The 251037-nt window shown below is 35.8% G+C and overlaps 4 protein-coding genes and 5 long non-coding RNA genes across 11 annotated transcripts; 4 read left to right on the forward strand and 5 right to left on the reverse strand.

Moving 5' to 3' along the window:
- Positions 1 to 9308: 9308 nt before the first annotated feature.
- Positions 9309 to 198662, reverse strand: LOC149718471 (cell adhesion molecule Dscam1-like). Of its 2 annotated transcripts, XM_089847431.1 has the most exons (27): positions 197797 to 198662; positions 159490 to 159810; positions 124896 to 125057; positions 110079 to 110228; positions 109816 to 109933; positions 103247 to 103422; positions 100615 to 100884; positions 99114 to 99521; positions 97701 to 97862; positions 97215 to 97502; positions 87893 to 88012; positions 81928 to 82101; positions 80600 to 80747; positions 55665 to 55813; positions 54044 to 54175; positions 53675 to 53842; positions 49818 to 49888; positions 47291 to 47534; positions 45626 to 45724; positions 37219 to 37404; positions 36043 to 36336; positions 33456 to 33629; positions 30918 to 31103; positions 17176 to 17273; positions 15807 to 15866; positions 13952 to 14036; positions 9309 to 9771 (listed from the first exon to the last, which is right to left on the reverse strand). In XM_089847431.1, exons 1-27 carry the CDS (start codon positions 198041 to 198043, stop codon positions 9659 to 9661), a joined length of 4803 nt encoding a protein of 1600 aa, XP_089703557.1. In that variant the 5' UTR covers positions 198044 to 198662; the 3' UTR covers positions 9309 to 9658. The 2 variants fall into 2 exon arrangements, with proteins under 2 accessions (XP_089703557.1, XP_089703625.1); XM_089847499.1 differs by lacking the exon at positions 15807 to 15866.
- LOC149718472 (uncharacterized) lies at positions 122276 to 122811 on the forward strand. The gene is made up of 3 exons (XR_016371014.1): positions 122276 to 122446; positions 122507 to 122664; positions 122754 to 122811. It is a non-coding gene; the product is annotated as an uncharacterized LOC149718472 (long non-coding RNA).
- Positions 140932 to 142505, forward strand: LOC149718473 (uncharacterized). The gene is made up of 3 exons (XR_016370999.1): positions 140932 to 141267; positions 141328 to 141485; positions 141575 to 142505. It is a non-coding gene; the product is annotated as an uncharacterized LOC149718473 (long non-coding RNA).
- On the reverse strand, positions 141717 to 143467 carry LOC149718474 (uncharacterized). The gene is made up of 3 exons (XR_016371031.1): positions 142915 to 143467; positions 142720 to 142825; positions 141717 to 142029 (listed from the first exon to the last, which is right to left on the reverse strand). It is a non-coding gene; the product is annotated as an uncharacterized LOC149718474 (long non-coding RNA).
- On the reverse strand, positions 190225 to 196253 carry LOC149718475 (uncharacterized). Of its 2 annotated transcripts, none has more exons than XR_016370939.1 (3): positions 195451 to 196253; positions 193965 to 195293; positions 190225 to 193529 (listed from the first exon to the last, which is right to left on the reverse strand). It is a non-coding gene; the product is annotated as an uncharacterized LOC149718475 (long non-coding RNA). The 2 variants fall into 2 exon arrangements; XR_016370944.1 differs by lacking the exon at positions 190225 to 193529 and having other exon boundaries at positions 195081 to 195293; positions 195451 to 195744; positions 195806 to 196253.
- Positions 198663 to 207976: 9314 nt separating the features above from the next.
- Positions 207977 to 208734, forward strand: LOC149718476 (uncharacterized). Its single transcript, XR_016366834.1, has 4 exons — positions 207977 to 208044; positions 208101 to 208140; positions 208223 to 208299; positions 208359 to 208734. It is a non-coding gene; the product is annotated as an uncharacterized LOC149718476 (long non-coding RNA).
- Positions 208735 to 213917: 5183 nt separating this feature from the next.
- Positions 213918 to 217067, forward strand: LOC149718477 (uncharacterized). The gene is made up of 6 exons (XM_089840014.1): positions 213918 to 214315; positions 214393 to 214557; positions 214623 to 214791; positions 214879 to 215096; positions 215820 to 216139; positions 216200 to 217067. Exons 1-6 carry the CDS (start codon positions 214298 to 214300, stop codon positions 216408 to 216410), a joined length of 1101 nt encoding a protein of 366 aa, XP_089696140.1. The 5' UTR covers positions 213918 to 214297; the 3' UTR covers positions 216411 to 217067.
- Positions 217068 to 217369: 302 nt separating this feature from the next.
- Positions 217370 to 221044, reverse strand: LOC149718478 (nose resistant to fluoxetine protein 6-like). Its single transcript, XM_089840353.1, has 8 exons — positions 220947 to 221044; positions 220432 to 220594; positions 220277 to 220356; positions 220026 to 220187; positions 219836 to 219959; positions 219505 to 219679; positions 218291 to 218433; positions 217370 to 217601 (listed from the first exon to the last, which is right to left on the reverse strand). The coding sequence occupies exons 1-8, from the start codon at positions 221024 to 221026 to the stop codon at positions 217479 to 217481; spliced, it is 1050 nt and encodes a 349-aa protein (XP_089696479.1). The 5' UTR covers positions 221027 to 221044; the 3' UTR covers positions 217370 to 217478.
- LOC149718479 (O-acyltransferase like protein-like) lies at positions 221026 to 225185 on the reverse strand. Its single transcript, XM_089860940.1, has 8 exons — positions 224971 to 225185; positions 223458 to 223846; positions 222330 to 222490; positions 222175 to 222268; positions 222015 to 222117; positions 221708 to 221952; positions 221484 to 221645; positions 221026 to 221036 (listed from the first exon to the last, which is right to left on the reverse strand). Exons 2-8 carry the CDS (start codon positions 223813 to 223815, stop codon positions 221026 to 221028), a joined length of 1134 nt encoding a protein of 377 aa, XP_089717066.1. The 5' UTR covers positions 223816 to 223846; positions 224971 to 225185.
- Positions 225186 to 251037: the final 25852 nt, after the last annotated feature.

Below are 251037 nucleotides of genomic sequence, written 5' to 3' on the forward strand. Positions count from 1 at the left end.
ACTTTTCGTTACGTGTTGAAAGAAGGTGCTCTATACTGGGCTATGAGTCGGACTGAAGAAAATACTAACCGTTCTCCATTCCTATTTCTAAAATTAAATATATCCCTGATATAAGCTTCTTATAGCATTGACGTCTTGTGAGAAGTTAAATTAATGTCGAAATTCGTTGATATTTCTTATCTTTCACATATTCCAGAAGGTAATAGACATTCAAGTTTATGAAGCCTAATACGGATAGAGACAGGATTCCTGATAGAGATTATGGCCGTAAGTAAATTATCATCATAGCGATCTGATTTTCTGTGTATGGAAGCGTCCGGAGTAAGTCCCATGTCTAATCACAAACGTCTAATTACGAAAACCCAATTGGTCGTACAAAACCCAGCTCATAACGCGGCAGATTGAATTATCAGTCCTGTACAGCACTTGTCTTGAACGAATCATTAGCTACGTGCAAGGCTTACTGATATAAGACTCGTCCTCTCATAGATGTCGGCTTTAGGATCCGCGTTTGTATTCCGTTTGTCAATTTGTCAACCTATGAAGCCTCTGCCGATCTATTCCATATACTCTGCCCGACCTTTCTCAGTACCACGAGGGATCAGACAATTCCCTTTTATAGTTAGTTTTGTCGGGTTTTATTTTTCTTGGAAACAGAGGTATAGAGATTAATGGAGTTAAAATGTTAATTGTCTTACATAAGCATTTTAATTATTTATAAATCTTGAACAAAAAGCAGAAGTAAAGAGAAAAAGTGCTGTAGTGGCATTATATTTATGCTAAAGCTTCGACTAACTGTCTTGAAACATTTCCTGGGATTTGCTTTAACATTGTTTTTACTCCATTCTTTCTTGCACTTGTGCGAGACACGTTATATTTTTTCGATGTTTGGTAACTTGGCGACGATCAATAATTCTACATAAAGACACTGATCAATGGCAGTGGTGATAAAATTTTCATAGTTAATTTTCTAGTCGTTGCCAAATATGAGCCCGAGACTTAAGTTAATTCAACCAACTAGAGAAAACCAAACGTAGCCTTACTTAATACTATTGGTGTTCAAGATAACCTGACCTAAACTATTAGGGATAAAATAATCAAGCATAATCTTGCCTGACCTAATGCTATTGGGGTTCAAATAACCAAACCCAACATTGCCTGACCTAATACTATTGGGGTTCAAATATCCAAACCCAACACTGCCTGACCTAATACCGTTGGGGTTCAAATATCCAAACCCAACATTGCCTGACCTAACACTATTGGGGTTCAAATATCCAAACCCAAAATTGCCTGACCTAATATACTATTGGAGTTCAAATAACCAAACCCAACATTGCCTGACCTAATACCATTGGGGTTCAAATATCCAAACCGAACACTGCCTGACCTAATACTATTGGGGTTAAAATATCCAAACCGAACACTGCCTGACCTAATACTATTGGAGTTCAAATAACCAAACCCAACATTGCCTCACCTAATACTATTGGGGTTCAAATAACCAAACATGACCTTCTACTAGAGAGGTTCAAATAACCAAACCTAACATATACCTTACCAAACCTAATACTATTGGGTTTCAAATTACTAAACCTTACTTGACCTAATACTATTGAGGATCAAATAACTAAACCTAACGTTACTTGACCTTAGACTATTGGGGTTCGAATAATCAAACCTACACCATCTTAAACGACTATCGTTTCTCACAACTCGGTTGTAATGCTCTTTAGGGAACTGTTGTAACGGTATCACCTCGTTTACGTGAACCGTTGTATAAATAACTGCCGCTCATACGAGGGCTTCTCTTTTTGAGGGCTATCCGACCCCTCGCGCTTAAACCAACACGAGGCGCGCGCGGATCGCCAAGTGCCTAATTCTAATCGATCCGCTAATCGAAAATCGATAAAAGGTAATTGAATAAAACGTTACTCACGTTATGATCGATTCCCTTCGCTAGCTGGGACGTTCTTTCTTCTTCACTAAAGTCAATTCTCGGAGATCGGCAAGCTCGATACAAGAGTTCGGAAATGGCGCGTGCATTTCTTAATACCTTCGTTTTTCTTGGCACTTTTTTATCCGTTTTGGTACGTCGGACGTGTTCCGATTTATCGGGGCTAACCGTCACCCCTTTTCATCTTGATGTCTCTGTACGGATATCGAATTTGTTATCTCTGGAGTTTTGGGGCGAAAAAAGGGCCGCTTTGACACTGGGACTAGTAAGGTTAAAGCCCCTAAACTCTTATTGAAAGACATCCGTCATCGGTTTGGCCTCGTGGTTTTTTTATTGGGTTTACATCACTGTTAAGCTTTCGATGAGTTATTAACACGATTCACCTCTCAAATAATAAGTGGCGAAGTAAACAAGAAAGTTGTAGAAAACAGAAATAAATAAATAAAGCGACGTCCAAATCTATCAACCTAAAGAGTCTCCCATCGTTCACATCCTCGGGTCACTGATTTAAAAATGTTGACCAGTGTAATTTATATATGATAGTCGCAAAATAAAGTTGGACTGTCTCCTTTACTTAAACATTGATCGTTAAATGTATAATTCAATAAAGAATGATGTCCTATGTTTTAAGATATATCTCATATTGAATTGTCTTCGATGATATCTTAAAGAAACAACCCTATTATGACATAACCCTAATGCAAACATATTACTAGCAATTCTCAGATTTCGATTAATTAGAACTATTGAAACCTATACTGTAGTAGAAATTAAAGTCTACTGTCCTTGAACTCTGACTGAACTATCAATTTAAATGAATTTCCAACAAGTTTTACAAAATATGGTTCTTTTTTATTTCGTTTAGTACACAAAATTCTATGCAGAATATTTTGAAAATATTCAGACTCAGAGGAGAGTTCCAGCAATTTTGCATTTGGCACAGTAAATTTACCCACTAAACATCTAATGCATTGGATAAGTGAACCTCCTCGGTTCATTACCGAAAAAAAATAAGGCAGTTTGTTTCACTTGTATTGATTTAAAATTTATTATAAAAAACATGAAATAAATTTTGAGAAAATACAAGGAAGTATTTCAGAAATCAATTGAAAAACAATGTGACCAAATATTTTTTATTTTTGAGGCCTCCTCTTATCTTACTGCCATCAGAAGCTTTACATACGTCCAATGACGTGTCTAGGCTCCTCTTAATATTACACAAATTAATCAACTGAGAAATCAATTAATTGGATGAAGTTTCGAGCCTGCAATAAATCTCGTTCTTAGTCGCATACCAATTGCCTACCATTTAAATTCTGTGGGGTAGTTTATAAAGGTCGCTATTAGACTCATGAAAAAAATTGTTGAAATTACTTTTCAATATATTTCAGGAAAAAGTTTAACTTGTTAACATTTTGGTTATGTATCTTTGGCTAATATGCCAAACCATCTAGTATTCTTTATACTACTTCAAGAAAGCACATACACGCTTGTAAACTGCAAATGAAGTTATCCAAAACCACGTCTTCTGTTTCAATTTCACTCGCTTTATAATCCTTTTTCTTCATTCGTTTTCTCGAGAACCAAAAATAAGATTTTCCAAAAGTAAAAGTTCCTTCGAAATACAGTTATTGTAAAAAAGAAAATGAAAATAATGGCGAAAAAGAAGTATTCTCCATTTTAGCTAAACCCTTAATATCTTTCTGAAGAGGATGGAAAGAGGAAGATAAAGAGAAGGATGTTCGGAATTCGGACCGTCCATTATTCAATCATTCTTAGGCCAGGCGCGAGAGTCTAGTCGAGGCTTAACACATAATCTAAATTCGATCTTACTGGCGCCCTACATCACCCTGTTGGAAATCGAATATTCCCCTAGCAATTTCGTTTATACATCAACCCGATATCTTCTCGTCTCATATAGAAATCAATTCGAAACTGGAGCCGCACCCGCCCGCCTTTTTCAAGACGAATAGACAATTTGTCGTCGACTTAGAAGCGATTCCACCCTTTTACTCGCGATGCGCAGGAAAAAACTACTAAAAGATCGGATAGAAGATGAAAGTGAGTCTCCAAGAGGTTGCTGCGGGTGCCGAGGAGTAAGGGTGGGTGTAAAAATGAGCCTAGAATTACTCTTATATACATGAATTTCTCTTCTTCGGAAAGAAGAGACGCGCGGAGGAGACGTGTCCATCCCGTGGATAGTGGAGGAACTCGGGGGTCGTGTAACGGAGAACTTCTAACAAGGAGTGGGTTAATTTGTCATCAGCCTAATCTCGTTACGCTGTCAAAGACAGTTTATTTACACGCATCCCCTCCCGTAGCGAGAGAGGAAAAGGTCTCCACCCCTGGCGAGAGCGCTTCCATCCATCTCTCCGAGGTTCCACTCCCGGTCTTCCGCCTCAGCTTCGTCAGGCTCCGGGGTGTAGAGCGAGACGAGTGCCACGAAGCAGCGGCTAGTCGATGTTCTTTACGCCTTTCCTCTCGCCTTTTCCAACCAACTCATACTACCAAACTACACTCCACTCCTTTAAGATTCCTTCTTCATGTGATAATGTCAAATTTACAACGAAGAGACTTTGCAACGACAATTTTAAAGAAACCGTTCGTTTTTGTCGTTGCAAATTTCAGAATTTCCGTATCGGTCTAGTTTAAGTTAAATTCTTATGAAGTTTGTAAACCAGTTCAAATGTACTGAATCCACTGGCTTGGTAACGAAATGCAATTGCAGTTTATTTCCATGTAAAGGTAATAGTCACCACCTTTCAAATTTGTACTCTTGATCCTTGTTTTCGTTCATCTACTTAGTGATGGTGCTGCACGATGTCGGACTTTGCTATCTTACGGCTATTTGTCTATTATTCCCATGAATGTCTTTAAATATTCGCTCTTGAAAGCTTAAAGTTCATGTAACCTTTTCTAACGAAAGCCACACGTTCATAATCTACCTCTCACAATTTAGTGAGACGTAGTTTGTCTTTGTACGACAGTACGTGAAGTCACATTGGTTTTAAATATAGTAAATCAAATTTAATTTAATTTATATTCCTTGGCTATAAATCGTCTTGAAGGTCAACAACAATCAGGGCATTGCGACTAATGTATCGGTCGAAAAGCCGCTTAAATTTTAGGACAGTTTGCACTTTTGCTTTTAATTTCATTCACTTGTAGTTCAATTTCAAATATAATTGAACTATTTTTAAAAGGATAAAAGAAATTATCAAGCACTGTGACGTACACCTTAGAAAGATCGGATGTCCAGCTTGCGATGGAAAAGAAATTCAGCACCTTTAGAACTGTTCACGAGCTCGAGTCATTACATTCCTAAACATAGGATAGCATTTCAAGTCTTTCTCAAGTCCTCATAGATAGGAATTTTTCAAAAAAAAAAAAAATAATAATAATAACGTTTGATAACGGAGCCAGCTCGGCTTGACTCGATTATTTTCGAGTCGAGCGAGCCGCCGTTTTTTCAACCTGACCCGAAAAGAGTTTTTAAAAAGCTCGCTCAGCTCCATTCATGAACAGTCCTCTACTCCGTAGTGCCGCAAAATTATCCATTGCACATAAAAATTTTATAGCCCCCTAATTGAACCTATTTACGTTAGTTTCTGTCTTGGAGAAAGAACAATATTCATGATACATTTGTACCTCTCCGAGTGACGATGACGTCACGGAGAGGAATTACACTGGACGTCTCTGTGTGTGTGTGTGTGTCTGTCACCGCGTTCGCAGAAAGCAATTTTTACCTCTCCGAGTGACGTATGTCACGGAGAGGTTCTAATTTCGACGTGTCTGTGTGTCTGTGTGTCTGTCTGTGTGTCTGTCTGTGTGTCTGTGTGTCTGTCTGTCCGTTGTTACACCCACGTGACCGCGTTCGCAGTTTGCAAATCGGAGCAAACGTGTATTCAATTTCCAGACCGCATTTACAGTCCCGGAAATTGTATTCGACTTACAGGCTATTACTCCATTGCCTGTTTAACAACTCTGTTCATTTGTCCACCCCACATGGACACTAGTCTGAACTTATTGGCTTCTAAACACCACCATCTGCTAGTCTTTTGCCCATTCCACATGGACACCAGTCTGTACTTACTGGCTTCTAAACACCACCACCTTCTCGTCTTTGTCCATTCCACATGGACACCAGTCTGTACTTACTGGCTTCTAAACACCACCATCTGCTAGTCTTTTGCCCATTCCACATGGACACCAGTCTGTACTTACTGGCTTCTAAACACCACCACCTTCTCGTCTTTGTCCATTCCACATGGACACCAGTCTGTACTTACTGGCTTCTAAACACCACCATCTTCTATTCTTTGTCCATCCCACATGGACACCAGTCTGCACACCTGGCTTCTAACACCACCATCATCCTCAAGGTTAAGACATACGCGGCGATCGGCTAGGGTTACGAGAAACGTCTAGCCTTCCATTGACGGGGTCTTCCGCCAAGGTTCACGCAATTGCGATGTTCTTATCCAAAGCTGCGATTCGAAACCCTTATATACTACCTATTTGAGTAAGGCGACGCAACGGGCGTATGCTTCATTTCAAACGCCAATATTAGTCAGGTCTCTCAAGAATGTTTAATTGTTCTTTATCAAAACGATGTAACGCTCAATAAGGCAAACAACTGACGAAGAAAATATTTAATATTAATTATATTTATTTTAATATTTAAGATAATCTTGTTTCTCAACTCAAAATTAATACGGAAAGAGTTAAAAAGCAGCTTATGTTTTTGTCTGTGTGTGTCCGTCCATTGTTACACTAGTGCGTCGCGTTAGCAGTTAGCCTTGTTTTGATGTGTAAAGAAATCCTACAGAACCTTAATATTCCCTTTTTCCATAATATAAAGTGAATATGTGGAAGTATTTTTCGTAATTATGATGCATTTAGTACTTTTGTAGCTTTAAAGCTCTGTTTCATTTTGATATTCCAAAGATTTTTTTTAATATTGTTATTTGAAATGGCTGTTTATATATTACTTAAGCTATACTACATCTGTATATAGAATAATCCTTGGTTTAGTGATTACATGAAGAAAACTAAGACCTAGACTCCGGCGGGCGTAACAAGCGCGCATTATCCGCAATAGGATTAGTGAAACAAAGAGTAAATAATTGAGGCCTGAGGTGATGTAAACTTTTGGCTTTGATTTTCGTGTCTGAAATGAAGAGACATTAACGGTTCAGAGTGAGCCGAAAGTTAAATACACTCTTAAATAATCAGGTTAAGATTTTATAATAGAAGAAAAGAAGAAAAGATGGTGGCAATTAGATTAGTAAACGGGTAGTAGGTACAGACTTATTATTCCATTTATGGTGCGCATTGACTATTAGTGCGTCCAGCTACAATTTAGCTTTGGTGTTATTTAACCTTAACATTCATGTTGGCAAACTAAGAATATTGTTGAGGTGAGACGAGGCGATAGTGTTTACACTGCAAACCAGTTGTGAATGTAGCTATCAGAATATACGGTAAACAGCTGAAGCGTAGACTTCATTTCCTGTTCTTTTCCCCATTGACTGATTCCCATGTGTCCAAGATTTGGATGTAAAATGTCGTCTGCTTTACTGTACATTCGCTATGTTTGGAATACTGCTTCGATATTTCGTAAATTTTTACTTCAAAAAAGCGAAATAATTCCATATCTAGGTAAATAAGTTTGTAGTAGTAGACCTCTTGACTCGGAGAGGTAATATTTTGGTTTTCCCAACTTGTTTATTCTATACTCGAATCGTTTGGATTAAGAAGTGTACAGCTATCGGCTAGGGTTAAGAGTAACGTCTAGTCTCCCAAAGACAGGGCTTCCAAAGGTTCACGCAATTGCGAGGTTTTTTTTATCATTCATGGTGAATCAATCGCCTTATATACCCTTAATTTCCAAAAATTGTTAAAGAGGCATACGCTAGAATTCAAACGTCAACAATAGCTATGTTTAAAATTATTTTAGGAATGAGGTTTCTTAAAACCATTTAACTATAACTAAGGTAAATTAATGATGATTAAAATAATTAATATCAATTAATATCAATTATATATATATTTACTTAATTATTTAAGAAAACCTCTTAATTGCGTCTCGACTCGGAGAGGTAAATTTTGGTTTCCCAACTTGTTCACTAAAACTTTGCAGTTACGAAATATGTAGGAAACAACACACGCTCGCCTTCGACTTCATTCTCCTTCTTAACAATCTTCTTTTCCTTCCTTCCTTCGCACTTCGCGCCTATGCAAGACCAGAACCTCTTGCGAAATAGACTTCGATCCTTCACCAACGATTTACGCTTTTGGAATATCGGGTTTTACTTAAGCCGCTTATAGCTTTACACTCAGGCGTCCGTCCCGTCTATAAGCGAGTGCGGAGTAGAACCTGTATTCAATGTATTTCACGATAGAACGGCTTCGGCCTTTACTTACCATCCAAGCCAGCATCTTTCCGTTTCAAACTCAGCGGCCCATGCCATGGCTTGGACGATAAAAGTAAAAAAGCTTAGGACATTATATAGGTTTTATAAAAGAGTTGATAGATATTTAAGTATATATTCCTGAAGAAATTTGACGAATTACCCCGAGGGAGATAGGAAATTAATTTTTTTTTTCTTCATTCTTTTCGTAAGAAGCTGAGATGTGGTAAGAAAAAACTTAACGATATTATAATGTTTAGAGTTTTCAAAAGTTGATTTTCGATTTTGGCAATTTTTTTTTTCAAAAGAGTTTCTTGATGGCTTCTGAATGGAATATAGTTTACGAAGTCAAATTTTCTTTCATTAATAGAATATTGATATAGCCAGTATATTATTAACTTTACATAGGTGAGATAAGATATGCCCATTCCATATAAATGCGCTATTAACCGATTAACATTTGGAGTGCGATACCGAAACGCGTAAATCTAATTGATAGAAAGTTTTACTTACTTTCAATATCGCCCCATCCCGAACAGTAATGACTTATCTTTGGCAGCAGTGGAATTAATCCTTACCTTGATGGAACTGCCCCATGAAATGAGATATCGTTATGTTCATTGGCGATCACAACACTTTGAAACACTCCTTTCCACTAATTTTATCTGAATTTTCATGTTAGTACTTCAAGCATAAATGAAGTTACATAGAAAGACTTACGCACAATGACTTACTTTCCTGCATCTTTTTCTCCCTATCTCTCGTGGTCGCTTAACCATGTAACCTTTTCACTGTGGTAGTGCAGATCTTTATATCAAGTTTTACCTTGAAAATCACGCGAATCTCCTGAGTCACAATGCTGAAATACGTATTCTACCACTTATTACGCATAAGGCCACTTATATTGTGAAATGTTGTAACTCAAAGTAAAAACAAATTATGGAAAACATTTCTTCTTTTAATGTAAACATTTACTTTTTTGATCTATCTAGCATAACATTTTCAGTGGTTAATTTTAACCTTCCGCGTTTTTTTCAGTTGTATTGTTCCGCGATATTAAAAACTTATTTTATTGGTAATGTTTTTCTTTGGTCTATAAACGATTATGACGTCTTCTCCTACAGAACGTCTCGAAGATCGGAACTGTACGTTTTTTGTATCTTCGTTTTTTCTGTATATACACGTTTTACGGCTTCCATTTAATATATATATATATATATATATTATTCAACCACGTAATTCCCAACGGTGGTTGTCTGTGGTCTATTTCGAAAATTCTACGTTATCGCTACCTCTGCGGTCTTCTCCCTATGTGTCGATCGAGGCTGTCTTCGTGCAGCTGCCCAGAATAACTGCCTCCGTATTCGGCTGTCGAGGGCAAATGGTTACGCTCTTGAGATCCTTATTCGTCGAACGTCGAGATGGGAAAGTTGCGAGAGAATAAGAGCCAAAAGAAAAACAAGATTAGGGCCAGCTAGGCCGGGACCCCGTTTTGTTTGCCTGTTTGCTATTCATTCTCTAGATATGACCCAAACACAACATTTTTCTTTATATATTTCACAAATTCCGTCAACGTCCGAAAACAACAAAAAAGTGGAGAGATATCAATAATGGAACTCGAGTGAAAAAAGGATAGGAGATCGCGGTGAAAGGCAAGGATTAAACAAGATTTATTATTCCTAATGACCTAATGCCACAACCCGTAGTTTCTTTCTGCATTTTTGGTCCCAAAATATTAAAAGCAATGATTTTCCCTTATCATAGAGGTATCACCTTTATAACTCTAATGTTTAGAACAATGTTTACGTTTGTAACAACGTTCTACTAATTCAAATATTAGAACCAACCCTAGTGATTATAACGCGACACGGTTTCGCAATGTACATTTTGAAAACGCTCAGAACGTTTCAGGGGGTTTCATGATCAAAATCTGCATATGTACCTCCATTTTTATAAACTAAACATTATAAAGGCCTGTCCAGACTGACACATTTTGCGAGTTCGCATCTTCGCTTTGCTTGTTTGCAAGATCGCGCTACTGTCCACATTGGGTTTTTCGCTACTTTGCGTCCTCAACTCGCGAAGATACAAATTTCTTGCGACTAGGCCAAGAATTTCGCGTCTTCGCGAGAGCAGCGCCAATCACAGACGAGAGGAAGGCTGGGGCGATTAGTTTAGTTTTTCTCTTTTTACAACGTCGATGGAGAGGGGCAGATGGCGCAATGATTGCTCAAACTTTATTGGCTCTCAGAATGGGAAAAGCAAAATTTTTGAGTGTATCAGAACAGAAGTGCAAATGTTTTTCGTGATCTGTTACGAAGATGCTAATAGACGAAGGCGCGAACACGCGAGCGCGAGTTCAATGTGGACAAAGCTTAACGTATGATTTTTAAAGTGGATAACAAAGGGACCTTTTAAGATAGATTTAATTATATCTATTACTCGAAGTGGTCTACAAAATCCTTTAGTTTCGAACTGAGAAGAAAATACCATTTGAGATTTCCATGGATAAACTAGAGGGACTATAAAAACTACCATGGTTTTAACGCTAAATTTACGTATGTTTATCCAAGCCTGATTTCAATACGGATATATACAATATATTCCCGTACAAATCTCGAAAAACCAAAGAAAAAGATCTAGGGTATATTTTGGAAACAAATGGAACGAAAAATTTGAATTCCAATTTTTAACGATTTATGCCTGAAGCGTATGGAAAGGGAAATAATCCGTAAAAGAAAAAGCACGGAAAAACGATTGAAAGAAAAAAACTTCCAAGAGAAGAAACTTTGGGGTTCTTTTTCTAACAAAGACGGTTTATATTTGGATCTCCATCACTTCTTGACAGTTGAGAACAGTCCCACTTAAATTTAATCTTTTTTCGCCGCGCGATTTCTTGCTCGCGTCACGCTGGTAAGTCCCCAAAGAGGGAAAGAACATAACTTGGATCATTCGAACGAAAAAAAAGGGGGAGGGAGAGGGAGCAAGGGAGGTAAGAGTGATAGATAGCCTTTAATTGAAGATCGTTCTGTCCGAACGCGAGGACTTGCTAGATTTTCTTTCTCTAGCGCGAAAAACTCGAGAACTTTAAAGAAACGCACTTCCAGATGCGACTTTTCCACGAAAGAAGAATTTTTTCACTTATCCATTCCCATGCACTTTAAGTAGAAAGTTGTCAATGAGCTAACTGATCGAGGATTTGTGCTCCACAGGGTTCTAACCCGGATGCATGTAAGCAGAAGTAAATAGGGAGGAAGTACGTATCTAAAGCTTTAGATAGTGTGTGTACCTTCTTCCCGTAAAAACAATGTCTGCGGCACAGAAGTTGAATTCATCCAATAAGAGAGGGGCATTTTATCTAGGGAAGATTTCTTACACGCGCAACCACAACGTCGTAAAGCTAACTAAAATCATACAACCCGGATAGACGAACTAAATGAGTTTTATAGAAGGGTTTTCATCGGAGGGTTCCCACCAAAAACGCGATTTTGGGAAAACACCAATATTCGACGCCTCGCGAAACCCTTTTTGATACGTACTTTACCCCTTATTTACTTCTGATGTAAGTCTTCCCGTTAACTTGAGCCCAAAATTAACAAACAAAATGGATCTTGCAGCTCAAATCTATTTTTTATGCAGGACTCAGGAGGCTAATTTATTTATTTATTTTTTACTTTTTTACTTGGTTTCAATGCAATTGGGTCTCTTAGAGTGTCCTCGTCAAAGATACGATTAATCAGGTTTCAGTTTGTGATTAATCAGGGAAAGAAATGAAGTTTACTTCAGTGGTGAAGTTAGGGGTGATGGGGTTAAAGGTGACGGAAGGAGTGCAATCGGCACCTATAGAATAGGATTGCCGACATATGTCGTATTCCCTCAAACTTTGTCACCCAGAAGCCTGGCCTACAGGAACGCACCACACTCCCGACCCAGGGGTTCAAAAGAAACAAAGTCACGATTCGCAAAAAGACTATTCAGCCAGCGTGAAAAATGCATTAGATAATTGTGTCACTAACTACTCGGGGGGTTCCTGCTGTTAATGTCTGCTTTTCCCAGAAACGCATTATCACTTTTGAGATGGATTTTCTAAGAATCTATGAAGGCTCCATTGTCACTTATGGTAAGCTTTCACTAGCTAGTGTGGGCATAAAAAACTTCGCTAGCACGTATGCAATATCGAACCAAGAATATATGAAACATAATGATAGGCCTATTTATTTCATGGCCGCAATCATGGTAAAGGCTAAGAGATATGGGTAAAAAGTAACACGCTATGATTACCTGTCTCAAATAACTGTTGAGTCGCAAGTATATATCTTTGTACTGAACATTCTTATAAAAAGAGACTGCCACTGACATTTTACAAACGTTACTTTTGAAATTGTTTGTAGTAATAATACACAAAGCCGTACTTGAGCACGACTCAACAGGATTGAACGCGATCGAACATTGCATTCTCCAGTTGTCCTAGCACATAGACCTACAACTCTACCTTCTAAACCAGAAATATCCCCCTTTTTTCGCCTTTTTCGCCATCTCGAAAATTTTTTGACGTCGGTGATAGTAATAACTTTGAGGACTGGTACCTTATGGAACAACTATACAGGGGGTGACATTGCGTATTTTTCCTATTTTTCCCAATGAAAATTTGGAATTTAAACATTTAATAATACTAAAACCCTATTCAGCATGAGAGTATTTTTTTTTTCAAAACGATAATCGCTATTTTATATAGTTATGCTTTTTTAGTAGCAGTTGTATTGCCATTTCTAAAAACAGCATTCAACAATTCGGTAGTATGTAGTGATATCTGATAGAAACGATAGGTTACAGACTCACATCTATGGAAAATACCAAACTCTACAATATACTGATAAAACAATTCTCCTCATCTTCTTAAACTAGAAATATTCCAAATCGCTTATTATATTCGCTAATATTAGTGCTTATTTAAAAACCTGTTGTCGTTTGAATAAACTACCATAATTATAAGTAAAAATAGATGTCGCTTCTCTATGGCTTGTCCTTCTACAAAGTAATATAAAAAGTGTAAGGCAGGTAGTAAGAAATACACATTGCTTGTATGTAATTTACTGCCTTAAATTTGACTTAATTGCATTTTGACCAGTGATAATTTTAAAAACACGCGCGTATGACACTGTTTAATTAGAAAATGCGGACCCTTATTTTTTCGTTCGAAAGCTCCACCAGTGGATCCCAAGAACATCGCAAAAACTCTTCTCTAGTTAATGATATTGGGGCTAGAGTTGGAACACTTAAATCTCGCAAAAGCGACCCCCGCTCGTCCCATAGTGACATCTACCTCTACGGACACTGATCGCATTAAGTCGCCTTGTCACACCCTGTAGAGTTAAAGCTCTTGGAGAAGATGAGCTTTAGGACTCTTTCGATTTCTCGTTTCTAGCAGTTTGGGGAAGATTTACTCGGACCATTTTTTCTAGTCGTTTTCCCCCCTCTTTTATTATTACGCTTTCGCGCCTGGCTTCGTTTTCTACTAAGGCACAAAAAAAAATGAAATACGAAGGAAATCTTCTCGTCGAGTTATCGATCATAAAATTACCTTGGAAAAGTAGCGAAGCTCTGGAATCCGGTCGGGATGGTCTTCTTCCTAGGGTCGATCTCATACTAGCATCTTCCATCGCGTGCTGCAGTAGCGACCACAAAGAAAAAGCAAAGGAGACCCCCGTCAACTAAAACTTTGCACGCCAAGGTATATTAAAGTTTTTTTTACCATTATTACGAGACACAAAACATTTAATATAGGAAAGTTACAGATAGCTGATTCTATCGCATCGGTATATCGAAATAACAATAAATATGACCTTGTTGAGCACACAGTTAATCAGAAAAGGGGGTTTAAAAAACCAAAAGGGAATTAATAACAACTGCACTGAGCTCCAATTCATCAAATTGATCTGGAAGGTAGAGACAAAGATGTCACATGGTAAAAAGTGATAAATATTAAGTGATGTTAAGATATTATTTGTGATATTAAGAAAATTCTCAATGAAACGCCATTTAAAAGTTTTAACCAATGCTTTGGCATTTTTAAGGGTATGATTTTGACCCTCACATTTACTTGCTTCTTTTGGAGAAAACTAAACTCTTGTAAATAATTGATAATGTTGACTATATAAATAATAAAAATAAATAAATTTATTATATTAACATTATTTACCATTTCAGCATATTAAAGAATTATCCCTCCACCAAATAACTTTCCTTATTTACCATTTAAAATTGGTTTGTTTTATGTATTCAGGTACTCAGAATTTTAATTCGCTTATCGTTACACCTAAAGATAGTTCGATCTTAAAATAATAGTTCAAAAAAAAAAAAAAAAAAACGAACACGATTAGCTCACTTTTGGGTCCACCCAATTTGAATTTCCCATAATTTACTTGGATTCGTCCTGATTAAATTTCCAAGTACATCACGAAGCAGTAATATCCTAGCACTAACCATACCGCCATACATCAAATTGATACGAAAATACCCCAGGAACAACCAATCTGCACTAATCTTTGTCGCGTCTAAGCTTACGTTGTTGCTACCATCGCAGTCATCTGTGGAACTAATCTGATATCTTACTACGTCATACCAAAACTCCGCCCTTCCCCAAATTTCCAAATCAATTGATGTTGAATGTTCAGTTTTAACTTGAGATTTTTTCTTAATTAATGGATAATTCTATCATATGTATTATGATTGAGATTTTAAGTGACCCCAAAACACAAAGAAAGTGTTTTATTTAAAGTGTCTGTATTCCTTTAACTCTCGGGTTACTAATAGAAACATCTTAGTCGGAGTTTGACCTTCCCTCTTTAGAGCTGTCCTAAACGCATTCGAAAAAACAACCCATTTCAGGAATCGATGGTGCATTTGTTAAAGCTCATTTCAACAGATGTGTCATATTTATCGGCATTTCTTTCACTGGCGATAGTTTATAGAAATAATGAAGTTTGAAAGAAAGGAAAAGAAAATACTCGCAGTTTTTTTTTCTAAAACCAGGTATATTTTTCAAAACTTTTTCCAGCCTCACGATATTCAAACTAATAGTTTTCCAATTTGAAAAAACGTTTCGAGTACATTGGCGAGTATTTTGTTCGGTATAGAATACGGTATACGTAATCATATTTTTCATTTTCGAATAGATACGCATTTTTAGAGAAGTAAAAGTATCGTTTTCCGCTCGCGTACATTTTTCACGAAAGATCTTTAGCGTTAAATCGTCCGAATATAAATGATTGAGCTGATAGCGGATATGATAAAGAATAAGAAAAAGAAAAAGAACAGAATGAAGAAGAAAAATGGGATAAGATAAGCGAGAAAAAGAAGAAAAGAGCTACAGAAGACGGAGAAGAAGAACGAAGGATGAAAATGATTCTTCTTTATTGGCCCTGATGGTCATTTACCTGACAGTCGCATTCGGGAAACGAGTTGGCTATTTCGCAACAAGGTTTAAGAGTTACATACTTCATTGAACAGCATTTCGAAAAAGAGACATGCAAAGAAATACGGTTTAGGTTAGCGAAAATTTTACATTTTCAACTCTACTAACGTGCAGGATGTATAATATTGCAAATTTCCCAAAGCAAAAAATAAAATCTAATTCGGCTATAATGGTAAGTTAAATTTATGCATTCCATATCTTGATGGATTGTTTCGATCCCTAGTTTTTCGACACTTTTATAATGGCTTTAGTTCATTGCTTAGCTTTGTAATTTATAAGGTTCGAATAAGGTTCAGGACTGCTATTTTGACTGATGCTTCGAAAGATTTCAATAAATATTTAAATTTAGAATTCAGTGAAGAATTTTTTTTAATTTTTTCTTTTTTAATTTAAGAATCAGTATAAATCGTCAGGATTTTTGTCAACAAATTACATAACAAGGAGAAAGGCGGGAGTTTGCAAAAGTATTGGTAATTTTAGAGATGCAGTGTTATTAAAATGTTACGAATATAGTTATATTTTGCTAGATGAACCTCATACTAGCTCAATTTAAATTAAATTTATAATTATGGGCAATTCCGTCGGCTAAAAAAGAGATTGCAAATAGTTTTGCCTATTATCAGACGTTTCAGATCAAGATAAACCGTAGGAAGTTCTGTATTCTAAAAGTACACTGCAAAACCACTTATGTCTTTCTTGGGAAAGTAGAACAATCTTATGACGTATTTTTTTTTCCATAAAATATGTTATGTAATTCGTGAACACCACTTTATTTCACCAAAGCTTAACTGTACCGGTACCCTGGTGGCTGATAACGACGATATTTTAATAATAGATCGTGATATGGAAAGAGACTGAAATTAGTGTATTGAATTTTCAGAAAGTTTCTATATATATATTTCTCCGTTAAAATGAGAGTCTGAATTCGAAATCGATTTCTTGTCGACAACCGCTTGTCTAAGTTGTCTTCGCAACTTTTTTGTCAGTTAAACGCATCAAGATATGTTACAAACGTTGGGCGACTTGCACTAGTGGGTTATCTATAATTTGAATTTTAGGGCGGAATACACAAATGAGGGAGACATTTCAACGGATCGTGCAAACTATTCTCATGCAAATTTCTAACAAGATTCTTATATACGAACATTTATGCAACGTTGATTTTAAAATACGCGGTGGCGATCTCCGCTTGTCAATCGTATGAGTAATTTATACGGTTTTTGAATAAAATTAAAGATACGGTTAAACTCGAGGTTATACTTCGGAAATGCGTGACACGGTGCGTTTATCTTTCGACGGGCTTATATTACTTAAAGGAAAAGACTACTTACCGTACAATTGGTAGGAATAAATCCTCTACACGTCGCTTCCGTACTAAGCCTTCTCGGAGGTGGTAAGGCTGTGTAAGGCTCGGCGTATTCGTGATCGCCTAGAAAAAAAATTAAAATCTTAGACTATAAATTTTCAAAAATTCACAATGACATAATTATAAATATAATTATGTAGATTTTCATGATACAACCCCAAGGTTCGAAATATTACTGCCAAGCATGCTTGTGTGAAGATTAAGAGTAGCTAAGAGCTTTTTCCCCTGGGAGACTCAATAGGAGGATACTAAAACAAGTTGGGAAACCAAAATAAACCTCTCCGAGTCGAGACGCAATTAAATAATAATACGATTGATATTAATTATTTTAATCGTCAGTAATTTACCTTAATTCTAGTTAAATCGTTTTATGAAACTTTATTCCTAAAATCATTTTAAACATAGCTATTGTTGACGTTTTAATTCTAGCGTATGCCTCTTTAACCATTTTTGGAAATTCAGGGTATATAGAGCGATTGAGTCACGATGCAGGATAGGAAAACCCGATGTTTCGTGTACCTTTGGTGGAAGCCCTGCCATTGCATGGGAGGCTAGACTTTTCTCGTAACCCTAGCCGATTGCCGTGTACTTCTTAGTCCTAACAGTGGGAGTAGAAGCCAAAAATTACTCTCTGCGAACTCGTTTGCTCCGATTTGCCAACTGTGAACGCGGTGAGAGACGGACACATAGACATGTCCAGTGTAATAATTCTCCGTGACGTCATCGTCACTCGGAGAGGTAAAAAGGGAAGAACATAGCTCCTATCACGCTACAGCACATTGTGGAAGAAGACAGAACGCGTCACGTGATTTTTATCGAATAGTCCCTAGACTTACTCAAAATCCTCAGAAGACTCTCACAAGTACATAAGTTAAATAGCATTTTCTTATGTCTACTTTTGTATAAATAAAAATAAAAACTTAAATATAGCAATTGAGTATTTTTGACCAAAATCCAAGAAAAAAAAATGCTTTCCTGAATTCAATACAAAAAAATTCATTTTCCTCGTAAGAAAAATTGAAGAATAATAATTCCCATCAGGACGTCCTCAACATTTATGTAAGGAATCGTGATACAGGAGTATATATCAAATTTGAATAGCTTGGAAAGCGATTTTGAAAAAAGGCAAAGAAAAAAAAGTCATTAAGTGTTTGAATATAAAACCATTTGTCAGTGGATTCTAATATCACCAATTGAGTAACTATTGAAAAGGACTTTCATAAAAAACGAAGATTAAAAACTCTTGGAAACAAATATCTGCCCCCGTTATTTTTAGACTGAAAGCGAAATTTGAGAATATCTTTCCCTTTTCTTCATACTTGTTTTCAAAGGAAAGAAAAAAAATTGGTAAGAACCTAAGGGAGTAAGTATATAAAAAAAACGCAAGAAAAATTCTAGGCTTCAAAAGCTAGGAGACTCTTTTTTATCCTTCATCCTTCCCCTACTCCTATTTCACTGCTTCACTCTCTCGACTTCCTTATTTTGCATTAAATAACATATGCAAGGAGAACCTGCCAAGGGATTTACAAGAGAGAGTGTATACAAAGGAGAAAGCATTTTTCTCTCTTAAGCCGCACGTGAATTTTTATCCCTTCGCGTTTTTTTAGGGTACGCGTACGAGTGCCATTTTCGTTTGTGATTCGAGAAGAAAAGGGGAAACTGAAATCCATACAGTATATTTCATCCATGATGTAACTTTTACCTTCTAGTAAGGTATGAATACTGAATGGGTGTCTAAACTAATAAGTGATACGAGTATTTACGTCGACAGTTTGATAGCGTAAAATTAGTCAATGTGCGTGTGACTTCAATCTATTTAATTATCTTAATTTTTCCCCTATTGTAGTTCCCTGGCAGGACGGCAACTAAAAGCTGTGTTTTAACAATGTCAAACCTTCAGCCTCGACCACTAAAAAACGGGTACTAGAATAGAATTAATATAGAATTACACTTGGCTGTACATGTTGGATACAATTGTTCAATGCTAAAAATAAATTGATTCCATATATATAGGTAAGTTTTGTATTATAAAAACGCAAATATAGATGGAGCCAGAATCGTTTTTATGTTCTATCAGGCTTCTGCTAGACCTCCAAAGTTTCACAACCACCTTAAATAGCCTATTTATGGTCGATTAAGCGGTATTCCATTTTACTCAAAATACAGTTACCTATGCTAGATTTTGAATTATTGAGCGCCACCCATTGGCGAATAATGCAATATATGGGCGAAAAAAACACCCTCTTATCAAATGAGACTGGAATGTTCTATAAAAAGCGCATGCGTGAGCAATTTCCTTAAATATTTTTATTAATGCACGTATAGTGTGTTTGTGGTACTTCCACACTTACGAGCAAAATGCTACGAGGAAAGCAGATTTTCATTATTGAGGTCTATCACGTTGAAATTTTACAAAAAGCTTGGTATTTTTCAATTTCTAACTGTATTTAAGAATTTATTCTCGAGTGCAAGTTGTTTTCACCAGAGCAAACTAAAACACCGTGCGTAATGAGATCAATTACAGTATCCCAAGGTTCAACAATTGGGAAAGTTCATAACATTATTGTACATTGTACATTAATGTAAGAACAGCCTAGAAATTATTACCTAAAGATTGAAATAATACACACGCATCTACCATAGAAAGCACATTTTTGTTACTTGTTCGGTCTACAACCAAACACTTCTTTTTTCAAGAACAAAAAATGCATAACTTGGAAATAAGGATTGGGGCAGTAGTATTAGACCGAGTGTTACATAGGCGAGCATTAAAAATATAGATGGCTAAAACGGGGCTTTCCAAAAAAAGGGCATTCAGAAAGAGAAAATAATAATATGTAAAAAAATAAGGAAAAGAATCCCGCAATATTTTATTTTGCTTTGCTTTTTAAATTTGTCCAGGAGAAAGTAATATATCACGGGGAGTTTTAGTTCTTCCTTTTTTCTACTTTTTAATTTTGAAAAAAAAATGTCATTAAAAAGTGTATTAAGTACATGTGCAGGAATAAAATTGCAAGACCCGAACTAAGCCCGATAAATCCTAGTACCGGAGTAACTAGTTCTTACTTAAAGGGAGTACGAACTAATTAAAAAAAAATTGGATTTAAAAATGGATTGAGGCGTATAATACCATCATTAAATTTAGGATTAATCGCAAATCTGATTGGAGTAGAATTGATTACAATCGAAGCTTTTGATTTGTATTGTGGCATCTATGATTTTTTACGTAACCTTTTGCAACATCTTGAATAAAAAACAATACATGGTAATGACGTCACTCGGTTTTAATTGCACAGTCGAACCTTTTTTTGACATTTAATAAGAACTAAATTAAAAGTCACTCGAAAAATCACCGGATTTTTGGCCTATAAGTCAGAAATTGACAGAACAAAACACTCACGATCTATGGAACAAACACCATACGTGATCAACAGATCTTTACCACAAGCGACACCGTTATGTCGTCATCAAGTCAAAACGGCGACAAGCTCCAAGTTCATTGGTTTCGATAAATTTTCTTTTCTAATAAATTACTAGGTTCAATTTTAAAATTTTGTAGAAGTACTTATAACCGCTATGGTAGTTGCAATGACACGTTGCAACCCCTTGGACAAAGCTTAATTATTTTTATGCAATGCATAAAAACTATTATTTCATACTCCCTTTATAAAAATAAAGGTTTTTTTTTATTACTTTCTTTTGTTTTTAACTAGCAAAGAGAAAACGGTTAACTAGCCGCGGTGGGTTTTCTTACAAAAGGGATTCCTATTCTTATGCAAGGACATAATTATGATAAAGAACCGCCGAGTTCTTAATAACCGCACCATGATGAAATGCCGAGAGGTTTAAAAGATTTCAAGAATGCATTTTTCTAGTGGGTGTAAAAAATTTCTTGGGGAAAAAAATTAAGACCGAGATGACATAAAAACTATTTTATTTAAATATATGATACGTAACGCTCCAGACAAATTTTTCACTAATTTCTTATTTCTTCTCTTTGGTTATCTTACTAACTTAAACATAACAAATTTATGTTTGACCATCAGACGTGTCTGTCCTCCATAAAGTTTGGTTAGGATTAAGGTAAGTCTGGTAAGATTTTTGTCATCTCATAGACTGCCTCTAGTGAATTTGAAATCAAATTAAACCTCAAGAGTTTCGAGAGAAAATTTAAACTATATTTGTAATAAAAGCATATACAGGGTGTTTGTGAAAAGTCCATCAATAATGAAAGGGCGTATTTATTGGGCCATTTTGAGTCGAAAATGTTCTATGACATTTTGCCGTCCAAGCCACGGTTTTCGAGTTATGATTTGAATATTTTAGGGATGACCCCTTCATTAAATTAGCGCTGTCTTTCAATTTCTTAATTAAATTTAAGGGGTCATCCGTAAATTACTCTAATCATAACTTGAAAGCAGAGGCCCGGACGGAAAAATGTCATAGAACATTTTTGACTCAAAATGGCCCAATAAATACGCCCTTTCATTATTGATGGACCTTTCACAAACACCCTGTATATCTGCAGGTAAATAGATTTTTATCAAATAGAACACGAAAAAAAAGACGGCTTTATATGTAGGGAGTTTCCAATTAATTACAGCTCGTGTACTATGGATCAAACTGATTGCCAAGAGATGCACGAGTGAACTGAAAATAATGTTTAGAAAACCTGGGATCATTTCTATATTTGGACGTTTAACAAAAAATAGTGTACTTCATTCTTGGATTTTTTTTAAACTTCGAATTTTGTTAAAATACAATTTGTTTCTGCTCGTGGCTACGGCCTTGGATACTTGGATCTACCCCTAACCTATTTGTGTAGAATCCATTTACAAACTGTACGATTTTAAGACCATTTGTTGTACGCTTTCCTTCTAGATATTGTTGAGTTTTTCGATATAGTCTCTATTTTTTATTGAGTTTTACAGAGAGCTAAGTTATGAGAGGAGTAGAAAAGTCGAGGGAATCGTCTCTCAGCGAAATCAGTGTACAAGCTGTACCTTCGACTGTACCAATGTGATTGCACGTAATCTGTAAGAGACCGGCCCTTGACAGTGCAAAATATTACACGTAAGCTGTACAGGGAATCCCGTAGTGTTTATACTATCGAAAAAAAGTTATCTTCATTTGAAGAAAGCTTTAAGTTACACCGAAAACGAAGGTACGTCAACAAATCAAAAAATCACAAAATGAAGCTGTTACTGTTCCTCTTGGTAACATTCTCTTTGGGAACGTCAGAGAATATAAAGAAAAAGTAGTAGACATTAAGCCTATGCCAAGGCATTAAAAAAATCACTTCCATCTTTTGGTCTTTGCCTTGTAAATTTTAATGTGTATAGTAAGGGTAAATAATTTTACGTTATGTCACTAAAATTTATATGTTAGAGAAAACACAAACTTTAATAGTCTTACTTAATTAAAAAATTATTACTAATCCGGAACTAGAAACCGGAAGAAAAGAGGTACCTTCTCTAGTTTGTTTTGCTATACACTCTTTTAGTACACCAAATGGAGTTGTGTCTACCCAAGGTTTCAACTCAAGCTAAGGCTTGTGTCTCCTAGATTTTGTTACAATTCGAACAACGAAATCCTACCATTAAATTTAGGCTTCAAAACATTTTAAGATTTTAGAGAAAAAAAAAACCAGGCTCTTTACGACATTCTGAGCAAATAATTCGAAAAAGCTTATACTTTTAGAACTTATTCGTTTCGGAAACAGGGTAAGATTATATAGCTTCACTAGATTTAAATCTCAGAGCTCCATTCTCTTCCGGGAGCTGTAAAAACGAGCAGGACCATAAACCGTAAAACTTCGAAATCGCTTCTGTCGTTTTATTAAAGTTTATAATGATATATATCCGTTAAAAAGTTTTGAGTGCACACCTCATACTTCAAATAACTTATAATGCTTTTGAAAATATAAGAGTAGAAAATGGCGTAATATTGCACGGCTAATGTACCTTTACTATGTCAATAGAGATATGCAAAACTGATGCTTTTATTGGCTTAAAACAATGAGTGTCATAAGTAAACAAAGTAAGCCGTATCTATATATGACAGCACAAAGTATAAAGCAACTCAAAAGGGACAAACATAGTATGTTAAAGATAAGAGTATTGCTAAAAGGCATGCAAAAATATCGTATCTTTAAATGAATGGAAATTTACTTAACGCAACATTATTATCAAAATATTTGGAAATAAGAGTATGTGTAAAAAGGGATGCAAAAATACAGTTTCTCAAAATAAACCAAAATTTACAGCAACATTCTTTTACGAAATTCAAGGTAATGGAAAATGGTTCGATATAAAACGAACGGTCCACCATTGTCAAATTGTCAGTTTGTGACTGTGGAGATATTGCACTAACGAAAAAATTAATGTTCAGTGAACCGTAAAATTTTTGAAATATTTGTATTAAGAATTTTTGTCGTTCGATGGTAATTTATGTTTATTTATTTAACTTTAAAGATATGGTACTGGAAAAGCTGTCATTTACCGCGGTCCCTAGGCAGACAAAAATGAAACATATCAAGCTTTCCACGCTTCACAATCCTAATGTCCTCATGCTCATGTCTTGGTTTTTGTACTCAACCAAGCCGTTTTTTTGTAACCTCAAGGGTTTATAAAATGCATGATGGTACAGTGGTAAGTATGTAAAGTGAAATACATGCTTTCGTAGAGATAGAATAGGTTTTCCCTATCGCGAGACTTCTCCCTGCATTTCAGTATAATGAGGGAAAAACATTTCTACAGGGGCAGGTAGATACAACATGGGAGAGTTTACCCCCATAGGGCAGCTTCTCCTATCTACAAAGAAAGATAAAACTATTTAAGGTTTTCAGGGAATTTGTGCATGGGGACTCACGACCGAGTTAAATCGATGATTTCCCTCCATATGACAAAGCTTTTATAGAATCTACACCAAAAAGCTGAAAAGTGTTAGTGAGCTTCCACAAAGATGGGGCTCAATTACTGCATTTACTTCAAGAAAAGTAATTTGGTCATTGGAAACTATCAATGTGCACGGACTTAAACATTGATACGCCCATTTCAAATAAACATTCGAAGATGCAGAAGATAAAAACCTATTTCACATATATCATAGCCATATAGCAAAAAAAATTAAAATTGTTTCAACACTTCTTTAAAACATATGAATAATACAGGCTTTGAAACTAATGGAACGATATTTTTAAAGTTCGTCAGTTTTGAAAGAGGAATAGTGATGTATTGTTTTGATGCTTGACACTTTCTTGTAATGGTTCCAATTGCATAAAGGCCAAGATTTGATAGAAATCGTTCGCCTTCAACACATTTCAACGATATAACGCCTGTAGTGCATGTATGGCTTTACTAAGTTACGGCTAAATCAAAATGATAATCAAACGACAGTAGTTTCGGAATCAAAATCTAATATTGGTAAATTGTCTCAATCCATTTTTGAACGGATATCACGTGACATTCATTATGAACTAAACTCTAAATGCCATGCAGTTTACCCTTTCCGTTTTACGGTTCGCAAAACACTAAAGCTCTGAAGGACTCAGAAGTTTTGAACCGTTGAAAAATAAAAATCAATTCGATGATTTCCTTCCGTTTTGATGCCAGCAACAATATAACGTTTAACTCTACAAGAATAGGAGGAAGTATATATGTATAAAAATATAGGAAAGTCTTACAGTTGAGTTACAATTTAAGCAATTAGGTACAATTGAGCGGTCTTTTTATAACCCGGGGTATATGGCGCGAGTAAGGGACAGAGTGGAGAAGGATATCCAACTCGTATTTTTCTTCTTATGCCAAGTTGTGTTAGCACAACAGCTGTTGACAACTCGGGCTAAAACCCACCACCGCTCGCTCTCTCTCCTCTCAGCGTGTCTACCCTTCTCTTTGGCACTCTCAAGCTCGACTTTATACGTGAGCTTAACGCTCGAAACTGTTGGCCCTCGTCTTCCAACGCTTTTCTCGTCGAAGCGCCAAAAGTTCCGAGTGAAAACGCTAAAGGGAATGAGAGCTTTTCTGATAAGTTACCGAAAGAAAAATTTTTGCCCTCTCTTCCGGAGCTTGAATTATCGATTGACGTAACGCGGCTGGTCCCAGCTGCTACAGAGATTCCGAGAGAGCTGCCAGAAGAGAGCCCCGAGAATGCCCAGAGAAGGAAATATACCAAATGGTGGCGTGCGTGGGAACTTACCCCCCAAAAATGCGGGCTAAAGGTATATACCTTTCCATGCCTATACGCGGATAAAATCTATACTTAAAAAAAATGTTATATATATTAAGTTAATGCGTACAAGGCTAGTGAAAGGCGACTTTCAAAGCACCGGCTTTGCTTTCATATCTCCTTCCTGCCAGTGCTACTTCATTGGCTCTAATCTTTAAAACTTTAAAGGGAGAGTTAACCACGAGAACAATTAATTTTATTATTGGAACTATTCAAGAAAGTCCGATTATTGGTAAATTACAAAATATATTGAAATGCTGTAATTGAACCCTGACCCTACAAATGCAGCTGAAAATAGCTAAGTGATTTTCAAACGTGCCACGTTTTGTACCAAAAAAATTTAAGTTTGTTTATCCTTTAATTAGACAGTTTGGTTGAATGCGGTTTAGGAAGCATTGATTATTACATCTAATTGGAGTTTGTAAGAAATGGAGACTGTGCCTCCATAGAAAATCTACCATACGCGTCATCTGTGACGTTTAGCATCTCGCTAATCACGACAGCGCGATTCTACCTACAAATTGACGTATGCAGTGACGATTCGCGTGCATTCGAACGAGCTGACCAACTTGACCAAGTCGCAACTTGGCATTTTATACATTTACTACGCGTTTACCTTCAAACCATGCCATAAAATGTCGAATACCTTCGATATTCTAGACTATAAGCTCTCATCTTAGCTCGTGGCTAAGATCCCAGTGCTTCAATCCCATTTTAGATATTTTAAACTCTTATATACCATACACATTAAAAACTGTTAGGCCATATTTTTTCTTTGGGAAATAACTTGTTCTAGAACTTCAGCCTCCCTTTACGTTCCATAGGTGAGGTGGGGAGTGATTACTTGAGGGGAGGTTCCGAATAGCTTCGGGAAAAATGTAAAAAATCCAAACCTGCATAACATTTGGAAAAACCTATTCCTTATTAAAACTTAACGCGGTTTTTTTTCTTCTTCTCTCATACCAAAAGTTTTGGGCTTATAGCCGCGGTGAAGTTTCTTACACAGATTAGAAGAGGGGAGCGGGATGTTATTAATGGTCTGGGGGAAGATGATATAGAGAATATTCCTAATTTATGAAAATAAACGGAGTAGAGATAATGTCATGGTTTTTTTTCTCTTGGCCAGTTTCCAGAAACTTTTACCATTTTGCAAAGGTAAGTCATTAACATATTGACGTTATATTTTGTTTTACGTAGTTTCGTTCTTAACTTTAGCCGCAAAATTTGCGCTAATTTCTTTGAAGTTACGCTAATGTTTCAAAGATGGAATATTTTTAGAAACAGTATTCTAAAATCAGAATTTTCTTTTGAGAATTAAGACCGTAAAGAGCTTAAGAATTTTTAAAACTGGATGCCGGATTGTTATTAAAAGCTATTCAGAGGAAAAGAGATTTCAAGCTATTGAGGTTCAAATAGAAACTAATGTATCTCATTTCTTATTTATTTAGACGTTGTATTAGTTCATATTGATTCTAGTGACCTCAATCGAATTTACAATATAAGCATAACGCTTAAATTTTTTGAGAGCTACTTCGAGAACGATGTCAAAATCTCCTTAATTCTTATTCTTCAGTAGTCTAATTCTAACAAGATTTTTATTTATCATTGATTTTGTACAGGGTGTTACTTATAAGTCGGCGATAAATTAAGAGGGATGTTCTCTGGGGCTTTTTAGTTGAAATTGTTCTATGGCATTTTGTCGTTCAGAGCACTGTTTTAAAGTTCCACTTTGAGAAGAATCTCGCTTCTGTATTTGTGGGAAAAATAGGATCACGTAATCGAGCGCAATTTACAAAGAGAGGGATTTTGTTCGGGCATAGTTATCTTGATCACGTTTATGTGATCATAGGCTGTAGTTTAGGTATATGATTATCGTCTGCTTCATAGATCAAAGAAATAGAGGGCATAATTTTTAAAATGGCTTTGCGTATTCTTTAAGGTTTTCTAGTTTCTTCCACGTTTATTAATTGAGGTTTCCAATTTCATTAAATAGTTCTTGAAATTAAACCAATTAAAGTTCGCCACAACCAAAAATATAACCTTTTCTGTGCCTGAAAACTGAAAGGCTACCAGCCGACAACCAGGCCAAAACATTCTGAGGTGAAGTGTCTTGCAGCATTTAACTTAAGCTGCTAATAATGTTGTACTGACTCACTTCTGTCTTGAATGAAAAAAATATTCTCCTGCACAAAAACCAATATATTTAAAAATACTTTAGTATATCCAAAATGGAGCTAACCGCAATAAATTAACGGAAGACTTTAAAAATTATGAAGAAATATATCTCATGGGTAGCTCAATCACCTATTAGCCTTCATGATGCCATCAAGTATGTAAAACCGGACGTTAATTATCTACCTATAGGAGCGTAAAGCTTTAAAAAATATTCCGTTATTCGCTTGAGAAAATTCATTTGCATATATTAAATGCAATAAAACGCATAGCAGGCTTTTCGAATGTTCTTAAACTTGAGCTTAGATATAATTTTAATCAGGGACAGATTTTATTTTAGAAGTAGGAATGGAGAACAGAGTAATCTCGGAGTGCGTCGAAGTCTCGAACCCCTTCCATGGAACGGAGGGGTATGAAAGAATTGGCGTGTCATAGCGACAGAGGTAAAAAGGAATTAAGTATTTTTCGCCGTCCCTGTCAGTAACGTCATCGAAACGTAGTTTAAGTTAGCCAATAAGATAGTTTAAAATTTTCGTTACGTGTTGGAGGGAGGGGCTCTGTACCGGGGTATGAGTGGGACTGAAGTAAATACTAACCGTTCTCCATTCCTACTTCCCAATTAAATCTATCCCTGTTTCAACATTAAGGGATTAATTTTATTTAAGCAGACAGTCTTGAGCAAATAGACTTCTAAAAAACTCTTGAGATAAAATTTAGGTAAAGGAAAGATCATTGAAATGAAAGCCAATGAACTCAAGATAAAATATGAAAGAGGTTCTGGAAGTTAGGAGTTACTAATTAGTTTAATTTATGAAGAAAAGTAACAATATATTCGTGGAAACTCGAAAGGAGCTTCTAGAAATAATTTATGAGTTAGACATATGGATTCCCAATATTAATTAAATTACATTAAAGGAAAGATGAAAATAATGAAGTTTTCGTAGAATTAAAGATCTAAAATATATGCGCAATAATGTTTTTAAAATATTTACTCTTCACAGACTAAATTTATCAGTATTTTGCTGGTATAAACTATCTTTACATATCACTGAAGCTGCCGATACTTTTATACAAAATAGGAAAATTATATTTTAAGAACTGCAGATTTTAATTTAAGTTAAAAGAAATAATTAAAATATTTAAAATGAAACTCAATTAAGGAAATACTAGATTTGCAATTGATTTTGGTTATTTCCTTTTCAAATATTGAGTCGCTTCGCTTTTTAAGTAATTCGGTTGACGTGATAATTAAATTCAAATTAGCTTTCATTAACTAACAAGTTGATTTTAAAGATTCTGAAACACGTCTAAAAAGGTACTATTTCTAAAGTGTTTTAAGGATACGATACTTGGTCTCACAAAATTTGTGGTACTTTCAGTAATAATTCAGCATATGATAAGGGAATTTACAAATGGTACATTATAATCTTTGTCCAGCTAAAACTAATTTTTAATGCTATCAAATCGTGCTAAGGATCAATAATCAAGAATTTTTGTCACATAACCCTAAGTATTGGGCAAAATTTTCAATTACTTTTTGGCGATGGATGAATATTACAAAACTACACACTTATCTCCACAATCAGGCATTTTTCCAGTTTTTCCAATTATCTATATGAACAGTGTTCTGAAAAATAGTTACATGGGGACTACTTTTTTCCTTAACACTGTGTATTCACACTCCTCAATTTCCAGTGCACCAGATGAAACCCATTTCAAAAATTTGTTGATCACCAGTACACATTTTCCTAAATTTCCCCTTCAATGAAGGCTCTATTATAGAAATCGGTGTTTACCAATATCACTTTCAAGACTAAATTTTCCGTGTGGTAGCTAGCTGTACTACATTATCAATTACCTTAAAATAATTAGATTTAAGGAGGCTTGTCCTTTAAAACGTGGTTTAGTGTTAATTACTTAAAAGCCTATACCGCGCGCGTAAATATAATGTCTTAAACAGCAAAAAGGAAGAGTAGTCTCGACCGTCCAACGGATATTTAAGTAAGAAAAGCGTCTAGCTAGGTAAAGGCCACTATGTACGTGATAGTCTGGGTAAATCATTTTGGGAGCCTTACCTAATTAGGTCCTGGGGGCTTGGACGCTTCGTTCCAGAAACGATAAAGCCATACGCGCCCGGAGAGAGAGGTTGATGGAAGTAGTCGCGTAAATTTATTCATGTTGGCCATGAATGTACCAGTACCACGACCAGTACTTAGCCACCTTTACAGGCGAGAAAAACCCAAAGTTTTTTCTTTTGGAAAATAATCATGCAAATTGTTTTAAAAATACTTTAAGCCTATAGTTTTAATCTAATTTTAAACTTTTCAGGAAGTGAAACTAGAATATTAACTTGCATATCTCTGGTGTCCCAAACATGTACCTTAGAAGATCCAACTAGTCACACGTATGTCATATTGGCAGATATAAGCCGCGTTTATACGAGACACTTTGGAACCGTTTTCAACTGTTTTAGAAAGGCCTTTATAATCTTTTTTGAAAAATAATATATGCATTTTAACGTGAAATATCTCTGCTTTTAACAGCATAATAATCCTTTTTTTCTTTCCAAAACGGTTTAAAATGGTTTCTAAGTGTCTCGTGTAAACACGGCTAAAGTTAGAACATGACCAACCCTAGGTATATGGACTTACTATGTTGCCATGAAAAATGTGTGACAATATTCTATAAAACTTAGGGCTACCCTGTTCGATGTTCCAAACTGAATTACCGAAGAGATTACGAGAACAGAAATTTTCGTGTGGCCTTTTTCACAGAAAAGTGACCACGTGTCAATTATTCTTTAATTTGAGTAAAGAAAAGAAGTTTTGGATAGGCCTAAACAGCATCTTTTGTAACTTCTCATGTTTCTTTAAACGCAAGTTTGAAAAAAAGAATTGTAGAATGATGAACTGCGCTTGAACACGAGCATTTAGAATTAAAGTCAGTGCCACTTTGAAGTATGTTTGCTGGCAAAAGACCCTGGTGCGAGGATATTATAAACTGAACCTCGCAGAGAAAAGGTATTCGCACTCATGCAAATAAAGTTAAATTTTGGTGTAGCCCTTTACTAAATTACATTTTAGCTACTAATTGAAATCCTTTAATTTAAGCTCTCGTTGATATAATCACTTATGTGGCTAAAATTTAGTCACTTTTCAAGTAAATATATAGAAAATTAAATTACGTCAGAAAGTTTTTCCTACTATGATACTAAACCCAAGGCTATACTGAGAGAGCCTCGCATTCACGATTAAGGCGATTGTATTCATGAAAGACTGCGAAAATGAGAAAGAAAGTGGAACTTACGCCTTCTAAGATTGGACGCGACTGGCGTTGGATGTTTGCTAGGCGAAGAGTAGTAATCTTCCTTGGGTCGCATGTCTAATAAATCGACGTTGTTAGTTCCGGCAGCGGCAGCCGCTTTTTTCGCCGCCATGTCGGCCATTAGAATACCCCCTTCGTCGTGGTGGGCGCTTTTGTGCCTTGGCGTCTCTATAAACGGTAAAGAGAAGAAAAAGGAGGTTGGTAGGGACAGTCGTTAGAGAAGTAAATTGTAAAGAGTTAAGTCCTGGTTCGGCTAGGCTCAATGTCGGGGGGCCGTGATAAGGTCCTTTCTTCCGAACGCGGACCGACACTGGTATCGTATCTCTCTCAAGAGTGACTAGAGAATACTCTCGCCACTTTCACCTTGGGGGAATAGCCTTTCTCCCTTAATGAATCTAAATGAGGATCAGAGGTAAATAAGAGATAGAAAGGGTAACGGGGACGGACAACGGCTTGTCCCCTGGAGTCAAAAAGATAAGTGTCTCCGATTTTTAAATAGAACCACCTCTTACGCTCAAACTAAACTAGCGTTATCGTAAGCGTGTAAAAACTTTACTCGCGAACTTCGTTGAAATGTTTAATGACTTTTTCGAACATAACTGTTTCGGTTCTAAAGAGCAATCCAAATCCCGTGTTCAAAATTATAATCGAAACTGTTTTTAAAGCTACATCTGCAATTAAAACAACTCACTCCTAGCAATCCTCAGTGTTGCTTTGAAACCCGAACCTACCAAGTCACCCTCAACTGAAACTGGACCTTTTCGAGGATAAAAGCAGTTGCGTAGGGAAACTTTTTGAATATCGTTTAAGAGCTATATTTACAATTCAAGGATTAGAATTCGATGTTTTCTTAGCTAAAATTGTATTAAATTTTTCTTGTATTTGCAATATTTTGGTTTTGGACATTTAACTAACAGTTTATTCATAAATAAGTTGATTAGTAAATTTTAGATCACAAAACCTTTTTCGAATAATATACACATGTATATGTCCATCAATGTTCGATATATCAACAAAACTATCTTTACAGGCTCAATTCTCACATTTATAACAATCAAATCCTAATTAGTCAAAATTAAACACCATTATCAATAGAAGAACTTCTATTTACTTAAATTTTTACCTAAAAACTTAAAGGGTATGAGAAGCTTCGTTTGAAAAACCTCTGATTTATATAGCAAAAGATAGAATTAATTACTGTGAATTCAGAAATATCAAGCTTTTAATTCTCCGATTTCTAGTTATTTGGCAATATGCATTTGAAAATGCTTCATATGAAATTATTTAAAATCCACTTTTTAAAAGTCTTTAAGAAAGGCTACAACGTTTTCTTGTTTTTGACGTCACGCACGCGAGATGGTGCCACTCTCTCCGCTATCAAAGCATAGACAGAGCACGAGACGGATATAGCTCGCGCTCGCTCTCGCTTGTATAGGTTTGCCCGTGTGATGTCATAAACCAACCGAACAAGCTGACAAGACAAAATAATTTATATATCGAAGTTGAGTTTTCGTGATTTTCCAATGGATTTTAAAAATAGAAACTTTGGTTCAATTATATTAAAAACTTTATATTTTGAAAGTAGAGACTTGAAAGTGTAATATAATACCACTTTCGTGCTAAAATATGATATGAAATTGTAAATTCCCATACCCTTTAAGTAAATTATACATATTTTCTTGGCAAATAGAGCTAGAACGTAAGCATTTCAGGTTGTAGACGTTACGAAGATAAATATCAAACAGCAGAAATTAAAGGCGAAAATAGGAATACTAGCTGCCTTTTTTGATCGATATCCTAATCATATCCTCCTGGGACAAAAATAAATTCTTGTAATTAATTTCGGTCTAATATCCGGAAACAAAAGATAACCTAAATTATATGGCTTGAAGGGTTAGAGGGGAAAACTTAATCAAACATCACCTAATCAGGAAACTGACTTGGATCGGAAGAAATCATAATTAAAATATTTCGGAAATAACTCGTATCGTGAGTCCAGGAACAGGGTGACTTAATTAAAGCCAGAGAGTAATAAATAACAGTATATTAAAATTGTGAGAAGCAATAAGACCAGGAAGGTTGCGGTGAAAAGAAAGTCACTGAACGAAAATATGTAGGCCTAATTAAATAACCTCTTATGGATCATATCTGATTGGAAGTCTTAACTTTGTTCCATTATGAAATTGTGATTTCGAACATTTGAGAAAATTTGTTTTAGCCAATGACTTTACTTTTCTAGATCTTTGGTATCCGATCTCAGTTGTTACTTAAATACTTTTGAACCTTTAGGTTGAATGGTATTTCTGTCCAATGGGAATTCGGTTAATTGGAAGGAAACCAGTTAGGTTAGTTAAAAAACAAAAATGGAACCATCTTAAGGATAGATTCTACCACGCCAACTATCACTAACTACTAACCCGCGTCAATTGTTAGGTTCAAACAAAAGAATCGCGATTTAAGTATAATCTTAATTGTTATCCATTGTTTTAAACGGATTCTTTGTTTGCATGTTAGTCTTACCCAAGGATGTAGGAGTGCGTCGATCTTGCCAGTTCCTCCAAAGACATAGAACGGCCAACACCAATACAACGATAACGACCAAAATGGACAAGAGGACCGGGATGAAGACGGCGAGGTTCTTGTGGAAGGCAGGGGCGGTCGTCCTCGTCGATAAATCCGGAAAAGGAGTAACGACTGGCCATCCGGAAAAGAAAAACGTAAGCTGATATATAAGATGGAGAAGCAACGAAATCAGCTCCCGCTCCGAAACCCTCGTTTCCCATCCCTACTTTAATTAGAGGGATCATTTTGTTTTGGGCTTTAATAGCCATAACGATTTCAACAAATAGCCCATTGAAAGATTAGGAGAATCGTGCCTTCGCCACGAAAAGGAACAAACCATTATGGCAAATCGGCCGCGTCAGCGTTTCTTCAAAGATTGAATCCAGTATAGATCTCTTCACAAGTAACCTAACAATCCATAAGTAACTCCCTTTCTACGTTCTTAACTCGAAATTCTGTGCAAAACGTATTATATAAGAGCTACATAGAACAGATTTGCTCAGCTTGGATTGGCAACAACGGAAGAAAACCTACTTATATTACTGGAGCACCTGATTTTTCTAACTCCGAATCTTTCAAATATTAATATTTAAAGCAAAAATATTTATAAAATTTCTTTATAAGTTAGTAAATACAGTTTTTTCTGGCTATCACTAGACGATCCCCGAAATGCCATAGGAAAAGTAAACAGCACAGGGGATGGGCAGCCATATTAGGCTAGTTTCGTCGCGCTATGAAGCACCGCAAGCGGCAGTGTGAGTCGACTAGCCTCCCGCGTGTAGCGCACGCGAGCTCCATCTGGCGTTGCATCTTGGCACAAGGGAAGTAGCCTAATATAGTGGCCTCTCCCCTGTGCGTTGGTTTCTCTGAATGTTTTTATTGGAATGGTCTCTTGCAATTCTCATTCTACCACAGGATTACGTGATAGCTCCAACACATTTTTCCCTTGTCATAACTTAATGCTGTTATGATACTTATGCCTTTCCCAAAAGTTCTTTTTTTCCATTCCAGCCTTTAGTGATAAAGCTGAAAGGAGTTTGAAGCTCTCTTTCAAAAGGAGGCTGCCGGAAGGCTAGCTTATCAGTGAGCCTTTAAAATCGCGAAAGAGGCTTCGAGATATCAACCCATTAGCTTTTCATCGTTCCCCTTTTTTGGATCATTTTCTAAAAGTTAAATCACGTCTCGCTTTTATTGCTCAATTGTTTTACTATTGTTTTCGTGGAATTTTACCTCAGGTTTTACCATTAAGAAGTTCAATCCATTAAATAGCGCTAGAACAGCGATTTTGCCAATGGTTTTTCTCTATAGTGAAGGATGAACCTTTTAATTTCCTCGCGAAACTGACGTATGTTGCAAAACATTTCTCAAAGTGGAGGTAAAGCTTTTAATAGACCCTAGTCTCAATTTGTTTTATTAGGATAAGTATATAAACCAGCTGAAATTGCAATTTTCACAACATGTAATCGGAATCTAATGGATATCCCTCGTTATACCGTTCCTTAAAGCATTCTTAAGGAAATATTAAAGGAAAGCGCGGCTCCATGATCACCCCAGGCATTCTGGCTAATCTTCTGGATTTTACCTTGCCAAAGGCAGGAACCAATCAGACCTAATGCACTAGTTCCCATTGGTTCCTGCCTTTGGCTTAACTAGCCTTTAGAAAGCTTAGCCACTGTGTAGCAGAAAAGCCATTTATTAGGGGCATCAACGGAGCCGCGCTTTCCTTTAAGAAAATACTCAGATAACACACCATTCACACTGGCTTATTCTACATGTTAATACTTAAAAAGGGGCGCAACTTAAATTTGTACCCATATGTTTTCCATCACTACGGTCAGCTCCTGACACACCCAAGCCAAGGCTTAACGTGCAAACTAAAACCACTCAGCTAGTACAACTAACCCTACCAAATTGACGCAGAAAACTCAACATGCCACGGAAAAAATGCCATTGTAAAATGATATATCCATAGTGACATTCACTTGGTTTTTTTTCCTCACAAGGAATTTGACGCCACAAAATAATATGCAACATTATTTTTTGACTATTATCAACTGCGCCTGAACAAGAGAGTAGACCTTAGCAAAATAGTTACGAGGAATCAAGCTAAATTGGCCATCATTCAGGGTTAAAGCAAATTGTAAGAGAAAAACATTGGAAATAACGTTTTTATTACTATGCCACTTAAGCCTTGGCATCGCGAAAGATTACCCGACTCCACCTTCTTTCTGAACCAAGTCTTCAACTAGAAAATAGTTTTACAAATTCGTGCGCTCGGTTTAACTATAATTTTTGTTTTGCTTCTAAAAAGTGTATTCGAAAGTTACATCGATTTTACCTATACTCAACTAAAATACTTTTCATAATTTAGCTTTACACTGTAAATCAACTGATCTCAATAAATCTAACATTATGAACTAATGTTACAAGACATAACAGTCGTTTTATATGCTTCTCGGATGAAAAGAGACCACAACGTTACTATTGTTTGAAGCAAGTAATACATTTCGTGGAAATTTGGTAAAAGAGAAGATTTAATACTCACTTAAAGTAGTTCCTAACGTCCGGACTTCGTATTCCTTTTCCGTGTCACCGGCTTCACTGTGAGCGGTGACGTGCAAATGATATTCTCTATCTGGCAACAGCTGTCGAATGTAGTAAGTACCTTCGTCCGATACGACATTTTCGGACACGCTTTGCCATTGCTGATAGTATTTCAGCTTATATTTGACGGTGAAACTCGTTACCGGACAACCGCCTGATTTCCAGGCCCATAATCGTAAACCGATAGTAGTTTTGTTCGAAGTGATAAATTCTTCCGCAGATGGCGACACTGGAGCTATAAAAAATAAATACCTTAGTTCTGTAAATAAAACACCATATTTTTTTTTCGTTTCACAGTCAATTGTTTCTATATCTATGCCCAACCAAACCGTAGGTTTACAACCATAAGCCTAGCGCTGACAAAAAAAACTGAATTGAAAATGCCCCTGCAACTTTTTCGAGAAGTAACACCACCCCGTTATCAATAAAGAGAATGTAAATAATGGTGTTAACGCCACTTAAACCCATTTAATTCGATTATGATTGTTGAGTTTCATTGAATTTTCGAAGGTCGATATTCAACATTTATTTCGGATACATCTTTGAAATGTTCTCACAGGGGTCCTCTTGCCACAGTTCAAAAATCCCCAACTACTCATGGTGAAAGTCTAAAGAATTAACGTTACAAAAGAGGCATATAGGTGAATGGAAGTCTTTCGTAGTGTCCAATAAGAGGTTTACGACGCGAAATCTCGTTTTCTCTGGCTTCTTTGGGTCAACAATTACAGTTCCCAACTTTATGATGTTATCCTTTACATTTTCTCTCACGATTTTAATTCGGCTTTCAAGGCATTTGGGGCCTTGGAATATTTTTGGTTCTTTGTAATCATCAATTTCCTAGTTTCACCGTAAACTCTACCTATTCGCGAGTTTTACCCTACTGTACCACGGGGTGGTAACGTAAAGGTTTTCTTCTCACTTCTTGTTATTTCTAATTATCGTTGCTTATGTTAATAAACTTATGCCATCACACAGGTTTCGAAAATGATAGCCTTATTTCAATTTTCTTTCAACACCACGAAAGACAAAGGCGATATCCCTGTTGTCACCATTATTTTGGAGCATCTTAAGCTTGCTAAGCTAGATTCGAAAAGGAGCTAGTTATATTTCATCTTACCAGCACCGGCTGTTCTTAGTTGAAAGGTTTCACTGGGCTCTCCGGTCCCCAGACTGTTAGTGGCTTTGATGTAGAACCAGTAGCGCGTACCGCATTTCAAATCCAATAAATCGTGGCTGGTTGTGTCCGGGGGAAGTCTTTTCTGTCGCCACTCTCCGTTTTCCGGGCGGTAGTGAAGCTCGAATTCTAAGAAAAAACGATTTTAAAAAAAATCAGGAATAAAGAAACAATAGCCTCGTTGGTTAGGCGTTCTAAACAATTCAGGGGAATAAATTGTTTTGCTTTTTTTAAAATCGTGACATAATTTAAAAAAAAAGAAATATGTGAGACATTGGATATAGGAGCATTAATAAGATATTTTTAAAAAATATACAGTGAAAAAACAAAGGCTGTAATTTTGAATTTGATCTTATTTAGTGTAAGCATGGGGAGCTATCCTTAAATTTCATGAACTTCATTTTTTTAAGATCTAGGAAATGTTTGTGAATAACTATGAAATCCAAAATAGGATCATGGTTAAAAGTATGACCTCAGACTAATCGCACATGACCCCATATCTTCTTGTTAATAAAAAGTTTCCTATCGAGTTACATGTCATCCGCAGAATAGTATTAACAGGGAGCTACGCGATTGGCTTTAAAATTATTAAATTCGAGTATACTTTAAATCATTATCCTTTATGTTATAAACGAAAAATATATCAGAGCGTTACTAACAGACAGAAAGACAAACAACGCTGGATATTATTTTAATTAAAAATCTTCTAAAATTCGAGTGACACTGCAACTTTTTTACGTTTTCAATAATAAATTTTTTTATATCATCAAGAAGAATGCATTTCGGGCGTATTTTGTAAACCTGCTGCCATGGACAGCATCCAACACTTTTTAAAAACATTAAATTTAATTTTAAAGTAAAATCAGAGTCAAAATGCCATGATAGGATAATTAAGATAGGGCGGATTGACGGGCTAATGGAGTAAAATGTCATAGGTATAAAACGGAAAGGAAAGAAAAAGAGGAAGTCCGTAAAAAAAATACTCCTTTTCTTCTTAAAATGATGGGAAAAAAGGTTTTTCTTACAAAGACGTAAATCATTTTTATAACATTAAACTCCGAAGAAGCGGAATAAGAAGAAATCTATAAATTAAAGAAATCTTCCTCAAGAATGGCAAAAAACGTGTATCTTGACTGCTTTAAATTTATTACTACTTACGTGCTTTTGGAACTTAATTAAATTAAAAAAGCTTTATTATTTTTTTTTTCATCTCCGCATCATAAAACAATTTGAGATTTTAAATAACCCAATTTTTTGGCTCTGATGAACAATAATAACTTCGCTTCAGCTGCTACCATTATTAAAAATATAATCTGGCTTTATTAAAATATCATTTTCCTTTTTTATTATAATAAGAAATACGATGGTTTTAATATTTTTAACCGTATATTATCATAACCCAATAATGCATAAGAATGTGTCTGCCATACAGGCTTATGTTGTTTATAAATAAAACTAAGCAGACATCTGCGGCACAATTGTTCCTAAGTTTTTTCATGTTTCAAAACTGGAACAGAAGGCCAACTGTGATTTCTGTTCTACGGATGTCGAATCGTGTTAACGGAAGAGATAGAAATCACGGTAGTCATGTCTTTGTTTACCGTCAATCAACCATCGTGAGATGTCCCTATACAAAAAGTACGTAGCCGCTAGATGGCGCTCTACCCTTTTATAAAATATGCGTGCTGGAAGCAAATATTCTTTCATTCTTATGGATAGTAGGGCCGTCTTTGGAGTATAAAATTCTAAGCAGAGTATATTAACCGGCATCCATGATCTACGTCATTTTGCCCTAAAGGCCACCGTAAACAAGTTATGATTAAAATGTTTTACGCATGATCCCTTAATAGACCATTTTGGAAATTACATGAAGAGAAACTAACACTCAGGGGCGAGGCCTCCATTTGTGTATTCTTCCTCTCGGAAAGAAGTACCGCTAGAGAGTGTCAGTTGGGCCTCCGGCATGTAGTGAATTTGACGGACTCGCCCCTGTATGTTGGTTTCTCCTTATATACTTTTCATGTATATAATTTCCGAAAAGGTCTATTAAATTAGCATTGCCGTTCAGTTTCATAGTTAAATTTCAGGGGGTCATCCGTAAAACCCTCCAATCGTAGCTTATAAACGGTGGCCCATAGGGATAAATATCACAGAGCATTTTAGACTCATAACCGACCTTTGAAGCCTTGTTAGGTTACTGAATGGAGCCGTAAAGAAAAGCCTATCGCATTAAAGTCTAATAATTTATGGGCATTAATCTCTCCTACCACCCTTTTTGGAACAAGCTGTATAATAAGAATCACGCGATCAGCACAAATTGAAGAGATATTGAATTAAGAAAAATTTATTTATAAATTTAATATAATTTCAGTCTCTCTTTAATTCGTGCAAAATAAAAGAGCACCGCATCTTTTATAAGGTTAAATCAAAGGGGAACTTCTATTGTGAGACGCACGTCTTGGTTTCTAATAATAGTATAGGCTTTGAAAAGTCTAGGACGAAAAATTCAATATGATGGAAGGGGTGGAGCCGGCGTCGTTTGATGAGGTCCTAATGAGCTTTTCGCATCGCCTTCACTCAATCGCCCACAGCAATTTTACCCGATTGAGTATTCATGGCCGCTGAGTTGATCCCGAACTCTATACCGTGATCCTCCAGGCACCATCACCAGTCTCTTCCTCTCTCTCTAACCCACTATCCATCTCAAAATGCTTCGCCTTTTCAAGGAAATTATCTAAACACTCCTCTTCCGTCATCAATCATGGATGGAAATCAAGAGTTATACTGACACGGATTATGATTGGATGGAATTTTTTTTTCTTTACTTCTTTCCCTTTGTCTCTATTCCGAACGAGTCAGTGTCACTATCACGCTTGTGGAAACCAAACAATAGTTTTGAAAGGACCAGTCGTATGGAAAGTTTGAAAACTAAACTCTTGTCTACCACGAATTTGGGAAAAGATTTATTTCAGTCTTGAAAATTAGATTAGTTGTCCTTATTTATTTTTTATTAAATTAGTTTCTTCTGATTCAATTACCTGGTTATATGATTTTCAATGAGGCTTTAATAGAAGCTCCTGTTTTTGGGTCGATCATTTAAGTTTTATTGAATATAGGTGGATACGGTATATTGCGTTTGGCCCCTTTATTTTTAGGCTTTTAATTTTATTTGAAGACCTTTTATCGTACTAAACTAGTTATGTGTCGTGGACAACATACGTAACCATTAAATGGAGATAGCAAGACTTGCAACATCAGCATATACACATTTCTACCCATTTGATACTATAAATGTTCAATAACGTGGTGAGATACAAGGCTAAAAAGGCTGATACGTCTCATTCCACATGTGTGACTATTCCCTTGTTTTAGGGGACAATGTTTGGAAGTCCATATCTCCGTTAAAAAAGGTTGTAGACCTCGTATTATATTGCAATTTGTACTCAATTTGACCCTTAAGAACACAATCTTTAATTTATGGCAGACTTATCAAAAACACCCTGAGCATTTTAAAGAAAATTCTAATAGATTCGCTTAGCTTTGCTCATGAACAGTCCTAAAACTTGTCTGCAGCTTTTGGTATACTGAACTCTCAAAGCGTTAGAGAACCACATCTCCGAACAGGAAAAACCCGAATAAACACTAATGCTCTTTCTTGCATGACTTAACCATCAAATTCTTTAGTTTCACTTTCTCGCTGTAGTACGAGTTGGAGCTTGTCCAAAACGTCTACAGAAGACGGTTCAGTCTATGCTTTTTACCTCTCCGAGTGACGATGACGTCATGGAGAGGTATTACACTGGACGTGTCTGTGTCTGTTACCGCGTTCGCAGTTGGCAAATCGGAGCAAACGCGTTCGAAGAAAGCAATCCTACTCCCATCGTTAGGATTAAGAAGTACGCGGGGATCGGCTAGGGTTACAAGAGACGTCTAGCCTCCCATTGACAGGGCTACCACCAAAGATTCACGCAATTGCGGGATTTCTTATCATTTATTGTGAAACATTCGCCTTAAATACCTTAGATTTCCAAATATTGTTAAATAGGCATACGCTTGAATTGAAACGTCAACAATAGCTATGTTTTAAATGATTTTAGGAATAAAGTTTCTTAAAATGATTTAACTAGATTTGAGGTAAATTAATGACGATTAAAATAATAAATATCAATTATATTTTTTTAATTATTTTAGAAAAACCTCTTAATTGCGTCTCGACTCGGAGAGCTTTTTTTTAGATTCCCAGCTTGTTTCATGGAATAATATTTTCATGCGACTAGTCCTTGAATAGATCAAATATTGAATTGGTTTATACTTTTATCAGTTTGACTTTGACAAAAAAACACCAAAGGTCTAGAATGAGTAGAGGAAGATAAAAATTGGAGGGTGGATTATTCACACCTCTTTTCAAATTATTGAATTTTTATCTTTGGATCCGGTGAAACCAGGAAGAAATAACTGTTGAGCCTTTTCACTGCAGAGTTTTGAATTAATGATGTTTGTTTAGTTACGAACTGCCCTTTCCGGAAAGTAACATTACAAGTAAATGGAAAATTCAAAAACTATATATCAGAATTTCTGAATTTAATTATTGGTTATTTACTTTCTTAAAATCAATACTGGGATATAAAAGTCAAAACTATTCAATTTTAAAAGTGAATATTTTAAGTGCGATGTGAATAATAAAACTTTACTCTGTAACTGACTCCAGTGGGAAATGAAATGCATGAGAAACGAATTGAAAATGGCTTAAAAACAACGTTAGGTTTCGCATAAAATATTTGTTTGAACTTTAGATGCGATACAACTAAATTGGATTCTGATCTTTTATTAATTGTAAAGATCTTTGCGATTTAATCCCATTGCGATAAGATGTATCTTATTATTTCCTTAAAAATAATTTTAGTTAATTAATAATAAATGGAAACCCAATTTTACCCTAGTACAAGGTTTAAATAAACTTTCAGTCCAATGCAATATAGAGACAGTATTTTCTAATTTGCATGGTGAATTATCCACGTAATTCTAATTTACGATTTTCCCTGGAAGTTTCGATGGTAATTTATTCACTGTTTTAAGATTTCTTTTTACTAAGCAGTGATAAAAAATCTATGATTCAAGCAACTGCTTAATATAAAAAACTCAATAAAAGCCGGTGGACTGGACTTTTTTAAAGTAAAACCCGGGTTTTATTTAAATTGCGGTGTCACCATTGGTCAGTGGATTTTTCCAAATTTGGTACACCATTAGATACGAATAAAAAACTGAAGTTTATAAGTTTTTAGCTTTAAATATTGAGAACTTCTGGAATAATGCCAATTTATTAAAAACCCACTATTTAAAAAAAAATTTCTTTCACTTCTGTACCTTTTACCACAAGTAGAATAATCTTACACCAAGTTCCTATGTAAGATTTTTTGCCGTAGCCTCTGTGTCTGAAAGTTCTGACGTTAAGCTTTTTAAAGTTCCCAACGGAGCTCGCCTGAATGGAGAGATAAAATTTCTAAAATATCGGCCACGACCGAGAACGAGCTTTTGAAGCAGCGCTCCGCAGCGGTGGAGAGTGAAGTAAAACAGGCGGGGTTAATTTTTTTATCCGAGTAAGTTCAAGCATGGAGCGTTCATCCAAGTGCACGATGTTTGCGTTTATGGCAACGGTGTATCGTGTGGAGTGCAAACGTTTTTAAAGAAAGCCGACGGAATTATATTTTTCTGGCGCGGAAATACTCTGAGTTTGTTTTGAGAGCCTTTTATCCATTTCTAAATTAATACATTTACACCCGATTCGTTATTCGTAACTTGCTCCGCCATAACGTAAACTCCGATCGTCTTATAAGATCTCCGTCTCTCTGAGTAACTCACCACAAGCGGACCCAACCTCCAATCCAAAAATTGAAGTTTCGTACATTTTTTAAGGGGGGTGGAATTTTTTTAGTGAGACCCAGCTTTCCGCGGCTGATGTTAGTTGGCGCCGAGAAAAAATGTTAGTAGAGAAAACCTTTGGGTGTTCAACTACCGTTTACTCTACAGTAAATACATTCGGCCTAGCCTTGGGATATCAAGTTTTAGGAACACTCGAGATGAGACGTTCGTTAGAGAGAACCTGGCACACAATACCCTCATTCCTAGGCTGGAAAGCTATGTCCTTTTAGATCATCTCCTTTTGCTTTTACTAAAGGTGCCATAACATAGATCAAAAATACCATAATTTCCTAACCATATTTCCTGCTTCTTACATAACTGCATGAATTGTTATTTACTGTAGAATTTCCCCAGCGAAATTTCTTCTAAACCTATAGTATTTTACTCAGGATGCTGAAGATTAATTCCTGTCTTACTGCAGATAAAAATGGTTTAAGCTTTGCAATCATGTAGGCGAAATTTAATACAGCATGGCTTAAAATTTCATAAAGTCAACAGAGTCCATATGAAACGGGACACGCTTCATAATTTAATAAAATTTTGAGCTGAATAACTAGAAGTACAGGATATGAGAATCAGGTTCAAATTTCAGTAGTTATAATTTAGTCTCCTTATCTCTATGCTTTGGTTTCTTAGCGATAGATTAAGCTGTGGTTTATAAGTGTTGTAGTTTCAGCTTGACACTGACTGTTGGGAAGTACACCCTTCTTTGATAAGAGTATCTAATCAAGGTAGGTGCTATAGTCATACCTGAAAATTTACTTCCCCTAACGATTCAATTATTTCTAAAAGCTCCCAGCGAAACAAAGGAGCGTAACGAAGTTTCGGCCACCCCTGTTTAATATTTAACACGCAAAATGAGTCCCCAACGCTAATGCCTCTACCAGTGCCAGTGCCATGGTTTATCAATAATGGGTTAACAGTTTAGGTAAGTGATAAATGATTCAAAAGGAAGCGGCAAGAAATTATGATAGAGGTGATGAGATTAAAAAAGTGCCTTATATCATATGTTATTTTTAAAATAAGATATAAGAGAGAGGTTTCGTAGCTGAATTTACTTTACGACGATAAAACAATGGAGGAGAGAGAGATATGCCACAAGGATACGCAACAGGGATTTATAGTTAGTCAATGTGATATTCCCGTAACTTTCACAAACGGTAATTTAGCAATAAATTACCATTTCAAATTCGAGAGAAATAAAATTACCATTCTGTCGGTAATATAATTTTTCAATTATAAACCACACTGAATTGCGAACACTTCCTAATTTAGATCATGCTTTAAATGGTAAAAATTAAATAATAAAATGGAGAAATTTTCATATTTTCAGGCAGGCGTAGTACACTTAGTTTTACTCGAAAGGTTTTGAATCTGAGCTTCAAAATTTGGAAACTCTTTGGCAATTGTAAAATTACGGTATGACATAAATCCGCAATCTACGGCTGTATTTGATAAATTACTGGTAAGTTGTAGACGGTAAATTGCCGACTGGTATCTCTAGTTTAGGGTTAGTAAACTAAATGCGTTTTTAACTTTGAAGAATGTTATGCTCTATACTGAGAAAAATACATAGCCGCCAGCAATACAAGCTTTTCGAATTTCAAACTCCCACGTTCTTCGTTCTGCCCCTTACTGCTAAAGGCGATTTCCGTTTGCACTAGTAAATTTATAATAATAACCCATTGCATTAAAAAAACTCGGGAATGTCGTTAAACCATCATGGGTAAACCTTGTTGGTGCCATACGAGAGAATAAAGTTGTTTAACTCAATATGGCAAGATAATATACGTGTAAAGACTACACGGTTTCAATTTAGTCATTGGGTTTCATTATAATTCTTGAAGCAAATGATATACGACTCTTTGGAGACAAAACTAAAAAGAAACCGTTCCGAGGGCTAAAATATAGCGACTTAAAATTATGTAATTTCATCAAATATCAAAATAAGAAACAACTGCGTCTGCTAATAGGGAGCTCCCAGTGAGGTGTGGCTTAAAATAGCTCCTCCCCTTTCCCCCATAATGGTGGTAAATTTCACAGAGTGAAAGGCTCGTGATCGGTTAAGTGAGGGTCTGACACTTAGTAGGGGAGGTTTTCACCCTTTGCCCACTCCCTACTGCACGATTTTAACAAATATGGGACTGGAGCTATATTCACCACGGTGAAACAGGGCCAGAAATAAATAAAGGACACTTAACATTGCCCAGTAAAATTTTAAAATGTCCCATAATTTTTATAAAACTGGGGGGGGGGGGGAGTTACTGGACATTTGTTTTGATAGCTTAACTATCACAAGTTTTATCCCTGTGTCTTCCCCTCTAAGTTACATCGAAATGGTCTTTAACAGCAGCCTGGAGTTATAATCGTTTCGCCTTAAGGTGCACAATAAAGAAAAAAATAATAATTGAGAAAATGGTTTCTTACGAACCTGTAACGAGAGACTTGTCTTTCGGGTCTCTTTCCCAGTGAACTTTAATTTTCGTCGAATCCTGCAGGGAAGCGGACAATCGTGGAGAAGTCGGTGGAGCTGTAACACACATTGAGGAAGAAGGAAAGAGAGAAGAAAATAAACGATTCTTAAACTTCCGGGAAAGATCGGCAACGAAACTTCCTCGGGTAACGTTTTCTCCTTTATTACATTTACTGGAAACTTTCATACGAGTCTTTTTCTCGTGAAAACCTAACCTCTCGCCTTCATTGCGAATGAGAAGTCGGGGCGACGCCTTAAAAGACCTTAAAGTGGTAGTCGCCTAACTTCCTGAAATATCTTTAAGGGCAATATTATTTTGATCATAGAGGGAAAAATATTACCGAAGTTCCTGGGAAATCGGCTTCAACGCTTATAAATTTTACCAGAAGTTGGATAAGGGACTAGAAGTAAAGAGCTCTACCATTGGTAGTAGATCCTGGCACTAGTGAACAAATTTGAGGATTTTATGCCGCTTCCCACGCGCCTACACTACAGAGAAAAAAATTGGTCGAGTTCCAAAAATATTTCCTACCCCCTCCCCTCAACCTAATGCCGCGGAACACGGACGCGGGTGCTTGAATCTAGTTCGGCCGTCTACCGCCGCGAGCGTCTCTCGTTTTGGACGGGAAATTCAAAAACCGCTACCAGAGGGCCAACCGTTGGTGTGTTATCAAGAATATTCACTTTCGCCAAGTGAAGAATTTGGTACTTGATACTTCTAGTCCCCTATCTTACTTCTGATTTTACCGATGTGTGACGTCATAAAACTCGGTTAACCTCATTAATGTGAACTAAATTCCTGATTCTAAACAATGGTTATTTTCAAATTTTAAGGCAAATCGTAAATAGAATTATAAATAAGCGAAATATTATCGCCTTCAAATTAATAGCCTCAATTTAGAAATTTTAATCACACGATTCACATGCTTCCTTTGGTAAAATTATAAATCGGTTTTGTTTTATATATACAGTGTGTTCCAGAAAAAGGTGGTATTATCGAAGTACATTGGGTTCTATGAAAGATTTTGAGTCCAATTTTATATGACATTTTGCCCTAAGGGCAACCCTAAATAAGTTATGATTAGAGGTCAAGGAAGAAACTCAAACAAAAGGCCAATTTAATAAAGGGGTCATCCAAAAATAATTTATCTACGTTGGCCCTAAGGGTAGAGTGTAAAAATAAAATATTTTCGACTCATAATCGAACGTAGAACCCATTGTACTTCGTCCTAATACCTTTCTTAGAACAGTCTGCATAATTACTTCTATTTCTAATAAACAACGAAATTTCTACTAAATTAGAGAACCAACTGTTTTAAGTAATAATTTCACAAACCAAGCTTTCTCTTTATTCAGGGATGCCAATTTAGAGAAAAGGGAGCATGCCTACAACAATCTACAACTATCCCTTCAATGTAAAACAATCCATGTTTTATTCACTCCTCGAAGAAGAGCGGGATACTTTTCTGTTTGGATTTTCATTAAAGATTTATATTGTTTCTTTCTTTCGTTATTTAACCGGATATTGAAAGTTTCCAGTTTCCAACTAATTGTTCTAAGATTCCTTTCCAACTATCACTATATATCGGATTAGAAATTAGAATGCTCAAAGTGAAAAAATACCAGATTCCAAAGTGGTTCCAAATATTTCGTCAGATATTGGACCAGGTCCAGCGCTGTTGTAACTTTGTACCACTACGGCGTAAGTCGTCGCTGGTTTTAAATTGGTCACGTACGTTGATTGGACTCCAGTTTCGGATTCTTCTTGACGTTCAACGTGTTTATATTGAAAGTCTTTGCCCTTCTTACTCTTGTAACCAATGTAATAGCCCAAAATTTTTCCGTGTTGCAAAGAGCGACGTGGAGGCTGTGAATAAAGATAATTATTTATTTATAAAATATGCATTTACTAAATACTAGCTAATCTATTCGTGGTTGTCCGGGTGTTTAATGGGATTGCAAACCATCCTATCTACGTAGACACTTAACACTAAAATAGTTTCAACTCCAATCCGCATGATGACTTTTTAAGGAACTTTTTTCCCAACTTTGAAATTTAATAAAACCATTAGGGGTTTTTCATGAAGCTAAACCGTTACGGGTCCAGATTAGTAAGTTCTTTACAGGCTTAACGGCTAGTGGTTCGTAGACCTAACCATGAAGAACTGAACCAAATCAATTCTAAAACCTTCCCATATAGCCCACATCTGTACAAGGAAACTTTAAAATAAAATAATTTTTGTCCTAACAAGTTTCTTTTACGACTTTTGAGAAAAATAAAAATATAATATATATAAATCAAGTTGTGCCTTATCTTAGAAACAAATTTGATTGATATTTTAGGTATAAAATGATAAAACATTTAAAAACTGAAACGCTCTAAAACCGTTTTTGAAACTCAATTTAAATAAAACAAAATAAATTATAAATGCTATGCTCTTTGTTTCACTTAGGCCCTTCTTTGGTTTTACTGAAATTTCGTTCAAAGAGACCGCCTGTCAGAATTTGCGAAAAAATTTGGAAATTACCAGTAAACACGGTAGAATTCATTTTGAATATTCTTGGCCTAATATCGGCAACTTTGAAAAATCGATAAATAAATGAAAGAAAATACTTTGTTTCGTTTCTGTAATGTAATGGTTTTTTAACCTATTTCACCATTATAGAAAGAAGAATTTCAGCTTATTTGAAGTGTTTAAACTTGGCCTATTGTTTCATGAAGTCTAAATAAAGTGCAAAGCCAACGAAGAGCTTTAGAAATTTGTTGCAAGTTAAGTGGCGCGGTTCATTCTCTACATTGTTATTACTTCTCCGTTGACTTGTTACTTGTGTATCACAAAAGCATAAAAAAGGAATAAAACCCAGGATAACGGTGGATGTTTCCACAAGTATCGTAGTTTTCAACAAAACACTACGTTTTCTGGCTACATAATAGAATTTTCTCTGCCATTTCTTTTCCAAAGGTTTATACGGTCGTTTAAAGATACTGCAGAGAAAACACGTTTTAAAGTGTTTAGCATCCGGAAAAGGAATGTCACATGACTTTTTTTTCCGAAATTCAGACTCCTATTGTAAAATGCTTTGTACAAAATATGTCAAGTCAGTCTATGCCGAATCAAGGTCTCTTGCAGTAATGGTTAGGGAACCCTCAAAAATATAAAAAGACGTTTTTTTTCGAATATGACTTAAAAATTTCAAATCTCTGCATATTATTTCAAATAAAATGTTGATTAATTGCAAATAAATAGACCAGTTTCTTCAAGCCGCGTTTTCTGTTGAACGCTCTAATGGTCTGAGGTAGACAATATGCCACGGTAGAATCTGAATATTTCCAAAAACTAGGCTGCTAAATGTTTAAAGTTTTTGAAACTAAAATTTTCGAAACAAGCTTCAAGCTATTATGATGAAGAAATAAATTTTCTTGTGGGAAGATCAGTATACTAACCTATGAAAACGTGAGAATTTATTTTAATACGTATTAATACGCCTTTGGTTTCACTAATAGATTTTAATTTTCAAAATTTCTTGGGCCTCATGAAAGTAACTTTTTTTGCTTGAGATAAAAATAACAGCGTAAAAACTCGATCCTGGTGTATTAATACGACATTCTATGACTTGTGAATATTAAACCATCTTAAGAGTTTTGTCAGTTCAACTCAGACTGATTTTTGCGCTTAATTTAATCAAACGTACCTGGAAATTTCCACTTATGGTTATTTTTTTTTATTATTTGTAATTACTTAATACCCAAGTAGATCAAAATTGTTCAAGTTAGTATACCGATTTCTTCCGTCGTCCCAAAAAATTTGTGTCATTTTGATCTTTAACCCACCCTGAATTTATAAGAAAATTATCTTCTAAAAGTAATTTAGAAATTTAGCTAAATTAAACCAAAATCAAGTTGTTATCCCTATCTAAAATATTGTTCCTACAAATTTTTTTTCTTTAAAATATCCTGAAAGTCCTCTACGCAAATGCTTCCATTTTTTATCACGGGGCGTCCCTTAACCATTACTTCAAGGTACCCTGCAGCATCCATACTAGTATCAGCCCGCCTCATTTCTCGCATTGCGTGGACACCATTTATCGTTATTTTTCTTTTTAAGATCCCTCTAAGAAGTAAACGACTGTTAGCTGGCGCATCACTCACCTTCCAGGACACTTTGAAAGACTGAGGGCCTGTTGCCTGGACAGTAATCTCTTCGGGAGGACCACTGGGAACTGAAATGACAAGTAAAACGGAACTCTTAGCAATGAGAATAACAATATAAAAGCAAGGATGCAGCGAAAAAAATAAGGCACAATATGGAGAATTTTTATAGAAAGATATCTTTTTCTAAGTTCTTTTTCTCCCTCATTCTTGAGAATACCGATTCGCTTTTGCCAGAACGCCTCTTTCAGGGAAAACTAATATAAAAGCGGCATCTGTTTCTGATATATATCTATACAGTTACAGTTACTGTAGCATACTGTTAAAGGCTCATCCGTGCTGAAATATTCTAGATCTTCTTTCCAGCACAAGCCGCTTTTGTTGAAGAACTTATAAGCTTTCTGGAAAAGCACCCAGGTATATTACTGTCTGACGTCAAATGATGTCTCAAAACAACACAAACTTCTTTAATTTCGACTCCTATCTGAACCAAAAAAAAAATATACCACTGGCACAACTTAATATGTCCAGTGAGTATGCTTCTTCTTATATCGTAACTTTTAGCTCTACAACAAACCTAACTTTCTTGTTTTTGAAATTGGCAGTGTTACAAAATATATATACAGGGTGGTTCTGATAAGTCTGCCATATCTGGGATAGATTTAATTTTATAAGTAGGAATGGAGAACGGTTAGTATTTACTTATTTCCGACTCATAGCCCAGTAAAAAGCCCCTCCCTCCAAGTAACCAAAATTTCAGATTTTCATATCGGCTCACTGAAACTACGTTTTGCTGACGTTGCTGACGGGGACGGCGAAAAATACGTAACTAACTTTTATCTCTGTCACTATGACCCGCCTCTTCTTAAGTGCCGCCACCCGTCCCGTGGAAGGGGGTCCGGGACTTTGACGCGCGCCCAGATTACTCTGTTCTCCATTCCTACTTTTAAAATTAAATCTATCCCTGGCCATATATTATCAATGACTTCTCAATTAAATTAAAAATCATAGCTAAGTTGCTTAACTAAATTTAAGGGGTCATCCGTAAAATACCCCAATGTAAACTTGAAAACATTGTCCCCAGAAGACAAAATGTCACCATGTTTTCTTCCGCGGTGTTGCCTGGTTTCTCCTTTATATCAAAACTTGTTGAGGTTATCGGTAATAGTTAGTATAGGGTTCTGTCTATTAGCTTAAATTGCCATAAGGGCCTAGGTACCATAACTGAAGGGACCCACTTTTAATCAAGCCACAGACTTAGTGTGGACATCGTTTCATGGACAAAGTTTAGAAAAGAAAATGTTTCGAAATAGTAAACATTTCTGGGAATTTTCAGAAGTTTAAAAATCGCCCAAGCTGAACTTAGTGTAGATTTTCTTCCTTTATGAATCAGTATACAGTTTTACAAATATTTCCTTTCCCTTCCTCTTTCATTTTTACTTCCTCCTTTTATAAGAAATATTTTTTGAGCTTTTTGAAGTCCAAAAAAAAAAAAAAAAGGTTTTCCATACAAAAATACGAATCCAAAATTCAGAAAAAAAAAAAGAAATCCTTATGTGATCAAATACCACTACACTAAATAACTGAAGAGTTTTTTCTCTCTTCTATATTTATTTCCTTTGGTGGAATGGAAAATAAATCCCAGGATGTAAAAATAGTCAAGAAAAAGAAACTCAGAAACGAAAGTTTTATTTATAAGAATAAGCTTGTTTCTCTTATTCGACGAATACAGTCATGAACGAACGTTACAAGATCGTGAAAAATCTGAAGGTTTTTCTTTAACTTCCTTTGATGATTTATATAGAATATTTTGGATAATATCAGTTGCTAATGATGTGAGTTTTGGATATTTTGCTTCAAATTATTTTAATAGTATGTTTATCCGTTATTAGACGCTTGATTTTATTCGTGTAAATATTTTAACCATACATTCTCTTGGAGTCTAATTCCTATACTGTTCTTAATTATCCTTAATTGGTTTTAAGTTTGTCTACTTCAAGCTTAACCATAATTAATTCTACGCTCATGATATAGAGGTGTATAATCCTTAAACGGTGTAACTGGTAATCAACACACTGACGCAGTGAGGTGAATATCTGGTTACTTTTTGGCCAAACCAGTAGTTAATTTCTTAATATTAAATTAGTTACTAATCATGTTTGCAAGAGGTTTACAAAATAAAACCGATTAATTCGGAATATTAAATGTAAATTTTCGATTGCGGTTATATAAGTGTGCGTACGGGGACCCCGACCCCGGTACCTAAGATATAAAATCAGTTAAGAAGATATGATTCTAACTTGGTGGAGGGATACTGGAGCGGTTTATTCTATAACACTAACACGAGAGGGAGTTTCCAATGCGTGGACGTAAAATTAAGCTATAGTACCCTGGTTTTAGTTGGGAATAACCATTTGGTGACACCTGGTTACAGCAAATTTACTCGTGACTAAGCTAGTAAAATGTTTCCACCGAGAGGTGGCATGCACTTAATGATGAACGACCTTGAAAAACATGCAAAGTTTTAAAACAGCCACTGATGGCCCACATTATTACCACTCCAGTATCAAACTTCACTACTCCAAGATCCCAAGTAAAGAATAACAAATGAACTTCCTATATGACAACTGACGTTAAACAAAGCTTTTAAAAAACGGCAAACGGGTACCAAAAGGAAGTGCAACCCGCCGCACGAACACCCTGGCTTTGTCTTCATCTATTCTTAATTTGCTGTTATCTCGCGTGACAAGTTTTGCCGTCCTGTTTCTTAATCCGCTTCCTAAGCTACACGTACCTCCGGGATTATGATCCTTAAATAAGAATGTAACTCTCTTCGAAGTAGTAAGGTTAGCAGAAATACATAAGCCGTTGGAGAGAAGTGTTCCGCCAATGGAGGTAGTTGTATAAACATGTTATAACAACATGATGAAAAGCGAGAATTTCCGGTACTTTAGAATTTAAACTCACGCATATTTAATGTGTTTTTGCTCACCACCATATTTACAGTAATATACTCTAGCAAATTGATAAAACGTGGATTTTAAAGTTTAAACAACAAAGGCTTAACGAACATTAGAGTATTCGCAAAGCACGTGGCATTGACAATTATTATTTTGTAAAAGGCGTCAATTTTCCAAGTGACGAACATCCAGGGGTAAAACGAATAATATGTTTCCTATGAGCCCCTGTAAAACGATAACCCGCAACGCACTGGTGTACGCTATATTTTATAAAATTAATTTTTCTCGAGGTTTTTTTTATATTTTGTAATTTTTGCAATTAAATTATACCTCAAATTACACTCTACATGCTTTAAAAAAGAACACGTGACATTATAATTGTTAAAAGGTGCTAAACTTCAAAACTGAAAAAAGTAAGCTTAAAGCTAATATTTTAATTTACTTGCCTAAACGGGGTTTTATTAAAGTTAACTACGACATAGTCTTGACGTAAGAGCCCGAGAAGTTTCGTAGCTTATATCTATCAGGTGGTTCAGTTTGCATCAATTCTAAATCACCGATATCTCTGTTACAAATTGCGTTAACTAGTTTACTGACAACACTGGGACAAGGCAATCACTATACGTCGTGCGATGCCTTTTTAGTTTTTGGGGCATTCCGTGCACCCGCGTCAAATCGTCAACCCTCATTTATCTGAAACGAACGATATTTGGACAGTTGTCTGAACGCGATGATGTCAGAATCAGAGATAGGCATGTGAAGGCTAGCAAAGGCAAACTATAGAGGAAGACTCGCGTTACGTATTGAAGGAATTAAGAGGATCTAGGTGCACGCTTCTATTATTATCTTCTTCTATTAAAGCTAAGGAAAATAGGGAATAGAAGATGTTCTTCTTACCGCTTTCCTCGGTTGTTATGACGACCATTTCGCTTCGTTCGCCTTCGCCCAAGGCATTTTCAGCCGAGACTTCTACGTGATATGTTGTCATTGGCTTTAACCCTTTCACCGTTGCCAGAGTTTTGGTCCCGGCAACCGCGTCTTGCTGAGCGTGGGTTTTCCACGAATCTTTCGTTAGAGAAAGAATAGAACAAACGGAGAAAAAGAGAGAGAGAGAGAGAGAAAGAGAGAGAGAGAGAGAGAGAGAGAGAGAGAGAGAGAGAGAGAGAGGAAAACAAAAAGATAAATGTGGACATCCTAAATTACCAGGCTGGTTTCGGGGTTATCATGGTAACGCGGCTGGAAGGAAAAAGGAAACTTTTTCTTTACCGGATTCTCGTTTGTAGTAAATGATATATCTCTTGACCGGGCTATTTCCGTCAAAAGGAATCTCCCATTGGATCGTTATGGCTGAGCTGGTAACGTTTACCACGGTTACGTTATAAGGCGAGTCTGGTATGTCTAAGAGCAAAGAGAAAACGGATGTATCGTTATGATTAAAGGATGCTGGATACCTTAAAAGACCATTAACATCACGCTAATGAGGAAGATTTCATCCTAAAATAAATGCCATGTATTACGGAAACTATGTTTAAAATTCCAAACAAGTGGGAACCATTAGGCAAATCATCGTGGTTTTAGTTAAAAATTTCATTCAATCTATTGTATTATGCAAATAGAAACGTTTAAGTAGATAATGTGGCGAAGTTTCTTACATTAATTAATTTTTAACGAAGTTTTTTCATCTATGCAAGGCGGTCTTAGTGTAAATTTCACACGCGATTCACGCATTTTCTGCTAAAAATTTTGTCACTTCAAAGAATTTGTCTCACAAATTTACGTAATTTGAAATGGGAAAGTGATTCTAAATGTTACAGTATTGTGTTATTAGGGAAGGAAATTTCCATGAAATTCTTACTTTTTACTATGAAAGGGACTGTGAATCAAAAATTGGCATATTTGTCTTACGTAATATGTAAACATGCTCTTACCAGATATTTAAACTAAAAATCTTTTATAGTTATCAAATTTCATATTTAACAAATAGTTGTGTAAATTTTTATATCATTAACGTATCCAATTAAATAAAACAGGTCTCACTTCTGAAGATAAATTAACGATTCAATTGAACGCATGCGCATAATGGCTCTTTCAGGTCTAATATATTTTAGGGCGGCTAACTTATGAGACAGCTTCTCAAAATATATTTAACTATTTCCATATTACGACTTAGTATTATTTGTAAGTAGAGCAGCTGAACAGCAGCTGCTTCTAAATTTCTAATTAAGGGCATTTGGGATGACATTACTCATTTAGGCTAGTATATCTGCATTAATAACGTAGAAAATTATAGAATTTGTTTATTAACAAGACTTAACGCTGAATAAATCTTTTACATTCATTAGACTGAAAAGTGAAGTGAGAACCTTCGTGTCAGCAAAAATACATAGACTTCTCTCACTTGGAATCTTTAATAGGCCTTAGACCCTATACTAATATCTGACTGAATTTAAGGGGAAGGGCTTACACCTCCTTATTAGCATTTCATTGGCTATTCACATATATAGGACAAATTCTCTTTCACACGAGGAAAATTAACTTCTTTATATTCGGAATTTAGGGTTCAACATTCATAGGTAGCAGGAGTCTGGGCACAGGTCAGGTGTGACGTTATCTGCACCTCATCCCCTTTAATTTAAGCACAAAGACCCAGAAAATGACCGGTTAAATATTCCCAGTGGAAGAAAACTATGTATTCCTGTGTCTGATACGAACCAGACCCTTTGGCCAAACAGAAGAAAATCATTCTACATTAGTAGCTCCCAAGCTAAAGAATTCTAAACACAGAATGCCTAGATATTCAGGAAGATATGCAATCTTGCCAATATGACCATTCGATGTAACTGCGTTCAGAGCACTAATATTTAAAAAATAAATGAAATATAATTACCCTGCACTGTAATTTGATAATGAGCCTCATCTTTGCCGTAGCTGTTATTAACTTGGCAGTTATAAAGACCAGTATCCTCCTTGACCAGTGGTCGAATATAAAATTCCGCTGTTAATTTCTGATGTTCGCTCTTTTCCAAAAATGTATATCTGAAATAATAAAATAAATATAGAACATGACTTAATAATTACACGCGGATCCAGTATTTTATTGTACAATAGGCATAAATATAAACCCTTACAATTAACAAGAAAAAATTGAAACTAAATAAAAAACAGTATGCAATTAATTCCTAACCACGGCGTACCAAGTACGCGCTTATCGTAAGCGTGACGTACTGTACCATTGCTGCAGTTCTCTAAAGAGCCGTTCATGGGGGATATGAAAAACTATAGTTCTTTAAGATGTTGTAGGTAGTTTCATTTGAATTAGTACTAGGTCAGGTTAAGTTTGGTTATTTGAAATCGCAAATTGTATCAGATAAGGTAAGGTTAAATTCGGTTTGGTTCTTTTGTACTTGACAGGAAAGGCTGGGTTTGTTGTACTTGATAGATTATGATTGCTTTTTTATACTTAATAGGTAAAGTAAAAGAGGATTAAGAATTTTTCAAAACTGTAGTTAATTTCCCAAAGCAACAGCCGCTATTTCTAAAACAGTTGTTTTGAAATACACCCCTGAGTTTTTTTAGAACTCCGGTTGCTATTTCGAGAATCTCTCTTACATGGTACCCCTTTGAAACATTTCTCTCTGAAATTTCATCTAAGACCTACAGTTGGATGAAATGACCTAAACCAATAACATTTTAGAAACAGTTGGAGACTGGATCATAGAGAAAGGGATGGAACGATAATCTAGAATGCATGCCCAACAAATAAATAAATGGTGAGACAAATGTAAAATTTATTTTGTTTCCTTCAAAAAATGCGGAAGCGCGATTTCACATTCTATGAGACGCGGGTCCATTTTTACTAAAACTTTTCTTTAGATTCATTTTTCTTTTGCCATTTCTCTTCGAATATCAAAGTTTAACTGTCTTCTCGGATAGGAACATCATATAGACTGGAATTCTTCCTTTTGAAAGACGAAACTATAAACTACGAGAGCGGAAAAAAATTCTCCTAGACAGGTTATATCGTTCCTCTCGGCCGAGTCTCTTCTAAACGCATCATATTTTCGTATATCCAGAAATAAATCCAATAACCCGACGTAAAATAAAATAAGACGAAAATAAAAAAATAAGGGTCCTTCTTGCAAATAAAAAAATAAAAAAAGTGCCGTAAGAAATCGAATTTTTAGGACAAATCCGAATGCGATTCCTCAGTATCTAGATAATACCGCGTAGTCACGCTAGGTTGCATAAAGGTATTGAGAATTTATCGATTTTTTAGGGGTAATACGATGCAAATAAACTCGGAGAATTAGCTAGCCTATTCTCGATGGCTGCCGGGGTTTGATCCAAAATATGATATATATATATCTATACTTTGAGGATTTTTCTTTGTTTCAAAATTAATTGGGTTTTAAATTGGAATTTTGGACAAACAAAGAAACACAAAGAATACTTATCCAAACATGAAGGATTATGTATTAAAAATTATAGAAGTAAAAGTTCTGTCTGACTGGCTGGTTCATTAACAACCAGTCCGAACTCCTTTACCTATGGAGCTGAAGCTAGTTTTGCGGGGGTTGTTACTTTTAAATAGTATCAGAAGTATATTATTCTTTTCCTTGAGAGAAGTATAATGCAAAGCGTGGTAATTTAACTTTAGTCTTACCAACATCAGAACATTTGGAACAAGGTTACTAAACCGAATCACATACGCGATAAATTGTCAAAATCTCTGGTGAGGCGAAACCAATAGGTTAACATGGTTTTAGAGTTGCACGCCCAGCACTTGTACCCTCTCATGCTCAGGAAAACCCCGTTCTACAACATTGGAACAAACCTTCCGTAAGAAATTTAGCATTACGGCAAAGGAAAATGATATACTTATGGTTATTAAATTACCTATGAATGTACATAAGATTTTATATTCGGTTTCACCTTTGACATTCAACTGTTTTCTGATAAAAAATTGACAAACATCATTATATTTACAAACAAATATAAGCATTTAACCAGATTCAACCATTTAATTCTTTATAAACTTCCCTTTTTATTACATGTAACTCTACTTCCTGATTACTCAAAACTTTATGAGAAATTTTTATATTTATTCTTTCTGAAGTTAAACAAACCATTATGAACTTTTCGTTTAGCTCATTTACAATATTTGTTCTAGTTTTTCTCGTAAAACGTAAATTCAAAATTTGGCCTTTGAAGTTCGTTGCTTAAATACGTATAGTATTATTTTATTTTAGAGAAACTCCGAAAATATAGGCCTAATCTAAATTCGACTAAAACTTTTAGGTTTAATGTTGTAGAGATTCGCATTTTGAAAAGTAGATGGTTTAGGATTTACAAGAACAGATTTGAACTATGGTAAAACGTCATTAAGGTGCCTTCTATCAGGCAATTGCATTTTAAAATTATTATTATTATTATTATTATTAAAGGCTCGAAACGAGGACTTAGCCTAAAACTGCACCTGAAACTTCAGTATTCAAAGCTTCACTTTGTTCAACGAGAATGAAGTCGCGTGATGTTACTAAATTAGACTCCTAAATTTTGTTTTAATGTTATTTTAATAATAAGTTATGAAGCAATGATATAGAGGAAAAAAATCATTTGATTTTTACGTTATCGAGTATCCTTAAAGAAATTGAGACACAAAAATTTAAACCCGTTTTTTTTTTCTTTAATAAAACACCATGAGGTATGTACCTTAAAGTCGATACGATAGTAGGCTTTTGATAGAGTTTAAATTAATATTAAAACTGAACTTTCCACTGACGTAGTGATATATCGGATTAGTTAAATTGATGAGAGCGACAGTTAACAATGAAAAAAAGTATTCCTCACTTTTTGTTCTTGTGGTATTTCCGTATCAATTTCATAGATGGCGTCATGGTGCGTGCTAGCGATTTACTGTTTCGTGACGTAAAGGTGAATTTGCTAATACAGATTCAAATAGGGTGGAGATAAGGACAAGCTAATAGCTTATTTTGAAAGTGAACTTTCAAATTCTACGCATCTAAACGCATAAAATAAGCAACGCAATATGTATGAGAGTATCCCTTTAAAAATATGATATTAAAAGCATAGCATGGGGGAATTACGCTAATTCCTAACAAGGAAATCCAATAAAACTAAATAATGAAAATTTAAAAGTATATAAATTATCTTCCATTAAAGAGCTTATTTTGGGTATATATTTTCAGAATACCATATCTTTACGTTGCAAAATGACTACAACCCTTATCTTCGTGAGGGTGGATTTTTTTGCCTGTCTTTCTCCGTAACTCCTTTAGCTAAATTCTATGTTCTTATATCATGGAGGAAAAATATAAAGGTGTAGAAATATGAATCTCGGTTAGTTAGCTCTCAGCACCTAGTTTGGGCTGATAATATAGGATCCAAAGCCTTCAGTAATGCGCAACGTAATCTAACTCGTTGAAATCCGTTGGGTAACGTTTCGTCATGACTGAACGCTTTTGAAGAAACTCTGGATTATGTCGTCTATTACTTGTCTATTCATTTCTTGAAATATAACCGCCAATACGTCTCAATTCCTTTGTTCAATTAATGAGCTAATTGGCTCTACCAACCAATAACATCGTGGAGTAGCAGCTGACAATCGTGACGACAAAACCGACATAGCAAAAAGTTGTTCAGTAGCGTTTTTTACGGACGCTTCGTTGCGCGTTACTGAACGCATTCCTGGTAAAATGCGGTCAGAATACAAATCAAACCTCTTCTACGGGTTTTTGGATCTGCCAGATGGTCACAGAAAGAGCGCTACCTTTTCATCTCCATCTGTTATTTTTCCTCCATGTTAGACCATAAGCTAAATATAGTATTTTCCTATATCCTTAAGCCTTAGGGAGGATTTAGATAAAGGGTGTACTTTAAGCGAGCTTTTCCATCCCATCCGTTTTTATCAAAAAGAGAGAACTCAACCTCGCGGAAAGAAAATACCACCTGATCCCCAAATGCCCCACTTTTATGGAATTTTTTCGACTATATTTTTTTTGACGTATCTAGTAAATTTATTTATCGACATGTTTTGCTTAAAATATAGGCTAAAGACAGATTTTTAAAAAAAAAAATATGGGTTTGTCAGCGATGAAAACACTTATTAAGGAAAATCATATACCGGTCTTTACAGGCTGAACAAGGTTCTTTGAGTAAATAGGAGAGGAAACTAATATATTGGATTGAAAAGACTAATCTAATCTATTTAGTCCAAAGTCTTTTTTGTGTAACTAATCATAAAGAGAAAAAATATAATTGGAATGATCATGTACTATCAATGAGGAATGAAGGAGAAGTGGGCTTAAGCTAGATTCCAACTCGACCGAAAACACGACGGAAACCCGGCAGAAATGGATCGACCGAAAGTCTTTTACGCCGACCTCGACTGAATTCCCGTTTGGTCGAGCATTTAAACTTGGGTTCCATTTTTCGGTCTTGTTCAGCGTTACGACGCGTTCTATTGAAATTATACGGACTAGCGACGTCATACTGTTTATTTCAAAAACAAGGGATCGATCGATATCCCCATTTACTTATTGTGTTTGATATTAGATGTTAAATGTAGTTGATTTAGGCTTTTTGGAAACCATGTCAACAAGAAAGAAAGCAGTTATGTCAGTTGGCGCCAAAGAGAAGCCACTCCCATCTGTCTAGTTACAAAAAAATATCTACCACCAAAATGAAAATTCGGTCCTAATACTGCTTATGTGGTAGCATTCTTTGGGTTTTGTGGGATTGATCATACTAACCAGTCAATGGTATCGAGATACCATATCAGGTAGTTTAATTTTTGAAAGCCTTTCCAGCTGGTCTTTCCCCAGTGACACAAAATTTGGATTTATGTCGTAGACTTCGCTTTTGATTTTCTCTAAAATATTTAGACCTATAAATATTTTACGAAAAACATTGCCTTGTATACAGGGTGTTTTTGATAAGTATGTCATAAATTAAAGGGTACACTTCTGCTAGATAAAGGCTCATTAATGTTCTAAGTTTGGAGGCAATTGAAATTGTCTAAACAAGATGAACAGGCTGTGTGCCAATTTCCTTGTTTAAGGGGCCAATGTTTGGGGACTCCATTTTCTTCGACACTTTTCACTCAGTGTGATCCAAAGAACACACCCTTTAGTTTACGTCATACTTATAAGAAACACTCTGTATGTTACGATCGATAACCTGACTGATATCACTCAGTCTCAAAAAGAACCGTTTAACAGATGGAGAGATTTTAGGAAAATACTGTTCTTAGATCCTTTTTTACTTTGTAATCGTACTTAATGTAATTTAAAATCTCTTTGTGAATAGAAATAGAGGGTATCTTTTCAAGGGGTTAAATAGCCTCGAGTTTCGGCCCCCTGGGACACGTTTTTTTCACGTTTAGCTATATCTAAATTACACTCTAAGAAATTGGGGTGTGCTTTAACACCTTTAAAAGTAGTTTATATGGGTCCAAATTTGACACCGTTACAGGTGTTAATTTACACCCCTGAAAGTGTTTAATAACACTTATTTGAGCAATTGGTGTTAAAGATAAGAATAAAATGGTGCAATAGAGGTGTAGTTTAACACCTTTTTAACTCTTATATCGAACTAAAAGTTAATTTTTTACTCTCTTATGAGTGTTGTGCAATTCCTTAAAAGGTGTAGAATAGCACCTTTCCGAGTTTAAATAACGTTTTTAAGAGTGTAGCATAACACGTTTCTGAGTGACGCATAACACCTTTCAGAGTGTCGTATAAAACCTTTCAGAGTGTCGTATAAAACCTTTCAGAGTGTCGTATAAAACTTTTCAGAGTGTCGTATAAAACCTTTCAGAGTGTCTCGTAACACCTTTCAGAGTGACGCATGACACCTTTCAGAGTGTTTGATTTATTCGCGAATAACGCTATATTCATAGCAAGGTTCCACCTTGAGAGAAGAGTTCTAACATGCAGAGCTATACCCCTTTAGGCAAGGGTAGTTCTCTCATGCAATGTGAAACTGCATAAAATTCAGCGTGAATCTGCATGATAAGTTGGTCATTAACACCGACTTATAAACTTCTGAAAAGGCAGAAAGTTTTAAATTAGTATAAATGCATCGGGTGTTAAATTGGTTTTGCGGCTATATTATCCCAGCAGTAGATACAGACGAACTCGTTAAATTTAACAATCTCTTTTCACGAAGAGTTTTTCGAACACCAGAAACGCGTTTGACCTAATCTACTCTAAAATATTTAAAAAAAAACCATTTTCTACTCTAATTTTTCTCAAAATAAAGATAAGACATGTCACAAAAGCATGTGTCCCACATGTTGGCCTCTCAAGCTGGCGTCTATAGTCCATAACGGTGGAACGAATTCTACGCTACACCGCGGCCACAGGTCTCTTCAAGGCCTGAATATGTGGGTCCACAATATGCCTCTGGCATCGGTGCAAGGATGTGAGCCCTCCTCTCCCCAATAGTAACAATAATAATAATAATTGCCCTACTGTGAGGCCAGTACCTAACCTAGTCTCGTTTTTTTAGTGTCACACAATACTTTTAAGAGTATCGCGTAACACTTTCAAGAGTGCAATAGCGTTGCTAGGGTTTGAAATTTGGGGGGCTTAATCTTATTATTCGTATATTAAAGATATACAAACTTTTATTGATAAAGAGTACGGAACCGAGTTATTGACTATGAGACAATTGTGGATGAAAGAATTTCACTCGTCTTTAGTAAGTTTAAGTTTTCGTTTGCTTTTAGTCCCCACTACTGTTTGATATTGAAATTCATATCTACAAAGATGAAACTTAACGCACTTTTCATTATAATTTTTATACACTATATTGTTAAAGAATTTTAGGGGGCTACGAGCAATTTTTTGGTATAGTTTACAGATTACTTTGAAATTTGGAGGCGATATAGCCCCCATAAAAGGCCTAGCGACGCCACTGCGAGAGTGTCGCTTAACACTTTTAAGAGTGGATCATCTATCACGTTTAGCAGTGCTTTATGAATGTACAATACCGTCGGATTACCAATTTCCTTGTTAATTTTATTTAAAGCATAAAAATATATTATTTCATGAATATCATCTTTAAAAAAGGTTTAACAATTACGTTTTTCAATAATTTTTTACTGCTCGGATTGACTTTAATATTAAAACATTAATGAAAAAGAAAGACCTTTTTTAAGAAACCCGCAGTATAGTATAATTTTACATGTTTAATTTCAAAACGGTGTTTTAATAGTGTTATTGTACATCGAATTTACACTTTAATTTGGCCCCTAAAAACTCAAGGTAATAAAACTCTCTTTTGGGTGTTTTTACGGTGTTTACACCATTTTAACACTTTTTTAACACTTCCATTTCTTAGAGTGTACCTACAGTTTACAGAATTCTGTTTAACAGGCATTATGTTGCCTATGTTTAAGCCCAATCTCTTCGGATGAAAACGTTCCAGGAACTTTTTGATGATAGGTTTTCATTTCAGCGGAGAGTACCCAGGTTTTTGTCAAAATTTGATGTGTTTCTTATCCTTTACTGCATACATGATCCTTGGTCGCTGAAACGTTTACGGAGCAATGACAAACTATATAAACTGGGCAAAGAAAAATCCACCCTACCACTATACATCAATCATCGTATACGTGACGTATACATCATGGTATACGTAGCTAAGACAAAAAAAAACTGTAATATAAAAGTGGTACCGAAATTTTGGCAGTTCGTTGTTACAAGAGGCGATCGATAAAGAATCGACCAGCTTTAAACTTAGTTTTGGTTAAAATTTGTGAGATTAATCTGTTTTCTAATAAGTGCCTGTTTAATTTTAGGAACGACAAAATAACCAATTTACAAGGCGTAACATGCTTTCCATTTGGAAGGATAAAGTTGGACTGTCTACATGTCTCCAAAGGTAGTATTTATCAGCTACCGAACATCAGTACTTATTTTGCCAGTCTCGTATTGATATTTAGTGCAGAATAATAGGTAACGAATTTTCATCTCGACGTGTCGTCTTTCTCGTAAATATAGGCAATTAAGTTCGTTTATCGTTTTCTGTCTACTCGCTCTAGGGTGAATACAACGCCAAAGTCAATGTTTGGATTACGGATAAGCTTCAATCTAACTCAGCCGAGAATCTAGACGGCGGCGTGATATGTTTTACATCAGCCGGAATCTAATGCTTGGACGATTCTCTTAATTTTGCGGCTACAGAAACTCCGTTGGAAATCACAACATGACAGTGACCTCTAAGTGATTTGAGTATTATTTTTTCCCTTTTGAAATCTCGTTCTCGTTAATATTAGTAACAAAAATTCAAATAATCTAGGCTTGGATGTCAACGCTAAGAATTCGCCTTATTTACAGTTGGGTCCCTCTGCAATGTATAGTGGGTGGTGGCTATAGCCGCAGCTAACCGTTAACCTAGACAATTTTTGATGGATGGGAGAATCCGCGTAAGACCGCGGAAGAAAACTCCTTTAACAAGTGGGGAGAGAACTGGCAAACTCCTTACGCAGAAGAGATCGTACCTGGCCTTTTCACACAGTGCCACCGGCCAGGATCTAACCAGGGACATTCTTGTTGCCAGGCGAAAACAATAGCCACTACGCCACCCCATCCCGCCTTATTAGTGCAGTTCAAAGCAGTTACGGGAATGAAAAGAAAACTGAAATTCTGTCCGATGGAACCGAAATATGTTTGGAATAAAAGAAAAGTGGGAGTTCAGTTTTAAACAAACCGACGGATTCCGCTTCAGGCACATGTCCCAGTATTAAATCCTCCCATGTACTATTCTCTAAGTGGATAGAAAGTCAGAGAATTTCTTAAAAATTATTTCCCAATACATAGAAATGATTTCTAATATTTATTGATTAAACTTCGGAAATGTTCGTTTCAATGAGAAAAGATCGTATCTGATAATGTTTTGATGTACCTACCTACCGAATTAACAAAAGTTGTACAAATTTCAGTGATTATAAATAGACTCCCTTTAAGAGAAGTATATTTTTGTAATTCCGTCTATTTTTGCCGTCACTATAGAGACTTTGAAAGTCTGGGAACATAAATTCGCTGCCAATAATAGATGTCCTAGATAAGGGCAATGGGCCATCGACATACATCAAGTATGTGTATACTGAGTGTTTCTGAGTAGGATCTGTCCAAAATTATGGAGGTTGAAAATGTTCTATGACATTTTTCCGTTCTAGCCACTTTTTTCAAGTTATTATCCCTTAAATTTAATTAGCATTGCCTTTCAGTTTCCTAATTTAGCTAAGGGGTCATCGTAAAAAATGCAAATCAAAAAATGAAGAGACGACCAAATGTCATAAAACATATTCGACTCGAAATCGCCCAAAGAGCACCCTCCATAAGTTCTAACAGACTTTTCGAAAACACCCTGTGTATTATAAAATAAGCCTGCATAACCGAAAACAGACGAAGCCTTACACAAAAATTGAAATAAGGGCGTATATTTTCCCGGATTTCGTAGGTGCAAAAAGCCATAGCTCTATCAACAAGGCCAAAATATATTAAGCAAGATAAATTTATGTTGCTATGCTATAATAGAAACCTGGCTTTTAAAGGGTAACTGCTTTCCCGGGATTGTGCGCCTACGCCACTCATGGACGGAGGAACTTCACAATGACAGTGTACATGTCGGCTAACAATTTCAATATTTTTAGATCTCATTCCATTAATATATTAATTTTGTTGTATTCGGACGCTATTTTTTACTTTTGTACGGAAACTCCTCATCACGGGTACCTCCGAATCCTATTCGGACAAATGAGGTATCGATGGAAAGCTATTGCCCAGGATAAAAAATAAAGCTATTGGTTCTTGCCTTTAGGTTCGCAGGGGTCGGCAAACCATCGATGCATATGATTTTAGTTTCTGGCTTCTGCGCCTCTATTTCAATAACACTACAACTACAAATTAATCAAGCAAATCCAATGATTTTTTTCTCCAGTACTGTAAATTGGGCGAATTATCTCATTAATTTATTGTCATGACGAATAAAAAAATTATGATATTGATTGAAAATCAGCCTTTATAAATATATATGACACCGATGGTTCTTCATTATAAATAGTATTTCAATTAATTTAAGCACTACTGGCTATGACGTCATTTTGTAGTCCCCCTGTTAGTAGACCGCACCAAACGTACAGCGTTGACAAAAGCGAAAATATTTAAAATTTCCAAGAGTATAGACTAGATTCTAGTAAGAAATCTGACCAAATTTTGTGTGTCAAGCTAATAGGCATAGGAAAACTAATTAGTAAATGGAAGTTTTATTTATATTGAAACTTAACAATCTTTCTTACTTGCACCAAATAAGGGAAGGTCCCAATTCTCGACTTAAATTTCAAAAGGACCTAACTTTCATAAAAACCCAGAACTGATTATTGCCTTTGCAAGGGCAAAATTCCATTACGGTCGAAAAGAGCAGATGTTGCAAACGTTATTTAGGGCGAATCAAGAGCCCGAAGAATGCGAGAGTAAATTTTATAACTTCCAAAGTTTCCAAACCATTTAAAGGGAATAAGTTTCAGGCAATTCCTATTCATTAGGCTTTTACCGTATGAAGTAGAAATATAAATTCTTATTCTTCTTCTTCCCGCATTTCTTAGGTAGGTACGTGCACTTTGGCATAAACATTGGCGTGGTTTCTGTTTTGAATAATAAAACGCTGTTTCTTAATCGAGGCTAATCTAATTGCGGACGACAAGGGCATGCTTTTACGATTGCCGGAATAACGTAAAACTTTCTGTTCTCCTTAATTCTCGAAAATGGTTTGGCCTCGGAGAAGCCTTCGCTCGCTCGCTTCTATAGAACAGTATGATATTAAAAAGAGAATTGTACTCGTTTATACGGACCTCAAAACGCATATGAAACTGGTAAGAAGCCGTGTTTTTGAGGTTCAGCAATACGCTACCATTGTAGAATTTGCATTATTTTTATGGTTTTACAAAAACTTTGCTGTTTATTGCTTATAGGCTAAAGTGTATCTCATATAGAAAACTATTTTGTATAGAGCAATGAAAACATAGGTGGAACACTTAGAATTAGCAATGACACTTTAAGATGTGGTAGAAGGTGGGTGTTTCTGATAAGTCTGTCATAAATTAAGGGGATGTAAAAAGAGCTATTTTGAATTGTAAATTCTCTATGTTATTATGCCGACCTGGCCACCATTTTCAGGTTAGATTGAAGTATTCTAAGGATGACCCCTTAAATTTAATTAAGAAACTGAAAGATAATGCTAAGGGTAGTTCATAATAAATTTTTGCAAAAGTTTTTAAATTCAACCTTGTGTTTATCCTATAACTTTTCAATTCTGTCGATCAATAATGCAAATAGATGCTCTTCTTTGAAGTATCAGTGAAAGTCTTTTATATAATTGTTGATTTATGGATTAAGCGTTCTAGTTAGCACTTTTTACTCTGAATATAGCTTAATCCAGGGTAGATTAGGTTTATTTATTCTGAAATTGGTTAAAATAAAATTTCAATTTCTCTTTCTCCAGCATCTAAACTGACGGACCAGCTCTCGTATCATCAGGGAAATATTAAAGGTCGTAATTAAGAGATTTATTAAACTTATTGCTTACTAGCAGTAAAAGCACCCGGCATTATCCGTCATATCGCACCGCCATATTTAAACATGGCGACAAAGCGCGCGGATGTTACTCCATTGAGAAAGTTTTCTACACTTTTGTATCCATTTTCCAAGATGGTGGCGGATTGGGAAATATTTTAAGAGTAACGTCCGTGAAAAGTTTAAGCCCATCTATTGGATATAGGGAATCATTGCACTAAATATTAGTGAAATCGTTTAAAGCGCGAATGTTATTCCATTAAGAAACTTTTGGATCCATTTTTCAAGATGGTGATGGATTGGGAAACATTTCAAGAGTACGTCCCTGCCAAAGTTTCAATTTTCTAGATAAAGTGGTTAGGGCGCTTGGCGTTGGTCTTCATTCAGTCTGGAAATTTACTTTTATACTGCCCTTAATTTATAAGGGTGGTTTTTTTAGATATAAACAGTGACAAAAATTAGTGGATTCCGCCTGCGGTTACAAACCGTAGAAATTAATTTGTTATAAAGACCTGACCCCCGATGTAGGGTTTTGCTTCAGCTTGTTTCCATTATATTGGGGACCAATTTATTTGCCGCTGGCAAACTAATATAATAATTCGCGGAAAGAGCAAAAGTAAAATAAAATAAAAAGAAAACTGTCCTTAAAACAAGAACTAATGTAAACTGTAATTAAATTTCCTTCCTGTTTCTGTGATGTTTTCTACCAGGGCTCTCATTTGCTCGATTGATAATACATAACTTTCATTCTGAGCCTTCCTATTATATATAAACCGAAAATAATACAATAAGTTTTTAGTAGAAAAATTAACAGATAAAGGCTTTAACTGAGTTTGGTTTTGCTAGAGTGGCGAAAGAAGACCTTAGGAAAAGGTAACATATAGGGGTACATAGTTACATGTATTTTCAATTAGCCCCTGTAGAAATGTTTCACCCTCTAAATTTCTGTTTTATCGATAAAGAAAAGAGGTTATAAAGGAGAGGAATCGAACGCTGCTCCCGAGAGTTTTCTTTATGAAAATTTCCCTTTCAGCGCACAACTTCCTCTACCCTCTAATTGGGATATGGATATTACCTGAAAATTAAACAAATAAATAACTAAAAAGGAAAATCTAGAACTCTTAAACTCCTAATACTGCTTGACAAAGCTACTAGCTTCTACTCCTACTTTATATGCGCTCTTTGGATAAAGTGAGATAGAAAGGTGAAAAGGTTAATTTCTGATATAGGCCTACCAAGATAATTTCTATTGAAACATGCAAGGATTTGAAGGAAATTGTTAGTATCGACTAATTCTTATAGGACAGCAACTTGAGAGAGAAATACTTCTTAACTTCAGCGGCGTTTACACTAGACACATTATAACCGTTTTCGAAACGTCAAAATGTTTCATTTTGATTTTAAAAGATTGTAAGAGATATTATAAAGGAAAATCCAATTATTACTTATATAACGGTTTCAAAGTGTCCAATGTAAACGCCACTTTGAAAAAAGACAAGCAGTCAAGATTTTCGCTCATCATTTCCAAATTGTTCTTCGGAACTTAACTAATTCCAAATACGTGGCGGCGAGTTCAAACATGATAATTATACTTAGTTCCTTAAAAGTTTATGGAAGACGCCGTAGCTTATTCCCCTTTCATGTAGGATTAGGTTTAATTTTCGCGGTTTGAAAAGATGGGATCATTACTATTCCTTCTATTTTAACATCGCTTTGAAACACCGCTTAATAACAGTTTCCTTTCATCGTCTTTTCTGACTATTTCCTTTGATAAGGTATTAGAACTTCAGCCAAAGAACGGTTAAAAGAGGAGAAAGAAAAGTGGAGATACAGCTAGCCACGGTGTAAAAAAGAAAAAGAAAAAAGAACGAAACGATTGTGATAAAAAGACTTCCTTCTCTTATTTGGACCAATGATCGTCGGTTTCATTTCCTATTTCGCTGGCACGGAGAATGCTCATACATTTATATGGTATGTTCCATAAGTATGACGCGACCTATAATTCGTAATGCTAGAGACTTACTAAGCGAGAATTGACTACACGCGGTTTTGCAGTCCATCTTCATATGTAGTTTGTCCTAAGCCTTTAACAGCACCTCACCAAGCGTCGCTTTACGAGACTCTATGACGTTTCATCCAAGTCACTTCATAACAAGCTCTCAGTAACCAGTGACAGTACTTCGAAATGCTACAGACTTACTGAGAGCTAGATCCATCTTCCTGTTTAGTCTGTACTAAGCCTTTGACAGCGCCTAATAACATGGCGTCGTTTTACGAGAATCTATGACAAGCTCTTAGTATAACTAGTGACAAACTTATCTCATGAACTTATGGTATAACGAAGCTTTTTCGGAGTCTAGATACGTTCGCTCGTTACATCTAGCTCCAATACCTATATTCTCCATTTTATCACCATAGAAAACTAAGTGAGTTAGCCACGCTTAACGAAGCGGATGAAAAGAAACCTTCTTCCTAGATTGTAAAGCCTCACTATATGGATGAAGAAAACAAAAACTTGTATCTATAGGCCCTAAAAAACAACGTTTCAATTACAACGATAAAAAGCTGCACCGAAAAGGATCGCGAAAAAAATATTTTACTCATTTTCCTAAGAAACAAGATGGCCCAAGGGCTGGGCCTTAATAGTAATTTTACACGGCTCACGTGACCCCCCGTATAGTTGATCTCCAATAAATCGTACAACTAAAAACATTTCTGAAACACAATCGTGTATCCCTTTAATTTCTAATAACGTCACATTTCAAATAATATTAATGAAACTAAATTGTGCACCCCACTAAAGTATAATTTTTAAAAACCATACGAATCAAATAATGTATTTAAACAAAATCCTGGATCCCCTAAACCAGAAATCACTATGACCGTAAAGCGTCCCCTCTATTTTACGAAACCTAACCTAACCATCCAGCATAATCTCTGATGTATCACGCGCACAAAGTGCAGTAGTGCACGAAAATTATCATCTTGTTTCCCTTCACTCAAAAAAGCCCGCGAGATTTAAACTACCTTTCTTTCCTCTCTCTCCGAGCGGGATGCCCCCTCTGCCTCTTCCCCCTCTCACTTATATACCAGGCAGGCAGTTCTCTCTCTATGCGGAGCTTCGTATCGCCACCGCGTACGCTAGCGATCTCTCTCTCTCATCGTAAGCGTACGTTTCGCGGACGCGACCGGTTTCCCTCTCTTATCGTAAGCGTTCGTTTCGCGGACGCGTCCGGCACAGGGACAGGGACAGGGACAGGGGTTTTGGTGCCGTTTCTTAAATTTTACCGGAATTAAAATTCCGTGTAAAATAAAAATAAGGAAATAAATTTACAATTGAAACCAATTTTCTTACTATGGCTGCGTTCACCAGAGCTCACCGATGAGTCCGCTAAGTCACCACTGAACGGGATTTTTGTTTTTTGGATTTTGATCTCACGCGGTCACCAAGAAAATGGCCGGGGTTTGTTTGGATAGCGCGACGTTAAAGGCTTAGTTCTCAGTTTGGCGAAAAAATATATTTACCAATTATCACAAATGGCCTTGCTGATTTAATGGTACTACCGATTTAATTGTCTTGAAACCAGCTGATTATGCGAGAATCTTTCTAATTTTAATTTTTAAAGTTGGTCTTATTTATCTCTAAGAAAATTCAAGTTCAGTAAAGCCCTGGTACTTTGCACGCTTAATTGTACTGCTGCCATTTTCGCAAAATCCGGTTTTAACTCGATTACTCTTATTGAACGCAGTTTAGAAGATGTTTTTACAATTTTCAATGTGGCTCAAAAACCTGTTCATTCATGATTGGTTAGAATTTATATCAACTTTAAAAGTAACTCACTACAGGACCTAACAAAAGCCATTTGTTCATTTCCTAGTCAAAAACCAACAGGCTGCCGCATATTGTTGAAGGTTTACCGACCACGCTTAATTTTAGGATTTTTTAAAAATCACCATTTTAAGTCGATAAGAAACAGGTCTCGTTTCTAATGTTTTGGACTACGTACACATTATACACTTAAAATTTCTTTCCTGTTCAAAAACCAAAATCCATTTAAGTCAAACTGGCTGACTGATTGATAACCATCGCCAACCCAATCTTCTTAAGGCTGACATTTTGCAGGGTCGTAACAGGCAAGCACTGAAAAAGATTTTTCTAATCCGTTGCCATCTTAAAAAATATAGGACAGAAATGTAAATAACCTTTATGATCAAAAATAAACTTTTTCTTTTAACAATTAGAACTAATAGAATTTTATTGTTTTTCACTCTCCTTAAAATTGTTTCTTTCTTCCTTCCACGGATAATGTATGTTGTATTTTATTTCGCTATTCCCAGAATATTATGAGAAATATTTTGGGTAAAACGCCATATTGTACTAAATATAGATGTAACAACATTACTTTTGATTCAGAAATCCATCAATAGCTTCCATTGAAGTTAGTTTCTCGTCTAATAATTTTCAAGGACTGAAGAAATAAGACTGGCAGTGTTAAGCACGGTTTTCACGGGGCAGAAATTGCGGAAAAATATAGCGAAAACATGCCACCAGCCGAAAATTTCGGCCGGCCGAAACGAAAAGTATATTTTCGCGCGACTAGGAACGAGCTCAAATTTTTCGCAGCCAATCACAAGTCTGGATTGTATGACGTCATGAATGATGAAACGTCTATATATAAGTAGACTATCATTTATCTCATTATAAAATCCAGGCCTATGATTGGCTGCAAAAATGATAGCTAAATCCTATAGTTGCGCGAAAAGACACTTTTCGTTTCGACCTTTCGAAAACTTTCTTCTGCGAATATTCGCTCCGTTCGGGCTAGATTTCCGAGCCTCCTTGAAAACCAGGCTTAACTTTCGTGCATCATACCCTTCTGGAAGGATTCCCTTTTGACCCCAAATCGAAGGCTAACTTTAGTCTATAAAAAAGGATGTCTGCTTTGGGAAAAATTTATCCGCACCCCCTTTCATTTTTATGGGGGGAGCTTTATACATACATACATGATATAACCATATTATAGGAGTATATATTTCTTTCAGGCAGACTGGGTACTGAAGAGTAGCTTGATATTGACTTTGGAATGACGTTCCTGCTAGGTTACAGCGTCCCTACGGTTTTCTATTGATTGAAAGAGTATATAAAACTTGATTTCTTTTCTCCCACTGCACGCCGGGATAGTTTCGATTCTATGACTTCGGGCCTATTTCACTTTTTTTATCTCTCTCTTTTTACTTTTTCATTCCTTCTTTCTGGGATCAAATCGAACTTGATGACACTTTATTGCGTACAGTAAGGGTTGCCTAAAGGAACTTCTACCTACTTACTACAGGGTTATTTTTTAAGGGTTAGGTCAATAATAAGTTTTCACCTGAATTCTCCATACGTTGAGAGAGGATATCTAGTAACAATTACAAGTGACCAGGGTTTTTTAAATCAAGCGATTTTTAATATAAATCATTTGATTAAAATCTAATATTTATTTATTTTTTAAAAGAATGTTTTTTTAAGATTTCAAGAAATAGTTTAAGAAACTTAACTAGGAAAGCGCTCTAATTAAAGATAATCATGGTTTTGGCATATTTCAGTTTAAGTTTTCCACAGAACCTCAGTTTTTCTTGCCACTCATGTGGTAAATTTTTACTGGAGTAAGATTAGAAATAGGATAGGAAATGAAATAGCGGTCAAGCTAGTCTTTTTGTACAAGCATTTGTATAGTAACGATAAGAATAACTCAGTAGAAAATTTCTAATAGCTGCGTAAATGTCATGATTATTTAGCATTTGGTTAATTTTGACTCAAAAGTTTTCAGGTTTTAACAAGAAGTTAAATAAAAATCAAATAAATCAATAAAAATTCAAATAAAAAAATCCGATTTAAATAAAAAAATTAACAACCCTGCTAGTGGCCATTTTAAAATGGAAGCAACTGCATGCTAGCAATTTCTAAGCGATGTCTTTTTTAGCGTAATCAAGGTTGTCCCATTCTGTATCAAACAACCTCAACTTACTAAGCTTTGGGACGGTTTGAAAGTCACGTCTTATCTTTTCTTGTTCGAAATGTTTCTCAATTTTATGTTCCAAAAGTGCTCTGGAGGGATTGTACAAGATGTATTTTATTTTACTAGTAAAAAATGAAATCTACCCTAAAGTGAAAATAAAACGCGTCTAATAATAAATTGAAGGGTTATAAAGAGTCGAAAGAATTTGATGCGATAATTCTCCGTGCAGAAAATTAGGTGTATAAGTGTGGAAATTTTATAATAGAAAGTTTCAGAAATTGACATAAAAACGTGTACGTAAACGTCTAGAGCTCAAAATGTAAGATCTTTCAAGTTTAACTAGAGAAAAGTAAATCAGAGAGAATTTTACACATAAGGAGTGGAAGAGTAGGGTTTCTAGAGTGCCTATAATTTCTGACTTTCTATTTCCGGCGTCTTGACGTCATCTCTGTCGTCTGCTTATGCAGTGTTTTTTTTGTATTTTTGTCGGTTGAAAGCCTGTGAAGGTTTGTAATGTTTTAATTTAACTAACGGTTACTAACCTAATGTTTTAATTTAATTATAGATATTCAAACTAATTAAAAATTGATAGTTTTTTGCTAGAATGTATGCACAATAACCAATTACTAATACTAACAGACCAGAGAAAATTAAGCCTTTGCTCAATAGCTCTACTCCTTCCTCAATTCATATTATTAAACAATATTTAATTTGTCTTAAATTTGGCTTGTTTGGTGATCCAAAACGAGTATTATTTCCTTTACAATCGTTGATTAATACGTACTGATTAATTAAACGCTCTTAGCAGTATAGCTTTCAAAACAAAAGAAAGTAGTTAACGCGCCCTAACCATAAAGCAGACGACAAAAAAAATATTATCCAATCCGTGACTTTGTATTTCAGCCAATTACTGTGTAGAATTCTTTCCGAGTAAATATACAAACTAGTTTTAATTTCTTAAAGTTCTTGTGAATTTAAAATATAAGACTTAAATAAGGTTTGCTACATGTTGTCGTACAATACTTTTGGTTAGTTTCTTAAAACGTTCTATTTAATCACAACATTCAGCGATTGATGTTTTGTCCTTTGTTTTTGCCATAATTAGGTTTGAACTTTAAGAGGATTGGAGGAAATTTTAGAAGACTAAAGAGAAAGGACTACAAAAAGTTTCCAGGCTAAATTGGTGAACCTACGCAGACGATGGGTGACTGACTGAACTCTTTCTATTTTTGTTGTATTTTTGAGTCTTCTTTTTTCTTCAATAATTTCATAATAAGAAAATCATATCTTTGATCTCGTAATCTCTCCTATTCCATAAGGGAATGTCTTCGCCTTTTATTATTTGAACCCTTGAAAAGAGCCCGAACTTATAGATTTGTTTCTTATCGGCAAAGGCTTAAACAGTAGAAGAGAAATAAATTATTTACGAACTTCTACCTTTCTAAAACAATTTTCTTCTTCCTTCATTCAGAATAAACAATAAAATAATCATCATTTTTAAACACCTTAATCTTTAATAATGGGATCAGTTTGTTCAAGTTTAAATCAATTATCCCTTACACTAACAGCGCTATAAATTTAATCAGTCCCAAAACAAATAAAAATATATTATTTAATAGCGTAGATCCCTTTAACTTCAAAACTAATCTAATGATTTCCTCGTTGGAATTAAACCGCCATAAATTAAACATTTATCTGGCATACATTTATCTTCCTTGACTCTATTATCTAAGATTAGGAGAACAACGCGAGAACCAGTGAAATAAGGAAAATCGAATAAGGTCCTTGTTACGTTTCACTAAACTCATTCGCCTCGATTTACGAAGATAAGTCCTCTTTCGACACCCAATTCCGCCCAGCACCAGCGTATAAATCCCTTATAAGGCAATCAATAGATGCATAAGGTTATAAAATATTTCAAAGAAGTAGGACACTTCCAACATGTATTATCAGAAGGGGATAATAGAAGAAGTGTGGAACTGTGTATCCTATTAGTACTTTAGTTATGTCAGGAGCAGATGACAAAGGAGTCTCGGACGCTAGCTTCCATAATGTAGAGGGCAATGGGATCCGCGAACGTCACGATTATTAACCAAAACCATTACGCCAGTGCCACCTCTCGTAGGAAATTTGAGCTTTATTTTCCAACCAATAGCGTGGCTGCAAAGTCTCGAAAGGAGATCTGGGAAATCGCGTCTGGAGCCTCTATTTATAAATACGTATCGTCTGCTTATAATTAGTATAGGCTTAACGAGTATTAGAGTTAAAAAATGGATTTCAACGGCGTCTTAGTCATTTTTGGGACTAAAATTGATAATGAAAAGCCCAGGGAGTAACGTATGTACACTATTAAAAAACTAAAATATGTTTTTTTCTAAATTTCTTCTGGAATAAATTGATAGCTACAAGAGGTTGGGAAAAGAAATCACTCACGATTTTTTAAAACCAAAAAAGTAAGATATAGTGATATCGTTTTCCAACCTCTTGTAGCAGTCAATTAATACAAAAGCAATACGGAATATTTTGGCCCTAAAACACATATATAACATTGTGTTTCGGCATCTTTTAAAACCTTGCATTCATCTTTTGAAAACCAGAGTCCAATCATTCCCGTGGGCACAAATTGTTAACTAAGCCTTGGCTTACCTGGCTTTTGATGTGTTTCTCTGCTAGTTTGGACGTACTTTGACTATTCAGTAGGTTTAAATCACAAAATGTAGTCTTATCTTTTATCTTAACACCAACGGTTACAGCTGTTTGAATAATGTAATTAAATTGTGTATATTTATGTCGCCAACATATAAGACGAACCCCAGTAGCCACCGTTAGTCCGTTATTACAAAAAAAAATTCCCAGCAGCCTTTGGTGCCAAATATAATCCACCAAAAGCATCGTCTGCTATTCTGTCTGATAGCGCCTCTATGGCAAACGATACCACTACAGCTGTAACGTACGCGGGTCCCATTGCCCTCTACATTGTGGAAGCTGGGGTCCGAGACTCCTTTGTCATCTGCTCCTGGTTATGTTACACGATTCTTCCCAGACTCACCATTTTGGTTCATACTCCTGCTCATCATACTTCAAGTGGGCATCGCACCGTGGGGTGAATTCTATAACTGTTTGGCATTTAATCCTCAGCAATTAACCCTCAAACCTTGATTGTATTGACGTGGGACAAAAACCCACAAGCAAGACTTGGCAAATAGTGAAGCGCTAACAGAGTAATGCTCCGTGACAATTTGCCATTCGGGCCACTGTTTTCGAGTTATGATTTGAGTGTTTTAGGGATAACCCCTTAATTAAAATAGCACTGTCTTTCAGTTTCTTAATTAAATATAAGGGGCCATCCGTAAAATACTCTAATTTTAACTTGAAAACCGTGGTCTGGACGCAAAAATTTCATAGAACATTTTCGACTCAAAATCGTCTAAAGAACATCCCCCTAATTTAAGGCAGACTTATCAGAAACACTTAGAAGATGCGCCTAATCGTGTTGTCTTTCGCTTATGAAAAGTATATAGTGTTACGCAGGCCCGTAGCCAGAAACGTTACGCAGAGGGGGCAGTATTTTTCTGTGAGGGGGCATGGCAAATGGAATTTTTTTTTGTAGAATAACATAAATATCAAAATGTCAGACAATAAATATTTCCGCAGGTATTTCATTATTGACACTCATTTAACAATTGAAAATCAAACTTTTTTTAAAAAGTTTAAAAAAAATAAATTGTTAATAAACAATTCTAAATCTAAATTTCAAGTCATCTTTTTCGTAGGCTAGGGAAGTTAAGTTTCACTTTCTTTCAAGTGACATAGCTCGTCGTTAAAGTGAAAATACGCGAGTAGGGCAAGAAAAGCTTGCCTCGCTACTTCGCAAGTCGCTGTTGAGGCGTCAAATGTAAGTCTGTACCCCGAGGGGTCGGTCATTCATTAATTCCCGTACGCTACCCGTGAAATCCAACTTAAGAAATCCGAAATCAATGCTGATTTTGAAATCAAATAAAAAATCAGCAACGAAATCACAAAATCATTAAAGAAATCATAAAATCAGGAAAAAAACACAAAATCAACTAAGAAATCACGAAATCAACATAAAAATCACGAAATCAGAAGCGAAATCACTAAATCAGTAAAGAAATCGTGAAATCCATTACAAAATTCACGAAATCCAAAATCCAAAGAAATCACAAAATCCGGCGAAATCAAGGGGAAATTCTCAAAATCCGAGGATATCACGTAACAAATCTCAAAATCCAACGACATCAATGGAAATATCGCAAAATCCGTCGAAATAACGAGAAAAATAGCAAAATCCGACGGAATCATGGGAAAAATCTCAAAATTCGATGAAATTCATTGCATTTTATCGAATTCTGAAATCAAACGGAATCCGAAGAAACCAAATTGGATTTCGAAATCCCGAACACTTTTTCCAAAACGCCCGACCCCTCGCTGTACCCCGACATAATATTTTGGTCCTGGATGACAAAACCAGCGATATATATCAAGGATAACGACAAAAGCTAAAAAAAATTCAAGTGTATCAGGAATATACACAGATAAAGCCAATAAAGTCTAAAATATGTTGATATACATTCTAAATAGTTCTAATATTTGTGTACCAAAATAAAAAGTTCATTTGATAAGGGGGCATTGGAAAATTTTTAGGGGGCATTTAGGGGCAAACCGAAATCTTATTTGAGGGGGCAGGATATATTTTTGAGGGGGCATTGCCCCCTGGTGCCCCCCCGTGGCTACGGGCCTGGTGTTACGTTAGTACGGAGTTGAAAGTTTTAATGGCGCTAGTAATATACTTATTTAAATAGTTTAACATATTATTGCATTAATCCAATTCTAGCAGGGAATGATCCAAATCTAATTCCGGAGCTTTTTTATTTTCAATTCTCAACGGCAGGGCCGCTAAATGGAAAGCTCAATTTCTATTCATCCTTCTTTTACAAAAGGAGGATCCCCTTTTTACAGCCTCTCACGCAAATGGGATATCGGCGGATGTCAAAAGGGCGTTGAAGCGAGAACCTAGGCGATAGATACAAGAGAACCGATATCTGAGAGTATCGACGTAAAACGGGCATTCCATTGAAGCAATTGCAGACTTCTCCAATTCGATTGAGTCGTCTTTATCTCATTGTAATTCCGCGATCGTCATCAACAAGCTTTATTGCTTTTTTCCTTTCACTTCTTTTATTTCTTTTCTAGACTACTTCCTACGTTTTTTCCTGACAGAATACAGCCGATCACTATGTATTGAGAAGTTACGGCTTCACTTCCTAAATCAAGTCTTGTTCAAATCATATAAAAGTTAGGTTTGAACCAATATCGATCAGTCTAAATGTATTTGAAAATGTTTCAAATAGTGGGTTTTATATATGAACAGGTGCTTAGCTACTTATACTTGGCTATATAAAAGTTAATATATATTGGATTTATTTACTCGTGAATTTTTAGTGCAATAGTGAAAAATAAAGCAGAATGAAGTCATAGAGGAACTCCTAAATATATTTTTCGAGTAATGCGATTACCAAAATCATCTTTAAAGGGGTTCCATGTTGCGAAATTGTTTAGTTGGTGTATTTCGAAGAGTAAACGAAGGTAATGGATAATATAATCAAAATATTACCGCGCGACGAAGTTTTAGTAAGTTATCTGTCTACCATTTTCGAAGATGGTTGCCAAAACTAAAAGCTTCCCCAATGTGCATTTAGTACTCAAGATCATCACCCATCATATTAGCACTAGAAAATTTCTATTCTTTGTCCGAAGATAATCCAAATATTTAAAAATTTAAACCAAGATTTTTACGTCACATTTTGGTAATCCTTACTTGAGGAAGTTGAATACCCTTAGACAGGTAAGTCTAAACTTTCATTAAACATCAGAATATTACAATGAGTGAAAAGAGGCGGAATCAAATTTAGTTATCTGACAAATCGTTCGATATAGTTTTCAACGCGCAATTTTAAGCAATGTTTCTTAAGCCGGTAAGTAATGGTTTACTAAAATAAAAGGTGAATAGATATAACAAATCTAGGCAGTTAACTAGAACAGAGGCGGTGTCGGATTCCACGAAAAAATATTTTCACTGTAGAAACCGTTCATCGTTATTAGCGCGAGTACGCGGACACACCGAAATACATTCACCACGTTTGCACTAAAAGATCAATAAATATGAACCATAAATATTTATACGCTCCGAAAGCGGAGCTATTTGCGAAGGAAAGAAGAATATATAACTTCATAAACGTGATCACTGATTGGTCAACAAAAAAAAGCTAGGGAGGATGAATACCACTGAGCACTAAGGAAGGCTTTCATCTATCCTAGAACCTCATCTTTTTGTTATTTCAATTTGCCTTTGCTATAATCATTAGTACTTAACGTTTAATTTTTACAAATATTCCCCTTGCCTTTCAGAAGTAACGTATCAATTAACCACCGCACGATTGCTATCTCTATTATGGTACTTTCGTGTATTTCGTTGACACCTGAACCGCATAATTATATGAAACCCAACCTACACATATATATAATTTTAAAAACATAATTACGATTTTTACGATTAACGCCAACTATGTAATTAGAGGGTTGAGAAAATGATAATATTTTGCGGTAGTTTATACAAGAGTAAATCAAGGAGGATGAAACTCTTGGCTCGAATATACCTTGCAGTTTCGGTGGTGGCAGAAAACTGCTGGGCTACCTAGTGGTGATAAATGTTTGGGCTTGATTTACTCTTGTTTTAAAATGACAAATGAACAAACAAAAAAGAAAAACAACGACTCACTCGTAACACTTCAGCTAATTTTCATAGTATCCTCAGAAAAAGCTACGTTACTAAAATTCGTGTTCAATTACTGGATTTACCAGTGCCAAATTAAGTGATATACCGTGCTTATTCTGTGCGTCAAACAGTGCTTATTTTATCATAAAAACAATCACTGTACCTGGAACTTTCAGAACGGCATAAATCGGAAGTTGCCGGATAAATTATCTGAAATTAAACAACAGGTATTGCTTTTTTTTCGATGTTTCTCCCGATAATTAATTTATCACGCAATTTGGTGAATAGTGTTATTTAAAAGACGGCGCGTTTTCGTGTGTTTTTACTTTTTTGCCGTTAATTCTAAGCCAGAGAGAGACTAAATCATCGGCTCTATGAAAATTAGCTTACGCAAGGAAGGTCACGACCCTCAGTGGCTCCCCACCTCTTGTTCAGGGCGGGGTCAATCAGCTCGGTGTTCCTTCTCCAGGTGACGGACATTGGAATATCTCCGGACACTTCGCACAGCAGAGCAACTTCGTCCCCTTTTTTCTTGGAGACGCTTCTGAACTTTGTCGTCATCCGTGGTGGAACTGATGAGAAAGCGATTAAGAAAATTATAATCACCAACTCCTTAGGGGGATATGTACAGCACCGAGTTCCCAACTGCCGGTAAGTACGTTTACCACGCTAATACACGCATAATGAAGGCTCGATAAAAGCAGAATTTTATGCTAATAAATTTATATCAATTATCCCAAGCAAAATAAGACGTGCCTTTCCCATCAGGAATTTAGTTTCGAAGCAATTTAAATACCAATTAAGTTAAATTGATCTCACAAGTATTCGAGTCGGTAATTAGTAATTTTGCGTAAATGGTTACAGTTTCAGAAAATAAATTTGGTTCCATTTAAGTCACTTCTTGTTTAAGAGACTGGGCTTCGAAATAAGGATTTTTTCCAAACTTGTCCTTCAGACTTGTTACCCCTGATGCCTTCAATAAATAAACTAGCCCCAAGGTCCAGATGATCCCTTTCCCCTATGTATTTAAGTTGGGGTTTTTAAAGTAGTGATTGGGACCAGTGAGGCTAGGGGTTTGAATTAAAAAAGTGGTCCAACAAATTATTAAACCATGGTTTTAGACTTGAAGATTTGTCTTATTTGGAAGCCTGAAACAGACGTGAATATTGATTTTCAAAAGATAACGTGAAACTAACCTAAGCTTAGATTAATTCTTTTTATTATTTCTTTTTATATATAAGGAAATTTTACCAATAAATAGAAACAACTAAAATGGTATTTTACCCTATGTTTTACAGATAAATTACTAATAATTTTAATTGTAACAAATATTACCACTAAGGCGCTACGGTCAATTTCTTAAACTATAAGTGACCTAAGGGCAAGATTTTGAACATCAATCTATTCAAGGGTCAATCACATGGGATTCGATCAACTCGGTTGACCCACTCTAAATATCAAAGCCCTTTTATGACACATCTGCTTCCCACGAGATTACATTTTTTGGATTTATATCTAACTTTTGCCTAGGGTCAGACGAAGTGGTAAGAAAGTATTTTTTCTTTGCCTCAAGAAAATTTTTATCAGAAGCGGCAGGCTTTTTATACAAAGCTAAACTGGTCTATTGCAAATTCTAACTTAGTTTTGTTCAAGAGCAAATGATAAAATATATAAAGCCAAGGCGCATAAATACAGAACGTTAAAGCTCATTCAATTCAGAGTCTATCAAATATGCTTTAAATTGAAATTTACCATAAATCTTGACATGAATCACGGCTTGTATCCCAGTTCCAATTCCGTTATTGGCAGTACATAGATATTGTCCATGATCAGAAACTTCACTCTCTCGAATTAGCAACGTCCCATTGGAGAACTGTTGTATCCGCGAACTCGAGTACACAAAACTGAAATTTGTTGACGAAGTGCCTAAAGAAGAAAAATAAAAAAGTCACTTTTAGGAAACAAATAAGAAATTCATCACTTGGAAAAAAAAACTGAAACAAAAGATAAAGAGAAGTCATTTGTAACCACTGATGGGTAGCAGTCTCTTGCTGATGGATATTTGGTTCTTCTCGTGTCATCGATAAAAGACTGGGCCATGGAAAGACGCGTGAAATTTATCGGCGGTCTCTCGCGTTTAGAAAACATCCATTACTCAAGAATTGAAACGTAAGAACATTTTAACTTAGAGAAAGTGAGGAAACTGAAAACTACACTGGTAACTCGTGTATCCTTGACTGCATATAAATTGAAAGTTTTTAATAAGTTTCATTTAAATGGAGGGTGAAAAGTAGAACCAAGTGAGTTTTTATCGATTGTTCTACAAGTTGTAAGACCAATCTGGATCCAGAAAATACCTTCAAATTATTGTAAAATTGAAATCACTTTGAAAAATTATAAATAATTTGAAATTAGTACCGCCCTGCCTTATTATTAACAAAAAGTACTTGATATGCTCAGTATCTTGCGACATGATTGTCACATCGCGCCAAATTTTTATCAAATCTATAGCGCAAAATATCATTCGACATGTAGTGGCCAGTGTGCCACGGAAATTTTGTTAAAGTGTTAGTGACATAACTTTCGTCATGCACAAACTTAAAATGCTTGAAAAATCTAGTTTATTATGACATGTTTACTTATTTATTTGGTTTCGTAGCAAAATATAAAATTGCAATCGAAGTTTTGTCTTTGGAAAAAGCCTAGTTAAAATTTTGTTTCGTTTGATGACGTAGTAAGGGAAACTTTCTCTATAGTTGTCGCTCACGTGATGTCTGTTAGTGTCGCCGTGTTAAGCCTATTTTATTCAGATTCACGCGGCATTAGTAGACTCACTAGTCTCGGGCGCTATCGCTTGGCTTTTCCGCGAGATGCCGTGAGTGACGTATTAAGGAGAAAAACCCGCCAAACATGTCCTCCGCAAATTTGCTTTTGCCCTCCAAATTCCAAGTTTTCGAAGTGTTTTTTTTTTGTGTTTTCCCTCATATTTAAATATTGATCAAGCATATTTTTGAAATCAAATGAATTTAAACTCTCAAAAAAGTATGGTTTTCTTTAGATTTGAGATAATTTTAAACAATGTCGCTATTCCTTTAACAAGTAGATTGGTCGAAGGTGCTAATTTCAAATTCAAGCAAAAGGCTGTAAAACCTTACATTCAGATAGATTAGATTGGATCCTTATTATCATAGTGATCCAACTGAACATTACAACATTAATTATTGCCTCGAGTTCAGCAGCGGTACACGAGTACACCGCAGACATCGTTTCGGTATATGGGTTATTTTAAGCATTCATATTTACCTCGATTGAACTATACAATATCTTTTCCGAACTTAAAAGACTCGATCGTATTCCTCAAGTTATAAAACATTAGAGTGCTTTTACAGCCGCAGCAATCTCTTTTAAGAAGCTCATTTGTTTAACATATCGATCAAAGAATGAAAAGAAGTATAGTTTCATCTTTAAAAATAATAAAAGTTCCTTTCATTAAGGATTAAATGAGTTTGTAAAGAGAGATCTATTGGCAGGAAAATCCCGAGTTTGCCCATTAAATTTTAATGCTAGCCACGTTAATGGTTTCTTAAATGTCTTTAAGGATATTTTGGTCTGGATTTTCTGGTTCGTGTAAAAGGCGACTCTATTCTTCAAGAAAGCAATAAAATATACCGTCACTCTTTACGTTTTTTTATTCGACGGCTACTATGCAAATATTGATATTAAAAACCTTTCAAAAGTGCGCGGTCTCCAATATTGCCAGAGCTCTGGCTCCTGCAGGGCCGATCGGCAAGTTATTGACAACCGACAACCCAAAAATAGGACGACGGCATCGGCTCTACTTTACTCCATATCCTACATTCAGGTGATCATGTATTAAAGATAAATTTAGGATGTGGGTTGAATTTTTAAATAATTTTCTACCATTAAATTTGACGTTCTGACTTTTTTAATACCTTTATTAACTTTACTTCCGTTGAAAATATCAAACCGTTAACACTAAATTTTTGCAGGAATTAATTGAAATCTTGTAATTAAACGTAACGGATAATGATAGAGTGTTAGGATATTTAATTTGTACTTGTTGTCGAGGCCTGCAAGGATTCAATGGCGTAGTATTAATTTACTATAATCTGGTGGGGATTGTGGAGAACTAAAATGTTAAATTTATGTTCTGAACTAACTGTAGTTCTGTAATTCGGCACCACTGAAGCAGTATTAGGACTAAAATGTGTCCAAGAATCAAAATGTTTGTTGAATTCGATGCGACATTGAAATTATGTTGTAAAATTTTCAAGGGTTGAGTATATTGTATCATTTACATATTTGTTTGTTTATTTTCTCTCGTTACTATTTCAGTTATTATCATTAAATCATTTTAAATTTGTGTTTCGCTTTGAAAATGATCAGTATACTTTAGTTGCTTTATGAAATTTTAGAGAAAACACTTAAACTAAACTCGAGAAAAACATCTAAGTCAAAACTTCAAATGGATATGGAAAGGGAAGTTTCTTCCACACCTTGCGAGACCATTCTCACCAATGAAATAAGGCATTTAAAAAAGGATGGTGGTCAGAAAGACCAAGAATTTTGTATGGGGAAAATGAAGTTTAGTATCACTACCAGAATCATTTTGAGCTATGCAGCCTTTAAATTTCAAAGTTTAATTGCTTTTAGTCTCTTAAAAGGTTAATGAAATGGCCAGAAAACATTTTCTCAATAGATTTAGGTTAACAAAAGAATATGAAAATCATTACCACACAAGCTTTATGTTAATTCAATATAACTTTTAATATTTAGTTTCATAATTGACGTGCTAAGCCTAACGATAACCTAATATATGACCTCAGCGTCCATTTTTATTTCTACATAAATGTTTTTGTCAAGCCCTGGGACTGTCGCCCTTTTGTTTAGCAACAAATTGTCCATCTAAAGCCGGTGAACTTTGTGAAAATAAAACATTATCACTGGTTGTCCTATTGGGACATCTTTTAAGATCGTATTGCGTCGACTGTCGGAAAAGGAGAGGCGTGTGTTTGTTATAAAGAAAAGGAAAAATAAAAAATAGGAAAGTGTTTGGAAGGGCAGGACTATAGCTGTGACTCTTATCCCTCAAGGCGGAGAGCTAGATTCTTCTTCTCTTTTGGCATACACGGATTTTCCATTAAGAAAGCGGGTACTATTTATGAGGAAGGATTTTTTTTACGCCTTTCTCAATTTACTATAAAACCGAGTGAGTATGGAAAGGCTCGGGATCAAATTTTCACCCGTATTTAAAGAGCGTTAAATCCCGAGAAACCGCCAAAATTCGGTGAATTTTTTTCTTTTAGTTTTAAGCGCAATATGAGATATCTAATACCTCGAAGCAAAATCCCCGTAACTTTTTGAAGAAACTCCTTCATTTTTTACGACGACTTTCATAATTTATTTATAGCTATGGATTTAAATGGCAACCGTAAACCTTAAGGGCCTTTCACTAAGGTGTGACTATGAAGAAGATAAAATAAAAAGTTTCAATTTAATTTAAACTTGGCTTAAGTCTCTTTAAAGTATTTTTCAAGTGGTTTTTAGTATTAATTATTGTTTAACTTTGCACTGGGTGTCTCACCTCTAGAGGTTAGGTTAACGGACTTTATCTAAATTCCGAATTCATGATAACATTCAGACGGTCTCTTTCTTATATTATTTACTATGTACAAGGTTCGGAATACAGTAATTAGCAAAAGAGTCTGAAAAACTAACATGAACGGGCAATAGTTTACTTTCTAAAAAAGGAGGAGCTTATAGAGAAAATGGGTGCTTGGGCAGCCTGCGCGATCGAGTGGTCTATGCTTAAAATGAGGACATTGTTATTTCCGGTTCAGAACTGATGCTAACAGCAAGGATGATGCTTTTCGCGATCATTTGAAACCATATCAGTGTTCAACTTAATCTTTACAAACTATTTATAAAACTATTTTTCTTCTTTGATGTGGGGCCATAAGGTCATGACCATCTTAATTCTATTATATTATTTTCAATATACACAGTTCAGAACTCAGTAATTCCAAAAAAACTGCAAAGAAGTTCAAACGGTCTCTATGGTATACATTTTTCAATATACAGTCTCTCAGCAAATATTAATGTAAAAAGTTCATACGGACCGGCACTTGTATTTTTTCTACTATCTCGATTCATAATTCAGTAATACTTATATCTCTACTATTTTCAGCAGTTCGGATACTCAGACATTCAGAATAATTCCGTCAAAAACCTTTATATTTAAACCAAGGATAGATTTAATTTTAGAAGTAGGAATGGAGAACAGAGTAATCTGGGCGCGCGTCAAAGTCCCGGACCCCCTATTCCGGAAAGGGGGTATGAAAGAAGAGGCGGGTTATAGCGACAGAGGTAAAAAGGAATTAAGCAACGTCATCAAAACGTAGTTTAAATGAGCCAATAAGATAATTTAAACTTTTCGTTACGTGTTGGAGGGAGGGGATCTATACTGGGCTCATAGAGTCGGACTGAAGTAAATACTAACCGTTCTCCATTCCTACTTCTAAAATTAAATCTATCCTTGGTTATATCAAAATATTTCTGTGATGGACACGCGTATTTTAACCATATCATTTTTTATAATCTGATATCTTCCATTAAATCAATATTTTTATATATTTATTGAAACTATATATATATAGTTGGAGGTATCAAAATATCGTTACTGAGAGGTTATTATAAGATTTGGTATCGAGTTTTAGTTCGAAAGAAATTTCCTCTCGGGGCATATCATGTTTCTGACGGCGATATTAGCCGGGGAGTCCTAAGATTTTTTCTTCTCTCACTGGTTCGTTTATCAAAAGAGTGTAGAGTTGTACTTTAGCTGACAGGACCATCTATAGAGACATACGTTGATTGCCATAAGTCTCTGACACTACAACGGATATGTTGTCTTTAGTTTTTGTATGACCATATTGTCACTATTACTACTATTACTACTAATACTAATACCTTTAAGTATTCAGAACTGAACCCTTCTGAAAATATTAAAACGGCTTCCTATAGCTTTATGATAACTCTCGTCTTCTTTTTGATTCCGAAATAGGCAACTCAGTTTTTTTATACTACAAAAAAGGATGGGTCCACTTGATTTTGTAACTAGTGCCAAGTTAGGCGAAAATAAGAGTATCATGGGGATAACTGTGGGTAATTGGGGCATACGTTCAAAATGTCGGTTATGGTACTACCATTTAAAAAGGACAAATGTAAATTTGTAGTTTTTGACGCTTCTTATTGCACTGTACCTTGTTGAAAACAATTGGTTCCGATATCACAATCATTTTCAACAACAGGTTTTGAAAACGTTTATGGAAAAACAGCCGCAACCTACTTAAGTTTCAAGGAATCATGATCAAACTAAACTTAAATTTTGATAATTCAAATTAATCAGGACAGCATTTTCTAGAGGTACACTTGATATCTTGAAAATGAACTAATTGTCACACTATAACGATTAGAAATCGTATAAAAATACATCTGATATTCATAATCTACACGAAGACTTTTAGTTATAAACTTATTATTACATTTTTCTATCAGAATGGCTGGCCTTACATCCGGGATATGAGACTCGGTTTCGTTTACCGCAATTGGAAATAAAGATCCCTCCGTTTTGTCCCAGCTCGATATAGGATATTTCTCTTTTGGTGTATTTCTTTTAGTCAGTTAAAGATCACTTTACCTTTGGCTTTCTTCCAAGTAATGGAGGGTACCGGATATCCGCTGGCCGAGCATTGTAACCGAAGCGTCTCTCCAACGGTGGTCGAAGCGTTCGTGGGCAAAATGGTCCAGCGTGGAGGTACTAAAGAAACACAGAAAAAAATAACGAGACGTGAAAAATAAAACCAAGGATAATAATAGTACAAAAGATTGAGGGCGACGCTGTAAGTCCCACCTAGAACTCATATGACGCTCTGAGGACGTTCAAAGATGGAGTTAGGCTGTAGTGTCATGATCGTAGTTTTTTCTATGGTATTTCTGGTAGGTTCCCTCGTGTATCGCCGCCATATTGGCAAGCACTTAACCATCTAGTACGGAGTTTAACCTCATGTACACCAAAGAGCGATTTTGTATAAAAAATGTTTTATGACAAATTGCCCTGAAGGAAGTGAAGGCCACAGTTTACCAGCTTCGACTAGACTGTTTTACGGATCACAACTTATCATTTTGGGTTAAGTTCCTTATAGGGTTATTCTTAAACCATAACTTGTAAACGGTGGCTCTTTAAAGTAAAATGGCATAGAAAATTTCCGACTCAAATTTGATTGCCCATAGAACTCACTGTGCCTCGGTCGTACCACCCTCTTTAGAATTTCTTATATAGGTTCTCATAAATAAAATGGGTTCTTAATTCCTTAGAGGTCTTTCGGATAAATACTCGTGGCCATTGCATTGAGGATTTAAGGTACTAGGGAATAGTACTTAGTTGGAATTTTGTCTTTATAATAAAGATGGAATGAAAATAAAATAATTCTATCAGCTTCCATTAAATTAGACGATTTAATATGAACGTTTTCTCCCACGGCGAAAAGTTTCAAAAGCGTAAGCCGATTATAGCCTGTGAAAAAATCTGATAAACGACAAAGTCACCTTCAACGAAGTAAGATCTTATTATTTTCATTTTTCAGAATAGGACAGCGTGGGAGCATGTAAAAAATCTCAAGCTATCATCAACTGCCAGCGACGAACTTAAATTTTACCTTTAAATGTTTTTCCCAAATCTTGCCATCGTGTAAAATGACGTTCAGATACGTTAAAAACAGATCTTGCGTATTAATTTCCTCACGTTTCAATTGATTTGACTGATATAACGGAGGAGAGAGGCGAGGAGTAATAATATGAATAGGCGGTTTGGTTCGCTTCGTGGCTAAACTCGTCTCTCTCCGGCTCTGGCTCAGTCACTCGCCGCGGTGTCTGCGCGCATGCGTAAAATTTAAAAACCGGCTTTGAACTGGAAGTGGGAGCTGGGGGTAGTGTAGTAACCGACGCCACTCACGCGCGCGCGTTAGCAAAAATCGAGGGAGAGACGGATAAAAATTCCAACCCTCCCTTTGTTCCCCTTCCATTTATATTACTGCTTCTTTAACATTAGACTAACACTCCTTCTCACCTCACTCCTCCCTGCTGATATCATGTAAAGAGGTTAAACTGGCTATATGGTTTATTATAATAAGCCGCTCTCAAGTGGCAAAGGCTTCGGGCGTTGCTAGTTGCAATAGTTAAAACGTACGTTTATTCTCACTAGGCGGAAAAACACGACGGAAAAGTGGCGCTAGATTTCCACGGTAATTCCGTCGGCTTCAGCGTGAAGATTTTTCGGTCGAAACCCTTTCTGCTGGGTTTCCGTCGTGTTTTCCGTCGAGTGGGAATCTAGCTTTAAAAAAGCTTTTAAACGCCGAGAGCTAGCGTTAAACAATTCGTATTTGACGGAAATTAAACGACGGGATTTTGAACGGAATGATCTCACTCTGACCCTGTAGTTACAAAATGGCGAATCTTTACCACACTGATCTTTCTAGCCATTCTGTTTATAAATACATAGTACTAACGTATTTATTATACGAAGCACATCAAATGCATGAAAAACAAACAATTCTGGGTTCGAAACATTTTTTGAAGGGTTGAAATGCAGTTGGGTTCCTTAAAAGGTCATCGGCAAGGATGCGATTAATTAGGTTTCAGTACGTGATGAATCAGGGAAGAAAATGAGATTTCCTTGAGAGGGAATGGAAGGGGTATTGGGGTCAAGTCACCTCCGTTGGACACGGGGCAGTTTCCACCTATAGGCTAGGATCGCAGACATGTGTCGTATTCCCTCCAACCTTGTCGCACATAAGTGTGGCTTACCGAAATGCCCCACACTCCCTACTGAGTTTGAGACATAATTATAGAGAAAAATTTAGCGAAATCAGTGCTCCCTGGTGTCGGTCATGTAGCTTGAAATTAGTGAGTTTTTTTTTAAATAAACCCCTTTCTTTTCTTTTCCATCAAAACGTACATTATTAATGACGATTTCTAAAACGTTCATTCACTGGTGGAATACCCAGGTTTACGCAGAGTCCAACAGTAACCTATCGGGATGTTTTCATTTAAACTACTAATATATTACAAAAACCGTTTTTGGTTCGGAGAATAATGGAAATAAAAGTAATATAAAACGTACATTTTAACCATTTCAACTAGCAACGCCGTAAGGCTTTGCTTCTAGTTCAGAATATACGAGTTTAAAAGGTTACGTTTGTTTTGTGCACTGCCTTTGCAAGCCCAACATAACGAACAAAAGTTAAATCCCTAACCCTATCTCGTTGCTGAGACCCAAAGTTGTTTCTTTAACTTTATATTCTATGTATGTACCGTCAGTTTCAAATCCTTATTCTTTACAGCAAATCCATCGAGTTTGCTCGCTATCTTGCTTCGCCACTATCCTATCCTAACCTCTGATAAGGGATTTGCACCCCCCAACAGCTACGATATCCTGTAAGGTATATAAGCAACAGCTTGCCTGGTCCGTACACTATCGATCTCTTTGGGGTTCGGTTTTTTTTTTATCCAACTCTTTTACCCCTGTCTCTTCCCAAATCTTGTTACTTCTCACCCTGATCCGATAGACGTTTTTCCTATCAGACTCTTTTCCTTGAACGTATTAGCTAAATAAAAAAAAAGACTGAGCAAAAAAACTTCAATTTTAGACTAAGTTAGCGAAGGCAGAGTATCGTGATTGCAGAAGAGAAGAGTCAACACAACACTGTGACGGTGCAAAAAGAGTTTAGTATATCAAAGAAGAATAGGGCCAAAGTTAGTTGGTATAAGTATTAATGAAATATACTATAGTGGGATCCACAACAAACTATACATTTTTTTTTGAACGAAGCTTTCTTTTGATTCACCGAAAACCTAAGAACACCTAACCATGGACAGAAAAAGCCATATTGAAACAGCGTAGACAAATGGTAATACGTAGCACGCAATTTATCGCGGAAGTTTACTAGGGTTTGGTGAAAAACTTGCGACAGTCGCTACAACAGCGCTAGTGTTAGGCATTGCTCTAAGCAAACATAGCTGCCAATTTAGTTGCCTGTCCATGGTTAGGCGGTCTGAGCCGAAACTAACTTTGTACTAACGCCCGTTATCAGTAACTAGACTTAAAATCAACTTTGAAAAAAGAGTAATCATTTTTCATATTGTAATGAAGCCAGATTTTAACTTTGGAATACAAGTATGTCCAAATGCTGAAGGTTTGTTACTCTCTTTGTCTTCGTCGACATTGTCAACTGTTAGTGATTGCGTTACATAAGGAAAATTTCTCAATTTGGTAGGTCCCTCTAAAGTATATTTCGCTCTTGGTATAATGGTACAAAGGTGATGACGTTAAAAAGCGTGCAGGCATGGACGGTCGATAGAGTCTGTTTTTCTTCTCGATCTCTTTTAACGGAAGATGGATCTTCATTTATCCCCTTACTTACACAGACTGTTTGGTTTAATGATAAAGAGAGGATAGAAAAAAGATAGGTGGTGGGGGTCATGGGAGAACTCATACTAAACTTGAAAGGGCCAGAGCCCAGAGTAGATGTTGGGTAAAGCATTTAGAAATCGAGAGTCGTTTATCGAGTGTGAGAGAAAACGCGGATTTAGTTTGCACTTTTCATTAGATAATTGGTGGAGATAAGAGGACTGGGCCTATCTGGAAATCCATGGGTTAAAGGAGGAAACCATCCTACCAGGGTTTCATAAGTAATGGTTTATGAACTTTCTTTAAATTGTGTGCAAAGCGGAAACACTACACATAGCGAAGGGGAGTTAGAAATAGGATCAGAATGGCAATACGTCGCTACAACTCGACAACAAAAATTCAAATATTAAACTGTTATGGCAGACTAATACGAAGCTGATAAAGGCAATTAAACAAATATGACTTTATGCTTATTGACAACTTCAAAACATTGAAGATAGTGGCATATATGAGCGCAGTTATAAAAGACAATTTTTCACTTTAGATTCAAAACTTGTTTTCTGACATTTCACTACTAATCACATGACATTAAAAGAAACCCTGATATAGATCCCACAATTCCGTCGTAGAGAAATTTGCAATGGCTATCACAAACTAAAAACGGATTAATCCACAAGAAATATCTTAAAACGAGCATTAATACTAAACTAAACCGCAACACTATAGTAGAGAAACTCGAATTTGGATAATTAATAGCTGTGGTGATTTTAACGTAATGTTATGAAATACGCTAAGGAAGTCGGAGTTAATCACACACCAGTGTTAATTAAACCAAGTCGTACAGACATAGCGATAAGAACGCGGACCATCATTGAATCTTTCTTCTGATGTGACCATAACATTATTCGTACAAAAGCTACTTCTTCCATGGTAAACTGTATTCAGTTCAAAGGTGGGTTTGAACTTTACTACCTAGTGTGTTTTACAGAAAAGTCTTCAGTGAATAACACACGGTGCAGCATGACAGCAAATCCCCTTAGTACCTTGTCCGTGAGTAAGGATAAAAAAGACAGGTAACTGAGACACACTTAATTGGTTTTGGCTTTCTGGTGATAGATTTAGAGCTTAAAGGCTTAGCACTGTCTACAGTTAAGTACTATCACCGCTAACTGCAATGGTAAATGTACGGCTGGTACGGGAATAAGGTAAAGAAAAAGGGTGGGTAATTTAATAGGTAGGGCTATTAAGTTTAATCGCTTCTGTTCTCTCTTTCTGTATTGAGGGTAATTTTATGGACAACGATCGTAATTAAAAAAGAAGCGGATGAGATCAGAGAGTGAAAGAGAAGACGTCATACATTTTCCTTTGTGAGGTATAGTGTTATATCATAAGCGTATTAATAAAATTTGCCGTTTTAGACAAAGCCACGAAAAAGTATACAAAATCGATTCGCTGAAGTACCAAATATTAAAATTTTCAATTTTAAAGGCGCGATTATAAAAAATCAATTATTTAAAAAAAAGTATCTCTGTATTTCCACCATAAATACCATTGGCTGAAAATATATTTATGCAATTTGTGGAGTATTTAATTGTAAATAGATTATTGCATTCTAATTAGTGACTTATGAACGCAAATCTTAGATGGGTTTTATACCGCTAATATCCCACTATGATGTAGCGGTCCTCTAAGCAAGCGATTTCATTTTTCTATTGAGCATCATAAATAGCAGTACCTATCATAAAATGTGCCTTAAATGACAGTGATCTATTTTAATACTATTTAAACGCCTTGTGTTGCCTTTTAAAAAATAATCAAAATAAATAAAGCTCATTAAATTAATCTATTAAAGGGAGTTCAAAGGGCGGACACCGATACATCTCTGTTTATTTTAAAAAAAGCTAATTTTCGTTTCAAAACTGCTATTGAGTTAGACATGGAGGGCAATAAAAATGTATTTTTTTTTCTTGCTTTAGGTACTTCCCAGATGGTGCCTTATCGAAGATTTTGTACTGTGTATTTTAGTTCTCTTCTTCAAAGATTTGATTTTATTTCTTTGTTCTAAAGTTCTTGCTTAGAGGGACCTTGCATAATTGGCTTATGCCATTATTTAAATTACGTGTGGCTAATTCCTTTTTGAATCTTAAGCGTTTCCTTTCCCTCGAGACACTTGGCGAGGCCCCAGGTATTCAAATTAGCGTACATATTTTGTCATTAAAGATTAAATTTAAGTAAATAATAAAGCGTTTGCGCTACCTTTTGAGGGGCTAATATTTAATTATAAAGGACTTTCAGTGAGAGAAAGAGAAAATAGATTATTTCTACTTAATTAAATCCCGAAAATGGGAAGGAAACTAATACATACTTTCCGCTTCTACGATTAAGTTCGAACTAATTATTACATTTATAAACCAGCATTTTAGTTCCTTAGCAATGACTGTATGATACAGAATTATTACATAACATAATAGAACACTGTTTAAAGTACTTTTACTAATCGACACGTGCTGTTGATTGATCTAGCTTTCTCGATCAGGCGCTATCGTAAACTTTGAGATATCTATTACCCAATGAGATAGATAGAGTTCCAATTCAAATCGGCTTACCGCGATACACATTTTTTTTATCAAGCAAGTTTATCAAAACATGACAGCGCCACCTGTGAGCCTCTAGCGGAACTAATTACAACTTTTACTCGCTTATTTTCAATCAGAAACATCGTTATGATTTTTATTTCATCTATTTATTAGATTAAAAAGGACTAGAGTTTTTATTATTTAACTTGCTTATTTTATTTAACACGTTTAAAAAACTATTTTGACAGCAGACGGTAATAAAAAAGTTCTTCAAGTGACTAATAGGCGGCGCCACCCGTATTTGATAAAGATTCATGCTCGACAAAAAGTGTATCGCGAATCGTCGATCTAGAGATCCCACGTTGTGACTCTAGGTTTATATATATATTCTATCTCATTGCTATTACCTTGAAATTCTCGTTAAATTTGAACTTTGACCGTGTTTTTCATAAAAAATCCAAATGTCCTATTTTTCTAATTTTTTAAAACGTGGTTTAGTGGTTGAAGTGCAATTTTTATGAAGAATCGTTATCTAAACTATTTTTTTAAGATACTTATATTGAATTTATTGACGATTAACGTATTGTCCTTAGCAGGAATACATAGATTTACTACTTGGAATCTTTAAGAAGCCATTTTATGGGCCTGGGTGTCTGAGGTGTAGAAACCATCACCGTTGACGTCATGCATAATTTATTTGACGTATTTTGCGTCCTGCGCCGCGACTCCCGCGACGTATGCGCGGTGAACCCGAATGTAAACATGATACGTCGTCTGAACAAGTAGACCTAGGATTACATCTCTAAAAAAAGGCGAAAATACTTGCTTTCAGTTAAGAACTCGATATTACTATTCTGACTGGGTGGAGTAACAATTTAATTCCTTCCGCTCTTCACCAAAGTTATACAAAAACAAAACATCAGTATCCCTATGCAAAGACTTAGGGTTTAAGGGGAGGTAAACATCATCTTTTCTCGAAATTATTATAGCATTCGTTTTCAATACTGAATTTCAAGCTAAACTATCTTCTAAATCGTCGACTGTAGTTACAGTTAGAGAAATTTCCGCCTCAAAAACGTCGTTAACGTCAAACTGTTCCAAGTTCTCGCACTTCCCGACCATTTCGGAGCCGAAACTGATGCAGACGACAGCTTAAAAGGTCATGATCTCGATCTGTCCCACACATTCGCATAACCAATGAGACACGAGGAAGGAGGAGCAGGTGGTTTAAAAGTTTTTAGCGCTTCCCCTCACAGTCAATCAGTTATTTGTGTGGGGTCTATGGTCTCTTATAGATTCCAAGTATTAAATCTATGTATTCCTGTCCTTAGAAATATAGTTTTACTATGATCGCCTGTAAACTCGATTAAAATCTTCATTTCCGTCGTGTTGATGAGAAAAAAATAAGTATATTTTTTGTAGAAAAACGTTTAGTCGTAGAAATCTTTTTCATTTGATTGAGATTAGGTAAAAAAAGAGTTCATTCCGTTGGTTAATAGACCTAGTAGCGTCAATAGGCCAAAAATGACGTCAAAGACCTATTTTTAGGGAAAAATGAGAAAAGCATCATGTTTGCGCTTATTACCTATAGGTTTCGCTATTAGTGTCTCCAACCTCCAACTCAGTCGCGGATCAGGTTCTATGAACAAAATGAACCATGCGAACATAAACCGTACATAATAGCGCCACCTGTCGCCACTAATCGGAAACATAATGCGTTTCTGGTTTGTTTCCCCATGACGCTACCATGAAAGAAGAACGGTATGGAATGGTGAGGTGAATAGGCAGACGGCTACGCGAAATGTAGGGTCACGTGGGAAAACTCTCCTCTCCTCTCGGCACTAGCTGTAACGCGATTACTGCTCTGCGCAATATTGGCGCGCTAGCAGAGAGAGGGATACACTGTTTAGATCCGCTCTCTACCGCCTCTGCTACACCGCGCCTGCGCGGAAGCTTTCAACGTTGGTGATAAACTCGGGAAGGAGGGAATGAAAAGGGGGAAGTTACGATTTTTCGACGCGCTCTCTTTAACACTATAGGACCCTTCCATACCGTTCTTCTTCCATGACGCTACTTGGTCTATGGATACTCTACTTTATAGTGTCGTTTGCATGGAGTATTTGTAGCAAGTTGCACTTTTCAAAAATCTTGCCAAAAAAGAAACAGCTTCCAGCGCAACAACCGTATTAACTGAGTGAGACAATGGCTCATGGTGTCACGGCACATAGTTTTAGAAAGCATTTCAGTTTAGTTGGACACTAATATACTTAAAACTAGCTGTTACCCGCGGCGTCGCTCTCGTGTAATAAGAACTACCATCAAAATGATACAAAGAATGTGTAGATTTTACTGATGACTAATATTTTTGTAGCATCCTAGGAGCGAAGGCACTCGGCGTTGCCCGTCAGCCCGTCGGGACATTTTTTATTACTTTTCACGCGGACATTATCCCATAAAGAAGGGTTTTTTAGTTTTTGGCCGCCATTTAAAAAGATGCAACAAATCGAACCCAAAAGAGCATTTAGTCTGTCTATAGGTTAAAGGAAACCCGTGTACTAAATATCTGTGAAATCGGTTGAAACGCGCGGACTTTGTTGCATAGAGAAGAGTTTTTACATTTCTGGGCGCCATTTTTTAAGATGGCGGCGGATTGCAAAAATCTTTCTTAGTACGCGCCTACTTCTTATGAGTAACGTTCCTGCAAATTTTCAGCCTTCTAAGGCAAGCGGTTTGGGCTGGGCGTTGATTATCTGTCAGTCAGTCAGTCAGTCAGGACTTTGATTTATATAGATATAGATATTACGTCGTTAAAAAGCCCAATTTTTGGTTTGTCAATTGAATTACATTCTCACAAAGATATTTTGGCCTTCTAGGAACAGTGATAAAATGCGGGTTATTTTAGTCATTGATTTTCACGTTCTTACGCGAAGAGATATGCAAGTAGAATGATCAGAAAAGGAAATAAGAAATATTCTTACCGTTTACTGTCAGATGAAGCGTCCTGTTAACGGTTGCGGCCATGTTTGTAGCTGTACAAGTATATAAGCCACTATCTTCGGCCGTAACCTTTCGAAAGGAGACGATGGCAGAGTCGTCAGTCTTTTGGATATTGAGGTCTTGACGAGTTATCACCGGTCCCCCGTTTTTCAACCAATTCATATTGATCGGCTGATCGCCTTTGGAAACGCTACAAATCAATCGGGTTCGAGAATTCTCCTCGGCTGGCACCATTTCGGGAAAGTAATGAGCATCGATGACTGGAGCCACTACGTAACCGAAGAGATGGAGAGGTCGAGATGGACGAGAAAAGGGGAGAAGAAGAGTGCCAAAAAGATATTACTTTACCGCCAAAAGACCCAAAAAAAAAGAATTTTTTTTTTCCTCTTTTTCCCCGGATAGGATAGGTTTAGTCCCCTTCTCCTTTTAATTATCTTTCGCTTCACGGAACAGTTTGATCTTCTCACCTAGAACATTGAGAATAGTGGTTCCCGTCGCCACGTGACCCATACTGTCTTCGACGCCGCACTTGTACTCGCCGGCGTCCGAAACTCGATCCACGTTCATAATGATTAAAACGCCCTCTTCAGTCATCTTTATTCTAGATGTCATTAACACAGTTTCACCACCTAAATGAAAAGAGATAAAAGCTTCTTCTAACATGGGTCGAAGTAATTTATTTTACCAAAGGATTCTGACCTAATAGTTTCAAGCGTATGGGGGGGACCTAATTCAATCAGTTTTAAGCCTTAATGGAATTAGCCTTCAACGATAGCTATAGTGGATGCCTTTTTAATTTTCTTCTATTCAATTGAGTTATCGGATATATCGCCTAACCTAATCTTATCTTATTAACCTTACTAAACTATGTTCATTGGCATTACTCGATCCAATTGGTATATTTTATATTTTTGAACATAAGCTCGAAAGCTAATTACCACAACAAGTAACCCCACAAACTCTTCCGGTAGAAGCATTTTAAATCAAACAATCGCAGAGAAATATGGCTTCTCATTTACCTTGCTTCGAATTTAAATGTATGAATGCATGCCTTTGTTTCAGTGAAAGACTTTCTTCATAATAATTGGGAGAAATGGCGAAAACTGTCAAGGCTTAATTCGCAATGTTAAGCCGCTAAAAAATGTCTCAGCGATGGTCAATTATGATTGGACATGAATGTGGTTTGTTTTAACTGTGACAAATGAAAAAACCTGAAATATATACTACAATTCTATAAGCTTTCATCAAAACAAACATTATTTTAAAAATAAGTATAGCTTGTGTTTGACATATTGGTATGTGAAAAATGCCTCGTTACACTTAATTTCCAGGAAGATTTTCTGAGAGGCTAACTAATTTAAAGCTTTAATTTAAGATTTAGTACGATTTATCTTAAGATTCGGAAAACGTTCACGAATCGACTGTCTTAAAATACGTGAAAAAACTACTCCATTTTTTCGGCAGAACCAAGATGTAGAATCTGCATTTTCTGATGCAAAAGACGTTTTAATTGAAAATATAGGGAATTTACACGGTATAGACTTTTTCGGAAATTACATACAGAGCTCAGGCACTCTTTTACCTTATATGTTCACTTCTGCTATAAAGCTCATTAACGTTCTTATATTGAAGGCTCTTGAAATTGTCTAAACAAGATGGGCAGGCTGGTATGTCACACTCCACATGTGTGCCAATTTCTTTGTTATAGGGGTCAATGTTTGGGGGTCCGTACCTCCTAAACTAAATGTTTTCGACCCTAAGTTCTTGACAATTTTCACCGAAAGACCACACCCTTTAAGTTATGACATACTTATAATAAACACTCTATATAGTCTCTCCACATGTAGCACTTAGTATTAGATAAAAGCCATAATATTTACCTTTAACCCAAGTGATCTTCTCAATGGGGAAACCTCCAAATGGGCATCGAATATGAACAGTCTGGCCAGAAACCGCGGTTATGTTCCTGAGAGGCCTAACGAATATTGGTCCCAAGACATTTAATCGGGCTGAATGGGAGACGTGTCCGACTTCATTCTCGGCTTTGCACTCGTAGAGTCCCCCGTCCTCAACACGAACGGCCGTGAAGTTTAAGTACCCGACGACGTAACCTCGACTACTAACGTAAGAGTCTATACGCACTCTATCTGTTGAGTGTACTTTCTGGTCGTCTAGAAACCAATTTATTTTAGGCGTTGGACTGCCAGATATTGTACAAGAGAGGGAAACTGGCTCCTTTGAGTGAGAAGTTAAGCTCGGGAAGACTGATATAAATGTTGGAGGAACATCTGAGGAAAGAAAATAAATGTTTTTAATAATTATGTTTTATGAATAAAAAAATTGTTATTGCATCACCGTGTCTACGATAACAACGATAAGAATGCCATTTTATATGTTTATAAAGTATATTTATATGAGATTTCTACACCTATTTTCATAATTTGGACTGCCTAACGATAATTTTAACCATGTCTCCGTTTTCAAAAATCTCCAATATTTGCAAAGCTATTAAGCCTACGAAACTCTAAATTACCAAATTAAATGCATTTTTGTATATTTTATATGTTTAAACTTTTAGGTACGATGAAAGTGCGGTAGGCCTATAGTTTGATAATAGGTTTCCAGCTCAATTTCCGAATAAAAGTGATAGTAGCTTCGAAAGTGACCATTAAATTTTAGATGGAAACATTTTTCGAATGTATTACAAATAAAGTATTTGTTATACAGGGTGTTTCTGAAAGTTCTGTAAGGAATTACAGGGGATGTTCTTTGGTCGATTTTGAGACGAAATTGTTCTGACATTTTGCCGTCCGAGCCACCGTTTACAACGACACAGTTATGACCTCGATATTGCTAAAGTTATGGTGTCACACGCATCGTAAGGAGCAAACTACTGTCGTGATCTTTAGATATTTTTCATCGGAAGATGAAGAAGTTAACTCTGTACATATTTGACCTTACTTTTTGAAATATTTTCGATTTTAAAACAGCTAGACCAAATTATTAGGTTAAATTTTCATATTTTCAGCTATTTAAAAGTATATAAACTTTATGGTAATTGAAACTGAACGCTACCATCCCTTAAAGAGTCATATTTAGTTATATCATGATAATTTTGGCATTTTGATTATATCGAAAGTTTATAACGTATATTCCCATAAGTATGACACTATCGTTCGAGAACGACGCGAGAGTTAACTATACACTCAGTTTTGCAGTCCATTTTCATATTTAGTCTGTACTAAGTCTTTAACAGCGCCTCACCAGGCGTCGCTTTACGAGAATCTACGACGTTTCACCTACGTCACTTCATGCCAAGCTCTCAGTAACAAGTAACAAACTAAACTTATGATAATATGTATAAATATTTGAAAATTGTACCATTTATTAGGACTTGGGCGGTCGCTTGTGCCGAGTCCTCTTCGTTGTGAACTAAACACTGATACATTCCTTGGTCCTCTCTTTGCACTGAACGAATTTGCATCATGGCTTGCGATAAATACGTGACTCTGGAACCGGACGACAGAGGCTGTCCATCCTTAGTCCACGAAATGGAAGAGACCGGTTGCCCTCTGATGGTACAGTTTAAAACTAACTCCTTCCCAATGTCTATGACTTGCTTCTGAGGTATGATGATCGGCTCTAACGGCTCTATACGAGGCAGGGAATATAAATTTCATTATTAATACTGGGTTATATTATAATCACCTTGATATAACGATCAGGCTTGGCCTCTTTCAATTGATAAATATTGAATAAAAGGCGATGCCGATGATTTACGAAAGTCATAAATTATAGATAGTTTAAATTAACAATTAGAGAGTCGATTAAAAGGTGACATCAACTATAACCACAAGTCGAAATGTCAGAATGGACTTTTCAAGTATTTCCTTTTCATTTGCTAAACTTATTAAAAATTGGGTCATCCGAAACAAAGATATTTGAAGATAATACGATGAAGATTTAATGCAAAGCCTCACAATTACAATAGAATAATTGAATAATTCACCAAAAGCGGATTTTCAATTAAAATTAAAGAATAGTAAATGTGATGAAAAATTATTATCTTTAAAATGAATACATAAATTCCATTATAAACATTACCACTTTCTGAAATTATTAGTACCACAAGATAATAATGCAAGTCTGAGGGATTACCACGCTTTTTTCGGTGACTGCTTTGCTGTATAAATAAGATTTTTATTGGATGTGACAACTTCCGTTTTGAAAAACTACACATAACTACATTTCGGACTCTTGATGTGTGGTTAATATTACTAAGGGTGGTTTTCATTTCCATTAAATTAATCCATGTTTTCGGTGAAAATTACGTCATTGTTCCATAAAAATAACATGGGGGTATTTTTAAAAATGGGAATTTTGGTGAGTGCAGTTATGAAATAATTTTACGTATCTCAGGTTATGAAAATTTCATGGTAAAATATTATTTGGACAGATGGAATTGGACGAAAAATAAGAAGATAAGCAGTTTTCTTAAAAAACTGATGTTTTATAATCATGTACTTAAACTGAAAAAATTAATATCTGGTACTACGGTCATTCCATTTTCTCCCTAATCTTTTACTTTATCTAGTACTTATTCACTAAAACAGATTTTATTAATTTGGTAAATCAGTGACGTGGAGCTTGCACATATCCCCAATATCAAGAAGAAACAAAAATTTCTAAAATACCAGCCTCGACAAAGAAAGACCTTTTCCTCAAGAGGTAAAGAAAGACTAATAAATTTTTTCTTGGGAACCCTAGTTCTACGCGGTTGAGGCTAGTTGTCATCGAGAAAAGAGGAGCAGCTAGGCAAGCTCACGTTTTTAAATTCATCTTAATCTACAGAGAGTGCTTGAAGTCTCGAGTTTGGATGTACAATTTTCATGAACACTCGAAATGACACGTTCGACAGCGATAATCGGACATAAAAAAATTTCAGACGTAATATAGCTAGTTGGTCCCGTGGATTTCAACAAGATTGCACGGTCTCTGATATTCTTGGAATACTTAAGGCTAATTTGATCGTAAGCCTTAGCAATGAGCTTTGGGCAAAAGTGGATGAAAAATCTACCTCGTTACTTTCCATTTCTCCAGAGATGCAGACGTCCATAGATTTTCTCACCAAGTTCCATCTCTATACTTGATTAATTAGTTAAAACTTCCAGGTTTTGTGAGACTTTCTTAAAGTTTAATCGGCTTTAAGCTTAACAAAGAGTTTCCCAGGAAATCCGATTAAGATTAAAATGAGTAAAGGGGAGTGGTTATAGTGTCTAAGGGACCGTTCATAAACTACGTTACGCAATTTAGGTGGAAGGAGATACTCGATTTGTGCGAAGAGGCTATAAAAGGGGAAGTAGAGAGTAAAGTTTTGATTTAAGCTTCCGATATGAGCGCATCTTTCGTTAAAATATAGCAAACGGGACATTAGTAGGAAAATTAAACAATGCAAAAAAAATTAATGAAAAAAATCAAGAACTTCTAAAATGCATTCAACATAGCTGTTAACGTCTAAAATGTCTACGACAAAGCTGTTAACGTCTAAAATAGCTTCGAGACAAAGCTGTTAACGTCTAAAATAGCTTCGACAAAGCTGTTAACGTCTAAAATAGCTTCGACAAAGCTGTTAACGTCTAAAATAGCTTCGACAAAGCTGTTAACGTCTAAAATAGCTTCGACAAAGCTGTTGACGTCTAAAATGCCTTCGACATAGCTGTTAACGTCCAAATTGCCTTCGACATAGCTGTTAACGTCTAAAATAGCTTCGACAAAACTGTTATCGTCTAAAATGCCTTCGACAAAGCTGTTAACGTCTAAAATGCCTTCGACATAGCTGTTAACGTCCAAAATGCCTTCGACATAGCTGTTAACGTCTAAAATAGCTTCGACAAAACTGTTATCGTCTAAAATGCCTTCGACAAAGCTGTTAACATCTTTATACTCTCTTTGCTTTGTTATGTAAATTCTAAAATAATAAGATTACTTGACCTATTTTATAAACGTAAATTACCTGTTACGAGAAGCACAGTTTCGGATCGAAGTTGTCCTTCGGCATTCTCGGCAATACAAATGTAGATTCCGCCGTCTTCGTGGCGCACGTTACGAAAGGTCATAACCCCTGATCTCAACCAGATGCGGTAGTTTTCTTTCACGGAGTGGTGGCGGTGTGTATCTCCTTTCATCCATCTATATATTGAGTCGAAAGGGGAGAGAAAACAAACGCGGCCAAGCGGAAGCTATTATTCACACTTGACTCTAATTAATTACTTGAGATAGCTAGATCTTCCGAACCAACCCAACCGCCCACCCGCCCACCTCCCAATCTCCTTTCTCTCCCAGTATAATTTTACGCTGCATTTTCGTCAGTTGTTCACCAAAGTCTAAAGGAGGAGGAGAAGGGTCAAAGTTTATTTAAGCTAAACAAAAAGCTAATTTTCGAAGATAAGGGAGTCGCTTGTTAATTACCTTAAACATAAAGCTGGGCCACGCTCTGACTCTTGACCCGGTTCAATTTACACCCTTTCAACGCTCTTTGCCCCCTACATATATTGGTTATTGTAATTTTTTATTTCCTTCGAGTGTACGCGTTTCAATTTCAACCCCCCTTTCATCAGCAAAAATCGTTTCCTGTTATTTTTTATCCTTTATAGGATGTGAAAGGCATTGGTGGCCAAGTGATGATGCTATTAATCGGTAATAGAACATCTTCTGCCTCTCGCTGGCGTCTGACGTCGATTACGTAAGGAAATGACGTGTTGCGCTTCGATCATGCGCAGTCTAAAACTACCGCTTAAAAATTGACACGTGGCCTGCTACGTTTTGCTTAGAGGGATTTCTATAGTAACTAAACTTAAATATCTTCCTTGGTAAAAACTGTAGAGGTTTCATGTCGGGTTTTTTTAACCACCACTACTTCCGATTATCTTAAATCACCGCCATATTGGAACGCTTTTAACAACCCAACCTAAGATTACTGACTATTCATTCGTTCTGAGGTAAATGGGTTCTTTGTTTAACACTATCAATGAACATAGGTCTCAATAGGTGAGAAATCGAAAACACTATATAGTGTAGTTCTGTAGGAATATTTTGCTACAGTGCTTGGCAGGCAGAATAATATTTGCAATTGCCAATGCAATTCATTCTTACTGCCGGACACTCATATATGAAGTGAATTTTAGGAACAGAACAATAGCCTTGCTTTCAACGCTGTACACAAATGTCCTCTTCAGTGCGTTGGTCAACAACACTAAGCATGATGAATAATTCAAGTTTGAAGTGAGAACAATATCAAATGTAGGAGACTTGAAAATTATTGGTGTTTTTAATGTTTGGAAAGATAATAGACCTAGTTCTTCAAGTCACCAACGTGCACGGTGGCATTAAACATATTCTCTGCTTTCCTTTAATAGGTATTATTAGAGTTCTGGCATTGTAAGAGCTTCTTTAAATCACAATCTAAATGGACGGGAGTTCTCCAAATTCTAAAGATATTAAATATTTGGATTTACATAAATCGGGCTGGTTATGATGGTTTCAAAATATTCAAATTTTATGAATTTTAGAAAAAATATGGCTTTGAAACATTTTAAAAACGATCTATGCATTTTGTTGATAAGATATAGCGATGATCGACTTCCTTGGAAGCTCAGATTTTGAAAGTAGTGGGTGCTAATAATGTTTTTGCAATCTGGGACCATCGTGGAAAATGGTGCACTTGCTTATGGAATAACGCTCGTATACTAATTTTTAAAATAAAATGGCAATCAACGCCAGCATCCATTGCTAGTCTACTAAATATAATTACATCACCATCTTCCTTTTCTTTGTCTTTTCAATGTTCGATCGAACCATGTCCATTCTCTGTTTACAATTTGGGGTTAAAACATTCCCTAGCCTTGACATAAGAGCTTAAAGAAAAAATATCAACAGTTGACATTTAATTACTACATGCATAAGATTATTCAAAAAGGAGGAACCGAGAGGCTTCAAGAGGCGCTTATAGAAAGAATTTCTACACAGGAAAAAAGGAGGTGGATCCACGGAGTTATTTAATTAATTACTGAAAATGTTGTGGGGGGCCTTGATGCTACACTCAGGGTAGTTCATACCTAATTAAACACCGCCTCGTTTTTGAAAGTAAATATCTTGAAAGCTCATGACGCTATCTCTTTTCTCTCTCTTTCTCTCGAGTGCTCTGCCCGTTGCATCGCGATTAGCTAGAGGATCAAAAAAGTTTCTAATTAATCCGTTGATGATAGGCTATTAATTATCGCGAATGAATAATATTTTTTCTAAGCAAGTGTAAAGGCCCATTCAGACCATACTGAAAATTTACTTTCATGTCTGTGAAGTCGTTTTGCATGTTTAAATAGCTGTCCAGTGTCCACACGTGTTCCACAACTACGTAAAAGATTCGCGGGTTTACTTTGAAAGTCCGAATGTGTTCAGATGGCACCACATCGTTAGCGCCATTTATTTTGCCATAGCTTACTTGTCATGCCAAGGATCATCCTTGGTCATGCCTTACTGATGCACTATCGAGTGAGCTATGCATAAGCAGACGGTATATGAAAGGTTTCTGGTTTATTGGCGGTATTTTTCATTTTGGATTCGGCTATTTTAGTATCGAAAAGTTTTGGTTAAAAAAATCAGCATATTCACGAAAAGTTTTAAGTCGTCTACTTTCACGTCGACGCGATCGAAACAAAATTAACAAGGCGACCAACGGGATGGTAAGATAGCACTTTAGTCTGAAAGGGCCTTAAGCTCGAATGTCACGCTAGGTGTTTAAAAAAGAAAGTTGTACTATATGTGTAGTAATAAGCGCCTAATAATTAATAGAGCGCAAATAATCGATGCTTTTCTTTTAAGTTTACTGCTAGTAACTTGATAAAATGTTTCTGGCCGCAAACGGAGAAGTATTGTTGAATATTCTGTGAAGTAAATCCGTGATATATAAGTTTCTTTTAATTTTAGAAACTTTAATTTCGTCTGACGTCATTGTGTAATAATTTAAAGGGTTTATTATATATAAAGTATTTATTAACTACTAGTTATGGTACTTGACGTAGCCCCGGGTATTTTAACAGACTGGAAACTGGTAAGATGTCCCTGTTTATATAAACACTAACCGACAAATAGTTTTTGAGCCCAATAGTATGGTTATATTTCTTTAAGATATAATGTATTTTACAACTTTTTAAATTCATTAAGAAGATGCTTAGTTAGAGGTTATTCATAAAGTTAAAACGTTACGGGTCTATAATAGGACGTTCTGTAACAGGTTTAATGGTTAGGCGTTTAAGAACTCAACCAAACCACATTTAAAACTTTTCCATACTGATATGTACAATTAAATTAAACGATGTTAGAGCTACAATGTTAAGGTTAAGTGAAAGGACTCAGCCCGGAGGAACTCCCCCAAACCACTTCTAAAACCTTCCACTTTTGTTACAGATATCAATCACGCAGTTTGGTGAAAAGAAAATCTGTGACAAACTGTAACTGCGCATAAAGAACAGACATATAAACAAATAAACAACTATCTGAAATATATTTTATATTTTCCATGAATGAGAAGGTTTATGGATTTTGACCTTGAGGTCAAGTTAATTGGTCAACAAACCATTCAGTTTCAAAAATATCAATAATACTTTAAATAATACAGTTCCTTTATGCGCTAAATGATAAACTTCTATAAATAATTGCAGTGGAATGCAATATTTCGAAGTTATTATTCAAATTAGGAAATTTTAGAACTTGAAAAGTTTGATTTATACTCTTCCCTAATTGCTAAATTGTTAAATGTATAACATATGTCAAATGTTTAAAACTGTTGATTGGATTTACTAATATTATATTTCCCACCCGAAACAATATCTTCCTAAAGGTTTGTCCACACTACGGTATTTTTCCCTTCGCGCGCGTTAAGCTGCTAGTCCATACAGTAAGTTCGTTTTGTTTACGGCTCTGCATCCAATAGGATAAAGTCTGTCATCGAGTGATCGAGTCTATGTGTTTTACATGTAGACAGGATGTGTGCGATGAAAATACATACGACAAGTTGGGAAAACCAAAATATTACCTCTCCGAGTCAAGACGACTACTTACAAACTTATTTACCCAGATATGGAAATGTTTCTTAAGTTAAAATTTATGAAATATTAAAGCAGTGCACAAAGCATAGCAAATTTACTGTAAATCAGACGACATTTTACATCCAATAATGATATACTTGTACACATTAAAATCATCCGATGGGGGAAAAACGGGTCATCGGCGTTTTATAAATGACGCTAGCGCAATAAAGCGTGCAAGGTACCAAGGCTTAACAAAAATTGTAGGATAACATATTTATAGAGATAGATAACAACTTTTATAATTAAAATTAGAAACTAACATATCTCTTAAAATTCTCGCGTGATCAACTGGTTTCACGCCAATTAAATAGCTATAGTCCCATAGAGCTATTTGTATTAATTCCTCCATGGTTTTTTCGCCAAGCTGAGAACTACGCGTTTTACGTCACGTTATCCAAAAAGCCGACTATTTTCTTTGAAGACCGCGCGAGCTCAGCGCTAAGCACCGTGACGTCAAAATTCAAAAACAAAATCCCTGGGCCGCGTTCAGCAACGCTGGGCTCTGCTGAACGCGGCCCAGATTTCCACCATGATTATAAAATCTAAGCCTAATTATTTAAAAGTGTATTTAACTTTCGGCTCACTCTGAACCGTTAATGTCTCTGCATACAGAAACGAAAACCAAACCCAAACGTTTACTTTATGGTTCACTAGACCTATTGACAAATGAGAGTTCATTTGACTAACATAGCAGCGTTGTGCTTGTATTCACTGTGATTAAGGAAAGGATTATGCTATAAACAGATGTAGTATAGCTTAAGTAATATATAAACATCCATTTTAAATAATAATATTAAAAAAAATCTTTGGAATATCAAAATGAAATAGAGCTTTAAAGCTACAAAAGTACTAAATGCATCATAATTACGAAAAATATTTCCACATATTCACTTTATATTAAGGATAAAGGGAATATTATGGTTGTGTTGGATTTCTTTACACATCAAAACAAAACGAACTTCTAACGCAGCGCACTACTGTAACAACGGACGGACACATAGAGACAAAAACATAGACTGCTTTTAACTCTTTCCGTATTAATTTTGAATTGAGAAACAAGATTATCTTAAATATTAAAATAAATATAATTAATATTTAATATTTTCTTCGTTAGTTATTCGCCTTATTGAACGTTACATCGTTTTAAAAAAGAACAATTAAACATTCTTGAGAAACTTGACTAATATTGGCGTTTGAAATGAAGCATACGCCGGTTGCTTCGCCTTACTAAAATAGGTAGTATATAAGGGTTTCGAATCGCAGCCATGGATAAGAACAGCGCAATTGCGTGAACCTTTGGTGGAAGCCCCACCTTGGGGAGGCCGGACGTTTCTCGTAACCCTGGCCGATCGCCGCGTATGTCTTAACCTTAACGATGATGATGGAGTAGAAGCCAGGTGTGCAGACTGGTGTCCATGTGGGATGGACAAAAACAATGACCAGAAGATGGTGGTGTGTAGAAACTAGTGTGTACAGACTGTTGTCCATGTGGGATGGACAAAAACAAAGACCAGAAGATAGTGGTGTTAGAAGCCAGGTGTACAGACTGGTGTCCATGTGGGATGGACAAAGACCACAAGAGGGTGGGGATTAGAAGCCAGTGTGTACAGACTGGTGTCCATGTGGGATGGACAAAGAGCAGCAGATGATTGTGATTAGAAGCCAGTGTGTACAGACTGGTGTCCATGTGGGATGGACAAAGACCAGAGGCTGGTGATGTTAGACAGGCAATGGAGTAACAGCCTGTAACAGCCTGTAAGTGTAATACAATTTTCGAAATTTCCGGAAATTGAGAACACATTTGCTCCGATTTGCAAACTGCGAACGCGGTCACGTGGGTGTAACAACAGACAGACACACACACACACACACACACAGACACGTCGAAATTAGAACCTCTCCGTGACATACGTCACTCGGAGAGGTAAAAAACCGATAGGGTGGATGAGAGCACGACAACTGGGTGAAGACGACTGGGAGTTCGACAATTTGGAGGATCGAAAATTGGATGAGCAACAATTGAGCGAAAAAATTTGAGTTGTACAAATACACACTTCTTAAAAGCCATAATATAGGATTGTCAAAATTATATGTTCAGTTAGGTCATGTTAGGTTTGGTTCAGTTGAGTCAGCTTAGGTTTAGATTAGTTAGGTCTCGTTAGGTTTAGATTACTTTGGTCACGTTAGGTTAGGTTTAGCTTAGTTACGTCAGATCAAGTTTTGTCTTTCACCAAACGTTTATGTGTTTTCAACAAATTTGTACTTTCTATTCATAAAAAAATAAATTTTGTCGGTTTCATTGTTACCCGTGGTCACTCACCCAATTTTAAATTCACCCAATATTAAGCTCTCGAAATTTTAGGACATCCTGTTGTCGTATACCCCGTGTGGACATAACTTTAGTTTTCCGAATAAATTAGATAATAAGTCATCTTACCTGTAGGAAGGCACGGGATTTCCTTCGGCGACACATGGAAGTTCGACAGTGGAACCGACTCTAGCAGTCACTCTGGATTTGTGCAGTAAGAGTCGAGGCGGACTGGGACCCGGTGGTTCTGCGGGTTTAATTAAAGATTCATTTTCCAAAGACACAGACGATGGTCTTACGATTATTTAATTTCAGCGTGTAACGGAACGCGAAACACATCGTCCAGTGAAATGTTGATGCTTCTTGTTACTAGAACTGACACGTAAGCTTACCAGTAATTATAACTCGCCCACTGACGGTGCTGGAAACTGGGTCACCTCCAAGGATACTCCGCGTTCGACATCCATATTTTCGGACGTTAATTTGTGGTCCACTGTCATGTATTAGTAGCTCGCCGCTTCTCAGGAACGTGTACGATTCTTCTAAAAATTAATTGAAAGAAAAGAAACAATTTACACTTTAGTTTTTTGTTTCATAATTAAGGGAAACAGTATAATTAAAGACCTATAATTAATTAAACTAACTCCATACTATTTGGTCAAAATTCATTAATTTAGACCGAAATAAAAATATCATTGCGTCGCCACTATTCAAAATTAGCCGCAATCAACTTTTTACAACCGTCACCTATTTCTTTCCTTTCAGCTATTTTATTTTTCTCGCTTATTTTGACCACAATTTAATTTCCCAAAAGGATTTTATAAATAAATTATTTTTTTACAACCAAATCTGTGTTCTTATCACTTTTATAATAACCTAATGGTTATAATTTCGTTTTAAGATAATAAATTATACAGTTTACGTTAGAGACTTAAATATATTAACCTAAAACGTGCTCGAAAACGTTTATTGCTCTATAAGATTGGCGTGAGATAAATTGCTCCTTCTTTTCAATTTTTATTACAAATTAGGCTTAACCCTAACAAGTTCTTGCGATGTAGTACCAGGAATACATAGATTTCTTCCACTTGGACTATTTAACTTGTCATTTTCTGGACATTTCTGCTTGAACTAAAGGGGAGGAGTTGCAGAAAGCGTCATCCTTGACGTCATGCCAAATTTATTTGAATTTAGATGTCAAGTGATATTTATGTAGCTATCCTCGTCAAACCCATTGTAAAAACTTTCTCATTACGTTGTGTGAACTAGTAAATTTATAGGGTCGACGGTTGTCCTATATATGTGAATAACCAATGAAACGTGAGGAAGGAGGAGGGAGCGGTTAAACCAAATTTTAACCCCTTCCCATTGCTTTCAAACAGATATTTGTATGAAGTTTATAGCTTCTTAAATACTCCTAGAAGAAAAAAATCTGATAGTTCTGATTATTTCAAATTAGAAGCATGTATTCATCTACAAAAGTACGAGCAATTAAGTTTTCTTTCTTTATCCTAAGTTTAGGTATTTTTCTAAAGCAGATCATGACTCTAAGTTGTCACTTAAAAAAGCTTATACTTAAATCGTAAGTTCTGTTGGATAACTTCATTGAGTTATCATCTTTAATATTGTAAAAATACACTTGGTTTTCGTTTGAAATATTCAATATTTTCTATACTCTTCGAATTCCCAGATCCCACGTACTTAATACGTAATTAAAGTGGAAAACGCCTGGGGGCGAACACGATTTCGGTAAATTTCTTTATCTCTTCATTGTTCGAAAATCGTGTCCAAATAAGCAGTTCAACCTTAAGAAAACTGAAAATCTTTTCTTTTTTTTTCCTCAAGAAAATTCACTCGACCAATTAGGAAATTCGAGTTTTTCTAAGTTGAAAGACGAAACTATCCAGAGTCGACCACTTTGGGAAGAAGGGAACGGCGGCTAGTGGTTTCTGCATCGTGGAAATGGAGTCGCAAAATACGTGCATGTTCAAGAAAAGAGCAATTCGAAACGGGTCAGGAAGATACTCCGAAAAAATTCAAGGTGCGCTCTAAGCTAGCAAAGGCTTAAAATGTTAAATCAACGAAAGCGAAGGAAACTAAGATAAAGCTTAACTCGAAGGGTGGAAGTAACGGTTTCGCTAGAATTAACTTGTTACTCCCAAAGACAAACAGAAAACGACGAGGACTTTGTTCTAATGACGCATGCACGTAGAATTAATTGGGACGAAAACAACGCCTTGTCTATGATTGCTTGTCGTCTTCGTATTAGCAAATAGTAGGGTTTTAGCGTTTCACAGTTTAGAAAGTATTATATTTATGTAAATAAACTAACTCATTGAATCATTAGTAACGAAGCAGGTTGCTGCTGCTACAACAGTTGCTATCTTTAAATTTGGAAAATTAGTTACGTATTGTTTTGTACTTCGAAATTAGTAACGGGGAGATTTATGTATGTGATTAGTTAAAATAGTGAGGATGATCACGTCTATATATACAGCTTGTTTCTGATAAGACTACTACGGCAGAACCATGAGACTTATTGAGATAATTATACGGTTATACTTTTACCAGGATGGTATAGTCTTGTTAGAATGAAAGCTAAAGTAATAGCTTAAACAATAGACCATCTCAGAGAAAAATGGGAGTAGACAACCCTAAGTATCGGGATATAATTTAAATCTCTGCGTACTCTCGGGATACAAACGCCTATAGCGCAGGTGCGAAAAGGCGAGATGGAAAGCAGAGTTTACCTCTGTGCCTTTCTTTCTTCGTTTCGCCGAAATGGTGTATTACAGCGTCAAAGTCCTATTGGCTTGTTTTGTCTATGTTACGTTCATTGTATAGCGAAGAAGGAGCTGTGGCTTAGAAGAATCGTCCCCCTACTTTGAATAATGAGGGAGGTTCACGGACAACTAGACTCGGAAGAGTCAGGTCTTTTCCAATTACCCTAATTGCGAAGGCACGAAAGCCACCCAGTTTCGTTTCAGACTTTGGTCGTCGTAACGGTGTGCCTGTCAAAAGTCACTCGTCCCAAAACTCCACACTGTAGGGATTCGCTAGAAAGTAGCCAAGCTTTTCCTAAAATCCTAGATTAATTTGAGGTTTTCTCATCAGTTGAATCTCTGCTGAGATGTATCTATCTAATTACTAACTAATAATGCAGAATAGGCCATATAATTAGGGTGTTTATGTTGTACGTAATAGCAAAAGTGGATGAGAGGAAAAGTATGAAAATGGCCAAAAGTCGCGAGTCATCAGAGTTTCGCCGTAGTTGACCGTTTTATTGGCGTAGCTATACTGGGCCTGTTCACTCCCCTAAAATAGGTCTTGTGTAAGTTGTGTTAATTCGCGGTTACGCGGTTACCGTCGTCTGCTATTGTGTATGCTAGAACTTCCTCGATTTGTGTTTGTAGTCAGGACAGAGTAGCTGGTAATGTTTTAAAAGGTATTTGAAGGTATAATATGGTTTTTAGTAAGGTTATCGAAGCAATAGAAGAGCACATAAAACTAGATACGTTTAAAACAAATCTCGGTAGTTCAGCTATAGCGCGAGCAGCTTGCGTCGTGATTCGCGTGATCGAGAGGGCTATGGTTAAACCAAGGAGCATAAATGTATGAACTACTTTCAATCGCGAGTTTGCAAGTCCATCAGTCACTAGTAAACTAAATAGCTATTGGCGAAACTTTGATGTCCTCGTTTTTTAACACAGGCTCTATGGCCATTGTCATACTTTCCCTCTCATCCACATTTGGTAATAGGCACTCACTAAGAAGGGCTTTTTCAATCAGATACATATGTGGAATAACTTTAGTATGTATCTGTAGGATAATCTCTACGTTTTTGCACTCTCACGCAAAACAATTTCTATTTCTACTTTTAAGATATAAAGTATGATACTTTTTCTTCGTACTTCTAAAGTATATACGTTTTCGTATGATCTTTTCAAGGTTTTTTAGAACATTCCATATTGACTTTCTTACTTCATCATTTCAACGTTTCTTTTTTATTTTTCAAGTTTTTGCGCTATTACGTTAAACAAACATAGATGATTTTCTTTCTTTAACATATGGGATATTTTGTCATATACCGAAGTACGTATCCGTCAGATAATTTCAGTATTTCTTTGTCTGCAATTCCATTAGTTTTTTTTTTGCTTCGCTATTCTGATTTTGTTAATTGTCTTACCATTAGGCAAATTATTAATTCATATTTCTCTTTATGTATTTTAATATCCAATAATAAGTTGTATTTGTTTATGTTAAGAATATGCACTTCGAATTTTTTTCAAAAATGGAGGCCATAAAATAACCAAAATATCATGGCGGAATAATGTCTGTATATTTTAACCATTTCAAATGAAGCTTTACGGGAAACGCTAAGACATTTTACTAATTGTTCTTCTATGATTTAGTTCTTTTCCTTGCCAACACACAAAAAAAATTGAGTGTTTCTTTGGAGTGAAAATGGTGTACTTTTAAAATACACCTATATAACGCCTAACATTTTCACATGAATAACAAAAACGGTGTTATATTGGAATTTTAAAGGTGACCATTATCTTCGAAAAAAAAGCTTAGTTAATAAAGGTGTAAAATACATCTGGAATTACTCCTTTTTATCGGAAAGGGTGTTATAAGGGTAGATCTCAGACTTTAAATTTTATAAACTGCTAATTTTAGCACAATTCTCAAATTTTTCATTGCTATACACACAAAAAAAATTGAGTGTTTCTTTGGAGTGAAAATGGTGTACTTTTAAAATACACCTATATAACGCCTAACATTTTCACATGAATAACAAAAACGGTGTTATATTGGAATTTTAAAGGTGACCATTATCTTCGAAAAAAAAGCTTAGTTAATAAAGGTGTAAAATACATCTGGAATTACTCCTTTTTATCGGAAAGGGTGTTATAAGGGTAGATCTCAGACTTTAAATTTTATAAACTGCTAATTTTAGCACAATTCTCAAATTTTTCATTGCTATATAGTTAAACTGTCTCATACAATAACGCGAGAGGCGAGAGAACAATTTCTTATTTTTTTATTGATTTATGATTATGATTAATATTAATATGAAATAGTTTTGTGGATAATTAATATTTAGTGAAATGAAAGTTTTAAAAGAGTGTAATTTAAGAAAACACTTTTTTACAAATTAAAAACACCCAAAATAGAGTTTCGTCGCCTTGAGTTTATCCGGACAATTTAAGGTGTAAATTCGGTAATAAAAACCTTCAAAACACCGTTTGAAATTAAACGTGGAAATTAAATAATAATACTGTGCGTTTGTTTCTAAAATGAGGTCTTCCGTGTATGTTTTAATTTTGAAGTCAATCCAAAGATTATTAAGTCAAGGAAAAAGACTTAATTGTTCGTATTAAATTAATTATAACAGCATGAGTAAAACGTATGGAATTGGTGATCAGGTGGTATGGTAGCTTTATAAAATCTGCTCAATGTGTTATGTGACACTTTTAAAAGCGTTACGCGACATTCTTTAAAGCGTTACGCGACACTCTTAAAAGCGTTACGCGACACTCTTAAAAGCGTTACGCGACACTCTTAAAAGCGTTACGCGACACTCTTAAAAGCGTTACGCGACACTCTTAAAAGCGTTACGCGACACTCTTAAAAGCGTTACGCGACACTCTTAAAAGCGTTACGCGACACTCTTAAAAGCGTTACGCGACACTCTTAAAAGCGTTACGCGACGCTCTTAAAGGCATTACAGGGCACTCTTAAAGGCGTTACGCGACACTCTTAAAGGCATTACAGGACACTCTTAAAGGCGTTACGCGACACTCTTAAAGGCGTTACGCGACACTCTTAAAGTTGTTATGCGACAAGCTTAAAAGTGTCATTTTAAGCTCGCAAAGGTGCTGAGACGCATCCTGTAAGGAATTGCAAAACACACATAAAAGAGTAACAATTATCTTTTAGTACGAAAGACGAGTTGATAAGGTGTTAAACTGCATCTCTGTTGAACAATTTCCATTCTTATTTTCGACACCCATTGTTCAAATAAGTGTGTTTAAATCCTTTCAGCTTAATATCTAATGAACAGTTTCGAAGTCCACCTTATTTGACATTACCCATAAAGTTCTATAATAATTAATTGTTTTGATGCATTGCGTCCCGGGTTTAACATTTTTAATCCAATCAAACAAGGTTAATTTATCGTTAAGTGCTCACGACGCCTACACTCTGCGTATACGGTCCAAAGTATTGGTTATCGTTTGAATTAATAGTTTAGAAAACCCATATAATAACAAAAATTTTTCTGCACTAAAAGTTCCTGATTCTGCGGATAAAAATATGAACTACAGACAAACCTTTCATTAAAAATCCATAAATATCTCAACAATTTACTGGAACATGTTTATTTACCATAATTTAAATATAAATTTGTCTTTTTAAGCATCATGTTACAATAATAACAAAGGATATGTTATGGATTATGGCTAATTTCACCTTTCCCTTATATTTAGATAAGCCTTCAAATCGTTAAACAATGTAACACTTTGCGACTCTGTTATTATCAGAGAAATTTTAGCAATGGACACTTTCGTTAAGTGTAGTTTTTTGGGGCAATTTAGTGAATTTACCACTTTTCGAAAACCGCCTAAGTTGTGGAAGTTTGGTCGAATGGGACCTCCCAATTATGGTTTCGGTCCGTGTGAAATGTGGACCCATATAAACTACTGTTAAAGGTGTTAAAAAACACTAAATATTTGTGTGTGTACAGTGAAAAGTATATATAGCACGTTTATTGAGAGTAGCACGATGTGGTAAAAGTGTCAAACTGAATTAGAATCACGCTGTGTAATACAGCCTTCCTACAATATTTCACGCCTTTTCTGCACTATTTCACACTTCAGTAGTTCAAATTCACGCGATTTGAAGAATATTGGAAGAACATACCAACACTTAAAGAACACCTTTTAAAAATATTGTTATTAAAAGGTGTAAGAAATAGCTCAATGAAGTGTAATAAATGTGTCAGTGGGAAATATTTTTAAGATGCAGTGTTAAAAATGGTCCATTTAACACTTTCAGAGGTGTTGTTTTACAACTTTAAATTAAGACCAAAGGTGCTAAATCACACCTTTTGTTTTTCTTTTCTGCACTATTTCACACTTCAATAAAAAATTGACGCCTTTTGAAGAATATTAGAAGAACACACAGACACTTTAAGAACACATTTTAAAAATATGGTTCTTAAAAGGTGTAAGATAAAGCTTTATAAGGTGTAATAAATGTGTCGGGGGAAAATATTTTTAAGACGCAAAGTGTTGAAAATGGGCTATTTAAAACTTTCAGAGGCGTTATTTAACCACATTAATGGTGCTGTTTTTGGACCCGTCAAAATTAAGACAAAAGGTGCTAAATCACACCTTTGATTTTAAGAGTGAACTCAATTGACGACAAAGAATGTTATTGGATTTTTTTTTTCATGTTTACTTCATCTGTTTTTTCTTTTCCTAACTCTTCTAGAAAAATCTCAAATAATTTAAAATACTCGTATTCTTAGAAAACCAAAAGATAACAATAGAACAACAACATTACTTTTTACCTATGAAAATAAGTCTACAACACAACTGAAAACAAACGGTTTTTGACTTTAGCCAAAAGTGCTACATCTGTTTATCCTAAAGCATTTGTCATATATATTTTTTTAATTCGTCTAGAAAGAAACTCAATTATTTAAAGTTCTCGAATTCTTAGAAAACCACTAGATAACAATAGGACAACAAACCTACGTTTGGCCTCGAAAAAATGTTTTTCAAAATAAGTCTAAATAAATAACTGAAAACAAACGGTTTTGGCTTTTACCAACAGTGCTTCAGGATAGGTTCTGTTATTTAGTTCAAATATATAATCTTGGCGGAAACTCGCATATTACTTATTCATGCCCATCAAAGCGTAACAGAAGACTATATCACCGTGAGAATACAGGCATCATTTGTTTTTGCTGCAGGATTTACATATTTCGGATAATGCAAACCTCTAGTATTGACTAGATGTATTTGTACAATCATTGAAATTGAAATTTATTCTATTATATGCATACAAATGACAATAACGCAAACGGAATGTGCTACTCAAACTTGATATGTTAATAAAGTAAAGTTTATTGTACCATATTATTATGATGCCGCATTCATTTCCTCATGATGAAAAGTAATTTAATTCTCGGAGGTGTTTCATTAAAACAAAATCATTTATACCCATGAATTGCAGAACAGAAGTTGGACAAGTTGTATCACCAAATTAAAAATTGATCACTGACCAAATTTAGCTAACTAAACCTTTTAACCCATCTAGTTGAGTCAAAAGTTTGTACCGTCTGAAAAGACCTTTAGTTTAAATATATCCAGTCTAAGACCATATTGTAAAAATGCGGGTAAGAACGTATTAAATCTATAGAAGGGCTGTTATGGTTTTTGCTTTAATATCACGTCATCTTTTCAAATTCTGGCTATTAAGTTATCTTATCATCAGAATAACTAAATATCTATGGAGCTTTTACATATTACAATTTATGAATATTCAATGGTCAAAAGATTTAATTGGTGTAAAAAAATTGTTTAGTAAAAACTTAAAAGGCCACTTTTCTACACAAAAAGTTCTAAAATCGTAGAGCAAATATTTTTGGATGCACAGCTGCGGTGATTATTTTCTAACTATATGCTGGGGTAGATTTAATTTTAGAAGAAGGAATGGAGAACAGAGTAAGCTGGGCGCGCGTCAAAGTCCACGACCTCCTTCTCCAGGACGGGAGGGGGGAGTGAAAGAAGAGGCGGGTCATGGCGATAGAGGTAAAAAAGAAAGAACTTTTGGGCGTCTCCGTCAGCAACGTCATCAAAACGTAGTTTAAGTGAGCCAATAAGATAATGTAAAATGTTCGCTACGTGTTGGAGGAATGAGCTCAATACTGGGATAAGAGTCGGACTGAACTAAATACTAACCGTTCTCTATTCCTTTTTCTAAAATTAAATCTATCCCTGCTACATAGTAATGTTTATTCGAGGATTTTCGTTGAGAAACGAGTGGTAAAATTGACTTTAACCTTAAACCTAATTACCTAAACAAAACCATGCACTCAAGAAAAGCTTTGTTATTCTATAGTATATCAATTACAGAAAAAAGGTTTGTTATTTCAATTAGTTTAAGTACAGTTTTGAAGATATTCAATTCGTTAAGTGCTCACCAAAATCCAAAACATTCAGTATACATTTAAACGACAATAGCTGGTCTAAGCCCTCTCGAAAAACAATACATACAAAGAGCCATCAAATAAATTAAGTTTAAATATAATAAAGAATGAAAAAAGCTCTTTATATCCTTGTCAAATATTCAAAAGAAAGAGGAATGGAAAAACGGAGTGGGATTTCGATCAAAACATTCAACAAAAGCTCGGGAATTGATCCATTCTATTTCTGACGCATGGGTAGACTGAAAAGCGGCAATGACACTGAAAATAAGCTATGGAAAGGAAGAACATCGTGCGTCTGGGTCTAGACTTGGGTGTTTCAATCTCCGCTGTCGCACAGAACCTACTGGTCTCACGCTCCAACCTTATATCCTATTTTCATATGAGCTTATTCATCGCAAAGTTTAAGCTATCATTTTCCCTTCTATCCAACTTTGTCGGTTTTGTTATTTCATTGTAAAATCAAGGGCAGAAATTATTTAGTCTTCAAAATCGCAGTAATAGTTATAAAATCAAAGTTATACGATGCGGCAAAGTTTTAACGACTTCTTGACTAAAAACCATCATTAAAATTATTTAGAACCATACGAGTTGTGGCATGCAGACTGGTACGTTCACTTACAATACACAATTAAAGCTTTCAAGTTAAGAAATACGTTATGGATTGACCTGTTAAAACTTTTAAATAACAAACTTTTTGCTACAACCTTCGGGTTGACTGAGATCGCATTGTGTCGGAATATCTCTAGCCCTATTCACTCTATTATGACACAACACTGACCTCTTGCAGAACGTGACCTTGTTCTACATTTTGGAACAGATTAGCTAACACTTATTTTATCTGAAATTAGCAATTCCGCCGACGAAAGAAATTGGTGTATACTAACAGAAAAAATAGGGTGTATAATGGCAAGTGAGCAAGTAGATTTCACCAGTATAGTTAAAAGTCTAATTGGATAATGAGTAAATACAGATATGTCCAAAATACAATATCGATCTCTGCTAATTTTAAATTGTGTATCATCTGCGATTAATCACTTAGATGATAGTTTTTAACTACAGCTAAAATCAAAGGCAACATACTAAATTTTATTGTACATTAAGTTTCACAGATTTACAGTACAATATACCGAATTTTTCGTCATCATTTTTGGAATTTTCTGCTAAAGTGATAGAACGTAATCTTATGATAAAAACCTCAAACTAGATTAATCTTAAATAAGCTCCATTATTTATTAAAAAAATTAATATTAAATATTTATATTTCAGAGGCTGAAATAGTATATGTTAGTTAAACAAACTTAGCTACATAAATTTTTGAGCCTCGTCTGCATGCAAATAAATATAAAAATGTTTTTAATTAATCTCTACGAGAAAGCTCTCCTTAAATCTGTTGTTTAACGCAATATTTACTGTTAGAACAGAATGCTCTCTTAAACTTTCACGAGTACAGCAGAGTATGAGGTCCACGCCATTATATCAGAGCTAACTACGCTTAATTAGAAAATACCATAAGTTTCTGTTTACAAAAAGCTCCGATCTCGTTTCCATAGAGACCCCCGGCCGTCAATCGTTCCAAGGCACACACACACACAATTTACTTTGGAATAGAAAATGCTTTAAGAATACAAGCTAAAGTGAATGATAAACCTCACAATTGGTGCATGGGAGAAGGTTTCAACGCTGAGGGATACGAGGAATACGCCTCTAGAGAGAGCGAGCGTCCCTAATCAAGTTTACGCTTATTGAATTTCTATATCAAGTATCGTTACGAATGGGTGGAGTGAGAAGAGTCGAGATCGTTGCGAAGGAGGAGATATATTTAAAGGGAACGGGGATCTCGAACTTCGATTGTTTAATTCTAGCCTTTCGGGCGCGAACGCTCCCTTTAGTTTAGCTTTCGGGGTCTTTCCGCCTAAGTCAGGTATTGGCTTCCTGATTGATTTCGCGCAATAATAGGGGACCTAACGTATTTAGCCCCAATTGGGTATCATCGTCAGTTAAACAATTAGCTTCAGAGCGAAACAACGCCTAAATTAGACCACCGAGCCTCTATAAAGAGGAGCCTTCAAGGTAAAACTAGGCGCGGAAACCGTTGGAATTGGTAGGCGTCACGTGTCCGTGTTGTAGCGAATAGCGTTAACAAGGGTAGTAGGAGAAAGGCTTATTATATTTTTTAATTGGAGCTACACGAGTTTTGCTTACCTACGTGGCTACTCCACTTATAGAGTCTCTGTGATTAGACACAACGAGATCGTAAATAACACAGTTAGCGATATCGCTGTGCCTTTTCCGTTTTAAATGTAGGCCTATGTTTGTTCCTCAGAAACCAAATTATATTTTTTTAATGGGAGCTACACGAGTTTTGCTTATCTCCGTGTCTGCTCCACTTATAGAGGCTCTGTGATTAGACACAACGAGATCGTAAATAACACAGTTAGCGATATCGCTGTGCCTTTTCCGTTTTAAATGTAGGCCTATGTTTGTTCCTCAGACACCAAATTAAAATTTTGCAAATTGAAAATAGTTTTTTTTTATTTTGAAGAATGAACTATGGTTTCACTAATATTTAGTCTCATCCAAGGTTTATAAATATCGGTAATATATATTATGAAAGAAGCCACAATAGAGAGGACTTAAGTGCATGAGTCCTTGCGACGAAGTGATATGAATAAGGTAATAGCGTACACCTCAAAACGGGATTTATTTTCAAAGCTCTATTTTTTTTTTGGTTATAATCAATAGTGAACCAATATTGGGATTGGTTATCTAATATCAGTTATATATCGTACCCAAAATTTCGCGAAGATCATCCTACTCTTGGTAACTTAAGTGTTGGAAAATACTATATATTCCTGATCATTTGAATAAATGTATACACTTCCAATATTTTTGAATGCTTTAAAGCATTTTCACAATCGTTTTAAATCACCATTTGAGAGCACATTACAAAAGTTGACTCCATGAAATATATTTATTTTAAACGTAAATACTGTGTTTGTGCGAGAATTATTTTTCTAAAACTTGGAAAATAAAAAATGTTGCGAATAACGGTTCCGAATTTTAGAAAGACGTCAAAAACAAGTATTTTCTAAGAAAGGTGATTAAAAAAATTAAGGAAAGCGAAGATGCTTAAAACGACGTCTATTTTGGGTTAACTGTTTTTTGAAGGTAAGTAGCGCTCGGTTCAGCACATATACAGGGTGTTTCTGAAAAGTCCATCACAAATTAAGGGGCGTGTTTATGGGACCAAACTGAGCGGAAAGTACCAAAGAACATGGGGTGTACAACATTTTGTTACGGAGATATGGCCTTCCAAACATTCGCCCCTAAAACAAGGAAATATCCAAAAATGAGGAGTAACAGTTAAGACCGACTAACCAGCTTGTTTAAAATTACTAGACAATTTCAATAGCCTTTAATCGAACAATTGATTTCTACCTTTACTAATCAGAAGCGTATAAATGAGTAGAAGTATGCCTACGGTGGTAATGTAAAATTAATCCCAAGTGACATGATGTTTCAAGATCTTCCCAGCACCAAGTAAAATGGTTCTGATTGAAGGGACTTTTATTAGCACAGCGTAAACAACGTTATTTTCAGGAATTAGTCCAAATGTCCACGGGCGGCATTACAAAAACGAGGCAGTCTTTCGAATGATACTTGGACATGTTGGAAGATCCCTGGCTTGTTCCTGTTATCTCAAACCGTAAAAAGCTACGCAAATCTTCATCATCACGGACAACACTCTTGTACGTTAGGTATGACCTTGAGAAAACCTAAAAGGACATCTCGAATGTATTTGAAAAACCCATCTCCAATTAAGGGGCGTGTTGTTTGTTTCCAACAGAGTAAACTCGCCCAGAGAACAATTACAATGCAGAGCCACGTTTCGGCGTTAATGGCCGTACCTAACGTACAAGAGTGTTGTCCGTGATGATGAAGATTTGCGTAGCTTTTTACGGTTTGAGATAACAGGAACAAGCCAGGGATCTTCCAACATGTCCAAGTATCATTCGAAAGACTGCCTCGTTTTTGTAATGCCGCCCGTGGACATTTGGACTAATTCCTGAAAATAACGTTGTTTACGCTGTGCTAATAAAAGTCCCTTCAATCAGAACCATTTTACTTGGTGCTGGGAAGATCTTGAAACATCATGTCACTTGGGATTAATTTTACATTACCACCGTAGGCATACTTCTACTCATTTATACGCTTCTGATTAGTAAAGGTAGAAATCAATTGTTCGATTAAAGGCTATTGAAATTGTCTAGTAATTTTAAACAAGCTGGTTAGTCGGTCTTAAGTGTTACTCCTCATTTTTGGATATTTCCTTGTTTTAGGGGCGAATGTTTGGAAGGCCATATCTCCGTAACAAAATGTTGTACACCCCATGTTCTTTGGTACTTTCCGCTCAGTTTGGTCCCATAAACACGCCCCTTAATTTGTGATGGACTTTTCAGAAACACCCTGTATAAAGGTAGCATAATCGCAGGGAATTGCAGTTTGGTGTAGCTTACTAAAAATTTGGGTCTTTCTATTATCTTTGAAGTAAAAGTTAAAAAAGAAAGTGTTTTGACTGACTTTTCGTACCCATCTCTCACTTTGTAATATAAATTCTAAGTTATTCGATATCTAAATAATTTTTTGTGGGTGCTTCAAATCAGAATATATTAGAAAATATTGTTAACAGATCAACTTGATGGGCGATATTCTGAAGAAATGTAGATTGCTACAAAGGACTATACATGGCTGCAGTAACATAAAATTGGAATAGATCTGTTTCTTCTTTAAGTGTCAAATAGCACTGACAGTTTCATAAGCCTAATTTTTTGACTTCACCTCGGCTTCTTTACCCTATTCTACAGGATTATTTGATGTTTTGGGAGTTATAGAAGAGTAAATTTAGATGGTAAGCTAGATGAGACCTAATTAGTATCTTATATTCACCCTGACCACTCTTTCGGATTAAACTTGGCATTTATCCGCCTTAACCAAAAACGAAAATGTTTGCTTCCTTATATCTCCGCCTAAAACCAACCTTCATTTCCCAAGTGGCAACACAAGCCGGCCATTCTACACCAAACTGCATCAGCATCTAGCACTAAATATTATTTCGGACTTTTCTCCTCGTTAAGGAGAGTATGGAAGAAAGTGAGGCCATATAACTAGAACCAAGAGTAAATCGAATGGAGCGCAAAACTTAGATATTTACGATACACACGTCTAAGATAATTTCTATAAATTGCCAGACATTTTAGGGGTATAGATCATTCTAATAATTTTAGAAGAGAAGGGAACACAGGGGCGGGACTGTCTTCTTGGGTTATGTCCCTCGAACCACAGAGACAGCGCGAGTCGTCTAGTTTCCCGAGTGTAGTGAATTCGTGCTCCGTCTGGCGTTGCCTCTTGGCACGAGGGAAATAACCTAAGAGTTTGGCCTAACGCCCCCGTGCGCTGGTGTATCTTCAAGAAATTATGGGAATGGTCTATAGTGTAAAAAATCTGTTAACTTTATAGACAAGGCTACTATTGGGAGAGGACAGATGTGTTATCTCTTTTTTTTTTTCAAAATGGCGGAGGAAGCACCCGATTGGCTAAATGTGGGCTTGAAGTTTATTGAGGGAGATTTTCACAACTTTGAGAGAAATTGGTGGCGTTCGAAATGTGGGGGGGGGTAAGAGTGTGAGCCGTCCATTCTGAGAGAAGACATTCTAAAAGAATCTGATTTCACGTCACCTAAAGTTCCTGTATTTGAGTTTCATACTCCCGCTTGATTTACTCTTGGTAAAATAGTATATCGTCCAAGCTACAACGAAGTAGCAGTAACCCGGCTGAATCTCACGGTAGAAAGAAAGCCTAGAGAAGGTTATTACTGTTATCTTGCCTGCAGGGGCTTAGGACATGTTTACCTTAATTTATATTTCCCAAAACATTAGTCTTACTGGGTAGACTCGAGACTGTGAGAAAAGAGAAGGGCTAACTCACTTACCCACAATTCCTTTGCTGTCAAAAGAGTAGCCGTCGTCTCTGATCCAAGCCTCAACGGTGACGTCAGAAGCCAGCCCCGATGGGAAGTTGCACCGCAAAACGGCCGTGTTCCCACGAAAAGCGAAGGCGTCGTAAACCGTGGCTTGGTAGTGTTGGCGCAAAACTGCTCGTGGCGCCGGATGACGGAGACACGAGGAAGACGATCCGGAAGAGAAGGCAAGGTAAAATCCCAGATGAAAAAACCGGAAGCGGAGAAAGAAAAAAAAAGAGAGAGAAGAAAATAAATAATAGAAAAGCGCCTGGGGAAATTCTGGTCCCGTTTTCTTCGAGTGAACCGTAAGAAATAATTGACCAAAGATCCCTTGAGAGCTTGATTAAGTCTGAACTTTATATACGGGTTCGTATACACGTACCTGTCTATGGTTACACTCTCTGGATAAATAATCCAACGGAAAAAGTCATTATTTGCGTGTCGTTTTACCCTTTCTCGCGCCCCGGGCCACCACTCAACAACATTACAAGCCTTAACTGAAATTCATATTATGATGAAAAACACTAGCAGTATACAACTGTTTCGTTTTATGGTATTTAAGCTCAATAGAAATAAAATACTTTGAAAATGGTGACGTAGCTCTTGCTTTCAAGATGCGGGGAACTTATTATCACGATCAATATCAAAGGTATCCGATCGAATGATTTCCGAATACTTCAATAGGTAAATCACGTTTGAAAGATTGGTTATAGCGAGCGGAAACCGATAGCAGCTAGTTGCGATACCCTTGGACTCTTTTATGATATTGGACAATCACAGTGTCACCCTTTTTTCTCAAACCAAACTTTGTAACCTAGGCTTGATTTTGATTTAAATTTCTTGATAAAGGTCATACTTTGATCACGTTTGATCAAAATCCATTGTAAAACAAACTTTTTAATAAACAACTTGTGTAAGGGAGATGAAACTAACTAAAAAACCTAAACGTCGAGGTTAAGCATAATGGACTAAAAAGTGTAAATCTAAATTGAAAACTAAAGAATGCGATTTTTTTATTCCTTTCTTGTGAAAACTGGGTTTGAAATTCCGTGACTAAATAATTTAGAACTTACGTCAAAGATTGAGAAACAAAGTTAGAATGAAAACTTCAAATTATAAATTAAAATTTAAAAGTCAAATTAAACTAAAATTAAATTTAAAGAGCCAAATCAAATTAAAATTAAAATTAAAGAACCTAATTAAATTAAAATTAAATATAAAATTCAACCTTAAAGTAGTAGTAAAAATCATAATATATAATGTAGAATCCAGCCATAAAACTAGTTTTTTACTTAAACTTGTTGTACTCCTACTGTTTTCAAACTCATTTCTAAATTATTTCCATTGTGTTGTTCTTAGTAGTACAATTGTACTTTTTAGTACATTTTAAAGTTTTCTGTACGAAAAGTACGATTAGATGTTTGAAAGTACATTTTCAAATTCGATTTTTTAACATTAGCGTCTATGGGACGAAAATTACGCCGCTAGATGGTGCCAAAAGCCTTTCGTTGAGGGGGACGAAATTTTTAATACCACCAAGGGGCGAAAAGTACGTTTTCAAAAAGCCTCCCATTGGGGTAGTACGTTTTACTATTGAGGAAAGTACGTTCCCAAAAATCAAAAGAACAACACTTATCGAACGATAACAATTTACTTCAACTTATATATTTCAGCCCATGTAACGTTACATAGTAAGTTTCTGTATAAGAAAAACGAGGAGAAACACCATGGATTTAGTGGTAATATGGCTTGGACGAAATAGATGGACATTAAGGATTAGTGCTTCTACTGTTGGTAGTGGCCACGGTAGGAATTCTAGGCTTTCCCGGAGTCTTTACAGGAATGGGTTTTTTCTACTGCCTAAAACTAGTTTGGAAATAAACTCGATATCCTAAAAGCTTATTACTGCCAAAGGTCAGAAAGCCCTTAAAAGGATTTCTTGTGAAAAGCATGTCTGAAATTACTTGACTAAATATTTTAAAAGTAACATCAAATATCGAGTAACAAAATGAGAATAAAAACCTCAAATTACAAGTGCAACCTTACTCTATAAAAGTAAAAATTACAATATATAGTGGAATCCAACAGCAGAGTATAAGAAACAAACCCCTTGGCTCCCACTGTAAATTTTCATAATCCCATTGATGAATTCTATAGTATAGCATTATTTGGCTAACAGGCTAGTGTTATGGTCAGTCCCACTGACCCCAACATTGAAGACCTTCTGTGGAGAAAGGTGTTTCCTATAGAGAGCTTGTCTCTTTTTCTCTTCTGTGAAATTATGTTGTTTACCAGCGGTCCTTGATGTCTTAAGTCAATAAAAGATTTGGGTAAATTACACCTTAATTTAAAAGCTAACAGAAACGATTAACCCACAAAAAAGGCGGTTGTATTGCAGAGTAATTCAGAATTTCCACTTAACGTTTCAAATGTTCGTTTCAAACATTCAACAGAGATAACTGTTTATTTCAATTAAAAAGAGTAGGGTTTACTTCAGTATTTCCACTTAACGTTTCAAATGTTCGTTTCAAACATTCAACAGAGATAACTGTTTATTTCAATTAAAAAGAGTAGGGTTTCCAAAGTCAGGGTTCAAATGAAATTTCCAAAAACAATTTTTTTCTGATATAAGCAGATTTCAATTACCAACTCTCATAAATTTTCTGGTGTACCAATTTGCATTAAATAGTCTTACATATGTATATTTGTGAAAGCAGTTTGTTTGTATGTTAGACCTTTAGGAACAGTCACTTTGAACAATCTGATATCAGTAACAGTAAGAAAAGGTTTCAGAAGACGCTGTTTTGGCTGAATTCTTCAAGGATGGGTCCGCAAACCCCAAACCTCTAATAAGAGTTAAAAGTTTTTTCCTGTACCAAAAATTCGGTAATTGGTACTTCTAAAATTTTTCCTTGAAGGCCGGTAGGGCCTACTAGATAAGAACCCAAACCCATCAGTATAGTGTTCAAGAAAAGTTCACCGTTTCTCGCTAATTTCCCATAGAAAAAGCTTAGATTTTTGGTGGTCCAGCATATCGAATAACTATTTCGAAGTTACGTTTCGAAATACTTTCAAGTTAACAAGGTGTGTTTTTTCCAAAACCAATTTCTCAGATATTTCTAGGCCCTGCTTGCTTGTTTACCAAGTTCGTACGAACCCTGAACAATATACTAAGAGCATATCGCTATTACAGATAAAGTTTCTAATTGAATGTTTACGAATGTTAAGATAAAACTACCCCCCCTCTAAATTTACGAACCGTGATTTAGTAAAGGCCATCAACACAATAACAGCTAAAGAGTTCGATGCACCCGGGCTAAATTAACGATGGTTCAGAAACAAAAAACCTAATTAGCAATTAAGGGAAACGAAATCGTAGTCGTTAACCCTCCCGGTCCATGTTATTTGGATAGCACGGTTTTATTTTAATTAGCCGGATCTTTATTATCACGACGAAGAACTACTAACCTTATCCCTTATTAAAGCCGGATTAAACCTCAACTTCCCAAACGTACAGTGTACCATGAAGACGTCGGAAAAGCTTTACTTTCCTAGTGATAGCAAAGACAAATATAGAAATAGGAAGTGTGGCCATAAATTAAGGGGGATGTTCTTTGGGAAATCAATTCTGAGTCGAAAATGTTCTATAACACTTTGCCGTCCGGGTAACAGTTTTCAAGTTAAGATTGGAGTATTTTATGGATGACCCCTTAAATTTATTTAAAAAACTGAAAGATAATGATTTCTAATTTAATTAAGGGGTCACCCCTAAAACACTCAAATCGTAACTCGCAAACAGTGGCTCGGACGGAATAATGTTATTGAACATTTTCGACTCAAAAACCCCCAAAGAACACCCCCTTAATTTATGCCAGGCTTATCAGAAACAGCCTAAGGGTATATAGATATAATCACCATCTATTTAAGGTTCGTTTTGAACAAAAATTTGTTTACTCTTAACAAATATATACCAAGCGATACTAATAACGCAAGTATAGGAAATAATTGCCTTGCAGCATCTCACGCACCAATTAATTGAATCGGCGTTAAACGAGGCTGAAACGAATAGCAGAGATAGGCAGCTAATTAACACTTGTCTTAAGGCTCAGCTTACGCGCCTCTGGCTTCCATCAGTTGGAAGTAAGTCTTAACATGATGATTTCCAATCAAACGCTGTCTAATCTTAAGATAGTAGAAATCGTAAAGGAGCTAGGTGGATACAGTGCTAATGTATTACCTTTCACCCTTGGCTCTGCCCTTTGCGCACAAACACCATTGTTTTGGATATCCTTAAAAGATCTAAAACGCGAGCTATATTATATGTTGGGGATCTTCCGAAAGGATTATATAGATATAGCGCGTTGCCCCATTGCATTATGGGTTTTTGGCTCGTTTCGAAGCTAGTAGCTGCGGAGGGATATTGGGACGTTGGCGCTTAAATCCGCTTAAAGGATTTCACCGAAAGAGAGAGACAGGGTGGTATTAAAGAGACAATGGAACCTTAGAGAAATTATGACATGGAGAAGAAAGAAAGTGAGAGAAATTTTATCACCCATCACTCGGCCAAAAGAAAATAGAAGAGAGTATAATACTTCTGCCTCCGCGTGCAGCGCCTCTTTAAGTGGTTAGATTTCTATCGCTCTAGCGTCGCGACCCCCTTCCCAGGATAGCCTCCCCACAGCTTTTAGAGAGAGAAAAAATAGTTCCTGCAAAGCAGACTACGGGTTAGAGGCGGCGGACGAGGAGCGGCACCCTCTCTCAGAATTCCTTGAGCAGCTCTACTGAAAACTAGCATCCTGATTGGCTACTTGAAGTTTTAGGAGGTAAAAAAGGACGACCCTCAAACGAGGTAGAAATCAGATCTAAAGGTAAATTTTGACTCAAGTATTGCATACTTACTTCTATTTTCTCTCTCGCGCGCGGATACATCATGTTCCAATTCCAATTCAAACCTTGAGCACCCCTCATAGGCGCATGATACAAATTAAATTATTCATATCGACAGTAAAGTAGTGCCAGAAAGGAACTAAAATCAGTTCTACTCAAACCCAACAAGCATAAAATTAATCTTAAATATGTAATATTGTTCATGAATACGAATCGCTCTTGGTGTTACGGCAAAACACCAATCGGGGTAACAATGTAATGCCTTTCAAAATGTAGGCGGCCGACGCAGTAATTTGGGAGGCACATTTTTAAGTCTCTTATGTAGAGCAATAATTCTCCTCCTTTACAAAATTCTCCTTGGTGGAGCGAAGTAGAGAGCAAAAGAGAGAGAGTAACAGGAGGTCATAGTCTTCCTTAAGTCTTCGGGTAATCCTTCCCAATCATGAAAGAGAAGCAGCTTGGCGAAGTACATCCGATATCGCACATACCTTCTAATATACCCAACCTATTTACTTACTACTATCTAGGCAACGTGTATTGTTCTGAACCTTAGATAACGTATAAAATAAGAAGCAAAATATTTCCATGAACTGGTTAAGCCTTTCTCGAGAAAGATAATGGTGGGCGGGATTTTCAACCAATAAAGGAGAAAGTACCTCTATGAAATAAGGAAGGGCTGTATATAATACACCATCGAAGATTGCTGAGTCTTCTTCAAATTCATCATCCTCAAAAAATTCATCGAAGTAAAATCTACATGGTTGTCAGTACTGAGAATATGAAATGCAGCGCGTCAGAGCACGAAACACGTTTTTTTAAAGGGCAAACTTTGGGCTAGAATTTTTCTCTTTTAATAAAATAATGAATATATCTATAGAAACCATGTTTTTATCTACAATGTTAAAGAATACAAGCAATTAAATTTCCATAATGGTGCGTAATGGACACTCTGGGCTGGAACTATCCCTTTTTTTTGGGTCGAAAGAGCGTATAAAATAATGAATATATATCAATTGGAACCATGTTTATATCCACAGCATTAAAGAATATACAAGCTATTAAGTTTCCATAATGACGTGTAATGAATGAATGAATGATTTATTGACCCTTGAAAATTACAATCCCTTTTGTAACAGGGAGGAACCCACTTATTTGGGTTCACAGGTCCGAAAAAATTTAAATAAACTATAACAAAATTACGAAAGTATACTTAACTAAACAAAATAACTCTTTATGACGACAATATACCACCAAATCACAGAACAGGTTAAGGGTTAAGGGGGGCGCTGGAGACGAGCATTTGCCCATTTTTCGAAGAGAGATTTAGTTATACCAGCAATTTCAACGAAAGCCAATCAACATGGTTCCAATTTATATATTAAATTTTTATAGGCTCTTTCAATAAAAAACAAATAACTTTAGCCGAAAGTAACCCTTTAAAATTGTATGTGCAATACTAGCGGTTCGTTGCAAAAGAAGGCATTCGGTTCGGGGAAGTGCTAAGATTCGTGAGAAAATTTACTAGTGGATTGAAGGCTGGAGGAAATCTGAAACCCACCAACATGGCTACCTGAACAGTGGTAAGACTTAGAAGGGTGTGACGTCCTACTCAGCCAACTAAAAGCTCTCTATACTGTCAGAATACGAGGTGATACTTTGGATTTTTTATTTGGAAGAGAAAACCTAACCCTAGCTCGCTGTCCTCGTCAGATCTGAAAACAAAACCGTATAGAAATAGTAAAAACTGTTAGGCCTCCTTCAATACTTTAGCGAATAAGGAAATTGACACCTTGTCGTCTTGCAATTGCTCGTGAAGGCACACGCTTTACATAGCGCAGTCGCAATGAAAGGAATGGGATTTTGTAATTTAATCCCATCTCATTCGTATATTTGCTCTACGTGTCAGCCAACATACTATGTCTATCACCACCCACATACAACATGTTCCATCGTTAGGAAAGACAATCTGTATAATCCTGTTTTAATTAAAACATTTAATTCAACTTATGTCCACACAAGTTTCTCTAAAATATTTTATATAAGATATTCATTGATTTAAAACATTTCAATGACGCAAGCCTTATGTTTCTCCTCCATCTTGTCAAATCCAGGCACAACATTTGAAGCCCGGTAGGAAATTTAAAATACTTTAATTACAATTTACGGTATTGTTTTCAAGTTTCCTTATACGCTTTTTGTAATAAAGTACCCATCTAAGTATATGTCAAAACTTAATAATTAAAACCGATTGTGACAGGCCCATCATCGAGCGTCAAATTTACGTCAATATTAGAAGAATATGCGTGGAAGCCAAGTTATAAGCGAAAATGCATACCGACAGCGGAGTATGAAGCAATTAGCTTATCCTATTACGTGCCCTTTGAAGGTTTAAAGTTAGCGTCGTTGTTGAACTCGGGAAAGTTTTCTACAAGGCTTCCATAAAATTACGGGGATATTATTAGAGAAAGTCGAGGAAAGATTGAAGATCTATTCAAAAGGTTGACCTGCACCCCCCCCCTCGAGGAGGCTCAAATATTTCACGCTTCCTTAATGTAATGTAGCTATGACAAATGACTGCCGCCTATCCGAGAAACTTAAAATTTCCGATTTAAATTAGGGAAAACGACCTAAGATAAAAGCGTCTTTGAAATTTATTAACGCTTTCAATTTCGTTTAAATTTTCGAAACTCACAGAAAATGTATTAACGTTAATATAATCAGAAATATATAGTGAAAAATAGAAGCTATGGCCAGCGACAGTGATCAGGCAAAGTAATATGATATCGATGCCATTTAATAATCATTTTCATTTTAAAGTTCTATTAAAAACTATAACTATATTTAAGGGACCTCCTGAGTTTTTGTTACCTTTGACCTCTCCTTGACTATAAAAGGGTCAACTATTATCGGACTGCATCTTCCTCATCATAATTAGCAAAATTATTATTTAAATCTCAGTTGTTTAGGTTGTACTGAACACAATTCGGTATTTAGTTACCTTTTTCTTAATAAAGAATCATGATTGAAACATAGGCAATAGTGTACTGAATTTAGTAGTAGCCAAGGCCCTTATGGCCACGTGGGACGAAAATTGGGAAACTCGCAATCGCGGTTACATAATCTTTAATAAAACGAAGTGGAAATCTCCCTAGCTTCATTCAATTACTTTCTTTGTTTATAACTTTTTAAAAAGAATGAAGTCTAAAACAACCCTATTTTTACTCATGAAGTGAATGAACATTTGCTCCCTTAAATTTTCCCGCTGTTTCTGCTGTCTACCGCCAGGGACAGCAAAGATAACTCTTGTATCCTAGCGAAAATTAATTAAATAATATATGTAGTTTTTAAGTAGGTTACATTTATTATTGAAGTAGAAAACCGCAAAATATTAAATATGAAAGTTAAACCCAATATAAAGCTATCCTTGACTAGACTCGTTTATAAATAATTTGGTTATTCGTGTTTACGTAAGATCCAGTGGAAAAACAGGAAAGAGATGAAAACATATCCAACATATTTGAAAAGAAATACTATGCGGTTTATATTAGCAATTATGTACTATAAATAACGAATAGTGGCATGGCTTATTTTTTGAAAACCTCAATTTCTAAAAACTTTTGAAGGAAAAGTAAGGCAACATAACATTACGCATTAAACTGCCTTTTTTCTAAAAATAAAATGGAAAATATTAATTTGGTCTTAAAAACGATGACTACTAGTCGTCTGCTAACCAGAACCCTCACGGGATTGTTTCAACCAATTCAATTAATTTACGTATGTTTATATATTGTTTCGTCCCAGAAAACACTACACCTCTCCGTGTCTACCAATAACGTTAATTAGGAAAGTATTTTTTTATTATTTTTATTATTTTAATTATAATCAACTTTTTGAACATCAATAAACATAATCCTATTCTTAACAGCTTGAAGCCTATCGAAGGGACATATTACAAGATGCTAAACATTGATAGCTACGAAATTATTTTTGTCTGCCAATTAAAATAACATCTAACATTAAAATGTCTTATTAATCTAACGTGCATTATTTTTACGTATTTCGTACCTAGTAAGCAAACGTCGCGAGAAAAAGGAGTCCAGCAAAGCTTTTTCTCCATACTTTAATTACAAATATTGATTTTTTGAATTAAAAATTTGTCTTAATAAAAATAAAATATAATCTATGCTACTCTTTGATAGCGTAGCTTTTTATTACTGAAAGCAGAAGTAAGGTGAGACTAGAAGTAAAGAGCTCTAGCATTGGTAGTAGATCCTGGCACTAGTGAACAAATTTGAGGATTTTATGCCGCTTCCATCGCGTCTACACTAGAGAGAAAAAAATTGGTCGAGTTCCAAAAAATTTCCTACCCCCTTCCCCTCAATCTAAAGCCGCGGCTTGAATCTAGTTCGGCCGTCTACCGCCGCGACCGTCTCACGTTTTGGTGGAAAAATTCTGAAACGGCTACCAGAGGGCCAACCGTTGGTGAGTTTTCAAGAATATTCACTTTCGCCAAGTGAAGAATTTGGTTAGCTCAGTACTTCTAGTCTCATCTTACTTCTGCTGAAAGGAATATTAGAATATGTTCAACAGTTCCAAAGATTATCCCCTACATCCAAACAAACTATTTTTGTCTTTTTGTAATATTAGGCCTAGCATAGAGATCTCTAACTGCAGAAAATCCTTTTTCCTACGTTCTACCCTTAAATTCACGTAGATTAAAACTACACGTACACGCATTCACTAAAAACGATGTAATGAAAAACTGTATAGGTCCATTTCTTACTATATATTTCTGACAAGAACTTGTAGGAAAATATCTAGAAAAGTGAAAAGTTATAACTTGGAATTTCGTAGGATAATCATAGTATGCTAAAGCGGCTTTCAAAACAACGAGATGCAAATTTTGAAACGTGGCCGCCGTATTAATTTCGCTTCCATAAACAGGTATGAGCGTATTAGTATCATATGAGATACACCAGGTAAAATAGACACCGAGAAACACCTGTACCTCTAATTTATTTCACGGAATAATTATAGCAGGTATTCTAAATGAATTATAGGGAGAATAAAACTAAGTTTTATTCAACCATGGACACCAAATTAAGAATTGAATTCTTGTGTCCGCGTTCGAAACTGTTTCGTGTTTCATATTTTGGCGTTCAATGTCGTGGGGATACCGAAATGCAGAAAGAACTAGAAGCAAATAATACTTCTCTTCACGAGAAGTGTACTACATAGCGGGGTAATCGTAACATGATTCTTTCCAACATCATTTTACGTTTGGAGAAAGAATACTAGCTCGAATCATATACTTGCGAAATAGTTCCCTCATCATTACTTTATTAGTGCTTAACTATTTGCCAAGGCGTGCTTGTGGATTTTTGTTCCACGTCAAGATGAGGTTTGTGGGTTGATTGCTGAGGATTTAGTACCAAACAGTTAATGAATTCATACCACGGTGCGATGCCCTTTGATGAGAAAGAGAGTAAATAAAAATTTTAAGCCTGGGAAGAAGAATCGTGTTATATAACTAAAGTATCATCCTTCTTTTATCCCCTTCTGACAGAACTCAATCACTTCTATTCTGGGGCTAATTCAGAAAATCTATAGTTCGAGCATCGTAGGTCAAAGGGTTAGGGAGATACTGCGATTAGATTGTGAGTTAGTGGATTTCACAGATAATAATAATAATTTATTTCACAACCACAGAGGTTAGACTTGAACAAGGTGGTCACCTCCAATCATGGGAGGTAGTGTTCAGATTAAATACATTGTAAGGGATTCAGAGACAAGAACAGGAAAACATTTGGGGCTTTTCGAATGCTTTAATTTTAAACTAGTTTCCTTTATACAGTTTAAAATTAAGACGGGAGATGCATTTTGGGTCTTTAAATATGTTTTCAGGTCAAACTCAATTAGGTGGAAACCTTCTGGATGTTTATCTTTATATATAGTCCAGAATCAGAAAAGGAGAGCGAAAATTTCAACCTTTTACCTTACCCGCAGAAGTAGTATAAAAACATTTGGAAGGAAAAACAGACAGACTGGCATCCGCCTCAGGGAATTAATATAAATATATGCATTTGAAAACTTTTTCACCACTTCATTCCAAACTTCACTGCACTGACTATTATACGTTTAAATATAAATTTCATACAACTACGAAGCAAATATTATTATTTATGTCCTGAATAAGCTTATAAATAAAACCGCAATATTATATTTTATACAGAACTTGAAAACGAAATTGCTCCAAAATGGTATACATTATGTATTATTTTGGTTCTGTCATTTATTAAGAAAAAACATAAAGTTCCTGTAATTTAGGAAAGCGGAAGTATAAGTTAAAGGAAGTAAGGAAAGAGGAAAAAGAGTTGAATAAGAAGAAACCTTGTAGCGAAAGCAACGACGACTTAACTCCTATAAATTACCTCACAGTAATCGATTATTGGTCCCTCAAAACATCACCCCAGGAGGGATCGCTTAAACATATACGCTATAACCAAGAATGTTCATCCAAAAGCGGTAAACGTCGGATGCAGAAACACAGCTTAAATACGATCAATGCTGGCTTAGGTTTATGACCAAAAGTTTTCAACGCTATACCAGTTAGCCCTATACTTCGTCAGTAAAGGTTTCGATATTTTTAATGCATATGTTATTTTAAACTACAAATTTATGAAGTACAAGTCGTTAAACCGATGGTATGTTAGGTCAATATAATTGAATGGAAGAATTTTTGAGGTAGGGTCAAATGGGGTTATGTCAGAGATGACTTTTTATTTAAAGAAATTTGAAACGTCTGTGCCGTGATGAACAATGATTTCCAAAAACACATGTGTGGATTGAAATTTTGAGATCGAACATAACCCAATATAAATTAATGTCAGTTGCACCCATAGAAAATACATTGTTCTAGAACTGGCATTTTATATCTACTAATGTCAAAATTCAATTGCGACATAATATCTGCACAGCTCAGGAATGAAGACTAATTACTTTAAATTAAGGCATCCGTGGCATATCTTGCATTTATTTACACTTATATAAATTCAGAAATTGGTTTTTTTGTATGCACAGTCGTTATGCACAGTCACAATTAGTTACAGAATTTGACAATACTGTAATGATTGAAATGAGTAACATCAGCGGATTGTTTTAGAATAAGTCGTTCGGTTGAGTTGCTCAAGGCTGGGTCCGTTTAATCCTGACTCTTACATTCTTGACTAGTAACATTTTAGCTTTGTGATTGACGCCAAATTAAGCATAATTTTTTTTTAATTTGAAAAGTGTAAAAAAGTAGAAACATCATACAAATATTTCATACGGGTTACCCCAATGACTATTAGCTTTTTCGTGTAGTGGTTTAAGTTAGTGAGTTATAAAACTTCTTTGTGTAATGAACAGGACACGAACACATGCACTATACTAGCTGGAGACATACAGCAATATACTTATGGTGCTAGCCTGTTGTTTTCGTTTCAATGGCTTCATTTTCTTGACAAAAGTAGTTTTCTCCAAGAAGGGAAGGAAAGAAGTGGGGGTGATTTCCTCAGTAATACCACCTTATAGTTCCGAAATATCGTTTAATCATTATGTCCGGAAAAATATTTTCTCCTTAACTCGATCCCAGCAGAGCCTAACTCTAGGGGTTGGCGGAGTTCTTTCACGTCAGACCTATTTGTTCTATAAGAATTACATTTTTCCTCGGTAACAACACCTACAAAGTTATAGCCATAGTTATAGGGGTCATAATCTTGTATAAACGTCATAACTTGTGAAACTTTTCGTTACTCAAAGGTGTTAAAAGAGCGGGGATCCCACTAAGAGCCCAAACTGTGATATTGTTTTTGTTACGTTCCACAGAGAACATTAATCTTCATACAAAACACCAAAATGCAACATGTAAAACAAAGATGTGCAGAGTTTTGGATGGCGCAACTAATCTCTAACTTGAACAACCATACGATAATTTTAGTTAGAAAATAAATGAAGAGGATTAAGGTGTAACGATTCGTGATTTATAGTCCAATGTGATTTGTCCCAAACAATGTATCGATTTTGATAATTCTTTTATAAAAATGAAGATATTCTTCAAGTCAACGTTATTAATAACCTGATTCCAAAAGTTTGCCCTACAATTTGTGGTAATTGAGGTCAAAGGTTGTTCTTTCAACTCAATAAGGACCAAAAATTTGTCTAGTGAGCCACGTGTGGACCAAGGACCCGTAGTTGGAAATGACTGCTGTAAAGATATTACTGGAATGACTAATGGCATAATAAAAGGTTTATATGAGACGTACACAAAAAGAGTTGTTATCTAGACGGCGAGATGTATAAAGTAACAGATTTTTATATACTTAATAGCCAAGATTAGCTTTCTTATAGAGACAGTTGGTCTTATCTGCTGTGTTAAGTAGAGAGTTAATTTTAAAAATTTCAGCAACCTAAACTTATATAATAGAATTTTAGGTTCTTGATAACACAAAAACTTGAAATATTTATGTTGTACTGTAAAGGAAGTCATTACAGGTTAAGCTTTCCTTAAGGAAAGACACGAACCTTGTATGTCCTCATCTTCTTTTATGGAGGTTTCAACTTTACACGCCAAAGCAGAAAAGCTCTATGTAAGCGTCAAATTGAAATACGAAAACCGGAAAGGCGAAAGTCTGGCTGTAATCTACCATAAAGAAAGTCTTTAATTGCGGTAACTTCTAAGTTTGTTATCTTGTCTTCTATTATTTCCTAGATCTCAATATTTCAATCGTTCTGATATGAGCGAGGGAATTATCACTCCGTCCACCAATTAAGTATTTCGCATAATAATTTAACGTAGCGCGAGTTACCAGCCACTCGGTTCAAAAATATTTGTGTAAAACTATGAAGAAGTTAATACCATCAAATAATTACGCTGACTTTCAGTGCCGTCAAACTCGCAATATTATAAGAAAATGTCGGAGCATATAGCTTTAGCCATAAGTTTATAAGATATGTTTCATAAGTAAGACGCTTCCTATACTTTGTAATGCTAGAGACTAACAGGGAGGTTGTTCGAGAACGATGCGAGAATTGACTACACTCGGTTCTGCAGTCCATCTTCCTATTTAGTCTGTAGTAAGCCCTTTTCAGCGTCTCACCAGGCATCGATTTACGAGAATCTATCAGCATTCAAAAATACTTCACCGAGAAACTTCGTCAGCATAAATGTTTTCACCAACCACCAACGTTGTATAAAGCGACTTCTGTTTAAAAATTCAGGTCTGTATTTTCCTTGTTAAAATATATGAACTAAATGATAAAATTATGACGTTCGCGGTAGAAAATCAACGCGGACACTAATGCGATATAATACTCGAGTTAGTTGATTAATTTTTAAACAGTCGAGTTTGAGAACTTTCCGTCACTGAAAAATATATTAAACTCAAAACTGGAACTCACTGCCTGTAGTTTTTTTAAGGTAACTTATGTTTTTCTCAATAGTAGTTGTTTTAACTATTTGGTTTTTCTATCTGTGTATTAAATATAAACCTTGCCTTTTACAGTGAAACCCAAAATATAAGGCGATTAGGATGATACAAGTCGAGCGTGAGTTTTGAATTTATAAGCCACTCCCTTCAAAACCTTCAAAGCAGTCGCAGACGGAAAGGAAATTCCTCCATGTTCGACCATGGAGGGAAGAAATGAGATGGAGCTTCGACGTTTTTCTTACATTAATCCATTTTTGTATACGCTCATAGTTAATGATAAAAATTCATCGAAAACTTACCTATTTCGCCCTTCTAAATAAAGGTAATGATACAACATTTTCACGAGTTATTGCTTCAGTTTTCAGTTTATCAAGATGGCCGCCCAATAAAACAGCCTCATTAGGACAGTAGCTTTTATTGTCGATTAAGCCTACCATTAGGTTTTGATGTGCAGAAAATTTGACAGCTCAATGAGCCTACTATCTTAGTTTTGTTAGTTGAAAATCGGAAACTTAAAAAAATATAGGCACAGAATCCGCTGTTTAAGTGGCTGATGAACATATAACTGTGCTGCCTTCTAGTGAAAAGATTTGAAGCTCAAGACTGCTTTTGATTTATACAGCATGCTGCCAAAAGTTCATAAACAAAAACAAAAGTATACTTCATTTAAGCTTGCTCGCGCTGGGTAATATGAGAAAATCCCTTCAACAATAGTGTCTACCCCCTTCACGACCGTAGCACAGTGTGACTAGGCTCCAAAAGTAGCAGATGCTAGAATTTGTACCAAGAATTAACGTTTGGATCTCCATCGTAGAGTACTACCTGTGACCATCCAAAAACCTCTTCTCTGATTAGTTAATTGCTTCGTGTAAAGGTTTAAAGGATGGTCGTTTGACAAAGGTTGGGAACTGCGAACGGAATGCACTTCTAATTTTTAACTATGAAATTTTGATGCTGAGAATTTCCTAGCTAAAATATAAATATCTGAATCCGCAGATTTTGAATATATACTTTATAAAACATAACATTTAAATATCAAAATTTAAATATTAGATAATGTTCTCTATCCCTTTAAAATGAATTGGCCTACATAATAAATACCAGCATCATTCATTTTCTGGAGAGTGAGCCGATTTCACATGTATAGAGCTATTTCACATGTATAGAGCTATTTCAGAGGGGGTAATGGATACGTCACCAATGCTATTTGCCCATAGAGAAAACCCTCATAAAATGGCCGCCCTACACTCAAAGGCAGGCCCAATTTTCGTAGCAGACGAAATTTTTCCCCCACTGAAATAGCTCTATATTATATTTACGGAGATCAGAACTGGTGGATGGATAATTCTAACAACCCTATGCTTAGAAAACTAGATCTTCTATAGCATTAGCATTAAATTACAGCCCCAAACTAGGCAATATATTTAATGACATTAAAAACAGTGTAATCCCGCGCTTAGAGATCTCCTCTCGTTTTTTCTTCGAAAATGACATTAGTGGCTAAAAATATCGATCCATTTTTGAAGCCGAGCAAGCCGAAAATCTCATTTTTTCGTTGTAATGGCTAAATCAATATATGGGCAATAAATTAAACATTAGAGGACTTTAATTAGTAGAAAATATAGGTACAACCCACGGTGTATACAGGGTGTTTCTGAAAAGTCCATCACAAATTAAGGGGCGTGTTTATGGGACCAAACTGAGCGGAAAGTACCAAAGAACATGGGGTGTACAACATTTTGTTACGGAGATATGGCCTTCCAAACATTCGCCCCTAAAACAAGGAAATATCCAAAAATGAGGAGTAACACTTAAGACCGACTAACCAGCTTGTTTAAAATTACTAGACAATTTCAATAGCCTTTAATCGAACAATTGATTTCTACCTTTACTAATCAGAAGCGTATAAATGAGTAGAAGTATGCCTACGGTGGTAATGTAAAATTAATCCCAAGTGACATGATGTTTCAAGATCTTCCCAGCACCAAGTAAAATGGTTCTGATTGAAGGGACTTTTATTAGCACAGCGTAAACAACGTTATTTTCAGGAATTAGTCCAAATGTCCACGGGCGGCATTACAAAAACGAGGCAGTCTTTCGAATGATACTTGGACATGTTGGAAGATCCCTGGCTTGTTCCTGTTATCTCAAACCGTAAAAAGCTACGCAAATCTTCATCATCACGGACAACACTCTTGTACGTTAGGTATGACCTTGAGAAAACCTAAAAGGACATCTCGAATGTATTTGAAAAACCCATCTCCAATTAAGGGGCGTGTTGTTTGTTTCCAACAGAGTAAACTCGCCCAGAGAACAATTACAATGCAGAGCCACGTTTCGGCGTTAATGGCCCACAAAGGTGGTCCCAAAAACAAGAACAAACTTTAATTTGTTTCGTTCAGTAAGTGTTTCATGTGTCATAGATAAAACGCCATGATTAATGCACGAAGAAAATGAATTTATTGACAAGTTTTAACATTTAATTGCAACTAGTTACAAAAATTGTTCAAAGTGTTCACCACCCGCGTTAAGGCACACATTAGCACGTCTTACAAATGATTCCCTTACACGTTGAAAAATGCCTGGAGTTTCGCGAATTGTTTGACAGCCGTGAATTATTCGTCGACGTAGCTCTTCAACATCGGGCACTTCAGTCTGATAAACTAAGTCTTTCAGGTGGCCCCAAAGAAAGAAATCACAAGGGTTCAGATCGGGTGATCGAGCAGGCCACTCCACAGGTCCACCTCGACCTAACCACCGCAAAGGGAAGGTCGCGTTAAGATAATTTCGGACCGCGATGCTGAAATGTGGTGGTGCACCATCGTGCATGAACCACATTCTGTTTACCAAACCTAAGGGTACGTCTTCGAGTAGTTCCGGTAAATCGTCCCGTAAGAACTGCAAGTAAGCCACACCGTTTAACCTGGGCTCTAGGAAATATGGCCCAATTAAATTGTCAACCACAATACCACACCACACGTTTAAACTGAATTGTACTTGGTGACTTCTAACGCAAGTTGCGTGGGGGTTTAGCTGGGACCATTGATGTTTATTATGTAAGTTAATAATACCATCCCGTGAAAAGTTAGCTTCGTCAGTAACCAACAAATCCCGTGGGAAATCGATATCGTTTACTTTAGCCAGAAACCACTGACAAAACGCCGTGCGTCGTGGGTAGTCCGCTGGATTCAAACCTTGAACTTTTTGAACATGGAAAGGATGAAACCGGTGGCTTCTGAGGATTTTCCATACGAGCGTGTGGTTTACTGGACGATTTACCAGAACTACTCGAAGACGTACCCTTAGGTTTAATAAACAGAATGTGGTTCATGCACGATGGTGCACCACCACATTTCAGCATCGCGGTCCGAAAACTTGTCAATAACATTTTCTTTGTGCATTAATCATGGCGTTTTATCTATGACACATGAAACACTTACTGAACGAAACAAATTAAAGTTTGTTCTTTTGTTTGGGACCACCTTTGTGGGCCATTAACGCCGAAACGTGGCTCTGCATTGTAATTGTTCTCTGGGCGAGTTTACTCTGTTGGAAACAAACAACACGCCCCTTAATTGGAGATGGGTTTTTCAAATACATTCGAGATGTCCTTTTAGGTTTTCTCAAGGTCATACCTAACGTACAAGAGTGTTGTCCGTGATGATGAAGATTTGCGTAGCTTTTTACGGTTTGAGATAACAGGAACAAGCCAGGGATCTTCCAACATGTCCAAGTATCATTCGAAAGACTGCCTCGTTTTTGTAATGCCGCCCGTGGACATTTGGACTAATTCCTGAAAATAACGTTGTTTACGCTGTGCTAATAAAAGTCCCTTCAATCAGAACCATTTTACTTGGTGCTGGGAAGATCTTGAAACATCATGTCACTTGGGATTAATTTTACATTACCACCGTAGGCATACTTCTACTCATTTATACGCTTCTGATTAGTAAAGGTAGAAATCAATTGTTCGATTAAAGGCTATTGAAATTGTCTAGTAATTTTAAACAAGCTGGTTAGTCGGTCTTAAGTGTTACTCCTCATTTTTGGATATTTCCTTGTTTTAGGGGCGAATGTTTGGAAGGCCATATCTCCGTAACAAAATGTTGTACACCCCATGTTCTTTGGTACTTTCCGCTCAGTTTGGTCCCATAAACACGCCCCTTAATTTGTGATGGACTTTTCAGAAACACCCTGTATAGTTTGTTACTTATTTACGATTTTTTCGCCGAAGTGATCCATCAAAAACTCAGGAGAAAATATCTAAAAAACACCATATCCTAAAAACAAATATTTTGTTTGAATACAAGTTTAGCAAACAGTATGAGCTGTTGACACTAAAGTAAGGGTTAAAATATATTATAGCTGGTAATTTTACGTAAAATGTTATTATTTACTAAACAAATATTTTGCTTTGGTTTCAATTGAAATTTCATGAAATGACGAATGATTTTCTTTTTTGTTAAAACATGGCAATCGAACCTTCCTAGAGGTCTTACTTTCTGATTTTAAGAATCTTTAACTATTCATCAGTGTTCGCTATTGTTAACTCCGCAAAGCATGCGCCATAACTGACTGATAATCTACTTCCAGCAAAACCCGCGTAATCCATTTTGCTAGTACTCATTAAAAAGATTTTTCAATCCCCTGTGATCTTTGAAAATGGTAGCCAGAATTGCAGAACAACCGTGAATTTTGAAATAACGTCCAAAAAATGTTTCAACCTATTACACTGATATCAAGACAGACTGTTCCCTTTAAATATGCCTAATAACCCACCTTCATTTAAAATGACAGCTAGAAAAGAAACGCTGTAGACAACGAGCTTTTGTGTCGAAATTTCTGTTCGATTTATGTCTATGTCGATATGAAATTATCCTAATATTTAAAAACGGTAAATTTGGGAGTTATTAAATTATCGTTCCATCGGTAATTTCTGGTAATAGTTTCATTGCGTGTAGTCTTTTAAACCACGTTGAATTGTGATCACCTTAAACAGCTCTAACTAATGGAAAAAACTGGGCTCTGAAGTAAAATAAGGTAATTTTATAATCTCTGGTTGTCTAGTACTCTTTGTTTTACTCAAAAAGATTTTGATTCTGAACGCCATAATTTGGAAACTCTTTCATAATTGGCAATGGAAATTTATCATTAAATTATAATTGTAAAATGATGGTATGACATAAGTCGGTAATTTACGGCGGTATTTTGTAAATACCGGTAAGTCACGGACATAAAGGGTGGAAATTAAACGTAATCAAAACACCCAGTTTGGAAAAATATAGTTAATATTAACCATTTAAATATCAACGATTAAGGGAAAGATTTAACCAACATAATATTATATCTTAAAACAATGGCCTATTTTTCTATAAATAAGGGGGAAAATATTAAAATATGAATGATCTCTTATTTCAGTGGTCTTAAAAACGTTGACTACAGCCTCGCCATTTGTTTAGAGGTGTCTGCTAGTCAGAACCAACCAATGGTGGGACCGTATAGTCCTCATTTTAAGACCAATTTAATGCTAATTATTTCGTAATAAAATTTTTATATACTATTTTTCCTTTTATATTCAGAAAAAGCTCTTAATTTAAGGTATAATGTGTAGAACCAGGATCTTTTTCTTTAAATAACCAAATTTCTTTACCTTTCTTTAGGCGCTACACATTACATTAAACGTGTTATCTCCATCAGAAATTGCTTTGCCTCTTATCCAAGAATTCTTAAATGTATACTGTAGGTACAGCGAAAGAAATAACGCGCAGACGCCTTAAACAGAGAAAAAGAAAACTTTCTTTCAAGAATAGTTATTACATTGGAAGGATTTGATCCTTGGCATATTATTTATTTGGATGGAAAGAAACACGAATAAGCCTCACCCTTATAACCTATGAATATTAAAGGTTTCTAAACAAGATAGATGAATGTATAGGGACAGCTCCTGGGGGAAAAAGAATCGGCAAGAAAGAGCGATGAGTGTCCAATATAAGAGAAACGGGATCGCTATTCCTCTTTGCCCGGATAAAGCGTACTATTTGGTACGTGTTTTCCCACATTTCAATGGAAATACGTCGATGTGGAAATATTTTTCATTTTAAACTCCCCCGCGCGCCATCTCTCGATTTCCTTACACGTACTACACCCCCATCGTTTTTTGGGGCCGAGATACTATTTTTCAAACTTGGAACGAAACCGCGAACCGGGGATGAAAACCGCTCCGTGAAGCGCCGCTCGTAATAAATTCAGAGCTTCTCGACTATTAATCAGTTTTGATAACCCTTCCCCTTCCTAAGCCGTCGAAAAACACAATATTCCTAAACGTTCTCTAGCGTAATCGAGCGTCAGAATGATTTATTCACAAACTTCACACTTAATTGTTAGACTAACATTTTAAAAATTGTACTACGTCAATTCTAAACTTTGGTTAAGCAGACTTGAGAAAAATCAAGCTGTAGAATCAAATTTTCCTTCATTGAGCCGAGTTTTAAATTAAATTACACGAATTTTATTTTGCAAACATTCTAAACGGGAGTGCGATCTTCATTTTAATAAAAATAAGGCATGCACGAGATTCTAAAGGCTTCATTGCCGATAACCTTCTTGAAGAGGCACGTTTTTCATTTGAAATTTTAAGGCTTCACATACACAAGTAGGTACAAAATGTGGGGTATATACTACTAATATGGTGAAGAAAGTATTTTACGCTGAATAAATATTAATATTTTTTGTGATTGGAATTGATCTAAAACTGATATAATAAATCTTTATAAACTAATATAATTCTATGAAAGGTAGGCTTAGTACCATAAGGTCGAAACGCTAAGTACTAATTTAGAAGACCAATCAGAAGAAGCCGGAAACCAATAAAGAATCAAAAGCCCCTAACATCCAAACAATGCACGTAGAAAGGTATTGGCTTCTATTCCAGTGCTATTTACTATTTTTCCTCGTATTGCAAACATTTTATTAATAGGCCTCTATCACGTAAAATAGTGGCTATGAATAAAATCTGCACGTTTAAAAGGATATAGTTCTAGAATATTCTCTATTTTAATATAAAGACCACGTAAAATATTTCATTTATTAATTGGAACCATGTTTTTATCTAAAATATTAAAGTGGATACAATCAGCTACATTTCCATTATGGCGCGTAATTGACGCTACGGGTTAGCCATCCTGTGAAGCACTGGGAAATACCCCTATTGGACGACTAGTACCACCTGACGGATTCGTCCAATAGTGGTACTACTAATGCTTCAAGGGAAAGCCTAACGTATTATTACCAGGCTGGAAAATAAGCATAATTTTTAAACTAGTCCTTCGGACCAGTGACCCCCTCCCTACAGGGTTGGCAAGTTTTAAACTAATTGTTTTAAACTTTGGTTTAAAACTTGTTTTAAACAGCCATGAAAAAAAAACTTTAATTTGTTTAAAACGTTTTAAACAAAACGTTTAAAACATGTTTTTTTATGGAGAAAAATTTCGAATATTTTTAACTTTTTTTTTTATTTGAAAATGAGCGAAAAGATTAAATAATAGAAATAATAAGCTCCAGTCAAAACCTTCCAATTATTCGACTGTTTCAAATGTGTGTTTAATTGTTTGGAGACCCTACCAGTGGTTTTATCCATTACCAATCTGTATTGAAGACTGATATTCAAAAATATGATTAAGGATAACTTATTTTGTCATCTACTTAAAGCAAAGCAATAACATTTTTCCTATGTGGTTTCTCTACACTGTTGGTACATTTTACTGTTCTAAAAATTTTACGCGTAATCTATAAAGCCAGGCCTTTGACAGTGCTAAAATTAATACGCCTAGTCCGATAACGGAAAACATGAGCTCCTACAAATAAGTAAGGGGTGGTGAAGTTTCAAATGTATGATGAGTTCTGACCAAGAAACTCGGAAGTACGGAAGCGGAAATGACTGAATAGTGGCCACAAAAGAAATCAGGCATTTAGACATTAGGGGTTAAATGTACAAATTTACGCATCACACTCATTTTGTATCCGCTATTAAAAAATTATATTTTCCTTCTGAAAAGATCGTTTGCTCTTTTTTAAACAGTCAGTAGAATTTTTCAAATATTAAATATTGTATCCTCAACACGTACTCCCTTTTAAATAATTAATTTCATGATAAAATGTTTTCCGAAAATCTAACTTTAAATCGTGTTATAAACAATAAAAACACAAACTTTTTTAACTAAGTTTTTGCCAACCCTGACTAGGACCCTTTCATACACCTTCAAATTCTAAATTTTAGGAGCTCTTGATTTTCCTGTTTGACTTTGCAGTACATGTTCGTTGTACGTTGGTCTAGGGGTATGATACTCGCGCTGGTTGCGAGTGGTACCAGGTTAAATCCCGGAAGGTCGCGTCTTAGAGCTTCATATTATAAATTGAGGAGTATTTTTATTTTCGTGTTTTACCTCTCTATACGTTTCGTGGTACGTTGGTCTAGGTGTATAATACTTGCTTTGGGTTCAAGTGGTCCCTGGTTCTAATTCCACACGGACAATTTCTTACACCTTGAAATTCTAAATTTATTCAATATTGAACGCTCAAAATAATTAATATCATAAAATAATTTCGGAAAATCTAATTTGTTCTTGAAAATGCGTAAATTTGTAGTTTGATTGAATTAAATATTGATTAAGGATTAAATTAATATAAATAAAGAAAAATTGCAATATCGGGACTTCAGTCAATTGATAAACGTCACTCTTATCGTTTGTTTTTTTCCGTCTTGGTCCAAACCAAGACCTTTTTTAATCAAGTAGGTTGTGAAAATAAGCGCCTTGCGCTAGCGGGAGTAGTGGCTTAAATGGAGACCAGCGATATAGACAATTAGATCTGGAAGAGTGATTTAAACATGTTTAAAACTAGTTTTTTTTTGTGTTTTTTACTGTTTTTTTCTACTTGTTTAAAAAACAGTTTAAAACAAAAAATCGTGTTTTAAACAATAAAAAACACAACTTTTGTTTTTTTTAAAAAAAACTTCATTTTTGCCAACCCTGCCTCCCTAGTGTCCTAAATAAAAAACTGGTCTCAGGACTGGTCCCAGCCTTTGTTCTCCTATAGATTTTTAATTAATAAACTGGTCCCCAGGACCAGTAACCCCCACTTTTTGAATTAAAAAACTATTCCTAGCAATTAATAAACTGGTTTTGGACCAGAGGAAGTGTGCTATTTCCCAGAGTGATTATTACGCGCCATTACGGAAACTTAACTGCTCATATCTTCTTTAATATTGTGCATAGAAACATGGTTCTGATTGATATATTGATGTTTTTATAAGCCCTTTCGATTAAAAAGAAAAATTATAGCCGGGAGTATCCCTTCAAATCGATTAAAGTTCACTAAATACTAGACCGACTCAAGTTTTTACCGTTTCAATAGACTACCATATTTTAAATGGCAAGTAGATAAATTACCCAAAATAAAATCTGACATAAAACTTTCAAACATTTAAAAAAAAAAATTTAAAGTAGGTCCTATATTTTATTATATTAAGAATTCGACGTATCTATAGTGCCCAGTATCACCAGCACCGCCACCAATCTCGCGATATCCACACGGATATACTTCTAAAAATATTTCTTATTGTTGCTAAAATATAGTTTTTCTATTCACGTTTGTTCTTCCTTTTCGGCAAATTCAAGAGAAAGGCTTTTGATTTTATATTTCCAAGTCTAAATTTAATTTTTCCATTTTTTTTGCAAAGTCAAACCACTTCCTTCTACCACAAAAGAGCATCGGCGCTCTTCAAAGTAATTTCAAAGACTGTTAAAAATTCTTTCTTTTTAATAAGAAATGAGGGGCTTTTATCCTCGCCCAAAGAAAGAGTAAATAAAACCAATTAATGATTCCAACTTTAAAAATGAGAAACGCTAGGTACTTCAATTCCAGACACAGGCGCGTTTCAAAATTAAAAATTAGTTAAGTGGTGGCATTTCCACAGGTTTCCTTTATAAATTATTCATAAAAAGGAAACTTCCCGGAAAAGGTAGGGCCGGGTTGAGAATTTTTTACGTTCGTTTTTAATTCTCCAACGATTCCACGTAACTAATCAGAAATACTCGTAGAGAAACACTTAAAAGGAGTCTCTAGAATTACAGAAGAGCTCGCGAAAGGTTTTCTCTTTAGAGCTGGTAGGATTTCTAAGACCTAAGGGTGAGACAGTAAAAAGAGCACTGTTTTCATTGTCAAAGTTCAGAGGAAAAGGAACGAAAAGTATTTTAACTCTTACGTGCTTGAGTGGACGGACTAGTCAAGTAGAAGGTTGATTTTTGATGTAACAGTTGGAACACATAACCGTATATTGCTCTGATAAGTTTTGTTCAAAACTATTTTTAGCGCCCTTCATTGGGGCTCTCTTGAAGGAGGATGATGAATATGAGCCACGCGAGAGTTGGAAAATCACTCCTGATATACCACATTCTATTCTATCCCAGTATGGATAGCGCAGAAATATGTTTAATTTTGTCTCCAACAGACAATGCTGATAATATAGGCCCTTTCGCTAGACAATTACATATGGAGAGGGCTTATGGTACACATTATAATTATGAAAAAGTTATTTAAGTGAATTATTTGTTAATATTTGATTCATATTGGTTGTGGTTAATAAAATGGATCAGTGGTGTACACTTTGTTAAATGATTGATTGGCTCGCAATGAGCAATAAACCACTACTGTAGCAAGCACACAATAGTGCAGCGCTTGCATGGAGCAGGCTCATATTAGCCTGGCTTCAAATTGTAAAGTGCAGTCCAACAAGGAGTATAAGGCCACAAGGAGCCTAAGCCTTTTTTACATTGAAGCAATCCAACGAGTAAACTCGTCAATTGGTTACCACGAGCAAAAAAGTAAAATATCGTAAAAATGTAACACTTGTTCTGTACTGCTAAAAGCTGCACGATATATTTTCTGTTTAAATTGCTTTTCATTGTTATCTTACGTGTATTTTATAGCATTGTCTAGAGAAACGAGTAAGATGAGTAGGCTAGATGTTTTACGAAAATCCCTGTTCTTTGCATAAACTGTTGGTAGAAGTTAACTAATAGAGGTAATATTTAGTAAAAGTCAAAAATCAAATCATATATGTGTTGTTGGAATTACGAATAAAAAATAATTATTTTTCCTGACTTTATATACACTAATTTAACACTAAATAGTGAGGTGTTGCCTGGTTGGGTTAGGTGTATAAGACTTCGATGCCTTGAAAATCCGCGAATAGTGACTAAATTGATTGAACTGCCATTTGGATGGCTACCTATCGTTTGAAACATTTTTCTTTTGAGTTAGAAATTGCTTATGGCCAACTATAACACCAGTCCAAGTGCTAAAACAGATTATCTTTAGCCCATATAAAGAAAGGAATCGCGTTGTACCAGCATGCTGGGTGTGTTACCTTCCAGTAACAAGTCTAAAAAGCGTGCTTCGCTTCCCAGAGCTTGAAACGGAAATCTTTGTATAAAAGATTGAAGAAGAATCCAGAAAGCCTTTAGTTATTCCGAATTCGTCTATCGAGACCGATCTTTCTCTGCTAAACGAAAGAAAACAGCTCGTATGTGAAACGCTTGTTTTCTTGGCTTCCTTTTTTACAAATTGAGGAGCGAGAGGCGCTGCTCGAGATGAAAACGAATTTCCATAAAAAGTCGGAACGGCGCCTCGTGTATTGTTCTCCCTCAGACTCTTCTTCTTCTTTTAAGAGCTTTGATGGTAAAGGCCTCAAACCTTCTTCCACACTCCTTCGGATTATCATATATGCAAATGACCTACGTAAAATATATATATATTCGAAAACCCCCCAGAATATTTTCATATATAGTTAACGGTTGAATTATTCTTAAAATTGTGAATCAAAATCATTCAGGATTTTTTTCGAAACCTGAGAAATACATTTTTGAAATGTATCGTTGCTGGTTATTTCATGACCAAGCCGGTGAAGTCGAGGCTTAGTGCTTTTAGACTATGACCCGGCTGGAATAGGCTAATTTCTGTAATAATAGTAATGTTGTTCTAGCATAATCAGAGTGGCGTTATACATACATCATAAGATTTGTTCCATACGTTTGGAACTAGTTACTGACAGCTTGTCATGAAGTGACGTATGTGAAACGTCATTGATTCTATAGCCAGTCAAAGGCTTAGTACAGACTAAATAGGAAGATGGACTTCAAAACCGAGTGTAGTCATTTCTCGCGTCGTTCTCGAACTGGCTTTCAGTAAGTCTCTAGTATTACAAAGTATATCATTCCACTGTTGACATGGGTGAAGAGAACTTTACAGGGCCTAGGGGTGCGTCATTAAACACCGCTAGAGGCGGTGCAACTTGGCTAGCCTTCCGCTTGTAGTGAACTCTGGCTCCATCTGGCGTTGCCTCTTGGAGAGTCAGAAGGAACCATTCCGCCCGGCGCGTTGTTTTCTTTACAAGTAATTACACGTACGGTCTTTAGGTTGCGTAATACTTATGAAACATATCTTATAAACTTATGATGTATGTTTGTAATCGCTAGCCATAAACTGTTTGTTCACTCCTGGTTCAATAATGCCGGGTTTTACCGAAGTTTTAACCAAATTCTTGTTATTATAAATCTTTCAGTTTTCCATTTTAAGCATTTTGGGGGCGAAACTACTATTAGAGAGTTTAAGCATCCCCTATACGCGTACGTGTAGCCACCTTTGACAATGCATTGGTCTAATGCACTGTGGAAGGTAGCTACACGTACGCGTTTAGGGGATGCTTAAACTCTCTATTATTATGTTTCGTGAGAAAACCTTTAGAGTGGATGCTTAACTATATATACAGGGTGTTTCTGAAAAGTCCATCACAAATTAAGGGGCGTGTTTATGGGACCAAACTGAGCGGAAAGTACCAAAGAACATGGGGTGTACAACATTTTGTTACGGAGATATGGCCTTCCAAACATTCGCCCCTAAAACAAGGAAATATCCAAAAATGAGGAGTAACACTTAAGACCGACTAACCAGCTTGTTTAAAATTACTAGACAATTTCAATAGCCTTTAATCGAACAATTGATTTCTACCTTTACTAATCAGAAGCGTATAAATGAGTAGAAGTATGCCTACGGTGGTAATGTAAAATTAATCCCAAGTGACATGATGTTTCAAGATCTTCCCAGCACCAAGTAAAATGGTTCTGATTGAAGGGACTTTTATTAGCACAGCGTAAACAACGTTATTTTCAGGAATTAGTCCAAATGTCCACGGGCGGCATTACAAAAACGAGGCAGTCTTTCGAATGATACTTGGACATGTTGGAAGATCCCTGGCTTGTTCCTGTTATCTCAAACCGTAAAAAGCTACGCAAATCTTCATCATCACGGACAACACTCTTGTACGTTAGGTATGACCTTGAGAAAACCTAAAAGGACATCTCGAATGTATTTGAAAAACCCATCTCCAATTAAGGGGCGTGTTGTTTGTTTCCAACAGAGTAAACTCGCCCAGAGAACAATTACAATGCAGAGCCACGTTTCGGCGTTAATGGCCCACAAAGGTGGTCCCAAACAAAAGAACAAACTTTAATTTGTTTCGTTCAGTAAGTGTTTCATGTGTCATAGATAAAACGCCATGATTAATGCACAAAGAAAATGTTATTGACAAGTTTTCGGACCGCGATGCTGAAATGTGGTGGTGCACCATCGTGCATGAACCACATTCTGTTTATTAAACCTAAGGGTACGTCTTCGAGTAGTTCTGGTAAATCGTCCCGTAAGAACTACAAGTAAGCCACACCGTTTAACCTGGGCTCTAGGAAATATGGCCCAATTAAATTGTCACCCACAATACTACACCACACGTTTAAGCTGAATTGTACTTTGTGAATTCTAACGCAAGTTGCGTGTGGTTTTTTCTTAATCAGCAAACCAATTGGCGGCTGCTTGTTTTTGGATCGTCCTCGAAAATAGTGAGAACTTCGCCTATTCTTAAAAAACAGAGCACTAAAACAGAGCACTAGGTTTTTTAAGAAAGGAATAAAAGAGGTTTCACGTACATGTGTTTGTTTTATTAAACTCATAATTCAACGAAGTCTGTTACAATGCCTTTCTTCACAAATGCCGAATATGCGGATATGCACCTAATGTATGGACTAGCCGAGGGGAATGCCGCTGCAGCTGTACGCTTGTATCAGGAAAGATTTCCGCAGAGGCGACTACCAAATCGACTGACGTTCGAGGCTGTGGACAGACGTTTGAGGCAAGATGGACGAATCCAACCGGCTGGACCTCAACCTAGAGCGAGAGCCATCCCAGAGGCCGTAGAAGACGAAGTTCTCACCATTTTCGAGGACGAGCCTGAATCAAGTACCCGCCAAGTTGGTCGCCGATTAGGCGTAAACCACACGCTCGTGTGGAAAATCCTCAGAAGCCACCGGTTTCATCCTTTCCATGTTCAAAAAGTTCAAGGTTTGAATCCAGCGGACTACCCACGACGCACGGCGTTTTGTCAGTGGTTTCTGGCTAAAGTAAACGATATCGATTTCCCACGGGATTTGTTGGTTACTGACGAAGCTAACTTTTCACGGGATGGTATTATTAACTTACATAATAAACATCAATGGTCCCAGCTAAACCCCCACGCAACTTGCGTTAGAAGTCACCAAGTACAATTCAGTTTAAACGTGTGGTGTGGTATTGTGGGTGACAATTTAATTGGGCCACATTTCCTAGAGCCCAGGTTAAACGGTGTGGCTTACTTGCAGTTCTTACGGGACGATTTACCGGAACTACTCGAAGACGTACCCTTAGGTTTGGTAAACAGAATGTGGTTCATGCACGATGGTGCACCACCACATTTCAGCATCGCGGTCCGAAATTATCTTAACGCGACCTTCCCTTTGCGGTGGTTAGGTCGAGGTGGACCTGTGGAGTGGCCTGCTCGATCACCCGATCTGAACCCTTGTGATTTCTTTCTTTGGGGCCACCTGAAAGACTTAGTTTATCAGACTGAAGTGCCCGATGTTGAAGAGCTACGTCGACGAATAATTCACGGCTGTCAAACAACTCGCGAAACTCCAGGCATTTTTCAACGTGTAAGGGAATCATTTGTAAGACGTGCTAATGTGTGCCTTAACGCGGGTGGTGAACACTTTGAACAATTTTTGTAACTAGTTGCAATTAAATGTTAAAACTTGTCAATAAATTCATTTTCTTCGTGCATTAATCATGGCGTTTTATCTATGACACATGAAACACTTACTGAACGAAACAAATTAAAGTTTGTTCTTGTTTTTGGGACCACCTTTGTGGGCCATTAACGCCGAAACGTGGCTCTGCATTGTAATTGTTCTCTGGGCGAGTTTACTCTGTTGGAAACAAACAACACGCCCCTTAATTGGAGATGGGTTTTTCAAATACATTCGAGATGTCCTTTTAGGTTTTCTCAAGGTCATACCTAACGTACAAGAGTGTTGTCCGTGATGATGAAGATTTGCGTAGCTTTTTACGGTTTGAGATAACAGGAACAAGCCAGGGATCTTCCAACATGTCCAAGTATCATTCGAAAGACTGCCTCGTTTTTGTAATGCCGCCCGTGGACATTTGGACTAATTCCTGAAAATAACGTTGTTTACGCTGTGCTAATAAAAGTCCCTTCAATCAGAACCATTTTACTTGGTGCTGGGAAGATCTTGAAACATCATGTCACTTGGGATTAATTTTACATTACCACCGTAGGCATACTTCTACTCATTTATACGCTTCTGATTAGTAAAGGTAGAAATCAATTGTTCGATTAAAGGCTATTGAAATTGTCTAGTAATTTTAAACAAGCTGGTTAGTCGGTCTTAAGTGTTACTCCTCATTTTTGGATATTTCCTTGTTTTAGGGACGAATGTTTGGAAGGCCATATCTCCGTAACAAAATGTTGTACACCCCATGTTCTTTGGTACTTTCCGCTCAGTTTGGTCCCATAAACACGCCCCTTAATTTGTGATGGACTTTTCAGAAACACCCTGTATACCTTTACATCGTGTTCAGCTAGGCGTAATTAAGGGTATATTAACCTAATGCTTTTGAGTGAATGAAATTCCAAGATTAATCTAATTAAGTAGCTCAAGAGTGTCATTAAATATTAATAAAGATAGTATATATTCCGTGATATAATACCTGTGTGAGAGAAGCCAGGTTTTACACACGAACAGCTGCTGTTTTTTATATTATTTTCTTAGGAAAATAAGAGTTTCTTTAATCGAGACTATTAAAAATTTAAGAAGCGTTGTATTGATTTTCCTTGGGTTGAAGTGGCGTCTTAGATTTGACAAAATGAGTGTATGCAGGGTATTTCTGATAAGTCTGTCATAAACTAAGGGGGATGTTGTTTAGGCTATTTTGAGTCGAAAACGTTCTATGACAGTGTTAATTTTCCTGAATAACGTATGAGGTCGTAGCGGTGAAAGCGCTTTCGATGCATAGAGATCTCAGTATTCAGCGTATCTCTACAATTTGATAGAACACTACCAACGAGATATACAAGGCCCATGCGGGCGCCAATTTTTTTATTTTTTTCCGGACCTTTTAAGTCGCCACGATTCTCCGCTAGAGGAGCGTTTAAGTCTAAAAAAATTACGTAAACCTCACGTGACCAGCTGCCTGCTCGAAGTTTCGAACCTCGAGCGAAGGAGCGCGCGCCGGGATTTCATGTGAATTAAGCCTAATTATTAAGTGTATTAAAGAGACTAAGAAGCGCCATCTATCAACCACACAAGTCAAATATAAATGTGTGACGGACCCCCCCCCCTTCGAAGTGAGCGTGCATGGGCCTTGTATATCTCGTTGGTAGTGGATAGAAGATGCACGCTTGTATGGAGAGTATGATAGCCTTATAGTTAAAGACTAAAGTATATTAATCGGAGAGAAGTTAATGAGAAGTTTTATAAATTTTAAATATACTTAATGCCATGAAATTGTGATAGATTTAATGAGGTGTATTTATTATTAATTTAAGGCTCCAAAAATGGACTTATGAGAAAAAATGGTGTTGAAGTGCTGGAAACTATAATCATCGAACCCAGTTATTCCAAAAAAAGTGCAATTGTAGGTATAAATTCTGAAGTTCAAAGCTCGTACCAATGCTAAAATAAGACCTTTTTTTAATAAATTCATATGTTTTTAATAATTTGTGTTCCCAAAACCTTACAAAAATACTAGACCATCTGGTTTTTAAAACTTAAGTAAATATTTCTACCTCATTCGCCCTGTGAAACAAACAAACTGTATAACAATTGGGAGACAAAACAGTGGAATAGAGAAATAAAATATTAAGCTAAAAATGTAGTAACAGCCTAAGCCTACTTCGTTTTTTTTTCTTAACATAAATACACAGAAATTTCACAAGGTAATTTTTAAGTCTAATGCTGACGAGCAATACAACGCTTACACTTAAGCTTTCGTGACTATATGAAACTGTACATTAAGAGAACAAAAATGTATAACATATGATATATGTCTGGCAACTCACGCGAGTCCGTTATTTATTTAAAAAAAGTAAATAAAAACTAACGAAAAAAGATTAACGAAAACGAAATATTATTCTATCTCCGAAAATGTAATAAAACTGTTTTTCAGTTGCAAAATTGTAAACCATAAAATATATTTCTTCGAAAAGACATAAGAATACTCTGGGGTATGTTATATAATTTATCAGAAGGGGATAACAGAAGAAGGCGGCAAGCTATATTTTCCTGTAATATTAGCCATACCAGTTCCTGTCTAGTATTTTTACACGATTTCGTCAAATACCGTTAACTAGAGGTGTTTCTATTCAGGCCAAGAAATACTCCATATATATATATCGGTACCGGTACCGATACTGATATGACTTGGGCAATGGTATATTACATATAAATGAACGATATATGACTTGAACTTCTTCTGATATTCTTTAACTCTACTGAGACAACAACCAAAAACTACAGTTCATATTTCAGTCCTCTTTGTGTGAAATGATGTTTTTAAATAGTCAGCTTGAAATCTCCAATCCATAGTGCTCGCTCATGCTCCGTTCTGTTTTCATGAGAGCTGCTATTGCAATGATTTTGAACCCCTTATCGGTGCTTCACGCGGCAATGTGTGACCCACTTCATCATTAAAAACCTCTTAAATCACTGTAGGTAAGCTGAGCTAAAGATATTTCAAAATGTTTATCGCGGTCGTTCATTATTTTATCTCTATTAAAACAACTACGAAGTATGATCACATAATTTGTTTTTATAAATTTTTTAATCCTAGCCCGCCATTACGTTGCAAAAACGATCGTTTTGTTCCCAATTTTTGAACTTCAAACGTCAATATGGTTATGTAGCGATTTACTGACGTAACTTGCTAAACATATGCCAAATAATACTAACCATGTGGATTTATTAGATAGCTTTTGCGAGTTTGGGGACCATTTAGTGTAACTAAGAGGGAAAGGGTCGGAGGTAAAACTCCACCTTCCATTCCGCTTTTTGGCACCTGCGCTGTACTCATTTTGTATCATGAGAGTCCGCAGAGACAGATGGCAATGCATCAACCCCCTTGTCCAACCCGGTAATGAGGTTTGCCTACTCCCTTTTTTACGTTGAAAAGGTCTATTCCATTTCCTCCAATATACCTTCTTTGACTATTAACTAATGTTACAAAACGTTTCGGTTAGTGAAACACTTCCCTCGAAAACAAAGTATTATTTACTTTAAAGTTTATACAGATCTGGCCAGTATCACGAGATCAATATTTTTACATTCGTTTATCTGAATTGCGTTTTCTACTCGTTTTTTAAGCCTTTGAGCTGAACACAGTAATAAATATTTCAAACTTTGAATTGAAATCAATATATGTCTTATCAACAGTACACTAAATATTACAAAACACTATATCCCGGGGGAGAAGAAGCTTCAATTAATTTAAATGGACTATTTCTGTTTGAATATTACATCAAAATTGCACCAAGATCAAAGATATTGTTTAGAATATATTTGACATTTCATTTGAGGATTACGTGGCAACAGTTTTACCCAAATGCACCTAGCTAGCAGAAATGGATCCAGAAAAAAAAAATACATTTTTATTTTCCTCGTTGAAAATTATCGATTTTCGATGGATTATTTTCAAGTCTCGGGGTACTTCAAGATACGAGTAAAAATTGCCTTTTCGTTAAAATTTCCGCTTGTTTGGTCCGATACTTAATTACGTAAACCAAAGTAGAAACTGATGCCGCTCAAGTGGACCTATCGAAAACTCTTCTGCTGTTAAAGTAAAGCTACTTTTTATTTCGTAACAACGTATTGCTATTTGTACATTATTGCAAGGTTCTTTTTTCAATTTTTATGTGAATTTTTGCAATATGCATTTTGATTAAAATAATTTATAAATCTAATAATTAAAGTCCAGTGAAACGGTCCGGGATTAAACCCGGAACCCTCTTGCTGCTAAGTGAAAGCTCTAACCGCTTAGACACCCTAAGGGCCTCAGGAGGAAACCTGTGGCCTGCCGGAAGTTACAGGGTAGGCAATTCAACTTAACGTCCTATTACATTCAACTATGTTATTTCGATCACTTAACCGTCCAATTTGTTCATCCCATACACCCGATATGTACACCTTATTTAGTATATAAGAACGAGAAAAATTATCACGTTCACCTGGCTACGGTTTTCCACCTTCGAAGCCACAACATTTAAAGTATCATGAAAAGCAAGCTAATTCTTAAATTATGACCGTTGGCTCAAATGTACTGAAGTAATATCTTTGTGATCTAACTTAGTAGTTATTAAATTAATCACTCTTGTTTTAGGGCTTAAAGGAGGTAGTTATCTAAGCTTACAATATATAAATTTACTAAAGCTGGAGATCGATGGTAAACTAAAAAAAAACTTGACGTCTCGTCCGCTTTTTCCCCTCTGGCTACTTAAGATAAAGCGGACTTTTTAACTTTTTGCTTTCCGTAGTAAGTTTGCCCTAAATTCGACAAAGATAAAACCCCTGACACTAAAAGGTCTTCGAAAGTAGACCAACAGTCTTTCTCGCTAACTTTCTCGAGCGCACTTTATTTTCTTTTCACGGGTCCCTGACATCGATTAACGGAAGTTGAAGGTTTACTGAGAAGGAAACTGTTCCTCTAGTCCGAGATCAACAAAGCGCTTAGCGGCGGAACTTGGCGGAAAAGAGTTAGAAATAAAACGTTCGACTCACCGGCTCTAACGTTGACTTCCCGACTAAGAATAGTTCCGAAAGAATTGCTGACCCCGCACCTGTAGGTCGTCGTATGCACTGCGGGCTTGTAATCTTTAGAGGCAAATGGTCTTAGAACCAACGTACCATCGTGCCTAACGTATCTTAACCCGTCGACGTCATTGGCCAGGCTTCCGTCTTTCGTGGTCCAAAAGATTCTCCCTCGAGGTTGACCTTCGGCTTGGCATTTGATCTCGATACCCGTGTCATTAGTGTAAGTCGAACGGTGCGAGGGTTCGATTCCGAAAACGGGCCCCCGTGGTCCTTCGAAAGTTGACAGCTCTAGACACGGAAAAAGAAATAAGCTTTATCAATGTTACATCGGATACGACGACCATAAAAAAGAATATAGATGGGGTTAGGGTTAGGCCTCGATCGTAAAAGAACGAACTTGCGGGTAAGCCTAAACTTTAAGTGAACCAGAGATAAGGCGAAAATATTTCGAAGTTGGGAATATAAAATGAATGTTTCGTAAACGCAAGCTTATCGACGAAAGACACCCAACAAATCGTAATTGTTTTGGCGGTTACTTATAAACCCAATTCTTGCATTACCTTGAAATGGTTGAAACATTTAAATAATTCTTCGTTGAATTTGATTTTTAGTAAATCATATGGAAATGGAGGAATTATTGTGAAAACTTTAAAGACAAAATTATTAACACTCAACTTAAATGCCATATTGCGCGGCTGTTAGACTAAATTCACTATTAATCACCTCTAATTTTACTGTTTTCTCGAGTCATTTAAATTAATTTAATTGGGCATCAGCAAAACGTCTCTGGAATTCGTGCACGTGAACTTCCCTCTCAAGTCGTCTATTATAAGATCAAGTCCAGGTCATGCACGATACACTTAAATGGAGAGAACGACAGCAGGCATGAATAATGTCTCTTCTCCAAACTATTTTGTGCTCCATCTCTCGTTAAGCCTGATCAGTCGAGAAATATTACCAGGACCGTTCAAAGAGGTACTCTGAATTGCATTCTATAACACTTATGAAGAATTTTTAAGGGTCCCGTAATGGCAAACGAAAACAATGTAAAGATGATTCAAGATTATTTCGAATGGTGATTTCTCTAAGATTTTTGAATAAATCGGTGATACATAAAAAGGGGATTTCAATATTGAACTTCATTATTTTTGATACACGAAGTCCAAATATCTGTATCAAAATGTTGAATTTTGCTAGCCTGTGTCAGTATAATGATGTAGAAGATATAGAATATCAAACACGGGAACCGTTCTTGACATTCCCAAGTTGCTTGCTTTTATTTTAATGAAGAAAAATTTCTAAAATCGAGACAAACGGCAAAAAAGTAACATTTTAGCGTTTTTTTGATAAATTAACGATTTATATGAAATTATACTACAACTAGCATTAAAGGCCCTTGGGCCGTTGCTGTTAAGTAATTTTTTTTACTTTTTAGTCAGCCATTTTAAAATACGGGTAAATTGAACCTCAAAGGTTAAAAGTATAAGTGTAGCCATTTTTAGTAAAATCGAATCAACGCGCGGAAGTTATTGAATAAAGAAGATTTTATTACATTTTTGGCTACCTTTATCAAGATGGCCGCGGATATAAAAAATATTTCTACAATTTAAGAATAACGTCGATCTCTGCAAAGTTTCAGCTTTGTGGCTAAAGTGGTTTGGGCTCAGGGTTTAAAAAAGCCCTGCCCACCGGGTTTTATTGGTATATTTGGCCTTTTTTGGGTTTTTCATCTTTAGCAGTTGCGTGCATGATAGAAATTGTCGTTCAAAAGTAGCTGGTTTGTAAAAAAGTCTTAAAATGTTTCATAAAAAATAATAAATAATATATAATATTAAATGGTATATTTGAAGTTGAAACAACAAATATCTTAAACCATTTTTAAAATGAAATTATTCTAACATTTAAATTCATCAAAATTGAAGATCTTAGTGATGTTTTTTATTAAGTGGTTTTTTTATTATGATGGGTAAAACATGCGGGAATTTTTAGGTTGTGTTTTTATTAATTAAAACCCTATTTGGGCTGGGCATTGAATGCCATCAAGTTAGTCAGTCAGTCTAATCTAAATTTTAGCACTTCTTAAATAAGAATGTTCAGCGAGATCCTTTTTCGCTTCTTGGCATAATTCGTTATCTCTGGTAGAAAAATATATATATATATATATATTTAGAGTTTTTTTTAAACCCTAATACAAATCACCGACTGAAAACTAGACTCCAAAACGTTTCAGAAAAACTCCACTAAAACTCTGCACTTCGTCAGCGTTTACCATTATCCCTGACAAACCTAAAGAACGTTAAATCGTTGGTCGTTTGGAAGGAATCTAAGAGTTCGGAATTATACGCTCTACATTTGAAGATCATGACCAAGAAAATAAAAAGAGAATGGAGCTTGGTGGCGTGTTATAAAAAGGCACGACTATAGAATATAAGGGAAGGTCCAGATTTCGACTAAAATGGGACAGTATCCGGAGGGTCTGCCCTACGAGAGTTTGGTGAAAGTGCTAAAGCTACTCGTAAGGATCATCTAGAAATGGGGACTCAATTCCATCAGCAAAAAAAAAAAGGAGAAAACGAGCTCGTTTTGCTCCAGCTATATAAATCCACCCGAAGAAATCCTGATTGAATAGCTAATCTGCTTTTCGCTTGCGAGCTAGGAAGTAGGAATAAAAAAAAGAAATAATTCAAAAATCCTCGAGTCCAGAACAAATTGGTTTCTGTTTGGATTATTTTATATTGATTAAATAAGCCCCACTATATAGGAAAATAATAGGAAATACTAGTAACAAAGAAAAGGCTTTATAGTTTTTTTTCTCTAATTTATTTTTAAACCAGCTAGCATGCTATTGAAGAAGGATTTTTAATCTAAGAATCTTGTTCGTGGCAGAGACAAGAGAAGGCATCGTTGTGTATGTAAATCTCCAAAAGTTCTGATTGTGTTGACTGCACGAGCGTGTAAAAAACGCGAGCCTTTTTCGATTATATCGAAAATAGGTCACAATAATAGAATTTTATACAACACAGGGGGAATTCAACCAAGGCTTTCTATTTAATAGTGGGGTGGCGGTGTGGATATCGCTTTCGCCTCGCAGGGTCCGGGTTCGATACCAGCCAGTGGCACCTGAGAATAGATCCTTCTGCGTAGAGAGAAAGTTCCTCCCACTTTTTATGGATTTTTCACCGGTTTCTACTTTGTATCAAAACTTGCATAGCTTAATGGTAAGTGCACTGTTGGTTAGCTGTTGCACAAACAGTGCTTCGATAAGAACGGGTTAAACTTCGAAAACGTATTTCTTGATGCCAGATTTTTCTCCACAGTGATCTCCTTTCGTGAATTAAGCTGATATGTCCCACCCATTTTAAAAAATCCCTTTCTTTCCACAATTTTCATGAATTTCTAGGTATTGTTAAAGCTCCGAGTTAAACAATTAAAGTGAGAGCTCTCGATGTGAGAGCAAGAAAAAAAAATGAAATTCCAACCCTTGAACATGAATCATTTACATGGGCAGTTAATAACATATTGTTTTCGTTATTGAAAAAGTATTATGGCTTTTAGGGTAGAGACGAAGAATATTATATAATTCCAGGGGTAAATTACGAAAGGAGTTAGAGACGCTAGCTTCCGTAGTGTAGAATACAGTGGGACCTTGAAACGTCATTGAATTTGTAACTAACCTAGTGCCATCTTTGGAACTGTATTGTAAATAAGACCAGAACCTTAAAAGTTTTGCCTTAAAATCTCGCGCCGCAAGGTATTCTGGGTAAATTAAAATGGCGGGTGTCGATGTTGTGAAATCGTCTCATAAATCAACCCAATATAATTATTATATTCAATCGCGAGTAAATAGCGATTTAAAGAAGAAAGATAAGTCAACAATTTGCAATTTGAAGCCGGGGAAATCCTCAAAATGTGATCAAACTTGTTTTGCCGTAAGTGCGCGGTTACAGAGTCGGCCCAGTGAGCCAATGCTTAGTGGGAACTGTTGGATCAGGATCATCGACTGTATCTGTGACTAAAGAAATTAAAACAACTAAAACTGTATTGAAGGATGCAAAAACGAAATTTGATTCCATTTCATTATCGAATAAGGAATTTACCAACTTTAAAGTTGCATGTTTCTAATTCAAGTGCACCTTAATGAATAAACTTTACTCTAAGCCTAATTGTCACTCAGTCGTAAGCAGACGAACACTAGCAGACGAATACTAGCAGACAGGAGAAAATCGATATCCCAGCATGCCTTTCGAATCTTTACTGCCACGCTATTGGTTGGAAAATATCATACTTATTTTGAATTATAGGCGGCGCGACCGAGGCGTTTTCTCTTTTCTGTGTCTACGTTTGAAAGTCCCACTGTATTCTACACTACGGAAGCTAGCGTCTCTAACTCCTTTCGTTATTTACCCCTGATAATTCTCATAAACTTTAAGATAGATGGTGAACAGAAAAGGTAGTTACACTGAATTTTCTTAAAACCTTCTGCCTCGCTATAGTGGAAGCAAGAATAGATAGTGTTTATGCATACTTCCTTATCAATACTCAAAAATATCCCGTTTATATAAAATTAAAAAAATGGAAAGAATGATAAATTCCCTGATTGAATTATCAAGGCAAATTTAGCCAGCTATTAGATGTTGGGAAAAGCAAACTTAAAGGCGGAATCGTTATAATGTATTTTCTACCAGCCCCTGTAGAAATGTTTTTCCCTCTTTGCAACCGTATTCAGGGAAAATGCACCAATAAGGCGCTGTTCACAAATTCTATAATAATATATGGTCAATTTTCGACACAGCCTCTCCCTCTCATAACAATTGGGAAGACCCCCACCTCATAATTAGGTAACAAACACTTCATTCATATTCCCCTGAAAAAGTATACAGGGGGATCTGAAGCGTTTGACGCTATGAATCTCTTTACTTCAAAAGTGTTGTAGAATCGGCGAAAATATATTAGTAATACCAAAAGTGGATGAGAGGAAAAGTATGAAAATGGCCAAATGTCGCGAGTCATCAGAGTTTCGCCGTAGTTGACCGTTTTATTGGCGTAGGTATACTGGGACTGTTCACTCCCTTTAAATAGGTCTTGTGATAATTCGCGGTTACGTGGTTACCGTCGTCTGCTATTGTGTAATCTCGATAATTTAGCTATAGCGCGAGCAGCTTGCGTCGTGATGCGCGTGATCGAGTAGGTTATGGTTAAACCAAGGAGCATAAATGTCTGAACTACTTTCAATCGCGAGTTTGCAAGTCCATCAGTCACTAGTAAACTAAATAGTTATTGGCGAAACTTTGATGTCCGCGTTTTTTAACACAGGCTCTATGGCCATTGTCATACTTTCCCTCTCATCCACATTTTAGTAATACTTCTTGACGATGGAAAAGTCAACAGAAATACCTTTATGTTATATTTAGATTGGTTTCGTTTCTAGAACGTATAACATAAGGCAAATTATTCATTGTTGTGTTGCATTACAAACGATGAAAAGTCTTAAAGTCAAGAAAATATTTAAATAATTACGATTTGATCAAACTTAAGCGGGTATTAAAAATCGTATCAAGATGTAAACTGTCTGATCATATTACTCGAAAACTAAAAATTACAAGCATAACAGTAATTACCATTATGATTAAACCTGAAATTAATTGCATTTTGATTAATACATACAGGGTGTTTTCGAAAAGTCCATCAATAATGAAAGGGCGTATTTATTGGGCCATTTTGAGTCGAAAATGTTCTATGACATTTTGCCGTCCGACCCACGGTTTTCGAGTTATGATTTGAATATTTTAGGGATGACCCCTTCATTAAATTAGCGCTGTCTTTCAATTTCTTAATTAAATTTAAGGGGGTCATCCGTAAATTACTCCAATCATAACTTGAAAACAGTGGCCCGGACGGAAAAATGTCATAGAACATTTTCGACTCAAAATGACCCAATAAATACGCCCTTTCATTATTGATGGACCTTTCACAAACACCCTGTATAATCTAAATTAGATGTAGACAATCAAATCGATATCTTTACATCCATAAGATGATTAATTAGATCTATTTATTCCAATCAGGATCTGAACGTTAATTCTGAACAAGATTCAATTAATCTAAGTAGATATTTAATCTACTTAGACATGGATTTTGCCAATCTGCAAACCCGGGAAATTGCGACTGGAATATCAGTCTTTGACTGTCTCAATCTCCCAGTGACCTCTAGCGCTAATACGGAAGATGCTCGAAACGTAAGTCGCTGTAGCCAATATATAATTGGAGACTTACTGTCATTAACGTATGCTAAACCCATACATTATGTATGATGACTCTTTGACCATCTGATCCACTACATCTTCTAAGTCTAACATCTATTCTAAGCGAGTCAAAAAGATTGCAAACACAAAAGAACACGGAAACAGTATCTAACGTGCAGGAGCCTTAAGGCACTGGCGACCGTTGGGTGCCCACGAAAAGAATGCCCTTACTCTTCGCACCGTCCCGTTCTAACTCTTTTTCCCCCACAAGACTTGGAAAGAAAATCTATAGGGAGTAAAAAGCTAGAATCCAAAAGAGAAAGAAGATATAAAGGAGTAAGGAATGCCTGCGATGGAGGAAGTAGGGTTAGGAGTATATTGGCGAAACGGAAACGGTTCAGTGTTTATCAGTCGAAGACGCCTAGCGGGCTGTGAGCAAAATGATAAGATAGGAAGGAGAATGAAGCCGCGATTCGGAACTAAATGGCTGTCCGCCATTACGTAGAAGTATAGAATGACGTTAGAAGCACTCTTCTTCACTGTCCCCCATGGGTTGCTAAACTCAAAGTCCGTAAAAAATTGGTAGCTAGTTTAGAGAAGCTTCCCATTATAGATCTCCTTCACGCTCCGATTACTTCCCGCAGCTGTCTCCCTCGATTTCCACCCCCCCCACCCAACCTCTTTCTTCTAATTTCGATGTAAAATGAAGAAAAAAGTCTGCAAAATAATGAAATAAAATATACCCCGGGCACACTACTTTCCTCCACTAAGTTGAACCTCATCATAAGAGAACAAAACGCTCTTCAACTCATAGAATTCTTAAGTTAGGAACACAATGATGTAGTTTTGAACTTAAGAAACCGTTACAAGCAATTGTGAAAAAATTAGCATACTTTTTCGTGGCATGCAGGGAAAAATGCGCTGAAAAATCACTCAACACTTACGGAATGTTAAATCGCTGAGAGACAAATAGAGAGTCAGTTTAAAATTTGAGCATTTTCTAGATCAGATATAGTGAGACGTATAGGAGAGGAAAATTAGATCTTTTGATAGGATATTCTCACTGGGGGCTGTTCACAAATTACAAAACGTAAACAGGGATGGTGGGCTTTTTAATAAGTGTTACTAATTATTACTAAAGGAAGGGGTTGGGTCATGGAGAATGTTACGAAACAAATCATATTTTTAAGCTTCCACTTCAAAGAATATTTTTGGACTTTTCCACAGTCAAAAAAGGATGTTTTGGAATTTCATCTGATTCAGTAATCAAGAATATAATTTCCCTTATTTGGACCCGAGTGTTATTCAATTTCCAGAAGCAGGAATACGTAGATTTCATCTACTAACGATCTTATGGAATTCTATAGGCTCGATAAGGCCTCGTACTTAATATCCCACACTCCGAGTAAAGGCTCTTTCAGACGATCCAACGTTTTGACTCAGCTCGATGGGTCAAAAAGTTGTATCAACTTGCCCAACTTTTGAATGGAAAAGTGAAGTAAATCCTTCCTTTTCACACGACTAAACTTTTACCGCCTAAATGGAACTTTTTAAGCGCCACCTCCCTTGGCACTTACGAAATAACCCTCGAAAAAGCCATTTTTTGTAATTCATTTTGATTGGCTGGAGAAATGAAATTAAATAATGGAGTCAGAAAAAATTTGATCACTGATCCATTTTTTCCTAGCCAACTTTTTTGGTAACTCAACTCATCCAGCGTCTATTCACACGATCCAACTACTTGATTCAACTCGAGTTGACCCATCAAGCTGAGTCAAAAAGTTGGATCGTCTGAAAGAGCCTTAAGTTATAACAGAAAACTTTCAATTTTCGAGTTTATTGTGCATTTGGTTGTTCATTGATTCGCGAAACTATACAAGTTGGGAAACCAAAATAAACCTCTCCGAGTCGAGATGAGGGCTATCTACCTAATTAGAGGTCTTTCTTAAATAATTAAATAAATTTTTTGACATTAATTATTTTAACCTTCAGCAATTTTCCTTAATTCTAGTTATGTCGTTTTAAGAAACGTTATTCCTAAAATAATTTTAAACGCGGTGACAGACAGACACACACACACAGAGAGATACGTCCAGTGTAATACCTCTCCATAAAGTCATCGTCACTCGGAGATGTAAAAACTACAACTATGTTGTATTATTCCTACACTTAGTTTCTGATAGCAAAAACGCCTCTCTACGAAAATTTTAAATACAGTAGTCTCTGAATAAATCGATTAGAATTCACTTTTATTTGAATTGTTTCACTTCAAATAAGTTCTAACCTTGTATAGTTCAATTTGAACAGAAGCCAAACTGTGCCAGTCTAGACTTTTTTTAAATTTCACTTTATTTCCAGAAAATAAAATGTTGTTCTGGAAGAATTTTGAATTCACTGAGCCGGGGTAGATTCTGTAACTTTACTAGCAGTTGAGTTTTAGTGCGTGTAGTTAGTGATGGGTTAAAGTGTTGAAAGGATGAATTTTAAAGCGTCGTGGGACGCCGCGAGAGAGGTTATAATGTTTCGCCCTATCAAGATTAAAACATAGGAGTTAGAGCTTCATTTTCATCCTAGTTTCTCCAGAAAAGCCTCGGCACTCGATCGATTTCTTCATGGAATCTTTATCTCAATTGGACAGGCAAAGCACTAGCTGAACCGAATTCAAAACTATGGGCTGACAGGACATTTTCAGAACATGACTAAAGTTTGGCACAGAAGGCATCTTTAGTTTTGACTAAATGACTAATAATCAACGTTCATGGGAAGCAATTTTTGAATATGCGGAAACTTTCAAAAATGGTGGCTAAAAATGTAAAAAAAAAAAAATATTCTACGAACTAACGTTCGCATATTTCATCAATGTTTACTAGTTCAATGTATCCTAAAGACGGGCGTAACGGTTTTTAGGGTTAAATATGCTGCCAATTATTAAAATGGTGGCCAAAAATGGGCTGACGGGCAACAACGGCTTACGTCGCTGCTAGAATTCTATAACTGAACTGGTCTAGCTTGTCTTCGATACCAGGAATGTCATTACACGGTTATGAAACGTTTTAAATGTTGGTACAACGTTCATATCTTGAGATGCGGGATGAAAATTTTATCTATAAAACTAAGAGTAATTATTCTTTGAGGCGAAAATGGTTGAAATCAATTTAATCAAGCCAAGACGTAACATTTGCATTTTAATAAAGCATCAAGCGACCTATACTGTTAGATTGTTGTAGTAGGACCAACTTTATCCGAAAAAGCGAGCTAGGACGAAAGATACAGGGTTAGTCCGATGTAGATAGAGTATCCATGGTTTCTCTCTTGGGATGTATGCGTTGAATTTTTCTCCATTTTAGAAAAACCACTTTTAAAAAACTCTTTGACCCAAAGACGCTCATATAAATGAAAGTGTAAATTTGAGTTGACAGTAAAATCCATTAGTTTTTTTAAGTCGGCACTGGATTGTTAGTCTAAATTATTTAAAAACGGTTCACCAAAGTGAGCTAACGCTAGATTAGGCTTCCTATAAGAATTTTGGGGAACAGTTGACTTATCCATTTTTTTTCAGATTGTCACTGAAGTAATAGAGCAAATGATCTCAAATGTAGGTGAGGTAATCGGTTCCGAAAATGAATTGCTTTCCTATATAATAAAACCTCGGTAAACCCATTTATATCTGTAGTGTTTTTACTGAAAATATCTTTGACTGTCAAAGAAATTCTTCATTTCTTACGTATGAATGATTAAAATATTTAGCGTTAATAATTGTAAAGTCATGTTGTTTGGAATAATCTTAGCGAGATTACAGCAGATGTCACCACAGTGAAGTTTACCACTTTCTACGTAACGCGTAGGTAATCACGATACACAGGTAAAATAATTTTTTTACTCCCAAAATTAGAAAATATGGAAGCAATAGCGTAAAAACTTAAAAAGTAATTAAGCTAGTACTTCCTATTGTCAAAATGAGCTACTGTATTTCCGTTTAGGCAATTGTTTTGTCAACAATGAGAATGAGCTGGGTATGAGTCCTTAAAGGCTGAGTAACGGCAATTATAGGCTCAATATCTTCCAGCACTTGTTCAAAAGTAGTTCTAAACGGAATTACATAAGCTCTATCTCTCGATAGCAGGGGTTTTGCAAAGAACTTTGAAAAAGCATACGCCACTCATATAAAAGTGTCTTAGTAACAAAGGTGCTTAGAAATAACAGAAAGGAGGCAGTAAGAAAAGCGTGTCCAACGGAAGAAACATATGCTTCCCCTAATCACAATACACGATAAACTAGAGTATGAACACTAGCTCCAGTAGTCAGACAAACGTTTTTACATTTACCAGATTTGTACTACGAAATCTATGATCACCAAAATATTTTAACAATGCTGAAATAGCCAAACTAATTTAAAGGAAAAGGATAACGTCATAAAGTAGAGCTGACGGGACGACAAAGATGCCAGAGAGAAAGCAATACTTAAATTGCATCGTAAACACTATACTGTTCAATAATGAAGACTGTTATATTCCTCAGATACTTTCAGTCACGAATATTTACTTTTGCTAGTTACGATTTTCAGCAGATATCCGATTGTGAAGGTATAATTATAGGTAAACAAACACTTTCATCCCGTTATACATTCATGGATTCAAACTAAACTTGGATTTGTTACGCCACAATCTGTCCTTTTCAACTAATAAAATAAGGTTAAGTCAATTCAAATGACGTTTTAATATTTTTAATCACATGCTTAATCTAGGACTAGTCTAGCGGTATCTACTCGCACCAACTGAACTAATGATACTAAATTTCCATCATAATAAATTCTGGCCTCGAATAACTAAACCATCCTGATAATACAAAATCTTATCAGTGTTTATAGAGCTCAATATGGTATCAAAGACTGCTTTGTTATAAAACGTATCATATATTGTCGCAATTGGTCAATAACTCTTTGCATACCTCAAACAGCATTTAGACAAAAGCCGTCGACGCCGTCGTCTTAAACGCATTCGAGAGAAGGCCGAAGATAGCTGCGTAAAGGCGTTTAATCGCAAATTCTCAAATCCCTTCTATCGGAATAAAGCGTTAGATAACCTTTACCGTTCATTTATTGATGCATTCCTTGTCACAAAATTCCCTTAATAGCTTTCGCCTTTCGAAAAGGGCAAAGCCGAGTTTGAAGGAATTCGCTTAGTATTCGGAGAGCGCATTGAGGCATATGTTTCCGTACGTTGGTATACCCTAACTTCAAAATTAGCGGCACGCTTTACTTTTAAGATTTACATCACGCACCATAATGGGATCATACAACAGTCTTCTTGCCAAAGCAAGTGACAAGCCTTGAATTTCAGACAACAAAAAAAAACAATTGAAGTAGAATTACAATGATAAGTATACATATATATATTTTTTAAGCACAAGGGTACACTGTTGCAAACCAATTTTCATTATTGGAAAATTAGCTACTTTGAATCTTTTGTATTTGTCTAGCAAGAGTTACAGGGCCCAAAGGTCAAAGAAAAAACCAGACTTCATGTAGCGCGTCCATATGAGTTTCTCTGGAAGCATCTTTCGAAATTTCCGAAACGTAAGTGCTATCCACAAAACAGTGAATGATAGATCAGATTCACGAGCCGCAATTTAAAACTCAGCGGGACTTGGCTAATTCGGGCTTAACTCCGCCCCAGCACCATTATGGTATGTTTTTTTTACAGAATTAAAGCTATATAAGACCCTCCTCCTGGTATGTTTTTAGCACCAGTGGTAGGTAGCGTGACGTTGTACTGCCAAGTCCCTATTACGAAAATCTTTCAAGTCAATTTCATTGCAATTGCTTGACATAGGACAAAGACAACTATGTTTTGAAAAAAAAAATTTCAGCGTAATTTGAACACAACTATCTGAACCACCCTACATGTAAGACACGTGTTTGGTTTTAATAATATTTTGCGTGTCAGAAAATGCGATGGATTATCATCTTACGCAACTAATCACTAACATTTTAAAAATGCACTTCTGACATTCCAGGCATACTTATGATCCTTACGTTACCTATGGTAGGTGTAAGTGGAAAAACTTTATTGTTTAAAAGAAAATTTTAGGGATCTAGAACCAGGCAAGAATAAAACATATATCCACTTGAGAGTAAAATATACCTTTGAAGAAACATGCCACTGTTTAAACAGCCGGTGGTGATAGAAAATGCCTAAGACCTTAAAACCGGTGAAAATGTAAGCAATATTTTCGTCTCACTTTTAGTTTTCTAAGTGTGCCAATGTTGCGGGCGTGATCTTAAAGTATAGGAAAATTTCACAGTTGATAACCTGATGTGAGACACCACCTAGATACGTTTTAGGCAAGGTACTTTTCTAAAACTAAGTCACAGAACTTATAGTGACTTTGGCTTCACACAATTTAGGGGAATTATGACAAATTATTTTAAGGTGTGAGTTTTGTTTACTCACTACTTTCTCATTTTTAAATAATCTATTTTATTTCGGGTATAAAACGCGTTCGACGATTAAATACAAAGACATTGTGATCATCCATTTAATTTGCATCTCTTATCTGATTTAGACTAAACAATGCGCACCTTTGAGAAAGAGGCTGTTTAAAACAGAATGGTAGCTGCATGGTTCGGATTTGTTCTATTATTTACGCATTAATCCCTTCCATGACTGCAACCCCGCCATCTTACGACTAATTTTGTCATGATGGGGATATTTCTTTTATATCGGGTAGGGTACATAAAATTGTTAAGTAATTTCAATAAGAAAAGTTAAGTTTAAAGATAAATTGAGCTCACTTAAACTACATAAATCAGTATTTCTCCCTCATGGCAAAACCTTGTGTAATGTAAAATATTGTTCCATAAGTTTGTCACTGGGTACGGAGAGCTTGTCATGAAGTGACGTAGGTGAAAAGTCATACATTCTCATAAAGCGACGCCTGTTGAAGCTCTGTGAAAAGTTTAGTACAGACTACTTAGGAAGATGGACTGTAAAACCGAGTGTAGTTAATTCTAGCATCGTTCTCGAATCTCGAATCTCTCAGTAAGTCTTTAACATCACGTAGTTTAGGCGGTGTCATACTTATGACACATATCAAATAAACTTATGGTAATGCCTAATTACTGATAAGACTTATATAGTTAAACTTTTATAATTTGTTGCCGTTAAGATGCCTCTAGAATAGTTCATTCTCTTAGTGGATGTGTAGGCCTATCGTGTGGCGGGAGTCATGTCCCGCTTTTACTGGTCCATATATCAACCAACATTCATCAAGCAGGGGTTTAGTGGTTTAAGAAAGGAAAACACGTATGAACTGTTGTTTCAAAAATAAAACGGAATGCCTACTTTATTTATATAAAGCTCTGCAAAACGATAATTTTAAAGCGTCAAAGGAGAATAAATATATCTTGGACCTCTTTGCTGTGCTCCCATCTTTGAGACGTTTTAACTCAGGCTAGGTTTGGAATACGTTACTTCTAGTTGAAAGCTTCTGCCCACTATGAGGACTTACAGGCCTACTCTTTCGAAAGGTTATTCTTTTATGGAGGTCTTTCTGTGGGACAAAATAGAGAAGAGAAACCTTCAGCGTAACGGGAACAAGAACTTACTGGTTTTTTACGAGAGTTTTACGCCACTTTCAACCTGCCTATAAGCCAAAAGAAACACGAAAACGATCGACAAATTTTTAGTGCGTGCTTTTTCCCGAGCTGTATTTACCATAGCAAGCTTTGGGGTTCTTTGAAACATCTGCGGTAGCTCTCAAAAACCACACACGGAATACAAGATTGGGCAGTATAGCTTTTAGACAAAATTTACAACAGCTTTTCAGTATTGGTATAGTTTTTTTTTCTTTGTCAACTTTGACCTATCAGAAGAATTACACTGAGTTTCTAGTGATACGTGTTTCAATGTAAAGATAATATCGCATCTTTAGAAACATTTATGTTGTAACTAAAAGTGTAAGCGCTTCATGAAGATAATTTTAAAGTTATAAATATCCTAATATAAATTAAGTATAAGTGTGATAAGTTTCATCATAATTAACGTTCTTAGATGAAATTAGCATAGAACAAAACTAGATTGAAACGAGAGAAATAAACATGCGCAGGGCTTCCACCAAAAATTGTTAAAAATAAATAGGTGAAAAAGCGACTTTTCACCATAAAAATCGGTTAAAATTGGGATCAAAAATTTAAAATTTTCATCGGAAACCAAATGACAACTTTAATATATAAAAATGTCTTGAACTGACACGTTTTTAAGTTTTAAATGAAGTTATGAACGTTGTATTTCTCTTTTCCCATTTTTATCTAAATAGCAAGTTATTTCGAACTCATTTTTACAGATATTTTTCTTTAAGCTAGATTCCCACTCGACTGAATTTTCAGTTTGGCGGTAGATATTTTTGGGTCACGTGACAGATATTAGTTGTTTCCACAACATCCATTTCACAATCTTAATTGGTATCTTTGTCCCATTGTCGCTTTGATCGCACAAGAAGGGATATTTTCTAACCTCCTCAGTAAAGTCTTCCTTATTAACATCAAATCTCATTTTACTTACGTTAGTTTGATTTTGCTTTCTCGGTAGTACGTTTCCGATAAGCCTTGGTCAACCACAAAAAAAAATGGCGGCCATCAATCGACCTCGCGCATGCGTGTGCTCTTGAAATTTATGACGTTGTCAGTAGGATAATTTCATTGGCTGAGACACCGGCGTAACGCCGAACACGACCGAAAAAATAGAACACAACTTACGCCCGACAGAACGGAAATTCCGTCGGGCTCAGCGTAAAGATTTTTCGGTCGAACCCCTTTCTGCCGGGTTTCCGTCGTGTTTTCCGTCGAGTGGGAATCTAGCTTTAGACTGACGAATTTTCGTTACTTCTTAGCAAAAACACTTAATCTTGACTTCTTATTTTTTTCTGCGGTTTTTGAAAAATAGGGTGTTTTAAGGACCAAATACCGATTTTACCGTATAGACTAAGGACCTTGCTGGAAAATAGGGACTTTTAGGGTGCAGGTGAGAGTCCTGCATACGATATTTCCGTTATTTACATATCTTCATTGCCGTGAAATTCCCAATATACAAGGAATATTACACCAACTCTCCATAAACAGTTATAAGGACGAAATTCAAAGGTGTCCCTCCTTCAAAACAGAAAAAAATCAATAGGATATATCATTTTCTTTTAATAAGCCAATACGAAACTTCTTTCATACTTTGAAACGTTAGTCAATAGACGAAAGGAAATAGAGCAAGAAAAGGAAGATACAGATAATGACAAGGAAAGTTGAGTAAATAAACGAACTACAGCATCAAACCTCTGCAATAGTATCGTATGAAGTCAACCCAACGAAAGCAGTCTGGCTTAACTTCATGGAAGAGATCTTGGTTATAGAGACACATCATTATCTATCTTTAAACAGTTTGCGAAAAGTCAGAATTTCTATTCCTTAATGTACCTTCCTTGATAAGATCTGTCATTTCAAAGAAATGTATCCCTTTTCTCTTTCACGAATGACGGGTTTCCATTTCCTGTATAGACGTTTCACATTTTTCCACAGAATCCTTTCTCCCGTTTAACCTTCGCAATAAAGGCCGCTAACGCTAACGGACAGATGAGATAGTTTCACCGTGACTCGTAGCTGAAGATCCGCATTTTAAAAATAGAACATTTAATTTGTTCCACATTATGGGAAACTTCTAAAAAACCTCTTGGCAGAGAAAAAATTATTTTCATACTAAAGAACATTTCAGACGATATAAATTTTTGGAACCATTTAGGTGAGTCAACTTCAGTTGAATGAACTAGTTGGGTCGTGCGAAACGAAGTTGAATCACCAAATTAAAAATTGACCACAATTTTTTTGACTCAACTTTTTGACCCATCTATTTGAGTCAAAAGTTGTATCATCTGAAAAGGCCTTAAACATTTCGCTATAATATGAAATGATATATCATTCTAATTATTATAAGCATATAAAAGACAGGGGCAATTCTCCGGGTTACACAAGAAATGATTTGTGTAAAACATGGACCTTCATGTGGTGTACTTCGTATACGTTTAAATAAAGATTGAAGGGACAATTTTATATTTTGTTTCAGATTCAAAATACCCTAGTAGGAATTTTATCGAAAGAATGCCGGATCGGATTATTCTCTTTAATTGGTTTATAATGAAGCTCTTTCGGGGAATGGACTTTGGGAAGCTTAATTGACACGGTCCTTCGAACCAAGTGAGTCAATTAGATAAACTTTATTTCAGGTGTAAATTTAAATGAATTGCATTAAGCTAATAATTATACTTGGAAAGACTAAGTCAGTTTATAAATAATTCAACCAAGGAAAATATTACTTGGATTGGAAAAAATTCACTTCTTTGTTAGATTGAACGTTTTTTTTTGTTTTTTTTTTTTTGCTTTAGTATCACTGTTTTCGTAATATGATTCAAAATCTCAACTTCGACACAAGGATGAAACACAAATTCAAATTCAAATAAAATTTTCAAGATTTTTCAGTAAAATCACGTTTAACATTGTAACAAGGACAGGGCTCTGATTTTCGGCTTACCCAACGTAAAGTTAAACAATGCGGATCAGAGAATTTAAAAGACACATCGTGGGCATAAGCCGTATTATGCATTCATTTTAAATATTGACTTTTATTTAGATTGTGAATAAGTACAAAAAAGAATTCAAATGCAAAGTTGGCCTTTGCTAGAATTTATTTGCATTTCTGCAATTATAATAATGAGTTCAATTATGGTATAGCTATTTTCCTAAGCATAGTTAAAGAAAAACCAAAAGGTAGTAGAGAATTAATTCCTGACTGTCCAACCACCTATGCTTCAGTTAAGAAATCTCCTATATCCACATATAGTTTATTTTTAGTACAAGTCCAGCTATACCTGTTCGCCTTCCTTAACTTCAATATACAACTATTCAAACAGCGACTAATGTCTAGCTCTGGGTCAATACACTACACTCCTATTCTTAGAACGGATCTTCTATATCGTGAGTACGATAAGCTTGGGAAACGGTTGCTTGTGGGGGTAGAAATTAATTTGTTTCCGCGACAGAAAAGACCGTCTCGCTCTGTCGTGCGTCGATTGAATACCATTTTTTGCGGTCTGCGTTCTGTTGCCCCGTTTGGCATTGAGCCAATTTTGCGGATGTCGCGGCGTCATGGTCTCACGTAAATGCAAACGAAGAGACTTACAGCAAGAGGTGTGCACGGTCTAGCTATGGTTCTTTATTATAGCATTATATCTCAGTGTTTTTTTATTATTTATTTCAAATGAAAACTGGTGGTCCTTTCCGCAGCAACAAGTCCAATAATCTGTAAACACTACACTCCTTTTTGCATAATTTTTTTAAAATTATTTTACTTCTCGCAAGTTCATGTTAACAAAATATACAATTATGTAATTTTTACATCGCAACTAAGAGCCTATAGTGCAACAACAGACCTTTGGTATCCGCGGAGAAGACGTTAACATACAGCTTTAAGAATTTAGTTATTAACTGCTCGCTTATTTACTGTCTTCCACTCAAAGAAATCTCAGAATTATTGAACCCGGCCAAATAGCGACGTTGGTGGTTATTATCTATTATGCATTACCATTATTATTTAGTACAAATATCCGCAGCAAATCATAGTTATTTTGCTTGTATATATGCATGAAGTTGTGGAAAAAGTTCTGCAATATGACAATTCATATTTAAACAAGATGCCTTGTTTGTAATAAGGTAGGAACTATTCGATGAACAAATGGTTATAAAATGAAACAAGATGGGAAACCAAAATGAACCTCTCCGACTCGAGACGCAATTAAGAGGTTTTTCTTAAATAATTAAATAAATATAATCGATATTAATTATTTTAATCGTCATTAATTTAGCATAATTTTACTTAAATCGTTTTAAGAAACTTCGTTCCTAAAATCATTGTAAACATAGCTATTGTTGACGTTTGAATTGAATCGTATGCCTCTTTAACAAAATTTTTGGAAATTTAGGGTATATAAGGCGATTGATTCACAATAAACAATAAGAAAACCCGCAATTGCGTGAAACTTTGGTGGAATCCCTGCCATTGGGAGGCTAGACGTTTCTCGTAACCCTAGCCGATCACCGCGTGTTTCTTAATCCTAACGATAAGAGTAGAAGCCAAAAATTGCTTTCTGCGAACACGTTTGGTTCGATTTGTTAACTGCGAACGCAGTAACAGACACACACTCAACGTCCAGTGTAATACCTCTCCGTGACGTCAACGTCACTCGGAGTGGGAAAAAGCATATTTGGTGCATAAAAATTTTTCTATGTTAATATTTGTCTTCCTTTCTGTTAGAATCGAAAAATTGGAAAGTTGTAACTGCCAATGTTGAATTCATAAACCATAACTGCTGATTATATGGATTATTTTAACGAGCAATTTGCTGACCCCACATATTGGTCTTTGATAATCTTGTTTCTTTCGAAGATACTCTGTTATATATCCGAGTCCTCTTTCTTCGTTTCCTTTCTCTCTCTGTCTCTCTCCGTATCTTCCAGCGCTGTCCTCTTTCTTTTTGGAAAGAAATGTAGCGTATAGAGTCACTTGTTTCGGCTATTCTTTCGAGACAGTACAATATCGGGGCAGTTCGCTTCAATATTTCGCAAAGCCTTTCTAATACAAGAAGCTAGCCGCAATATGTCGGCTAATATAAAAGGTTTTTGCTTTCTTCCTCTCTACCCTCCTTTCAAAAGAATGATCTTGCAGTACAGAGAAAGAGGTTAAATTGGCGAGGAAAATGATAAGAAGCTGCTGGAAATAAATATTTTCCTTTCATATAAAGATACTAGATACGTTACTGGGAAAATAATCTAGGACAAAATTTAGGGTATTCGCTTGTCAATGTTGTAGAATCGCCTCACGCTTCCGTTCACTTCGTTTATGTAGAAAGATATTGCGAGCCTTTCGTCTTTAGGAATTGTATTGGCTTATGAAGAGTTTTGCAAAATGAACATGTTTTCGGAATTAATCGAACTTGGGTTTAATTTTTTTGCGTTTCTATCAGTGTTTCAACTTTTTAGAAAATCCATTTATTCTAACGTTTTTGATATATTTTTCTATCAAAATCCTTGAACCACCTATATAACCTTTACCGCATTTTTAAATCCTTGAACCACCTATATAACCTTTACCGCATTTTTAAATCCTTGAACCACCTATATAACCTTTACCGCATTTTTAAATCCTTGAACCACCTATATAACCTTTCCCTCATTTTAAAATCCTTGAATCACCTATAACCTTTCCCACATTTAAAAAATCCTTGAATCACCTATAAACTTTCACACATTTAAAAAATTCTTGAACCACCTACAACCTTTCCCTCATTTTAAAATCCTTGAATCACCTATAACCTTTCCCTCATTTTAAAATCCTTGAATCACCTATAACCTTTCCCACATTTAAAAAATCCTTGAATCACCTATAACCTTTCCCACATTTAAAAAATCCTTGAATCACCTATAACCTTTCCCACATTTAAAAAATCCTTGAATCACCTATAACCTTTCCCACATTTAAAAAATCCTTGAATCACCTATAACCTTTCCCACATTTAAAAAATCCTTGAATCACCTATAACCTTTCCCACATTTAAAAAATCCTTGAATCACCTATAACCTTTCCCACATTTAAAAAATCCTTGAATCACCTATAACCTTTCCCACATTTAAAAAATCCTTGAATCACCTATAACCTTTCCCACATTTAAAAAATCCTTGAATCACCTATAACCTTTCCCACATTTAAAAAATCCTTGAATCACCTATAACCTTTCCCACATTTAAAAAATCCTTGAATCACCTAGAACCTTTCGCCCATTACAAAATCTTTGAATCACCTATAACCTTCCCCCATTTCAAAATATTTGAATCACCTATAACCTTTCCCCATTTCAAAATTATTGAACGACCTAGGCTATAACCTTTCCTATTTTAAATCCTTAAATCACTTTTAACTGTTCCCATCATCAATAACCTTTAACCCATTTTCAAATCCCCGACTCACCTTCTACCTTTCCCCATTTTAAAATACCAGACTAATCCAAGACCTTTTCCATTTTAAAACTCTCCACTCGTATATAGCCCCACTTAAAATAAGAAACTCATCCATGACATTTCCTCTTTTTTTAAAATCCGTGACTTTTCCAGGTTTTATACGAACCCTGTAATAGCATCTTTACCAGCTCAAGGATGAAAAATCATTTCAGATGTTATACATAACGATCTTAAAGAATTTTTCGCCAAAGGTAGAGACAAATAGACAGGTCTGGATCTGCCTGTCTGCACAGCCGAGACCTTTCCCTGAACAAAATATGGGGGATATGCCCCCGCTCTTTCAATTTCCTAAGGAAATCAACAATTAAATCTGTATAAACGAATTTCAACCAGAAACTTTGGAATTTCTGCATGCTTTCCTGACTGACGAATAATATAATTTCATTTCAAAGGACAGCCTTCCGCGTCCTTTGTAGCGAATAAACAAACCACGTAGCACTCAATTTGAATAAAAGCGGAGTTATAGTTCAGGCCGCGTAGATACAGGGTGATTGAATTTGCTTCTGTGCGATGATAAACCACTTTGGGGAGTGAAATTTGGGCACCGTCAATTAATTTTAATAGTAACAACATTTGATGCGTCAATTAGCATAATTTTAAAAGTTCCTTTCAGCTGATTAAAGAAACTACACGCCAGATGTGTTAAAATTGGCTTACTATATCTACAGAGAGTACATTCGAGCCATCACAACTTTCGCAATCACTAAGAGATTGTGAGAAACAATAATCCCATCAGTAACACTCAAAGCTGTACCCACGGATAATGAGAGATAATACATTTGTAATTAATCGAAATTCAGTGGGTGTGTTTGTTAAACGATTGAGTTTGTTTAGAAGTGTTAACGAATTTCGAAGCTGGAAAGTATCATTTAAATTGAAACAGAAACATTGTTAATTAGATAGTTTTCTGTGATTCTACTTCCCGAAAAATTTTAAAGAAAATTTAGGCATTGATATTTTATTGGAAGTTTTAATACTTAATGCTATGAATCAAGTCTTCTTTCTCTCGGAGAGTTAAGAAAGCTCAATTGCTTGGAAGTATGATGATTCAATATTTGGAAAAGATTTTGTTAGTTTTTCTTGCGAAGCGGATAATTTTGAACGCCATGAAGTCACGGTTATATGTTACTGAAAGGTTTGAAAAACACTTCGAAAGATTGAAAGTATGATTTAATATTTGGTAACGAAACAAAAAAAATTAGTGTTGTTTCGCAAAGTGTATAAAAATCAAGAAACTGGATATGTTATTAAAAGATTTAATTCTACGGATAATATTTATTTTTATGTCAGAGAATTTGTAGGTAATGATTAGAAAAAAAAGAGTTTAAGTAAAATTATAAAATTTAAACCAAACCAAACCAAAAACTAGTAGGCTTGAGATACATGGATAGCTTTGGAGCCAAATTGCATCAGAATTCCCGGAGTCATGGGCAGAGCAAGATGATACACCCTGTACTAGAAGGGCAATGGAGCGCGCGAGGCGAACAGCGCAACTTTTAATTTAATCTCGGGAGAAGCTAACGCACGCAGAGGCGGCGGCGGCATTGGACCATTTATTGCATAATCGTCCCGAAGACATTTAAAGTAGAGAGAAAGTGGAGTGGGGACACTATCCATTTATCTGAGTGTCTCTATCTCCATCTTTCCCTCTGTTTCTCTGTTCTCAAAGCCCTAGTACGATTTAAAGGGAGGATGTTACAAAATAAAATAATGCTAAATTGTTTGTTCCCCAGATCTTCTTTTAGTTATTTTATTGAAATAAATTTTTTACTGAACTTGGAACATTTTTTCTTCTCATGCATTTTCTTTGGACATTTCAGTGATATCCATTCCCAAACATGATTGAAGGAAGGCTTCAAGTTTTAATGCTTTTATATTCAGGGAAAATGAAGGTGAATTGGTACATTTTGACACCATCTTTAACAGTTATTAATGTAAAGTGGATATGCCTTAACAGACAAGCCGAAGTGTGTTTTAGCAGAGGATTTTTCGAATAGCTTTATACTCCCTTTAAGCTTGTTACCCAAAAGTGAATTGAATTATGATTTGGAATGCATTTGTTTTAAGTGTGAAAACATCTAACTTCAATTTCGAAAAGGCATTTAATTAAAACCGAAATTTGGAGGAAGAACATTTTTTGTTTTAAGTGTCAGCAACCGTTCCATCACGACATTATCAGTGCCATAATTTTGATAAAGAAGTAGGCTAAATTTTCCTCTTTTGTCTGATGGCGTTCAAATTTAAATTTATCTACAAAAATGATAACATTAATATGTTTTATTGCAATTGCTGTGAATTATAATACGAAAATTTTCGTAGCTTCAATAATAATCCTCCGGAGATTATAAGTTAGAGTTAGTGATTTTTCGCTTATAAGCAAAATAAAATAGCTTTCACAGTTTCACTAACCCATTTTTGCACTATCATTTTGTAGAAATCTCAGAATGTATTGATTAAAAATGACTAGAACAATAAAATTTTAAATATATTAGTTTATGTTATTACAATAAAATTAAAATAAGATACCGAACCTACATAAAATTCCGTGAATTTTATGACAATTTCATAAGTACCTGGTTTATTTCACACCCATTTCCAAATCCAATTAGCTTTCCAGGATATTCAGGTACACTGCAACAACCCTGGATTCAAAACGCCGTTTGTGTTCAGTTTTATTTTCTTGCAATGTTTTTCCACATTAAATTCCAAACAAATGAATTTTAACAAATACAATAATTCTAATTCTTTCGACCCTCTCTTTAGATGCCAACTTCCGAACCAGCTTTGACTTAACAACATAACGTAAGAGTATACTTGAGCCGAGTTAAATTCTACGCTTCTGAATGAAGCTATATAGGAACCGCTGCTAAAGACAAACACAACTACGTGGATCCGACAGAGGTCGTCGCTGGTCTATCCCTAGCTCATTACCCCGTTCTTCGTAAACAAAACTTTCCAAACCTAATTACGCGAACGCGTAAATTAAGATGCTTAATCCCTCCCTAGTTTCACTTTTAAGCGTCGGGGAGAAGGGTTGAAAATCGAGGGGCTAGCCAGCTTTTAAAAATGCGTATTCGATATTTTAAATTGGTTTGAAAAATAATTTATGGTTGAAATATTTTCGAAATTCAAAAATCCCCACATTGAAATATTCTGAATGGCTACGCCCATCCATATATGCTGGCGTGAAAAATAGCGTAAGGATTTAAAAGTTCAAGAGGGAAGGAACTATGGGTTGCGGTTCTTCTTAACGCCCGACTCCGCGCAGAATTCCGGTCCTCGTTGTTTAAACTAAGCGCTTAAGCATATGACTTAATTGGAAACGAGAGGAAAGGGTTCTCTCGGTGGTATGTACGTGGCTGAAAGGAGAAATAGCACAAGGTAAAACTTGCATTGAGGAAGACAATAGACGAGCTCCGCTAATAAAGGTCCGGACGTATAACATCAAAAGCTCTTGGGCTATTAACACTAAATTATTTCGTTTTCTCCCCTGCAAGTCTGTTCTAATCGACGAGAAACTAGCTGTACATACGCTTTTAAAACTCTATTACAGGGTTTACTAACGAGATTCGGAAGGATGTTTATGGGTAAAGTGAATTGTAACTGATGTTTTAAGAAACTCGAATGAATTACAACAAGATTGTCATTGCCAAATTGTATTAGTCGGAAAGTTTGCTTTTGAGCTAAAGCTGCGCAATTAGAGTAAACACCGTTACTTTGTGTTTAAAATAGTTTTGAGGCTACAGAATTTACAATAGGTTTTTTCTTTTGTGTTTCGAAATTTAAAGTTAGATGCTTCAGTTCAGTTTGCACAGAATAGAGATTGGATCTACATGAGCATCAGTGTTCGAGTAACTGTTAAAGAGGAGAGAGACGGAGAGACATCAGTGATCCATGCGTGGTGAAAACGGGGGAAAATTTATGGTAAGACGCGGCGCCTTAGCGTAGCTTTCTCGCGCATAGTTCACATGGGCAAGACGAGGAAGTTCATCCCTTCCTGCGCAAAGGTTGTGCGTTCTGAAACTAAACGAACCGAAAAATGTTTTTACTACTCCCTTATTTTCCCATTTTAAAACGGATTTTATAAAGCGCGTTTTCATCTCCTTCTCTCTTCTCTTTGATAATAGAGTTTACCTTAATCTATCATTCGATTTTACATAGGAACCCTTTTTTTTCGAAAAGACACCTTCATGAAAAATCTATATTTTAAAATTAGCCATATAAACAACTTTCTCGACATCATTGAAAACCACGTTTATGATATCACCTTGTTACTATAGTTTCGACGTTGCAATAGACAGACTCTTATAAGGAGAATAGGCCTGTCGCCAGCTGCATATATTTACCTTTAGTGAACACCACAATGTTATGACTCCACCACTCAGCGGCCTTTACGCCAATTTTATTGTATAATTAAATATTTTTAAGAAACAAAAATAAAATTGATTTGTTAGGCCTAAAAGTTTCACATTTTCCGGTGTTTAAAACTGTCAAAACCTTATGGTTTTCGAGATTAAACGGTTCTGTTCAGTTAAGTATATTAAAATGAAAAATACTTGCTCTTGTTTTTATAAAGAAAATTCTTTAAAAATAAATTATAAACTCGTTTAAAAAAGGAATTTCCTTAACTTGTTTTCGTTGAAACCTTTAATATCGTGTACCCAAAACTAAAGTGTATCTTACATAGCACCCCAAACATTTTTCAAATTAATTGCATTCATGGTTCACGTTTTAAATTTTGAGTAAGTTTTTGGACTTTTTTAACGTTAATATTGTAACCTTCCGTAATAATTCAGGGACCTCCTGGGTTTCTACTCCAGGGGTGTAAGGTTACATAGAGGATTAACACACAGTGTTACCTCTGACCTTTCACCGTACTATATAAGCATCGACTGCTTATCACTATTAAGTCAGTCTTTCTTTACTACTAAGATGTAGTAGTATGCTCGAGCATAGGGCGTCTTCGCCCAAGTATTGGACTTCATCATTATTAGTAATTATGTTTAATTTATTTAATTGTCTTAATGCAAGTTGGCATTTAATTATAATTTAGTTAAATAAAAGTATGATTGAACCTAAGGAACCAGTATAGTTTATTCTTAGTTATAGCCAAGGCTTTTATGGCCACGTGCAAATGGGGCGAGTTTAAAAATCTCGTAAGCGTGGTTACAATATTGATAAAAACAGCTCGATCAAAATAGTTCAAAGAACTAATTGGCATTTTAATTATAAATGTCTCAATAGGTGAACGTATAATATGCTTAGTTCTGGCTTGATCAGTTTGTTCGAATATACCCGGAACGTCACAGCGTGCAACAGTCGTGATTCGTGAGATGAACGTGACGTAGTAGAGAAGCGAACTCGTGATTCGTGAGACTGACGTGACGTAATAGTGTAGCGCCGTCGTGGCTCGCGAGGGACGTGACGTGGTAGACATCGTAAATCGCGAAAGAGACGTCACTGATGACTTGTTTGGTCCATTTTCTCTATAAAGCACCTTCCCTTCAATATAAACACCATTGATTGTATGGTGTGATACTGAAATAATTCAGACCGCAGATAGTGCGTATTGGTATCAGACTTCGTTACGGTACATACTTTTAAAATCTGTTTTATAACATGGATAGTATAATAAAGAATATACAGAAGCAAGGCTGATTAATTTTAGTTAGGTAATTAAACCCCCCCCCCTGCCATTAAAAATTGTAAACAAACATCCGTCGAAACAACTAAGTCTGGTGCTATTGCATCATATCTATTCAAACAAAATAACGGTTTTAAATAACCATTTTGACAACGAGAAGTTAAAAAAAAGTAAAAAAATATTAGTCTACCGGAAGTTTTCCAAAAGAAATCACTCTATAATTGCGGTGAATTATAGGACCGTTATTGCCAAACTTTTGCAGTTAGCGACGAATATAGTTAAATGGTCTTCACGTAGACCAATTTACTTACAAGTTACCACCTTTTCCAAAAAATTGGCCCTTATTATAAACTTGAATTAGTATTTATTATTTGAGATTTCAGAATACATTTTGGACACCTTTCCTTGGGGTATATATTTTTCTAAATAATATTCTTAACTGTCCGCGTTCAGATTAGAAAAGGGATATACTTGTATTTCATATAGCGCAATCCAATCATATTTAACTTATTAGAAAAATATATTACTATTGAAGTTATTATTGCTATACAAAAATATTTTTTCCTCTTTATCTGTTATTTAATGCCAATGATTTGATTACGGTATCGCTTTACTCTTTACATAGGTCTGAAACAACATGAACTTGCAGATTGTTTGATTTGAAAACCAACATAAACCCACCTTGGGAATTTCCCTCTCAACACTTCAAACAATGCCTTGGTAAATTTCCAAAGGCTGTCATTCTATTCTATATTCACCTATTTGTTATTCAAAGTTACACGTTGCGAATTTAGAACAATTACCATAGCAAAGAGAGTAAGGTTAAATACTACGCATATATTCAACCTTCAAAGTATTTCATAACTAATCTATTTTTATCCTGTTTGAAATAATTTTCATTTTTGTATAAATTAGCATTCTCAAATATGCAAATCGATTCGAATTATTTCCGACACTACTAAAATTAAAGGAAACGTGAAATTTTGGTTTCGAGAAATTTTCATTTCGGTTTAAAAGTCTCTCATTCGTACCTATATAAAACCCCTGTTCACATGATCATGATCGCTTAGCCCAAACCACTTTAACTAAATGGAACCCTGAAAATTTGATGGAAAGTTACTCTTAAATAGTAGGCATTCACTTAGAAAGATTTTTCATTTTGAAAAATGGCGGCCAAAAAATAAATAAAAACCTTTTATGAAATAAAGTTCCCTTGTTTGACCAAATTTCACTTATATTTGGTACACTGGTTTCTTATATCTTATAGAATGGCTTTATTATTCAAATTTTCCTCCTCTTTTAAAATGGCGACCTGAAAATTAATTTAAAATAAATGTCCCGACGGGCTGACGGTCAACGCCGGGTTCCTTTACTGTTAGAAAAACAGACAACAACGTTGTCCTTTGCTACCGCTTTTAAACTCACATTCTAAATCCATACGTGCATAAAAAATCTGCATATGTAATGCCAGCATGGCCGCTTTGGCATTGCATATATCGTTAACGTAAAGAGAAACAAAATGGTATTATTCAAAAAGATATTCATAAATTGAATTCTTCCTTTGTTATTCAATGCGATGTTCCGTACAAAGAAATATGTTTTAAGGAATTGAGAACTGGATAGTGGGACCAAGAAGTAATATCTTGTTTACTAGCGAGAAGGCATAAATTCGCCACATTTCTAGCTTTATCTCCAGTCGAAACGTAGGTCCGGAGTTAATCCCCGCCTCTAAATTACAACCCGTATCTCATTCTTTCTTGAAAACTCACGTCCAACTGAGGAGAGGCGAAATAGCCTGGCCTCCTTTTACGTCCCCCTTGTATTTTGAAAGGGGGACTGGGACTATGGCACGCGAATACTTTGGCATCTTATACCTTCTCCCTAATAAACTAGATATCACTTCTTGATTGGATTAAATCGTTTTGTCAGCAGTGTAAATTTATCATAGCGATTTAATACTCATAATTTTTGGGTGAAATATAATTTTTCTTTATTACATGACCATTATTATCCTTAGATAAGAAGAACCAACCATTTTAAAAACACATTTCCCTGTCCCTTTAAGATCATTAAGGCCGCGGGGAAATGGTTCACTGGTGAATGTAGAGGAGCATTTAAAATACGTATACTCCCAAATCGATGCCAGGAAATACATTGTTTGAACGAACGTGTAGCGTAGTTCGTAATTCGAATGGGAAGACTGAAGGCATGGGTTTGGTTAGAAGGGGGTTGGTTGATGCAGGTCAAATTAGGATAGAGCTTTAGGCAAGAATCTATTTTAATCAAGCTTTTCTTCTAATCGTCTATGGAAAGTGCCTATGGTACAAACGTTCGAGGTAAAACTACCAGGTATTTCTTTTATAACCAGAATTGTTTTTGCTCACATAAAAATTATATATAAACAGATGTTCAAACAAAATAAATATTCCCTTCCAAAGGATTAATTATTAAATTGCACGACTTTTACATATTTTTGCCTATCTATGGTTTATAATATTTAATTTTAAATAAATATCATTTAAATTAAAATGACAGGAATTATTAACACACCCAAAACTTAATTAGCAATTTAAAACATTTTCAGACACAAGTATTTGATGTCAAATATTTGAGAATTAAACGAATAATTTCGTTTTCTTAATTTAACATTAGAGTTTAAAATCGATTACTTGTCAAAAATTTAAGCATTAAAATTTCAAATTCGACTTATCAGTTCAATTAATCGGTTCAAAACACCAAAATTTTCGAGTTGTCCAATATTCGCACAAACCTATAAGGGACCCCTTATGAGGTTGCAACCTCCTTTTCGCAGAATCGTTGTGTCAAAGCAACGGAGCTCGACCACTGACATGTAATTATCAGCCACCAAAAAAAGGCACATGTTGCCTTACCGACAAGTTATGGCAGCACCCATATTCCGTATTTTTAAACCTCCAGATTTTCGCTCAATTAATGTTTTTCACTTGCAAATAGGGACCATTTCTGTAACTTCCAAAAACATATTTTCATATAAAAACCAAGAAAATTCTCCAATTAGTGCTGAGTTTGGTACTATTTTTGAAAAAACGGTTCCCATGGATAAAAATCTATAACATTCAAATGGTACTGGATGTTTCTATATGGCCAACAAAAAGTCTCTAGGGAATGAATAAGCCAATAGAGTAACTCTATTTCCGAGTCTTTATCTAGAAACGCGAGGACAACTGATATTTTTATTGAAACAGAACTGACCTGGTTTCGATTATTGGAAAAACCTTATCCCCAGTACACGCATCAATGAACCCCAGGGGTCCCTGTACCCCGTTAGGACAGTCAATATTATATAAACCGAAGAAATAAAATAAAATAAACGAGTGAATAGAAGAATAGGAGGTCAAAAAAAAATATTCAATAAAATCCATAATTCTGTCGTTCGTAGTTGAAAGTCGGAAAGGAGAAAGAATTGAAAATAAACAGCTTTTGAAAAAATGAAAGAGGGAATATAAAACCAACAATAATATTGCCAATAAAATTTTATCAGATAGTTTTAAGTTTTGTTTTACAATAGAGCAATTTTGTATTTAGTTAAATGTCCCATTTATTAGTAGTAGCAATCACGTAGCGTTTCTACCGAATTAAGGCAGTTTGTTGACTTACCTGTCCGACATTTTCAAACGATTATAGTTTTTCATAAACAGATTTCACATTCAACCTTAGTTATCATAGCTTAACTTTCTCCCCTGAACGGTCCATTTCATAGGGAGGTAACAGTTCTGACCCTGAAACGTCACACCTTCTATCTCTTACTGGAGTTTCATCCCCCCTAACGTTTAAAAACCGTATTCTACGCGCAAAAATGCCAACCAGAGGGGGCTGTGTAACGTCAAACTATCTCTTCCCTGTAGTCAGTTGTTAGCTCCCTATAGTGAGAGAATTCTGAAAGGTTGAAAATGTAAAGCAGCGTGGCTTTGATAGCAGATAGCGTCTTTTCACAAAAGTAAACGCCTTGCTAAAGAATGTTGTTGAAAAAATTCCTCAAAATCAATGTTGCTACTAACATAGAACCAATTTTACTGTTTCAATATAGTATTTTTTCTGAACAGATGCAAGCAATCTAAAAAATTATTACAACACTGTCTCAGAGAAGTTCCGTTTAAAAAAAATTCAAATGACATAAGTGAAATTATGATAACGACTTAGTACTGCGCTTCATAAGCTGCCCTTTTTTTTCGTTATTTCAACATATATTTCCATTATATCAAATATACCAAAGGAAGGTCTAATAATAACCCTGCATTTTCACAGGTATTATATGAACAACAGCCCATTGAAAATTGCCGTTAAATATTTTCCGTGTGTGTGTGTGCGAGTGAATCTATTTTCCATTTAATGGTCTTTACTATTGCAAACATGTTGGAGATCGACACTCACCGGCGCCCGTTCTTTAAAGAGCTATGCGCGGTATATAAAGCCCAACGTTAGTTGGAAACAAGGAACCCTCCCATTATCGATTAAGCCACAAGTGTAGGGCACAATATAATACAGCAGACACATAAACGAACTTTCGCAATCGAAAAAGTAGAACGCTAACAAGATGGCCCCGGCCATATTACGCTTTGGTGCTTGACATGTAATTAAAATAAATTTCTATCCAACGGGCTGGGACATTTACTGTAAATGGCTTTCTTAATGCAAAATTGGTACTTGTAGCATAATATGTGACTGGAACTAAAATTATTCAATGATTGCACTCATATACAAATATACAACCACCGCCTAGAATTAGCCCCACAGCAATATTTTTACTTCAGAGTTGATACAATAGATATAAAATATACTGCTAAAAGGGAGAACTATACGTCTGTAAATTTCACTTTGAAACGAATGAAGTTTGAACGACTTTCTTTAAAGTCCATGGGTGGACTGGGGGCCTTGCGTCCTTTTATGAAAATTCCAATTGCAGTGTCGGTGCTTTACTATAAGTAAAGTAACTTAGTGTTGATCTTGTAGTTTCACCTGGAACACTTTTTATGGAGGGTTCCAAGTCGAATATGGGTCTCTTTATCTAGGATCTTAAGCTTAATGTGGGTCTCTTTTTCTAGGATCCCAAGCCTAATGTGGGTCTCTTTTTCTAGGATCCCAAGCCTAATGTGGGTTTCTTTTTCTAGGATTCCAAGCCTAATGTGGGCCTCTTTTTCTAGGATCCCAAGCCTAATGTGGGTCTCTTTTTCTAGGATCCCAAGCCTAATGTGGGTCTCTTTTTCTAGGATCCCAAGCCTAATGTGGGTCTCTTTTTCTAGGATCCCAAGCCTAATGTGGGTCTCTTTTTCTAGGATTCCAAGCCTAATGTGGGTCTCTTTTTCTAGGATTCCAAGCCTAATGTGGGTCTCTTTTTCTAGGATTCCAAGCCTAATGTGGGTCTCTTTTTCTAGGATTCCAAGCCTAATGTGGGTCTCTTTTTCTAGGATTCCAAGCCTAATGTGGGTCTCTTTTTCTAGGATTCCAAGCCTAATGTGGGTCTCTTTTTCTAGGATTCCAAGCCTAATGTGGGTCTCATTTTCTAGGATCCCAAGCCTAATGTGGGTCTCTTTTTCTAGGATCCCAAGCCTAATGTTGGGTCTCTTTTTCTAGGATTCCAAGCCTAATGTGGGCCTCTTTTTCTAGGATCCCAAGCCTAATGTGGGTCTCTTTTTCTAGGATCCCAAGCCTAATGTGGGTCTCTTTTTCTAGGATCCCAAGCCTAATGTGGGTCTCTTTTTCTAGGATCCCAAGCCTAATGTTGGGTCTCTTTTTCTAGGATCCCAAGCCTAATGTGGGTCTCTTTTTCTAGGATCCCAAGCCTAATGTGGGTCTCTTTTTCTAGGATCCCAAGCCTAATGTGGGTCTCTTTTTCTAGGATCCCAAGCCTAATGTGGGTCTCTTTTTCTAGGATCCCAAGCCCAGGGCCCCCAGCCGAATTTCGAAAATATTTATAGGAATTATAGGACTTTTTTCAAGAAAATATAGGATTTTATAGGACGGTTTTCCAGAATTTTAGGATTATATAGGACACTAAAATATCAATTTTTCCTTTTTTAAAGAACCAGTACTGCAAACAGGGGCCGAGTAATTAAGCTAAATGTTGGAAAACATACCACCTTCCACAAGAAAACCATTACAACCAACTTTGGAGGCTCATAACTCTGGTTCTACTAGAGATACGGGGATGCCCTTTGAGTATCTTATAGTCCTATCTGCCCCCCATTCAACCAAACTAAAAAATTGGGGTCTACTACAAACAGGGATTTCCAGAATTATAGGATTATATAGGACAGTAAAATATTAACTTTTCTTTTTATAAAGAACACCAGTACTGCGAAAAAAATTAATTCCCGCCTTTTTTGATCTAGCAAATGACAACTAATAGACTCCCTATTAGCTGCCCTCACGAAAAACTCACCATGGTGGTACACACTGAATGTTTAGTTATCAGAACCATAATATACCGAGCTATTTTTAACTAGATAAGCTACAGTATTAGGGAAACCATCCCCATTTTATGATATTTTTTAGACCTGAGTATTGATGGGTTGCTTAAAATTCGCCCAAATTTTTAAAATTATAGGATTTTATAGGATTTTTTGGCGATTTTTGCCAAAATTATAGGATTTTATAGGACAGTTTTAAAAATATAGGATTTTATAGGAATTATAGGACCTCTGGGGGCCCTGCAAGCCTAATGTGGGTCTCTTTTTCTAGGATCCCAAGCCTAATGTGGGTATCTTTTTCTAGGATCCCAAGCCTAATGTGGGTATCTTTTTCTAGGATCCCAAGCCTAATGTGGGTATCTTTTTCTAGGATCCCAAGCCTAATGTGGGTATCTTTTTCTAGGATCCCAAGCCTAATGTGGGTATCTTTTTCTAGGATCCCAAGCCTAATGTGGGTCTCTTTTTCTAGGATCCCAAGCCTAATGTGGGTCTCTTTTTCTAGGATCCCAAGCCTAATGTGGGTCTCTTTTTATAGGATCCCAAGCCTAATGTGGGTCTCTTTTACAGCTTATTATGGTGCTGGGCGCTATAGCGGGGTAAACGCATAAACACCAAAAAAGGCGGGGCTTTTGCACGACAAAAAAAAAGGGAAAAAAGAGGGGCGAAAAGGGAGAAAAGAGGGAAAAAAATATTGTTAGTTTATAAGCTTATACCTTTTGTCTGCCAAAAGAAGGCAAGCACAAAAACAAAAATGTAAATAATCACGATTATGAAATCAATGAATGTATGTTAAACTTGTTTTGCTTTGCCCATATCAATGCTAAGTTAAGACCATAATAAAACTAGTTTAACATGCATTCAGTCTGTTTCATTATCGTGATTATTTACATTTTTGGTAATTAAATTGACTCCAAGAGCCGCACTTAACAAAGACTACTCTCCTCATCCTGTAATTAACTACCAAAATTCAGAGAAAAATTATGCCTAAAACAAAGTAGCTACTAGAAAACTGTTAGTCTTTATTTTATGAAGATTTGAACTAACATTATAACAACACCAATGTTCTAAAACAAAGCTTTCTAAATTTCGCGCCAAAGAGTATATTTTCGCGACATCTACGTGTCACTGTTGGAAGTAAAATATCCAGTGGTTACCGCGCATGTCAATGGGCGGGGCTTTACATTCCCCCACTAAAACTTGGTATATCATTCACCACTCTATGAGAAATCTTTCTCTTCATCGGTTAGAGAATTTAAACTAATCGCAATGTTTGCATCTAAATTGAGCTGCATGAAATCCACTCTGTCCAGCATAATATTGAAGAACAACATCAGGCTGTCCCTCTTACCACTTTGAAATCTATTTTTATCATTCTTGATGGGGCTTTCAGTTAACAGTTTTTCCTCGCTTCCTTCTCCCCGTTGTCTTTTTCTGACGTGATTTAATAAATTTTCACTGGGTTCTATTTGCTTTTGTAAGGATGTTTCGTAATTTGTACTTCCTATTAGTGATTTGAGAATTTGGTCTTGTTTTCTTTTCAAAATGCACTAGTTTGCACGTGGGAGCTGTAATGCAAAACAGTTTATCAATTTATATATTTATTTTATTTATATATTTTTGAAGCTGTGCATTTCTTGAACTGATTTTTTTAGTTTTCCCCAAGTTTGTTACGTCAGTGCAGGTTAGCGTCGGAAGATTATCTTCCCTGTTTATGAGTAGTAGCCTAGTAGTACAACTATGCAATGCTTGGAAACCCTCCTCCTCCTTCTACTGGGCAAGAACAAACTACCACGAATTAATTGCTGTCACTCAGGTCCGATTTAACCTTGTGAGGCTCTTCCAATAATCCTGAATAACTTAGTTAAAAATTCTTTTGATTTTCCAGAAACGCCACAGCTATTAATATGATTTTTTCTTAGTTTTTGTTCCCCTTGTATTAAGCAATTCTTCCCATTTCCAATATAGTCCATAATTTTGACAAGAGAGGTTTCAACACTTACCACTTTTGACCATATTCTCTCCTGAAAATTGTGGTTCATCCATTCGAAGAAATTTCGAGTACTAATTTTCATTTGGCACTAAATTATCAGTTTAAACGTCACATACTCTGCCGTTGTTGCTATGCTATAGACCTGCCATTATTTGTTTCCTTTAGATCAAGCTTCGCGTTTTCTCCGCTCAGTGGCACTAGTGAAACTTTTCGTTACAATCAGTCTGGGCATTAAGGATATTTTATAAATTAGTCCTTGGGACCAGTGACCCCCCCCCCCCTAGTGTCCGAAATAATAAAATGGTCCCCGCCATTGTTCTCCTAGTTATTTTAAGGAACTTCAATTATAATACTAGGAAACTGAATTTGGAATTGTCCCTGCCATTGTTCTCCTAGGTTTACTGATACCGTATATAAAATACACCCTTTTGAAACAGGGCGGCTCCTGAAAGAGTTATTTTAAGCATAGCCCACTCGATTCGCGCTCACGGACGCGCGTGATCGAGTGGGCTATGTTCTAAGGAACTTCAATTATAATACTAGGAAACTGAATTTGTATTTTGGACTAAAAACTTTTAGCCGCGTTGTTCAGTTTAATCATGGTAGGAAGCGTTCCCAATTAATTAAAAAAATCTATGACAAATTTTAATCGAATTTACAATGGCAATCTGTAATTTGACTTGAAAATTCTATTAAGTTAACGTCCTTATTTTAACCAAACGTATTTTCAAAGTTAAATTAATAGTAATTTGCCACACGTTGTTAAATTTATGGTTAATTAAAAAATATTTGACAAATTTTGATCGAGTTTACAATTCAACTCAGCAATTAGATTAGAAAATTGAAAGCGCTACCTACCTAATAATTTTTAGCAATGTAATTTAAGTCAATGAAACATATTCATATGAAGTTAAATAATTATAAGTCGCTAGGGGAGTTGCCTATCCTCTAAGCGTGAAAACAAATTTCCCCAGGTGTATCCTTTATCCATGTAATTGTTTTGTGCAATATCTATTTTAAAAGTTGGCGCTTTGAAAACCTATGGCGACATCTACTCAGAAGTGACGACACTGGAGTGGAGACAACTTTTTATATTTAAATGAAATATAATATCTTACTCATGTCATAACGATTGAAATTATTTATTTAAAGACTAATGATTTCCAACATAAACATTTTCTAGCTCACATTATTAATTTGAGTTCACAGAGATTTGAAAATTTAAAAAAATTCAACCAAGTCCAAAAGGAATTATTAAATTCATATTTTCAGATATTAGGTTCATATATTTTAAGATGAAATTTTATGTTGTCCAGCATTAGTTGAAAATTAAGCCAACCTACGAATTTAATTAATACGTTCATAATCAGATTCATTCACCATTACCGTTAGTAGAAAAACATGTTAATGTTAGTCAATTTAGCCATGCATAGATTCATCGTGAATGTCTGTAAAAAACCAGTGGTTTTGTAAACGTTGTATTTAACAATGCTTACCATTACACAATGGTGTTTTTACGTTCATCTTTTAATTACTGAATGTCCTAGTTGTCATAATCAGATTGATTCACCGTTAATCTTAGTAGGAATACTCCTTACGTATTCATAATAGTGTTACATATTACAGGCTTCATATTTTCTTTACTGAATGTCCTAGACAGCTAGACTCCAGATTGAATCACCTTTAATGTTAAACCTGTTGTTGTGGTTTCGAGAACGGTGTTTGAATGGTATATAAGCAATACTGTTGTAATCAGAATGGTTTTTGAGGATATAAATAGGTCTGTAATTCTAATGATTCTAAGTGTTAAAGAGACTCGGACTCAACGAAGCTAAGCCTTTGCTTGCTTACTTCTAGAATCCTCCCTTTGGCCACAATACACGATAAATTTATACATAATTGTCGTTAAAGGATTGGCGCACCGAGATGAAGTTTATTTAATTATATGTTCATTTTAAAATTAATTAAACTAGATCAATTATTGAATAGATTACCCCTCAGGCGAGCCGCTCGACATAATAATAACAACACGGTAAAAAAATGTAAACAAGAGAGACACTGGGGATTGGGTAAAGGGAAAAGGTGGGAGTCATAGCAACAGTAATCCTGTCGAATAGCGGCGGTCCGGCTTCTAAACACCATAAAAGGAGGGGCTTCTAAACACCAAAAAAGGAGGGGCTTTTGCACACGAAAAAAAGGGGAAAAAAGAGGGGTGAAAGGGGAGAAAAGAGGGGAAAAAAAGATTGTCCGTTTAAAGTTGCTGATACCTTTGGTCTGCCATAGATGGCAGCACCAAAGCAAAAACGACGAAAGAGAGAAGTCGTCAGTCGAAGAGGACGACGAACAATGCGAAACGACTAAAGAGCTCAGAAATATTTTGTGTATACTTCGTTTCCTTTCAGGCGGAAAAACTTTCCTAGGAAGTCCCGGGACATTGCCGGGCAATGTTAGTGATTTACTATCACGCTTAAGACCAAAAATCAACTGGGCAAATATACGTTATATTTTTGTGGGCGTGGGTAATGTCGGATATATAACATAAAAACTATTTACTGCTCTGAATTTATTCTCTTCTCTCATCGTTATTAGAAGGGTTTTTATGCGTTTTTCTTGCTACGATTATTTATACATGGTTTATTGGCAACTTGGCCAAGTTTCTGGGGTATTTGCGATACAGTATACGCTGTTTGAATGGGGTCGCGCAAAACAGACCGTAAAAATCAATTGAGTTTTTATCGACTAGTATATATTTTTTTCTTTATTTGTATTTTGCAAATGCATACCGCACTTTTAATGTATTTATGTATGGTATTCGGCAAATGGAGTAAAAAAATTGATTGGTCAGGGCTTAGAACTGTTTATTTTTTAACGTTTCAGGAACTATTATGACCTGCAAGAAGTCGAATAACTATAAAATTACGTCCAGTTTACAACTAACTAATTCCACACGTGATATTTTAGTGAAGGAGCAGACATGGATGGTTTTTCCATACCTGTATATGTCCAGCAAATAATCAATTAAGAATAATGGTTTTAAACCTGATCATTAATAACTTATTACGACACTAAATGGACAAGCATGATTTTCCATTACGTGACATTAAGGGTTCCAAAGGGATATTTATGACCACACTATAAGAGTTTTGCGCTATTACGAAGAAAATTCTCGAATATTTTCCGTAAAACTAAAGGCAGCTACACTTGCGACGATAAACGAAACATTTACTAAAATAGGGGTAACCTATAAAGAAACTGCGAAGGTTTCTGTAAAACGTTAATCAATGATGGTTATATTCTAGATTAAATAATATTTTACAGTAAAGTCATCTATTGGAATAAAACATTTAGTGGTGTTATTGGTAATTAGATATTGAAGTTTACAGAACAAATGTGTTCTATAACCGAATACATTGTTTCTTCCCCAACTCTAGCTCGAGTTTAAATCAATTTTGAAATACAGATTGCATTACAAATTAATGGAAACCCTTGGGAAGGGAACTACCCCTTTTTTTTTAAAAAAAAAGGACGTACACACCGATATATTTTTCAATTTCGTTCCAAATTCTTTATACTTAGAAAAGAACTAAAAAGCTTACGTGGCGTGTTTGCGATTCCCTAGCTAAGGCCGCCGAGAAACAAAAGCAATCTCTGAAATCTTCGGAACTAAACAAACACACCAGACTACAGCAGTTTCCCCTCCTTATCAGCTGAGGAACGCGCACTTGCTCGTATTATAGTAGATGATATATATCCCTAAACTACCCCAAGAAACCCAATCTTACATCTCTTCTTCCCCTGATTTTTTGATTTAGAAAATAAATAAATTGCCTTCTCATACATACCATTGTCAGCCGGAACCCATGCTTGGGCGTCTACTCTGAAGGAGGCGTCCTGTAGGATAAGTAACGATAGGAGACCAACTACAACCGAGTCCATTTTAACAGAATGGTACGTCCTGTTCTGGATAGTGTCCGTCCCGTTTAGACGGGGTAGGCGGTGAATGGTAAGACTTCCTTTCCCGGTCTTAACCTGTTGCGTTTCTTCCTCTTTTAAACAGTTTCTGTAGTCCAAGTTCACTCGAAATTCCATTTCTCGGACGGATGCGTCTCCGGTGTCGCCGTTGCAGCCGCGAAAGCACAATTTATTCCGAGACGCCTCTTTGACCCGCCGCTCGTCGCCAATACCCGCATCGGTCCCTAGTCACAAAACAACCAACGCGATTTACGAAGCAAAGAGAACGACCGCCGAAAGATAAATGTAACGTAAAACACTTTCGTCACGAGTGGTTTTACACTTCGTTAGCTTTTCTGAAAGAACAGTTTCATCCTCAGAGATCCTGCAAGTACTGCCCGACTATTCTTATATTTAACTAAACCCTAACAGACTGGGATTGGAATACTAAAAAACAAAATACCATTCTTTTCACCAGAGTTAAAATATTTCGGTTCGTGAGGTTCTGCAAATGGTCTGAGGTTGTGAGATACTTTCTTTCTTCATGAAAGAAAGTTTAATCCACTGAGCAATTTATAAAAGAAAGGGCGAATAACCTTTTCGTTTTACGTGCGTGATCGTATTGCTAGCCAGTTGAATACTTAACGAAATTTTCAAGCGAATGTTTCTGGCGATAATCCGAAAGGTTACGTTGGCAACCCTTCCGCACGTGGAGTAAAGGCGCTTTGCAGAGATGGCAGCGCGGAAGTAAAGCGCGTCCTTCTAAGACCACGGTCGGCCGTTGACTGGCTGTCCAGGGGGATGTGTCGGGCGAGGAAGCTCACCTGCCACCGATAGAGGAAAGGAGGGTATATAAAATCGCGCGGGTCGATAGGGAACGTTCTGACCGCCACCGCTGCACGTGACGCGATTCCAAGAAGAGAAAAAGAGAAACGTTATTTCTCTCGTCTCCATGCATGCTTCCTTGCCTAGTCTGTACGCTCATTCCTTCTCCGGTTTTTACGTCCAGACAATGTTGAGCCCAATGCGTCCCAATAAAAACTTTAGAGATCTTTGAAACTACGTATAAGTTTCAGTTCATGTCTGTGGCGGGTGATACAGTTTTGGCAATCGTCAAAAACTCTTACAAGGCTCCCAGTACTATTTAATCTACTTATAAAGTAGAATTTTAATTTAATTTCAAGCAAATAAGGGATCTGAATTCGTAATAAGATGTGGGGGTTCTTTGACGAAACATGGAGTGCCGGCACTGTATGCAGGTGCCTAGGGACCTCGGAGCTCAAGTGGCCCCGATGGTCAGCATTAAGCTTGATCATCTGTCAAATCGCAGTGGGCCTCCGAGGTTGGTGTTCTGGCACCGGAAACACTCTTTGTTTCAATGGAATGTAACTTAACATTTCATAGTGTATGAAATTCAATGTATTAAGGATAAATACAAAGTTATAAAGGATTTTTCTTTGGAATATACCAAGAGTGGTTTTATCCAAAACGTTTGGTGCTTGATAAGATATTCTATTTCACCACATTTTGGGCAACGAGGTATCGATAAACGCGGAAGTAAAACCTGATGGCTTCATGCGGTGGTTCCGGTTTTAGGGGATAGGCGTAAAGCGGTAGAGTATAGGAAAAGCCAGACCACTTTACTACTATCTTTTCGTTGAGAGAATTAAAGAGATCCTAAACCTTAGCGTATCGGCTCCGAGCACCAAGCGGCGGTATAATACTTTTTTTGTGCCTTCTTAAGAAGAAAGTTTACGGTGCTTTAAAGGGTCGACTAGGGGAAACAGCGTTTGCCTTTTTCTTTACTCTTTATTCCCTTTTATGGTAAAACCTATTTCCTTTTTTTATAGGTCGACGAAAAGTAGTTTAAGATTGCCGCTTCTTTCAACGGTATCTTCAGATCTTTGACGTAATTTTTTCTTCTTTCTTTTTCCAGACGTCTTTACCTTTTAACTGTAAGGTTGTGTGCGTATATGTGTGTATAATTTATAAGGTGATTTATGCGCAATTGCAGCCGTGTATGGTACGGCATGAACGTTATTTTGGTTGCCCATGAATACCGTCGGTGTTTTGAGATTTGACCACTCAGTGTTTGAACAGAACTTCACGATCTTAATTACAGTGATCTTGAAAGTTTTCTTTATTGCTTTCCCTGAATTTGGCTGTAGACGATATGTAAACTGAGAAGCAAACTACCTTCCGCTCAACCGCCTACAGGAACTAATCAACCAGGGAAGAGCTTCGTGACGTCTTAGGTTTATACATGATGATGGCGATCCAAACGCTAATTTTTGGTACTAGAGCTAGCATCCGCTACTTTATAAGCCTATTCACGGCTTGTTCCCTGTGCCACGGTCGAGAAGGTAATCATTCCCAGAAGGGGGTCGACACTATTCCAGGATAAAGGAGGGCTTCTCTTGTTACACGGCTCCAGCAAGTTCCAATGAAGTGTACTTTTTGTTTTAAATCTATATCCTTTTGGTTTCATGCTTCTGCAACGAGTTTAACCCTTCAAGATTTTCAATTTCAGGATTACTTGTTTATTTTCACCTAATGGCCTACATTTTGACTTCAAATAATTCTGGCAACACTTTTACGCGATTTTTATGGGCTTTTCCATGAACGCCTCCATAACCTATTGGCACACCAATTGGTATATACTCTGCTCTGTATCCTTGACAGAACAAGTCCTGGTAAATGGGGTGTTAACCTCAAGTCCAGTAAAGATTGATAAAATTAAAATCAAAAGCTCATAGATAACCAGAAAGTGAAGAACGAGAAGCCTAAACCGCAACGTGAAAAATGAGTTCCCCCATAGTCGATTCAAGATTTCCGTCCCCCTTACAGAGCGACGAGAAGAGTTGGTGTTATGCCGCGGCGGAGAGTTACTTTCGCGTAGTTTTACACAAGGTACATGCGTAAGTTGGCTCGAAATTATAGTTCACTTATTTCTTTATTTTCATGTCGTCTGCTATAGTTTAATTCCAAGGCTTAATATAATCTAGTCATTTAGGTAGTCGGGACTCGGGAATCGGCACATTTGTAAAAATGTCAGATTTGAATTTAGCAATCATTTTAGAAAGCTACGAAAATGATCACTTTTTCCTGATTGATAAAGACGGAAAACTTAAAGGTGCATGAAAAACAATATCAAAATTCAACTTTACGAAACTTGAAAATTCCACGACGATTGAACCGAAAGAGCGCTAAAGAACAACCGTTAAGCCTAGTTAAGCAGCCGATTTCTCAATAGTATTCCCCACTATCCCCAGGAGCCGCTACCATCGCGAACTACTTTCCGCTTGTCACGTGACATTAACGATGACCTAATATATCTCTAATTCGATTGGTAGTTGAAATCGAGGCTCACCAACCACCCATTTGTGTCCCCCCCTTGCTTCTCATTTTACACGAATACCGTTGCTAAAGGCTGGAAAGGTTTAATGTTCTTCACTTTCTGATCTATGCGCTTTTGTTAAAATTGATCAGCGTCTTACCAAAAGCGCATAGATCAGAAAGTGAAGAACATTAAACCTTTCCAGCCTTTAGCAACGGTATTCGTGTAAAATGAGAAGCAAGGGGGGGACACAAATGGGTGGTTGGTGAGCCTCGATTTCAACTACCAATCGAATTAGAGATATATTAGGTCATCGTTAATGTCACGTGACAAGCGGAAAGTAGTTCGCGATGGTAGCGGCTCCTGGGGATAGTGGGGAATACTATTGAGAAATCGGCTGCTTAACTAGGCTTAACGGTTGTTCTTTAGCGCTCTTTCGGTTCAATCGTCGTGGAATTTTCAAGTTTCGTTAAGTTGAATTTTGATATTGTTTTTCATGCACCTTTAAGTTTTCCGTCTTTATCAATCAGGAAAAAGTGATCATTTTCGTAGCTTTCTAAAATGATTGCTAAATTCAAATCTGACATTTTTACAAATGTGCCGATTCCCGAGTCCCGACTACCTAAATGACTAGATTATATTAAGCCTTGGAATTAAACTATAGCAGACGACATGAAAATAAAGAAATAAGTGAACTATATTTTCGAGCCAACTTACGCATGTACCTTGTGTAAAACTACGCGAAAGTAACTCTCCGCCGCGGCATAACACCAACTCTTCTCGTCGCTCTGTAAGGGGGACGGAAATCTTGAATCGACTATGGGGGAACTCATTTTTCACGTTGCGGTTTAGGCTTCTCGTTCTTCACTTTCTGGTTATCTATGAGCTTTTGGTCTTACAAGGTAAATGATTAGAAACCTTTAACATTATGACCTTGAAAAAAATTCAAGGGCGATGATATTTACGTAGTAGATTGGACCTTTCTTCACCTCTAATTCACCGTGTAACCGAATGCATTTTTAGCGAAGCTAAATCTAGGGGATTTAAATATAATTCCTATCCCAAACAAAATTACAGACACTAAATAGATCCGTCATCTTAAAAGCTATAATTTGTTCCATCTACCGAGAGTTAAAACACTAACGTGCTACGCCCATGTTTCTTTTTTTGGCAAGTCTTTTGAAACCAAGATACCGTTTTTTACTATAGCTTTAAGACTCGGCTTTTGCGGTGGCTTGAGGGCGGTAATAGTACAGCCTAACAATAGCAATTTTCTCAGCATAATTGAATAAATTCAAGGCAACTGCAGCTAAGGGAATACGGGACTAGGCTCTCGGCGTTTTCTCTACAACAACCACAGCTTTTCGCTTCTTGCTCATTTTAGCTACTTCTTCCCCTTTTTAAAGGGATAGTATCATCCTTTTATTGATATATTCAAAAATAAAACATCACACCTTAGATGCCATTCGTCCTTACACGTCACAGTTTGAGGTCAGGTACGTCCACAATTCATCGTTTAGCGACACAATTCATAGGTATCGTGAAATTGGTAATGTATAATGATTAAGCTATCCTAACCATGAAATTTCAGGCATATATTTAAGATAAACGCTATACAATAACTCCCACAAGGTGTATGGATTCCTAATATCATATATTAAGACAACATCGCCATCTATTGCAGAAATACCGAACTCACAATTCTAAGAGCTAGGGGAAAACTCAGAAAGACGGTCGATGAATTGTTTGTTAAATATACTAAACGAGGCAATAAACAGATTCATTAATTTTAAATTACTATACTGTCTGGATTTAATTGTATATAACATTAAAGCGTACGAGAATCTTAGGACTGAATGCGTTAAAGATTGGCAAAATTGGAAACTGAACACTTTCTATTGAGCAATAGTGGTGTTACGTAAAATAGATATGAGGTATTGAGTTAAAACTAGATAGGTTAAATGTCGACGACGTAAACAACAATACATCTTGGAATATAAAACCTTTGGAGCCTTTTAGGAATTTGCGCATGCAAATATGCAAGTCCTGTCATCGACGTTAGACTTTAAAGAATCTGGGAGATTTTATAGAGATTAGCTTAAGAGATTACTGTCAATAAGGATTTTTAGAACTGAAATATTCAATTAAAACGTCACAATTTTAGTTTTAAAATTGAAAATTTCTTTTAAAAATTTCATATTATCAATCTTCCGTACAGGCTTCGTTTTTACACAAAGGTGGCAACCGAACAGTTTCTTTATATTGTTAAGCATTTTTCGGTTCAAAACAATGTAGGGGAGAGTTTCAAAAAATCAACACTCAAAACTTTATATGCTTGGAAAAAGCATAGGAAGAAGAAACATATGTACTCTAAAATGTTTGTATTTCCACATTCAAAGAAACGTTCTTGGCAAAAACAATCTCTCAACGAAAATTTTAAATGATCAACTCTGGCTATTAGTAAAGATCAGTTAAAAAAATTTTGAAATTCTTATTTTACTTGCCGGTTATTACTGTTGGTCCTGTGTCGATTTTAACTAAAATCAATCCACAATTTCATCATAATCTCTATGAGGAGGTACTGTCCGTTATCAGATAGTGATGCCACCACACGTATGAAGTAATGTTTATAGTCTCTTTTTGTTAGCATTATAAACAGAATTGAGTACTTCTTGCAAGAGTTACAATGCACAGTTCAATTAACAGAGTTCGGACGAAATTTTTATATTGAAAATCCGTGACTTTTCCAGCTTATCTCTGATCAGACTCCACCAAACCTGGCCCATATTTAGCAATGCTCGAACCATGGTTCGATAAACCAAACGAAATCTCTGTCTTATCCCTGACTTTTGCCCCTTTAAAAAATCCCTGACTTATCCAGGTTCCGTAAGAACCCTGATTAACTTAAACTATAAAAGCGTGATTAACTCTTAAGATATCAATATCGAACAAGGAAGGTTAAACACATAAGAGCGCTCATAACTGTCACAGCTATATAACAGGTGTGTTTTCAAATATTTTGTTCCACGGACATATTGTGAAATAGCGTCCACAAAAGATACTCATGTTAAGTCAAAAAGTGTGACACCACCTCTTTATCTATGACGTACAGGTCTGCGTAAAATCCTCATCTAAGCCTCCCAGCTACCTCCACCACTTTGTTTTTACTCTCGCATGGAAGTTTTTACAGCCTTTTGGGATCCGAGAGGGATTTTACTTCCTATTAAAAATAAAAGAGGACTTACTGCTGTGGCGCTGATGACAGAAGCGGCTACAAGGGCTTTTAAAATTTCAAGAATAGACTGGACTAAAGACAACGCTATAGCTCAGAGTAATTCATACCCTACTGAACTTCGATAACAGCTTCGAGCCTCAGTAGAGTCTTGTCATGGAAAGAAGGTCTCGTAGGAAACCAACGATTTCTAGATTGTGGATCTCGGGAGTTTAATAAATAATCGCTATTTCGTCCGCTTCCTCGCCCACAAAAGTTAATTTGATTTTAGTCCTTTATTATTTAGGCAAGATGGTACTTTTTTTTACTCTAATGCCAAGGGACCATACTTTTCGTGGAGCTCATTTCTATAACCGTACGGTAAGAAGACGCGATATAGATGCGCTTACCACCTTCATTTCGACGGCCATAAAATAAAATTTCTAATTACGAATACGATATTGCTGTTGCTGATAATAAAGGTAACATTTCGTATGATGAAAAAGAGGAAATTTTTTTCCATTATGCATTATCGGATGTATTACTCATTACAAAGGATGGTTTCCACAGTCTAATAGCTAAACCACGTTGCTAACTGGAACTACATGCTTTTAAAAATAATTATCATTGTAATTAAATTCCTAAAATACTGATATAATTGAAGCCCGCCATAATGGTATACACATATCTTGAAGCTAACCCAAAGCTGAAAGTGGTAAGTATCCAAAAGTACCGTACCCATATTTCGGAAATTCTTTGAAGTTTCCTTACTAATATCTTAGCGTTCAGAGTGGCATCACCGAGGGGCTGATCACTTTAGTTTTTCTGTACACCGTCGCGTAGTCCCAGATTACTCATTTTGCACCAAGGAAACATGTTCACGCGGTACATCAGGATTTCTGGCATTGCACCAACATTACTCCGTGATGACGTGGTGTAACATAGAGAGCTCCCCAAGCCTGAAAAGAGCTCCCCGACCCCGACGAGAGCTCCCCGACCCCGACGAGGGCTCCCCGACCCCGACGAGAGCTCCCCGACCCCGACGAGAGCTCCCCGACCCCGACGAGAGCTCCCCGACCCCGACGAGAGCTCCCCGACCCCGACGAGAGCTCCCCGACCCCGACGAGAGCTCCCCGACCCCGACGAGAGCTCCCCGACCCCGACGAGAGCTCCCCGACCCTGACGAGAGCTCCCCGACCCTGACGAGAGCTCCCCGACCCTGACAAGAGCTCCCCGACCCTGACAAGAGCTCCCCGACCCTGACAAGAGCTCCCCGACCCTGACAAGAGCTCCCCGACCCTGACAAGAGCTCCCCGACCCTGACAAGAGCTCCCCGACCCTGACAAGAGCTCCCCGACCCTGACAAGAGCTCCCCGACCCCGACGAGAGCTCCCCGACCCCGACGAGAGCTCCCCGACCCCGACGAGAGCTCCCCGACCCCGACGAGAGCTCCCCGACCCCGACGAGAGCTCCCCGACCCCGACGAGCGCTCCCCGACCCCGACGAGGGCTCCCCGACCCAGACGAGAGCACCCCGACCGCGACGAGAGCACCCCGACCGCGACGAGAGCACCCCGACCGCGACGAGAGCACCCCGAGCCCGACGAGAGCCCCCCGAGCCCGACGAGAGCCCCCCGTCCCCGACAAGATCAACCGTTGTATCTCAAGCATATAGAGACACCAATATTACGTAAATTACATAGAGATTGCACCAAGTCTAAGATGAGTTTTTATATTCACTATAAATAATGCTGAGTGATCAGCCCCTTTCCCGCCACAGTGTTTTCTAAGCTCTCTTGCTCACTCAAGTCTCTTTTTGGCTCAGTCTTTTCTTCCTCCGAGAGTAAATAGATTTTCCCACCGGGGGTTCGGTAATTAAGTGTCACGCCCGAACGAGTCCCAGTGTAATTCTTCATGAAAGTCCCTTCCCTCCGTCGGCGCTCCCGCGCTATCATTTGCAAGTATAATAAATTGATTTATTTTCTTTGACGAGTCATTCTCATCGAAGTGAAGGCTATGCCGTGCCGCGGCAAATTCCTGCAAGCCGCGCCGAATTCCATTATAATACATGTAAGATATAGTCTTTTCTGATTTTTTTAAGTGAAATATAGAAGATGAAAAAAAAATGTCTTAGTAAAAATGAGCGTCAAGATCTCCAGGAAGAAGAAAACGGGGACCTTTCTTTTAGGGCACGGCGGATAATCTCAAGAAAGAGGGAGAATCCCGAATGATAGACGGGTTACACAGCTTGGTATAACTCATCTTTCGCGAGGACCATGCCATTCCAGTGTAAATTTTTCTTCTCATTGCGTCTAGGTCTAGGACCTTAACCGATCTATAGCCGAAGACACTACAGTAATGCACTAGTTTCTTAACATAAACCCTGACCTTTTTATCTGTTAGCTAAGGTTTAAACACAACGAAGTGGATAACTTGAAGGGTGTGTGTGCACGGATCATCTGATTCATCTTCATGGATTACCAGCAGTTTTATTCAAAATCATGGACAGGCTTTAAATGGAACAAAGTAAGGAATAAAACTTGGCCCCTTATTTCGCCAAATCGACAAATATGTATTCTGCCACATGTCAGGAATTCCCACGCATTACCCATACGATAATTGGAAAAGGGAAAAAAGGCCAATCATAAGGTTATTGCCATATAAAATGAAATGGTAGAACACAACTCTCGAATGGGTAGATATTCCAGTAGAAAACAGTTACATTCTACTCCACCTAATTCTGCTATTGATTGCAGTTATTATCCACGAACGTCGAAATAACCTTGATATTTATTACACTCACAGGGTGTATGGCGTCGCATGTAAAAAACAAAGCAATTATTTGACACCAATTTTCTGGCATAACGAGTCAAGCTTAAAAATTACTCCAATTTCTCCATTCATATTTTTTACCGCACATGTAGTTCAATGCTCAAGAGAGAGAAGTTATCGTGGCGCCCTTGCTTACCAAAATTGTGCGTGATAAAAGCAGGTTTAAAATAATTTAGAAATACCTTACTCTAACTTTTGCAAATACAGTAGATTTGCTATATTCCTGGAAACGTTTTAGCTCTTATATATTTGAGTCTTAAGTACGTAGCTGGTTAATTTATGTTTTAGATGCTTTATGTAAAGGGCAATGAAACCCTTAAAAAGTGACGGGTAAAAACGAACTCTCTTGATGAAGAAAAGCGGGAAACAGTTTAGGGTGTTAACTTCCTATTCCAAATTACAACGCAAATAGTTCGACTTTCGTGGCATTCGGGACTTCGGAAATTTGTGGATATTGGGGATCCTGATTTTCAATTTTTCATAATGCAAAGTTGGTAAAAGCTATTCGACGCGTGTACTCGCACTTTCATTCGTAAACAAGTATCTCGTTAATATAGTGCGTTATTATTAATTATAGTAATATATTAGTTTAGTAGAGTCAGAGGCAACTTCACCAGTTTCCGATATTTCTATTCGATGTATCTAAAAGAAAGTACCATTGCCGACTATCGCTGCCAATCTACAACCTTTCATATCAGCAAGTCCTGATGGCTCTGAACGAAATGAAACTTTTTGGAAATGATCGATACTTCAAATACAGGTAGAATTTACATTTTCTAATTTACAAAACTGATTTGTAAATTAATTATCCTATAGGAACACAAAAGAGATTCCAATAAACGTGACGACAATTACGGTGAGTTAATCAATATTATTTCGCATCATTGAACGCAGACTTCAATATGGCTTTAATGGCATACACGTCCCTTTTCTGTTAGGAAACATGGGACATGCCAAACATTGCGATGCGGTATCTTATCTCTAAGGAATATATGAAACAATCCTTAAACATGAAGTATACTCAAAGCATTCGGAATAAGACTAGACTACTTTAATTTTGTTAATTATTTTTAGAATGATTTTCGAAGATAATGAGATCAGCTATTTCGACACTTATAAAATATATTCTGAACCTGATATACTCAAGGCAAGTGATTTTATATGTAACCTGAATAATCCTTATGTTACATGGTTTTAGCAAGTTCACGTTACTATGTTTCCCGCTCCACTCTCATTTTTTGACGGCCGACAAGAATATTTCAGTCCGTCCCCGGTCTTCGAAACGGCCAAGACGATTATACTTTCCGCCGCCCCAAAGAGAGTCTTGTCCACTTCCTTGTCCTTCTTAAACATGGACACTGAAGTGAATTTCGCCCAATGACAGTTCAGTAACTACTCAATTCATTGAATTACATTCTTTGCTCAATTAGGTTGTGATTTTCACTGCGTTGACAGTTGTTTTTTTGTCACTTTTGTCTGCCATCCACTCTATCGTAATGAACAAATACAAATCGTTACCCACCAAGAAAGTTGTGAAGAAACTGGTTCACGAAACCATGGAAAATGTCTGGGAGAACGCGTCGCTCTTGTGTGCCGAACGTAAGTAATTAAATTTGCCAATATTTGATGAGTATTTTGCAAAACAGATATTAGCACGAGGCAGTTTCGTGATTAAGATCCAACAGCACTTCGAATAACAGCACTATAGTCAGACATAAAGCGAAACGGATAATTTTGTTTCGTAGCACTTCCCAGCGTTTTGCCCCACATATCGTATCGTCTACTAGCTTCGTCGTGGCTTATAGGAGTGACTTTCATTCTCTTTTTCTTGGGTTCTTTCTTGCGTACTGAGTTTACGACAGAAAGCTACGATTGCATCGACACCCTCTCGGACTTGATTAAATCGGGAATTCCACCAATAATGCTCGAAGAGACAGGAGCTTTCGACTATATTAAAATTTTGGTGAAAAACCTTAATTGTGTAAAATCCTTTATTCTTTTGATGCAATTGTTTGTGTGTCTACAGGCTGCCGAGGATCCAGTTGTTAAGGAATGGCTGGACGCACTCGATCAGGAAAAGATTTTATACAGCACAGCAGATTTTATGACACTTGATGGATTCATTCCTATTCTCTCCGGAGAAAAAGCTTTAATCACACATGATGCCTTCTTGTTATGGATTATGGGACCGGACAACTTCTGGCCGATGATTTCGAAAGTAAAGAGCTCTTCATGAACAAAGGAGGACTTTATTTTTCCCAACATCAAGTTGGCTTCAACTACATACACATGATTTTAAACAATTCTTGGCTGAGAAGCTCTCCCCAAGTGCACGAAAGCCTACAACTAATGTCGGTAGGAATTTCATCATACAATTAGTCACGGGATTAAGGATTGTTTTATTATAGCATGGAACCGACGTTCGAAACAAACGTTTTCAACTTTCTCAATTTTAAGGTCAGTCATATCGCTGAACAGGTCCAGTGGAAAAGACCCCTGAAAAGTACAACTGATTTGGCCCTTGATAGCGTCTCAGTTCCTTTCTACCTCCTTTTCATGCTGTTGTCAGGAACAGCAGCCGTTTTCATAATCGAAATATTTTTTACCTATTGGTTTAAATGCTGAAAACTTAATATATCACGACACAACGTCGACTTACTCGAAATTTTGGACTGTAATCTTGGTTGTAGTAGATGAATACGCACCATATTTCTCCCACAATCTTTGGTATTAAGGGCTACATGTAATCAGTTCAGATATTGTTATACGAAAGGGAGTCAGGTCATATCTACAAGGGCCTACCAATCCTGCAGAATAGGCAACCCATCGAGGGGCTAATAACTAAGTATGCTAACGATGTGATTTTTAAAGGGGTCTGGTTATTTCTATTTTGAGAGTTTGGTCACGAATTAAATGTATGCATTTTACGTAACTTCAAATTTTGTCATTTTATAATATAGATTGCATTATTTATTAATAGAACTACATGCACATTTTTTTCTCAAAGAAACGTTTCGATAGAATAATATGCACTGTTAAAGTTGTTAAAACTTTAATAGCTATCTGAATGTCTTAGAAATGTTCGATACAAATAAAATTTATATTTCAAAATCAAAAAGGTTTTTGTTGATTTAAAAAAGAAGTTCACAAATTTATCAATTATTATAAGCAAGATAGTATTTCACACAAATGAAGTTTTCAGATATTAAATTAATTTGAGACTAAAAAACGTATATTGTATAAAAAGGTATTAGGTCTAACTAAAACCTGGCCTATTTTCTTCTCAAACAAATTTAGCGCCAATACGCAAACATGTGCAGCTGCAAAATGTCACAAATTCTCACGTACTAGCCGAACTACAATTGCTGGACAAAACCCAGGGTATGCTACGCTTTATTCGAAGTGAAAAGTAAAGGCTAGAAGCCATGCTTTGAATAGGTAAATATTCCCACAGAAATTAAACACTGGCCCTTCTAATGTTGCAATAGACTGCAGTTGTTATCCAAAACATTAGAAACAATATTGATTTTAGGGTTAAAGCCGTCTCACACTACACGGGTGTACCTATACTCCAAAATTTGCACTAAATTTTTTAATTTTGCACGATGCAGCTATTGAGACAAAGAAGGAAGCTATAACGCCATTTTTCATGACAGAATCCTATTTATACCAAAATTATTATGTAATTCTGCTAAAATAAATTTTAAATGAATTAATTAAAATCTATAGAAGTCAGGAAGTCGTAGTTATGTTATGATCGCCATTTCAAAAGAAAACCGCAAATAAAATGTAAAAGAGATACAATTCACCAACAATTTTCACTACAGAGATACTTTCTTTCTTACAGTGTCGTATGACCGCTGGTGAGTCAAGATAATATGGAATTTTAATTTATGAGCTATGATAAATATTTTGTTCTTTTGCATCGGCTAAAAACCTCTTCTGATAAAACAATGTCCCCAATACCTTTACCGACTCCATTCGGACCACTCCAAACGCAATTTTGTTTGTCCAGAGTTTAAGAGTCTATCTAGGCCTTCGTGTTCTTTAGTAGAGGGCATGCCTCTTAACCGAAGTAGAAAAGTGAGCGATTCGCGAAGTAGATTTTATCTGCGCTCGGATTTAGGAGTCTTTTTCTTTCGCACTCGAACACGATGGATTAGAGAACCGAGGGACCTGCTCCATAGCATTCTAAAAGGTCAAGGCCTCAGCGTAGCGAATGAAATAGTTTTGTTTTCGTTTTGAAATATCTGCTTGGTTTGGGAAACTTTGTTGCAGGGATATATCAAATTTCATGGAACAAAAATGCCTCAATGTGTTACAAACATCAAATTTTCCACGAAAACACGATAAATATTAAAATCAGATTAGGAAAGCATAATAATCTATATTTCACTTCCAGGTATTTAATTCTTGTCCATGTTCAGCTTACAGAATATTGTGCTTAGCATAAATGAATGAAGGAAATATTTCCTTAAGTTAGCATACGTGCATGTCATGATACCACATTTATCATTTTATCAGCCCACCCATCCTTCCATTGTAAGTTTGAATCAAAAGCCTGGTAGATGCGGACTATATACTTTTTCTCATTATTTTTCCCCATGTTCAATTAACGTTAGAAATATTGATCTCCCTATATTCCTTAAGTATTTACTGTTATTACATATTCAAATGGAAATCATGGTCCCAATGTTAAATTAATTCTAAAATTAATTCAGAAAAAAATGAACATGAAGTTGGTTGAGTATACTCAATGGATCATTCCATTAATTTTTGAAGAGAAGCAAACACCACAAGGGAGGGGTCGCCTTCATGGGTTATTTTCCATGTGCCAAGAAGAAACGCTACACGTAGCAAGAGTTGGTTAGCCTCCCGCGTGTAGTAAACTCTGGCTTGGATAACGTTGCCTTTTGGCAAGAGAAAAACAACCTAACAAGGCGGTCTCCCTTATGTGTGTTGACTTCTCTGCAAGCTTTTGATTTTATGGTCTATTGATTTTGTGTTAAGAGTTTCGCACAATTTTGACGATATTGTGTATAACTATTGCTTTTCCAGTTAGAAAATGAGTACTTTAAAAGAAAAAACAAAAACCAATGCTTCTACTTCAGTGAAATAAATGGAAGTTCAAAGGAGAGGTTTTTTCCGATATGAATAACTTTAAGAATACGTTCCTTTGTCTTTTCAGGCTTTTTATAACATAGTTGGAAAGGTACGCTATGTAGAAGGGGTCACGGCAGCTATAAACTTTCTTGGAGTCTGACCCCAAGGAGCATTTTGACATTTTCATGGCATACCGTGAAGCCATTGAATAGAATCGGCCTCTATGGAAAAACGGCTGAGGAAAAACGGCAGGTTATCTATTGCGTTTAAAAACATTTGACTTTTTACCGGTGGAGGATCTTTTGGGAGGGAAAGCGACATTCGTTCGCTGTTATGGCAAAAGACACAAGCTTCTAAGAAGTCAAGGCTTAGACAAACGCGATCGTGGCACTTTATTTTGAGATATTACGACACCGCCTGATTCTGCTCAAGTCTTCTAGAAGGTGAATTTTAGTACTGAAACTATGCAGTGTTTCGTTCAATTAGATACGATTTATAAAGGGTATTTTAATTTAATTTTGAGACGCGTTCTTTGGATATCAATTGCACCGAATCCCACCATTTTCCCCATATTACTAGTCGTCTGTTCGCTTCGTCGTGGCTTATCGGAGTGACTTTCGTTCTGTTTTTCTCGGGTTGTTACTTGCGTACGGAGTTGACGACGGAAAGTTACAACTGCATCGACACCGTCTCGAACTTGGTCGACTTTCTCCCAAAGTCGAACATTTTAATAAATAGATGGTCAAAAAAAATCGCCCTCTATTGACGTTACTTTCATTTTGCATAAAGAGTTCGATTTAGAAATAGGCTTGAAAACGTCCATAAAACCAACCAACCGTAATGTCTTTTTCACGGTAGGTAAAATGAGCCTATATACAGTATAGTGGAATTCAATCTTAGAATGGGCTATTCGCGTTGAAAACATTTTTCTCTTTATAAAAGTCTTTATGTTCGAACTCTTCTAATCTCGGTTTAGTTTAATTACGAAAATATTGACCAGATTCTCTGGGGCATCGAAAAAGTAATCAAAGAACTTAATTTAACTTCTATATCGCGTCAAGCTTCATGATTTCTCATAATTGTTCTGTTTTGATTTCCAGAATACTAGCAATGTTCAGTTTCATGTGCGGGAGAGAGTAATAACGTAGTGTTATCCACGTACTACCAACAACTGTTCCTGGTACGAGTCCAGAAAGGACCCGATGCCAAAACTGGACTCAAAAGTACAAAAGTTTCTTATAAATCTGTTAATTTTTAACGATTATAGGCATAGCATGTTACTTCAGTTTCAAGCTAGGATTTGAGAGAACTGCAAAATGGCACTGAACCAAATGACGTTTCTGGGAAATAATCGATATTTTAAATACAGGTAGTATTTGTATTTCCAAATCTTAAATGTTATCATCGATTTGAAAATTAATTGCGAATTATAGGTACACCGAAGAGACTACTGTAAATGTGACGACAGTTGCGGTGAGTCTCGAATGGAATTCTTTTTCTGATTTCAATTAAACTTAAATATTTCTTGCCAGGAAGCATGGGAGATTAAGGGCCACGCGTCAATTTATAAAAACATGGAGGATTATTTAAAACGATCACTCAACATGAAGTATTTTTCATACTACTTTGAAGTAGATTAGAGCAATTGGGCCAAATAAGTTTTAACGTGTCCGGCGCTAATTCGAAATTTTTAACGGTTAAAAGGGAAATTTTTGATTATTCTTTAAATATTCAATTACTCAAACCAGATTTCAAATAAATTTTATTTCAACTGTAATCAAAAACCAATATTCGAAAAATGTGCAAGAAAATACATTGCCTTTTTTTAACTACATTCAAAAACTTATGATTTTAGATCAATTTACGAAGGACATAAAGTGGCCTTAATTGACCTTTCTAAACTATACGCTATGTCTGATTTTTTAAACGTAAGTGGAAGAGAAATTAGATTGAAATTTAAGCCTACTGATTTACAAATTTCTAATTACCTTTATTCCTGTCTTAGAATGCAAATGTTTTTATGATACCACAGTTACGCTCATATTTCGATGGTCGACAAGAATATTTCAGTCCGGCTCCGGTTTTAGAATCGACCAGAACGATTATTGTGTCCGCCGCCCCTAAGAGAGTCATGTCCACTTCCTTATCCTTCTTAAATATGGATAAAGATGTAAACTTTGCAATTACAATCAACTCAATATCCAGTTCAATGAATTACATTCTTGGTTTAAATAGGTGGTGATATTAATGGGGTCAACGGTGGTGCTTTTGTCACTTTTGCTTGTCATTCACTCCATCGTAACTAACAAATACAAATCGTTGTTCACCAAAAAGGTTGTCAAGAAAATGGCCCAAGAAACCCTGAGAAATGTCTGGGCGAACGCGTCGCTCTTGTGCGCTGAACGTAAGCAATTATTACACGAGATAGTTTTCCCCATAGCGAAAGATTTCCCCACTTGAATTAGTAATAATACTGTTCCGTACTCCGTAGCGATTCCTTCTGTTTTGCCCCACATTACTTGTCGTCTGCTCGCTTCGTCGTGGCTGATCGGGGTGACTTTCATTCTGTTTTTCTTGGGTTGTTTCTTGCGGACGGAGTTCACCACGGAAAGCTACAGTCGCATCGACACCCTCTCGGACTTGATTAAATCGGGAATTCCACCTATCATTTTAGAAGATAGCGGAACTCTAGGCTATCTGAAATATTTGGTGATTAAGCGTTTCCGTGATAAGTTACTCTAGACCATAAGCATATCAAACCACCCGTAAGCGTGAATCGGCGAGAAATTAGCCACATACATTGTCTAGGTAAAACTCGCGACACAAGTCTTCCTGGTGGCACAAAAGGGAAACTTTATTCAAATCGCGCAAGGGATGCTACCGGAAGCTTGGGAATAAATACAAGGATTAATATATATCTTAAACTTACCTATTATAAGCTCTACCTCTATTAATACTTGTAATCATAACAAACATTGTCGTCTGCTAGTGGGGCTAAAACGTGGATTTTGAAGTTCGCGTAATAAAGGCATGCGGCAACCTACACTTTTATCTTTTGTACTTATAAGAAACCAGTTGTACTGTGTACACTTATCACTAACAGTTTTTCCCATTTTCTTTAAAAATTCGAGATAATTTGCTGTTGCTAATCTTAAACAAACAACTTAATTCTTAAAAGCCCGTACTAAACCGATTACCGCTGCCATTTATTGCAGAAGCAGACGACTGCTTAGATTTCCGGGTTATAAGGTGGTAGGGAGAATCGGGAAGGAGATAATTGCTTCGTTTTCCCTCTAGGTAGCGTAGAACCTCAAATTTCTCTCTGGCGCCCTTGTACAATGGTGATACCGTGGTCTTATTGTGAATTCACGCTTACGGGTGGTTTGATATGCTTATGTCTAGACTTATCAAGTCATTTGTGTGCATCTGTAGGCAAATCAGGATCCAGTAGTTAAGAAATGGCTAGACGCACTCGATCAGGAAAATACTGTCGTTAATGTTATGGATTTTTTGTCACTTGATGGATATCTTCCGATTCTTTTGGGGGAAAAAGCTCTAATCGCAGAGGACATCGTGTTGACTTGGATAATGGGAGACTTTATGATAATTGATCCAGCGAGTAGAAACTTGTTGGCCGAAAATGGAGGTATTTACTTTTCGCAGGACGTAATTAAGTTCGACTACATACACTACATCTTCAACACCTCTTGGGTGAAAACCTCACCACAAATGCACGAAAACCTCCGACTGAGGTCGGTACTAATTTCTTATATTAAAATTATTAAAGAACTTCACGAATGTTTTTATTACAGCCTGGAACCAATTTTTGATACGCAAGTTTTCAAATACTTGGACTTTGAGAAGATTTACTCAATTGAACAAGTCAAGTGGAAGAGACAGTTGGAAAGTACAGCTGATTTGGACCTGAGTAGCGTCTTCGTTCCGTTCTACTTGCTCTTCATGCTTTTGTCTGGAGCAGTAGCCACCGTCATCACCGAAATTTTCTTCAACCAATTTGCGTAATAGCTGATAATTTATTATACGTCACGAGACACATGGAATTTGGCCAAATATCAAAATAGTTTCCGCTTTGGTATGAAAAATGCGTGATAAGTCATTTTAAATTTGCCTAAGCTTGTAAGTACACTTACGCGTTCAATATGATAAAATAAATTAGAACTCAATTGTTAACTAATTAACAAAAGAATTAAACCTCGCATAACTAAAATCTGGCAAATATATACGACTGAAATTTTCAGTTATTTAATTAATCGATATAAGTACAAAGATTAAATTGTACCAAATGCTAAAACGCATTAAATGAAACATACTTCACTATTACTGTAATTGAAGTTGACCTCTATTAATGCAGTTTTGAAAACTCCGTTACGACACTACAGTCTTTGTCATAATCTCTGAGAGGTAAAAACTGGAAAATATACACGGTTTACGTTCTCCCATTTCCAAGGAAATTATTGACCTCGAAAATTACAGTTTATATCATTCCTCTACTGCAATTAGCTTAAATGTGTAATCGGGTTCTTTAAGCGACACTACACAGTTTACAATACAGTGAACACACACTACTCTCCCGACTGAGCAAAACCGCCTACAGGAGTACAGTTCCCACTGTATTAGAGAAAATGAACTGTACAACATAAACTTTTCGTTACGCGAAACTGACGTTTTTAATCATTTGTTAATCTTACCCCTTTTACCTCAGACATCATTTGAGAAACTGGCCCAACTTTAATTTAAATGGAGGGGTAAGACTACCAGGTAGTATAACCACAGAAATTTACGGAAATGTTATTTAAAGGAGGAAGATTTTCGATGTTTAATGAAGAAATATGAATTTTTTGCTTAATCCATCGAACGATGAGACATTCTTCGACTTCAAAAAGCATTTTCAAAATATGTTAACATAATTTGTGTAGTTAAAAACTGAAATACACTATGAAACTCATTTCACACATATTAAATTAATTTCACTAATAAATAATCTTTTAATACCATAACATTGAAACTAAAATCGTTTCTTGACCAGATTGATTTATCACAGCCGTCACAATTTAAAAATAGAGTATTTCTTCATCGTCGCGTAAGACTTTCCCTGATTAACTTTTCCAACCTAATCACTGGCGATTCGAAAGCAATTGAAGTCACGAACGCCAAGCCATACGTTAGAACTGTGAATCCTAAGTAATGAACAGCCTGAAAATATTTCGATGTTCGTCTTACGTTATATCCCCGATAAGGTTTTAAAATTAGCCTACTAACTGAGACATAAGAATACGAGCCGGAAAAGCACTGAAGAAAATGCCACGGAGAAACTGCAAGTTTTGTAGCTCATATGCTAACACAATTGGGCAAGTCTAAGCACCCATGCAAGAAAATTGTACAAACGGGAAATTCTAGGTTGAGACACAATTCCGAACTTCGAATTTTCCGAATGTACATCGAAACTACCAGCAAATTCCGAACTTCAAAAAAGCATAATATAGTAATATCAGTGATCAAAATTTAAAATAAGCCCTTAGCTCAAAAGGCATTCAAGGTAATATACCATGTCAAAGTTGCAAGTAGCATTTCTAAACGGGAACAGTGAGGTCAGGGGAATAGAAGCTTTAAATTTCTGGGTAGAGCTTTCACGCATTTGCATATTACAATTAGTGCAATAAAAACATCCTATCAGAAACCAATTATAACTATATCAAAATCGGAACCATTAAGCGTTTAAAGGCTTCAAAATAACGCTACTTAAGCCTTGGTTATCAAACACATAAAATAAGCCACAAACTAGAGCTAAGGCTTGGTACTCATAAACAAAGAAAATACTATAACACACTATAATATACTATAACACACTATAATATACTCTAAAACCATTAGGTTTCACTCACCACAAAGGCATTACTGATTGCAACAGGTGTCCGTAGACTAAGGAAGTAATAGTAAATGATCAATGGATGAGTCAAATAGGCGCAGTAGGTCAAACGGCTCAAGGGAATCCACAATTTCCAAGATAAAAATTTGTCCACAGGTCCTTAATCACAAATTAAAGTTTAAAATCACAATGCAGCACCACTACAAGTAGCTTCGTAGATACATAAATTAAAACAGCGTTAATAAACATGCCAAATCTAGAACTGAGGCTTAACCCGCAAAAAAAAACCCTAAACGAGGTTTAAATGCATTATGAAATATGAACGTCCCGAATTCCGAGGGCTAAAGAACACAGAATGAAGGGATTTCTAGAGCCACGTGTAGCTCACGGCAGACTACTAAGATGATAAGAAAATAGGCCGAAATGTCTTTAATTTTTTTTTCTTGCAAGACTAAATGTTTTATATAGTGGCTGATAGCATTTTCTTGCGGGTTTTAATATAACAATTCTCGAAATGATAAAAAATAGAAATTTCTAGTTGAAAAAAAAAACTTTTGGTGTCATGTTGTCTATTAATATTTAATCTCAGAGTTAGAGTATCTCTAGACCAAGTAGCGCCGTTTGGTGAAATTCGACGTGACAAATCAAAGTTCCATCATCAGCAGTGGACCCTTTATGTTTCGCGTTTACGTGAATAGATGGCGTTATATAGATGTTCAGTTCGAAACTGTGGACGTGATTCAACTGAACCAATCATCGGTAAACTGGAAACCCCTCAGGTCCTAACTGGTCCAGCAATGATGAAGGAACTTTGATCTGTGACGTCAGACTTCACCAATCGGGGCTACTCGGTCTAAATATACTCTACTCAGTGCGGTTTGTTCCGAAGCTACTGTTTTCCTTGAGCTGTAAACAGAAGCCATGGCTTAAGAGCTACATCCTCCGGTTATGGGTTTCTTTCAGGAGCGTAGGCAAATTTCGTTAGTGGAGAGAATTTTTGGACAATTTTAATAATCTTATTAGCAATTTTGTCTATCAGAGACGGAAGTCTTTAATTTCTGTCAGTATCAACATAATGTAAGGCCTGAGGTCAGAATCACGCATAGGATCGCATCTGTAAGTTTCTTGCAAAGGATTAAATTTTGATTTTTGGCATTCTCCTCGTTCAGGGTTGTATGAGCATAAACAATCATGTCTTAAACTTCTCCAGGATATAAATTTTATACTGACCTCCGTGTCCAGTCAAGCACGCAAATATGACCCAACCTACGGCTATAACCCAAGCTGATCGGGATAGGGCATAATAAAAAGCGGCGGTTGTCAGTCCAAAGTTTGCATTGTGAACTCCGTAAACGTCAATCAATGCAAGGCCTACTGCCGCACTCCACAAACCAAGGTTCCAAATCTGAGAAGGAAAACCGAGAAAGAAGTTTTAATATTAACCAATTATCTAACCTTATAACTTAAATAAATTTCGTACTGCAATCATGAAAAGTAGACGCTAATCATTGGATTGCTATCTACTCATTTTAATTACAAATAAATTTAATCTCGTACATACCGTGGAAAAGAAGTTTCGAATTCCTCCGAACTCCAAATAAACGGCGCCCAACAGACAGCCAATCAAATAGGGCCCGATTCTGGTCCAAGGCTTAACGTAGATGTCTTCAAACATGTCCCCGGCACTGATATAATTAATATTGGATAAGATTTCATTGAGGAATAATTTTTTGCAAAATTCATTTGCTCACCCAAGAGCTGCAGGATCAATGTGTAAAATATCAATATGTCCTTCCAGAAATGCAGGCAAGGTAATTTTATTCACTACGACTATGATTGCAGTTGAAATCCAAGAAGCCATTAAAAGTACCAAGATGATGCCACCACCAATATAGCGCCATTTACGTCTTGGACTGTAAGATCGAAATTAACACAATTGATTCGATATTTGAAAAACTAGTTTTTTACTTAATCACTTAACAATTTAACATTTTTGCACTACCTTTTTAAAAAGACTAGAAATAGAGGACTAATAACAAAAAATTGCATATCATTGGCTAAATACCATGCCCATCCGGCACACTAAAGAAACAAGTAGGAATTTTAAAATTAACACATCCATTGGCTATTCGAGAAACGTTTTACGTGTATACTGACACTTTCTGTTAGTCCAAAGTTATTAATGTAAAGAAGGTTTCTCCAAAAGTATTTTGTACAAACATTGCTATCCCTATCCTGGTATGGCCAATAAGGACCGTCACCGATAAAATTGAAGACTGTTGCGTAAGCGAAAACTACAACCATATATACTGGCGTCAATCTACACGTGGAAATTAAAAAGAGTTCAAATGGATTATTCATTGCGAATCAAACAAGTCTTTGAGCGACTGGTTAGCTAGTTTTGGCGACTCAAAATATTTTCATTAGTTCTTCGCTCCATACCGGAGAGAAGCAAACACCACAAGGACGGAGCCACCTTCTTGAGTTATTTCTCTCGCTCTCAGAAGCAACGCTAGAGGCAGTACGAGTTGGCTAGCCCCTACAACTCATGTAGTGAACTCGGGCTCCGTATGGTGTTGGTTCTTGGCGTGAGGGAAATAACCTATGAGGATGCCCCCCACCACCTGTGTGTCGGTTTCTCTGCAAAAAATTAATGGATTCGACAGTGTTACCTGATATAGCGATGGAGATAAAATACTCCGATTTTAATTGGTGTTAATATACTTCTGTCTTTTAGGAACAAATACGTCATCAGGAACCCACTAAATATAAGAAAAAGTATTAATTAGACTGGAATTGATACTACCAGGTGATCAGTTTCTAAACAGGCGTCCCTGTAATACAATAGTGCCAGGCGCATTTTATTTCACTGGCCTTGGGCAATATTCCCTTGTAAAAATGTGTGTGCAAATGTTGTAATTGAAATTTAAAAGTGTGTGGGATATTGGACGAATTTACCATAAATATAAGTTTGCTGACACTAATATATTGAGAGGCAGCAAAGAAACTATTAGAAGATATTCATCCTTTTTAAAAATATTATACAATACCTAAGTAAAAAGAATGTGTCGACTGAAAACTGCGCATTTGTAATCCCTAGAAACGTCCAATCATCGAATCGTTTAAGTAAATCGATCACGTTAGCTTTAAAGAATGGAATAAGATTTAACAATTTAATTTAGAGGTCATGAATGATTGATGAAACTTACTCATCTGTCCAATGCCGAAGACATAAGTATGTCCTAAAATAACCCATGTCATACTTATAAATCTAATTCCGTGTAGACAATTCAATTGCCCCAATTTTTGCGAAGTATCTAATATGGCTTCTCCATTTTTAAGCGCCGAAAAGCACAATAACACTTCGTCAACTAATAAAAAAATAATAAGTTATTTCGATGAAATTAAAATAAACACCTTAAAAGTAACTTACGCCATTTTCTACCAGTACCAACTTCTGGCACCAAAACGTCGGTATCCTGTTCTTTATCGTTGATTGGCTGAATCGTCTCTTCATTGACTAAAGAATTCTCGCCATTGCTTGATTCTTCCGTCTCGTGATTGGTTGTTTCTGCGCTTGAAATTTTGCCAAGATTGTTTGATTTTGTGGAATATCGTTTAATAATGTCGTAAACGGTTCCAGCAAAGTTAAAAGCAAGTATTATAGAAATCACAACTCTAAAAATAGTATTTTGTATTAATTAAAAATATAATATGAGATTTTGAAATATTAAACTCACATAAATGCTATTGATGCACCGTTTAATTTTGAATCATCTGGTAAGCAATTGACCTTTATGATAGGAAAATCTTTGACATAATCCTTCACAATTGGTGTTCTATCTACATATAAATTACAAGATTCAATTGTCTTTTTCATAGTTAGTAATTGCAACTTACTTAAATATTGTAGGAGTAAATAATATTCTACGTTTAAATCATTCGAACTACAGCTATTTGGAACACAAATTCCAGTGCTTATGGCCAAAGTTCCCTAAATTTTTAAAAAAAAAATTAGATTTCTGAAACGATGTCTCAAGAACCGAATTACTTACATTGTTTGGGATGATAGTAGCTATACAGTATCTTCCTTTCAACCCCGAAGGAAATAAGGTTGAGTTTGTTGCTTCGACACTTCTACACTCGTCATAATCACCAGCCCAAAAGGAATTACCCTTTAAAATGCCACTTGATGGTTTTCCAAATGAGTCGATCACTGTGGTGGATAGTGTATTTAAATGATAATCTTTAATGAGCATAAGTTTCCTGTAGTTATTAGTGTGTTTTAATTTAAAATTACTGACAAGACCATAAAGCACAGAATGGGAGTAAATCTAACATTTCAATTGAGATTTTCGAGCAAAGCATTCTGGGGGAATGACGAAATTACACCAAGGTGACCATTTTGAAAATTCAAAAAAAAAATTATTTTACTTTTAAATTTACTATAGGGCTATAATATGTAAACTATAAAAGAATTTGTATTAAAAATGCACCTAGCGTTCCTGGTGAGACTATAACAGAAGTTAATGACTTCTTATCCTGGGAAGTATTGGACACTAAGGCTTTATATAGTATCCATCCCTGCAAGTCAAAATTGCCTATGGCAATCGTAAAAGAGGGTCGAAAGTTTCCTCCCCACTAGGAAAACTATCTAATCTACTGAAAAAAATCCCACTCCGAGAGGCTGTGGCACTCAAACTGTGGGGCGTGTTCAAAACGTCTTCAGCACCAATCGTTGAAAAGCCGTCTGGCTAGAACTCTTATGAAAATCCATTATAATCCGTGGGCCTAGGACCCAACACTAGTTTGACCGGAATTTTTAGCAAACTTTATTAAAACAGCTGTTCTTGTCACCTTTTCTGATTCGTTACCTCAAACCACAGGACACACCTTAAAGTTTCGTTACTTGCCCGCTGCTGGCGCGCAAATCAGCCTGCCAGCTCAAAATGAGGGAAGCGCCGTAGGTGGCGCGGTGATCGGACCTAATAAGAAGTTGGCTAACAGAGATGGTTCCGGATATGGTTAGAGTCCAATACTTCCCAGGATTAGAAGTCATAAACTTCTGACTATAATGACATTCTTAAGACATCAACTGAACTTGAGTCTCCTAAACTTTACCTTTATATGCTGTTCCACTGGAGACTTATGCATGATAATACACTTATGATGTTAGTACTTACACGGTAATGCCCAGCTTTCTTTTAATGATGAAGCCAAATTAGTTAGGTCAGTATTGCATTGCGTGCTATTAGTTGAATTATCACTATGATTTCCATGTTCAAATGTGAACTCGAACTGTGATCTCAAAATCTGTAGTTCGGGCATTTTGAGTAACGTTTTTTTAACAGCTTGACTGGCAAGCATTGAATGTTCAGGTATTGCGTCGAGGAAATTGAACTCCAAGTTTGTTGCAGGATTTTCAGATAGTTCCACATCAATTTCTTCAGCGTTAATAGCAGCGGTAAAAATTGCAAAGAGCAAAATTGCAATTTGAAGATGTGATCCTTCTTTCATTTTGACTTTTTCTTTGAACCCCATTTCAGATTAACTATGATATGTGTGACAATGCCTGCAACATTTTCATACGACAAGAAAGATTAGTGTAAAATACTTTTCATGCAAATAACTGGTGCATGGATGCCCTGGATTATAAAATGCATTGATGTTCTTACAGGGGTGTAATGTATTTTAAAAACAATTGAAAGTATTCAAAAAGTGAAATCAATGATCAGTCACAAAGAGTTAAGAAAAAGTACACTATACTACAGGAATGGAACGTATTATTTGAAAGTCCTTTACCCTGATAGTGCTATTATTTTTACACCTAACCCATAAACTGTTATAACTATTAACAACGAAAAATATAGATAACCAAAACAATTCTGCATTAGTCGATTCACGGTCAATCGCACTTTATAGAAAATACTTTCTTTTTTTGTGAGACTTTAGATAGTGTATGCATCCGCATCAGCTCTGCTTACTTCATAAAGGTCGCTTAATAACCAATTTCGTTTCAATTAAAGACGCCAATTAGATTATTTTTAATGTTACTAATAAGTAACGTGACCAAAACCTAATCAAATTACCACAATCCTGTGTCCAACACGTAACCAAATTACCACAATCCAATTCACAATACCTAACCAAATTACCACAATCAAATGCTCAAAAGCTAACCAAATTACCACAATCCAATGCTCAAAAGCAAACCAAATTACCACAATCTAATGTCCAAAACGTAACCGAATTAGCACAATCCAATGCACAATACCTCACCATATTACCACAATCCAATACCCAAGACGTAACCAAATTACAACAATCCAATGCTCTACCCTAACCAAAACCCCAGAATCCAATGCCCAATATCTAACAAAATTACATCAATCAAATGCCCAATATCTAACAAAATTACAACAATCCAATGCCCAGTACCTAACATTATTCCACAATACAAATTTCAAGGCTTTTTAAACCTTGAAAATATCAGAGAAAGTTGCCTAGATTTTTGACAACACCAACAATGAATTTTTCAATTTAAATTTTCAAATAGTAGTTTAAAATGTCACGAATAAAAACATTCAAGTTAGTAGAATGTTTAGAAAGTGAAAAATGGATAGGTTCTTCGCGTTAAAACACAAATATATTAGAATTCTGTTTTTACTTTAAAAATATAAAAAAATGACAAATTACCTCTGATGTAGATTATTACGCCACGCACGTTGCTACTCTAGATGGGAGAGACAGAACCGCGCCACGAGTGACGGCGTTGTGTTTGCAAGTCTGTTTAAGGGGAAAACCGTATAGAGAAAATTATTGCGTCATAGCGGCGAAACATAACAGCTTAATCAACATAGAACGTTTTGCATCACAGTCACGGGAGCACAACTTATAATTTAAACAGAACGAAATAACAATTTCCTCTCATGAATCTTGTATCCTATTAAAATTATACTTAAAAATATTTTTTGAGTATTAAAACAATAATTATCTTTATATCTGAAGAAACTTAATAGTGATAAGTTATGTTTAATAATTGTTAATTAACAATTAATTCCTTAACGGTGTTCATTATCCTTTTATATGTCCTTTTCTGATAAGTCTGCCATAAATTAAAGGGGATGTTCTTTGGGCGATTTTGAGTCGAAAATGTTCAATGGCATTTTGCCGTCCAGGCCACTGTATTCAAGTTAAGATTGTGCATAGTATTTTACGGACAACCCCTTAAATTTAAGAAACTGAAAAGCAATGCTAATTTTATTAAGGGGTCATCCCTAAAACACTCTAATCATATCTCGAAAACAGTGGCCGCTACGGTAAAGTCATAGAACATTTTCGACTCAAAATCGAAAAAAAAAACACCCGCACATAATTTATGCCAGATTTATCAGAAACACATTGCATAGCAAAATATATTCTTGGGTGAAATGAATAAGTTCATGCAATGGTTATTGCCGTCTAATCCCGCAATATGTAAGTGTACGAGCTCGCTATTGAGATTAAACATCCTTTACGAGTTCGTTTGAATCCTCAAGGTTATTTTAGGCCATTATAAAAGCTTTTGTGATGGATGTGTAACCTTTGCTAGTACTGCAAAGTGAAGTCGTCTTTCGAATAAAGAGGCGTGCTACAAACTTCCTTATCAAAAGAGATTTTTATTGATTATAATTTTTAGCATCGTTGTAGATTATTTATTATATATAGCTAATATGTTTCTAAATTCGGCGATTCAACTTCACGTGTTTACTTGATTAAAACGCACGTGGTTGTCAGGTTTTAAAAGTATCATTTAAAGCAACATTATAGATTAGAATTTTTTTATGTAGTATAAATGAACATTTACAAATGGTTTAGTTTAAATTATCCATTATTTTATATACCCATTTGAAATAAATATTATAACCTTGATTTTTCTTTAAAGCAATTAAAGTTTTTTTTTTTATTTTATTAAACAAGTTCGGAAAGTAGTTTTGCAATACTGCGTGTGGTTTCTAATGTGTTAAGGTTTTACAGCACTTGGTCACAGTACAAAGCAATACACATTGTAGGTAATTATAAAGAACTTCTGTTACAACGTTTAAGGCTATACAAAGGCTCGCGTACATTATTTAGGGGTCACATAAAGTTGAGAAATGCCTGCCCCATTCAATACTCGCACGATACAGTGGCCGCGACAGTATAAGGTGCCATTTCTATATAAGCATACATTTCATCATTCCGTTAAGTTATAGAAAATCAATAAACTCGTAGAAAGTGTAAATAAAGTCTTGCACCTTACAATTACACATTTCACACTTTCATCTGCAAAAGAAAAAAAATTAAAAGAAAAGAATCGATACAAGAGTACATTGAGAGGGTTTCAGATTTCTATGGGATTTCCAAAGCAACCTTACCTCCAGAATTGGAAGGTTTTAACATAGTACCACTAAAAGCTGTGCCAACGTTTTCAACTGAAATTGGCCTTGAAGAAGCTAGTTATACCGCATTATTCTTGAATTTAGTATCGACAGTAACCTCGCAAAGCCTTACCTATGCAAGTTGGAAGCTTATTGAGGATCTTTTCACACCCAGCTTATAACATACTTGTTTTTCGTGTGTACACACACCCCACCAGCCACCCCAACAAACCATGGTCGTGTAACTCCGTTAGGTTATCACACAATCACACGGCGTAAAAAATGTGACATTCCCTAAATCAGTTAGGTAGTAAATAATTTAATAGGACCAAAATAAAGTCATTCTCCTGAATTAAAAATATATCAAATTTTTATTTTATCAAACCTGTCATGCTGTTTTTTCTATTGTAAGAATAAGTAAAGAGGTAAATCATTCTCATATTCCCTCTAGACAAATTAAGAATCACCTGTAAAATTTAGGACTTGTGACTTGTGAGTAGTTATTTTAGCACTGTATATGTTAGAACTTTCAAAGAGTACAAGTAATCCCTTTTGCACAACACGTAGTCTGATTAAGAGTGCCTGGCCCCTCGGATGTCAAAAATTTAATTTTTTCTAACGGACCTCTATTTATACAGTCGATATACGAAAACTGCTACAGTTCTTAAATCAATAATATGTCAAAGATGACAAAATAAAGCATTTCAGTATTTGCCAATTTCATAAATTCGTGAAACTCTCCAACAAGAAGGATATATAAATGGAGTAACGCTAAATTTCTTTTACGCATGACGCAAGATATACTGATAAAAATAGGAACTACGTTCCGACAAGCGTAAGCGCCAGATGGAGTCTACACAAAACTCAACAATGGAACAGTCATAAGTTCCGTTCTTTTTAGTAAAATGGACGAAAGAATTAAAGGGTTACACCCACACCAAATTACATTCCTTGTTTTTTGTTTGAAAGTATATAGATGATTTACGTATTTGGATATGCAGAATTTAAATATCTTCTTTTTGTAGCTCCAAAAAATGTTTTAACCTTAAAATAATAGTTCAAAAAACAGCGATTAGCTCGCCCTTTGCCCCACCATATTTGAATTTCACATTATATACACGGAGCCACCCTGCTTGTTAAAATGTCCGGATACGTCCCAAAACAGCACCTCTTTTTAGTAAACAGCATACTGCCATCTATGAAAATGATACGGCAAAGCTCAGGAAAAGTCAATGCTGCGTCAAGGTTTACGTTGCTACCGAAGCTCTCACCTCTCGAACTAAACTGAAATCCCACTACGTCATAATGCATATGCCCGTGGGACCCAAGCCGCCCCCACACCAAAATTTTGAGGTGGCCACGGGCCCCTGCAATAAGGGAATGCAATAAGCCACTAAAACCAACATAGAGGAGTGTTTTCTGAATTTTGTTATGAATAGATTCATTCTTTTCACTATAGTTTGTATGAGTATTGTATTATAAATGGTTGTAAGAGTGAGGTGACCGGTCAATGCCTCAGCGGCAGGCAGACCATCCTTGCCAGGTTGACTGGATTTTATGGTTCTCACGTCAATTAAATTTAGACACTACAACAAAAAGGTTGACAGTTGACTCAAATAGTGAAGGGAATGAAGGACAGCATAGAAAAGTGTAACTGGGCTTATGAAAATCACCCGTTTTTAGCATGCTCTAGTCTAGTATAGAGCGACTTTAGTGCCTTGGACCTAATAGGAAGGTCCCACTTCTGTTCCAATGCCCGTACGGAATAATGCATGGGTCTGGCTAACTTCATAGATTAGATAAAAAAAAATTCAACCCGTTTTTCAGTCTATCTCACAGTTTTCTAAGTTAGTGAGTTTAAGGAGTTTTGACAGTGGAAATCTCGAAAAAATTTTAGGATTTTTACATTTGGTAGACTTTTGTCCATTTTAATTCGCACTCAAATCATAACTCGAAAACAGTGGTCTGTACGGAAAAATGTTATACATTTCGACTCAAAATTGCCCAAAGACCATCCCCCTTAATTTAAGGGTGTATATCTTTCCACCCCAGCTCCAAGATTGCCTGATTTTTTTCGTAAAGTTATAAAAATGTATACTCCATAAATAGATTCTTTTTGAGCAAAACTAAATCTCAGTAATTCACCTGTCGGCTGTGTTAGACACTTCGTTCCTATTTTGTTTCCACAAAGGTCTCGTGACAATCATTTCGCCCAAAGCTAATTTAAGCGACTTTTATCATAAAAACAATTCAATGGAATAGTGAGATTTTCAAATCTATTAACGAAAACCAAAAAAAAAAAGCGTGAAACGTGTTGGCAAGATTACAAAAGCAGCAACGGATAGACAACGAAGCTTTTCGTGAAAAAAGTGAATTTTCTGTTGGTGAACATCGTGTAATCCTTTTCACACCGGTTCCAAGGTTGGCTGATTAATCACTGCTGTAAAATTTTGACAACGGTGTGATACAAATGTTCAATAGAAGAAAAGTCGAGCCAAACAATTCTAAGAAAGTTAATGAAACACCAATTTGTGTTCGTAAAAACTTTCTGTTTAACCTGGTATTCCAAATACTTAGATGTTTGGGACTATTTCGAAAGAAAAATCAACGGCGCCATATTGGATTTTGGATAACATTTTTATCACTAAATATATACGCTGTATACTACACATATGTGTACATTTACACCAAACAGTATTCTTTGGAAAAACTTCCTTATAGACTATTTTTCATTCAAAAACTATTTTCACTCGTTTTAATCGCCTGCATAGTCAATATATTTTTGTTTAGAGAAACACTCTCCCGAAATATTATAAAAACCTTAGACTCGGGCACTAATGTTAAAATTTCAATGACGCTGAATTTAAACGTCTTATTGGCTATGTTTATGGGTATTTACATATTCGTATGTGAAATGAGCGATTTCACATACTTTAACCAAGAACTACAGGAAACTGGCGCGTATACTTATTTCAACATTTCGGACTCACTTTACTGGTATCAAGATTCGAATTTACTTCATGTTTTACACATTGTATATATGATGATGTGGTTTTGGGAAATTATTTTAGGGCAACTACATTACGCCATGATCATGTTCGTAGCCGAAACCTTTAGGTTAAGGGTAATGAAGTTAATTAATATCCGTGATTTCAATGAAGTATGCGAGAAACACACTGAACTGTTTGGAATTCTTAGAAAATTAGATGCTGACCTTCAGTTAATAATTCTGATTTCAGTTTTCAAATTTGGAATGGATTTTTTAGGCAGTTTTTCAATGTTGTACGAGCTCTTTGATTATGTACAAAATCAGTCCAGCTTTTGGCGCTCTCTCTTTTTTATTTTTAGCTATATTTTACCCGTGTTCATTGGCGCCTCATTTTTAATTACGTTATCGTTAATGAACAATTGTAACGGAGTATTGGTGGCCACTTATCACGTGCGATCTTGGAGTGGTGAATTTCAATGTAACTCTATCAGAACGCATGCTGACTTTGTACGTGATTCGTATTTATGGAACAAAATGAACTTTGCGCCTTTGAGATTTACTATTTGGAATTGTGTAACTATTGATATGACTCTGATTGGCGGTTTATTTATGGGTCTCTTTTCTAATTGGGTGTTTGTAGTTGGGGTTGTACATGTAGATAATTCTATTGATGTTTAAATTTAAATTTTAACTATGTTTCCACTTCTTTAAAGAAGGATCTAGTATTTTTTAAGGTTGTAAATTAGTTCCAGCGTTTCGAAATTATTTTTGTCTGGGTTCATGGTGTTTTAGTGTTAGCTCATGGAATTATACTAAGTTAAGAAGTTACCCAAATATCTTTAATTCCTCCTTAGAAATGCAAAGTAAATTAAGAGGTATCGTTTTCAATATTATTTCTTTTGTGGCATCTCTTACGGTGTTTAAGGGTTTAAAAACAATCGAGCAGAAACCGGTAATCATAACAGTATGGCCCTCCGTTGCACTAAAGACCAGAGAACACGTAAATGTTTTTCCAATATTAAAAGTTCCATGCATTTTCATGAAAAACATTTTTGCAGCTAACTATTAAATATTTGTCATTCTTGTCATTAAATATTCAAGTTAAATTTAAAAAAAAAAATTCCAAAAAAATGGAATGAAATGAAATGTTGATATGAATCCAAAATAATGTCAATTGTTAAGCAATTTAAAATGATAAAACAAAATTACTGTTGCTCCATGTTTGAAGCCGAATTGTAAAATGCAAGGATTGTGTGTATTTTGAAACAATTTTTGACGCATAAATAGCATTAGTAGATTGCACATAGAGTCCAACTGGAACATTTGTTGGTACCTATTTGTTGTGTTGGCCGGGTAGTGGTCAGCATTTGGATAGGATAATATCTGTTTGTTTTATCTTTATTCATAATTTGAAATTATCCACGGGAAGTCTATGATTACTGCAATGTAATCACGAATAATTATCTGATTATTATTCATGAATAACTGATTAACCAAAATTCTGTGGATTATCTTATCCAAACGCCGACCACTATGGCCGGTTTAAATAAGTGTATTTATGTGCCGAGTGAAAACACAATGTAATATTAAAAACTGTTTATTAACATTAGTTAATTGTCATAATTATTATTAAAATGATACTTGAAACTGACTACGGTATTATACAACTACGGACTGATGCCCGTTACTCTATACAACGGACTTTATATACAGGATATAAAAAATATTAGGTCTATTAAGTTAAATAGCATTATTACATAAAAAACTGTTAGTCTATTTTTCTAGTTAGTTTTTTACATCCGCGACACATTCGTAACACTATTATATTAACTAAATATCGTGTTGTAACGCCTGACCTTGTTGATGTACTATTTGAAATTCTCGGCTAAATAAAAATTAAATGTCTTTTATTTTCATTAACTAATACCAATTTAAAAATAACAAGTTGGGAAAACCAAAATATTACCTCTCCGAGTCAAGACGACTACTTACAAACTTATTTACCCAGACATGGAAATGTTTCTTAGGTTAAAATTTATGAAATATTAAAGCAGTATACAAAGGATAGCAAATATATTGTAAATCAGACGACATTTTACATCCAATAATGATATACTTGTACACATTAAAATCATCCGATGGGGGGAAAAACGGGAAATGAAGAGATAAAACTTTGGAGGGATATTACCTTTACGTGTTTGTAAAGGCCCAATTTTCTACTCCTCAACTGTATGCCCTCTATGTTCAAAGCCATATTCACAACAGGGTTGCCATGTAAACACTATCCTCTCGTTTCATCTCAACGATTTTCTTAGTTTGTCAACATGACTGTTAACGTTACATAACACCAAAGCTTATTTGTGGCTGCACACACTGAAAGTAAATGCGTACCATAAAAAGCATGAAAACACGAAGCTATTATCCGATTACGATCAGACCTTTCACTGGTCTGGGCTGCGTTCAGCAGAGCTCACCAAAAAAGACAGCGGATTTTGGAAATGTTTACCGGTGAGGTCTGTCGTCATAGCTTTTCTCCGGTCATCGGCGTTTTATAAATGACGCCAGCGCAATAAAGCGTGCAAGGTACCAAGGCTTAACAAAAATTGTATGATAACATATTTATAGAGATAGATAACAACTTTCATAATTAAAATTGGAAACTAACATATCTCTTACAATTCTCGCGTGATCAACTGGTTTCACGCCAATTAAATAGCTATAGTCCCATAGAGCTATTTGTATTAATTCCTCCATGGTTTTTTCACCAAGCTGAGAACTATGCGTTTTACGTCACGTTATCCAAAAAAGCCGACTATTTTCTTTGAAGACCGCGCTAGTTCAGCGCTAACCACCGTGACGTCAAAATTCAAAAACAAAATCCCGCTATGTAGGACACTGCTAACAGCGCTGGCTCTGCTGAACGCGGCCCAGATTTCCACCATGATTATAAAATCTAAGCCTAATTATTTAAAAGTGTATTTAACTTTCGGCTCACTCTGAACCGTTAATGTCTCTGCATTACAGAAACGAAAACCAAACCCAAGCGTTTACTTTTTGGTTCACTAGGCCTATTGACAAATAAGTTCATTTGACCATCATAGTAACGTTGTTCTAGTATTCACTTTAGAAAGGATTATTCTATAAACAGATGTAGTATAGCTTAAGTAATATATAAACATCCATTTTAAATAATAATATTAAAAAAAATCTTTGGAATATCAAAATGAAATAGAGCTTTAAAGCTACAAAAGTACTAAATGCATCATAATTACAAAAAATATTTCCACATATTCACTTTATATTAAGGATAAAGGGAATATTATGGTTCTGTAGGATTTCTTTACACATCAAAACAAAACGAACTTCTAACGCAGCGCACTACTGTAACAACGGACGGACACACACAGACAAAAACATAGACTGCTTTTTAACTCTTTCCGTATTAATTTTGAATTGAGAAACAAGATTATCTTAAATATTAAAATAAATATAATTAATGTTTAATATTTTCTTCGTTAGTTATTCGCCTTATTTAACGTTACATCGTTTTAAAAAAGAACAATTAAACATTCTTGAGAGACTTGACTAATATTGGCGTTTGAAATGAAGCATACGCCGGTTGCTTCGCCTTACTCAACTAGGTAGTATATAAGGGTGTCGAACTACAGCTAAAAGCAAGAACAACCGCAATTGCGAAAACCTATCGTGGACAACCCACCCTAGGGAGGCTAGACGTTTCTCGTAACCCAAGCTGATCGCCGCGAATGTCTTAAACCCAACGATGACGATGGAGTAGAAGCCAGGTGTGCAGACTGGTGTCCATGTGGGATGGACAAAATAAAGACCAGAAGATGGTGGTGTAGAAGCCAGGTGTACAGACTGGTGTCCATGTGGGATGGACAATGACCAGAAGATGGTGGTGTTAGAAGCCAGTATGTACAGACTGGTGTCCAAGTGGAATGGACAAAAACAAAGACCAGAAGATGGTGGTGATTAGAAGCCAGTATGTACAGACCGGTGTCCATGTGGGATGGACAATGACCAAAATATGGTGGTGATTAGAAGCTAGTATGTACAGACTGGTGTCCAAGTGGAATGGACGAGGTCCAGAAGATGATGGTGATTAGACGCTAGTATGTACATTTGGTGTCCGTGTGGAATGGACAAAGACCAGAAGATGGTGGTGTGAAAACTCAAGTAGAGGAGCCATTACCGTGACTGTGAATGCAGTTCGGAAATGGCGAACACGTTTGCTCCGATTTGGAAACTGCGAACGCGGTCACGTGGGTGTAACAACAGACACACAGACACACACACACCCACACACCCAGACACACACGATCGTTACAGAACCTCTCCGTGACATACGTCACTCGGAGAGGTAAAAACCTGCATTTATTTAGAGCATCATTGTAATAGGGGAGCTTAATTGTTGTTTAGCATTTAATTTTTTACTCGGTATAACCGTGTAACAACTAGAATTGGGAGAAACCTACACTTTTAAATTTGTGACACCTTCAAGGACGTTCCTCTCAAAAAGATTGCACAACGTAGTCAAGGTTATCCTAAAGCATATCTGAGATAAGATTTCGTTGTTAAAAACAATTCTTGCATTTAAAGATCCTCACTAGAGGGCAGTTCCTAAAGCGATTTTGCGGGAAATCTGCTCACGCTTGCCACGTTGCAAGTTCTAACGAAGTTTTGCCCATCCCTTTTATACGGTGACTATTGTGAATCTAATATGACGGTCGTCAGTCTAAAAAGATCGTACAAGTACAAGTAATAAGACCCTGTCCAAGGGTCGTAACATAAAAGAAGTAGTAGAAGCAAAGGCCCAGCGTGTACACCGAATACGCTGAGTCACTGGCCCCTCGCCAGTCAAAATATCTCCCTGTTTCTAACGAACCTGTATTAATGCGTTTGAAAAACAAGAAACTGTAACACGCTATAGTTCTTGAATCAATAATATTATTTTATATAAACGCCCTGAAAGAAAACATAATAAATCAACTGAGTATTTTCAAATTTCTAGTAAACATAAGCATGAGACACACCCAAGCTGGATTAATATATAAATGAAGTAACGATCATACTCTTTCTTGCATAAAAGCTATCTGGGTCATGAGGAAAAAGATGCTGTGAGAAATTGGTACAACATTGCTACAGCGTAAGCGCTACAGTATTGGAACTAAGTCAAGCGATTCCTTAAAGGGTATGGGAATTTACTATTCCATATCATATTTTAGCACGAAAGTGGTATTATATTACACTTTCAAGTCTCTACTTTAAAAATATCAAGTTTTTAATATAATTGAACCAAAGTTTCTATTTTAAAAATCCATTGGAAAATCACGAAAACTCAGTTTCGATACATAAATCATTTTGTCTTATCAGCTTGTTCGGCTCTTTTATGACATCACTATGACGTTGAGGAAAAAAGCGCGGGAATCCTATACGCGCGAGGTATACGCGTCTCTAGCTTTGTCCATGCTTCTCCCCTGTCTAAACTCTGGGTCTGATAGCGGAGAGAGTTGCACCATCTCGCGTTTGTGACGTCAAAAACAGGAAAACGTTTTAGCTTTTCTTAAAAAGTGGATTTTAAATAATTTCATATGAAGCATTTTCAAATGCATATTGCCAAATAACTTGAAATCGGAGAATTAAAAGCTTGATATTTTTGAATTCACATTAATTAATTCTATCTTTTGCTATATAAATCAGAGGTTTTTCAAACGAAGCTTCTCATACCCTTTAAGAATGTGAATTTTCCATGGGCGATCATAGTGTAATCCTTTCGACTTCTGTCCGAAGATTGACTTATACGTTTCGTAAAAATACCAAAGTATTTACTACATTTATAAATTATTTTGAGCAAAACATAAGGCCTGCATTATCGCTCCATTAATATTTTTTAAACGAAAGTCTGCAAAAAATGTTCAATCGCAGAAAAATCGAAACAAACAATTCTACGAAAGACAATGAAACACCAATTTGCGTTCGTAATAATTTTCTGTTTAATATAGTATTCCAAATACTGAGATGTTTGGGACTATTTCGAAAGAAAAATCAGCGGCGCCCAATTAGATTTTGGGTAACATTTTTAACAGTAAATATTTTTACTGTGCAATTCATATGTGTGTATATTTACGAGAAACAATATTCTTTGAAAAATCTTCCTTACAAACTATTTTTCTTTCAAAATTTGTTTTCTTGTGTTTCAATCGCTTGTATAATTAATGTATTTTTATTTAGTAAAACATTTTCCCAAAATGTTATAAACACCTTAAAATCCGGCACAAATGTTAAAATTTCCAGATCTCTATATTTTAATGTTTTGTTAATCTTCATTATGGATATTTACATCTTTATATGGGAAAATATTGATTTCACATTTCTTAGTAATGTACTTAAAAAAGCAAGCTTGTATAAGTCTACGAACATTTCGGAATCACAGAACTGGTCTGAAGATTCGAATTTACAGCATGTTTTAAGCATTATATATATGATATTTTGGCATTTCCAAGTTACATTAGGAATTTTACTTTACACGATGATCATGTTTGTAGCCGAAACCGTTAGGTTACGGGCAATGAAATTGGTTAATATTAGTAATTTCAATGAACTAGTCGAGAAACACACTGAAGTGTTTGAAAATGTAACACAACTAGATGCGGACCTTCGATTTATTATTATGATTTCATTTTTTAAATTTGGACTGGAATTTTTAGGTAGTTTTTCAATCATGTACGAGTCATTTGATTTGATAGTTAATTCTTCCATCTTTTGCCGCTCTGTGCATTTGATATTTTGCTACATTTTACCCGTTTTTACCGGTACCTCACTTTTAATTACTTTATCGTTAATGAACAATTGTAACGGGGCATTGGTGGCAGCTTATCACGTGCGTTCATGGTGTGGTGATTTTCAAGTTAAACCTAACAAAGCTTTTCCTGACTTCGTACGCGACTCATACTTATGGAACAAAATGAACTTTGCGCCTTTGAGGTTCACTATTTGGAACTGTTTAACTATTGATATGACGTTGATTTGCGGATTAATTATGGGTCTCTTTTCAAATTGGGTGTTCGTTGTTGGGGTAATACATGTAAATACTTTTAATGATGTTAAAAATTAAATTTTGACTATATTTCCAATTCTTTAAAGAATTTTTAATTTTTGCTAGTTCAGACTTGTTGTATTTTATTGAATATTTGTTTTGGTGAAAAATAATTTGTGAAGAAAAGGGAAAGATTGGTACTAAAGTTTGTTATTTTTAACATGAAATATTCAAACTTGTTTTTTTTTCAAAGTGAATCGAATAAAAAGTAATATTGATAAAAACCGAAAAGGTTTAATAACTCTTTTTTAGGGCATTTTTCCAATACCAACAAGCTGGGAAAACCAAATTATTACCTCTCCATGTCGAGTGGAATATTGTCTCCTCATTTATTTTCCCTAAATATAAATTTTTATTGCTATTTAACGATAAGCTACCGCAGCTAAAATTATGAATCATTTACGTCTTGTAAATTTTACCAATTAAAAAAATGGAGGAAATTTTGGATCGGTATAGGTCCCTGGCTTGGGTTCCATTTATTCTGCAAAGACAGACGACTTTTCTATTCTTTCCATGAGTTGAGAAACTAGATTGTCTTAAATATTAAAATTAATGTATTTTATGTTATATATTATATTCGATGACTATACGCAAAGCTATGTATATATTTACCATTGGCATTGACATTTACATGTTAGTGTTTTTGTTAGGATCTGGGAGCACGGCAGTGCTCCCAGCCAAGTCGAGCACTGACATCCTTTTCTCGAAGCAACTCGTGGCACTTTTAAGCCCTCTGTAACTTCGTGATGGGTACAGGTAAAAGCCTGAAATTTTGCTTGCCGCGAGGACTGTCAATCGTAGCTATAGTTTCCAAATTTCAAGTTCCTACCCTATATACTTTTCGAAATATCGCAGGTGAAATTTACCTTATTTTGTCACTCACTCACTCACCGATCATCAAAATTCTAAGGTACTTCTAGAGGAGATAGAAACTTGAAATTCAGGATTTAGTTTTCATTTATTTTATAAAGCACAGAAAAATTAAAACATCCCAAAATTTTTATAAAATTTTTCTTTAGTTCTTTATTTTAAAACTAGATGGCGCTTTTCAACAGAAATAGTGTGTGTTCTTGATGAAAGGACGTAATGGTCCAAAGTTAACCGAAAGTTAAATATATATTAAGGGACCGTCCATAAACTACGTCACACTCTTATGGGGGGGAGGGGGTTTCTAAATTTGTGACGGTCCGTGACAAGGGGGAGGGAGGGGTTGTTCGATGCGTGACGTCATATTTAGCATTGATTTTGTTACGAAGTCAGTAAGAGGCCGATTGGCTCTCTTATGTTATAGAAGAAGAATGACAACATTCCATAGTCCACCTTTACAATAATTTACCAAAATTGTTATTCCATCATCGCTTAAATAGTAGAACATTTCAGCAATTATCTACTATTTATACCTTTATATAGCCAATTTAAATAGCGCATTTAAAATGAACAGCGTATACTCTCTTATGTCTCTGTTTATTCGCCCCTATTATTTGTGAGGATGAATCAAATCCCCCTACCGATTGAAATGGTTTCGATTCTTTGGCAAATTTTCTAAATCTCAAGCTCGATTAGACTGTTTTCAGTGACAGTGTCGAAACCTAAAAAGTGTGCCCCTTTAACTAAACTTTATGGAACTTTTTTGAATCTTATAAAAGGCACATCCAGACATTAAAATTCTAAAGGTCAATCAGAGGGATAAAGCTTAAAACGGAAGAGAACTTGAATTTTCAGCCGAGCAAAATATTTCTGAGAGGGCGGCATATCACTCAAAAAAATTTATCAAATTAAATTTGTAAATTAAGACAAATCATAGTGCGGAGGGGGGGGGGGTTAAAGAAATGTGACGTGGTTTTTAGGGGAGGGGTCTGAGAAAAGCGTGACGAAGCGTGATCTGGGGGGACGGGGGGTCAGAAAATGCCTTTTTTCGCGTGACGTAGTTTATGGACGGTCCCTAAAGCTAATTGGAGTAGTAGTTTAAAAGAAATGTGTCGTAACTGATGCTATATTCTTTTATTAGGATATCGCGTACAATCTTTATTGCACATTCTCTGCGGGTCGGAAGGGGTAATTCAACGTAAATATGGATAGCGATTATATTGGCAAACGAAGTACCACGAGAGGGTCTTGTTTTAATATAACTACCGAAGGATAACGAGAGGGTCTACAAAAAGAAGCGCAGGTGTACATAAGGTTGTGCATAACTCGCCTTATAAACTTGTAAATAGGGTTATGCATAACTCACCATATAATTTGTACATAGGGTTGTGCATGACTCATCTTATAAACTTGTACATATCCCCTCGCCAAAAACGATTTAGTGAATATCCCCTCGACTTCCTTTTAATATTACTTATCTGCGATTGCCTAGTCACGATATTTTTGATACAAAGATGTATAATAATGATAGAGTCAAAGAGTATTGGTTATTAATCAGGAAAAGGACTTAATTTATAACATAATTGTTCAATTGGCGATTGAATGAGAACAAAAGGCAGACTTGGCTCTACATGGGATCTCAGTACGTTTTACGGCGGAGAGGGCACGAAGCGAGGCTTGGCCCATTTTTGTACATGTTAATGTTTTTCATAGGATTTCATTTACTCAACATCGGTAAACTGGGCGATGGTTATAAGATGGTTCTACTGTTTTGAAGCAACTATCCTAGTCCTCTTTAGCAATGACAATTGGTACATAACTAAGAAAAAAAGACTGTCTTAGAGTCTCAACCACTAGGACGTGGGAAAGTCTAAAGTGCTGAGTGACTGACCCCTTGGTATTCGAAAATTATCCCACTGTTGCCAAGTACCCTGTAGTTCGAAAATCTATAACGTCATACAGTTCTGGAATAAATACGTTCTATTTTTTCATAAACGCCCTTAAAGAAAACATCATCAATGGTTCGATATATTCCAATTTCTAATTCTAAAGAAAAGGAAACGCCCGACCAACAGTTCAATACAATTTCGAGCAACTCAAAAACTTAGCATTGTCGTTTTCAGTGACTTTGCTAACTGTTGTATTAGACTTATTGCTCCCATACCCTTCCACAAAGGACTCATAAAAATGTTCAAGTGTAGAAAAATGGAGCCGAACATTTCTACAAAAGTTAATGAAACACCAATTTGCGTTCGTAACAATTTTCTGTTTAACATGGTGTTCCAAATACTGAGATATATGGGACTCTTTCGATCCATAAATAAGCGGCGTCCAATTGGATTTTGGGTAACATTTTTATCTGTAAATATCTACGCTGTTCAATACACATGTTTCTATCTTTACAACAAACATTATTATTTGGAAAACCTTCCTTTCAGACTGTTTTTCTTTCAAAGTTTATTTTCAGTCGTTTCACTCGCTTGTATAGTCAATGAATTATTATTTAGCAAAACACTTTCGGGAAATATTATAAAAACCTTAGAAAAAGGTGATAATGTTAAAATTTCAGGGTCTCTAAATTTTAAGTGTTTATTAATCATGTTTTTTGGTATATACATCATTATGTTTGAATTTTACGATTTCACATTTCTTATGAATGAAGTTAAGAAATCGGGAGCGTATAATACTTTGAGCAGTTCTGAAAAATGGTACTGGTATCAAGGTGTTTTAAATATTATGATTGCCACTTGTTGGTATTTGGAAATTATAATAGGGTTACTACATTACATGATGATCATGTTCGTAGTCGAAACTGTTAGATTAAGGATATCGAAATTGGTTAATGTAAGAAATTTCAATGAACTATGCAAGAAACACACCGAACTATTCGAAATTGTAAGACAACTAGATGCTGACCTTCGATTTATAATTCTGCTTTCGGTCTTCAAATTTGGACTGGATTTTCTAGGCACTTTTTCAATGTTCTACGTATTTTTTGATCACCTACAAAATTTGTCCAGCTTTTGGCGCCCTCTATACATAGTTTTTAGTTTCACTTTACCAGTATTTGTTGGCGTCTCACTTTTAATTACATTATCGTTAATGAACAATTGTAACGGGGCATTAGTCGCCGCTTTTCACGTGCAATCCTGGAGTGGTGAATTTCAAGGTAACGCTAACAAAACTTACGCAGACTTCGTACGTGATTCGTATTTGTGGAACAAAATGAACCTTGCACCTTTAAGGTTCACTCTTTGGAATTGTTTAACTATTGATATGACGTTGATTTGCGGTTTAATTATGGGTCTCTTTTCTAATTGGGTTTTTGTAGTTGGTTTAATACATGTATCAAATAATACGGGTTTCCAGTAATTAAAATTTTACTACATCTTTACATTTTCATCTATGCTAAAATGTATATTTTTATCGTTCGTTGTGACAAATCTCTCGATGTATTAGAATTTAAGCGCAATAACTCAGAAACCGCTAGATGGCAAAAAAATATAGTGACGATACGTTTTATTTAAACAAATTGCAAAAAACTGTGTAAAACTTTTTATAGTTTACAGTTCCTAAGCAAAGCATTGTATATATTTACAATTGATATTTACATGTCAGTGTTTTGTTAGAATTTAGTTTACTCAACATTGGTAAACTTGACGATGGTTATAAGATAGTTCTTCTATTTTGAAGCAAGTAATCTTCTTTAACAGTGATAATGAGTACAAAAATAAGGTAAAAGACTGTCATAGAGTGGAACCACTATAGAACGTGTATGAGCACAAGATGCAGAGTGACTGACCCCTCGGTATTCGAAAATTATCCCACTGTTGACAAGGATTCTGTATTTATACGTTCGAAACTCTTAACGTCATACAGTTCTGGAATAAACACTTTATATTTTTCAACAACGCCCTCAATAAAAAGACGATGAATCATTCGAATATTTTCCAATTTTTAAGTCTAACTATTAAAAGAAAACGCCCAACCAACAGTTCGAGCAATGCAAAAAGTAAGCATTGTCGTTTTCATTTGATGCTGACGGTTTTATTAGACTTATTGCTCCCATATCTTTAAATAAAAGGCTCATAAAAATGTTCAAGTGTAGAAAAATCGAGCCGAACATTTCTACAAAAGATAATGAAACACCAATTTGCGTTCGTAATAATTTTCTGTTTAATATGGTGTTCCAAATACTGAAATTTATGGGACTATTTCGACCCAAAAATAAGCGGCGTTCAATTGGATTTTGGGTAACATTTTTATCTGTAAATATCTACGCTGTTCAATACACATGTTTCTATATTTACAACAAACATTATTCTTTGGAAAGCCTTCCTTTCAGACTTCTTCTCTTTCAAAGTTTTTTTTCAGTCGTTTCACTCGCTTGTATAGTTAACGTATTTTTATTTAGCAAAACACTTTCGCGAAATATTACAAAAACCTTAGAAAAAGGTGATAATGTTAAAATTTCAAGGTCTCTAAATTTTAACTGTTTATTAATCATATTTTTGGGTATATACATCATTGTATCTCAATTTTGCAATTTCGAATTTCTTATGAGTGAAATAAAAAAAATGGGAGCGTATAATAGTTTGAGCAGTTCCGAAAAATGGAACTGGTATCAAGATGTTTTTTATATTATGATTGCCACTTTTTGGTATTTGGAAATTATAATTGGGTTGCTGCATTACACGATGATCATGTTCGTAGTCGAAACTGTTAGGTTAAGGATAATGAAATTGGTTAATATGAGAAGTTTCAATGAACTATGCGAGAAGCACACTGAACTGTTCGAAATTGTAAGACAACTAGATGCTGACCTTCGATATATAATTCTGCTTTCGGTTTTTAAATTTGGACTGGATTTTTTAGGCAGTTTTTCAATGTTCTACGTGTTTTTCGATGACCTTCAAAATTTATCCAGCTTTTGGCGCTCTCTATACGTAGTTTTTAGTTACACTTTACCAGTGTTTGTCGGCGTCTCACTTTTAATTACATTATCGTTAATGAACAATTGTAACGGGGCATTAGTCGCCGCTTTTCACGTGCGTTCCTTGGGTGGTGAATCTCAAGGTAACCCTAACAAAACTTTTCCTGATTTCGTACGCGACTCGTACTTGTGGAACAAAATGAACTATGCGCCTTTGAGGTTTACTCTTTGGAAATGTTTAACTATTGATATCACGTTGATTTGCGGTTTAATTATGGGTCTCTTTTCTAATTGGGTGTTTGTGGTTGGTTTGATACAAGTAAAAAATATTACATATTTCAGTAATTAAATTTAGACTACATCTCTATAATTAATTTTAGAAGTGCAAAGTAAAATATTTGATATTTAATGTTGTTTGTGACAATCTTTCGATGTATTAAAATTAAGAATAATCATGCAACTGGTAGATAGTACACTCAACACACGGTAATAAATTTTATTGAATAGTGATTTCATATATTGAAAAATTTCCACACCTATTCCTATCATTGTAACAATTATGCAGAAATATTTTCCATTCTTGACATCAAGTCTTTCCTTTAAATTTTCAAAATACTTCATAAATTAAAATGAAATGTTAATATGAAAAAATGAAAATGAAATATTAATTTAAAAAAATGAAAATGAAATATTAATTGTAAATTAATTATTAATTGAAAAAAATAAAAATAAAATATTAATTGAAAAAAATAAAAATGAAATATTAATTGAAAAAAATTAAAATGAAATATTAATTGTAAATAAATTATTAATTGAAAAAATTAAAATGAAATAATAATTGTAAATAAATTATTAATTGAAAAAAATTAAAATTAAATATTAATTGAAAAAATTAAAATGAAATACTAATTGAAAAAAATTAAAATGAAATACTAATTTAAACTAAAAAAAGATTTCAGTAGGTTTAAGCAGTTGGTAATAAAAATATTGTGGTCTTTCCATGTTGTTTGAAGCCGAATTTGAAAATGTACACGTTTTATTTCTTGTTAAAAGGGTATACTATTTTCAACATATATTTAATATAAATAGATTGCATAAGACTCTGTCTAAAATATAACTTTGTATCTGTTATTTTAACTAAAGGTCGTGTTGAAACTTCTAACTTTGATGATCAATGTAAATGTTACAATTCATGAAATAAAAGTATAAATAATATCTTTTAAAACATTAAAAACTACGTTTAGCTACGACATCCTTTGTATCCTGGGTGTGTGATTGTACACGCACGGACAAAGCAATACTAAAGAACGAGTGAAAGAGGGAGAAAGTTGAAAAAAAGTTAATTCGCCTTCTAGCGGCAGATATTAGCAAACCGGATAGTGGGGGCATATAAGGGAATCAACGTTCTAAAGAGGGAAGGAGCTAACGTCTTATTTTGTATAGATGGCGCTAGGTGTTTCCGGGATTTGACTCAGTATTTTTCATAACCCCCCTCCATTTTGGGGCTGAAAAGGGGGAAGTAAGCTTAACAATGGTTGTTTACTCGCTTAGTATGGGGCTCCATGGGCTGCCATCCGTCCTTCAGTATTGCTTTGTTCATGGTACACGGTTCACCAAAAATGGTGATAGAACTGAAGTACTGTGGGTTCAATTGGCGATTTTGAGTCTAAAATGTTCTATGCAGTCCAGGTTACCGTTTTCAAGTTATGATTGGAGTGTTTTACGGATGACTCCCAAAATTTAGAAACTACCATTTGGAAATCTTTATGAGAACATATGCACTTTCAGATAAAAATGTTTTTAATTAATTTTTCGTTAGATATGTAGAGAAATTAATAAAATGTCATTATGCCTGCTAGAAACTACTAGAAACACGAGTTATGCAACAGGATAAAGAAGCTGGCAATGGTTAAGGAAATGCAGTCCAGGACGATCCAGTCATCATACATTGTGTACTAGGAAACTATAATATAATATTATTTACATTAAACATAGCTGAAGCCTCAAATTAAACACGAGACAAGAATTCTTCTTCGAGTACTTCGACGTTTTTCTGAAGAACGTGCTTACACCGTATTAACATACTCAACAATGAGAAACTTCACAATAATCTCATTCTCGGACATGAATGATCTTTAAGCTGTATGTAAGTTAAAATGTTGAAATAAATAGACAAAACCTTTTTGGCATAAATACATTTTATTTTAATTACGGCAATTTTAACATTTACAACTACAAAAAACATTTTCTTATAATAGACGCTAACTACTATAATATTGCAACTAATTTAATTTATTTGGTCCAAAATTAGATTACTGATACATTTACAAATTTAAATCAGAAATACCAGATATATTAGGCTTAAAACGTCAAGGAGCAACAGTATTCTCTGTAGTATAGGTTGTCATTTAGCAGTTTGTTTATAAGTTCAAATATATGCCGGTGACGTAATTTCTAAAACGAACACTAAAATTAACATAAAACTAGACATGCGTGATTTTCGCGGCAAAGGACTCTAGAACGATAGGATCTAGAGAATAACTTGCATGTAGCACGCCAACTACAAACACCCAATAAGAAAATATTTCCATAAATAAACCGTAACAAAGATGTATATCAATTGTTATGCATCTCCAAATAGTAAACCTCAAAGGCGCCAAGTTCATTTTGTTCCACAAGTACGAGTCGTGTACCAAGTCCGCGTACGTTTTGTTAGAGTTACATTGAATTTCACTACGACAGGATCGAACGTGATGTGTGGCCACCAATGCTCCGTTACAGTTGTTCATTAACGATAATGTAATTAAAAGTGAGGCGTCAGTAAATACCGGTAAAAAGAATATCATAAAAAAATATAGAAAACGGCAAAAGCTGGACTTATTTAGTAAAAAATCAAATGCGTCGAAAAACACTGAGAAATTGCCTAAAAAATCCAATCCAAATTTAAAAACTGATATTAGAATTATAAACTGAAGGTCAGCATCTAGTTGTCGTATAATTTCGAACAGTTCTGTGTGTTTCTCGCATAGTTCTTTGAAACTACTTATATTAATCAATTCCATTGCCTTTAACCTAACCGTTTCGGCTACAAACATGACCATAGTGTAAATTAAAAGCTCTATTGCAATCTTCGAAGACGAAAATGTAATAAATACAACACGTGAAACATATTGTAAACTCGATTCCGAAATGTTAGTCGGATTATAGACGCCAATCTTTACAAGAACATTATTTAGATATTTGAAATCGATAATACTCCATACACAGATATAAATACCCATAAAGAAGATTAAAACAACGTTAAAATTAAAAGCTCTAGAAATTTTAAAATTAGCACCTGTACTTAAGGTTTTCATAATATTTGTAGAAAACTTTTTACTAAATAATATTACATTTGTTATAGCAGCGAGTGAAACGACAGAAAATAATGCTTGAAATTGAAGAAGTCGCATATGAGGATTTTTTAAAGAATAATTTTTGTTGTAAAGAAAAACAAACGAGTGTTGCACAGCGAAGATATTTACAGATAAAAATGTTATCCAAAATCCAATATGGCGAAGATTTCTTTTGGTTTGAAGTAGTCCCATACATCTCAGTATTCTGAAGACCAGGTTAAACAGAAAGTTATTACGAACGCAAATTGGTGTTTCATCAACATTCTTAGAAATTCTTATCTCGATTCGTCTGCTCTTAAACATTTTTATCAGATAAAGATCTAAAGATATGAGAGCAGTTATTGTTACACAACCGGCAGCAAAGTTATAGAAGGCAGTAAAGGACATTAAAATGGAGTACTGTACTCAACTTTCTCAATAATATTAGAAAACAATCTATTGTGCTACTTGCTTGGGCGTTCCTTTATTTTAGAACTTAAATGTTAAAATACTCAAATTGTAAAGGAAATGATTTATTATGTTTTCTTGGAGGGCGTTAACAAAAAATATTATCATTGGGCGAGGTCGTAAGTTATTCATCACGATGATGCTACAAAGTAATCATAGGTGGCAATGGATGGGGTTTTTTGGTGTATGTCACCACCTGCGGAAGCATTGTGGTTCAACTGTTTGCCTAATTGCTAAACGGGCATTTGGTGAGAATATTCGGTGAAATTTCTGATGAAAATCATGGAGAGATTAGTTCTAACGCTTCTAAATTTTTACGGGAAAAATCACTTTCTAGATAACTTGACAACAATAGTTTTATTCAATTTTACCGTACAATACACAATGTAAAACAAGTTTGCCTTTATTTTCGCTTTAAAATATATAATTCTTAACATAGTTTCTGAAGTAATTTTTACTGGAGAAAATATGACCACCGATTAGGCAAAATAGCAGCGTTTAGAAACATAATGAATATTTATTTCTTGCTTACGTCAAGTAGACAGAACAAGTCGGGGAAGAGGTATTGCCAACTAATTATTTTGAAAGATATATTTCGCTTTTCATTGGGCAGTTCAGATCTTTTTTCATTGCTCCCAAACAACATTGTTTGCATTTTCGACATCTCATGAAGCAGTTTTAGCAGCCAAAGAAAAGCATTAGGAAAATCCTTATACTCAATCCGAAATCATAATTTTAATCTCTATGGAGCTTAACATTACGAGGTGGATAAATTTTTGCGAGTTAGACCCAAGGTTTCGCGACCAAGGGGGTACACTTTTTTCACAACCTAACAGTACAGCACTAGCAAATGCTGAAAAGGTATAGTATCTCATTTCGCGTAGTGTAAAGTTAAGTTGACCTTTTGTATAGGTTTTAAAAAAATTCTTTTAAACCACGTGCGTTTGAAAAAGTGTCACCAAGGATTGTGCATAAATGCAGTTTTTAAGGACTGCGAAGCAAAACTCGTTTTTGTATAATTTTTACATTTATTTAATGGCGCGTACACGTACAACACCAACCAGAAACACCCAATAAGAGACCATTTCAATAAACAAGCTCCCAACTAGAGATATATTAATTGTAAGACAGTTCCAAATAGTGAACCTAAATGGCGCCAAGTTCATTTTGTTCCATAAATACGAGTAGCGTACGAAATCTGGGTATCTGGTGTTGCATGGAAGTTCACTTCTCCAAGAGCGCACGTGGCACGCGGAAACCAACGTCTCATTACAACTGTTCATTAACGATAGAACGATTAAAAATGCGGCTCCACTAACTATGGGCATTAAGAAGTAAGATACGAAGTACAATACGAGCCAAAAGTTGGGCAATTTCAATATAAACGCGTCCAAATATTCGTAAAGTAATGTAAAACCGGTTAAAAAGTCAACAAAAAGTTTAAGTATCGTAATCAAAATTTTAAATCGGAATTCAGTGTCTAATTTTCTCGTGATTTCGAACAGCTCGGTATGTTTTTCGCAAACTTGACTGAAATTATCGAAGTTACTCAATTGCAATACTCGAATTCTAACTGTTTCAGCTACGTACATGATGAAAAAATCAATTACAAATCCCAATACATATTCAGAGTACCATATAATTTTATCCACCATTCTTAAAGCGAAAGGGATATTTAATATATACCGCGGTTCATAGAAGGTGTAAGTTATATTTGCGTGTAATTTCAGTTGTTGTACGATAAATTTATTATCGTGATTTCCTAAACCCCCCGTTGCACCGATATACATGCTCATAAACCCGACAAAAAGAAAAGCGAAATTCAACGCTCTTGAATTCTTAACATTAGCACCCATTATTAAAGTTTTTAGGATTTCTTTGGACAGAGTTTTGCTAAATAAAAATACGTTGATGGTGTAAGCGAATGAAACTACCGAAAAAAAGTTCTGAATGAAAAACAGTCTTCGGTGAGTATTTTCGTATTCCATGTTGTAGAAGAAGCGATATATTCGGTATAATGCGTATGGGTTGACTATAAGTAATGTGATCCAAAATCCAACATGTCGGTGTTTCTTTACATTTCGAAATACGCCCATGCAGCCGAGTATTTTGAATATTATATTAAAACAACGGTTACTGCGAACGCAAACTGGGGTTTCGTTTTCCACCGGTGGACGGTTTGATTGGATCGTTCCTCGGTTGAACATTTCTAAATTGCGGGACGGACCGAACAACTAAGTTTGAAAAGCTGCTACTTTCGTCGAGCCAGCAGCCAAATGAGTGACCGTGAATATACCAACTACTTAGCACGTAAATTTTGAAAGTAATCGATCAAACTAGTTTCTTATAAACAAAAATTTACAAACACGAACTGTAAACCGTTCCATAAAAATTGATTATATCCGATAAGTGCATGTCAAATTATACTCAATGCCATATGATAGGACGCCGGTGTAATTTTTACGTGCACCGTGCAGCTATACAATGTATAACGACAGCAACATAAACTTATTTTAACTAAAAACGTATCATATACTTATTCACATAGATATGACTTGTGCCAGCATGAAAATTCGATTGTTCTTTGTTTTCTAATTCAAGCTTAGTGGTAATACACTTATGACAATATTGATTCCCTTTAGGCTTAGCGAAAACAAAAATAAGGAATAACAAAACAACAGACATTGATTAATTTGGTGCCAAAATATGTCAAAAGAGATGTGACAAACACTGAACGTATATAAACAGTTTAGGTTTAGGCGTTGGCATTAGGAACAAATAGGACGTTGAAGAGCTACAGATTTGGAGAGAAAGTTTGTAACAAAAGTAATTAGGTCAATTATTACATTGAGGATGAAGATATCATATATAACGATAAAAAAGAGCGAATGAAGAATTTAATAATTGGAATATCTTAAATAACAATTGCTCCAAACTTGTAAAGATGAATTTTTCTCCCTACAAGTTCTGGATGAAGATCACCCACATGCCACACTTACTTTAATGTATTATGATAAGAAAGTTGTGCCCGGATTAAGAAATACAAGTCCGAATCATTCGAGAAAATAGCTTTGAACGTACCAACGATTTAAACTGACTTGTTACACTCCAAACCGTTTTGCCATGCTTGGCAAATTAATTAAAATAACATGCTTAGACTTAATAATGTTTGATGAAAGTTTTAAATGCACACTTTGAATAGTTACTTGTAAATTGTAAAGTATTTCAAATCGTAACTAAGCGGTAGTTTTTAAGTTATTCGATGTGCTGGACCACCAAACACCCAACGGTTTTTCTATGGGAATTTTAGCAAAATATGTGATCTTTCTTTAACATTACGAAAAGGTGTGGATTTTTATCTAAGAGGGCCTACGGCTCTTCAGTATAACTAAAAATAATAACAATATAGGTTTTAGATTTATAAATGATAATATGTACACATAAAAACAGAAAATGAAGGATTTCAATACATTGAAGTTTAATTTGATACGGCAATTTTAACATTTACATCAACTTGGTCAGATACAAATATTCTGTATAAATGAGGGGTGTTCTGAAAATTGTGATAGGACCGAAATACTGTGGGTTCTATGGTGATTTTGAGTCGAAAATGTTCTATGACATTTTTCCCACCATTTACAAGTAATGATTGGAGTGACCCTAATATTAGTATAGCAGTGTTTTACAGTCCCCACTGTAAATACATTCTATCACAAATAATAAAACACCATGTATAATAGAAACTAACTAATATTATTACAAAAATTATTATTATGCCCAAGATGACATTCACCAATACAATAGAGGAAACAAAGCCGAAATTAAACACAATTTTTAAATTTGGATTTGAACATCAAGGAAAGGCAGTAATATATGTTAAAAGTTGCCATTTTCAATGGAATATTAATTTTCAACCGTTTTTTGGTTAATATTTACGTTAAACTTAAAATCTTTGAGATATTGTATATGTTTTTGTATAATTTTGAGTTTTCTCACGAATTCCTTTCCTTTAAATGACAAACATCACGTAAATAACAAAACCAACCTGATTAATAAACAAAAATTAAAAAAAAAGATATTTGTGGAATGAACTAAAAACATTTTTCAAAAACTAAAAAAATTCATAAAACGGTTTTAAATTTATAAAATATTCTATGGTCATTGTGGACCGTTTTTTTTTGTCTGTGGGTGCTTCTCCTAAATAAACCGAAAAAAGTGTCACAAAGTTATATTACGGAAAAGTAGCATTTTTAGTTATTACTTGTTTAAAGAAGAATTGAAATTTGCAGGTGATTAAAACATTGAAAAAAATTAGTTATAAAAACAAGTACTATGAACTTCATGAAACTAGACATTCGCTATTTTCGCGATAAATGATTTTACAACGATATCATCTAGGGAATAACTTGAATGTAGCACGCCAACCACAAACACCCAATTAGAAAATAGGCCCATAAATAAGCCGCAAATCAGCGTTATATCAATTGTTAAGCAGTTCCAAATAGTAAACCTCAAAGGCGCAAAGTTCATTTTGTTCCATAAGTATGAGTCACGCACGAAGTTAGCATACGTTTTGTCAGTGTTACTTTGAAATTCATTGCTCCAGGATCTCACTT

The sequence above is a fragment of the Phalangium opilio genome, unplaced genomic scaffold, assembly GCF_054372755.1.
Source record: "Phalangium opilio isolate 3A_F unplaced genomic scaffold, DU_Popi_V2 ptg000002l_1, whole genome shotgun sequence".
In the NCBI taxonomy this organism is placed as follows: domain Eukaryota; kingdom Metazoa; phylum Arthropoda; class Arachnida; order Opiliones; family Phalangiidae; genus Phalangium; species Phalangium opilio.

Coding starts and splice junctions, on each gene's coding strand:
- LOC149718471 (XM_089847431.1), bottom strand. CDS start 198,043: ATGGAATTTCGAGTGAACTTGGACTACAGAAACTGTTTAAAAGAGGAA. Junction 36,337..37,218: donor ACTAAGAACAGCCGGTGCTG/GTAAGATGAAAT, acceptor TATTTTTTATAG/CTCCAGTGTCGCCATCTGCG. Junction 9,772..13,951: donor AGCTTCGCTACTTTTCCAAG/GTAATTTTATGA, acceptor TCGACGAATAAG/GATCTCAAGAGCGTAACCAT.
- LOC149718478 (XM_089840353.1), bottom strand. CDS start 221,026: ATGACGTATTTGTTCCTAAAAGACAGAAGTATATTAACACCAATTAAA. Junction 220,595..220,946: donor TATCTCCATCGCTATATCAG/GTAACACTGTCG, acceptor TTCCACGTGTAG/ATTGACGCCAGTATATATGG. Junction 220,357..220,431: donor ACTTTGGACTAACAGAAAGT/GTCAGTATACAC, acceptor TTGTTTCTTTAG/TGTGCCGGATGGGCATGGTA.
- LOC149718479 (XM_089860940.1), bottom strand. CDS start 223,815: ATGGGGTTCAAAGAAAAAGTCAAAATGAAAGAAGGATCACATCTTCAA. Junction 222,269..222,329: donor CTACTATCATCCCAAACAAT/GTAAGTAATTCG, acceptor TTAAAAATTTAG/GGAACTTTGGCCATAAGCAC. Junction 221,646..221,707: donor TGGTACTGGTAGAAAATGGC/GTAAGTTACTTT, acceptor TTTTTTTATTAG/TTGACGAAGTGTTATTGTGC.
- LOC149718477 (XM_089840014.1), top strand. Junction 214,792..214,878: donor GTCGCTCTTGTGCGCTGAAC/GTAAGCAATTAT, acceptor CGTACTCCGTAG/CGATTCCTTCTGTTTTGCCC. Junction 215,097..215,819: donor TAGGCTATCTGAAATATTTG/GTGATTAAGCGT, acceptor GTGCATCTGTAG/GCAAATCAGGATCCAGTAGT.